The sequence below is a fragment of the Xenopus laevis genome, chromosome 2S, assembly GCF_017654675.1.
Source record: "Xenopus laevis strain J_2021 chromosome 2S, Xenopus_laevis_v10.1, whole genome shotgun sequence".
In the NCBI taxonomy this organism is placed as follows: domain Eukaryota; kingdom Metazoa; phylum Chordata; class Amphibia; order Anura; family Pipidae; genus Xenopus; species Xenopus laevis.
The window spans coordinates 96,187,574-96,456,165 of NC_054374.1; the positions used below are offsets into that span (position 1 = coordinate 96,187,574).

General features: G+C 38.5%; 4 protein-coding genes across 14 annotated transcripts in view; 3 read left to right on the forward strand and 1 right to left on the reverse strand.

The window, feature by feature from the left end:
• The window catches only part of nf1.S (neurofibromin 1 S homeolog), a 150,516-nt gene extending 144,994 nt beyond the window's left edge, over nucleotides 1–5,522 (reverse strand). For 3 of the 4 annotated variants that reach the window (XM_018249712.2, XM_018249711.2, XM_041584135.1), the window contains exon 1: nucleotides 5,333–5,521. In XM_018249712.2, coding sequence (XP_018105201.1) covers nucleotides 5,333–5,392 — 60 coding nt within the window. In that variant the 5' untranslated portion in view covers nucleotides 5,393–5,521. Of the gene's footprint in view, nucleotides 1–5,332 lie in introns of all 4 variants that reach the window. The other variant, XM_018249713.2, reaches the window with a different exon arrangement.
• A 20,979-nt stretch (nucleotides 5,523–26,501) lies between these two features.
• wsb1.S (WD repeat and SOCS box containing 1 S homeolog) lies at nucleotides 26,502–42,120 on the forward strand. Of its 2 annotated transcripts, XM_018249719.2 has the most exons (10): nucleotides 26,502–26,718; nucleotides 29,005–29,173; nucleotides 29,963–30,231; nucleotides 32,432–32,515; nucleotides 32,888–33,019; nucleotides 33,735–33,835; nucleotides 38,514–38,686; nucleotides 39,561–39,674; nucleotides 39,777–39,884; nucleotides 40,921–42,120. In XM_018249719.2, exons 1-10 carry the CDS (start codon nucleotides 26,679–26,681, stop codon nucleotides 41,081–41,083), a joined length of 1,353 nt encoding a protein of 450 aa, XP_018105208.1. In that variant the 5' UTR covers nucleotides 26,502–26,678; the 3' UTR covers nucleotides 41,084–42,120. The 2 variants fall into 2 exon arrangements, with proteins under 2 accessions (XP_018105208.1, XP_018105209.1); XM_018249720.2 differs by lacking the exon at nucleotides 32,432–32,515 and having other exon boundaries at nucleotides 26,504–26,718.
• A 74,794-nt stretch (nucleotides 42,121–116,914) lies between these two features.
• ksr1.S (kinase suppressor of ras 1 S homeolog) lies at nucleotides 116,915–226,347 on the forward strand. Of its 5 annotated transcripts, none has more exons than XM_041584136.1 (20): nucleotides 116,915–117,742; nucleotides 162,899–163,039; nucleotides 192,464–192,611; nucleotides 194,671–195,124; nucleotides 200,736–200,740; nucleotides 203,728–203,788; nucleotides 204,322–204,405; nucleotides 206,601–206,662; nucleotides 207,526–207,632; nucleotides 208,262–208,430; nucleotides 212,497–212,538; nucleotides 214,439–214,493; nucleotides 214,911–214,959; nucleotides 215,609–215,997; nucleotides 216,874–216,970; nucleotides 220,126–220,259; nucleotides 220,362–220,493; nucleotides 222,041–222,176; nucleotides 222,279–222,412; nucleotides 223,644–226,347. In XM_041584136.1, the coding sequence occupies exons 1-20, from the start codon at nucleotides 117,554–117,556 to the stop codon at nucleotides 223,720–223,722; spliced, it is 2,667 nt and encodes an 888-aa protein (XP_041440070.1). In that variant the 5' UTR covers nucleotides 116,915–117,553; the 3' UTR covers nucleotides 223,723–226,347. The 5 variants fall into 5 exon arrangements, with proteins under 5 accessions (XP_041440070.1, XP_041440073.1, XP_041440072.1 ...); XM_041584138.1 differs by having other exon boundaries at nucleotides 116,917–117,742; nucleotides 224,461–226,347; XM_041584137.1 differs by having other exon boundaries at nucleotides 116,917–117,742; nucleotides 225,963–226,347.
• Nucleotides 226,348–242,625: 16,278 nt separating this feature from the next.
• lgals9c.S (lectin, galactoside-binding, soluble, 9C S homeolog) lies at nucleotides 242,626–260,209 on the forward strand. 3 transcript variants are annotated; one of them, XM_018248121.2, is made up of 11 exons: nucleotides 242,626–242,776; nucleotides 249,284–249,372; nucleotides 250,566–250,770; nucleotides 252,038–252,157; nucleotides 252,956–253,000; nucleotides 254,302–254,355; nucleotides 254,966–255,019; nucleotides 255,997–256,008; nucleotides 257,845–257,933; nucleotides 258,621–258,783; nucleotides 259,132–259,624. In XM_018248121.2, the coding sequence occupies exons 1-11, from the start codon at nucleotides 242,750–242,752 to the stop codon at nucleotides 259,276–259,278; spliced, it is 1,005 nt and encodes a 334-aa protein (XP_018103610.1). In that variant the 5' UTR covers nucleotides 242,626–242,749; the 3' UTR covers nucleotides 259,279–259,624.
• The last annotated feature ends 8,383 nt before the right edge of the window (nucleotides 260,210–268,592 follow it).

Sequence of the window (268,592 nt, forward strand, 5' to 3'; positions counted from 1 at the left end):
CCAAAAAAATTTAAATTTTGGCTAAACATGCAGGGAATATCCCCACTTGCATCCTGTGTGCACTGGACTGTCTTTTACAGTGAGGCCAGGGTGTACTGGTCGGTATATCATTCTCAACTTTTAGTCTGGCCATACACATTCAGAATCGTATAGGTCTGAACCATCTAGCTGTTGAGATGGCAAACTTTACAAAACCATTGCCTAAATCTTAGCATGACGTTGCTCCTGAGACCCAGCAGTCTTAAGGTGGCCATACATGTCAGATTTTTTTACTTCCAAACGACCGATTCCAGAACGCTCCAATAATATCGGTAACTAATCAGATGGCTGATGGTACAAACGATTGTCGGATGAACGATTGGCTCGCCATTATCATTGCCAAAATTGATCGGATGAGTTTAAAAATTTTGGTCATTCAGGAATAAAATAAGACAGTGGGTGCGAATTACAGACATTTGTTTCAGAACAATTGTTCTCTGCACATGTCAGGATTGTAGTACAAGCCAACAAACATATATGGAAGGACCCGAAAGTTCTTTGCTGAAAGCTTCATTTGTAACCATATGAACTAGGTAAAGAAATAAATTGGTGCTTACTGCTGGAATATCACCTCATATGTGAAAGAAGTTCACTATGCCATAGCATAAATCCATAATAGCATTTATGCGATAGCATAAATCCATATGTCTGCATTGAGCAGGGAAGGAGAAACTGACTATATACTACAGACAGTGACAAAATGCTGGCACCACTTCTACTGCCCAATGAGGCAAAAACACTGCTACAAGTGTGAAAGTGCAGGGTATACAGTCTGTGTACCAATGTTTGACATCACTTCCTGTATGCTGTACATCCTGCTTCAGCATCGCTTCTTTCATTTCTTTAGGCAAACAATACGATTATATCTGTTATATTATATCGTATGGTAAAACAATCGGCAGACAATTGTTTAATGATACGATCATTCATCGCAGAACGATAAAAGTATGCTGTGTATGGCAACCTTTATCCTCCTGCCAAGGTAAAAAAAAAAATAACTTTAGACTCCACTGACATTTTACTATCTACCAATTCCAAAATTATCATTACCACGAATGCAAAGTTAAACTCGTAGACACTAAAGGTATGGGACCTGTTATCCAGAATGTTCGGGACTACAGATAATGGATCTTTCCGTAGTTTGGATCTTCATACCTTAAGTCTGCTAGAAATTCATGTAAACATTAATTAAAAAAATAAGCTGGTGTTGTCTGTTTTTTTGGAAAAGTAAATGAAAGTTGAATTGTGTGTCCATTTTAGTGCTTTGCAGTTGTATTCCTGAATATGTCCTAATAATTTTAGAAATGCACGGAATACACTAATTTGGGATTCTGCCAAATACTAAACTGAATCTGGAACCTACAAATGCATATGCAAAAGTGTACCAAAAGGTTACCAAAAAAAAAAACCACACCTTTGCGGTTTCTGCAATAAATGTCACATGATTTTAAGAATCCCTGCCGAATTCAGAAACTAGAATCAGCGCATCCCTAAATAATATTAAACCCTAATGGCTAGACACAATTCTCTAGACACCACCATCTTAGAATGTATCTCTAGATCACTGATTTATATTGCTATAATTAATTCATTTATCCTTTATTGTGACAAATGAGTCCAAGAGTGTATATCTATAGGTAGCCATGGACAAAGTCACTTATTTGGTCATTTGGTAGGTCAAAATTAGGAAATTGCCTGATTTGGTCACCTAAGTAGTATACTGTTGGCCAATAACTGAATCACATGAGAAAAGGTCCAGTGCCAGTCACAACAAACCTTCCGATTAGTGGATTTAATCACTGGGAAATCTACTCTCAAAACCTAACTTTTATTCAATGAATTCAATAAAATAGTTTCCCACAAAAATAAAGTGGTTTGGTGAAACTGGTAAAACATGCAGCTGCATATTTGTGCTCACCAATTTTTTTGTTTTTAATAAAAAAAAAAAGAGAAGCTCAAGAAGGGACTTTGCTATATGTACACACCCCTTCATCTCGTGAGTGACAGACTTTGATGTAAAATGTCAGCTTAAAACGTAACACTACCTAGGCCAAGGATTCCTTCCCTTTCATTAAACATATGTTATATTGGCAGAAGACTGGAACTAGTTAGGGACTCCTTGTTTGACTCTAGATACTGCTGTGATGACATCTTTCAGTCAGGAATTAGGGACAGTCCTCGCTAGCTGGCTGGTACTTGTTACTTTGAATAGCTATGGCTGTAATATTGGGTTATGTGCCTTAGGGTAGTAGACCACATGAAGATTTGTTTTTTTTTTTGATGCAGCTGTAGGTGACAAATCTTCTAAAAATGCCTCTACATTGGCAGTAATTGAATACGCTGGCGGCATGTCCAACTGATCGCTAAATCACTCGAAGTTGCCTCCAGAGGAAAGATTCCCAGTTATAGGAAGGTTTGTGAATAGTGCAGCAATTATTTACAACAAATACCCATGCCATGAGTCTTATATATCATGCTCACTTTTTTTTTTTTTTGGTTAAGCCCTTGTAGCCAGCACATCCTGTCCCTCTAAGTCCCCTTTACTGTAGGTGGGGTCCCAAATTCTGCCTACATTTAGTTATGGACCATATGTTATATTTATTTATTGTACTATTTACGGTAAATAACAATATATTTAATATACAGGATTATGCTTTAAGTTAACAGCACTTTCCATGGTTACAGTAGGAACAACTCAACATTTAGAATTTAAGGTCTAATTTTAACTATTGCTGCCATGGAACCACACATAGACAATCTGGATAGAAAGGTAATAAAAACATTTTAATATAACTATGTAGCCTATATAAAACTTAATACATGGGCTTTCCATGCCCATTAACAACAAGCCCTTCTAACACTCACCGACTGGATTAAAAGCAGCCTCACTGTGGTATTAAGAAATTCCCATTCATTCAGATTAAGTACAATGGAGATCTGAATAACTGAACCAACCAATTTCATGAACCTGAATTAGTAGTTGCAGCCAAGTTTCCAGTGTGGATTAGTGGTTACCAAATTGCATCAGTTCAAGTATCCCTTGAAGGTCAAACCTTTGGTCAGGTCCTCCTTATCTCATGAAATGGATACATATAAAATAAGTATTGGTGTATCATTCACTCAGCAATAATTCCAAGAAGACCTAATACAGCAAATATAAATTCACCCCAGATTTCATCAACTGGCCTTCAACCTGGGCTGGCAAAACTCCCTTCATTACTTTAATTGTCCGCGTGGACTTGTAAATTGTGGATTTGTAAATTATGGCATAAAGCACCCCATGCACTTATACACACTGCCAATTGAACAGATCCCCAGGAGAGATGGGATTAATGGAAATATCGTACTGAGGAGGGAAGCCTTTCTGGATGCATGAATTAGATTGTGTGGTGCCGATTAGTTTGAATGGCCAACTGGTCCTAAGCTATGTTTTGGCTTAAATGGTGATTTTCTCTATAATCGAATGGACAGTATTATATAAATATAACATGAATGTGTTTTGCTGTAAATGGAAATAAAAGTTAGAGAAACATAAGCTTGTTACTTTTTATTTATTACATTTTTAGGTAACATTACAATGTATCTGTTGTTTCTGGAAATTAAGTAAGTAATATATCGATTTATATAATTATGCTAATGTGGTTGCGATGATGTCATTTTTGGCGCCTTTTGTAATTGAGATGAGAATATAAGAATATTACACTTTCCCTAGCATGTTTATTTTTATATATATATATATATATATATATATATATATATATATATATATATATATATATATATCTGTGACCAATATCATCAAGTGGTTTCCATACAAGAAAATTTATAACCTGAACAAGATGATTTTTGTTATTTCCACCAGTTGAAAAATTACTGCATACAATATGCCAAAATTGCAAAACCTAGTCTTATATTTATGCCAGGGTTTACAAATTTTGTTGATTTTAAACAACATTTGTCCAAAAAAAGACACAACACAATAGTGCTTTCAGATAAAGCGTACAATTAGAGACCCATTACCAGTGAATCAATAAAAACTGCCCAAGAAGAAAAGCAAATACGTAATTCTGATGATAGGGTAATATGAATTTAATATAAAACTTTAAATGATCATTTAACAAAAATTCCAGTTCACACAGCATTAATTTGAGCAGTCTGTGGAAGTGAAAGTGAAGTTGAAAAAGAAATGCCAAATATCATACATCCAATTATTTCTGACACAACACATTAGATGCATTAAAAACCACAGATGCATCCATTTGTATAACCCATGGACTGCATTAACACAACTACTGTACAATATTTACGAGTTACTGAAAAGATATTTTTACATCACAATATTCTGTCCTATTACCGATGTGCAATTGGCCCATTTGCTTTAAAGTTTAGACATAACAGAATAGAACAGTATGAGTTGTTCTGGAGCATCAGTTGATGGCATCAACTACCCTTTGACAGTAGAAGAATACTGGCAAGTTATAGCCTAAATATAGCAGATTAAACTTTTTAAATGTGAACTGCCCACTGTTTTCCACTATATAACAAAACCATTAGACGGGATGGTACCAGATTTCCACTTAAAAGAATACTGATGAAGGACACTGGCGGCATGTTAACTGTAACAAAGTTTAAGTCGCCAATAGCTGCCATTTAACTGCAGGGCTATAAACGAAGACCCAATAACAATTACTGGGTTTTCTTTATATTGACATATGGTTAGTTTTTAATTACTGAAATAATATTGCATGACATACAATTAGAACACAACAATAGTCTAAAAAAAATACAGCCCCTTGAAGGTTATGGAATACTTGTCCATTTAAATGTAGAGAGAAGAGAAAAGTGCAGTGTTTGTGTGTTCTTTGGAATATGCTTGCATCAGGCCTGCACACAGTGAAGAACTTGTGACCCCCCCCCATTTACATTATGGTCCATATGGATACAGGTGATAAGGAAAACCTTCTGGGTAAACATACCAGCATACACTATTTGCTGGATATACAATGACATACAGATAAGGATATGAGGGTATGAGACATGTAAACATGCCACAGAGCAGTGTAATAGCAACAAATACGTGTTTTGGAAAGAAGACAAAGCCAACGAATGGCAGAATAACATTTTGACAAAATCCAGTAGATGTCTGAAGCAAGAAAGCAACCATAGACCTTCATCGCTACATCACCTTCTTCCTCCATAGCAACACTCCCTTCTTCTTCTTCTTCTTCCTCCTCCTCCACCACCACCAAAGCCCAGCAATCTCCACCCATGGTCTCCCCAGTCAATGGCTTACCTGCTCATCGAACCGGTTTACCACCGCCTGCACCCACTCCACTGGCTTATGAGCCGCCATCGCCCCGGCTTGGGGTGGCCCCCCGCCCCCTCCTCCCGGGTATCACAGGCCGCCGGAAAGGTGCAGATGATGAAAATGACAGTAATAGCAAATGTATTATCTTCCAACTCCTCCGCTTCCCCCCTCCACCACCACCGCCTCCTCCGCCACCACCTCCCGCCGCCCCCCACCTCTCCACTTCCCCGCTATCGCGCTCCCCTCTCGGCCATCAGTGCAAAGACGCCATGACACCAGACCGGAAGTGCGATCACTGCGCTCGGCCCCACTACAGCTGGAGAGGTAGTGCGCATGCGTAGTATTCGCTGAGAAAGCCAAACCGGTGGCTGGTTAGTGGGTGTGTGCTTTGTGACAGCCCTCGTACAACTAATGGGCGGGAGCAAGACGTTAGTAACAGCGTAGATGTCGAACTGACGTTATTTGTTAGAGGATACTGTCATAGTGTAAACGTTCGAGAACTGTAAAACAAGAAACAACGAGAACAGTGCCTTCTGGTGTATTAAATACCATACACCAGTTCTATTTCAATGCACTCATTTGTAACAGTACCCGTACTTATGGAATTGGTTACACTGACTAGGGTTCCAGGGAATCTCCAGGCCCTACTGTACGCTGCATATATTGAAATTCCCTTCAGCCTTTTTTTTATCACCACACACTATGGGGTAGATTTATCGAAGAGTTAAGTTAGAGACCGTCACAGTCCGCTAAGAGTGAAATTCCGCCTCTCTTCATTCATTTCTATGGGATTTTTAAAAGAGTGAATGGGTGAAAGTGAAAGTTCATCCTTTAATAAATACGCCTTTCAATATACCATAGAAATGAATGGAGAGTGGCGGAATTTCAAAGTTCTAATTGGTTATATGAGCAATATGACCAGTAATGTTTCACTCCACTTTTTACACAGCATGATTAGTGGACAAAATGTCTGCCTGCACCAAGAACTCTTTTTTTGGGACAATTGGCTTATTAAAAAAAAGTGGGGAGAAACAGTTTTTTTGACAATAAGTGCAGTTTAAGGTTGATTAAAAAGTTAGTCATAGACATGGTGTGGTGCAAATGCAAATATCAATGCATTCAAGACAGGCAGACTTAATAATGGACCAGACAATGAATATGCAGTCAATTCTTTAGAAACTTCTGATGCAGAAAAAAATGAGAAGAAAATGTTTCAGGAATGAATTGACTATCATGGTTGCTTTAGTTTGTTATTGGGTTGTGTAACCTTAGCTAAGGGAAACCAAGTATTAAAGGGAAGAGAAAAAAATGAAATTATTACTCCAACCTTGGTTTGTTTCAGATGCATAAGTATAACGTTTCAAAAAGAATAGATGACAGTTGTTGAAGAAAGCTCAGAACTGATGTCTGTCCTCAGGAAAGGGTGTTTGGGTTCAGAGGAATGTAATGGAGGAGGAACAGGACCCACATGAACTACAGGATAAGCAAAGGCATCAAGTCCTTGTAGCCTCCTTGTAGATTATAAATTGTTTGAGGGCAACCAATTGCTGAGACAGGAGGAAGTATGATCACACTGCACTCTTGGTGAATTGATAGTTATTAGAGTATAATCAGTGGCGTAAATAGATATTACTGGGCCCCACAGCAAATTATTTTTCAGGCCCCTAAAATGTTTTGAGGTTGACTTGTTTTACCAATATTTATTGAAACTGTATATGAATTAGGGCCTCATGGGGCCATTATTCCTCCTTGCCCCCCCTGCAGCCACAGGGTCTTCTTCCTCTGTAGTTACGCCCCTAGGTATAACCCTCCTCTATGCCCCCCGCTGAGCACTCAGAACCTGAGTATATGAACAGGATGAGCTTCAGATAAAAAGTAGCAGAGATATGGACTGGTAGGCACAGGAGTTGCAGGCCAGTTATCAGGAAACTGAAAATTAAGTAATATACAGAAAATCTGAAACAGGCACAGGTCAGGGTAGGAAGCCAGCAGGATTACAGGTATACTTAGCTGAGGAAATCAGAAGAATCAGGAGTAAAACAAAGTCAAACCAGAATATTACAGGAAAAAGAATGCAGGTAAGCCACTTTACCATAATTGGAACTTGTGTCATTTTAGAGTTTTTTTTCCACTTCGAATAAACTCACATTTGAAAAAACTGGATTGTTTGCTTATTAATTAAAAAATCTGAATATAAAACTCAATTTAAGGAGATGGAAATAACTTGAATACCTCAAATATTATTAACCCCTCATAAACTGTGTCCACCATTTATACCTCAGGCCTTAGGTAATAAGCAGAAATGCAGTAATATTTACTACTTTAAAATGCACTTTGCTCATTTCCATGGGTGCTGGAAATTAGTGATGTGTGGGCTAAGAAAAACTCGACCCGCACCTGACCCTAACCTGACCAACGAGAACCTGCACCCGTCCCTAACCCTAATTATATACATGCTCCTGTCCTGCTGTGACATCACAGAATGGGGCGGGGCATGCTAGCAAGCAAGTATGTAAAAAGGAACCTGTCCAGCAGAAGTGGGGCCCATAAACTTTGTGCATCAGTTGACCCAAACCCGCTGGCTTTCTAGGCCAGCCTGCACATCTCTACTGGTAATATCTATAAATTTAAATTCAGCATCCAACTTGACTTGTTTTAGAAAGTAAGATCTGAAAGAACTAACTGCATTACCCCTTTCTGACTTACACCCTAAGGCTGCTTATTCTGTCCATCTGGCTTCAGTTTCTCATGGTTCAATCCCAGATCCTGAACAAAGGCCTTTTTTATAACTGATTTTCTGTGGTTACTCCGAACTTATCTTTCCTAGGGAATCAGCATCTAAGACGGGTGGGGCTCAAAATGAATTTATAAACATGATCATTTTGGGTTCTGAAATAATTTTTTTGCATGAAACTTGTTCACGTTGCTGCATAGTTAAAGTTAATTTGAGTTGAACAAAGACCAAAATCCATCAATTTCAACCGCTCCAAACAAACCATAGTGCACATATATACACATATGTATACCAAACTATCTATACATTCACACATTTAAGCTATATTTGTCAATATCTACTGTGAGTGGGAAACTGTAAGACTTATTTTCATATAAAACCAAGTCTATTTAATGAAGTACTAGTACTATAAATGTCCTTGCCTTCTGGACCCTAAAATAAAATTAATGAAGCGCAGTCTCTGAATCTAATCTGAAAATATAAGCTCTTGCTCTAGACACCTTTCTTTTGAAAGTAAAATTAAGCAAATATAACAAAGTATGAAAATTCAAGGTCACTGGAGTTACAATATTTCACAAAAAAATGGAAAAACCTGGAAATTTGTCTCTGCTAGTGCAAAGAGAGCTGTTGCGCTCATTGCACTAGCGATGATGCCCTCCTTTGAACAGCTTCAACTCTGATTTTTAAGCGCAGATGGGAGGGGACGGCATCGGGGCTGTTTCCTCAGGCAGCAGCAGCCCCAGAGTCGCCCCTGGGGATGGCAGCGGATGTAATGTACTTAAAGGGGTTGTTCACCTTTAAATTAAATTTTAGTATGGTGTAGAGAGTGATATTCTGAGATAATTTTCAATTGGTTTTTATTTTTTTATTTAGCTTTTTATTCAACAGCTCACCAGTTTGCAATCTCAGGGTCCAAATTACCCTAGCACCCATGCACTGATTTGAATAAGAGACTGGAATATGAATGGGCAACAAATAGAAAGATGAGTAATAAAAAGTTGCATTAACAATAAATGTGTAGCCTTACAGAGCATGTGTTTTTAAATGTGTTCAAAGACCCCCAGCTGTTATCTGGTTACCTTCCTATTGTTTTGCTGGGGGGGGAAGGGAGGGGGTGATATCCCTCCAACTTGCAGCAGTAAAGAGTGACTGAAGATTATCAAAGCACAAGGCACATGACTGGGGGCACCTGGGAAACTGAGGGTTTACTGGTATATTTAGGTGGACCTTTCTAAGGCTTACTTAGTTTTAACCTTTCCTTCTCCTTTAAAGGAGACATATATGATAAATGAAAAAGCCCTTATTTTGTAGGAAATAATGTATACTGTATGGTGCTGGTTTTACTTGTGGCTGTAAATTAATATTGTCTTCAAAAATGTCCCCTTTGTTGGAGCCCCACATAGATGTTCTCTGGTCCCTGTCCGTGTTTTAATAGTCCCTGACAAAAGCAAAGTAGGAGGGGGACAGCCAATCACAGCTCTGCAGTCACACAAGCAAAGACAGGCTTCAGTCTCCTATCCGGTCATGCTAGCTGCTGATTGGTTCCTGTCCTACAGTGCAGTGTGCTGAGTGTCGCTGGCTCCCCTGCACAGCCAGAGAATTCAGGGAGCAGGAAGTGGAACGGATGAGCGGGATTATTAGGGTTTTTGCAGAAATATTCAATAAATCAGCCTGAAACACTATTAGCCTGAAAGCACAATTATTCTATATTTTAAAGCATATAATGCACTGGTACAGTCTAAGTTTTCACACAAAATGTCTCCTTTAATATTGGGGCTCTTTTATCAACAGTGGGAAAATTTGCCCAGCAGTTACCCATAGCAACCAATCAGTGATTAGCTTTTTAAAGCCAGCTGCAAGTAGAGCAATGAATGCATGGCATGGGTTACTGCCCATGGGCAAATTTGCCCAGTGTTGATATATCACCCCCATTAATGTTTTCAATTTGGCAGGAAGTTCCATAGGGGCAACTGATGCCCTGTGGTATGAAAAGTATTCCCATTGATCAAAGTGCATTGTAAGTAGTGTTCATGTCCCCTAAAAGATTATAAGGGAAGGGATGTCCTAGGCTCTTGGTATTCCACAGTGGTGTAAATACCATACAGCAGTCCCCCACAACTGTGCAATGAAATTTGCCACTTACCTTTTAGCCGCTCACTTTACTTGTGGTCGATCAAGAGGAGTAATTAGGGAGCTTCAGCCCCCCCCCCGCAACAAATTGTACGAGGCCCAGAATGCACCCATACCCATGTGAGCTGGCCCCCTGCAGATTTTTTTGCAGGGGGCCCAGTAGCTCATTTCTACCCTTCTGGTACTGCTACTGGTACTAGTAGCAGGTGAATGCAGGGGTGCCTCAGGCGGCAGCGCCCCACTAGGTACCAGGGGCAGCAAAAATGCAGCTCCTAGTACTTTAAGAGCTGAATTTCCGGTTTTCAAACTGGAAATTCGGCTCTTCTAGTGCAAAGAGCGTAGTTAGGCTCTCTGCTTTAGCATACTGGCCCTCTCTGCCACCCTCGTGGACCCCCCCCAGGCGCAAAAAGGTATGCGCACAGGGGAGGGGGGGGCGGCAACAACTGCTGCTGCTGCCTCAGGTGGCGGAGGGGCCAGGATCGCCCCTGGGTGAATGCACTGAAGGCCTCAATACTGGAAGAAAGGTATTGACATCAGGGAACCAGGACCCTGTGAATGAGAATCAATCAGTGATAGATTATATCTTGTCATAGTACATCCCATGGTGTAAGATAATCAGGGTCAGTGAGCAAGGACAATTCTTTGCCCCAACCAAAGTAGTTTGGGGTAGTGATCCCAAGGTGATACTCATCTAGTGTTCTACAGTAGATCCAGCATATACTCTCATCCCCTGAATGCCATTCACTGTAGGTATTTGGCATAAGGACGGATTTAACTTGTGGGTGAGATTATGCCCTTATGTTACTTGAGTGGGTACATTGCTTTTGTCAGTTGTTATATTACTGCAGTCATAACTTCACCGGAATAAAATGCTTTTAATTGATAACATAGCATCATACGTAGGCATCTGGATATTCAATAAATTGACTGTCCATAGAAAGAACCACTGGTACTAGGGGTCATTTACAATACACCTAAGAAGTGCATGGCCTTAAGTGCTCATTTAAGAAATCCCAGGGTAAGCTGCTAGGAGCAGAGCACAGCATTAACAGGCACTGCTATCCATGTCATTACCATCTGCTTTTGCCCTGTGTGCCTCACGGTGCATTGTAAATGACCCCAATTCTAATCTGTTTTGCATTTTTTGAAAGTTATAGTTCGGCTACAAAACCATTTCCACCACACTAGTGACAGCCAATCTGAATAAAGGTGTTCCGTATAACACATACTTTAGAGGCAGTCCTAAGTGAAGAAAAATAGTACACTGTCAAAATTGCATTATATTGCAAAAAAACAAGTTGCTCTTCTGTAGAACTTAAAATCAAAACGTTAACCTGAGGCACAGGGGATTGTGATTTAACCTATTATCAATGAAAATTTGCAACACTGTTTTAGGAGTCTGTTTTAGGAGTGTAGAGAATGAAAACAATCGGACAGAACCTGGTTTTAATTGCAATTACATTTATTAAGAAGAAGAACTGACTACGCAATTATCATGATTTTCCTGTTCATGCCATTTACAACGTTAGTTATGCACTTAAAATTATTTCTTTTCAGTTGTTACACTAGGTGGTGCTACTGTCCATTCAATGGATGATTGTGTGTTTATGTTTAAACATTTGCCAGCAACATTCCTCACATTTGTTAGTCCAATTTATCAAACGCCAAATTGGTTTTCCTAGTAAAAAAGACATTTTCTTGCAGGTGAATTGTTTTTTACATTTATGAAAACTTTTACCACAGGTAATTACATTTTAATGTTCTAATTGGTTCAGTGCCCCCACCCACCACAAAAAAAAGGGTCCCACTGAGCACAACTGCTCTGGCCTGCAACCTCAGTCCCTCGCTGCAACCCCCTCCTCCACCAAATGCTTGCACTGGGTGAGTGCACAACAATTTAATGAACAAAAATGGCAGACACGGAGGGATTTTAATGATACAGAAGGAGCTATCCTCATGGTCTTTGCCCCCTGCAAACATGGGGTCTGCTTTCTCTATAGTTATGCCACTAAACTGGTTCCTGATTAAGCTGGCCTCACTGTGTGTGGGACATTAGATTGTAAGCTCAGCTGGGGCAGTGAATGAAGTAGCAATTTTTTTATAAATTGGCAGGTTTTATATAGACTTAAAAGGTTGAACTTGATGGACATGTGTCAGCCTAACTTACTATGTAATTATGTTACTAAATAACACAAAATCCCTCTTTGCTTTTTTTTTTTTTAACAGAGAAGTATCATCCAACTTTGGGCAAGCAAGGGCCTAAAACCTTGCTACATCCTAATTCCGTCAACTAAGGTGCAAGTCTATGGAAAACTCTTGCAACCTGCCATCTTTTTACTCATGGGAAAATGGTTAAAATAAAAATGTTTTAAATGTGGGCCAATTCACTTATTTTGCTGCTGAAATGTAAAAAGGTGAGTGTTTCATAGCAAGCACTAAATTATATATGCGTATAGTAGATTTTCTGTATGCTCCAAAATGGGCCCACAAGTTTCCATCTTAGCTTTCTGAGTGGATCTTTCACATTACAAGTAGATGTGTGCTAAATGACTAACAATTTCGACCAGGGATCCCCAATCTTTTTTACATGTGAGCCACATTTAAATGTAAACACATTTGTGGAGCAACTGGTAGCCTATAGGAGGCTCTGCTTGGCATTGCACTTGGTTTTTATGCAACAAAAACTTTCCTCCAAGCCAGGAATTGAAAAAATAAGCACCTGCTATGAGGCCACTGGGAGCAATATCCAAAGAGGTTGGTGAGCAACATATTCCACTGGTTGGGGGCCAGTGATTTGGACCAAATGTCAAATATAATAGCAGAAAACATTTTAAATGTGAAAAAAATATTTATTTTACTGCTGATATAAATTTTGGGTGGAAAACAGCCATTTCCTAGCAAGTACAGTATGTATTCATAGAAAATATTATCCACTAAATTTGTGTGTGCTGAAGATATGATTTAGATGTGTGAGAAAAAGTACATAGCCAAGGAGGTGATTCTGAAAATGTTAAACCGCAGAGACAGGGAGCCCCGTAAGATTCCGTAGCCTCACCCCCTCCCCATAGTATTTAAATGCATCATTTTCACTCTGGCAAGGTTTTTGGGCCAAGCAAGCACGGATATGCTCCAACTATGTTTCTGGTATTAGACTCAACGATGCTTGACTCAGCCCAAGTCTAGTTTATAAATTTATGATATGGCCAGAAATTTTAGGAGGGTTGACAGCTTTCACTATTTCTCATATAAATGGGATATGATATGTCTATGGCACTGGCAGTCTGTGATTGCTTGGCAACTCATTTGTTGCACACAAATATTTTTCATGTCCAAGGGCCAGCGGCTAAAAACACTGTATCAGGCAATGAGAAAGTGAAGAAGTTAAATAAAGCACAAATTGAATGCATTGTGTATACTAAGCTGCTTGCACACGGCACTTATACTTGAAGGCTGACTGATATATGCATTTTTGAGGTCTGGGAAATAAATGTGATCATGAAGAAACAACACTACAAAATACAAAGTTTTTTCCTCAAGTTTTTTTTGTGCAATTAATGTTTCACAGATATTCTTATAGGGAATGTCAACCCAAAAAAAATTATTTGCCAAATAAAAATATAATTCTAAGCAAGTGTGCAATATACGTTCATCATAATTTCTCTGTGTTTTAAAGGGGTGGTTCACCTTTAAGTTAACTTTTAGGGGGTTATTTATTAAGGTCCGAATTTATCTCAATATCGGCTGCTACAAACTCAGATCTAAACTGCTCGGGTTTTTAATGCTTATTTATTATTACATTTTCCCGAAAATTACCTTTGCAGAAAAAGCTCTGATTTCCTAAATTTTTTTGTGAATTTTCCCTGAAAACTCCAAAAACATCATGAAATTGCCCGAAACCCCAGACACAAGCAAAACTCAATGGGACTGTTCCCATTGACTTTTATGCAACCTCGACAGGTTTAAGATGCCATGATTTTATATTCAGGCTTTGTAGCCCTAGGGGTTTAATAAATTCTGAAAAATTTGTGAATTTTGAAAGCCTATTATAACACAAAAAATTTCGGATTTCTGAGATTTTCGGGTATTCGGAGTAAATAACCCCTAAGTATGTTAAAGAATGGCCAATTCTAAGAAACTTGTCTTCTGACTCCAACTTTCAAATGGTGGTCTATGACTCCTTCCAAAAAACAAATGCTCTGTAAGAGTTCCGAATTTTTGTGATTTGCTACTTTTTATTACTCCTCCTATTCAGGTGCTCTCATACTCATATTCCAGTATCTTATTCAAATTAATGTATGGTTGCTAATATTTGAAATTGCAAACTGGAGTGCTGCTAAATAAAAAGCTAAATAACTCAAAAAACACAAATAAAAAATTAAAATCAATTGAAAATCTTCACTCTCTATGTCATACTAAAAGTTAACTCAAAGGTGAACAACCCCTTTAAGTTATTTGTATATGAATTGCTATTGAAAGCAGTGTTTGTCTGCCCCTTTTTATTCTCTACCCTGCTGGCTCAGACTATTGAAACAATGTAAGACAAGTCAGCTGATTAACAGACCTGTTATGTTGAAGAACTCAGATTTAACAGATTTAACATTGTTTAAAAAGTAACAACCAGGAGTTAAGCAAATTCTGCTTTCAATAGCAATTGGTTTTACAAATAACTTTAAAGCACTGAACATTTTTTAAATAAATGTATATTGGAAAGTTGCTTAGACTTATGTTTTATTTTATTAGGCAAATCTTAATTTTGGCGTTATTTTGGGGTTGACTTTCCCTTTAAAGATGATTCTGTATTTTACTATTTCTTTGTTTTCTATACAACTGCAACCAACACTACACAGTGCGAGTTACTGACAGATTTCATCGCACTAGCTGGCTTATTTCAACAGGATCCGGATATTTGCAATGCACGACTGACAAATTGGTTGAACAGGTTGAGTTGGTTGAGTTGTAGGTGAAAAATGTTAGGTTGAGAAACGACAAAAAACACGACTAGCTTGAAAACTATGTAATAAAGACTATTTGTGAAAAATAATGAGCTTTCACTAATGGTTAGGTGAATGTTTATAGCAGTGACAGTTCCCCTTTACTCTGGTGGGGATGGATAAATAAATGTAAATCCAGCATTTAAAACTCTCCTATGGATACATTTGGAATTTCTGTGTAAGAAAATAAATCAGATGAACTATGGGAAAGTACAATTCCTCTATGAATAATGAATGTGGAGGGTCAGGATAATATGCATAATTAAAGGTAGCTGGATTTGACTGCCTTGTGTTTTTAGAAGCGATCAGCTGGTTGTTGCTAGTCTGTGATGGCTGCTGCCAGTTTTAGCAGAAAAAGCCCCAGGTAATGAAGTCAAGGTTAAAAAGATCTTGGAAACCTGCAAATGTTTAAACATCAAGAAAATATTTAAAAAAAACTATAAAATATAAATATTAAATATAAATCTAATTCTACTAAAATAACACATGCAATATCAAGAAAGATTCAGGACAACACATTTATAAACAATGTAAACCTCTGCAGACCCATAACTGCTTCCATGCCCTCTAAATGTTTGTCCCATAAACATTTACTAATGCTCAATTACCAATACCAATAATGTAATGGCCAACAGATTACATATCTCATAAATATTGCTTTGGACCAGAATAACATATCTCAAGGCAGCAGCCATGTGCTAAATATGTAGGTTTTTAATACATAAATTGAATGTATGTTTTAAAAATAGTCCAAACAAAAAGCTGTGGTATAGGCATAACCCATATTCATAATATCCATCATAATTCCCAAGGGTTTGCATATTTAACTTTAGAAACTCAAGTAGGGCACTCTGTACTACAATGCTTATCGCCCACAATCAGAAATTACATCATATTACTGCAACCTACTATTTGAGGTCCCAGCAGGCTCATATAAACAAATCCAATCAGCCATCAGCACGCCTGTCAATCAACTGTGTTATTAATTATGATATATAATTGCAATATGGAATGTAACAGAGCAGCTGGAGTTGCTGCCGCAGGTGGGGGCACAAGGGTCCGAACTAGGGTGAGTCCGGCAGAAAGGTACCGTGCTTGGAACACCCCTCCAACTTTGCGCCCCAGGCAAGTGCCTCTTCTGCCTACCCCTAGTTCTGGCCCTGAAAAAAAGTCTCCAGTGTTTTTGCAAAGGGATTAATAACTTTGTTCCAAAAAACAGTCAAGTGCTGTCCAAAGGTCAGTGACTTTTGCAGTTAGAAATAAAATGGAAGCAGTCCTGCTAAAGGCAGATCTTATGTGCTGCAAGGACCAAAGACGCAAGCTAGATAGTGTAGCCAACAATTTGAAGTAGAACTCTCATCCCTAAAATACACTTTAAGGTTAAGAAACAGTGCCACTTTTATTTCAGCTGACCCCTCTATAAAGATTAAAGTGGTGGTTCACCTTTTATTTAACTTTTAGGGGCAAAGTGAATAACGCTGGCGAAAAATCGCTAGCGAAGGAGATAGACTCTATCGCTGCTTCGCACTCTAATGCCAGGTGAATTTTATCTCTGGCAAATGGATGTAAATACGCAAATTCACTAAGATGCGGATTTTAATGAACGTTACCTATTGCGCCAGACTTGCCTTCACCACCTCAGACCAGGCGAAGTGCAATAGAGTAGATAGGAGTTCCTCAAAAAAAATGTAAACATTTTTCTAACTCTGTCGACTTTTCAGTTTTTCAGGGTGATAGGCTGCAAAAGATCATAAATGTTAGGGTACCCGGCTTACCCCCTACATTTCCTTACATATGGCACATAAACTATACACTGGGATCATAGGTAGGGCAATATAACAACTCTATTTTCTTTTATTAAGCTACCCTGGGCTTGTGTAGTGTAATGTATTTGCTGCAACATATACTGTACGTCCATTGAAATTTAACTTCCTGCCGTATGCAAATTAGCCAACGATAGCAAAACTTTGCCATTGTTCGGTGCCCTGGAAGCAATTTTGCATTTTAGTGAATTAGCGTTGTCCTGGTGAACTTTCGACTGGCGAAGTGTGGCGATGTGAGTGAAACCGTCGCTGGCGAATTTCTGGAGGTTGGTGAATTTGCCCCTAAGTATGTTATAGAATGACCAATTCTGAGCAACTTTTCAATTGGCCTTCATTTTTTCTTTTTTATAGTTTTTGAATGATTTGTCTTCTTCTTCTGACTCCAGCTTTCAATTAGGGGTCACTGGGGCTCATTTATCAACACTGGGCAAAATTGCCCATGGGCAGTTACCTATAGCAACCAATCAGTGATTAGCTTTTTGAAACCAGCTGCAAGTAGAACAATGAATGCAGCAATCTGATTGGTTGCCATGGGTTACTGCCCATGGACAAATTTGCCCAGTGTTGATAAATTACCCCCACTGACTCCATCTAAACAAATGCCCTGTAAGGCTACAAATGTATACAGTAGCTATTTCTACTTTTTATTACTGAGCTTTCTATTCAGACCCTCTTTATTCATATTTCAGGTTCTTATTCAAAACAATGCATGGTTGCTAGGGTAATTTGGACCCTAGTAACTGGATTGCTAAAGTTGCAAACTGGAGAGCTGCCGAATAAAAAGATAAATAGCTGAAAAGCCACAAATAATAAAAAAAATAAAACCTATTGTAAGTCACTCCACAGGAAAAATTCATGGACTCATTGCTTAACAATGCATATATATATATATCAAAATGCTGGAGAAGGCTTGCAGCATCTGCAATTTATGTTATACAAAGATTCTTCAAGCCTTTTACCCTGACTACAGTTTTCATACATTCAATCAATGCTGATCTCTAATCACTATATTGCAAGGCTAGATAACAGCAAACCCAGCGCACCAGACCTCTCTTATGGTATTTTTTTTACTACAGGTAAGGGACCTGTTATCCAGAATGCTCGGGACCTGGGGTTTTCCGGATAAGGGATTTTTCTGTAATTTGTATCTTCATACCTTACGTCTACTAAAACATCAATTAAACATTAATTAAACCCAATAGGATTGTTTTGCCTCCAATAAGGATTAAATATATCTTAGTTGTTGGCTCTATAGAGAAGGATTATTACAAGGTAGAACGTAATTTCTCAACCACCGAAAGGTTACTCAATCCCTCCCCCCCACCCCTTCCCCCCTCTTTTTCCCCTTTTAAACAATAAAGAAAAAATGGTTAACACGCAAAAAAGGTTTATACACGTGATACAATGAGATTGATGAGATTGTATTTCAGTAAAGACTTTTATTGTTGTATGTATGAACAAAATGCGATATTACAGTCTGTCAAACTTTTGTGTTAACTTTAATAAACAGAAAGTTGAAAAAAAAAATATATCTTAGTTGGGTTCAAGTAAAAGTCAAAGTGAATTTTCGAATTCAAAAACTTCGACTTTCGAAGTAATTTTTGGGTGATTCGACCATCGAATAGGCCAAAATTAGATTCGAATAGAAAAAACTTCGAAGTACTGTCTCTTTAAAAAGCTTCGACTTCGACACCGCCACCTTAAACCTGCTGAATTGCTGTTTAGCCTATGGGGGATCTCCTATAAACTTGAGTAGTGTAAGTATTTTTTTGTAAAATCGTTCGAACTGTTCGATTCGAACAATTTAATCGATCAACCGAACGATTATTACTTTGATCGAAAACGTCTGTTTTCGATCGAAAAAATACTTAGACTATCGAAGTATCAAATCCGATGGTCAAATTTCGTTAAAAGTTTTTTAACTTCAAATTCGACCCTTAGTAAATGTGCCCCTTAGAGCCTATAGTACCTAACCCCTCCTTAAAACAGATATCATTTCTATTTTATATAGGGTCAATGCTGAATATGTTTGAATTAATAAAATAACGGAAAATGGATTAAAAGAGCAAATTCTCCTAATGTGACAAACATCTATATTTTTTGAAAAGTCCACCTTTAAGTTAACTTTTAGTATGATGCAGGGAATAAAATTGTGAGACAATTTCCAATTGGTTTTCATTTTTTATTATTTTTAGTTTGAGTTAATTAACTTTTAATTTAGTAGCTCTCCAGTTTGGAATTTCAGCAATTTGGTTGCTAGGGTACAAATTACCCTAGCAACCGTGGACTGATTTGAATAGGAGACTGGAATATGAATAGGAGAGGCCTGAATAAAAATATGAGTAATAAAAAGTAGTAATAACAATAAATTTGTAGCCTTACAGAGCATCTGTTTTTTTTAGGTAGGGTGACCCCATTTGAAAGCTGGAAAGAGTCCAAAGAAAAAGGCAAATAATTAAAAAAATATAAAAAAATAAAATAATAAAGACTGATGAAATAGTTGCTTAGAATTGGACATTCTATAACATACTAAAAGTTATCTGAAGGGTAAGTCCACACAGGGCGTTTTGGGGAGATTTAGTCGCCTGGCGACTAATCACCTCGTTTTTGTGGTCTCCCCAAAGCCTTCCCTGTTCCTGCACCAGCTAAAATGAAAAAACACCGGCGCTAATCACACATGGCGATTCGTTTTACGAAGTCGCCCGAAGTTTCCTCGCGAGGCAACTTTGGAAAAGAAACTGGCGCGTGTGATTAGCGCAGGCGTTTTTTCATTTTAGCCGGCGCAGGAACAGGGAAGACATTTGGGGAGATTGGTCGCCGCAAAAACGAGGTGATTAGTCGCCAGGCAACCAAACCTTTAAGCCTAATAAAAAATAAATTCCAAATACAAAAGTTACAATGACTTTCCAACAGAAATTGGATTTAAATTTGATTTTAAATGTGTGTGTTTGTATATAAAATATATGATTTAAAGTTATATTTAAAGGTAAAACAATTTGCATTCCTGTAGTTAGTAGATGTGATATATTAGCTTGTATAGCAGCAAGGTGAAAAGTTTTATGTTTTAGCAGCAATCGAGTACTGCTGAATATAGTCCAGAAAGGTACCATGATTTACTTGTTGCTGCAAAAGGGTTAATAAAAGTTTTCTCAGCTTATGCTATGTTCTATACAATTTTTTTTGCTTTAAAATCATCTGCGCACAGACTCTTAGCACGAATCATTCCTATTGGCGGGTTGTGGAAGTGTGTCTAGAGGGTTGCACTAAAGGAATACAGAAATGGTTTGTTGTTTCCACAAGGACTTACTGAAAAACAGAGCTATGTGACCTTTCTAATAAATAGATCTCTTTAAAATCTATGCCATGGGACTGGAAATAAATGCCTTGAATGTTTCACTGTTTACTGCAGAGCTACTAACAGCATTGTGACTCAAAAGTCCCATAAAATAACTTGTTTAAGACTTGTTTTCTCATTCTTTATTGTACTTTCTGCAGTCTACCAGGCTCTCAGAAAAAAATCTGCAGCATCTGGGATGGAGAGTGAATGATCTGTCAATTCCTAAGAAAGTGACTGGTGCATCTGGTCAGGGACAAAATCCCCAGCACTCCACCATCAGCTTCTTCACTATGCGAGTAATAATGTCAAATAGACAATGTAAAACATTGTCTTAATAAATGGATTTAAAACATTGTCTCAATAAACAGATGTTACTTTCCATTTAAGTTCTGTTGAGTAAAACACAATTAAGCTAATTGCACACCCAGCTATTTCTATTTATGCATACCCCCAGTGGTTGCAGTTTAGGTGGTACAGTTCCAGTTGTAAAGCAAGATTTACTTGAAATGGGTTGGGGGTTTGGATGGCTCTAGGATGTAGGTGTTGTAGGGACCCCTACGGGTTAATCTGCCCTGCAGCTTTAAGGCCCCCATCTTTTTCTTAGTGTGATCTGCCAGGAGAATTATGACAGCTTCCTGCTACACTGCACTATAGTGTGTGTAAGGAGTGGCCTCTTCCTCTTTCGCCTCTTGATGGTGATCCAGCTGGGTGTGCTCAGAGGGGCTGGGTACAGCTAGGCCCAAAAGAAGGCATGTCTCCAAGTCGGGGACCAGGCAACCCTATGAATAAGGAATAGAAAGTGGCAGGTGTAGCTCTTGGTACTAGAACGCTCTAGGAGTGTAAGATAGTCAGGGTTGAGCTAAGAAGAGCAGTTCTGAGCTCCAACATAGGAGTGATAGTTTGGAGGTATCTCTCCCAGGCCATATTGCCTGTAGCATAGGGATCCCAGCGGAGAGGGAATCATGAGAGGTGATTGCCCTGAGGTTGATCCAGAGACCACTACCGGAATATGTTGCAGAGGTGAAGTGGGATGCCTGCCAAGTCTGTCCTAAGGGAGTGTCAGCACGTGTAAACCTGCATGAGATATGCCTGCACACTTTTCCTCTGATTCACTGTGATTTGAGTAAAGCTGGGGACATTGTCAATTGACTTATAAACCGTTCCTGTTTGTACCATAAGAACCTCCTGGCGCCCATTCTTTTCCTGTTTATTGCACAGTAGCCTGTGGGAGTTGTAGTTACACTACAGCACACCTGTAATCTTCCATGTAGCGAAGGCCCTAGCCTGAAGTGTTAGAGTCACGTGTAACCCATGCTCTAGTGCACTAGCTGGTGAATTTATAATATTTATATATGTATAGCTCACATGCATTATTCTTCTTTCTGAACCTGTGTACTCTATAAGATTTTTTACCAATATTATTAAAAAATGCTGATGTATGTTTTGATTTAGAAGGGCACACTCCAAGGTTCAAAAAAATTAGTACTTGAAATGAAAATTGTTGGGAAATCCTGGACTGCCCTGGATCCTATTTTTGCTGCTTATCTTGATCTTCCAATCACTCTACAGAACAAAAGGTTCCACCATTCAGATCTTCCTGATAACTGTCTATTACATCAGCATATCAGCTGTTTCCAAGGGACAACAATATTTGAGTTATTATGAGATATGCTGGCCATAGGACAGATATAGTCCTATGTAACAAGGATTTGTAACAGTCTGTTCAATAATTGTCCCAACATTTTTAGTACCATGGCGATCAGATCAGACAAGTTAGAAAATATCTGTAGGCTAACGATAATATCTTTGCATGTATTGCGTATCTGACTATATGCATGAGTGACTTTCACTACTATTTCCGGGGACATCATTTTTGTAAGAATGCTGTCAATAAATAGCCACAACTTTTTTTGATTTGTTATTTTCCTACTTTAATCCTACAATTTAAATCTGAATGGTCAAAGATCGTGGAATTGAAATGAACGAACAAACGATATTCGAACTTTCGTCGGTCAAAGATGGAAATGTCTATGACCAACTTTACTCTTTTTCACAACATTGCCTGACAATTAGTGTATGAGCATGTTTTAATGACCTGATGATTAGGTAATCGATTAACCTTTTATAAATACAATGTTTTATGAAGATTTTTTTGTATGTTCAAGGTTTATCAGTATTATTGTTTTAGTACTGCCTACATTTAAAGCCATGAATCATTCTGGTATTTTGATTAGCACAGGAGACTCTTAACAGCCTCCTAACAGCATGCAGAAAAAACACAGATGGAGAGAAGCATTTGCTTTGTCTGTGCAGATGCAGCGTTGGTCTGCGTGCAGAAACAGTTCTTGTGTTTTCTAGCTGATATCAGCTCAGTGTCCACACACAGGTCAATGCTGTGGCTATCTGTGCAAAGACATGGCTAACCTTTGCATTAGTTTTTCTCTACCCAGGGGCGATCAGTGGGCTGCTGCCGCCTGAGGCAGCAACCTCGATGCCGTCCCACTCTCCTGCTCCGCACTTAAAAGTTTAACGTCTGAGCGGGTCAAAAGGGGCTGCATTGCTAGCGCAGAAGCGCGTACTGGAAAAACCGGAAATTTGGCTCTTAAAGTTACAGGAGGTGGCTTTTTGCCGCCCCTTGTAACTGGCCGTTCACTGCCGCCTGAGGCAAGGTGCTCACTTGCCTCATGGCAGGAATGGCCCTATCTCTACTCACAGAGAAAACACACAGAGAAAACACAGACAGGGAAAAACCAAGGCTCAGTCTTGTGTGACAGTTTCAGGCTAATGGCATCATTTTTTTACATTGGCAATCCACTGCCTTCCAGTCCATGATTCCCCATGCATGCACAACAAACACCTCAAGAACAACAAGGACATCATCATCAAAAGAACTCAAAGAACTCAAAAACATAATCAAGACACTACCAGCCACACAATCACATTTGTAAGATTTGGTACCAGAGACTCCCAAAACAGGCACCTTCTATATACTTCCTAAAATCCACAAACATGGTAACCAGGGCAATGGATGGGAACCAGTATGGGTACACGCTTTGCACCCCAATATGCCAACATCTTCATGGCAAAGCTAGAAGAGGACTTTTTCTCCACCTGCAACACCAAGCCTTTGACACACCACCGCTATATAGATGACATATTCATAATCTGGACAGATACTGAACAAGAACTTATTCATTTTCACAAACAATTTCAAGATTTTCATCCAACTATCAATTTGAAACTGAGCTACTCCCCACTCACATCCACTTTCTGGACACAACCATTCACATCAGGGAATGGTTGTATAACATTTTTTTCCTGGAGTTGTGCATGATCTACCTATGTGCTTTTAATTAGTATTCTGTAATGACGGGCAGGTCATATATTGATTCATGTGGCATCACTGACTTTCAAAGGACCCCCAATAATGGATGCAGCCATAGGAACATGTTCCCTCCATGTTGTGCGCTTGTGTGCGTGCACAAATTTTAAGGCCAGTCACACAACAAATTTTGGTGCGCAAAAAGAATTGTATGTGGAAATCAGGGCTGTATTTAGGTCCGATGCTGCCCTTGGCACCGGACCTAAACACGACCCTTATGTCATGCATGTGACGTCATTTCCGTGTGTTTCCTCTGCCCCCCTACCCCTCAACCCCCCCCAGCTCCGTCACCGGATTTCCTACGGAAATCATTGGCAGAGGGTGAGGGAATTAAAAAAAAAACAAATAAAATTCAGAAGTTTGAATAGAGGTGGGAGTGTACAACATCTATTGTCTGCCATATACAATGCTATTTTTGCACCTCTCCCTGGAAGGTTTAACAACACTCATGGCTCCAATCGTGCTAATACATTCAACTCCACACCTACATGATATCCTTGCTGATTATGATAAACATGTTATGCTGATTGGAGCAACATTCTAGGGTATTTATTCCAGAAAGATCTTGGTTACAAGTCATTCTGAATTGAGAAAGCCAGTCAGATGACTGTTGAGACATATTCAAGAAAAACACAGCAAGTCCAGTTGATTTGACTTATCACTACAGATATACATGAACTGGGTGAATGAGAATCTTCACAAACCATGGATTTGGGGTTCATTGTTCTAAAATAAATTAATGTTGTTCTCTTTTACCATGCACACTGTTTTCAACCAAAAGAAACAGTTTTATTTTGATGCAAGTTGATAGCTGCACATGTCCACAAATAGTGTAAAGGTGGCCATAGACTTAAAGATCCGCTTGTTTGGCGACATCGGCAAACGAGCGGATCTTTCCCCGATATGCCACTAATGTGTGGCTATATCGGGGGTAATTCAAGCGTTCGGCCGTATGGCCGAACGATCGAATTAAGATGCGCCAAGCGGCTCCGACGAGTCGGTCGGATAAAAATCCAACCTTCCCGATCGATATCGTGGCCAGATATCGATCGGGAAGATCCGTCGGAAGCCCCCATACACGGGCAGATAAGCTGTCAAATCGGTCCAAACGACCGATATCGGCAGCTTTATCTGCCCGTGTATGGCCACCTTAACTGATATTGAAAGCAGATCTGTGAACTACAGAGAGGGCTTGCTATCATACATGATATTATTATCGAGAGAAAACACAGCATGCTGTGTTTTCATTATACAAGATAAAACAGAGTTCTATTTATCAACAGAATGCAGATTTAGATCAGACTTTGTAGTACCCCAAAAAGGACACACACATGTATATTATTTATATTGGCCCAAGAGACTTGCTGCATCAGTCTTAGAAGCAACAAGGACAACAGTTATCCATCTCAAACCTGGTCTTTTCACCTTTGAGTTTACTTTTAGTATTATGTAGAGAGTGACATTCTGCCACGATTTACAATTGGTTTCAATGTTTTTATTATTTGTGGGGTTTGAGTTATTTAGCTTTTTATTCAGCAGCTCTCCAGTTTGCAATTACAGCAATATGGTTGCTAGGGTCTAAATGACCCTAGTAACCATGTATTGATTTAAATAAGAGACTGGAATATCACAGGAGAGGACCTGAATAGAAAGACGAGTAATAAACATATAAATAACAATAGATTTGTAGCTTTACAGAGCATTTGTTTTTTCGATGGTATAAAGTATAAGGGTAGGACTACACGGATGTTTTCGGTGCGATACGACGCGACAAAATGCAGATGACAAATCGCATGCAATGGAAATAATGTAAGAGCGAGAAATGTCGCATTGAAACTAAAAAAATAAAAAGTTTCATTTGGAGACCGCTTGAAAAAGGATTAGTTGTCACATAGGTTTCCAGAAAAGTTATTCTATGCTTTATTACTACTAGGGTTGCCACCCTAGTAGTAAAAAAATGATGGTTGATCCCAATGTTATTAATATGGAAAAAAGATAAATATATAGGAAGAGCGGAATTTTCGTCCAGAAAAGGTGGCAACCCTTATTACTACTATTTCTAATTGAACCCAAAAATAATGCCAGATGCCAATGTTATTAATTGGAAAAAACGGCAAGATTATAGGAAGGCCGGTATTTTTTTCCAGAAAAGGTGTTAACCCTATGGTATTCCTATCCACGACTAATGGTGGCCATACACGGGCAGATAAAGCTGCCGATATCGGTCGTTTGGACCGATTTGACAGCTTATCTGCCCGTCTATGGGGGCTTCCGACGGGTTATCCCGATCGATATCTGGCCACGATATCGATCGGGAAGGTTGGATTTTTACCCGGCGGAGCCGCTTGGCGCATCGTAATTCGATCGTTCGGCCATACGGCCGAACGCTCGAATTACCCCCGATATAGCCACGCAGTTTAGTGGCATATCGGGGAAAGATCCGCTCGTTTGGCGATGTCGCCAAACGAGCAGATCTTTGAGTCTATGGCCACCATAAGTCTATTGGGAAAAGTGTTGGAAACAGCTCAGCATGATAGCTACACGCACTCACGTTTATTCACTTCATTGCCCAATTTTAAACACCAACATGCTCATTTTCGCATAGGCTATACTGCCTTGTCGCTACAAATCTATGCGGTGCCCAATTCCAAGATGGCCGCTATCATTCCACGTTCCCCAGAGAGCAGCCAACTCCCTCTCTCCATTGATGTAAACGCCCCTTGACGTAAGCGCTCCTCCCCATTCCCCTGGTTTTCTGGACTGTGCCAGCCATTTCCATCTCAGTTGCATATTTGCTAGCGTTGGGGTGGCGTGGAAACAGTATTACCATACAGCGTTGAGTTTTGTAATTGGAATTTTGCTTATATTGTGAACCCCCTCATTAGCATTAGTTCACGTGAGACCTTCTACCTTTGACGTCTGGTTTCTATTTAGATGGCAAGCTTTCCCGACTTTGTAAACGAAAATGAAATAGGTGAGTAATTATGCGCTGCGTTTGGAACTCTGAGTAAATGTAGCGAATGGATTGGCCCATTGGTCTGGTCAGTGCAGCAGGATTCGATGTTTCCATGTTGTAGGTATGGCTCCAGATAACCATGTGATAGTGTTGGTTTCTAGCAGAATACATACAACCAGTGCAACTGAAAACCTGTCCCCTATTTCTTAGTAGATCTGATCATCATCTGTGTTGGACGCTTATGGGAAACATTTTTGTTGTGCTGCATTTGCACCTCCTTTGCTTTTTTTTTTTTTTTTTGTTTTTAATAGAGATCAAACTAAATGTAGATCCTGGTCGCATTCTAACTGCAAAGAAACAGCTGGGAATTTGCTATAAAATAGCAAGGGAACTGCAGATTTAAGCAGCTAGTGTTTTTGAATCCTTGTTACCACGTAGAAACTTACAATATTATTAAATCTATAAAGAAATTGTGCACTTTTTGTTTTTTATACATGGGTGTTAAACCTGGGACCTCCAACTGCACTTGGATTGAAAGCCATACATAGCAGCAATAATCAGGGATCCTTATTTATATCATGTCTGTGATGATTTACTAAATAGTTTAACTATTTGCAATTAACCCATACTGTGGCACGGTGGTTGCTTTATTCTTAGTTTAGAGACTAAGCTGGTTATAATCCTGGTTTGCGACTGCCGTTGCATATATTTTTTCTCCTGTCTGCACATTTCATCAGTTCCCCCCTCCCCCTCTTCTATATTTGTGGAATTCATTTCACCCATGTCTGTGCTCCAATCAGACCACTTAATTTTGTCCCTTCCCCTGTCCCACCTCCTTCTCTCCCATCCCCCACATGACACATACTCTATGGCATGCATACCCATCCCACAGCGCCTCTCCACACAATCCAAAGAAATAAGTTTGCTTCACCTATTTTTTTGTCTACTTGAAATGGAACATCATTTTCCAGACATTAGTGTGTGTTCTATATAATTATATAACATTTTAAAACTGTTGTGTTTTGTAAAAACACCAGTGCAAGAGTAGTAGTATTTAAAGGACTAACATATTCTAAATCACTATTTAGTTTCATGTTTATACATCAAACAAGATTACTTACAGATATTGACATACAGTATACAGGAATGAAGCTCAATGGAGCTTGCAATCAAAAGGTAGTGATCATTGCTAGGCAATTGTTTTAAAGAGCACTGTTTTCTGTATGTATAGATGTGAATTTATGCCAGTTTTTTCATTAATATATGTGTGGAATCTATAATCCAGAACATATGAAATCTGTTGTTTTCAAACATGGAGCTTCATTCTTTAATGCTACTACAGGTATGGGAACTGTTCTCAAGAATGCTCGGGAACTGGGGTTCGTCTTCTGAAGTTTCCTCATGAGGCAACTTCGGACAACTTCAGAAAACAAAGTGCTCCGAGCTCCATCCCACTGGAGATTTACATTCTAGATGGCAGGGGAGGCAGTTCGGGGAGATTAGTCGCCCCAAAGAAGAGGAGATTTGTCGCCAGGCGACTAATCTCCCCAAATTGCATCGTTTGTGTCTGCCCTAAATCTACTAGAAAATTATGCAAACATTAAATAAACCCAATTACAGGTTTTGCTTCCAATAAGGAATAATTATATCTTAGTTGGGATCAAGTACAAGGTACTGTTTTATTATTACAGAGACAAAGGAAATCATTTTTAAAGATTTGGATTATTTAATTATAATGGAGTCTATGGAAGCTGGCCTTTCCGTAATTAGAAACTTTCTGGATAACAGGTTTCCGGATAACGGATCCCATACCTATAACCCCTTTTAATAATAAAAGGGACCAACAATTGATTTAATTTAGTTTTGTAACATCAGGTATAAATGAAAAGATACATTGGTTAAAATGAAGACTTGCTTGTTTAAAGCTAAGGGAGTAATATATTTGTAGTGTAGTAATTGCAGTTTTTTAATCTGATTTTTTTTCCATAAAATATGTAAACAGGGTTATTAATATAATTATAATATATAATAATTAAACATTGTAGTGGTACATTTTAACATTAATAGTGGTTACATATTTTATTAAAATGCATTTAATAAACCTCAATCTTGTCGCAATTGCAGCATGTTGAACTAAGTGGCAGATTCCATCAACTGCCTGGTTCATTACACATTCTAAGACCTGTGTTCAGTTTTGTTGTCATAGCAAATAATTTTGCGAAATCTACAAATAATGTAAATGTTCTTTTCTGTTTGTTTTATTGACATGACACTAAATTCTGTTAAAATCCTTTGTTATATCAGCAAGATCACGGACCATTGGGGAACTCATAACGCCGACTTCTCCATTTGAACAAAAATATGGCCGTGAAAACTGGACAGTGGCTTTTGCTCCAGATGGTTCCTATTTTGCTTGGTCGCAAGGTCATCGTATTGTGAAACTTGTGCCCTGGTCTCGTTGCCTTAAGAATTTGTAAGTAAAGTTTCTACTTGTAAAATTATATCGGCTGAAATGATTGCTAGCCAATAGAATACAAATCTGAAAGTTCATTTAGCAAAAATGCCGTTGCGTATGTAATGCAAAGAGAGGAGAATGATTTATGATGTATGTAAATATTGCGAGTCATATGGGAACAAGAAACTGGGTCACAAGACACCTAACTGATAAAGGTACATAAATCAGATGGCTTCTATCACATTTCTCACTGTGTAATTCTCTCATATGACTATGTTAAGGTGTGCCCATGCACATTGGTTTAAATTTCAAGGAGGAAAAATGTAATAAGTTGCAATAGAAAGAAAATAGCAAAATACAACTTTGTATTCTCAATTGCACAATGTAATATTCTTTGTTATAACTTTAAGGTATGCTTGAAAGTAGGGTCATTTTTTTTTTTTTAGTAAGACGTTTTATTGCATACACTGGCACTATAACTATTAAATTCTCAATCTGTAGTTCACTTTCGGAAGTGACTACGAAATAATTTCCAGGTTGCAAAAGCTACAGCAAGGGCAAGTTGACCCCAAAATAAAAATGTGCCTCATAAAACCAAACATAATTGTAAGCAACTTTCTGATATACATTTATTACAATTTTTCAGCTTTTAGTGCAGACACACATTTTTATTTTGTGTTAACTTGCCCTTTAAATCTCGAGTCTGGTCAACCATAAAAATTATGCATTTTAGTATGTTATAGTTGCCATTATGGTGTCTGGAAAACAGTGTCAAACTTTATGCTGAAGATCTGTTTCTATTCTCAGCACTGCGTGCAGCACAAAAAGTGGTGTTAATCTAACAAATGGGAGGTTATCCAGACAGAACAGTGATCTTGGACAGAAAAACAAGCCAATTGAGCACACTATAGACTGTGGAGATATTGTCTGGAGCCTTGCATTTGGATCCTCTGTACCAGAAAAGCAAAGCCGCTGTGTGAATATAGAATGGCATCGCTTCAAGTTTGGTCAAGATCAGCTTCTCCTTGCAACAGGGTTGAGCAATGGGCGTATCAAAATTTGGGATGTTTACACAGGTACAAAGATTTTTTTTTTTTAGGTCATTGATCAGCAGGCTGTTCTTTTAGGGTAGGGACACACTGGGCGATTTGGGGAGATTTAGTCGCCTGGCGACTAATCGCCGCGACTTTCCACGACCAATCTTCCCCGAATGCCTCCCCTCACTCTGCGCCTGGATAAAATGAAAAATCGCCTGCGCTAATCACACGCGGCGATTTGTTTTCCGAAGTCGCCCGAAGTTTCCTCGTGAGGCAACTTCGGGCGATTTCGGAAAACGAATCGCCGTGTGTGATTAGCGCCGGCGACTTTTCATTTTATCCAGGCGCAGAGTGAGGGGAGGCATTCGGGGAGAAAAGTCGCTGCGATTAGTCGCCAGGCGACTATATCTCCCCAAATCGCCCAGTGTGTCCCTACCCTTAAGACTTTATTTAATATAGTCTGCCCCTTTCCTTCCCATTCTTTAAAGGGATACTGTCTTGGGGAAAAAACATTTTTTCAAAATGAATCAGTTAATAGTGTTGCTCCAGCAGAATTCTGCACTGAAATCCATTTCTCAAAAGAGCAAACAGATTTTTTTATATTCAATTTTGAAATCTGACATGGGGCTAGACATTTTGTCAATTTCCCAGCTGCCCCATGTCATGTGACTTGTGCCTGCACTTTAGGAGAGAAATGCTTTCTGGCAGGCTGCTGGTTTTCCTTCTCAATGTAACTGAATGTGTCTCAGTGGGGCATGGGTTTTTACTATTGAGTGCTGTTCTCAGATCTTCTGCACACTGTATGTGAGGTGCGGGTTTAGCGGGCGAACTTACTGTGCTGGTTTCTACTTCTACTATTTATAGTTGTGTGCCTGCCCCACTCCTCCCCCTTTAGTAACGTCGGAGATGGGCAGGTTCGTTGCAGTTCGCCCCTGGTGCGGGCGAGTGGACTTTTTATCGACCTGCTGTTGGTTGCAAGTCATTGTTTATTAGTCACAGGGTTAATCTTTGTTGTCAATGGGAAAATACCCTGTCAGACTGAGGTGCCTTCCCATTCTGGCCAGTTAAAGGAAAACTTATTTTTTTAAAATGGCAATTTTCTATTTAGGATTACCCAATGGCACATACTACTAAAAAACCTTAGACCAGGGGCCGACCCTCAGTACTATTTTCTACCTCTCCTCTCTCAACCTCTATTCTAGACTCTTTTCTTTACATACTATAATTTATTATTCCATCTATTTAGCCACTTTGTTCTCATTTAAATAGTGAATGGCCAAGAAATAGGCCAAAAATTTAACAGCCTGAGGGCCCACTGACACCTGGGCCCACCAGGAGTTTTCCTGGTATCCCGGTGGGCCAGTCCAACACTGATCGTTGGGCCCATGATAGGCAGTCTAATCCCAAATCTTGTATACATGCAGGGCCGGATTTACATAGTGGGCACCCCTAGGCCCACTGCCGTTCGTCGCCCCTGTCCCCACCCCTTTATTCGTGCAAATTTTCATCATCTGCACTGGAGAAATGGGGAAATTTAAAAAATGATTGTATCTACTGCTCATCCCCAGTGTTTTTGAATAAATGTGGGTGTGGTTGGGCAGCATGCCGCCCCCCTAAAATCCTGCCGCCCTAGGCCCGGGCCTAGGTGGCCTTTCCACAAATCCGGGCCTGTATACATGCCCAGGTGGTTCGGGCAGTGTGGTTAAAATGTGGTTTTAGGCTACATATAATGGTACTGATTGAGCCAATACTAGCCCACGCCAAGCATACCCAGCTTCAGACTTCTGTTCTATTAAAGTATCACTTCCTTTTAAATGCCAGGAAGCCCGTGAGTACCACTACTAAGGAACCTGTCCCTTATGCTGGGCATAATCTTTCTTTAGGCTACAGTAGAAATGTTAATAGTGCTCTAGTGCCAAGTTATAAAGGGCAAAAATGTTTTTTCAGTGTCCTACAGCATTTAGCACAAATGCAAGTGTTTTTTTTTTTTTTTATTCACTACATCTCAATTTGGTGGATTTGTTCATTTTGTTTTTTAACTGCCTGTGTCTATAACTATGCTGTGCATACACAACTTATGCAATAGTGTATGCAAATGTTTGAGCTGTATTTTTGCTGTTCAGTTACATGGCTTATAAATGTTTCTTGATGAACTTCTGCACTGCATGTTTGCAAACCAATCAACCTGATAACCCAGTGGCATCTGAAGGCAAATAATGCATAACTTTGATCCTTTTAGGACTATGGCAGTTCGCTGAAAAGTGGTCATATTTGCTTTCTATGGCTATGATTGGCTGGAAGGGGAAACGCCCGTCCTGCTCTGGTAGTTTGTCATTTCGCATTCAAGTCAATAGAAGCCTCCAGTGACTGTCAATAACATTTTTGAAAGTTCTCCTGCACTGGTAAAACTAGTGTGTTTTCTTCAGAAAGATAATTATAGTTTAAATAAATATGCTGCTTTGTAGCCAAGGGGACAGTCAATTAAGATAGAGAAAAGGATAAAAGGCACAGGTTACTCAATACAATGGTGTTTAACAGTGATTATCTGTTCTCTGCTATGCAACCTATGCCATTTAGCCATATTATATTTTTATATTATATTTTAATTTTTATATTTGCCATTTTTCACATTACTTTTCATTTAGCATTGTCCTGTTTTGCACAATTTTGTTAAAATTGTTGTACCTTCCTCTAGGAAAGCTCCTCCTTAATTTGATGGATCATACTGAAGTTGTCAGAGACTTGACTTTTGCTCCAGATGGAAGCCTTATTCTTGTTTCTGCGTCAAGAGACAAAACTCTCAGGGTCTGGGACCTTAAGGATGACGGTATGTTTATCAGTATCTGCAAATAAAAAGAGCACAAAAACATCTACCAATCTCGAATGCCATTTATTTGTCCACTATTTTTGCACCATATCCAGTCATTGGAGAATGTTTAGGTTTTGATATCTTTTATAACATGCAAAGACCTTCAGCCCTAAATGGAGACTCTGTTCTGTATCCTTGGTATAAACTCTCTCCATGTTTTTACTTTGCCCCCTTTCTTTCTAAATCCGTGCAGTTCCACATCTAGTTGCCCTACCTATGTAATATAGTTCATTTATAAACACGTATAGATTCAGACATTATTTGCCATGTTTTTCCCCTAAATTCAAATAATTACTGTGGTTGTAATGGTGAGTTGCACTTGGCATAATTGTGCCCAATGCATCAAAACACAAACCGTTTGCTTTGTAAATCAGATGTACTGTGCTGGTGTCATTTATGGTGCTCTGCATTACAATGATATGCCTGATGCAGCCTTTTGTAGAAACCTCTCTAAGATGGCATTGCCTTCAGGGATCTCCTGTGTCAATAGTTGCAGTAGCTTTTGACAGATGGTATCAGTAATCTGTTTCTTAAAAAAGAGCTGTCACTGCCTAGAGTTTTTCAGTATTCTATTTGACCCGCAATGTACATGCTGTAATGTGATTATAGTAACTTCATCATACTGCCTGTCATAACTATAATAATGTAATTCTTCCTATTTTTGTTTTTAAAGGAAACATGATGAAAGTCTTAAGGGGACACCAAAACTGGGTTTACTGCTGTGCATTCTCTCCTGATTCCTCCATGTTGTGCTCTGTTGGAGCTGGAAAAGCTGTAGGTTTCAAAGTTCCTTACTCTGTATTTGTCATGCAGAATCATTGAAATAAGCATTGCAATCCATTTAATCTAAGCTTTTGCTCAGTGTCGTTGGCATTATAGCCCCTTGCATTATTAGAATTAAAATGCATGACAGGACTTGGTAAAACAATGCCTCTTATAATTTCAGTACTTCTAATTAGGGATGGGCGAATTTGACCCGTTTCGGCAAAAATTCCCCGCCGGCGAAATGTCGTAGACGCCCATTAAAGTCTATGGGTGGCGAAAAAATTTTGTTGCGCGGCGAGATTATTTTGTCGCACTTTTTATTTATTTATTTTTATTGACGCACGCCGCCATACAAGTCTATGGGCGTAATTTTTTTTGCGAAACGAGGCGAAAAAATTCGCCCATCCCTACTTCTAATAGCTTGCACTGCTTTTGGCACGCTTGTTCCATTTGCAGACATTATTTTGGTGGACACAGAATAAATATCCATTCTTTTGGTTTTATCGCTATACTTTGCTCAGTCTTTATACTAGTGTGTTAAAAGAATTTAGGTGGCAGTTTTGCAAAATGTACATTTATTGGCTGATGCCATCTGTATTCCATAATATAATAATTTTATTTGAGATGCGTAGAAGGAACAGACTGAAACCTGTGCAGGTGCTGCTCCTGTTAGATGCTATTTAAACTTAAATTTCATGTTTATTGGATAGATCTTAGACTATTATAAATAAGACAATGTGTCCCAAAATTAATGTAGGCTTAATAAACTAAAACCAAGTTAATTGCTTATTCTATTACTTAAGACCAATTAAATTATGGGAAATGGTGGAATAATTTGCCATGCATCACTGTGTAAAAATGGTGACTTTTTTTTACTCGCTTTTTCATTGAGGCGCTTCTGCCAGAACTTACTTACAAAGGTTTGAAGCAATATAAAAGCGGCAAATCTGGCATTTGTATGGTGAAAATATCACACACTTTGATAAGCCATTTCTCTTACACAGATTTTTACACGTTTTTCCTGGCGAATTTCGTTTTACACAGCATAATAAATAGGCCCTAGAGTCTCATATGCAACATGCATATTTGTTATGTGGTGTGATCAACTTATTTAGTTAGAAAGACAGCTAAAGCCCATAAGAATCATACGTTATTTTAATTGTTCATTCATAGAGCTGCTGTGCCACATCCAACTGTGCTAATTGTTTAATAAAATAACCTGCTTTGCTTACATACTTTAGTTGTCCTTTAATAGGTGGCTCAACATAGATAAATATACATACAGTTATGCTCCTTTTGTTTTTAAATACACAATGAAACATAAGGATCTATATATATTTGCAGTATTATAGCAGATGTAGTCTTCACCATTGTAGCTAGTAACAGTGCACCGCTTTAAGCCACCTTGTAGATGTAAAGGCCGTTGCCAGAATTTCATCTTGTATAAAGGAAAACATTAAAGAAAATAATAACGGACAAATCTGATTACTGTTCCCTTTAAAGTAGTTTTTGAAGCATGGATATATTCAGAAAATGCCAGTTCTCTGAAGTTGCACAGTGATTGTAATGCCATTTTAATTATAGCCTTAGCAGTCACTTCTGAGCCTATAGAATACATCACAATTGTGAACAAGCACGACAGACCTTTACCTGTGCCAATGCTTCATGTGAAATGTACCTTACCATATCATAGCTGGAGAGAAATATTATCGAAACTGTGAATTTGGCTCTTAAAAGTTATTAGAGGTGACTACTTGTGGCAGGTACAGCCCTGTATGGAAAATTAAATGTGCTTAAAGGAACAGTAACACTGAAACAATTGGTGTTTTAAAGGAATGACAATATATGTCTTCAATGTTTATATTTCATCATTTTTGAATTACTTGCTTTCTTCTTCTGACTCTTTCCAGCTTTCAAATGGGGGTCACTGTAAGGCTACAAATGTATTGTTATTGCTACTTTTAATTACTCCTCTTTCTCTTCAGGCCATCTCCTATTCTCTATTCCAGTTGAGTGCTTGGTTGCTAGGGTAATTTGGACCCTAGCAACCAGGCTGCTGAAACTGCAAATGGGAGAGCTGCTGAATAAAAAGCTAAATAACTCAAATAATAATAGTAAATGAAAACCTATTGCAAATTGTCTGAGAATATCCCTTTCTACATCATACCAAACATTACTCAGGTGAACAACCCCTTTAATGTTGGTGATAAAATGCTGCATTTGAATTGTTAAAGGGGTTGTTCACCTTCCAAACGTTTTTGTGTACCCTTACAGAGAATTTGTTTTTAGATGGGGTCTGTGTCCCCCATTTGAAAGCTTGAAAGTGTCCGAAGAATTAAAACCTATAAGAAATAAATACTGAAGACCAATTGAAAAGTTACTTAGAATTGACCATTTTATAACATACTAAAAGTTTAAAGGTGAACAGCCATTTAAGTGAGCAGTATAGAACCCCCTCACCTCCATTCTAAAATAACATCTAGAGTATGTTGGCCATAAAAGAGCCAGTAAAGCTGGTGAACCAAACGGAGTATTTCAAAATCTGTGGGTGATTATCAAATCTGCACTTTGTTTTGGCCCTCTTTCACTGGGTTTCTGTAGGCCTGCATTATGATCCAAAGGTGGCAAATCGATAAAGATCCACTCATTGGGGGACCTTGTGTTTTAATCTTCTATGTTGAAGAGCAAGCACGAAACACTGTTTTAAGATATACTGGCTCAGTTTATGCCCTAATACCTCCCAACACATGATAGCAGCTGCCTGGTAGATCTAAGAACAGCACTTAATAATAAAATCCAGGTCCCACTGCGACATATTCAGTTACATTAAGTAGGAGAAACGATAGCCTGCCAGAAAGCAGTTCCAACCAAGTGCTGGCTCTTTCTGAATGCACATGACCAGGCAAAATGACCTGAGATGGCTGCCTACACAACAATATTACAACTAAAAAAAATTCACTTGTTCAGGAATGAAATAGTAGGCTGCACCGAATCCAGGATTCTGTTCCGGATTGGCCTTTTTCAGCAGGATTCGGCCGAATCCTTCTGCCCGGCTGAACCGAATCCTAATTTGCATATGCAAATTAGGAATGGGGACGGAATTCAGGCGACTTTTTGTCACAAAACAAGGAAGTAAAAAATGTTTTTCCCCTTCCCACCCCTAATTTGCATATCCAAAGTAGGGTTTGGATGTGGTTCGGTATTTGGCCGAATCCTTCGTGAAGGGTACGGCCAAATCCAAAATAGTGGATTCGGTGCATCCCTGATGTAGAGTGAATTATTTGCAGTGTAAACAGTGTAATTTAGAAATAAAAACTACACGATAAAAATCATGACAGAATCCCTTTAAATATTTTATTTTTAAAACTGAGATTTATTTAACTAAAAATGTCATATCTGACTGGCAACCCAGCAAACCATTTAATATAGCACTCAGTAAACTTTGTTTTAGCTTATTAAGCCTATATATTTCTTCTGGGGGTGGGGCTTAGAAATGCCAGGGACTGTGGGAATAGAATAAAACCGATAACAGCGTAACATTTCTCTACAAAAAAGCAGTTGACCGCTAAAATGTTATGATTGTTAACCAGTACTGTTGTAGGCTGTGTGTTTTCCATAAGCTTCTTGCTTTCCCTGTCACAGGTGGTGGCAGCAATATGGGTGTGATTGAGGTTAAATGGGCACACTTCAAAGGAGCACAGTGCTGTTAGCTGGGCAGAAAGAGTGGCATCTCTGGCTACCAGGCTGGGGACGACCAATGCCATAGGACCAAGTAACTTTGCATACGACCGCAAGGTTTACTGTACGTACGCAGGTGCTGGTTGATGTCCACTTTCTGCTTTTTCTTTCTTTTTCTTTTTTTTTTCTCATTTTGTTTGTTTTTATTTGTTTTGTTTTTGTATAAAGCACTTTGCTATATATTCCTCATATTTCATAGAAATGGAAGACTGTAATAATAAGAGATTATAGAATATAACTCGTGCCAAAACTATCAAGGTTGTTGTTTTGCATTTAGTAAAACAACAATTCCTTCTACTAAACATCTTAAATCACATTTATACAGTCTACTTGTACACTACTTATGTGCATTTTGTCCATATTGGAAATGTGATTTCAATGTGTCATTGTAAATTACTATTGAGACATTTTTTTCACATAAACGGAGGTGTAATATTATGAACTGCTAGTATATTTTGTTTGCCAAAAGACTTCTTTTGGCTGTCAATTCTCTCTTTTCTTGCAGTATCTTTTTCTTCCGGGGCTCCAGTTGGTGACTCGCCTAATGTAAACAAGGGAATTTATGCTCTCAATGGGGGTACTACTGGAGTAACAACGATAACTTTATCTTCTATAATCATTTTATATCTTTTTAGACAACTATGGGTTTATTGCTCATCCCTGTTGTTTACTAAATATAGTATAAAGCAAGCCACCATTTTTATTCTTTACTGTGCATTTAAGAGAACTTGTATATAGCAGTAACATTTAACAAAAGAATCTGACTTTATTTTGTTTTTGCATGCTTGCTTTTTTTTTTTTGCCCTAATATTATACTTGGGTATGTCACTGAGAATAGACTGTAATTGATAAGTAATCTGCTAACTGATTCTTAAAATAGCAGTAGTTTTTTTTACATGTCCCATGCCCATCACTACACAGTCTATAACAGCTCTGTTTTTGCTTTTAGGTGTTTCTTTGGGATATGGATAAATATACCATGATCCGTAAACTAGATGGACACTACAATGATGTAGTTGCTTGCGAGTTCTCCCCTGATGGAGCTTTGTTGGCAACTGCATCTTATGATACCAGAGTATATGTCTGGGATCCCCATATTGGGTCTATACTTTTTGTATTTGGGTGAGTAGATTTTTTTTTTGTTAAAGCGGAACTATCACGAAAATGAAATTTTAATATAAGCTTCATAATATTGAAGTAAGAAACTTTCCAAAAACAATGAATTAAATACTCTGCATTGTTTCTAAAATAATAATTTATATTCCCTATTCCTCTCTCAGCATCTGTTTCTCTTCATTATGTCTTCATGCAGCAGTTGGGTGTCAGATGAATGATCCAATATATCTTATAGATGGGCTTCCTTTCCTAACAGATGTATTAGAACTCACTCAAATAACTGATTCCAGTAAAAACAAAATCTAACAAAATAACTGCCTTTTGCACAAATTGTGCATGTAGAGAGACATGTGATTTTAATAGAGTGAGCGCTAATACATCTTCTAAGCAAAAGGAGCCCCCCTATAAGATATATATTGGATCATTCATCTAACACCCAACTCCTGAATGAAGACCGAATGAGGAATAGTGACCATAAACTTGATTTCAGAAACCGTATAGAATTTTGAATTGATTGTATTGAGAAAGTTTCTTATTTTAATATGTTGAAGCCAATATTCAATTTAAATTTTTGCAATAATTCCCCTTTAAATCAAAACAAGTACATTTCTTTGCTTCCTTTTCTAGGCACTAGATCTAATACATCTGGTTAGCAAAGCTTAGGAAAATATAATTTGAAAACAAGTATGTTGAAAAATGTTATTGCCTTATGTAGTTGAAAGAGAATCGAACACAAACTGTGTTTGTAAGAATTTTAATCTATAAACATAAATCGTACATCAAATTCATGTTAGAGGCATAATATACTGTCTGTCAATGTATAAGGGATACCAGTGGATAATAACATTCTTAAATATTTCATTGGATTGTTTCATTACAGGCACATATTCCCTCCACCTACACCCATATTTGCAGGAGGAGATAATGGCCGTTGGGTGAAATCTGTCTCTTTCAGTCATGACGGTGTACATGTTGCAAGCCTTGCAGATGATAAGTAAGTTAGGTAGTGGAGACATAGGGCCAATAAAATAATGCTTTTTTTTTTTTTTGGGTAAAATCTTCACTTTTTTTTTTTCTTTTTCTCTTTTTCCTCTAGCTTGGTGAGGTTTTGGAGAATTGATAAATCTTATCCTGTTGAAGTTGCACCTCTAAATAAAGGAATTTGCTGTGCCTTTTCAACTGATGGCAGTGTTCTAGCTGCTGGGTAAGTTTAAATATAAAAATGCTTCACGTGGCCCTGAATTTCTGGAAGACCAGCAGTTCTGTATCTTGTGTAGGAGATTTGGATGCAGTAGACTTGTCCCTTTTATACAAGTGGAACTGGGGAAGTATGTTACAGAATTAGGTGTGGAATGTCTGAAGGGCTAAATAATAAAAAGCCAGGAGCAGGAAGTTTGACACAGGCCACTGTTCTTTATGTAGTAACTTCAGATTCACCAGATTTCAAGCTTCACACAATGAGAAATGTATTGTCTAGCTTTATTTTACATTGTGGTCAACCTGGCAAAACACGTGGTTCTAAGTGATAAAAATATCTTTAAAGGAACAGTTCAGTGTAAAAAAAACTGGGCAAATAAATAAAAAATGTTTCTAATACAGTTAGAACATTACTTGCTGCTTTGCAGCTCTCTAACTCTGAGTTAGTCAGCGACTTGAAGGGGGGGCCACATGGGACATAACTGTTCAGTGGGTTTGCAATTGATCCTCAGCATTCAGCTTAGATTCAAAAGCAAACAGTTATGACCCATGTGCCCCCCCCCTCAAGTCACTGATTTGTTGCTGCCTGGTAACCAATCAGTGGAAACCATGAGAGCTGCAAAGCAGGAAGTAGTGTTCTGGCTATTATGTTACACATCCAGTCACTCCAGTCTTTATACAATACATTTTTGGCTAACTAACTATATTGAACACATTTTCTATTTTGCACAACCTATCTATTTACCAGCTTTTATTTTTATAGTGAACAATTCCTTTAAACACCTCATTCATCTCAATATTGCCATATCTAAGGTGTGGTCATGGGCTTGCAGTGGTGCACAAACATAGCACTCATAGTGCTATTTAAATTGTTCATTAAATATTACATCTGTTTGCTGTGTAATAAAAAATGCTCCGACATATACCCATAATTTTATTAATAACAATCTTTTGTTGCAAAATATATACTGTAGTTGAACAGAAACCTCTACAAGATATTTTCTTCCTACATCGTTTCACTTTTACCAATTTCTTTGTTGTAGAACTCAGGATGGAAATGCCTATTTCTGGTCAACTCCAAAGTCTGTTTCCAGCCTTCAGCACTTGTGTCGCATGGCAATAAGAAGAGTTATGACTACAAATGAATTCAAGAAGCTGCCTATACCACCAAAAATCAAGGAGTATCTTGCATACCAAATGATGTAGGGAACTTTGACAAAAACATTGCATTTGATTACATCGGCAGCAAACCCGAGTGCATTGCAAGCTTTACGCTTTAAATGTTACAAGTTTTCTTTAAATATTTAAAGGACAGTATTTAAAAATGTTGCTGCATTTCCATTCACTTGAGGCTTTAAATCTGCAGTGTTTACATTCTTAATGTGACAATTGGACAGACCTTTTGTATGACTGTGAAATTGTAAATATAAATGTAAGCTGCTATGTCTATTTTATTGCTTAAATATGTAGACCTTGCATATAGCTTCTATAGAATGTGTGTATGTTTCAAAAAAGAATGTGATAAATGCTGTTGAGTTATGTTTGATACACAGTACAGGGCAGTGGGTTCTGAGGTCTGGAATTTGCAAAGAACGTGCAAGCAACAATCCCCCCCCCTCCGTATTTTATTATAGAGCTAAAGTTAACCCTTTGGTCCTTTGTGTATGTTAACTAGTAATTGTATGGACTATCTTTATTGAGCTATGGGCCAATCACCTTAATTATGTAACTTTGGTTACTGAGGTTTGCACAATTTGGTAGATGGTGGATGTTGGTGATAAGTGGGTTGTTATAGATTGCAATGCAAATCTGGGTCCAGCAATACCCTTTCCAGGGCTAATTTGTTTAGCTGCCAAAGATGAGCAGTGTTCGCTGTTGCCTTCTGATGTTAATTTGCACTCGCAGGTTTAACGAATGTATGCAGTGCACAAAATGCTGACCATATATTTTTGTTGAATTTTGGCAAACGGTCTATAAATAAACTTTTTTTTTTTTCTTTAAAAAAAAAAAAAAAGCTGTTTTCATTCTTTAAAACTATGCTTCTGAGTTTGAAATTAAAATTTGGAATATTTCAAAGCAACTTATGCTACCTTGTTAACACACACACTTGTTTTTGGTTTATACATATTCCATACAAACATAGAAGTTAAGTGCAGTCCAACATTGACCTTGAAATAAGCCAGTTCTTTACCATATTGCATGTTGTGGGGCATATTATAATAAAACCAGGGCTGTGGAGTCTACAGAAATCCTTCAGTTTATGGTACCTCCGACTACTGTTTTTAAAGGTATAGCAACACCAAAAACTGAAAGTAATTAATATATAATGTAATGTTGCTTCAGAAAGACGAATTTAGTTTATATAAACAAGCCACTGTGTAGCCATAGGGGCAGCCATTCAAGCTGGAAAACAGTAGACAAGGCACAAGTTACACAAATAAAACACCATTATATTGGCCAGGGCTTATCTGTTATGTGCTATTTAACCTGTGCCTTTTTTCTAAGCTTGAATGGCTGCCTCCATGGGTACATAACAGCTTATTTAATATAAACTATAGTAGTCTTTTTGAAGCAAACATACAACTTTTACCAGTGCATGCTAACCGTATATTATATATCAATCACTTTTCCTTTAATATATTAATGTATTTTCCATGTTGAAGTGAAGTACACAACACAACAAAACTCAAAAATATAAACCGCATTCTTTGGTAATTCTAAACCAAAATCAAAGTTTAACGATAAAAACCAAAACAATTGGAAAACCTAAAACAATTTATATATTAATTGAACTCGGCATATAGCTGTAGAATAGCTGTTAAATACAATCCACAATTAACTAAAGTATTATTCTTAGAAACAGAATTGCTTCTGCCTTATTCTCCTTCATAGAAGCTCTTAAAGGAGAACTAAAGCTTAACTAAAGAAGTAGCTAGAAATGTTGTACATTGTGTTCTGCGCTTCTGTACCAGCCCAAGGCGATCACAGCCCTTTAGCAGTAAAGATCTGTGTCTCCAGCGATTGGTATAGCTAAGCCTATTGCACAGCTGTAACATTTCTGGATCACAGCTTTTCTGAACAAATCCAACACTATAAAGCAGAACAAGCAGTATTGTTTTATGTCATACTACACAGCTCTCTAATTCATGCCTTATTTTGACTGGCACTCCATCCAGACTTGCACTGCAGGAGATTTGCTGCCTGCGGTTTCAACAGATGTTTTGCTCTTGTCACTTGAATGGAAATGTGATGCGTGTTATTCATTTTAAATCCTAAGGCTAGAGTTACATGTAACATTTTCCCACTGATTCAGTTTAGCTACAGTGTGCTGTTTTGTTTTTTTTTGGTGCAAACCTGACCCCCCCCCCCCCCCCACAGGCAAAGTGGATTCCTGTCATTTCGTATATAATCATGGCAGTGTGAGACTGAATCCGCTGTTTCTCTGCCAGTGAAGAAACACCAACAGAGAAACCACTTTGTGTGACAAAAAAAATCTCACAAAAATTCAGGGTCTTCAACAGTTCCCATTAGGCCAAACTTACCAGATATCCGATGTTAAAGCGATGGGTGAAGTTTGCTAAGGCAAAAATAGAAGTGTCCAGCATACAAATGCTGAAAAGAGAAAATGTATTATGACATTAGAGAAACCTCTGCACATTATTCTTCTTTACTCTGCAATTGCAACTATTCAAGACATTTTTGCATGCAATTATTATAATGTTACTAAAATATTCCAATTTATCAGTTGCGCCGCCATTATTTGCCAAAAGAAATATTGCTGTGTCCAGGCTGGCGAATTACAATTATTAATGGGATTGTTCACCTTTAAATTAAAGGGGAACTCCACACAAACATAACTTGAGCATTTTAAAAAGTAAACATAATTTCAAGCAACTTCGCAATAAACATCAATTAAAGAATATGCAGGCTTTTCATGATTTTTAATGGTTTGACAGTTCCCTAAGCCTAGCCCCATGCTCATCTGCTGATCTCTCTGACTACTTTGCTGAGCTGGCTGACTACTGTTACTTTGTATCAACAGCCATATGTCCTCAACCTGCATCCTCCAAATCCCACAATTCCCTGCACATTTGATTTCAATAAGGAAAGAACATCGCAGTGCATTGTGGGTTATGTAGTTCCTGCATGATGTCTGCATGCTGTGGAGTAGTTGTTATAATTTGTAACATCAGTGTTTAGTCCCTCCTTCCCTGCCAGGATTTCAAATGATGCAGAAATAGAAGAACTGTTAAACAGCTGGATTGCAGCATATAAAATGGCATTAATTCATACTTTTTGAAAAAACTGGTAACTGTGATGTGTATATTAGGGGCTCCGTGTTATTTGGGCCTCCGCTTACACTTTTAGGGCTCCTACAGACTATCGTTTTTAGTTGCGCTCCCCTGCGTTCCGGTTTCAGCCGCAGGGGAGCGCAGGAGTAGATGCACTGAATTCTTTTACAGGTTGGACACAGCATGTTGCATTTTTCCTGCGTTCGGCGCCGAACGCAGGAAAAATGCAACATGCTGTGTCCAACCTGTGTTCGGCACTTACATGCATCTGTGTTAGTACAGCCCCATTGAAAAGAATTCAGTGCATCTACTCCTGCGGCTGAACGCATGAAACCGGAACACAGGGGAGCGCAGCTAAAAACGGTCCTCTGTAAGAGCCCTTAGTATGATGTAGAAATGCATATTCTGAAACTATTTGCAATTGGTTTTCATTTTTTAATTTTGTTTTTTTTTTCCATTCATTTAGCTTTTTATGCAGCAGCTCCCCAGTTTGTAATTTAAGCAGCTGTCTGGATGCTAAGATCTTTTTTTACCCTAGCAACCAGGCAGTAATCGGAATGAGAGACTGGAATAGGAATAGAAGAGGACCTGAATAGCAAGTTAATGAATAAAAAAAAAAACAGTAATAATACAATTGTAACCTTACAAAATAGTTTTTTGGTAAAATAGTTTTCTGACACATAATTAAAAAACTATAACAAACAATGAAGACCAACTGCAAAGATGCAAGAAATATGACATTTTGTAACATAAAGTTAACTTAAAGGTGAGCCAACTGTTTAAAGTGCAACACTAGTAGAGTCCTGCAGCGGGTCGGGTACCCGCAAAAACATGTAGTACCTTGCTACTTTTGGTGACGTCACTTCCGGTTTACAATGACAGCACTTCCTGTTTTACTCCCTTTTTTCTGAGCATGTCTACTTCCAATGATGTCACTTCCGGTTTACAATGACAGCACTTCCTGATTCCTGATGGTCAGCAGGTCCGGGTTGCAGATAAGATACTTGTCGGTAGGGTCGGATAGCGGTTCCAAGCGGGTAAGAATGCGGGTCCGGGTTGCAGATTGCAGGTACGGGTCGGGTACGGGTCCCAAAAAATGGACCCGCGCAGGACTCTAAACACTAGCATTTCATTGTTTACATCACATCCTCCCTGCTAATACCCCACAAACATCTTAGCTTTATTGCATTCAAGGAAAAGCCATAACGTTTGCATCTTTGAGTTGCATTATAAACCAACTTTGTTGTGTGGTGATCGTGCATACTTGCTGAATCACACAGTGGATGATAGTTCTCTAAATGAGCTCAGGTGTGCACAAGGCCTTGTACTCAGTTTTCATACTCATTACACTTATTCGTGTTTCTCCTTTTAAAATGTGTCCAATGGCCTGGATTTGAGTTTATATGTTGAATAAAAGAAGGCCTGAAGCCATTTGGTGTGTTCTACTAATGTGACATGGCGCATGACTTACAGCAGATGGTTATGCTTGAGAGAACTATATAAATATACATATTTACATAGTAATCAATCACACGCAAAAAAAATGAGAAGCATCTGTAAAGTTGCAGCTTTCACATGGCTGGATCTACTAAACACCACCCTGTTGTATTCTTACAAACAAATCTTATTGACTTTCCAGAACTTCAACTGTCTTTCCTTCCCACATAATCACTCCACTGTATCTCCAGAGAGGGGTAACTTGGCAGTATACCTAACGGAAATTAAATTTCTCAGCGTATCCTATATCTTCTCGCCAGAACACATAAATCAGCATAGTCAGCCTTGAATGCTGTCCAGAAAGCATTGCACAACAATCTCCTTAAGCAACATTAAGTACTTTTACCAGGAAGAAATTATTAGAAACTTGGTAAATAAGAAATAATACAAGATATTTCATTTAAGGTCATTTTAAACATTCCAGTGCTCAATGATACAGATAATTACAATATTTTATCTCTATGTATTATCAACAACACCAGGGCCTAGGCTACAATGACAGGGCAGCATTGGGGGCGAAGGGAGGAGGGAGCAGTAAATACTGGAGGGACACAAGGACCTTGACTAAGGGTATGCAGGCAAGAGGTACATGCCCATTGCCCCACCAACGTTGTGCTCTAGGTGCCACATGCCTCTTCTGCCTACCCCTAGTTCCAGCCCTGGAATAGCGCCCTGTAACTCTGTAAGGCTTGGGCCACACAGGGCTGAAATCTACCACTGGCAGTGGCCTCCATCTTCTTTCGCATCTGGAACCATTGTGCTCCGGCACAAACACACTGGAATAATTTCAGAGCAAAATGCAAAAAAGTCTTGCATGTCTTCAGAAAAATCTGCAGAGTGTGTTGATTTTTAGCCAACATGATGGTTCCGGATGCTAACAGAAGAGGGGGGATGCTGCCAGTGGTAGGGGCTGAAATCGTCCAGGGATTTCAGAAGGCTGATTTTAGCCCTCTATGGCCCTAGCCTAAAAAGGAGGCTGAGGTGTTCGGACACTGAGTTGAGTTGGCACGGTAAACCATTTCTGATCCTCAGATATACAGAACTAGTATACAGTTAGTAATAAGAAAAACCCCTTATAGAGAATGCAGGGCTCAATTTAAAGGAAAAGGAATACCATTTTACAGTGGGGATGCCAAAAGTTAGGAAAGTGATTACTTTTACTTACCTGACACCCCGCAGAAAACTGCACAGGTACGGGGCTCTTCTAGCATGCACAACGGAGAGATCCTCTTCTTACTTCTTCAGTTTTCAAGTTTCCTGGGGTAGACACATGCGCAGTAGAGCGAAAGAGCAGGCTTTTTTGTTGAAATTTGGCTTTTTGCTCTACTACGCATGCGCAGCCATAAGAAGATCCAAGCAGGAAGAGGATCTCTCCGTGGTAGAGGAACCCCCCGGGCCGATGCAGTTTTCTGCTGATAGGAGCACTGGCCTGGGGTGTCGGGTAAGTAAAAGTAATCACTTTGGGGTACCTAACTTTTGGCACCCCCAAGTGTAAAATGGCACTCCTTCTCCTTTAAAGGCATCTATTAGAACTCACCATCAGTCAAACACTATGTGAGATTTACTTTCCACACTCCTCACATTGGAATCCCAGATTTTGTTTGGCATAGATCAAGATTGAGGTGTCCCTTTCAGACAAATTTTAAGAGACACCTGTTCCACAGACATGAAAATAAACATGACCATCTATATCTATTCATGGATTGCTAAGTAAATGTGGGTGCTGTAGCTGTACCAGCAAACAAGAAACCTATATAATTGGTCTTTAATGTAACAGAGTTTTATTTTATCTACAGTCATTATTCTGGATATACCATATATAGTTCATAAAGCCTAAACTAATGACCACTCTCTGGACATTATTGCCACAGCTACTGGGAGAACGTTTTTTTTTGTGGTCAGTGAGATATTTGGGCACTACAGTAGGAACACATGGCATACAGTATAAATATGCTGCATAGTAGTTGAGTTAAACGTCTTTATTATTCAGGTATAGGATCCGTTATCCATAAAGCTCCAAATTATTGGAAGTCCATAGACTCCATTTTCCATAAAAATAATTCAGATCTTTAAAAATGATTTCCTTTTTCTCTGTAATAATAAAACTGTACCTTGTATTTGATCCAAACTAAGATATAGTTAATCCTTATTGAAGGCAAAACAATCCCACTGTGTTTATTTAATGTTAAATACATTTTACTTAGACTAATTGTATGAAGATCCAAATTACGGAAATATCCCTTTTCCAGAAAACGCCAGTTCCCAAGCATTCTGGATTATAGGTTCCATACCTCAACTGACTTTAGCAAGAACATGGGAAGCAGTTCACAAAACAACTAATTTTATTCCTACTTTTTGCGTTTCATTAGAAGTCTATTCTACTTGGTCAACCATTGTAAGGTAAATGAATGCAAAACTCTTGGTTGCTATGGGTTACAATGCCAGTTCTGTAAATTCTATCCTATGAATCGGGGGAATTTTTTTTATTTTTTAGCATCATGTCTTCACAGTTAGTTCAAAGGTGGCAGGTTTGTTAGAAATACAATGCTCCATATCTGTATCTGCACATTCCCTAGTCATTAAGCCCCGGGGGGGGGGGGGGGGGTATTGCCAATTTAAAGGAATTGTTCATCATTAACTTTTAATATGACGTGGAGAGTAATATTATGAGACAATTTGCAATTGTTTTTTTTGTTTTTTTTACTTTGTTGTTTTTGAGCGATTTAGCTATTTATTCAGCAGCTCTTCAGTTTGCAATTTCAGCAGTCTAGTTTTCCTAGAAACAATACACTGATTTGACGACAAGAATGGAATATAAAAAGCAGAGGGCTTTAATAGAAAGATGAGTAATAAAAAGTAGCAATAACAATGCATTTTTAAAAAAATGTAATCGATACAGAGCATATTTTTAGATGGGGTCAGCGACCCCATTTGAAAGCTAGAAAGAGTCAAATGAAAAAGGCAAATAACTATAAATCTATAAAATATAAATAATGAAGACCACCTGCAAAGTTGCTAGAAATTGGACATTCCAAAACATTGACAAATTGAGAAACAAGCCTTAGGTGGTAGAACTCAATAAGTTACTAGGGGTGGCAAAAAAAAAACTGCTTATGGTAAGTTTAAGAGATGTATTTCAGATTTTCAAAGGTGGACCCTCCTGGAACCCTTCTGGCGCTGAAAAGGTGAGCATGGGGTGGGGGGGAGGCAGAACAAAGGCCCCCTCAGGGCAGCCGAGTGGTACGGATTTCCCCCTGACCATCCCCAGCGCCGGATTTCATTTCTGGGCGCCCCTAGGCCGCGGTCCGACCAGAAACACATGACATTATTTTATTTAAAAAGAGTCTAACTATAAACCTAACTATAAATAGCTTTTCCCAAGAACAACAAATTTAAACACAGGCTTTTGCCTTATATAGTATATGACATTAGTCTGTTCAAATGTGTCTCTTCTTATTACGGTAACTGCAAAGGAGAACATTTTAAAGAAACAATCTTTATTCTGCACTGCTTAACTCACAACTCAAAGGATTTCTGTGTGACACAATACAGATCCCATTAATGGTAGCATACAGACTTGCTTTGTTAAAATAGGGATGTTTTCAGGCATTGTGTATTGTTCATGTGAATTTTAGTGAACAGAAAATATGCCATTCATATGTAAGCTTGGCATTGGACATTCATAGTCACAGATTCTAGTTTGGAAACCCGGATAAACAAGTCAGTGTGATGTATATTGTCCGTTTTAATGTTTTACAGTTATATGTAAAATTCCGGTAGTTTAACATACAGAGATCCAGGACCATGTGCTACATTGACTTTACAGCATTGATATAGATAAGATAAATCTTTGACATACTTTTATGCGGGTATCCCTGAGAACAAGGCATTGCCTAATTGCTTTATTATTACAGAAGCATAGGACTTTGATATCTCTTTATAGGTATGGGACCTGTTATCCAGAATGCTTTGGAACTGGGGGTTTTCCGGGTAACGGATCTTTCCACAATTTGGATCTTCATACCTTAAGTCTACAAGAAAATCATTAAATAAACCGAATAAGCTGGTTTTGCTTCCAATAAGGATCAATTATATCTTAGTTTGGATCAAGCACAATGTACCTTTTTTTTATTTTATGCTCTTTAATGCTACAAATGTATTTTTTACACAACTTTATTTTTACAGTCTCTTCTATTTATATTTCAGTCTCTTATTCATTTCAATGCATGGCTGCTAGGGTAATTATGACCCTAGCAACTGGATTGCTGAAACTGTAAACTGGAAAGCTTCTGATTAAAAAAAAGCTAGATAATTAAAAAAGCACAAATAAATAAGTAAAACCAACTGCAAATTGTCTCAGAATATCACTCTCTACATCATGTTAAATGTTAATTTAAAGACGAAAAACTCCTTTAGGAACATTCTCACAAAGTGACCTGGTCAATTAATAAAACCTCAGCGCCTAACAAATGTTATGGTACATGCACCATAATGAGAAAAGTGAGAGTCTTCATGCCTCATGTATTTAATATTGCTTTCATGATAAGGGAAAATTCCAAAAATTATGCATATTCTATATCAGAAAAAGCATTTAAAAATGAATACACTGAAGTTCCTACTCTTGTTGGAAAATGCACTTTGATGGCTGAACACTGAGAAAGTCTTTATTAATGTGTCAGTTTGTTCCGGCTCTTTCAAATTCATTGGTTTTGCAGAGCAAGAAAAAACTGGTATCCTTTGTTCAGAAGTATAGCTACCAAGAGATATGATGGTCATTTATCTAGAACAGCCCACGCTGGCTCATATTACAGACCTTGGACATTTCCAATCTCCTGGACTAATTCTTCACTAGTTAAGGTAATAGTTCAAAAAATATGTGCTTCCTGCAGAAATTATGTATTTCAACAAGGTAAAAACTGTCTGGAACGCTGCCGTTCTGAGTATATTTCAGTATATAAGTCAAACAATTACATAAGCGCATACATCACATAGCTTTATAAAAAGCTAAACTGTATTGTATTTGTCAGTGAATATTGCCACCTAGTGGCAGGAGTAGATACATATACTTAGCCTTAGTCAAAGACCCAAAGTCACGAAAGAAGCCAAAGGAAACTAAAGAAGCTGTCATCCGCAAGGACAAGGAAGAAAACAAGGAACATCTCTCTCACTGAAAAGGACCCTCCACAGTGTTCACAGTCGCAGTACATATGCCACTAACATTTCAAAGAAATGAGCTGATAAAATACACAGAAGCATTACAAATATTGGGAAGTTCTGTTGTAGGACAAAGTCTTGAGACAGGTCCTAGATGAGTATGTATTATATGTATAGAGGAAGGGTAGGAGTATGGCCTTGTGAGTTTCATCAAGGCTATTTAATTTGGAGATACCTAGGTGTGAACCTGATTGTTTCAGGTGTGGTAATAGCAGTTGTCTTGTAGTGTTCTGAAGATTTCATCATCTTTAAATAGTTCACATTGAGACATTTTGTGCATACTGCTTTAAAAATTTTTGTAAGTTCAAGGAAAAAAATGAAGACAAACCACAAGGAGCGGATACACTTTGCCAAAGGATGAGAATACCCCAACATTTCAGCACACTAGCCTTTGTCAAGGGGGATTCTGATGTATGGCCCATCCATTCAAGGTATAGATACCCCATCCAATCAGGAACAGGAATCTCTGTGTTTGCGCGCTCCCTACACGTCCGTATTTGTGACGTCACATCCGCCAACGTCACTCCCCTGGATACATGATACAGTGCCAAAGCAGCTCTGGTTGGTTGTGCTTCAACTAAATCTGGAGAGTGATGAAAGGACAAGTGCCGGAAGTCCATCATCCGCCTTCCATTTGGCTGCACCTTTTTCTTACAGGGGTTGTCCTTCTAAGCTACCCAGGTATCTACTTCAGGCCAGGGGTTCCCCATCTAGCATTTTGCCCTTACTTTTGCATCAACTTGAGTCTTTTCTTCCCCATACAAAACCATTTTTGGGGTTTGCCTAGCTTCAGCCTGAAGCTGACTTGGCAAATTGCTTAATGAGGACAGTGTTCTGTACCAAACTTTAAAAAAAAAAAAAAGGATTTGTGAAGCTGATTAGCAAAGGTTGACTACTTGTTAATGTAGCCTGAACAAAATGCAGCTTTGGCGAACCCTACATATCTGTCACTCGTTAATGTAGCTTGAGGAAAATGCAGCCTATGCCTTTGTGCCAGTTACCAAACAGGCCTAGAACTAGGGGCAGGGAAACAGGCAAATTGCCACATGCTCCAAAGAAAAGGCAACTTCTGCCGAAATGTACCCCCTGGGGCTCACACGCTGAGCCCTATGGGGAAAGAAACCAGGTGATTTGCTGCATTCACCATAGAACAGGCACCTGGGGGTGCTGGTTTTGCCGACTCCAAAGTAGCTGTTGCTCTTGAATGCAGCCTGAAGAAAATGCCACCGGTGAAGCCTGCATAGAGTAGAGGGTTCTGTACAGGCATAAAGAACCCTGAAAGGTCTGGAAAATCACCCACCCGGGATTTGAACTCAGGACCCCTGAGGCAGAAACAGTCGCTTTAACGTTGGGCCACAGGAACCTAGACCTTCTGGGAAAGGTTCCGGATGACTGTAATAACCCATTGTCCCCTTGTGCCTCTGCATTGACTGGCAGGGACGGAAGTCCATCTTCTGCCTAATAAAGTCAATACCAACCTGAGGCCCTTTCCAAAAGGAGCCTTCCTAAATAGCTGAGTCAGTGGAGTGCACAGCTCTGGTCCAAAACATTGTTGGTTCAATTCCTACTGAGCATTAACCAACTCTCAAGAGTGATGGAAGGGCAAGTGCCAGAAATCTATCATCCGCCTTCCATTTGGCAGCCCCTTTTTCCAACGGGATTGTCCTAAGCTACGCCGGTATCTACTTCTACTTCAGGCCAAGGGTTCCCCATCTAGCACCTTGCCCTTACCTTTGCATCAACTTGGGTATTTTTCCCCATACAGAACCCTTTTTGTGGTTTGCCTAGGATCAGTCTGAAGTTGACCTTGGCAAATTGCTTAATGAGGACAGTGTTCTGTACCAAGCTTTAAAAAAAAGGAGTTGAGAAGCTGACAAGCGAAGGCAGCATTGGTGTGATTCTGCCGAAAAGATATAGAGGTCGCTCTTGAATGCAGCATGCAGAAGATGGCACAGATGAACCTTCTTGAAAGAAAGCATTTGAGAAGCTGATTAGTGAAGGTAGTTTTGGTGCTTTAACAAATGTGAAATATTGGTTACTCATTAATGTAGCTCAAAGAAAAGGCAGCTTTCCCTGAAGTGCACCCCTGGGACTCGCACGCCTGGCCCTTTGGGGAAAGAAACCAGGTGATTTGCTGAATGCGCCCTAGAACAGCCATGCGGGGGTGCTGGTTTTGCTGTCTTCAAAGTAGCAGTCGCTCTTGAATGCAGCCTGAAGAAAATGCCACCGGCGAGCATGTACAGAATAAAGGGTTCTGTACAGGCATAAAGAACCCTGAAAGGTCTGAAAAATCACCCACCTGGGATTTGAACACAGGAGCACACGGGCAGAAACACGCGCTTTACTATTGCACCATAGGACCTTAGACCTGCTGAGAAAGGTTCCAGATGACTGTCATAACCCATTTTCCCCTTGTGTTTCTGCATTGACTGGCAGGACCTGAAGTCAATCTTCTGTCTAATAAAGTCAATACCAACCTGAGGCCCTTTCCTAAAGAAGACTTCCTAAATAGCTCAGTCAGTAGAGCGCATGTCTCTGGTCAAAAATCTAGTCTAAAAGGCTGAGGGCTCAGTTCCAGAGCAGCTCTGGTCTATTGTACTTTAACCAACTCTCAAGAGTGATGGAAGGGCAAGTGCCAGAAGTCCATCAAACGCCCTCCACTTGGCTGCCCCTTTTTCCAATGGGGTTGTCCTTCTAAGCCACGCCGGTATCTATGTCTACTTCAGGCCAGGGGTTCCCCATCTAGCACCTTGCCCTTACCTTTGCATCAACTTGGGTATTTTTTCCCCATGCAGAACCCTGTTTGTGGTTTGCCTAGCATAAGCCTGAAGTTGACCATAGCAAATTGCTTAATGAGGAGAGTGTTCTGTACCAAGCTTAAAAAAAAAAAAAACCCGCAAAGGTCGTTTACTCGTTAATGTCGCCTGAGGAAAATGCAACCTGTGCCTTTGCGTTCAACAGACAGGTACCAAACAGGCCTGGAACTAGGGGCAGGGAAACAGGCGATTTGCCACATGCTCCAAAGAGCAGACAGGTCATCTTGGGGCATGGGTGGAGCCGATTCTGCCAAATAGAAAGTACAGGTTGTGCTTGAATGCAGCATTCAGAACATGGCACAAATGAACCGGCAAGGTGGGGGTGAAGCTACCCGGCCTGTGATGGAAGGAGGGGCCTTGATGAAAAACAACAGCCGATTTGAGAAACCAGGCGATTTGCTGCATGCGCCATAGAACAGCCACGTGGGGATGCTGGTTTTGCCGACTCCAAAGAAGCAGTCTCTACCAACCTGAGGTCTGTTCCTAAAGGAGGCTTCTTGAATAGCTGAGTCATTAAAGTGTGTGCTTTTGGTCCAAAACCTGATCCAAAAGGTTGTGGGTTCAATTCCCACCTCTTCTAAAATCTCGGCGCCAAAGCAGCTCTGGTCGGTTGTGCATCAACCAACTCTCGAGAGTGATGGATGGACAAGCGACAGTCCAAGTCCATCATCCACCTTCCATTTGGCTGCACCTTTTTCTTACAGGGGTTGTCCTTTAAAGCCACCCAGGTATCTAATTCCGTTTTTGCCCTTACCTTTGCATCAACTTGTTTCTTTTTTTCCCCATACAGAACCCTTTTTGGGGTTTGCCTAGCATCAGCCTGAAGTTGACCTTCAAAAAACAAAGTACATGGTTGAGTGGCACTAAGGGCATGTACAGGTGTGGCAGGTGCATCAACTGTAACTTTGTGGTACGCACAGACCAATTTTATTATCCCATGATGGGCAAGAGCTATCAAATAATGGATTACATTAATTGTCAATCTGACTATGTAATATATATTCTTAAATGTCCCTATGGATAGCTATATGTGGGGGGAAACAACCAAGGCTTTCGGTGTAAGGATTGGAGAGCATAGGAGCCATGTAAGATTGGGTAAAAATTCATCCCCCATAGCTAGGCATTTCTTGCTGGAACACCATCAGGTAAGGCAGCACCCTTTCTCCTAATGGTCTGAATGAGGATAGGAAACTATCACTTTTTTTCTAAACATGCTTGCATGTATTGACCTCAGACTGTGTAGATAACAATGTTAATAGTTTTCTGATGTTCAAAATTCTTTTTTAAAAAAAAAAATATATTTGTCCATATATAATGGATTTTAAATGTGATGCATTGTCTTTTCAGATTTCATAAGATTTTGATGGTGTTTTTACAAAATTCCTTTATGGATTTGGATATTTATGGTACTGGCACTTTTCAATGGATTTTGGCAACGTTAAACATTATGATCCTGCTACACGGACACTTTTTCATGATGCTGATATTCCATTTGTATATTTGACACTAATTTGATGGTTATTAGAAATTAGGGTTTTGAATGGCTTTATTTGCACAGTCTTTATTCAACTATGGCACTGTGGCAAAATTTGTATAAACCCACACAAACAACAGATTAGGAAGGAAGCTATCGACAGCAGAAGATCTTGTATCATGTACATGTACTCACGACTGAGTAAATTGGTGGCATGTATAGCTGGTGGGTATTACGGAAGCTCTCATTGGAATAGAATTGTATATACCTACCATAACAACATTATTGTTGTTTTTTAGGGGAACTCTGCAAGAGCTGGGGCACATAAGGGTGTTACATGTAAAGAAAAACATGTGAAGATAAATCCAATTAATGAGATGATAACTTTTATGGCTAATGTTTATGTTTGTTAATTGTTCCTATTGATTGTTTCTTTTTTGGATATTAAAGAGATACTGACAGCAGAAATTAAACTTTTTTACATCTATCATAATATTGCCTTTGAAAACAACTTTGCCATGAAGTATTTGCAGGATCCTGTTACATTACCTATCTGATACCCCATGTTCCTGTATGAGGGGGCTGCCATATTTGTGCAGCAGGAGTCCGTTAGCATTAGAAACTGACAGGCTGAGATGGGACAGTCAGGTTGGCAAAACAGTCAGGTTTAGGAACTTCAACTAACAATAACAAACATTTCAGCAAGAAATTATCAACTTGAAATAGGTAACTTTTTTTTTTTTTCAAACTTGTTTTTATTTATTTATAACACACATAAAATGTGTTTTCTTATGCTGTTACTTGTGTAGTAAGAACAAGTAGTATGATTTTTCAACAGTTTTCAACAATGGTTTTCATCAAAATATAATTACATTACAAAACATGCAGCTCAAAATATAGTAAATGACCCTATGAAGGACTCAATGGGTACTTATCCAATAGTCTGTTTATTTGATGACTCCTGGGGGATGCGAAAACCAGTCTTTCCTGTTCATGTTGCCAGTTGTCGAGGTATTGGGATGCCTTCACTACAAGTGGGTGTTCTGTGAGGGTTTCTTCCTCGTACCATGTTGATTGTCTGAATGTATAGACCGTAAGATATCTAGTATGGCGTTGGAGTGTTGTTATATATGTTATGCAGGTGTTAAAGAATTTTGTTGTATTGTGTTCTTTTCTGGTTATTGCTTCCAACCAATCCATGTTAAAAGGTGATATAGTTTTTGTTTAACTAGTAATATAGACGGGGATTCCAGAGTCAACCATTGTTGTAATATCGTTTTTCTAACTGTTGCAGCTAGTCTACCTATCTTGTTTTTCTTTGGTTTTGATAATTGGGTATAATTTGTGGTGTTACTGAATAATGCCCATTCAATTTGTGTTTGGATAGGTTTCCCAGCCATCTGTTCGCCATATGTGGCTACTTCTTGTCAAAAAGTTTGTAGTTTTGAACATGACCAAAGGTTGTGTATTAAATCAGCTCTTGGTAAGCAGCATCTTAGACAGTTATCAGAGGAGAGGCTTCCCATTTTATGTCTTCTGATTGGAGTAAGATAAGAGTTATGCAATATTTGGAGAGCCATCTCTTGATATCTGCTCGCTGGGAGTAATTTCATTATTTTTGTATGTTGTTTTAATATATCTGATTTTGTTACGTCAGGTATATCTTTGACCCATTTAAAGGCGGAGTTTCCAAATTTATTACTGTTCGTATAGTTTGATATAGTTGTGATGTTGTTTGTTTGATGTCTGTGTTTTTCCATATTTTGTTTAGTGGGTTGTCTCTGTCTCTATCTGATAATTGGTTAATTGTATGGGTTAAAAAGTGAATGAGTTGTATTCTCAGAAATATATGTGGTGTGGTAAAAAGGTATTTTTCCATAAGTTTTGTTTGGGCGATTATTGAGTGATCACCATCTAGTAAGTCTTTGAGGTTATAAAGTCCATTGTTGCGCCATTGTAGAAGTATTGGATTTCGTATGCCTATTGGGAATTGTTTGTTTCCTATCCATGTTAGGTATGGAGATATGCATGGTGATAGACCTTGTTTTTTGCTGGTTGATTGCCATGCTTTATATGTGTCTGTGAATAAAGGGTTATCACGTATGTGTGGTGGGATTTCGGTTGGTGACATATGTAGAAGGTAATTGAGGGAATAATCTTTACTTAAATATTGATCTAAGGACGTTGTTGTGTATTGGTCTTTATTGAGAAGCCAGTTTCCTGCATATCTTAGTAGTGCTGCTGTGTTATATTCTTTGATGTTGGGGAGGTTAACTCCCCCTAGAGCTTTAGGTTATTCTAATTTGAATAAGCTGATCCTGGAGCGTTTTCTGTTCCAGATAAAGGTTCTGAATATATGAGTAATTCTTTTGATATCTGTTGGTTTGATGTAGTATGGCAACATTTGTATTGGGTATAAAAGCTTAGGGAATATGACCAGGTTTATGTGTTTCCATTGTTGTGTTTCTTTCTATATGTTAAGTTTAATGCATATAGATGTTTGTGGTGTGATGGAATTTTGATTCCTAGGTATTTTATGTAGTTTCTGGTTTTTTGAAAAGGGAAGTGTGGGAGCCAGTCTGTTGGTTCTGAATGATGAAGTTGAAGTGCTTCTGATTTATTTAGATTTATTTGGAACCCTGCTATTTTTCCGTATCTTTGTATGATTTTTTTTTTTTTTCAACTTTGTGTTTATTCAGGTTCAACATCATATACAAGATGCCAGTGAAAAGTTGTAATTTGCAAACCTGTATCACAACATACAATAAAATAATATAAAGGTAATAAAAGAAAAGAAAAGAAAAGAAAAAGCAAAAAAAAAACACACATATGTTGCATACATGTTCTGTCGTCACCGTGTCATCAAGTCAAATTACCTATTTAAGCAAAGAGTAGAGATATATCGCATACAGTGGGGTATGAACAGACTAGATGGGGTCATCTTTAGTAATCCAGGGATTCCATATTAGGTCATAAGTGTCCAGCTTATCTTTCAGCAGGTATGTAATTTTTTCGTTAGCAGCAATCCACCATATTTTCCTCTCCAGCGCTGATCGATGAGGGCCAGAGCCCTTCCACATTGAAGCTAAAACACATCGTGTGGCGGAGCAGATTTGTGTAGCTAATTTATTGTGATGTCGGGAGAGCTGTAAGCGTCTGCCAAATAGCGCTGCCCATGGGTCTGGAGCAACAGGTGTCTGAAGAATCGAGGAAATTATGGTGAACGTGTCAGTCCATATTCGTTGAACTATTGGGCAAGTCCACCAGTTGTGCCAATTATCGGCTTCCTGACCACAACCTCTAAAACATGTCTTGGAGTTAGTGGAGTCCCATTTGTGGAGCAAAGTGGGTGACACGTACCAGTCATACAGTATTTTGTATGGTTTTTCCTTTATGAGAACATTCAGAGATATCTTTGCCATGTTGATGAATATGTCTGTCCATTGCTCTTCTGATAGGCTCTCGCCTATGTGCGTCTCCCACCGTATTTCGTGTTTAGTTTTCGCTGGTGGCCTAACATGCCATATCAGTCTATAAAGTTCTGAAATTAAAGCTTTATGAAAAGACAAGTTACAATATAACCATTCAAACCTAGTAAGTTTAGCTATGGGCGCTAAAGGAAATCGAGTAGAGATATAATGAGATATTTGTAAAAACTGGAACTGGTCCTGGTCTGTCATGGCAAATTTGTCCTTAAAGGCGTTCCAAGTAAGTATTTTGTCCCATTGAATAAATTGATGGAAGGACCATAGCCCTTTAGCGGCCCAGCGTTTGTAGCCTAGGGTCACCAGGCCCGGGGCATAGTCTGGATTACTATGAATTGGGACAACCAGGCCTGGTGAGCCTTGGAGATTGTATCGTAAACGGCAAGAATCCCAAACTAACAATGTATGATATATATAAGGAGATAAGTACTCTGAGTGCGATGGTCTATGTTTTTTGGCTAGCCAAGGAAGCCCTCGGACCCCAATAGGACAGGTGAGATAATGCTCAATTTCAACCCATCTATGAGTCTCTATAGCTGAGTTCCACTGGACCAGTTGCGCTAATCTGGCTGCCAAATAGTAGCTTTTAATGTCCGGCAAGCCCCACCCACCCCTGCCTTTAGACCTGGCCAATATAGCTGTGGAGATTCTAGCCCTCTTGTTTTGCCATATAAAAGAAGTGATATGAGATTGAAAAGCTCTGAGTTCCTTATCAGGTATTGTGATGGGTAAAGCCCTAAACAGGTATAATAGTTTTGGTAGTATAACCATTTTGATAGCATTAACTCTACCCAATAGGGATATCGGATAAGACATCCATTTATGCATGAGGTTTTTCAAATAGGCATACATTGGCGTAAAATTGAGTAGGTGGAGTGTGTTGGGATCGTCTGCCAATTTGACCCCCAGATACTTCATACCTTTTTCTATCCATTTGAAGTTAAAGTTCAATTTGAGAAGTTTGAGAGAGGAGTCTGAGAGGTTGTGTGGGGTAGCCACTGTCTTAGATTGATTAATACGAAAGCCAGAGACTGTGCAAAAGGTCGTAATGCAGTGGAATAAATTCGGGAGCGAGGTGAAAGGGCGCGAGAGGGTGAAAACCGTGTCATCAGCAAATAAAGCGACTTTGTAAGTTCCCCGGCCTACATCGATCCCTTGTATTGAGGGGTCTGACCTGACGAGTATAGCTAAGGGCTCTATGCAGAGGTTAAAGAGTAGTGGCGAAAGCGGGCAACCTTGGCGGGTGCCGTTGAGTATGGGAAAATCATCTGAGGAAATACCTAGGTTACAGACTCTGGCCGAAGGTTTGGAATACAGGTTCGTTACCGCATTGAGAAATTTAAGTGGGAGGCCAAATTTTGTGAGTACACATTGAAGGTACCGCCAGTCGACCCTGTCAAAAGCTTTTTCAGCGTCCAATGACAGAGTGACCGACGGCACCTTCTTCGCTTTAATGAAGGCCAAAATGTCCAATATCCTCCTGATATTGTCCGTGGACTGCCTACCCGGTACGAAACCAGTTTGATCGGGATGTATCAGTCTACCTATTACTGTATTCAGTCTGTTAGCCAAAATCTTGGCCAGTAACTTAACGTCCGTATTTATCAGCGAGATTGGCCTATAATTACCTACATTGGTCAGGTCTCTGTCCGGCTTAGGGATCACAACTATATTGGCTTGGAGCATTTCAGCAGGGAATCAGGCTTTACCATCTAGGACAGCATTGTAGAAATTCGTTAGGTGTAGGGATATAGTTGAGGCTAGTTTTTTATAAAATTGTGCGGAGAAGCCGTCAGGCCCTGGAGCTTTACCTGCATTGAGAGACTTAATTGCCTCCTCTGTCTCCTCAATAGTGATTGAACTATTTAACACATCCTTCTCATTCGCGTGGAGTTGGGGGATGTCGAGTTTATCCAGAAAGGAGGTGATTCGGGTAGGAGTATTAGTGGCCTGATCAGTGGTATGCCCTGAATATAGATCTGAGTAATAATTTTGGAATAGGTGCACTATATGCTTGGAATCATACGTCAGCGACCCATTGTGTTCTTTGAGTGGATGGAGGGTTTGGGCATGAGCTCTGGGATTGAGTTTGCGTGCCAGCAGCGTATCAGCTTTATTAGCCTTATCATAGAATTTATTATTTGTATATCTCATGGCCTGATCAGCTTGTTCATACAAAATCACATTGAGTTCACCTCTGCATTGTATGAGGGCTTGTTCTATTGCACCATCCCCACTATGGCTATGTTCCTTCTCTAGTTGCCTGATTTTAGTAGTCAGCTGTAGTATTTTCTGTTGTCTAGACTTTTTCTTTTGGGATGCTAGTTTGATGAGGTGGCCACGTATTACAGCTTTATAAGCCACCCATGTGGTTGCTATACTAACTTCGTCTGAGGTATTTTGTGTAAAGTAATGTTTGGTTTCATCCGTTAATTCCTGGGTGATGCTCTCAGCAGCCAGTAGCGATTCATTAAGCCGCCATCTCTTGTTTGTGTGAACGGTGCCCCAATCCGTTAATGTATGAAGGATTGCTGCGTGATCAGACCAAGAGATTTCCGTGATATCTGTATGTTTTTTTGTTTTTGTGGGCATTAGAATAAAAGGTGTAGGACCTGTCATCTGGATGTTGGATGCGCCATACATCCCACAGTGACGAATTGGCCATAAAGGCGGTAAGTGGTCTAGAGGGTGGAAATGTTTGGGAGGGGTGATGGTTGCCCGATCTATCGAGGCTAGCCTGCGGTGTAGTATTAAAGTCGCCCCCAATTAGGATATAGCCTGAAACATTTGCGGCTAGTCGCAACTCTAGGTCATCATAGAACAATTTTTGTCTGTCACTAGGAGCATAAACCGATACTATGGTCGTATCTCTATTATTCAAAACACATTCAACTATCAAGAAGCGCCCCCTGGGATCTCTAACCACTTTCTTCTCTACGAAGGGTGTATTCTTTTTAATGAGGATCGCCACCCCTCTTTTTTTGACTTGATCTGAAGCATAGTAGCTTTTGGTGAACCCTCCTGCCCAGTGTTTGGGTTCCTTTCCTTTAATGAAATGGGTCTCCTGCATATATACTACATCCCCACCCAATTTCTTATAATAATCCGCTGCTAGTCGTCTTTTACGGGGGTTGTTGAGACCCTTAACATTATGGGATATTAGTGTCAGATCCATGGAGGCCATCAGTATGGGTAGGAAGCGCTACCCAGGAAGCGCTTCAAACAATCCGTGACACGGTGACAACATAATAACTGCACAATGCATGAAACATAAACAAAAACAAACAAAATATGTGCTTGTGAATGGCTGTGCCCACAAGCCAAACAGTAGAACAAGTAGGGGAACGGTCTCTGTTTCCCTAATCGGAGCGGGCACCTTCCCACTATAACCTTCCAGGTAGGTGTCAAGCATAGGAGGGTATGTACTCACGCCCGAGCACCCGCTGTAGTGTCAGACACGGATGAACAGGTAGCCGAAGAGGAGAGAAAAGCTTCAGCTCTGTAATATGGTCTAGGTTGGCGGTGCATCCGGAGGCCTTGGAGCCCGGTGCGGCTTGGCTGAAGCCCATGTTGAGGTCGGAGGGGATATCCGTTTAGAGCTGGTCGGTGCAGTATCTTCTGCCGGCGGGATTCCAAGAGCTGTCAGCAATCTATTCTGTTCTCGCAAGTCAGAAATTGCGATTGTTCTCCCGTTGTGATTAACCAGCAGTTTGAATGGAAAACCCCAGCGGTATCTCACTTGATGTTGGTTTAAGAGTTCGGTTAAGGGTTTAAGCTCCCTCCGTCGTTTGAGCCTGGTTGGAGATATATCAGCATAGAGGTGGACGACCGTGTCGCCATCGAGCTTAGTTTCCTTATTAAAAGTGCCATGCAGTAGCAATTCTTTAGTTTTGAAAAAATGCAGCCTAATAACGACATCTCTGGGTGGATCGCCATCCCTAGGCTTGCCCCGTAGGGTGCGATGGATCCGGTCAATTTCGAGCTGAGCAGGCTCAATGTCCGGTAAAATGGTCTGAAAAAGTTTCATGACGGTTGGTTCCAGGTCCGTATAGCTTTCAGGCAGGTTTTTAATGCGCAGGTTGTTGCGCCTTGAGCGATTCTCAAGGTCTTCCTGCTGGTCTTGCAAAGCAAACAGGTGTCTCTTTATATCGGAGATGTCCGCCTCCGTTTGAGCGCAGTAAGCTTGGAGCCCTACAATGGCTTCCTCATTGTCAGTCACTCGCTCCCCGAGGGCCGTCACCTCCGCGGTAATTTCCTTTAACGTCCTTTGTTGTGAGACAGTTATAAGCTTTGCCAAGTCATCGTATAAGGCCTTCAGGTCTTGTTTGCTAACCTGGGCAGTCGTATCCAACGAGGGCTCTGATGCAGCCGCCTCGTCGCCATCTTGGCCACCTTGGAATTTGGCCACCTCGCCTGGTTTAAGGGTGGCTTTCAGTTTAGGAGCCAACGGACAGTTACCGGTCAGTATCCTCTCGGTATCGGAGCTGCAAATCCGTTTATCGTGCTTATTTGATGGGTGCTAATGAAGCGGGTGGACGGAGCTCGCAAATCACGCTGCCATTCAGGTAGTCAGCTTGGCCATCTTTGTATGATTTTTAATAATATGGGTACATCGGTTTTGGGTTGGACAAGGAATAAGAAAATATCATCTGCGAAAGCTGTAACTTTTAAGTTGATTTGCCCTATTTCTATACCCTTTAGATTTGCGTTTTGGATTATATGTTTTATTAGTGGGTCTATGGCAATACTGGAGAAAAGAGGCGATAGGACATCCTTGGCGAGTTCCTCTTTTGATTAGGAATCTATCTGTGTTTAGGTTGTTTACTGTCAAAAATGTTGTGGGTGTAGAATATAAATTTTTATATAAGTTGAATATATGTATGCCAAAATGTTGAAATTTTAATATGCGCCGTAAATGTGAATGTGATATTCTGTCGAATGCTTTGTCTGCGTCTAAGTTTATTAACATGCCGTGTTTTCTTTTTTCTAGGTTACTATAATAGACCGCTGGAGTGCCTGGACTGGATGTCTATGTTTAAGGAAACCTACTTGGTGTTCGGTAAGTATATTAGGTAGTATTTTTTGTAGTCTATCCGCCATAATTTTGGTCATGATTTTTATGTCTTGATTAAAAAAGTGAGATTGGTCTATATGAAGCTGGGTCAGTTAAGTCTTTATTTTCTTTAGGAATTAATATTATTCTAGCTACATTTGCTTCATGCCATAATGGTTCACCCTTTAATGTATCATTATATAGTGTGACTAGGGTTGGTGTTATGTCTGTAGACAATTGTTTATAAAATTCTGCGGATAGACCATCTGGCCCTGGCGATTTCCCGTTTTTTAATTGTTTAATTGTGTTCAATATTTATTTTTCTGTTATAGGTTCGTCCAGAATTTCTCTGTCTTGAACCGTTAATTTTTGCAAATTGGCTTCTCTGAGGAATTGCAAACCTTCATGTGGATCATCTACGGTGTTATCATAAAAATTTTTGAAGTACTCTGTTAATATGTTTGTAATTTGTTTAGGGTCATGTGTCCATCCATCTGATGTTTTTATTTTTTGTATGAATGTGGGTAGATCACGTTGTTTAACTAATTGTGCCAAAAGTTTACCCGATTTATTCCAATATCTGTAAAAAGTGTTGGTTGTGTGACTTATTGTTTTGTAAGCTTTTTCAGATAATAAAGTGTCAAAAAGTTGTTTTGTCTCTTTGTATTTATTTTTGTCTTCCTGTGTATTGGTCCTTTTAAAAATTGTATAATGTTTAGTAAGTTGTTTCTGTAGGGTATTATATTTTGCATCACAACTCTTTCTTTGTTTGATTAAATATGAGCTTATCTGTCCTCTTAACACTGGTTTAGCTGCCGCCCATAAGAGTTGTGGATTGTCCCAATAGTCAATGTTATCATCCATGTAATTCGCCCAGCTTGTGTTTAAGAATAATTGGAAGTCTTCGTTGGCAGTCAGATAGGCCGGGAACCTCCAATTATAGGATTTGGCTTGAGGTGTCTTTAATTTGTAGCTGAGATGGGGGCGTGGTCGGATATGTCTATATTGCCTATATTGGCTGAAGATAAGGTTGGTAGCAATGTTTGTGATATGAATATGTAGTCAATTCTTGAGTGTGTATTGTGTACACCTGAGTAAAATGTGAAGTCAATTGTAATTGGATTTAAATGTGTATATGTGTCACATAGTTGTAAAATATCACATAAGTTATGTAATGGTTTCGCCCTAGTTCGTGAATGTGTAGTGGATTTACCTGATTTGTCTATGGAGTCATCCCAAACCACGTTGGCATCACCGCCTAGTATGATGTTCGAGGCCCCCCAGGAGTTTATTCATTGTAACATGTCTGTAAAGAAATATTTATTATCAGCATTTGGTGCGTAGATATTTATAATGGTGTATACAGTACCATGGATATCAAGGTTTATCATTACATATCTGCCATTATGATCTTTATATATTTTCAAGACTTCACATTGAAGATTTTTAGTCAAGTATTGCTACCCCTCTCGATTTTGTTTTATAGGGGGCGTCTATTACCAGTTGTAACCATTTATCTTTTAACGTTTGGCTGTCTTTCTACGCCAATGGGTTTCCTGTAAGAGAATTATTTGGGCTTTAACTCTTTTCAATTTGTCAAGTACTTTTCTCCTTTTATCGGGGAATTTAATCCTCCATTCCAGGAGAGTATCTGCAGATCGTTACTAAATTTATCTGTTATGGGATTAGTCATTTAATATCTTAAGTAGTTAGGCTATTTATCCCCCGCCCTGTCTGGGGTGGGTTTCAGTATGGGATTGGGTGTTGTGGGAGTCCAGTCTGTCCCAGCGAGCAGACCAGTACTTCTGGATTTGAAGTCTATGGTGTCCTAGTCTAGTTAGGGTCTTATTTGGGTCACTTAAAAATATTAGAGCTGTAATCAACAACATAAATATCAACATTATAGTAATAAAATAAAATATAACAATTAATTAAGAAAAGGTAAATTAAAGGACGTTCAGCACTTTGGGGAAGATGGATGGTGGGAGAGGAGGGAAAGAAATAAAAAAAATAAAAAAAATGGAGAAAAAAGAATGAGATTGGAAAAAGTTAGTCACTTCTCTTTCCGCCTTAATTGTTTAGAGTCAGCTGAAGCGGTTCAGTATGCAGAAGTTTGAAACATAATAACTGTTATTTAATATCTGTTTTAGTTCCCCACATATTGGGATCAAAGAGTGAAGGAATCCAATGGTTTGGTTTGTCTACGTAGAATATCTGAAAAACAAATTTAAGATTGTTCAGGTTTCTGATGTCTTTTCTTTATAGTATGCCATGGCTTGTTTAGGGTTGTCAAAGAATATAGGTTTTCCGGTTTCTTTATCAATGATCTTTAGCCTTGCTGGAAATAATAGGGAAAATCGGTATCCTGAGGTGAAGAGATTTGTACAAACTGGTGAAAATTCCTTCCGTTTTGAGATAACTGAGGCTGAGAAGTCTTGAAAAATTAGTATGCGGTTGTTTTCGTATTGCAAAGTTTTTGTTTTCCTGTATGCTGTTAAGCTGTTGACTTTGTCTGTGTAATTGGCTTCATCTGTAGTTGGTGGAGGGCCAATTTGGTGAAATCTTTCTATTATGAAGTTGGATTGCGTGTCACTCATGTTAAGTAAGGTTGGAATTTTTGTTGTCAACAGTAGTTCCAGTTCTGTTCCTTTGATAGATTCTGGGATACCTACTATCCGGAGGTTATTTCGTCTGCTCCTATTTTCTGGGTCATCTAATTTTTCAGCCAGAATAGTGATTTCCTGTTGTTGTGTATCCACTGTTTTTTGTGTTTTGTCCAGTTCATCCTCCGTTGTTCAGCTTTGTTCATTCTTTGTGACTGATTGGTTAGTTGTTGGAGGACTTCTGTGATAGATTCTTTTATGCCTGCTAGTTTTTGGTCTAACAGGGGTCCTAACAGTTGTGTTAAGTCTTGTATTTGGATCTGTGGCGACATAGGTGGATTAGATGTTTCAGATTCTGATTCCGGTGTATCACAATCCTGTGATCCTTTTTTCCCTTTGATTTTAGAGTTTAATTGACGTTGTGATTTGGTGGCTGAGTGACCAAGATATTTATCCATGTTTTAAGCCTGGAGTTGTTGAGAGTCGCTTTATGTGGTTAGTGTTTTTTGTCCTCAGCTTGAGTAGGTTTTCTTTTTTTTTCTTCCCCCTTTTTTCTTTCCTTCCTTCGTTATGTTCAGGTTATTAGTTTTTCTTTGATAAGGCAGATAAGAGGTGAAAGTAGTTTATGATTACATCAGCAGAGATGTGATCAGTTTTATCTCTGTAAGTTTAGTATTTATATTGCAATTGTACAGTCTTTAGCACTGTTGGTTTTATATCTCTCAAGTTTATTTTTTGAAGGAGAATTTTCCTTGTGGTTTGGTTATTGAGGAGTTGTTTATATAGGGTATACGTTAGTGCTGATGCTTTCGATCCAGTGAGAATGCAGGAACTATTTTGTAGTTATTTCCTTTGCATGGTCTGTTATTTAATAAGATACCTTTGGATTTCTGTGTCTAGATTTATGTCCTTGTCCAGTTATCGCTAGGGTTTCAGTAGGGTTTGCTTGGTAATATAGGAGGTACTATAGAGTTCTTTATAGGTTCCGGTCCGGGTCTGGGTGGTGGTTATATGTCCCGGGGCTAGGGAATCAGATATTTGTCCTGTATTAGCTTAGGCCTTTGACCTGTTTTGCAATTTCTCAGGGATCGTTTTAACTGTATCAGGTCATCGGCTGTGATCAGGCCTTGTATACCCAGTTGTAGTGCGTGGCCACAGCTCTACAGGGAACTTTTGCGGCCTGTGTTTCCGGCTTGCCAGACTCCGCTGGGATCCCGGTTTGAGTCGTCTTCCCACAACCCGGAGTACACCGCAACCTCTTTACCTGTTGTGGTTAGGTGAGTCTCCACTCTCCGGTTTCCTCCCCTTTTGCGATCAGGCGTTTCGCGTGTCTCTGGGTCGGGCCTGCTCTTCCGGTCTTTCCAGATCAGCACGGCTTCCTTTCCTGTTCGCTTTCCCCTTACCGGATTACAGCCGAAGTGCGACTGCCCAGTTATGCGATCGGGTGGATCCCCACTCACCGGTCTGGTCTGAGTTGTGAGCAGGTATAAAATGCTGGTCGGTTTTGGGTCTGTGGGGTGGGTGCGTTGGCTTCCGGGGCTTTGCAAATGAGGGATGAGCTTGATAGCTGGATTTATTATTCCCCCTCACTATCCTTGTGTTGGAGGACTGGTTTTTGGCAGCAATTTGTATGCTGGGTGGTCGTGATGGCTGTTGGTTCCAGTCTCCAGGAGCTCATCTAAAATGCGGCCATCTTCGGGACCGCCCCCCGGAAGTCCAAAATAGGTAACTTTTAATGCATATTCATATTTTTAAAAGTAATTTTTTAGTGTCATTATCACTTTAATATTGGATAGGTTCACCTGGGTTAAGTTTTATACATACCACATAGGCTCTTGACACATTCCATTTGTTTGAGAAAGTCACTATTTGCCACACGATGCTTAATGTGATTTTCCCTCTCTTTGTGCACAATTATCTTCACTGCTATTGCTTCTTAAAATATGGCTGGCAAAGTGTTTTGGATTAGTAACTGCTCCTGTTTTAAAGTTCAGAGATTCATGCAACTTGGCAATATCGGCATCAATATGGATTCCTGCAGCTTAGTCTCCCTCAAGCACATGATACTGTTTTAATATTTACAGAGAAATGTAAATCATCAGAAAAATAGAATTGTTTGCTTAAAATGAACCCTGTGTGATATGGTCTTTCAGTAGTTCAGAGCTTCCTGGATACTGGGCTTCTGGATAAGAGATTCTATAGCTGTACTGAAAGATTTCTGTTGTTTAAAGCATCTTTTGGACAAGTTAGGCACTGCATACAAGTAAATCTGACTGCCCAAATGTAGAATTTGCAGATAATCCAGGTAAACCAAACAATGGGCTAGCTTTTTCTGACACTTTGCCTTTCAAAACGAGAAGAAATTCTACAATGTGTAATAAATTATTTTTACAGGAGAAGCTAGCAGACTGTAACAGACTGTATTTGTCTTTGGAAAGAAAAATCCTGTGGAAAATTGTTGAAAGAAGAGAATTTAAGTTAAGCTCTTTTAAATAAATGTACTGAAAATAACTGTTTCCCTTAAGGATTCTGTATTATATTTCCTGCTTTTGTTCAGAATTCCGGGAGCACTCAAGCACAGAACAGCAACAGTGATTCATTTCCTGCTAGTCACTCATGATATCATTCTTCATAGGGGGTCACTAGCCGAAAATGGAAGATGTTACTAATGCATTAACACTACTTTGCCTCAAGAGGGCACCAAGCTAAAGAAAGAGTGTAATCTGTTAAAAGATTTGTGTTTTCCTCACTCTAATATTTAAACAAAATAAAATGTGTGCGCAACTCTCATCATAATTTTAAAGACTTTAGGGGTCATTTATGTATCCCCTGACATTCAAGAGCACTAAAGGGAACAAAAGAACACACTTTAAAGGGGACCCGCCACCCAAAAAAATATTCCAAATCCTATTTTATCGTGTTAGTCAAGCACAATTAACTTTAATTAAACTATATAAATTATTTGAATCTTGTTTTCATCAGTCTGGGAATAATTATAGCGAGCAGGCAGGAGCTGGCCGCTGTTATTAAGGCAAGCCTTGCATCATCTCAGAATCTTGTTTGTGCACCAGAATGGGGGACCTGATGTCCATCCCCATGCACTGGCTAACCAATTAAATGGTTAAGAGAACTGGGGGAATGTGGGGAGAGCAGTGACATCTAGGAAGTACAGAATGGAAAGTGAAAGTAATTGCTTGCCCCGCCTCTATGCCTAAGGCATAGAGGAGGGGAGGACAATTTTGATTGACAGCTGAGATTTTTAAATGTGTTTAAACAGCTATGAATGCTTTAATAAAAAAAGGACTTTTAATATACAGCTTTTTATGTCTGGGTGACAAGTCCACTTTAATGCTCATTGGGTTGATGGCTGGGCCACACAACTTGCATCAGATAAAAAGAGAGACACGAGGGAAGAGTGCAGTGTCAGAGGGCAGGTGGTAAGGATAGGGCCCTATTATGGTTTGCCTCTTCTGCTGTTCCCTAACTAATGCATCTAAATGACATGAAAGTTTGGGGATAGTTAATGTTTCTTGCACATCTTGTGGATGTAGTGCTGTACGTTGACCTAAAATGTTCCCATTATGTCAGGCCAGGGAATTTTGGGGAAAAGGTATACATCTTGGCCACACTGATAAACAGCTGCTGCCAGCACAGACACAATATTTTCAACTTTTAACTAAGCACTCTTCATGGTTTTTAGTACAACATTGTACATTCTAATTGTAGCTCTTCTAATTCAGTCATTTGGATTCTTAAAGGCAATCCAAAAAGCACCTACACTAGAAATACTATGGTACTGTACCCTCTATAAATGAAAGTGCTTAAGTGGCATGGTGGTTTCTCCAATATATCATAGTATTTAAAGTTTCATAGAAAAAAAAGTGCTGAATATGCAAGTAACCAGAGACAACAGGCGTCAAAGGATATGAATCACCGCTTTAGGTTTCACATGTAGGATTGGCTCATGGAATACAAAAACCATAAAGCATAGTGAAGACGTTTCTACTGAAGTGAAATATAAACCCACCCTGCTGGGGAACTGTCAGATGTTGAGTCAACCTGCCTTGAAAGGTACCTCACAGGACTGGGGACAACCCAACACACACACCAGCAGGTTAGTTAATGAGCTCCACTGACCTACAGCAACAGGGCACAACATACATTACAATGAAAGTGCAGTATCACAGATAATTCCCTACCTGCAGGGTGGGTAACAGGCTCATCACACCTGAAGTTGTCAGTGAAGCAATATTAGTTTAAAAGGTTAAGGCATTTTTAGTAGCTGGATGCACAAAATGTCTTAATGTCTTAAATATATTGATAATGGGTTGAGTGCAGAGGACTCTTGTATTTGTCTATATGTATTTTGTGGTCACAGCCTCATTGCACCTCCACCTAATGGTTTTAAAAAATGGTGGTGAGCACAACTTTCCCTTGTATATTATAGTATATATATATATATATATATATATATATATATATATATATATATATATATATATATATATATATTGTCAGCCTCTGTACTCAGATAACTGACAGAAGCCTAGAACAACTTGCTGTGTTCTATAGTTCCAGTGAGTACAGCTGCTATTGGACATAATAGGCTGTGTTAACCAAGCTTTTTATTGTGGTGGAATGCATATAAAAGCCACTGCAAGAAGAAATCGTTGTCTGTAGAGGCAGGCACAGAAGTAGGGGGCGCTAAAAAAGGCATGTGCCTAGGGTGCAACAGTGGCGGAGAGCACTAGACATCTACCTCATCTATCTGCCTAACCACAGTTCTTCTTTCTAACAGTAATGTGATATATGACATATTGTGTTTTTACAGTTCTGCCCATTTTGGAATCTTAGAGAATGTGTTTATCTAACATTTTAACTCAAATTAGAGACCAATACTGATAATTTATTGCTCATTTTCCTCAGAATTGAAAAAATAAATAGGAATTATTAGAGAGACAAGTTGTAATTGATATCCCTATTTAACCATAATAAATATATATTTATTACCTGAAGCAGAATACAGAGGAGATGCCACAGAGAGAACAGAACCAGAGGCTGCAGGAAGATGCCAGGAGTACATACAGTAATGTGTGGTGGAGGTCCTGACTACAAAAAAACAACAACACCTCAATCTTAAACTTTGAAAGAAACCCTTCCCAAGCATGATGGATAGTCTGAAGGGGGCACAGGCTATGTCACTCAAATCCATAAACCGTTTTTTTCTGCATAGCTGCTCTGCATACAGTCCATCCACTCCATCTGGTATGTTTCTTCATTCCACCATCAAAAGCCACATCTCTTGCCCCCTGTTTCACTACTGAAATGCTGGAAACAGCAATGTGAATCATTCATGCTTATCGCATTAAATTAATAGGAACTACAGCTGGTTGGAATATGTTTGGTTAAAACTTTCAGCAATTTCTGGAAGATCTTATTATTTTATGGCATTCCATTTCAAATATCAGCTGTTTTGTCTGCAGCCGAATCATAGCCCGTGGCAGTGTTCTGTTGCAGCATACAAACATTTTGTACAGCTTCAAAACAGAGGAAAGGTGATAATGCGAGTGACATATAAGTCAAAACATGTCCCTGAAATTCTTGTTATAGAGGGCACACAATCAACACACACTTTATATACACTTTATTGAGATCTACAGGAAGAGGAAGTATAATCACAGGGTGCTGCACAATGTTAGGCACCCCAGTGATTATAATCACTTACCTTAGGCCCTGAGCTGGTGCTACTGTCACTGAAAACTGCACTGGCCAGAACTACATGGCAAACATCACCTTCTTCTTTCTGCATCTTCATTATGTTCCAGTCCTGTTGCACATGACAAGAAAATTGAAAAGCTGAACTTAGAAGCAGCAATCTGGCTTTTCACTCTACTGCACATGTGCACCCACAGAGAAGAATGAAGAATGATCTTCCACTGGATCTGGGTCTCAGGTAAAAGATTATAATCACTAAATAATGCTATAAAAATATAAATAAATGGCGACATTTTAACAGAATGGCATGAATATATACTAAGAAAATGCAATTAAGCCAGCACTCACCAGGAACTCCAATCTCCCATTGGTAATCAGGTGCACGTCTATCGGTGTCCACTCTAACCGATTTTAAATATCAAAACACACTGTAGCAGACAGCACCATCAGGAATATTCATTTAAAAAGCCTTTATTTTGCTATTTTTTGGCTTTGTGATCAGGACAGTTACAACGTTTCAAGCCAAACAATGGCCCTTTATGGTCTCCTACAGTGTGTTATGAATATATACTACTCATCTAAAGCTTTCTTGTACGTCTACATCTTTGGGACCTGCAGTGCTGCCCTGTCCCACTGTGGATTGTGGCAAATGGCAGAGGGGCTGCTGCAAGATGCCATACACATTATTTATTGGGCTGGCGGGGGCTGTTTTATGTGTACTTGAAATGCCAGGGCATAATTTGAATCCTAGTCCAGGCCTGGTCCAACCACCTGTTCTAAATTGAGTGCAAGTGTGTCTAGTGACTCAGGGGAACCTGGAAGGTGGCAGTAACTCACAACAGCCTGTGTTAATAAATGCATCAAACTTGCACCAGAAAAATCAACATCCTGACAACTGTACTTTTTTCTTTCCACAAAACAGTTCATCACATATGGGCAAAGACACACAAGGCTGCAAAAAATAGACAATGCTGATGATAATTTACTGATACTTGTCTCTACATATGTTTTAGCAGAGGCAATTCCCAGTCTTGTCTATGGCAGGGTATTTTCTGGCGTTTTGTAGCAGTGACAAGCAGCTGCTACTAAGTAGCTCCATATGTCTTCACCCTTGGAGCTCCCTGTGTGCCTTGAGCACAATAGTATGGGGGCACAATTGCAAGGGGGAAAGCAAGTGGAGAGGCAGAAGGGTGTAACTGCTGAGGAAGCAGGACAAGCAGTGACTAGAGTTGTTTTGCAGCGTTGGAGTGGTGTGCAGACCAAACAGTAGAAGGACGGTTTGGCTGGGGCTGTACATAGTGGATGCTTGGACAAATAGCTTTGCCTTGGTCACCCATACTACTTGGTCTGCCACTGAAACATCTTCCTCTGCAGTTTTGGTTGGTTCCACTGGAATGTCAACATCTTCTGCATCAGCATTGTCTTTAAAGTCATTCCGCAGGCCTTAGATAACATTATAAAATTAGCATCCACAATTATATGAACGTTTTCTCTTTGTCAATGTGGGTGCATGCAGTGCTAGAAATGGCATTAGGCTAATGTCACACAGGGCACTTTCTCCTCCTGCAGAGAAACACGGGTAAAGAAATATCTAGTCCAAGCACATCCTAATCTGATGCAGTGCTGGTCAGTGCAATGGAGCATATTGGTGCAAATCTGCTTGGATGGGCTGTTTCTTCACCTGTGTTTCTAAAGCCTCATGTGACATTAGCCTTAGGTTTAGTAGGTATGTAGGCACAGCACAAAGGAAGTACCACCTTTTCAAGGCTCCCCTGTGTCACCCTGGAATGTACTTTACACCTTACAAAAAATTGCATACAATAGATCAAAACTGTCACGGCCGGCACCCTAAACCAGAACAAGTGCCAAGCACCCTGGTCTCGGCTCGGCTTCAACAGAAGTGTGACCACGTTGGGCTTCGGGAGGAGCCCTCAGCTTACTTGGGTGCCACCTGGACTTAACGAGGGGTGCAAGGCGAGATGTTCTGGCTGGCAAAGGGGCACGGCTGTTTAGCAGAGTCTTTAGGCCGAAGGTCACGGTACAAAGGTCAAGGCAAGCGGATGGTCAGACAGGCTGGGTCGAGGCAGGCGGATAACAGAATCATCAGGCAGGCAAGGGTCAAAACTGGGTATCAATCAGGCAGATGGGATCAGGCAAAGAGTGGTCAAAGTTCAGGCTGGGTCAATATTCAGAGTTCAGAGTAGTCAGTATACAGGCAGGGTCAAACACGGATTAACAACAAGATCAAGGTTCAGGAACAGAAAGCACAAGGCTAAGAAGCACCAGGATAACAATCCTATCACGGGCAATGATTCCAGAAAAACTTCGCTCCATTGCGCGCTGACGTACGCCTATAAATTACAGGAGTGCTCGCCGTGCGCACACTAAGAAACCGGCACACAGAGAGAAGAGGAGCGGCGTGGCGGGCGTCCCCGCCGCACCACTAGACTACCAGGGCAAGGTATTTTTATTAAAAAACAGGCTGAACTGACCTATTGGAGCAGGCATCATTTGCAAGGATTATGTACAGGTGCAGCTCCCTTGTGACTAGTGTTTAAGTATGCTCAGTTTTGAGTGTGAATTTGAATTCTATACTATTTGCCATTTCCCCTCTAACACAAAAGATGCAGTGGAGAAAAGGCTACATTATGTCTGACATTCGTCTAACTGAAAAGATTTGAAAAAAAAAATGTTTTCCACTGAAGAATATTTAACAGTGTAGTTAACTTGCATATCAAGTATAGGGAAAGAATAACTGAAGAGCACTTAAAATGAAGTAAGTGGTGTTCTTAGAAACCAAGGGGAGGACAATCTGTTCAAAGTAAAGAAAGGTTAAGACATGATTGTGAACAAATGTATTTTACCTTTGTCTGTAAGCTGCAAATGTGCAAACAACCTGGGCTTTGTAATTAACCTTCAAATAAGAAAGATATATTATAGGCAGTAGCAGAGACAGTTAGGCACATAGGCATTTAGGAGGCTCTTGTCCAATCGAAAATCCATTTTTGTCTGCCAATAAAGCTGGCCAAAGACGCAAAGATCTGATGAATCTCTGTTTCATACGATTTTCGGGCTGTGTGTAGAGTGTCCCGACATTTTTTATGCCATGGCGATCGGTCATTAAGACGATGGGACAAGTTACAAAATTTCTGATGGCTACCGTTAATATCTCTCCATGTATTGTCGATCTGACGATATCAGTGGGAGACTGTCACCAGCTTTGTCGGACATAACTCTCATACGATTGCTGTCAGGGGCAAAACATTGTCTGATCTGTTCTTTTACTACTTTATTTGATCAGAATGGTTATTAGACGGTCGGGAGATGGCAATGACCGATGTGAAGGTAAATCTGCAGGTCTATGGCCACCTTTAGGGGCAGATTTATCAAGGGTTGAATTGAAAATTCTAATTTTTAAATTCTGATTTTGTGTTTATTTAAGTGCAATTTGACTAGGGAATAGTCCAAATTCGATTCGAGTTTAAAAGAAATTCGAAATTCGAATTTTAAAATTTGTCATGTAATGTCCCTTTAAGAATTCAAATTTGACTATTCACCATCTAAAACCTGCCAAATTGGTGTTTTAGCCTATGGGGGACCTCCTACATTCAATTTGGAGTCATTTGGTGGACTTTTGAAAATCCAATTTTTTTCACAAAAAAAATTGGATTCGACTTTGCAGGTAGATCCTATTCGCCCAAATTTAAAAAAATTCGATTTTTTTGATGAATTTTGATTGGTCTGGTTTTTTTAAAAAAAATTTGAGTTGATGGGAGTTGTAATAAACTATTTTTTGTGTACTTCGACTAGGGAATAGTCATACTTCGATTTGAAGTTGAAAAAAACGTCGAAATTCGAAGGTCGAATTTTTTTGAAGTTCTGTCTCTTTAAAACTTCGACTTCAACTATTCGCCACCTAAAAGCTACCAAAGTGCTGTTTTAACCTATGGGGGACCTCCTGCAACCTGTATGGAGGCAATTGGGGGAGTTTGGGAGATCAAAGGTCGAAGTTAAAAAAACGATCGTAAAAATCGAAGTAGGCCAAATTCGGCACACTTCGACCCCAAAAAACCTTCGACCTCCATTCGATTGGTCTTTTTTAATTCGAAGTTTTATTAACTTTGAACTTTGATAAATATGCCCCTTAATGTAACCCTTGATAAATATTCCCCTTTGTGTCTAAATAAATTGAGGGGCTAGATTCAGTGGTGTAACTACAGAGGAAGCTGCAGGGGGGCTCAGGAGGAATAGGGAGCCCCATGAAGCGCTAATTAATGAGCAATTTCAATATTTGTGTATATAGCTAAAACAACAACCTCTTGATATGCTCTGGGGCTCTAAAATTAATTTGCTTTGCAGTAACATCTAGTTAAGTCACTGGCTAGATCTCACTGGACTACCTGGGGTAGTTTCTTGAAGTTCAAGTGTAATTTATATGTAACTATAGGGAAAACAGACTCCAGGAACAGGGGTCTGTTGTACTGAGATCCCCCCTCCCATCTGCTCTTTTTCACTCTTTGTGCGCCTACCACAAAGTAGCTACACCGTACAGGCGTGAGTGGGGGGCAGGTAAGGGTTACTGTGTTCTCAGGCCTCTCAGAAGAGGGGGGTCTAGCTTCTAAAAATGTCATATGAATAAATAGAAAGTGGGTGAGTTTTTCAGTAGTGATCTCTAATATTGCATTTTAATAAATCTGCTCATTAGTAAAGACAGGAGCCCCGTTGGCAGAAATATCTGTGTGCCGCTGGTTTTTCTTGATTTCCTTGATTTCCACTACGTATGAAAAAATAATACATTTGCCGTTGCAGTTTGGTAATTATCACGTGTATTATCAGCCCAATAGGGTGCATGTGCTTCAACAATGACACTATTGTGAATAAAAGATTTCAAAATATACATTCAATTAATTATATTGAAATTTTCTAGTTTTCACTATGACAAAAATCTATTTGTGAAAATAATGAGCATTTCTTTGAACTGATGATTTTTCCTTATGAAGAATGCTGTAAGCTGTTGGGGGGGAACCAACACAAGTTCCAAATTGTTGTTGTTAATGGAAAGAATCTTTTTATAGGAACAGCATGTGGCTAGAATTAAAACTTTTCCAGCCTCCCAGTCTTAGGCAGATATGACAAAAATGCAGAAATTCATTCAACTTTAAAGTGATACTGACATTAACTGACTATCATGTGTTGTCAGACTTTTTCATTTGAGCCCAACTTGGAGGGCAAACCTTTGTTAAGGAACCTCTAAACATTGGCTCAGATATTCTCCCTGAATCTCACCCTAAACTGCCTTCAAGTAAAGTCCACCTGCCACTTCTCCAGGCACCCTGGGGGACCAGAACCACCATTTTTTAAATCACTGCTATGTTAGGTTGGAATGTGTCAGTACAACTTGCAACATAACATCCTACCTCTCCTGCTGCCCTGCAAAACTGGGGTCCTGAGTTTGATTCCAACCTGTGTACTTTCTGCAAGAAGATTGAAATATTCTCATGGCAGAGTGGTTACCATCAGTAATTCTGGTTTTCTCCCCCATTCCAAAAATGATGTATAATAAAATAACATGTACAGTATGGACATTATACAATGTATTATTGATTACTCAATATCATATTTGACTAAGACTTAGGTCCATAAATATTTTGACAGTCAACTTTTTTTTCTAATTTTGGTTCTGTACATTACCACAATGGGATCACTTCATTTCAGGGCTCAAAATGAATTGGACAAAATAAAAGAAAGTCTTGAACTCATGGACATCCCCAGATTATGCGACAATTGGGGAGTGGGCAGTCAGATATAAATCCAGCACTGTGGATATGGGAATACATCAGTGCTTTAAATTACTAACTAATATATAATTATGAATGATGTAATAGCACACTCTTTGGTATAAGCTCAATAAAAGTCAATTCGACATTGATAAAGTCTATGCAGTGGCGGAACTAGGGTTGCCACCTGTCTGGTTTTGACCCGGACAGCCCGTTTTTTTGAAGGGCTGTTCTAGTCAAAACTGCCTGCCTGGTTTAACAAATTAGGAAACCTGGGCAGGATTCCCTGTGATTGATGTGGCGATCGGCCAATCGTTGATAGCCATGTCATAGCCACACCTCTGCCATCACATCCCACATCTCACTACATTGTGACCCCGCCTCCTGCTACTGCATGGCCCCAACGGAATTGGCTGGGAGTTAAAGTGGCAACCCTAGGCAAAACTACTGGGGGTACAGGGGATGCGACTGCACCAGGACCTACTCCCCCTCAGGGCCACCAACATTGCTTGTAGAGGGGGGTGAGGGGCCCGGCTGCACAGACTGCACCTGGGCCCCACACCGGGTAGTTCCGTTACAGAGTATATTCACTCTGGTCTAGAGAGTACAGCTAGTGTAGGCTCCAGGATTCATGATCCTTAAAACCATTGTTATAATTGTATGAACCCAGTTTAAATGGACTTGCTGAGGCTACAGTCACTGGAAGAGGTGTTAAGAATGACTCGTGCATTATTAAGGAATAAGTCTAATGAAGGTTGTTGCCCATTTTCAGTATAATCAGGCACTGCAGAGCCTCCTATTTTACTTTGTTTCTGTTTTCAGAGATATCTGGCATTGAACACACCCAAATTCTTTCCAATGATATAGTTTCCAGAGATTAGGAGATAATTATGCCCAGGGTGTCTGTGTTATTTTCCACTGCAGTGTGAGAATTTCAGCAGAGAATGCTTTGATCATTCTGGAAATATAACCAGACTAACCAGATCAACAATCTGTATGCGCTGCACCCAAGTAAGATTTAATGTTAAATTTTAAGAATAAAACCAAATCTAAACCAATATACTAATTTGTGCAACAGTTTTTTTTTCAGAAATATACAATTTTGGTATTTACAAAAACAGTAATGTTTACAACAAATATGACAATGGGCTATGTTTTTATCAATTACTGCACAAAAAACCTCTGTTTATGGATACGATTGATTGAAGTACTTCAGTGACACTTGTGTGATACTTGCACAGTGTGGCTTGAAGGTTCAGTAAAAGGCACCAGTAGTTGATTTTTCCATCATACCCTTTTCTTACCTACAACAGTGCCTCCTGCATTTACTACATTCCCTGTACACACAGAGGCTAGTTTACTAACCTAAGCTCCAGCTGCTGCAGTGAAATTTCCCATCAGGAATTAATTTTTATTAAACTAGTTATAAAACAAAAGTAAAGATATATTGGTGGGTATAGTCAATTGTACTAGTCCAATTTACCTTGCCCTAATCCTAGGGGTTTTTGCAGGATCCAGATTCCGTTTGTTTCTAAATCTGCATCAGAACCAAATCCGAACCCGTGATTCTGAAACTGTGAACAATTTAGCGCAACAATTGTTTACACGCGATGCATTTCTTTATTTTTCTCACATTTGAATGTACAAATTAGGAGACTTTTAGGGAGGATTTTGTATTCAACTGATTAAAAAAATAATCAATTTGGTGAATCCCTAGCTGATTTAAAGGGAACCCTACATCTGTTACATTGTTCCAAAGGTCAGAACCAGAGAATGGAAGTAGATACGGTACATACTGCTTTCAATTACAATTTCCTTTATAACTACTGAAAATGTCTAATTCATGTGTATTGGAAACAAAATGAAAACAAAGAGAACCTTTGTGACTTTCAGATACAGGCTGGTCTTGCTATACATGTTTGGGATCTATTATCTACAGTACCTGGTGTTTTACACACAAGGGTTCTTTCCATAATGGATTTTTTTAAGGCCATCTCCTATAGACCCCATTATAAACAATTGAAATGTTTAAAATATTATTTTCTTTTTCTCTGTAATAATAAAACAGTACCATGTACTTTATCCCAACTAACATATAATTAATGCCTATTTAAGGTAAAACAATCCTAATGAGTTTATTCCATTAGTAGACTTAAATGGATACTGGCATGGGAAAACATGTTTTTTTCCAAAAAGCATCAGTTAATAGTGCTGCTTCAGCTGAATTCTGCACTGAATCCATTTCTCAAAAGAGCAAACTGATTTTTTTTTAAATTTAATTTTAAAATCTGACATGGGACTAGACATATTGTCAGTTTCCCAGCTGCCCCCAGGCATGTGACCTGTGCTCTGATAAACTTCAGTCACTCTTTACTGATGTACTGCAAGGTGGAGTGATATCTTACAGAAAGATCCCTTATCCAAAACACCCCTGCTCCTGAACATTCTGGACAAATGGTCCCATACCTGTACAAAGTACTGGTGTATTATTACAGAAAACTAGAAAAAAATTAATCATTTAAGAATTATAATGATTTTAATATGATTTATTTAATATTGACTCTATGAGAGCCTTTTCATATTATAAACTGCTCTACATAACAGGTTTATGGATATTGCATCCCATTCCTGTACAGAGAACACAAACAGACTGATTTAGTCAGAACACAAATCACAAAAGACTTATTAAGAATGTAATAAATTAATTACTGTTTAGCCCTTGAAAATGAAGGGCTGCAGATAAAGGCCACTGCTCAGGGTCTGTCTGTGCATCATGTGAGCATTCCTCAGCTTGCAGCTTGAAGAAAGCTAACAAACAAATACAATATATAAAACTAGAGCAATTTAAAAATAGAAATTAGTTTCTTGTACTACTTAAAACAGATTTTTCCTTATTTGTTGTTGATGGAATCTTTACTCATGGACTAAAATATGTTTGTATGTATCACTTAAAAGAACAGTAACACCAAAAAAGTAAAGTTTTTGTAAAGGAATAGCAATATAATGAACTGTTGCCCTGCACAGGTACAACTGGTGTGTTTGCTTCAGAAACTCTACTATAGTTTATATAAACAAGCTGTGTAGCCATGGAGGCAGCCATTCAAAGCTGTAATAGAAGAAAGGCACAGGATACACAGCAGATAATAGATAAGCTCTACAGTATACAATGGGATTCTGCAAAGCGTATCTATTAGGCTGTACTTGAATGGCTGCCCCCATGGCTACACAGCAGCTTGTTTATATAAACTATAGTTGTGTTTCTGAAGCAAACACACCAGTTTTACCAGAACAGGGCAACAGTACATGAGATAGTTATTCTTTAAAACACTTACATGTTTAGATGTTACTGTTTCTTGAAATACTGCCACTGGCAATGAAGAAACTCAGGATGCTCTCCCTCCTAATTTACAGTCTAAGGCTGGTCTATCTGCAGTGAAGAAGAAACAAACTGCAATAAGACATAAAAGTTCAAACATACTACAATATTCTGAATGTTGAGAATGAATAGAAAATATTGCCAGGATGTTTTTTAAAAAAAAAATCTTCTGGTGCCCATTGTTAAAACTGACACCACTGATACAACCAGTGACCTTGTTTCCCTCTCCCACTTACAGCTTTAGAGAGTTCAGGCAGCAAAGTTTATACTGAGACAGTTGTAATAAACTCTTATGGTCCACTATTATTTTGCCAACATTCCAGCTAATAGCACGCGTGCACATTGGGGCCAGGATTTTACATAACAACAGCCCTGTTTACATCAGAAGTAAAGCACACTCCATGATATGAAGATAGATCATGTGAAGAAGTGGATTCTGCCATGTTAACATCTCTATAGTTACAGTCATGAACAACAGGGATGTTTTACTAAATCATTATGGCCATGAACACATTTTCAAAATATTCTTACTCACCAAAACAGGCATGGGGTCTGTGTATACAACCTCAGACCTGTAGATAGGGGAGGCAGGTGCTACTGCTTACAGAACCAGCACTCCAGATTAGAGGAGAAAATGTGTTGTATTTTTTTAGTGTCTGCCCACTTTATTCAAAAGTACATGAAACATGTTGGGTAAGGAAATTCTTCTAAATACAGCACCTTCTCTCTTTGGATCTGGATTGCTGTCTTGTCCAAGCAGTGACCTCTACACGTGGGTAACAAATACCTTTGGTTGATAAGCAAATGTAGGGGATCAGACAAGTCCTTCCCCTGTTTTTCTGTCTGTGACATCATCTAGCCCAGTTACAAGCTGGAGAGCAATCCGATTGGCTGGGGCGTCCCAGTGCATCCTTGGGAGAGAGGGTGTGCCTGACTTTGGAGCCAAATGTACAGGGTCTCCAAAAGAGCTTAACAGGGGTTCTATGCTGCATCATCCAGCCATAGCCCGTTTTTGGGGGAGACTGTCCAAGAGTGAAGAGAAGCTGCTGCATCTCTAGTACAGAGAGAGCCCACCCTGTTCCCTGCCAAGCTGCTAGGGACTCAGGAGGAGAAAGGTGCCACTGGTGAGATTGATTCTGCTGCAGAGCTGCCTGTAATCTCCAGTGTGACTGCCTCTGAGAGCACCCCGGTGAGTGAGCCACCCAAGGGTGAATACTGGCAAGGATACAAATGTGGGGCCCCGGTTTGAGGACAGGTCTTGTGCATTTACCTGCTATGTTGGAGCGGCTTCTAGGTTCCAAAGTGAGAGGTACTTTTGGGAAAGGTAGCGCTACCTGGGGTATAAGAGCTCTAGGGCAGGGACATTTCAATTGAACTAAACTGTGTGGTCATTAACCTCTACCATAGGATTGCCATAGGATCTACCATAGGATTGGAACTTTATAATAAAAAGGACTTTGTTGGAGAAACAGTCAGGTACCTAATAGTGAGATGGGTAGGTCCCACATGGCCCCAGTGCAGGAGTGCATTGTGTATTAGATTGCCCAAGTTCTACCACTACTGTTTTTTATATAAAGTTTATATCTGTTTCATTTGCAAACTGTGTTTTATTTTACCTAGTGGAAATCCCCTGAGGTATGCTCCTCATTGTTCCCCAGGTGGAGGCACTGCGCTGTAAATCCCAGTTCCCAGTACTTTTCAAACACAAAAGGGACTCAGGGCCCCTGGATTGCCAAGGGCTAATTGCTATTTAAAGAGACAGTAACCAAAGTAGGGTTAAACAAGTTAATTCCAGTAGCTAGGGACAATTTAAAGGAGAAGCTAAGAAAATCACTGGGCGGGTCCAAATGTTACTTACCTGATACTAGGGTTGCCACCTCCACCTTTTCTAGGGCTGGAAAATTGGCAGAGGGCAGGACAGATGGCATCAGAAGCGGGGCTGGGGCACGGTTGGTGACACCAGGGGCGGGACTGGTGATGTGGCGTTCAGTGAATGGCCTGGGCAGACACATGTGCAGAAGAGTGAAAAAGCTGTCTTTTTTGTTAAAATTCAGCTTTTAACTCTACTGTGCATGCACACCCACACAAAGAATGAAGAAGCAGTAGGAGGATTGTTACAAGGTGTCAGCCCTGGGTATCAGGTAAGTTATTTTGCACCCCCCCAGTGATTTATAAATTACATCTTCTTTAAGAGCAGAGGACAAAGAATTCAAAAGTGGGTTCATCATATTCATTTGTCTTTCCTCCATCAACAAAACTGTGGACTCACTGCCACCACATACAAGTAATACACACTAAAGTAATACTACTGCCAGGAAGTACAAGTATGGAATCCATCATCCAGAAAACCCTTTATCCAAAAAACTCCAAATTTCTGAAAAGCCATCTCCCATAGACTCAATTTTATCCAAATAATCCACAAAATTGATTAATTTCTCTCTGTAATATTAAAACAGTACCTTGTACTTGATCCAAACTAAGATATAATTAATCCTTATTGGAAGCAAACCAAGCCTATTGGGTTTATTAAATGTTTACAGAATTTTCTAGTAGGTATAAAGATCCAAATTATGGAAAGATCCATTATCTGGAAAACCCGAGCATTCTGGATAACAGGTCCCATACCTGTATTCCTTTCTACAAAATCCAGATGTGGCAAATGGCTAGTCTTGCTGACTTTCATCACTGGGGTCACTTGGCTGATATATATAGAATATATTTGTAGAAAATGCTAAGGCTCCTTTGATACCTATACAAAAAAATACATTAAATTTGTTTTAACTGCTACCTTTTATATAGCCAAAATCATTTTTATTTTGTAATCCCCAGGAAAAGAAGAGCATTCTCATTTTATTATATCACATATTAAAGATCATACCTGATCATGGAATTAATACTCTTTTCTTACATCTAACATTTCATAGTGCTTGGAATAAGTCTGCACATTCCTTTCAATTTCTCACAATTATGTGCTCCCTTTGGAATGTATTTACAGTTTTCATCAAAGTTAGGCTACGTGCATTTTAAACTGATACACAGTGTGTGTTTTGTATTTTTCCTGGCAACATTCATGCAGGCATGCAGCAGGCAAAGGATCTAACACTGAGTCTGTTGATCTCCTCCATCCCATCGTGTCTTCCCTGTTATGTTGCAGAATTTTAGCTGTTAAAAAAGAGGATGTCACATACAAGGCATTTCCTTTTTTTTGGCTACCAGTTGGCCTACAGCCCGTTCACATCTCTTTAACCTAAGCGAAATGTGGCACGAATGCAAACAGGAAATATGTTTTTAAAAATGCTTTAACTAAAAAGTAAGATATTCTTCTCCCAACAGGGTTCCATATTTTTTAATTAAGCATTTATGATCTTTGCATTATACTCTCTAGTGATTTTCACTTTATCACTTGGATACACAAGATTGGTCAGTTATAAATGAGCCATTATATGTAATAGCTGTCTTTGCTAGGTGACGGACCCAGCACAAGAATAGGCCACTATTCTGGGCACCTAAGGGCTTCAGCTGTATCCAGAGACAAAATAAGTAATCTAGTTGTGCTGCATGGGTTTATCTCTTCTCAGGTAGAAATAGTAACATTTTTACTTTAAATATACAAAACATGCAACTTCTGTTTACTATTGAACTAGAATTTTTGACTGCCGGGAGATGTTGAGAGTTGTAATCACATTTACTCATGGGCCTAGGGTTGCCATCTAGCTGGAATTTTACCAGCCTGGCCAGTAAATATATTACTTGATGCCATAGTATTTAATAGAAAACAAAGATAAATATATAGGACAGTTGTTTGTTTTATTTTGTTTTTTTTCCGAAAAGGTGACCAATAAAAGTCCTAGTTAGAAATCAATAAAAGGTGCAATGTTTGCAGAAAGGCCCTCTGCACTCACCATGTTATGAATATATTTTAGACATTGAGACATTTTGTGCCTTAAAGGGATACTGTCATGGGTATAAAAAAATTTTCTTGAAATGAATCAGTTAATAGTAGTGATGGGCGAATTTGCGCCGTTTCGCTTCGTCGAAAAATTAGAGAAATTTGCGAAACGGCGAAAAATTCGCGAAACGGCGCCGGCGTCTCATTTTTGACGCCGGCGCCCTTTTTTGACGCCGGCTCTCATTTTTACGATGCCGGCGCCCGTTTTTGCCGCCGGCGCCCGTTTTTCGAAAAAAAAATTTTGACGCCGGTGAATTTTTTCCGCGAATTTTCGCGGGCGTTTCGCGAATTTATTCGCTGGCGGCGAATCACGCAAATTCGCTTCAAATTCGCACCTGCCGAATAAATTCGCCCATCACTAGTTAATAGTGCTGCTCCAGCAGAATTCTGCACTGAAATCTATTTCTCAAAAGAGCAAACAGATTTTTTTATATTCAATTTTGAAATCTGACATGGGGATAGACATATTGCCAATTTCCCAGCTGCCCCAAGTCATGTGACTTGTGCTCTGATAAACTTCAATCACTCTTTACTGCTGTACTACAAGTTGGAGTGATATCACCCCCCTCCCTTTCCCCCCCCAGCAGCCAAACAAAAGAACAATGGGAAGGTAACCAGATAGCAGCTCCCTAACACAAGATAACAGCTGCCTGGTAGATCTAAGAACAACACTCAATAGTAAAAACCCATGTCCCACTGAGACACATTCAGTTACATTGAGAAGGAAAAACAGCAGCCTGCCAGAAAGCATTTCTCTCCTAAAGTGCAGGCACAAGTCACATGACATGGGGCAGCTGGGAAATTGACAAAATGTCTAGCACCATGTCAGATTTCAAAATTGAATATAAAAACAAATCTGTTTGCTCTTTTGAGAAATGGATTTCAGTGCAGAATTCTGCTGGAGTAGCACTATTAACTGATGCGTTTTGACAAAAACATGTTTTCCGATGACAGGATCCCTTTAAGCTACTAAAAATGCCCTCCCCTTTTCAACAAAACAGAGATTGCTTGTCTATATATTGTAATATAATTAAAATGGCCAACTACACTAAATTAATCTCTGGTCTGGCCAGTCCTACACTCCACTTACAAATGATGCATTTGCTTGCATTCAAGGTTAAAACTCCAAAGCATGGCTGCCAACTTAAATATATAGCAACATATCTAAATTTCCTTAATATATAAATAATGGATTTAGCGCATGAGGACCTCTTGTATTTACTGGCTTATACCACTAAGTATGCACTGAGTGCTTATTCACTTCAAAACGTGCAGAATTGCCACTGCAAAAATAATCTCTCGTTCTTAACTACTTATTTATGGCTTCCACTACTTCCTGCTTTTCCGTCTTTTTTTATTTTACCTTTCTCCTGTGCAAGTTATTCTCCACAGTTATTAGATTGTTTAATCTTCTACACAAAGTTCCTGCTTTTCTCTTCTAATGACATTTATTTGGCCTCCATCCCATTTCAGAGCAACTACAAAATCACCCTCTTTACAGCCAAGGCAGCTAAATTTGTTGCTTTGTTAAATGCAGCCACTCCTTCACTTTTAATAGTCTCAGTGACTTCTGAACTCTTTTCAGGAATCCCTTCTAACCGCTCCACTTTCCACCATAGTCCTTTTCTGACTGAGATCTAATCTATTTCTTTCTCCACACCTCTGGATTCTACTTCCTGTAAACATCGCGCAAACCTCCCCTATATAAACATTTAGGCTAGACAGGGCTTGAATCTGCAGTCAATTTCAGACACCAACTGCTATCTGAATCCTCTTCTGTGATCATGTTTGGAACACACTCTGTGGATTTCTGCAAGTTTGCATATCGAGCCGTAATCCGCCAAGTGTGTGAAGCCAAGGCTTCCAAACGTGAACACAGTAGAGGATTGAGGTGGTGGGTGGAGGCTGAAATCAGCCTGAAGATTTCAGCCTTGTCTGACTCTAGCCTAAAAAACACTTGCAAATACCATTTTGTGCTTTTGTGCATAACTTTTTTCCAATCTGGGGTAAGGTAATGAGATTATTGGGGCAGGGAAGTGTGTATGAGCTATGTTTTAGAAATCAGAATAATAAAGATATTATGTAATATTCTGCAATTCTCTGAATCTCTCAATCCTTCCTACATTTCATATTTTATGGTTAAAAACAGTTCCAGCTCCTGTGCCATTGGCCTAAAACTTGCCGTCCACATGAAGATTCACTTGTTTCCCCAATGAAATGATCAGATCTTTCCCCAATAAACCCATAATAATCTCCAAAGATTTTTTTTGCAGATGGGCCTTGTGCTTTCAAGGTATGCCATGGCCCACTGGAATTCAATTCACAGAATCATTACCTTCAACTTTCAACATGAGACAAGGTTCGAAAGGGGTTGCACCCCAAGGGAGGTGTGGGGATACGGCTCTTGAGAATGATATACAGCATATCATGCTTTCCTGCACCCAATTGCCAAACTGCTTTGAGAAAGCCCAGTAAAAAGCTACCTTCTGATTGTTTAGATACTAGACATGCAGCAAACTTTGTTCCTGTTATTACATTTCCCAATATTGTCTCTGTTTTGCAAAAAGTAAACAAATAGTGTGGCAGTTTAAAACAGGTAAAGTAAAAAAAGAGCCAGAACTTCACAAGGCTCCACGGCCATGTAACCCCTTAACAACCCAAGTGAAGTCCTCTAACTAAGTTACTGAGCCTACAACCTGGGGCCTTCAAAGGGCCTTTTTCAAACAAAAGTATTGTTTTGATTTGTCTCCAGCATCACATATTGCTAGAGGAAATTCCTGTTAATATTTTTTCTGGACATCTGTAGAACTGAATAATGTAACTAGTATAAAGTATAGGAAACACCTCAACAAAAACAAAAATTATAATCATTGGAGATCACTCTGTGATGAAAAAGCCAGTCGGGTTAAATTTGAAATTGCTTAAATCTAAAATTCACAATTTTTATTGAGAAAAAAACCCATATATATATATATATATATATATATATATATATATATCTATATCTATATATCGATATATATATATATATATATATATTTATATATATATATATATATATATATATATATATATATATATATATATTTATATATATAGTGAATAAAGTACCCCCTCTTGTAAAAGATAAGGATATTATAAGTTACCGAGGAGTTTCATGACCATATAAAAACACGAGGTCGAAGACCGAGTGTTTTTATACAGGTCATGGAACTCCGAGGTAACTTCTAATATCCTCATATTTTGCAACTGGGGGTACTTTATTTATTATAATACACAAATTTTAATGAGTCATGTGACAGAAATGACATCAGAACTCACCATTTATAACTGATGACATCAGAACTCACCGTTTATAAGGATATAATTTACAGGATATTCATGGCTTTTGTGTATTATATATATATATATTCAGTAGGTAATAATGTAATAATTATACATTATTTTGTTGTTGTTTTGGTTTTTTTTCTTTGAGAATACAAATATTGTTAAACAATGCAAAGACTAGAATAATCATATTCTCAGCCCTAGAAAATGCACAAACAAGTTATGGATGGATCAAATTAAATTTTACCATTTTACTGATTTGCTTATCTCCCCACCACAGACATAAAGGGGCACATTTACTTAGCTCAAGTGAAGGAATAGAATCAAAAATACTTTGAATTTCGAAGTATTTTTTTGGCTACTTTGACCATCGAATTGGCTGCTTTGACCTTCGACTACGATTTCGAATCGAAGAAAAAAACTTTGACTACCTACTTCACCACCTAAAACCTACCGAACATCAATGTTAGCCTATGGGGAAGGTCCCCATAGGCTTTCTAGTCAATTTGGGATCGAAGGAAAATCGTTCGATCGATGGATTAAAATCCTTCGAAACGTACGATTCGAAGGATTTAATCATTTTTCCTTCGATCATTCGATCGCAGGAATTGTGGTAAATGCTTCAACTTCGATGTTCGAAGTCGAAGGATTTTACTTTGACGGTCGAATATCGAGGGTTAATTAACCCTCGATATTCGACCATTAGTAAATGTGCCCCATAGTGTCACCACGGTAGGAAGGAAATATAACATAGCCTCATAATTTTTTACATAATCCTTACATAATTGCACAACTTATTTTGCTATGGTTTTTTTAATATTACATTTCATTAGCTTGTTCCTCACATGCCTGAATACAGATATATCTAATATATACAAATTTAAGGTTGTATTATGTAGGGATGGGGTATTTTGGGTATTGAGGGGGCTCTGGCCACCAATAGGATCTTTGCCCTCAGCATCAGATTGAGGAGCCTAAGGGGCCCATCAGGACTGCCACCTCAGCCCCCCCCATATACCCTGGGGCCTCTAGCCTCAGTTGTGGGGTCCTCCACATGCTAATGACAAAATCCCATCTCCCTCCTGTGTGCACCTTGTTCTTTTCTCTTGTAGCCATGATCAGGGGAAGGTAAGGGAGAGTGGCTGTAGTGTCAGGTGGCAAGTTGAGTCTGGGTTGGTGGGGCCCATGAGTGCCAGGGCCCATCATGTTTTTCTTCTGGCCCAGTCCAATCCTATTTACCCTGGTCCCTGTAGTGCCTTAAAGGAGAACTAAACCCTAAAAATGAATATGGCTAAAAATTCCATATTTTGTAAAATGACCTTATTGCATCAGCTTATAGTTTCAGCTTCTTAATAGCAGCAACGATGCATGATTTCAAATCTGTCACAGTGGGTCAACATCTTGGAAAGTATCTGCGACACTCACATGCTCAGTGGGCTCTGAGCAGCTGTTGAGAAGCTAAGCTTAGGGGTTGTTGCAAATTATCAAGCAGAAAATTAGGTTGGCCTGTAATATAAGCCAATGCTACAAGGCTGAATATGAAATTCTGACGCTAATTGCACTGCCATGTAGTAATTATCTGTATTAATTACTAATCAGCCTTATATTATTCTATGTGTATTGTATATTTTGAGTTGGTCCCTAAGCAGTGCAGTGAATCAGGAGTACAGAAGATGGGGGGTTACTGGGGCATCTTTGAAGACACAGATTTTCCCTGCTGAGGTTGCCTTGGGCTGGTACAGAAGCCTAAAACATAATATACAAAATTTTTAGCCTGCTTCTTTAGTTCGCTTTAGTTCTCCTGTAATGTTGCATGTTGATAAAGGCTCCTGACTTAAAGGAGTGGTTCACCTTAAAGTTAGCTTTTAGTATGTTATAAAATGACCTTCATTTTTTTTTTATAATTTTTAAATGATTTGCCTTTCTTTCCAGTCTTCAGGTGGGGTTTACTGGCCTCATCTAAATAACAAATGCTCTGTAAGGCTACACATTCTTGTTATTGCTACTTCTATTACTCATCTTTCTATTCAGGAGCTCTCTAAATTCATATTCTAGTCTCTTATTCATACCAGTGCAGAGTTGCTAGGGTAATTTTGACCATATTGCTGAAATTGCAAACTGGATAGCTGCTGAATAAAAATAACTCAAACTTGACTAGTACTATTACTATATACTCACATAATTGCTTACTTGCACAAGTGAAGCTGCAAATAGTAACATAGTATTGTCTAAAACATATTACTGTTTGGTTTCTGTTGGAAACTTCCCCTTTAAAGTGCACAAATTTGTAAATCAGCCCCTATGTGCGTGCAATATAGAACTGACCTTAGTTAAGTCACTGTATTATGTTCCATCAGCAGTCAAGGGCAATCAAAACCATTAAAGGCCATAACTGCAAGTCATGCAAGTCAAGAAAGCAATGAAATGTTCTGCCCATTATGTTTAAGAAACAGCTTATCCAACTGGAACACAAGTATAGCTTCCCTGAATCATTCTGTAATTTTAGGCTTTGTTCAGGTTGATTGTTTTGTCTTGCTTTTCTTAGAGAGTAAATAAACATGAGGAAACTCTTTTCGAAAAAGCTATTTTTACCTGTTTTGGCCTTTCCTGTATGACAGGGTATTGCTGAATGCTTAAAGATTTCCTCTTGTGTGGTTGTTGGCGTTAAGTTGTTCTGTTGATTTAGAACAACTATGTTAGGCTTCCCTTTTCAGTCAGTGCCCCAATTCTATAAATAAAATCTATTTTTTCATGATTCTCCTTAACATGAAAATCTTTTTTTGACAATTATTATTATTATATGTTGTTTTGTTGAAACACTGGCTTCTGGAATGTATATTTTCATAAACATTTAATTGCTGTAGTTCCTTTTTTTTCTGCATCTGCAGAGACAACATTATGGGGCAGAAGTGTGGAATTTTATTTTATGGTCAAAACTGTCAAATTCGACTAGGGAATTAACCAAACGCGATTTGAGTTTTTTAAAAAAATTCGAATTCGATTTTAGGATTTATCAAACTCTGATTCGAATTTGACTATTCGCCACCTAAAACCTGCCAAATTCATGTATAGGTCAATGGGAGAGTTGCAGTGACCAATTTGAAGATATTTGTAGCCTTCCTGACATTCAAGTCAAATTCGGATCAAATGCTATTTGAGTTTTCTGGTCGGTAAATTTTTTTCCTAGTTTTAGATATTAGATTTTTTTCTTAAATGACCTCAGAATTGAATTTCTAGTATTTTTGAATTTAAAAGGAGTTTAAAAAAACCTCACATGAATTTAACCAAAGATCTAAATGCAAGTTAAATTTAATTGCTATCATTGGGATTACTATCATTGTAAATGCATGTTTTCCAAAATTCCTCCTCTGTAGCGATATCAGGCGGGGTGTGGAAATCATGCAAGTATGTACAATGCTTCATGACATGCTGCTGTTATTAAGCGACTGCCTCATTTCCTTCCTTTTTGCCACACAGGGAAAGGTAAAGCCATAATGATTCATTTCTATCGTGCCAGATCTTCAGGCTTAGCTCATTTGGCTGCTTTTCTAATATCGGATATGCGATGAGCTGTGGATGCCTGCCTAAAGAAAGTGTTTGGTTTTCACCAGTTCATCATATTTCACAGGCAGCTACTAAGCACACAAAACAAAGAGAATTGTTTGCCTTTATTTTTTTAGTTCTAGAATAGAGACCAGGATGGTGATTTGATAGTCAGTGGTGTAACTATCCATGAAAATCAGAATACATTTTTTGGAGGCAGATTAATTGAGTGTAGTTCCCAGGACATATATAAATATTTATTCTGGATAAGCAAACAAGAGAAGATAGGACAGCACCAACCTTGCACTGGTACAGAATGCTCTGAAAATGTAAACAGATGTGTTTGTGCAGAAATAAAACACATCATGTGCATAGAAAAGGTCAGTACTTAACAGAACTCAATAAATTTATGGGGGTATTGGGCAAATGCCACGCACTGAAAAAATGAATAAAGAGCTCTAGATCAGGGCTGTTTAACTTAATACTGCTCTATAGACTGTTTATGATGTAAATCAATGTAATATAACCTATTCAAGAAACTCAAAGTATATTAAAAAACTCACTCGCTTAAAGCAGACTTGATTCACGGACACTTTTTGGATGCGTTTAAAATTCTTCACATTCTTTATTTCTTCACATTTAAAAGATTATCAGCATTGGCACAGTGCATATAACACACCACTGACGCGTTTCGTGCCTTTACTAGCAGGCACTTCCTCAGAGTACTCTGAGGAAGTGCCTGCTAGTAAAGGCACGAAACGCGTCAGTGGTGTGTTATATGCACTGTGCCAATGCTGATAATCTTTTAAATGTGAAGAAATAAAGAATGTGAAGAATTTTAAACGCATCCAAAAAGTGTCCGTGAATCAAGTCTGCTTTAAGCGAGTGAGTTACAGAAATCCAATGCCAGGATGTGGGACTGGAGGTCACGTGAGTAGCCTGGACGAATGGGGAGCTCCACACTCGCAGTGAGAAAGTTTGGGGTTATATTAAAAAACTATATGGTTGAAACTGGACAACACTTGTCTAGATGTGTGCATGGAGCAGGGAATAATTCTAGTAAAGTTCAGGTACTAAAATCTGTATTGATTTGTAAAATCTTAGTACAAACCCAAGTTCGGTAACTCTTAAGCTGGCCATAGACGCAAAGATCTGATCGTACGAATCGAGGATTCGTACGATATTCGGACCGTGTGTGGAGAGTCCTGACATTTTTCGTCTGGCGGAGATCGGTCGTTTGGTCGATCGGACAGGTTAGAAAATTTCTGTCGGCTGCCGATAATATCTCTGCGTGTATTGCCGATCGTACGGTTTTCAGTGGGAGACTGTCACTAGCTTTGGTTGGACATAGATATCGTACGATTGCTGTCAGGGGCAGAACATTGCTGATCTGTTCTTTAACTAATCTGACTGGTAAGACTTTGATCTGAATGGTTAGTGGCGGGTCGGGAGATGGGAAAGTCCGATCGTGCGATGATTCGTACGATCGGATCTTTGCATCTATGGCCAGCTTTAAATATGTGTACTGTTTGGGAGTGATGAACAAACAGCTTATGATATTTACTCTTGAGAGATAAAGAAACATTATCATGTGTTCCAGGCTCTGATAGGGGTTTACATTGTTAAGGTGGCAATACACTATAAGAACTCCCCGTTTGGTAGGGTCGCCAAAAGAGAGGATGTTTCTCTTGACATGCCCACCAAAGTCAGGGTGATATCGGGCTAATCTGATTGTTCGGCTCTAGGACCATACAATCGATTACAATGATGTGAATAGGTGCTGACGGAATGAGAACCACATCAACTAACTGATGTGGTCCTGGATCGCAGGGAAAATTAATCCAACCCTATCAATATCTGCCCCGTTTTTGGCCAGACAACTGTTGGGGAGGCCTGTTGGAAGGTCCCAGATAAGCTGCCAAATCGGTCTAAAGGACACGAATCGGCAGCTTAAATCTGCATTTGTATGGCCACCTTTAGTCATTTAGACACATAAAAACAAACCCCAAAGTTTTTGGGAGAACAATCATTGCAATTGGAGTGCTGGGAGCTAAAGACTAAAGTGAAATCATTATGTAAAGAAACATTGGTTTATTTGTGCATGAAAGCAATATCTTTTTATTGTTCTATTTATGCTTGGAACTGGCCTTACAGAGAACCAGAAGATCTTGCAATGGGCTCCATTCAAGTGCATTTCCAATTAGCCTTTTCTTGATTCCACCACAGGACCACAGAATATCATTCCCATGTGAAGACCAGAAAGATTTGACTAGAAAGGTCATTTAGAATGCAGAGTAGTACATCTGTAACACAACCTAATCTGTAAACCCTAGTTTTAGCCCATGTGTTCCCCTGCATTAATAGGTGCATGTATACACAATTCAGTTAAACAGGATGGTTGGACACAATGGTGTTTAGTGCAGTTATACTTAAGTGCAAAAAGTGTGTTAAGGTGAAAGCACCTTCAATGTGTGCAACATTTGCATGCAAAATTATTTTATAACTCAAGCAGTATTTACATGTTATTGGTGTGTGAAATGTAAGCTCCAAAAACCACCATAACTTATTCAGAAGTGTAGTGAATCCATTTTACCATAGTATAGTATCACATTGTAAAAACACTTTACTCTCATACTTGCGCTATGTGTCCTTACCCTTACAGGAATTGTTCAGTGTAAAAATAAAAACTGGGTAAATAGGCTGTGCAAAATAAAAAATGTTTCTAATATAGTTAGTTAGCCAAAAATGTAATGTATAAAGGCTGGAGTGATTTGATGTATAACAAGTCAGTCTGAACACTACTTCCTGCTTTTCAGCTCTCTTGGTTTACACTGACTGGTTACCCTGGCTACCAGGCAGTAACCAATCAGAGACTTAAGGGCCTTTCTGCCCTTTCTGGGTCATTTCTGTTGCTTTTGAATCTAAGCTGAATGCTGAGGATCAATTTCAAACTCACTGAACCATGTACCATGTGGCCCCCCTTCAAGTCGCTGACTAACTCAGAGTTATAGAGCTGAAAAGCAGGAAGTTGGATTCTGGCTGTTTTATTAGACATCTGTTCACTCCAGCCTTTATACATTACATTTTTGGCTAACTAACTATATTAGAATTTTTTTTTATCTTGCACAGCCTATCTATTTACCCAGTTTTTATTTTCACACTGAACTGTTCCTTTAAGCTACTCATCATGTTTCCATTGCTGTTAATAGAAGGTGACTTGCAGTGAGTGACATGCATTTGGACTGCAACTTCAAGTGGGAGTACTCCTAGGGCACCCAGTGCCCCATACCTCTAAATGGAATATTACTGTATAAAAATTACATTCTTTATTACTAGTGGAATAACAAAAAGATAGTTAAAGGGATACTGTCATGGGAAAAAAAAAATCCAAAATGAATCAGTTAATGGGGCTGCTCCAGCAGAATTCTGCACTGAAATCCATTTCTCAAAAGAGCAAATTGATTTTTTATATTCCATTTTGAAATCTGACATGGGGCTAGACATATTGTCAATTTCCCAGCTGCCCCAAGTCATGTGACAGTGCAGAATTCTGCTGGAGTAGCACTATTAACTGATGCGTTTTGAAAAAAACATGACAGGATCCCTTTAAAGAGCACAGTCTTATATTTTTAAGAAGCATGTGCCAATTTCTTTTCTTGTCAGACAAAGGATTAGGAAAGGTCACTCAGTTATTCTTCTTTCTTCTTATGTAATAGGGTCTAGGTAAGCTTCAGCCATCTGATGTGCACCATGGAAGGAAACCGAGGCCACTTCCTGTGTGTCCACTTAACTTCTGATAAATAGAGATAAGAATTTGACTCCGCTTGCTGAAATAATACTGCTGACAGTAACCTCTAGCAGATATATTTCATCAATACAGTTCACAAGTGTTTCATCAGAAAGGAACTGCTCTTTTATTTCAATGGAGAAATATATTCTGCGTATTAGTGGGGATTTTATTGTTCCCTGTAAAGTGAAAAAACACACTGTCTATTAATGTTCATTTAAACATGTTAGGGTCAAGTTATCATTGCTGTACACAACATAGGAATAAAATTGCAAATAAAAAGAAATTGGATACCTATTTTTGGGAAATGGACTGTAATTGTGCACTGGCCCTTAGTATGATTTTATTCTTCTTATAATTAATTTTCCCAAGGGTTCTGCCATTTTGCAGTGCCCAGTGTTGGACTGGCCCATTGGGATACCAGGAAAACTCCCGGTGGCCCAAGTGTCAGTGGGCCCTCCTGCTTCTAACCATTTGGCCTGTTTAATGGTCATTACCTACTTCTGTATGGGAACAAAGAGGCTAAAAAGATAGAATAATAGATAGAAAAGATACTTGGAGAATAGAAGTTGAGTGAGGAGAGGAAAAGGAGAAATAAATTGGAGAGTGGACCCATGGTTTTTTGGTGGGCCCCTGACATCCCAGTACAACACAGGCAGAACCTGGCAGTTATATTTAAAGCTCTGTGTATAACTAAAATCTAATGCAAAATGGCTATATTTTTCTCATTACAATATACTGTTTACTATTTGGGTATTAAATTGTTAAAACTATTTTATACACATGATAAAATATGGCAAAAGCAATTTAAGAATATAAGAATAAGAAGGGCCCGGTTTCTCACAGGCCAGGCAGTCATACTGTTTTGGTTTTTTGCTACTTCCCTATTATGGCTTAACATGAAGACTTTGGCTTTTGCTTCTGATTAATCTTATCATATTCTACAGTATATTTTTAAGTTCATGAGAATTCTATTTTGAAGTCTCAGATTGCCTCATAAGGGACTTGAAAGCGTTTTCTAAACAACAGACTGTCTTTCTGTCAAAAAGCTGATTGATATTATTTCCTGTTGCTGTGACAGTGGCACTGTACTTAATATTACTGCCTTGCAGCACTGGGGTCCTACATTCCATACCAGCCAGATTCAGTATCTTGACATAAGCCCTATATATTATATTGGCAAATTCTTAAATTATTACTATTTGCCTTTTTCTTCTGATTCTTTTCAGCTTTTAAATGGGGGTTGCTGACCCCATGTAAAAAACAAATGCTCTGTAAAGCTACAAATGTATTGTTATTGCTACATTTTATTACTCATCTTTTTCTTTAGACCAACTCTTCTATTCATATTCCAGTCTCCTATTCAAATCAATGCATGGTTACTAAGGTGATTTGGACCCTAGCAACTAAAATGGCAAACTAAAGCGCTGCTGAATAAAAAGCTAAATAACACAAATCGGGGACATGATTACACTTTACAAGTACATTAGAGGACATTATAGACAAATAGCAGGGGACCTTTATACCCATAAAGTGGATCACCGTACCAGAGGCCACCCCTTCAGACTAGAAGAAAATAACTTTCATTTGAAGCAACGTAGGGGGTTCTTCACAGTCAGGACAGTGAGGTTGTGGAATGCACTGATTCAGTTAATGCCTTTAAGAATGGCTTGGATGATTTCTTGGATAGACATAATATCAAAGGCTATTGTGATACTAAACTCTATAGTTAGTATAGATATGAGTATATATAATTTATGTGAAGGTATGGAGGGGTGTATATAGATGCTGGGTTTTCATTTGGAGGAGTTGAACTTGATGGACTTTATCTATTTTTCACACAAAACTTGAATAGCAGGCAATCAGTAGAATCCAGGAGCCCAAATTTTAAATAGTACTAAAAATCTTTATTTTACATTATGTATAAATTATAAAAGCCTGATGCGTTTCGTGTCCCCCAAGGACACTTAATCATCTGATCATTAAAGGAACAGTAACACCAAAAAAATAAAAGTCTTTTAAAGTAATGAAAATAGAATGTAGCATTGTGATGCACTGCTAAAACTGGTGTGTTTGCATTAGAAACCCTACAATAGTTTATATAAAAATTAGCCATTAAGTCATCTTTTCTACCCCCCACCTCACATCTGTACAAGTACAAAAAGGATCCTATAACATGTTAAAGAGATATTGACACCAGAAATTAAACCACTTTAACATCTACCATAACATTGTGTTCGCATGCTACTGTATTTATAATTTAGCCATAAAAAATATTTACCTAATGCTTTTGCATTAACTTTGAAAGTTACTGTTTTCAAGTGGAAAATCTGCCTCTCCCTGCCTTCATAAATGCATGTACTAGATGGGCAAGCTGTAGACAGGCAGCAGTAATCATTTTGGATAATAGTAGTGTTCTCCTTGCAACCCTGCCATGCAAACTAATGTTGTTCAGAGTTCTCCTGATGGTGGACTTCCCAATTTTCTATAGTAGGGGCCATTTACCATTTAACACTGATCGAATTTGCCCTAATGCAGGAACCCATTTTCCGGCTAGTGTTGATCAGTCAACCGCAAGGTACAAACCAGTGATTAGTTGCTGTAAAAAACTGCATCAGTGCAAATTTGCCCATTGTTAGTAAATTAACCCAAGTCTATACAATGATTTCCAGACCCATTCTCCTGCAAGGATTTAGAACAGAATGATTTATGGGGCTATCTGTGGGCTTAGGGTTATTTTATTTATTATCCTCTATACCAGCGATCACAAACCAATGGTTCGTGAGCAACAGGCTGCTCACCAACACCGCGGATGCTGCTCCCAGTGATCTCATAGCAGGAGCTTATTATTGAATTCTAGGCTTGGAGACAAGATTTGGTTGCATATAAACTAGGTAAACTAGCCTCCTGTGGGCTGCCAGTCCAATTAGGGGATACCCAATAGCCAATCAAAGCCTTTAATTGGCACTTCCAGGAACTTTTTTCCTGCTTGTGTTACTCTGAAACTCTTTCCTTACATTTGAATGTAGCTCACGGGTAAGAAAGTTTGGGGAACTCCTGCTTTATACAGTGACTGACATCATCCCACAGCGCTTTTATTGTCCCTGCCCCAGTGGAGCTGGGTACTAGCAGCACTATAACGTGCATTGGGAAGTGACCTACTTTTTGATCTCTGCTATCCATTATTCAATATGCCAAAGGTTTTCCTTTTCAATTTCAGCTACCCACTTACTGTACATGATTTTTTTTTAACATAGAATAAACATTGTGTTTTATCAATAAATTGGAATAACCCTTGTTCTACATTTGGAGCAGATGTTGCCCTTTTACATGATCAATTTACATGATTACGTGTAAATGTGATATATGTAAATGTGATATACTAAATAATAAAATTCAAAACAATTCAAAACAATTGCAAAGCATCTTACTATACCACTGCATATATCAAAAGTAAAAACAGAAATTTTCATTTAAGATATTCAAGCAGACATTTAGGACAGTTGGGACATTTGCTCTTTATATACACAGTCCAGGCATTTTACCAGAGAATTATACTATACCACTAATATTTTTAGTAAGGTACACTTGGAACCAAAACAACCCAGTGTATACTTGAAGACTCTAAATAGGTATTGGTTTAGACTTTTCTGGAAATATGTTTTTTCACAAACTACGTTACTGTTTACATTGCTCCATATTAGGCTCCAAAAACTGCTGTTTCATGAAAAACTGTCTGATTTGAATGGTCCCATGCCCAGCACCTGACATTTATTTTCTACTTTTTTATCCATTTGATTTCTTACTACAAGACATGGTGAAATGACAGCAGTTACAATTACTTTGTTGCAGGTCATGCATACGTTTAAAGGAAATTACTTGAATCTTCTATTATGATGTAAAGTCTATTGACTGACATAACACTGGCACTAGAGCGTCTTACAAAGAAACATAACACATTTTGCCCGAACAAGAAACTGTGGGATCATGTTGTGACAACCTAGTTGCCTGTACATGCAATTTTAGGTGAAAATGAGCAGGTAAGCATAGGATAAGGAGCATGAAGACAGGGACACAGCATCTTCATGTAAAAACACAGGTTTATTTAGGCAAACTCTTCTCAACATAAAGGTACTGGCAGAAAGGAACACAGTTTATTGGTGATTTAACAGCATGCATTCAATACTTTTCCCCACACTGGGGTTCTCACCATACAGGGTGGCTTCTGGGCTTCTCACTAAGACCTGCTAACTCTTCCCTCAAAGGATATAAATTCAGCTGCCTTTGGCCTGGCTCACCTTCTGGGTTTCCTCAATCACTTTAGACTTCCTAACACTCTCATTAGAATTAAATACCTTTCCACAGGACAGCCTTCTTGTGGAAAGTGAGCTCCAAATAGCAACCTGGACCACTGAAATGGATTACCTTGCTCACCTGTTCCTCCCAGAACACTATAGCTTCCAGGGTCAGACAGCAAAATCCTTTAAACAGAGAAACCCTTCACTGTTTAGTCATATTTCCCTTGCAGAATACATCTCCCACTATGGAGAAATTAAAGGCAATTTGTAATGAACTGTTGTGGGTAGAAAGAGCAGGAAATAGAAAAGGATCACTATAGAAAGAAAACCAATGGGCTCAATTCATGGTTAAATATTTTTCAATATACTATATTGAACATTTTATGCGGATACCTTAGCAGCTTAGCTTATACTTTGCAAGTTGACCATATCACAAAACGGCTAGATCTGTAACCAGCTTGATTCCACAAATAGGAAAATTTAGTCCCTATAGTTTTGTTTAAAGGAGGATTAAATTTTTTGTATACTTTTTGCACAAAATGTCTTGGAGGCTGGTCTATTATCCATTAGTGATGTGCAGGCCGGCTCGGTACTCGTGGAACTCCGGGTTCGGGGCAACTTCGCTGCCCCATTAGCAGGTCGCGGGTGGGTTTGGTTTGAGCTCTTCTGCCTGCTCTCCCTGACTTCCGGCTTCTGGTTTTATAAGCGTGTGCCTGCCCGCCCCACCCCTTTTGTGATGTCATCATGGGGCTGGTCAGCGTGGGTCTATAAAAGGAAGGTGGGAGCGGATCGGGTGTGAGCGGGTCTGGGTCAAGTTATTCTCGACCCGCACATCAGTTTTATCCATTGATTGTTGGGGGCATTCTGCAACTTTTTAAAACACATTTTAATAAAAATAGAAAAGCCGTGATAAAAAAAGCAAATGCAAATGATGGAGTAAAAGAAATGTAAAAGGAAGATGTAAAAAATGCTTATGAGTAACGATTACAACCACAATGACGCTTAAACTAAAGCTACTCATTTACTTTTCCCAGTTTCTCATACCCATCCAATTGTTTAAAGGACACATATACCCCTCAAACAATGTAGGTCTCTATAAAATGTATTGCATAAAAGAGCTCATATGTAAAACCCTGCTTTATGTGAATAAACCATTTTCATAATAATATACTTTTTTAATAGTATGTGCCATTGGGTAATCATAAATAGAAAACTGCCATTTTAAAAAACAAGGGCCGCCCCCTGGGATCATATGATTCACAGTGCACACAAACATACCAAACAAACTATACTTGTTAGGTCACATGAGCCAATTAACAGACAGAGTTCTGTCTTTTGCTTCCACACATCTTCCTGTTACAGTAAGGGTAGGACTCCACGGACGATTTCGGCGCGATCCGACATGATGCGCAAAAACGCAGGCGTCAAGTTGGATGCAACGGAAATAACAAATAAGGTAAGTAATAGCATTGTCGGATGTTGCATCCAACAGTCGTGTCGCGTTAGATGAATGCTGCGACTTCACTAAATGGTGGTTCAAGGCAAGAGATGTAAAATGGCAATATTTACATAAATATATATCCCAGTTTGCTAAGATTCTTTAATATGCCACTTAATTTAATATAAACAACCAGTTTCTCAAGTATTCATTTTGGGGGGATAGTTTTCATTTAACTAGTATCAGTGGAGTAACTATAGAGGAAGCAGACCTGTTTCCTCTATAGAGATTCCCCCCCCCTCTTACCAGCGATCAGAGAGGAAGTATGCAGACAGTGAGAAGGGGTGGGGAGAGGTGGGGAGTGGGTGGGAGGGCAGTGGTCGTAAGGAACTCTGTGTGGCAGGCCCTGCAGAAGATTTTTTTTGCAGGGGGGCCTAGCGCACAGTAGTTATGCCACTGAATAGTATATTAAAGGGGTTGTTCACCTTTAAGTTAACTTTAGTATGTTATAGAATGGTTAATTCTAAGCAACATTTCAATTAGTCTTCATTTTTTTTTTTTATAGTGTTTTACTTATTTCCCTACTTCTGACCCACTACCCACTACCAATGCTCTATAAGGCTACACATGTATTGTTATTGCTATTTTTATTTCTCATCTTTCTGTTCAGGCCTCTTCTGTCCATATTCCAGTCTCTTATTAAAATTAGTGCAGTGTCGGACTGGGACACCAGGGGCCCACCAAAAAAACCTTAGACCAGGGGCCCACCAAAAAACCATAGACCAGGGGCCCACTCTCAGTACTATTATTCTTTTTCTCCTCAATCAACCTCTAGTCTCCTAGTGGCTTTTCTTTATATACTATAATCTGTTATTCCATCTATTAAGCCTCTTTGTTGTCATAGAAATAAGGAATGGCCATGAAATAGGCCAAATGATTAGAAGCAAGAGGGCCCACTGACACCTGGGCCCACCGGGAGTTTTCCTGGTATCCCAGTGGGCCAGTCCGATACTGAATTAGTGCATGGTTGCTAAGGGAATTTGGACTCTAGCAACTGGGTTGCTGAAATTGCAAACTGGAGAGCTGCTGAATAAAAAGCCAAATAACTAAATAAACACAAATAACAAATAAGACCCAATTGTCTCAGCATATCACTCTCTGCATCATACTAAAGGTGAACAAATCAATGGACCTTCTTAAGGTGAAGACCTTCATATGCTGCACCCAGCATAATTATCAGATACACATAAATAGTTGGCAAATGGCCAAACATCAGCAAACAAAAGAACTGTAAAACCTATTGGCAGTCCAAATAAGCAGGCCCTGACCTGGCTGATGTGTGATCTGCTGACTTGCATGAACTTTTCTTTTCAAATGAAAGTGCAATCCACTACATAAAAAAAAGATGCAAAATGTAATTTTGTCATGTTTTTGACCCATAATTCAGTGTATTTCCAGATGTGCAAGGAATTGCATGTCATACAAAATATTGACTCAAATTAGCATTTGGATTGCCAACCGATGAGCTGCATTTACCTAGCACTAATGTTGGTGTAATTTTCATTTATAACATTTTCAGAGAAGTACAATTATCTGGCCAGGTGCAAGGATAGAGCAGCGTTTAACAATGCAAATACTCAAGCAACTAGTGTTTAAATGCACACAGTGTTTTCATATTTTTGTGTTTTGCATCTGTGCTTGCTTTTTTAATAAGTTGGAGCCTTAAAGGAACAGTAACACTAAAATATTAAAGTGCTTAAAGGAATTAAAATATAGTGTACGGTTGCCCTGCACTGGTAAAACTGGTTTGTTTGCTGTAGAAATACAACTATAGTTTATATAAACAAACTGCTGTGTAGCCATGGGGGCAGCTATTCAAGCACAGTAGACTGAAGATATTTGCTAAAGAATCCCATTGTATACTACAGAGCGTATCTGTTATCTGCTGTGTATCCTGTGCCTTTTCTCCTTTTTCAGCATTGAATGGCTGCCCCAATGGCTACACAGCAGTTTGTTTATATAAACTATAGCTGTGCTTTTGAAGCAAATACACCAGCTCAGAACATTGTACATTATATTTTCACTACTTCAAGCCACTTTCATTTTTTGGTGTTACTGTTCCTTTAACAATCATGAGACCCCAAAAATCCCAAGGTCTACAATCCCCATTCATACAGCCCCAGTTTCAATAATATTAAAGATAACAATACTTAACTCCTACCCCCCAATTTTAGCCAGACTGCTCTTTAGGTTGGGAACACCAATGCACTGTATTGGACTTCTATAGAAAGGCAAACCCACAGCTTTGGAACCACTGATCTGTGGGAATAAACTGGGAACAAACAGGCTGTGCAAAAATGTTGGTACATATATTATTTTGCATTCTTATCAGTTTGATTTCATTTTCCCATTAAATAGATTGAGATCGAACACCCATGTTCACATCTTCTTGCTACATCTCTGTTTCACAAGATCTTGAGAAAGACCTGTTGTCTGGGCTGAAAGAACAACAAAAACACACACAAAACCTTATTTCATTAGGACTTAGAAACACTGCTATTTCGCCCAGAGACAAATCGCTTCTTCTTCTTCAGGCGACTAATCTCTCTCGAACTGCCTTCCCGCTGGCTAGAATGTAAATCCCCGGCGGGATGGCACTCAGATCAGTTTGGCTTTCTGAAGTCGCCCGAAGTTTTCCTGGTCTATTTACAATGCCCCTTGCAGTGTGCAAAGTGCAAAAAAACACATCTGCAATTTTTTGCACTATCCCGACTGTGTGGGTGGGGGTTGTACAATATCCACAAGCCTTGGAGTTTCTGTAATTATGATCTTCCCTGATTTGCCAGCTGTTCCTGCTTTTATAGGGGGAAGAATAAATGCAGCGCTGATTTTATATAAAATACCTCCCAGAACACATGACATGATAAATAAATTACCTGGAACATATGGTAGGATAGATACACATTGTAGGATTCAATTCCAGTATATATATATATATATATATATATATATATATATATATATATATATATATATACCGTATATACACGAGTATAAGCCGAGTTTTCAGCACTAAAAATGTGCTGAAAAAGTCTACCTCGGCTTATACTCGGGTCAGTATAAATCAGGCATTGTCAAAGTATGGTCTGCGGCCAATTGCGGCCCGTGTTTAAACTTAAACCGGCCTGCAGTATGCCTAAAAAGATTAACATTAATACGGCTTCCAGCCGACCACAGAACAGAGCAGCCGCATACTCACAGTAAATGCGAGCATGATCCGATGCCGCGAGCAGACCCAGTGACTACCCGCAGTGCATCCAGGGAAATAGCCGGCAACGCATCGCCGCCGGAGCGCCAAACCAAGTTGCAGCCTACCATAGATGCGGAACATGATCCGATGCCGCACCGGAACCACAAGGCACTCAATCACTAGGACCGCTGGGACTTCCCTGGAGGGTGCTACATAGGGTGAGTGAACCATGAACCCTGGGGATGCCCCGTTTCAGGCCCTGGGAATCTTGCAACCCACCCTGCAGCCCAATACCTGGTGCAAAAAGGCTATTGTGCACCCTCACACACATCACCCAGACCTCTGTTGTCCAGGTTGATCCAATGCAGTGACTTAAGGAGCAGCAGTAGGGGCCCCCAAGGAGGAAGGTCCCCTGCTGCTGAAACCCAGGGGGCACTCCTGCCAACTTACTCCCCTGCAGCCTTAGGCCCTCACACAAACAGGCTGAGAGGTATTTGAAGGCCCAAGGTGTGAACACAAATGAGGCCATCAGCCCTGGCAGCTTCTAACAGCCCTGCATAGATTCTAACACTGAAACACTGAACCATTTTATATGTGTTTTACAGCATGTTATTAGATACTTTCCTATGTGGGCAGTTTCTATTTTGGTTGCAATTTTGCATTGTACACCACAGTAGACTTAAGTTTCCAGTGGCTGCTGCATATCTCACCCTCGGCTTATACTCGAGTCAATAAGTTTTCCCACTTTTCATAGGTAAAATTAGGTACCTCGGCTTATACTCGGGTCGGCTTATACTCGAGTATATACGGTATATATATATATATATATATATATATATATATATATATATATATATATATATATATATATATATATAAAAATACCTTTGTCCCAGTCCAGGCCTGGCAGGATGAATACAGTGCCATCTCCATCTTTAATACCTATGTCCTGTTTGTTGTAGGTGGAACTTAGCATCTTTCTCTCTGCCTTCATTAAAAATCCATCTGTCACTGCATGTTGTTATCCCTGGGAATACATTATTCATGACATTGTATGCTCCACAACACCCAGATTTTTGCCATTGCCAACTTGTGCCTTATTTACAAAATGGATTACATTTTGTGCACCTAGATTGACATATGTGATACATGTAGAAAAGCTGGGGAGGGATGCTGTACAAAAACTTGCGTGGTAGGATGTTTATGTAGATCTCTTGAGGCACAAGTAAACTATTTAGGTTACAGTGTATCATTATTTATTTAGTATATTGTATTAGTTTAACAGATAATCAGATAGACTACAGCATGCTAGCTGGAGTTTTGCAATGGCTGGAGATGATCTGCGATTGAACCGTTTCATCAGCACTGGCACCAGAGGGCAGAGAATGATTTAGAGCACTGTTGTAGCCTAGCATAAATGCCACGAGGTGCAGGGCCGGATTTACATAGCGGCGCCCCTAGGCCCGCTGTCGTTCGGCGCCTCATCCCTTCCCTTTTATTTGCTGAAATTTTCATCATCAGGACTGGAGCAATGGGGATTGGCGCATGGGAAATTTTAAAAACTATCATATCTCCTGCACATCCCCAGTGTTTCTGAACCAATGTGTGTGTGGTTGGGCAGCATGCCGCCCCCTAAAATCCTGCTGCCCTAGGCGCGGGCGTAGGTGGCCTCTCCACAAATCCAGGCCTGACAAGGTGTGAAACTGAGGGCACTCCAGGATAAATCAACAAATCTGAAAGGCATAAGACAAGCAGGAGTTTAGAGCATGAAACTCAGCACTGTGTTATGTAAATTGCCAGGGCTCTGGGAAGGCAGGTGAAAAGGAATTGCCAGATATCAAGGGTCAGAATACATTTTAGGAATAATGTTCACAATGTTAGCATCCAGACAAGCAGAATTAAGGAATATATGCATATGCAACTAGTGTGATCATAAAAAGGCAATGCCAACTTTTTCACTTCACATGCTCCTGTTAGGACACAGTTGAAGAATGCATCCTACAGTGCTACTATGTAGTGCAGGGCTATGGCCATATCATTCGAGGATCATTTTTATGCAAATTGTTTCTTGACTACAAATTTACATTACTAGTCTAACACATAAACTGTTTTTTTCAGTTAATAAATTACCAATTTAAATTAGTCATCTACTGCAGATGCTGCCGCATTAGAGGTAGGAGGCTTTTTCTTTTATATTAAAAATTTTATTTTTTGAAAGGGATAAGATAAAACCAAACAGGGGCCAATATGCAGGCCCAAATTTGTCATAAGGCCACAAAGGCCCAAGCCTAGGGTGGCAAGATTTTATGGTCAGAATGCCGTCCAGCTGCATTCTAAGGAACACTGGAGCCAGTGTGCTTGCAAGGGGGCGCTCACAAGGCCGGGAGAATTCTGATGAATTCTAACCAGCGTTGTCAATGTGAAAATAAAGCTAGCAGTGATCTTATTCATCCAAATGTAATTTGCATGGACACCCACTTTAGGTCAGTGACCCAACCAGGGTTGGACTGGTCTGCAAGAGTACCAAAGAATTTGGTATAAAATTCTTCTATACCATTTGCACTGTCTTTATCTAATTGTTGTGATAATTCACCCTGTATGTCAGGTTATTTGGTGGCCCTTGGAGACTTAGTTTGTCTATTCATATCCCATAGGTGACCAGTTAAAGGTATGGTGCATTTTATTCACTTATTGAAATGTGAACATACAGGAAAACTATATATGTTTGCTTGTAAAGTGATATATAATAAGTCAAGATACATTTTATCACGCTGGGGCTGTTTGTCTAGTCTAATAGCAATTGGCTGACAGGGAAATGATGGTTTGAATAAATATGTACTTAAACTGCTTTGTTTTTTTTTCTCAAGGCTACAGCACACATGCCATTAAGTTACTGCTGTTTTGCTTGTGAAAAAAATTCAGATATTAAACTTCTAGAACCACCGCAGATCATATAGTCTTACTGTCAGCCATAATCAGGCCCAGACTAGCAATCTGTGGGTTCTGGCAAATGCCAGAGGGGCTGCCTGTAAGATGCCATAGACAGTCAATATTTAATGGGATGGTGGGGGACTGTTTGGGGCTCTCTGTACTTGAAATGCCAAGGCTTATTTTAACTCTTAGTCCAGACCTGGTCATAATTTATGATGCCATTTGTGGAACATTTTTAATCTGCGGAACAGAGGCAGATTAATGAATAGGCAATCCTAGGCTATTGCCTAAGGGCCTATATAGCCTTTTAATTATTCTTTTAGATTATTAATGTTAATTTTATTTGCAAACTTTTTTTTATCTTTGCTGTTGGGCCTGGAACGCGTGCACGGTACCTGCCGGGAGAAGACTAGGCAGCAAGATAAGGCAATCTTTCTAAAATGCAGGCTTAGCAGTGCAGATAAAAATAAATATAAAATAAAACAAAATACATATAATTGGAGAAAGCTAGATCATGAGCCCCCTGTGACTCTAGGTACACCCATGACCGTGATTCATTGTTGTATGATTCTAAATTTTTGGGAGTATAAGTAGCCTAGTAGGGTGGGCTAAGGGCCTTATATCTCATTAATCCACCACTGCTGTGGAATTATGTATGCATTTCATATAAGCCCAATTGAATGAGCTCGTGTCAAAATGGGGGTAGGTATATTTTCCCTTTTGGTTGCTTTCTCCAGTTTGCTCAGCTGTGTAACTATAACAAGCTGGTGCCACTCTGGGACAACTCACTGAGCTTTTCAATTGACTGAATTCTCACTGACTTTCCCATGGAAATTGAACTAGAAATTTTCCATGTGATCCTGGCATTTAACATTAGGTGGAATTTCATGGCACTTAGTGAATAAAACTAAGCATGGACATAGTTTCAGTTTTAAGTACCAACATCAAAATTAAGCAAAGAGGCAATAGAGGCAGTTGCATTTCCATAATGAAAACAAACATAATTCTAAGCAACTGTCCAGCATATGAATAGTTTCAAGATGTGCTTACCACACAGTTATCGCCCCTAATCAATTACATAATGCAAGATGAACATTTCCCTTCTGAAATATTAAAACCTATAACCCCTAAAACAGGGAAATACCACTCAAGCTGCCCAAATTCACCAAAATCACCCAATATCACTGTTCAACTGTGACTGAAACTCTATACCAAACCCATAGCCAACAGACTAATAGACAAGCTAACACAACTATTATACAGAGAGACCAAACAAGGTTCTCAAAAGGCAGACAAAGTCCAGACAACACCCGCAGTGTGATCAAATTCACAGAAATAGTGAGGAAAAACCAGCAATGTAAATGGCCCTAGATGATGGATGGTGTTGACAGGGTTTGACATTGGGCATACCTATCCTCAACACTTCAACATTTTGGATACATGGGGCCCATAACACACACAAGATTGGTACTTAGCCAAATGCCTAGGTAAATAACATAGACTTTATATCCAAGGAATTTCACATTGCAAAGTGCACAAGACAGGGTTGCCTACTGTCTCAGCTGATTTTCAACATGGCAATACAGCCTTGAGCAGGGACACTCAGATGTAGCAATTTAGGTTTTCAGAGTCGGACAGAAGGAGCACAGAATCAATATATTTGCAGATGATATACACAACCCAACATATCCCTGGCAAATGTACTAAATCTTATTCAAGATTTCAGTGGGTTTCTTAGTACAAACTGAATGCAACCAAAACACAAATGGCATCTCCACATACATACAAGCACAATATATGAAATGGAAGCCGTTCCATGTCCCATGGATAGGAAGGTTTATAACAGTAAAAAGTACAATACTTTTTACCAGTGGCGTAATTAGTTGTTTCTGGGCCCCATAGCAAATTCAATTTAGGGCCCCAAAATATTTATAATTTGGCCTATTTTACCAAGATATATTAAAATTGCTAATTAATTAGGGTCTCACTGGGCCCCCTACACTCCTGGGCCCCCCTGCAGGGTCTGCTTCCTCTATAGTTACGCCCCTGCTTTTTACTTTTCTTAAGTCTTCAGAACCCTCCTCATCAGAATCCCACAATGCTTCATTACACAAGCCTGGCCTGTAATAAGCAATTGCTGGACACAAACTTAGAGTAAGACTAAAACAACTACAGAAACACTCCAGGATGATGGACTAGGAGTCCTCATACTTTCTCCAACAGCTAATGTGAGCTTGGTAACCTCATCTTACACTGAAAGAAACAGCCTCACTAAACACCACGAGTACAGCTATAAAAATCTGCCAAAAACAAGGAGCAAATTCAATCTGGCAAGATTCCCTATGCTATTGAGTCCAATTAACACCCTAGCAAAATCCATACCACAACTAAATGTAAAAAATGGAAATTACAAGGGCTCCCAACTATAGAACAACTAACACAAGATAACTGCCTGCTGAAGTACGAAGACAAAAGAAATAGAACATTCCCAAACAAGATGTCTTTAAATACCTGACAATCATGCATTTATTGCATCCAGCAAAATATACATTTGTAAAATGCAAACTACTCAAATTTGGAGCACCTAACGTTATATCTGCAGTATACAAATAACCCATGGTATTTCATAGAAACCAACACACCTAAAAAATTGGGAGATAGAATCAATGTAAATTACTGTACAGTAATTCTACATAAAATAAGCCCAATTTGTCCTAACCTATGTTGGTGCCTTTGCAACTGCAAAGGCACCTTATACTTGGTGGAGCTGCCCAGGAGAACACAGGGCAGCAAGACCTCCCCAAAAGACACAAAACACTTATCTTTCACATACTAACACAGGTAGAGTAGTGCTACCCAGGAGCTGGTGGTCACATAAAGTCCCAATAAAAACTGAACTTAGTTATTAACCTAATAAATTCCATCCTAAACTATGAACACATTGAATGAAATATGGGCAACATCACTAGCCGTCCAATAGTTCACCTTTTAGAACAGAGATTTTTAACACGAGGCTCTACATATGTTGTTAAGCTGCAACTTCTAGGGCAGTGATCCCCAACCAGTAGCTCGTGAGCAACAAGTTGCTCTTCAACCGCTTGGATGTTGCTCTCAGTGTCCTCAAACCAGGTGCTAATTTTGGAATTCCATGCTTGGAAATAAGTTTTAATTGCATAAAAACTAAGTATAGTGCCAAGCAGAGCCTCATGTAGGCTGCCAATTCACATAGGGGCTACCAAATAGCCAATCACAGCCCTTATTTGGCATACCAATGAACTTTTTTATGCTTGTGTTGCTCCTAAACTCTTTACATTTGAATGTGGCTCATGGGTAAAAAAAGGTTGGGGACCCCTGTTCTAGGGGATGCTGTTTGTTGTAAGCCACGTTATCCCCATCACAAAACCATGCCAATAAATACTGAATGTTGTTACAGTGGTATGTCTATGGTAGGGATGGGGGCAAGAGATAAGAGCTGAAGAATTACATTGGTAAATGTTGCATTGTTTTACATAATTGCGGCATTTTAAATCGCAAGTGTTATTGAAATGGCATTTTTGCAAATGTTTAGCACTGTTTGCAATGTAAAATCAGTCACTTGCAAACGTTTCTTGCGCAAATAAAACATATTACATTCCCCCTTAAGTGTAATATTTACATGCTGGGTGATTTGCCTCATCATATGAATCGTATGTGTAATCATGCAGTCACACACATTGCTTTGCTTCATTCTGTTTTCTCTTGCCAGGCCCAGGAACCAAGAATATTTCTATAACGTATGTTGGGCAGGAGACAGATGACAATTCTGCACACCTAAAATTATAACAGCATGTATAGCCTAAATCCTATTTTTTCTCTTTCCTAGCAAGTAGTTTCAGTAATGTTTGTTTTTTCTCCCTCAGAGAATGTATTGCAACATATCCTTGTCAGTTTGTTCTTTTCACTCTCCAACCTACAATGTGCTAGAGTATGAAATATCTCATATACATCTCATCAAATACAGTAACTCTCCTTGCAGGTAAAGCAGTACTAAAATGATTAGAAAAATACCTTTCTAAATCTCCCATAATCCAAGACTTTGATTATGTGCAGGGAAGCGGAGCATGCGCACATCTAGACCCTCCACTGAATGGCCGCAATGCAATGTGGCAATTCTCATTGTAGAACTTCAATGAACTGCTAGCTATATGTAATTTTTCTCTAGTGCAGATCTTTGATAGCTCTGTCTTTGCCTTCCTCCTGCCAGCATTCCCCTTTTGTCTCTGCCTCTCCCTTTTTACCATCATGGTGTGAAGTTGGTCACAGCAAATCTTCCAAATCTTTAGCAAAATGAAATGTATGAAACAACAGCTGTAAATAGCATGATTATACCCTTTTCACTAGGTCACACCTTGTTTGTGATGAGAAAGGTAATCTGTGTCTATGAGTGACTTTTTACTGTCATGCCCACTTAAGTTATATTATAGCCTCCAGTGCCTCATACAGATGATTGTTAAACCCTTTGTCTGAAAGGCCTTTTCTCCTCCTGCTGAGAAGTGGGATAAGGAGTGACTAAAACAAAAAACAAGTTTAAAGGAGAAGTAAAGGTTAAAACTAAGTACGCTTTATCAGAAAGGTCTATATAAATACACCAGTAAACCCTTAAAGTAATGCTGCTCTGAGTCCTCTGTTAAAAGAAACACCACATTTCTTTCCTTCTATTGTGTACACATGGGTTTCTGTATCAGACTTCCTGTTTTCGTCTTAAACCTCCAGGGCTAGGGCTTGAGCATGCTTGGTTTTCTCCTCTTACCCTCCCTCCTCCCATCCCTGCTGTAATCTGAGCCCACAGCTATGAGTGAGCACAGAGAGACTTAGGCAGGAAGTGATGTCACACCAAGCCAACATGGCAGCTGCTATCCTAAACAAACAGAGAACACTTCAAGAGCTGTATGGTAAAGCATTTTGTAGAATAAATATAGTGCTATAGCTTGTACTATTGTGGCTAATCTATTGGCAATACAATGCCTCTGTAGCATTCCTTCTCCTTTAGGGATTTTCTCAGTTGTCTGGATATTACAAGTAGATAATGGTATGGTTAATACAAAAGGAGATAATTATACAGTTAAGATCAACAGTAAATAAAATACCTTTTAAAAATGTCATATTTTCAGAGGCCAAGTGCCTGCAGCTGCTACTACAGTAGTGGAGCATATCCTGGAGGAATGTGTTCCAAAATGTGCTGGAGGTGTTGGCCCAGGTGCAGAAACACAAAGGGGATTTAGGCACCGAAATGCATTAGGCACTCACCTGTTTCAACGGCAAAATCCACTTAGTGTGCCGGCACCGGCACAATGCAGTGGCTACTGGTTCAATCATAGAAAAAGGGCGATGCCAGCAGAGGAGCTGATTCTTGGTCTGTGCTTATCCATATCCATCATCAGCCTGGTGTGGCATTGGCCGAATGTGTGTCTATTATGTCCCTGGGAAGATGAACTTAACTTGCCTTCATTATGACAACATACAACTGGCTTTATTTAATGTTTACATTATTTTTTAGAAGACTTAAAATATGGTGATTCAAATTAAGGAAAGAACCCTTATCTGGAAAACCCAGGGTCCCAAGCATTATGGAAAACAGGTCCCTTTCCTGTATTTGAAACTGTCATGGTGCAAAGGGAACAAATGGAAATCTGAGCCCATAACTAAATTTGCTACCACTGTTAAATGTTTGGTAATGTAATCTGCATAGTTTACTATCAATAGCAATGTTACTGATCTTTCCTCTGTTAGGGCAGATGCTGACTCAGTCTAAATTTGCCTGGCTCCGTCTTGGCCAACTGAAGGAGAAGATGACTAGGTTATCAAAAGGGGGCTTGCTTTATGGTCTAGCTATCCTCCTTAACAATACTTACTTCTAGAATTTGGGTCTGGATATAAGTTAGCAATTGATTTTTGAAGCTGGGAACATGTATTTTTGCCTCTGGAAATGTAAAACTGGAAATGTAAAACTGTATTGAAAACCACTGCATACAAATTTGACAGCTTGCCAAAATAATGTTCTAGCCACAGTGCTACAGGTATGGGACCTATTATTCAGAGTGCTCAGGGCATAGGGTTTTCTGGGTAAGGGATCTTTCCGTAATTTAGGTCTTCATACCTTAAGTCTACTAAAAAATAATTTGAACATTAATTAAACCCAATAGTCGGGTTTTGCATCTAATAAGGATTAATGTGTTAATTAGTTAGGATCAAGTGCAAGGTACTGTTTTATTATTACAGAGATAAAGTAAATAATTTTTTAAAAATTAGGATTATTTGGATAAAATGGAGTCTATGGCAGACAGTCATCCTATAAATCAAAGCTTTCTGGATAATGGGTTTCCACATAACAAATCCCTTACCTGTACTACTGTACTTTGCTAACACTGGGTCAAAAGGAAGCTTTCATTCTTTAGCATCAGTGTCTGTTTCATATTGAGTTCCTTGGCTGGATGTCACTCCTGCAGTATAAGCATGCATGTCTGTATTTCATGTGTATTCTCTAGAGAACTGTCGGCCCAGCATTCTTGCCTGTCCCCTTTACATTTTGTTATCTTCTGGTGATGATGTATCCATGGACTTCTTGTGGCCAAATAATAGGATCTCATTGGCTACATGCTTTTTCATGAATGCCGTGCTGTATTCTTCCCTTAGTGGTGCTTTCCTGCTTTGTGTGATGTATTAGGTCAACATATTAAGCTATGAGGAGGCATTGTTAAAGGTTTACTCTAGTCTAGAAGGTCACTACTGAATGCTAGAAAGCCATCTAGCAAGTCTTCAAAGAACCTCAGTTTTAGTCTGTTTTATCCAGTATGTCTTGACCCACTCTTGGAATCTGAACGACTAGATAAACCTGGCTCAGTCTTTATTAAAGAATTGTGTGTGACCGAAGTGACTAGCATGATCCTGCAGCCCTCTGGTTGGTAAGAGTGTTCTGATGTTGGTTGGAATCATTGGTGACGTATGGGTGCTTGCTGTTGCTGTTGTGGGTACTCTTTGTGGTGTTTTGCTCTGCTTCCCTTTTTATTGCCTGTAGCTTCCCTATGTGTCTCTTGTGTGAAAAGGACCAGGCATTAAAACATATGTTAGAAGTCTCGGTAGTTTGTAGATGTGGACGGGAAAACCGCTAAACCCTTTTACGTAGGTGACACGGCATGATAACTTGCTTGTAGATAGAAATCCACAATGGGCAGCACTCTTTCATTAAAAAGCCTTTATTTTCCTTTGGGTTGCCTGTTCCTTCTGTCAAGAGTTGAATGTGATGAAACCATAGATTCTCTGTGGAAGCTGAGCCTAGCATGCTCTTTATTTCATATGTGGCTGGGCCCTTTACTAGACTTAGAGAGCCCTAATTGTGGATTTGTGTAAGAGGAAACTGTGCTGGTGGTAATCTTGGCAAGGGGAGTAATAACTGCATACAATTTCCAAAATTGAAAGCAAAATTAGTGCAAGTTCCATTTGTGCACTGTTCCTGGATAGAAACAATGCTGAGGTATGAGTATTGCCTGACCCTACCTACTGGACATACTAGTGGACTGATTTGCTTTTTTTTTGCCAAAAACAGACATGTCAGTTCCACTGTTTCCTAGGCCAGCATGGCACAGTAAAGAGGGGGAAAGTTAGCAATGGCAGCGGTGTGTGCCCAAAAGACGATGGGGACCTGGAGCATGAATAATCAGACTAGGAATGGGACCCTTTGCACATTCACTGGTATGTAGTAGAGAGTAGGTGCTGCAACCTGTGAGCTAGTAAGCAAGCAAAGTCACATGACTTGGGGCAGCTGGGAAATTGACAAAATATCTAGCCTCATGTCAGATTTAAAAATTGAATATAAAAAAAATCTGTTTGCTCTTTTGAGAAATGGATTTCAGTGCAGAATTCTGCTGGAGCAGCTCTATTAACTGATTCATTTTGAAAAAAATTTTTTTTCCCATGACAGTATCCCTTTAATGTAACTGAATCAGTCTCAGTGGGACTTGGCTTTTACTAATAAGTGCTACTAAGTGCTGTTCTTAGATCTTCCAGTGAGCTATCTTGTGTTAGGGAGCTGCTATCTCATTACCTTCCTATTGTTCTGTTGTTAGGCTGCTGGGGGGAGGGAGGTGTGATATCACTCCAACTTGCAGTACAGCAGTAAAGAGTGATTGAACTTTATCAGAGCACAAGTCACATGACTGGAGGCAGCTGGGAAATTGACAATATGTCTAGCCCCATGTCAGATTTCAAAATTGAATATAACAAAATCTGTTTGCTCTTTTGAAATATGGATTGCAGTGCATAATTCTACTGGAGCAGCACTAATAACTGATGTGTTTTGAAAAAAACATGTTTTCCCATGACAGTATCCGTTTAAGCAGCCTTTTGAGAATGTGCTCTAAATTAGAAAGTGGTGTTCTACTGTCTGACAAAGAACAATACTTTGTTGTTATTTATGCATTATTTTCCAATTTGTGACTTTTATTGTATTGTATTTCATGGGCAAGCTTTCACTCTTTCTTGCGGCCATGAGCTCCTGGTGATATCTTTAAAGGGGTGGTTTTAGTATGTTATAAAATGGCCAATTCTTAGCAATGCTTCAATTGGTCTTCTTAAATTATTTTTTATAGTTTTTTAATTATTTGCCTTTTTCTTCTGACTCAGCTTTTAAATGGGGGTCACACCTCTGTATTCTATTCAGGCCTCTCCTATTCACATGCCAGTCTCTTAATCAAATCAGTGTATGGTTGCTGGGATAATTTGAACCCTAGCAACCAGACTGCTGAAAGTGACAACTGGAGAGCTCCTGAATAAAAAGCTAAATAACTTATAATAATAAGAGCACAAATAACAAACAATAAAAAAAAATTGCTAATGGGTTTAGAACAACCCATTCCACGTCATACGACAAGTTAATTTAAAGGTGAACAATTTTCCTGCTTCATCTGTTGGATGGATTGTGACCCTTGGGGGGGCGGCTGCTTTCCTGCTTTAGCAGAGCACTTCCTTTGTGTGTCTGGTGCAGGCTGCTTTGTGACTGCTGCAGTTTGGGCCTGTCTGTGTTCAGTATCCACTGGTTTGCAGAGCCTGTTATAAGAACAAAACAAAAGGTTAGATGTGATTAAATAAGGCAGCATATAACCCCCCTCCTTTATTTGTCACTTCCCTAGCTCACAGCCTGCCTTCCTTTGTACACGGCTAGTGGCCTGGGGTGAGTAAACTGCTGCTGCTTAGCCACCCCTTCCCCCAGCAGCCATACCTGCCCTCTCTCCCCCTCCCCTCCTCCAGCACGCCTGACTCCCTGCCCCTTTCCCACAGCAGCTCACTGCCTTAGCTTCATATATCCCCCCTCTACAGAAGCACTGCTGAGATGCAGCAACCTCCGCAGTATCACCCAGCGGCATTCAGAGACAAGACTACAAGCCCCACAATGCCCCACATGTGACCTGAGCACTGGCTGATATTAAGAAGCCCAGGGAGGGGGAAGTGAGCAGTGAGTAGTCAGTGGCGCTGCTGCTATTGCTGCTGTCAGACTAATACTTTGGCCGCGTCTCTTTATTTCCACAACTTGCTGGTCGCACCGCCCTCCTTGCATTTCTAATCTCATTGCTTGATTTGTGCCTATTTCTATATCTGAAGACGCTGGAGAGAGACCACGGGGGACTTTTTTTCTTCTTCAATTTCTAAACCTCCACCCAACATTTTGTACATATTCCTTCTAGCTATCTTTTAATCGTGCACATCGTCACTTTTGCACTCTTTTTTTTTTTTTCTTCCGGCAACTCTTTTTAAAAATTCGAGCTATTTATTTTACGAAGACATTTTCCCCCATTTGCACGGTTCCCGATGCCGAGGAGATGGATAGAGATGGGAAGATGGTAGAGACGAAGCAGCAGCAGGGGGAGAGCAGACTGGCCCTGGCCGCCCGACAACAGTGCGAGCTCATCCAGAGCATCATCGACATGTCCCTGTCCAACCTGCGGGGGCTCCGCACACAGTGCGCCGCCTCGAACGACCTCACACAGCAAGAGATCCGGACCCTGGAGGTGAGTGACAGAGGAATGACAACAAGGGCTGGGAGGGAAGTAATGACACTCAGGCTACACACAAACCCACTTGGCATGTTGGGGGTCTTGGGCATGCAGGTTATTGGTCGATCAGTGTGACGTTATCATGCTTCAGTTTCCTCCTGAGCTCTATTTCACATTACTTTTATGGGCATCAGAGAAGAGACATGGCCCAGGCAAGTGTATGATCTGTACCTTTGCTCCCCTTCCCACAGTGCTCCACATTTAGGGTTTCAGTTCTGTAAAATTCCAAGTTGATATACAAAATCCCATTATTCAGAAAACTCCAAAATACAGCATAGTGTCCTATTTAAACAAAAAATTCTTCATAATAACACTGTACTTTGTACTCCATGAAAACGGAACATAAACCCATGTTGATTGCCAAACAATCCTATTAGGTGGTTTAATGTGCAGAGTAACCTAAATGGGGTTGTTCACCTTTGAGTTTACTTTTAGTATGACGTAGAGAGGGATATTCTGAGTCAATTTGCAATTGGTTTTCATGTTCTTATTATTTGTGGTTTTTGAGTTATTTGGCCTCCAGTTTGCAATTTCAGCAACCATGTTTACCCTAGCAACCATGCATTGATTTGAATAAGAGACTGGAATATGAATAGGAGAGGCCCGAATAAAAACATGAGCAATAACGTAGCAGTAACAATACATTTGTAGCTTTACAGAACACTTGTTTTTAGATGGGGTCAGGGAAAGCTGGTTAGAGTCAGAAGAAGAAGGCAAATAATTAAAATTATAAAAAATAAAAGAAACAATGAAGAACAATTGAAAAGTTGCTAAGTATTAGCCATTCTGTAATACATACCTCCCAACATTTGGAAAATAAAAAGAGGGACAAAAATGTTTTGACCACGCTCATTTCTGTGGCCACACCCCCTAATTACCATGTTCATTATACAAAATTTGGCAGGTTATGAAAGTTTGAACATATTTCAGTGTTTTTTTTACAGTTTTGCTTATGAAGGTGAATTGCCCTTTAAGCTGTGATTCTAACTTTCCCCAAGGGACCTGTTATCTTATATTGTTACAATTACTTATTTGCTTATCTCTAAATTGTTATAAAGTATCTTATTTGCACCTGGAGGCTGTTCTGGGATCTCTGCCAAAAGCCAATTAAGTTACAAACTTTGTTTCTTTTTCTGGCTGTTCAGTGCAGAGAAAGTCTGTTTTTTGCAGTACAAAGCCAGGACTGCTGGTTGAGCTGTCAAAAGAGGGACTGTCCCTCTAAAAATGGGACAGTTGGGAGGTATGTGTAACATACTAAACGTTAACTTAAAGGTGAACCACCCCATTAAGGGGTGCTGAATCCAAAAATAAATAATTCTAATCAACTTTCCAACATAAATTTATTACACATTTTCAGTGGTTTAAAAGTTAGAATTATATTTGCAGTTGAAAGCAATATCTATTTGCCTGTCCCTTTCTGTTCCCTTGTTCTGATTCTTTAAACAAAATACCAAGCGTCGGTCTGCCTCTAGGTTTTTTAAAATAAGCTGGCTTGCACAATTGGTTCAAGAGTCAGAGCCAGGAGCGTAAAGAATTTAAACAGACAGACATATTAAAATAGCAATTAGATTTACAGATAAAAACAATTAAAATGTTTTAAATAATGTATACTGGAAAGTTTGCTGTCATTGTGCAAAAACAGTTTTTTTGGACAGAGGAAACCTTTAGTAATGTTGTTCTCTACATTATGGAAAGATCCCTTTAAATTTACATTACTTACATTCTGTTGAATTGGAATTAAAATGCCTACATTAGTGTACAAGCATAGACACCTCTATGGTGGATGCTGAGAATGGTAGTTCAATAACCGTTATAGTGTTGGATATCCCTTCAAAGTAGTCATTGCGCTTAGTTACTTTAATAGTACTGAATGGCTTTATTAATAACAGTGAATGCTTAAGGCAAGTGGTAGCAGCCCTTGATTATTGTCATTATCATCATCATTATTATTTTAAGGGAGCTAATTATCATCTGAACTGAAAAGTACACTTGTTTCAGGCAGTCCTCTTGTGATTCATTTTGCTTTGAAGGGGTTGTTCACTTTGAAATGAACTTGTAGTATGATGTTGAAAGGGATATTCTGAGACCATTAGCAAGTGGTTTTCATTGTTTATTATTTGTGGTTTTTAAGTTATTTGGCTTTTTATTCAGTAGCTCTTCAGTTTTCAATTTTAGCAGTCTGGTTGCTAGGGTCCAAATTACCCCAGCAACCATGCACTGATTTGAATAAGAGACTGGAATATAAAAAGGAGAGGTCTGAATAGAAAGATGAGTAATTAAAAGTAACAATAACAATATATTTACTTTACTTACAGAGCCCCCATGTAAAAGCTAGAAAAAGCCAGAAGATAGAGGCAAACAATTAAAAAAAGACTATAAAAAGTAAATTATGAAGACCAATTGAAACGTTGCTTAGAATTGGCCATTTTATAACATACGAAAAGTGAACTAAAAGGTGAACCAACCCTTTAACTAAAAAGTGGTCCTCCACCCAAAAACAACAAAAAGCAACATTCCAATAAAAATGAATAAAAGGTTTTTCAAGATATTTGAAAATATAATTGCAATTGAAGCAATGGTTGTTTATCCCTTTCTGTTCACTTGGTTTGACCCTTGAAACATTGTAACAGCAATCTGTTTTATTCCAGCTCTTTGAAACCACTGAAATGTTAGTTTAATTAATCCATATTGGAAGTTTGCTTTGAATGACATGTTTTCACTGTGGAAAAATTGTGTTTTGGGACCTCTTAATGTCAATCTCCTAGTCCTTTGCAAGGCAACCATATTGGGTAGTTTATTACTTTAAAAAAACATATATTTGGAAAACCAGGTAAACCTCAAATGTTTAAAATCTATAAATTTTTTATGGTTAATTTATGTATCATAATCTTTATAGGTATAACACTACCTGCAGTGTATACAATATGGAATGGATGGGAGGGAGTTTATTAACATAGATACAAACCAAAAGAAAATCACAGGGCCTGTTTCTGGAAGCTTACAGGCCAGAGTATATTGTTAGATATCTGACATTTAAAATGAAAGACAAACTAGTAACAAATCATACAAAACTGCTTTTCCCCCTAGAAATATTCAGCAGTGTTGTGGCTCAGTGGTTAGGCACTGCTGTCTTGCATAACCGAGGCTTTGAGTTTCATCCTCCACCAGAGACACTTTTTTTCCCCTAATGTCAGTTTTCTCCCACACTCCAAAAATGTACAGGCAGAAGTTTGCCTCTAGTGTGTGTGAGAATGGAATAGGCACTTTAGAATATAAGCTCCTTTGAAGGAAAGGACTGAGGAAAATTAAGAAAAAGGTCTGAAAACTGTAATTCACTGCCTTGCACTCAGTCTTGAGTACAGTCAGGTACTGTGTCTGTATGTACACCTTCGGGTGAATTTTGTTGTGAAACACATCTGCATATTTATATACATCTGCCTAGTGTATGCAGTGATGAGCAGATCCTGTACAAAATTGAAAATAGTTATACAGGTATGGGACCTATTATCCAGAATGCTCAGGACCTGAGGCTTTCCGGATAATGGTTCTTTTTTGTAATTTGGATCATCCTGCCTTTAGTCTACTACAAAATTATGTAAACCCAATAGGCTGATTCTGCTTCCAATAAGGATTAATTTTATCTTAGTTGGAATCATGTACAATATACTGTTTCATTATCACAGAGAAAAAGGAAATTTTTTTTTTTTTTTGAAAAATCTGGATTATTTGGATAAAAGTGTCTATGAGAGGCGGCCTCTCCGTAATTCAGAGCTTTTCTGGATAATGGGGTTCCCCTGTACTCATAACAGCTTGGTGCCATTGTGTAGTAGAAGGCAGTTAAAACAGGTAGAGTATGATTTTATTTACAGACCAAAAAAAACTAATTTGTGAAAGAACTATCTAAAGGGACAAATCACCACAATGTACACAAGTACATTATAGACAAATAGCAGGGGACCTTTTTACCCATAAAGAGGATCACCGTACCAGAGGCCACCCCTTCACACTAGAAGAAAAGAACTTTTCATTTGAAGCAACGTAGGTGGTTATTCACAGTGAGGACAGTGAGGTTGTGGAATGCACTGCCGGGTGATGCTGTGATGGCTGATTCAGTTAATGCCTTTAAGAGAGGCTTGGATGATTTCTTGGATAGACAGAATATCAAAGGCTATTGTCATACTAAACTCTATAGTTAGTATAGATATAAGTAGGGTGTGTGTATGGATGCTAGGTTTTTATTTGGAGGGGCTGAACTTGATGGACCTTGTCTTTTTTCAACTTGATTTAACTATGTAACTATGTAACCAAAAAGGTAAAACATACTATAGACTGAAGCTACTGTATTCTATGCTATGTTCCAAATCATTTGAAAACTTGGGTACACTTCTAGACAATTCAGCTAGAAGGGCTGCACTCAGTTTACAATCTGTGCAGTAATGTACATTTATTACATGTCCGATTTATCACTTGATACAACAGGTTAAGGTTTTTTAAAGTTTTTCTGTTAACTCGTATACAAATTTGAGCCCTTTGACACTTAATTGGCAGTCTCTAAATAGTAGCTTATTTAAATAACTTTTAGAGCTTGTGAAGTAAACACATTGTCATGCAGGGTAAAAGTGCATTAATTAAATGTGACTGTCCCTTTCTTTAAGAAATATACTTACTGATGTACAGAACTTTAGTGGAATGCTTGGTTCAATGTTGCAGCACACTTTCATATATAGTGAATAAAATACCCCCTCTTGTAAAATATAAGTTCCCGAGGAGTTTCATGACCATATAAAAACACGAGGCCGAAGGCCGAGTGTTTTTATACAGGTCATGGAACTCCGAGGTAACTTATAATATCCTCATATTTTACAACTGGGCGTACTTTATTAATTATAATACACAAATTTTAGTGAGTCATGTGACAGAAATTACATCACTACTCACCGTTTATAACTGATGACATCACTACTCACCGTTTATAAGGATATAATTTACAAGATATTCACGGATTTTGTGTATTATATATGATATAATATACAGTAGATTGTCATGATAATTTAGTTACAAGTCTCATTGCACACTAAACTGTATCAATGCCAGAATCATATTCCGGGTCTAATCTGAGATCGTTGTTAGTCCCTCCCCCCACAACAATTTATTATGGGATTGACTACAGAAACCAAATTTCTTTTAGTGTTTTGGCAGTGATAACTATTGCATAATCTTCTAGCAGTTCTTTCCCACAGTGTTCCATTTTTTGCATAAACAGCTTAATAGTTTGGTTAAATATTGTTGTGAGAGGTTTAAAAATATTTTTCCATTTTTTAAGGAGTAAAATCTGATCTCTTTAGGTATTCATAAAACTGTCTGTTGTGGAAAGCTGGTTGTAATTAAATTATTATAGGCTGGGCATCTGATGAGAATTCTATATACCTACTATCTAGTTCACCATGTAGTTATGATACTTAGCATTTAGGCCTGTTGCGACAAGGGTTGCTTCAAGGTACTTAACCTCTTTGTCTTTCTCTAATATACATTCTTTTCCCCCACCGCTAGGCAATGCGATCATGAGTAAACTGATATGTTATAGCTGAACTGACCCTTTATATCAGGACCATTAGGACAAAATGAATATATGACCGAATTTGATCTGGGAGGCCTATTCATCAAAACTTGAATTTGTGTAGTTTTAGAATTTTTCAACCACGACTAAAGTCAGATTTTAAAAAAGCATGAATCTCTGCTTATTTATTAAAAGGTCTGGATATAAACATTTCATGCAATAACAAATGGAAAACCCCCCAAAAAACTCTAAAAGCTCAAAGCAAAAATAGATGTTATACTATGGAGAGCTTCCAATGACTTCTACATGACTGTGCCAGCTTTCAGATGGAGAAGTTTTGTATTACATTTTTTTTGTGGTTTTTACACTTGAGAAATATATTTTTTTGTGTTTTAGAGTAGTTTGTTAAATACATGATTTTTTATACTAAAATGTTTGAAATTGATGCCTTATGTATGTCCATGCACCCTATAAGATGTATCTGGATTACCACTTAACACAATACAGCTAGTACATTGATGCTGAGGGTTCCAGAAACTGCATTGTATGGAAACCGAATGTTCACCTAAACCTGGTGTAGGTAAAGCCAGACTTACAATGTATACCTAATTGCATAATTTCTTTATGAGGTTATATAATAAAAGGTGAAAAGTCTACTACAGGTCTAATCACACATAGCAACCAAACAGCAGGTTTTCTGATTTACATAAACAAACATCTTATTGGTTGCTATGGGTTACTGAACCTTGGAAAACTGTGTGCCTTTTATTACATAATGGGGGTTATTGCTTTAAACAAATGTTATTTTTAATTATATACAGGAACAATATGAAAGAAACTGTTCAGTCAGTAGAAATAGTTTTACTGCTCTTGTGTTTTTTTTATATATTGCACAGTTGTGCCAGCTACTGCTGCCTTTCAATCAGCCACTTTGTAATCCCAAATTTCTGCATCTTTATACAATGGTCTCATTTTGAAATATTATTTCCCTTATCAGTTTTGCAACTAAAGCTCTTTGAATGCAAAAGGAACAGGAGAAACTTCCAATTCCAGTGATAAATTGTTTATACTTTTACACCACATTTCTAGACTTTCTGGGATAAAATGTTTCAATTGGTCTTCATTATTTATTTAATATAGTTGCTGAATTATTTGCCACCTTCTTCTGACTCTTTCCAGCTTTTAAATTACCCTGACAAATGCTCTGTAAGACTGCAAATTTATTGTTATTGCTACTTTTTATTACTCGTCTTTCTATGCAGGTCCTCTCCTTTTCCAGCCTCTTATTCAAATCGCTGCATGGTTGCATGTAGGACCCTATCAACTAGATTGCTGATGAAATACCAATTGCAAACTGGAGAGCTGCTGAATAAATAACTCAAAAACCACAAATTAATAAAAAATCAAAACCAGTTGCAAATTGTCTCAGAATATCTCTCTCTACATCATACTAAAAGTTAACTTATATGCGAACAATCCCTTAAAGCTTAGTTTTGCTTAGTGCATAATATAGGGAGAGGGTGGATGCTGTAGAAGGGTTTAGGTGGAAAGTTGCATATTTGAACTCAGAATTGAAGAAAACAATCCGCAGGAGCATTCAAATTATTACATGTTACAGTTGGTTTCAGCAAAGGAACACTCTGCTTCTATAGTTGATGCATTGCAATACATGGTTCAGATGTCTGATGTGCTTTTTACATTTTACAGCACTTTTGCATGTCATCGGTTATGTCATCTTTTCTTTTTTACCGTTTTCCCAAAATGTAAGTTTAATGTTTGTGTCTCGTGTTTCAGTCTAGCAGCTCAGTAATCCAGGAGCATTCTCAACTGTTACAATTTGCTACGTTTAGTTGATACAATTAGTTGATACATTTTTCAGTAGTATCTTTGTAATATTGGCAACTTTTGTATCAATTCTAAGAGCTGCCTTTAATGAAACTCAGGGATTCTGCTCAGCAGGGACAAAGATAACAAATGTATCAATTTAAAACAGTTAAAGAGTCGGCGACCCCCCCTCACTGTGCTGCTTTAGATGGTGAAAATGAAACTTTACTCTTCAATATTAGAAAACAAATAGAAAATATAAAGTGATTAGAATAAGTCTTTATTTCAGGTAAACAATCTGAAACTGAACTGATAAAAGTGTTTGAGTGTGAACTGATAAAAGTGTTTGAGTGTGAACAACCCCTTTAAGGTGAGGATCAGAACATTAGTGCAAATTTTGAGTTCTCCTACACCACCCAATATCATGGCAAGTGTTCAACTGCCACTCAATCAGAAGGTGCTGCATTTATGCTCTGCACACTGCAGGACACTTCTACAGACATTCACACAGTGCTTAAATCTCCTGTCTGTCCTTTGCCTTATGTCATACAGGAGGATTAGTAGCTGCTATTAATAGGTTTAATTATATATGAGGAAAGTAGTTGGTAATGCACCCACAGGAAACAATGAAACATATATTGTATTGTAGCCTCTTGCTGGTAGTAGCTACTAATCTCCCTTTGTCATTTACGTCTTTGTGAATATTCTCATGACGTTTAATAGAAAATTGCTCTGTGTAATCTTGGCCTTTGCACCACAGCAGAGCTAACAATATCACGTAGGGCGACACTGGGTAACTTGCTTGTCTGTCCCCATGATTGAATTTATATTACATCCTCCTGGACCTTGCCGGTGCACTTGTGGGTCAACAGATCATCACTGGGTAGTGTGCCAACGACTCGGCCATGCTGTTTGTCAGTTATTAATTGCACATTGCCAGCTCATGATGGAATCTGCCAGATTCACAGGGTCCGTATGTTGCTTGCAGTTAAAATAACAGATATTAGATTAAGGAACCTACAAATAAATTACAAATGAATCGTATATAAACAATTGTAAGATATAAAAGAGAAAAAAATGATGGTGAAACAGATGAAAAGATTGCACTACAGTTTAGTGAATTTTTCCTTTTGATGAAGTTTTTCATCTTTCATAACAGTGTGCACATTGCTGACAATTCCTGAAAGAGGATTGCTCAAGAGCTTTTAGGAGCATAGTAGGCAATGGGGTTAAATTTGTCAGCACCCTGAAAAACTATATGCACATTTTTAAATCTGCAGAATCATTTATACACAGAGATATTTGTTGACACCCGATTACAGTGAATCTTGCAGTGAATACCATAGCAGGCAATGGTCATTCCAACAAGCTATTAAAAAATCACAGCCACCAAAACGCCCATAATAGCTGCGTGTGGCCAGTGGCGTAACTAGTTGTTACTGGGCCCCATAGCAAATTCATTTTAGGGCCCCAAAATATTTATAAGTTGGCCTATTTTACCAAGATATATTAAAATTGCTAATTAATTAGGGTCTCACTGGGCCCTCTACACTCCTGGGCCCCCCTGCAACCGCAGGGTCTGCTTCCTCTATAGTTACGCCCCTGCGTGTGGCATTGCATTTTATAGAGACAGATGTGTAATTATTGCCCCAGTAATATTCCTTATAAGCCCCCACAGACCTTTTGCAAATTATTTTTTCTTCAAATAAGTTTTGTTGAGTAAGGTGTACAGTTATGAGACCTGTTATCCATAATGATCAGAACCTGAGTTTTTCCTGGAAAACAGATCTTTCCATAATTTAGATCTTCATACCTTAATTCTTCTAGAAAATCATATAAACATTAAATAAACCAAATACGCTTTTGATTAATGTATCCCATTCCTGTATTTGAAATGCAGTGTGGATAATGTGTTGCTTTGTAATTATATAATAAATGTTTTAAAGTTATTTGTAAATGTTACTATAAAATCAGTATCTATTAGCCTGATTATATTCTCTGTACTACTGTCTCTGACTCCTGAAACAATTTTTGAAACTGCCTAATTAACAAACCTGGAGAACTTCTGCTACATTGTTGTAGGCTAGGGCCAGGCAATTGTGGATTTCGGCTTTTGGAGAAAATCATGCTGAGAATCTGTTCCCTGCTGCTCTGCCTGCAAATGGAAGTATAGTTTCTGCTCCGGTGCAAGCAGATGCTGCAGATTACGGCACGTGAAACGCAACATTTTGCATTTCGCTGCGAATTCTGTCCTGCCTGAAAAAACGAAGGGGAGCAGTCAGACCCAGAGAACAGAAAGGGATAAACAAACACTACTTTTAATTGCATTTATGTTTTAGAAATAACTTCAAAAATAATTGAAAGTGTTTAAAAAAACATAAAAAATATAGACTACCTGCATACTGGAATTACTAGAGACTAAATTGTCATTTTGTGACAAATGTACTTTCTTGCAATTTAAGAAGGCCGGTTGGACAATGCATTTAGCTGGGGTCTGGTGAGTCCTTTTATTAAGCTGGGTGCAGGGTAGTTGAACAGGTTTCCCGTGTTTTATGTTATGTTTAGTAATCCTGCAATGGTTGCAGTTAAGAAAAGGAAATGGATAATTAAAGTGCTGTTTAGTTTGTGGTTTGGGTGGAATTTAAGGCTAAACCAGCCAAGCCACACATCTAACCTTAAAAGATGTTTTAATGTATCTTCATCCAGAACCTCTGCGTCATGGGTCTGGAGGATATGTTAACACCATAAACACTTCAAAAATCTCAGTGCATTGGCCCATTAACAAGGTTTTTTTTTCATAACTTTGGCACCTTCAACATAAACTTTTAGAAATGATGGTTAATAATGTAATTGTTTCATAAATACACTGCTTGTGTTTTTCACTGAAAATGTATCTTGTGTGTGTAGTATGTAAAGTGAATTGCTGTTTGTGGCTGTTTCTGTGGCTAGGTGCTTGCCGCAAGGCTCTATAAGCTCTATACACAAGGAAGCACATACATAAAAATCCAAAGTTCAGTTGCGCAGTGCAGGTGCAACTAAAGTCACTAGTTGCTTCTAAATATTTATGTAAATACACTGATAGTACATTTTGATTGAATGAGGGTTTTTAATTCTGCACTTTTAAGCATGCATGCGTAAAAGTGTTAGATTAAATTCCAATTGGAATCTGAGAAAATGTGAGTTATTCTCATAACAACTAAATGGCAGATGTTCATGCATGGGAGCTATGAACATTTTTGAAATTGTGTTCAAGAAGGAAAATGTAGCGTATGTGACTTTCCAGTATACAGTATAGGCATTAAAATTTTTCAGTGATTATTTGTAAATATAACTTTAGTTCAAAAAGCAGTACAGACCTGTTATCCAGAATGCTTGGGATAATAATTTGGATCTTCATACCTAAAGTCTACTAGAAAATCCTGTAAACATTAAATAAGCCAGTTTTGTTTTCTATAAGGATTAACTGTGTCTTAGTTTCTATTATGTACAAGGTTCTGTTTTATTATTAGAGAAAAGGAAATCCTTTTTTAAAAAATTTGAATTATTTGATTATAGTGGAGTCTATGGGAGATGGCCTTTCCGTAATCTAGAGCTTTATGGATAACGGATTTCTGGATAATGGATCCTTACCCTGTCTCTGTCTGTCCCTCTCTGCACTGCTGGTTCTGTCTCTTGAAACTATGTAGAAGTAAGCCTTGTGTTTTTTTTCACAGGTTTGCACTTTATCTGTTATATTCGGTGGCTTAGAATTACAATTTCTTCCATTAGGCAAAATTATAGTTTTTCTATTCACTTTTGAAGCAATCATGTATTAGATGAAATGGAAAGTGAAAGTGGAGTTTTTGGTGTTTAATCTGTGACCAAGGATTTTTGTTTTGTTACACAATGCAGCAACAAATACTCAAACAGTTCAGCACACAACTGGTACAAACGGCTATAATTTTTCCACTTTACAGAGTTGCTGGCAGACTGCTGTTCTGTGCGACAAATGAGGCTAATTTTTTTTTTTTTTTGAGTGGGTTGTTTGATACCATGGAGAATTCGTGCTGTTGCTAAAAATGTTTGGAAAATGAGCTTGAGTGGGTGGAGCTGAGACAATGCTATACAGAATAAAATGTATTTAGACTTACAGTGGTTTGTTTTTCATTACAAATCTACCTTCATATTTAAACCTTTGATCACATTTTCTTCTAAACAGAACTGTTTTTGTTTACATTTTATCTATTAGGCTTCATTAGTGCTGCCCTCTGGATAATAACTCTGTAAACTCTGTTACTGTCCAGTGCTTTCTGTGGCTTCCATACCTGTAGAACTATAATGCTGCATAACCAATTGGTAAGGGCACGACTTATCAGTAGTGCATAGGAAAGAGTCAGGCCTGGACTGGCAAACTTTGGGTTCTGGCAAATGCCAGAGGGGCTGCTATAAGGTGCCATAGAAAGTCAGTATTTAGTGGGCTGGTGGGGGCTGCGTGGGCCTCTGTGTGGGCTGATTGGGCCTCTGTGTACCTGAAATTCCAGGGCCTATTTTAATTCTCAGTCCGGACCTCGAAAGAGTTGTTACTTGTTTTTGGCTCCCTTAAGTACATGAACAGACTTAGGGCCAATCGCGACAAATCTCTCAAAAATGTCTCTCCACCGGCAATAACTGAAATCACTGATGGTAATAGCAACGCATCACTTCATTCTTCCAAAGTCACCTGAAATTGCCTTGGTAGGAAACTTCAGTCAAGTTTTCAATGTATATGTTTTACCACCAGCAAATTCAGTTATCGCCAGTGGAAAGGCATTTTCGGGAGATTTGTCACCTGCAGTCAAGCATTTTTATCGCAGTGAAATATCCCACAAGAGCCTGTAGAGCCTGTAGAATATGTAAAAAGCTGTTTAAAATACACAGTAAATTTACCAAGTTGTTTGTTTTATTTTACACTGCCCAAATTGCCGAATGATATTGATATTTTACACCACTTTAGACCTTGCGTGACTGATCCATTAAAGTCAACGTGAAAAAATCAAATTCCAGCAGAAAGAAAAGAAAATGTGTAAAAACATGCTGTATTTCTCCATAGAATTTTCAAGCATCAGTTTTTAAAGGAGCATTCAACCCTTTAACAAAAAACATGTACTCCCACCCCACCTCACTGAGACCCCCCCTCCCTCCAGCCTCCTTACTGCCCCCCCGGGTTAATGCCCCATAATTTATACTTACCCCTCGGCGCAGATTCTGGCATCGAAGTTCTACGCAGCCATCTTCCGGGTCTTCGGCAAGCCGAATGGGAGATCGGCATGTTGGCGTATGCGCATTCGGAACAATTAACCAGTTTGCGACAACTGCACATGTGCCGAAATTCCAGAAAATTGCAGAATTGCCGGAAGAAGACACGAAGACCTGGAAGATGGCTGCATGGAACTCAGAATCTGCGCCGATGGGTAAGTATAAAGTATGGAGCATTTCCCCCTGGGGGGTGGCAGTTAGGTTGGGGGGAGGAGGGAGGGTGATCTACCTGGGTTGGGGACTAGGTTTTTTTTCTTATTAAAGGGTTGAATTCTCCTTTAAGGATATTTACAAAGGTATGTGATCGCCAAAATGTGTACAAAGCTTGATGAATACAGTCTTTTTACATGGCAATGCCTGCCAATGTGTGGTGTTTTGGGTCACACTGTATGAAAGAAGAGGTCCTCTGCAATCAAGATGATCATGGTCTTGAGAAAGGTCTTCGGAAAGACCGAAATGTTGAAATTTTTAACATGTGGTAAATTAAAAGCTAATATTTTTTAAAGGATACCCAGTGTGCACTTTTTTGGAGAAATTATATATATATATATATATATATATATATATATATATATATATATATCTCAAAATTCAATTTTTAAGGTCTTTAGTTGCCTGGGTGCGTGTCATCGATAATGTGTACAATCCTCCCAAGTAGAAGCCGCACTCGCAGGTTTTATAAATGTATAGTTGCTTTATTAAAAATACACTAATGTTTCGGCTGTATCCCAGCCTTTCTCAAAGTTACATACACCATTCCAAACTACCCCTGTATACACAGTAAATGGCGCAAAATCGTCGTCCTGACGAAGGCTCCAGGTGAGCCGAAACGTGTTGATACACCATGCACCAATAAATATCCTTTTGATACACGCTGGATGGCATCTGCTGTGCGTGCTTTCGTGGACTGTAATCTATATATCTATATATATATATATATATCTCCGCCATCGGGGGGAGCGTTGTCCCGGGCCGGGAGGGTTTTAGGTCTTATGCATCTTGTTTCTAACTGCTTTGATTGTCAATGAAGTTTAAGTCCTGGTTAAGCCACAAGGGTATTGGATGGGTGAAGTTTGAACCTCCCCTCCAGCATGTCCAATCCCCATGAGGCATAACCGGGACTTTTGCATAACAGAACACTAGAAATCTATATACGCAGGCACCAGAACTCCCCCTGAACTCTGCAGCTGAGGTAAGGGCCCTGGCCAACTATTCTGGTTGAACCTGTTGTTGCCTCTTCAGTCTGTCTGTTGTTATCAGCCATGCCTTTAGCACACTGCTGTGATTATTGCTGGAAAACTTGTAGGAAAGTCCCTGCAATAAGGAATTCTAATAAAAAGCATATGGTCTCTACTCTCTTCTACTTTGTGTTATGGAAGTCTCCATTAAACACATTTGTTAAGATAAACACGACAATGGTGGAATACAGCAGTTAAGATCCCCATACACGGGCCAATGGGTTCCCTGATCAATATCTGTCCAAAAGTGGGCCAGATGTTGATTGGGCATGTTTAAAAAAACAGTCAGAAAGAAGACTGCATTGGTTTGTTCCTTAGGTCCTCATTCTGACCACTGTATTCTGCTCATTGCGATCCAGTCGTTGGGCTCTTGGGTCTACAATCAGATCAGCCCAATATCGCCCACTCAAGGTGGGTATATCGGGAAGAAATCCACATGTTTGGTATATGTATGGCCATATTTAGGTTAGGCACATCAATCAAAATCAGGAATTCTGCTTTAAATACTTTTAACCTCTACTTCTAAGAAATACATAGTATGTCATATCACAGTAATACTTTTCATGTTGGTGTTAATGGCCCTTTAATAAATTGCATAGCAGCCATTGTAACATAGTGACGATTATCTCCCAGAAGGGAGCAGTTTCTGGTTATGATCTAAGATGTGACTTTGTACTGTCTGCATTTGAAGAAGGTCAGACTTTGAATCAGATATACACTTCTGGCAACCAAATTGTAGTGACTTTGCTAATGATCCATATCTGGGGTTTGAATTTCACTGTGTTGGTCTCTTAGCAACATGGTTATATTTAGGCTTCATGTGAAGCAATAATGGGTCATTAATATGTTACTTTTGACCTGGATTTTATGGTACCTGTTGAATAGCTTCTGTGTATGTTTTCTTGTAACAGCTGCATATTTGCGGTTCAATAAGGAGCTGCCTGGACTAACAATGTGATTGAATACCTTTGTTAAAGGCGAACTACTATTACATCTCATGTTTTGCTATGTTAGGTTCTTGCAAGACAGATGATTAGAATAAAGTATAAACTCCCCTAACCTCCCCACATTGTTGTGACTTTTAATAGCAGAAGTCCATTAGGGGAATTAATGCACTGGTCATGTCATCTGCCTCACCAAATATGGAGTAGTCTTAGTTTCCCTGATTAGCTCAAGAAATAATAGAAAACGTATGTATGATTAGAACGTTATGCAAAAAGTATGTTCAGCAAAAGTTGCTTTGAAATCATGTTGAGCAAATTCTGTGTTGAACTGTAACAATGAATATATTAATTGCTGATATTCCTGTGATGCTGCTGAGAAGTGAATTTACCAATAAACTATATAGTTACTGTTAAAGGAATTGTTCAGTATAAAAATAAACTGTGTAAATAGGCTGTGCAAAATAAAAAATGTTTCTAATATAGTTAATAAGGCAAAAATGTAATCTATAAAGGCTGTAGTGACTGGATGTCTAACATAATAGCCAGAACACTACTTTCTGCTTTGCAGCTCTCTTGGTTTCCACTGATTACCAGGCAGTAACCCTACAGTGACTTGAGGGGGTCATAACTGTTGCTTTTGAATCTGAGTTGCATGCTGAGTATCAATTGCAAACTCACCGAACAGTTCCCATGTGGCCCCCCCTTAAAGTCGCTGACTAACTCAGAGTTAGAGAGCTGTACAAAAAATTGTAAGCAAGTAGACCTAAAAGTCATTTTTTTGTTAGTAAAAACAAGTGAAACTGAAAAATGTGTGTTGGAAGTTGAACTAGACGTTTAATCAGCTTGCTTTTGCTACATTGTTTCAAAAGTCAGTTCTTGCAGTGCAGAGATAAGTCAGACTGGTTTAAATTACAGTTACCTTTATAAATAATTTATAAATAATTTTAAAACCACTGCAGATAAACTTATATTGGAAATACGTTTCTTGTTAAAGCAACTTTTCATTTGTCCATGGATACTTCTTCCTGTGGAACTGTTCAGTAGTGACAGGATTTTGAAGTGAGTGCTGTCTGGTAGTAGCTGTATGACTGAACAAAAAAAAATCTTTTTGACTTCTATAGAATAAACCGTTGAATTAAACATAAACTTGCCAGTATAGTGGGAGGCCAGGTGTGCTGCCCCGAGCCTTCAAACAAAGGGAGTGGATGAACTGTACTATTGCAAGACATTGCAGGCAATCCAGAGATCATCTTATAAAAGCAAACATAGTTTATTGATATTTATATAGCATTAGTTTTGCCTATACAGTATATATGAAACCCCAAATATATAAATCCTACATGCGGATTTTGCTGTGTTTGCTATTTATGAAATTACATATTCCAAAATTACAATGTAATAATATATACCAATGTCTGACTTGCCAAAGTCCGTAGAGATTTTATAGAAGGAGAGCTGTTCAAGCCTTGTACAACTGCAGAATCAGTTAGTAAAATTGGTGTAAGACATAATGCATTTACACAGCTTTACTTGCCACGTGGGTGTCTATGCAACTTTCACTCGCAGCTTCACAGCCGCTTCTTAGCATATTAAATATGCAGTGTATTGCACAGCGACATGCTATGTAATAAGTGGCTCTTTACACCGCTTTAATAATAAAGCCCTCTCAGCGGTTAAAATATTGCATGCCATCATTTCAGATGTTCTGTTTAGCTGTTTCAGAGTTGTGACATGTGCCTGTTTAAAAAATCTTCCATTAGATGCTTTACATCTCTATTGTTGTCACTACAAAGACAAGTGAAAGGGACTCTGTTTCCTGGAAATAAATTAGCAATTTGCTTAGGTTCTGCGCTACAACTTTTGTGGAAAGCTTTTCGCTCTCCTTTTTTTAAACTTCTAAATTACACGTTCAACAATATGAGAGCTATATTACGTTTCATGTGTGGGTGAAATTGCACTGACAAATCCTGACATGTTTAGCAATTTCATTTAAATGGCTTATCACTTGAAATGTATTTATCTCATTCTCTGAAGCTAGAAATCCTTCAATGTAAGGTTCCTTGGGGAGAAGCATTGGCTTTTTTTTTTTTTTTAAACATGCACTAAATGGATTCTGACTCCTACATAACTCATTTGTTTGCATTCGCAATAATGTAGGTATGAAAGAATATACAGCATTCATGGCAGGGCCAGAGCAGGTACTTGGTGAAATCATACTTACGTTTTGAATACAGGACTGCGAGTCCGCTACTGTAGGGGAAATGTAACCGTCTTTTGCGTGCGTTTGCACACAGTGGTTTATGTCTAGTTTCCACATATGTACAAAAATGTTTGTTTCCTGCAGTATTGCCTGACAATGTTAATCAGATTTCTGCATCACCATCTTGCAGCTTATGCTTAAACTTGCCATCTACATTTGATTTAAAACACAGGGCATTTAAAGGAGAAGGAAAGCTATGGAGGCATTTTATTGCCAATAGATTAGCTGCAATAGTGCAAGCTAGAATGCTATATTTATTCTGTAGAATATTTTACCATACCTGAGTAAAAATCTTTAGAAACTCTCTGTTTGTTTAGAATAGGAGCTGCAGTATTAATGTGGTGTGACATCACTTCCTGCCTGAGTCTCTCCCTGCTCTGGGCTCAGATTACAGTAGAGAACGGAGGGGTGGGGGGAGAGGAGCAAACTGAGCATGCTCTTGCCCAGGGCAATGAGGTTTAAGCTGAAGGCAGGAAGTCTGATACAGAAGCCCATGTGTAGGAAAAGAAGGAAAGAAATGCAGTGTTTCTTTTGACAGGAGACTCAGAGCAACATTACTTTGGGGGTTTACTGTTATATTTAGATGGACCTTTCTGATAAGGCTTACTTAGTTTTAACCTTTCCTTCTCCTTTAACACTTTTATTACATCCTTGGCTCCCCTTTTGATGCTAAATTATTGTATCAGAAAGTCTTTGAGGTGATTCACCCTCAAGTAAACATTTAGCATGCTATACATTCTAAGCAACCTTTCAGCCTTCATTTTTTCTTTTATAGTTTTTTTATTTGCCTGCATTTTCTCAGTCCTTCCAGCTTTCACATGGGGGGGGGGGTCACTGACCCCATCTAAAAGACATGTTCTGTAAGGCTACAAAATTATTGTTACTGCTTCTTTTTATTACAAATCTCTGTTTTCAGGCCATCTAATTCCATTCTCTTTTTCTAATCAACGCATGGGTATATGTTTGGACCCTAGCTGAAACAGCAAACGGAATAAAAGACTACAAATAATAAAAACTGTAAACCAATTGTATATTGTCTCAGAATATCAATTCTACATCATATAACCTTCATACGAAAGTTAATTTAAGGTAAACAGCCCCTTTAATGCAATAAACCAGATTTACTCAGGGAAACATTATGAAACGTAAAGATTGTTTCAGGGATCTGTAAGCTGTTAGGCTATACTAGTATGAGACAACAGAGGTCATTTTACTTTTGGGAAGGCAGCATACAGAGTGCAAAAACAACTGCAATTAGTCATTTTTTTGCTCTTTACACTCCGTCTTTCACTAGTCCTGAATTAATGCAGGTCTCAGAGTTCTTTTTTACAACCCAGAGACCCAACCAGGTGAACCATAAATATAAATATATATATATATATATATATATACATACATACATACATACATACATACATACATACATACATACATACATACACACAAACTTTCAGGCAGCTGCCCTCTGATCTGGATTTGCAATGTATTTGTGGGTGCAGGTTCAAAAAGGTTGTACTTAATTTGTCATGCAGAACCGCACTCCAAAGTCTCTTTAGTGAGTCAAATCACCTTTATTTGCATGTGTGTCCACATATGCTAATATATTTGATGTGTGTGTGCGCATGTGTGTGTGTATATATATATATATATATGTGTATATATTATTATATTATATTAACCGGCACTCACCACCAATCCATCAAGTCCCGGGTGCTCCTCAAAAAGAGCATGTACAGATGTAATTAGGAGCACTCACGGGTATCGTGAAATAGAAGTTTTATTGGAGTTATACAGACTACCCCACATCAACGCGTTTCTGTTCTCTCTGAACCGTCGTCAGGATACATCCTGATGATAATGTGGTCCCTAATGGCACCTTTATTGGAGTGCTGACACACAGATAAGCAGGTAGCGGTAATACTCAATTGATTGCTATGGATTATTGCATCTGGCCAAATTTACATGTTATAGTTTGTTCATAAAGAATTTGTTTGTCTATATATTGCAATATATTCAGTATACAGTATTTAAGCTTGTACACTTGCCTTACAATTTAAAATTGTTGTGTGCTGAGTACAAGTTTGCCTTTTGCTGTACAGGTATAGGATTCATTATCCAGAAAGCTCCGATTTACGGAATGGATTTGTCTCATAGACTTCATTATAAATTAATCCAAATTTTTATAAAAGATTTTGTTTTTCTCTATAATAATAAAACAATACATTGTACTTGATCCAAACTAAGATGTAAATAAGCCTTAATGGAAACCCAGCCTATGGGGTTTATTTTATGTTTAGATGATTTTCCAACGGACTTATGGTATGAAGATCCAAACTACGGAAAGATCCATTATCTGGAAAACCCCAGGGTGCCGAGCATTCTGGATAACAGGTCTCGTTCCTGTGTATGTATTTTGTTATAAAAAAAAAAAAGAGTGCTGTTTCTGTAAATATTCAGCTATTATTTTACAAATCATTGCATAATTGGGAGTCCATGCATCTGATTTCCGTATATCTTTTGCTACAGCCAGAGGGACATGCCCCGGTTCCAAAGGCAGGCAATAAGAATTTTTTTTTTATATCAAAAGATATATGTCCCAAGGCTTGTATTTAATAAGAATAATTTATTTATTAAAGTTCATATTAAAAATTTAGATACATACTGACCCCACATGTCCCACCTTATGCGTTTCGTTCCCTCCGGCACTTAGTCATAGGTGTCTTGGACACCTATGACTAAGTGCCGGAGGGTACAAAACGCGTACTTTAATGTGTGATTTGTTCATAAACTTTGCGAACTTGAAACCACTGAAGATTTTAATGAATGTGTATTGGAAAGTTGTGTAGAACTGCAGTTTCTTTCAAATGGCTAAGGGTCAGCCTTTGCGTGTCTTCCTATCCACTATAATGAGGAAACTTCAGGCAACTACGGAAAACGAAGCGCCGTGTGTTCTTTAGCGCAGGCGACTTTTCATTATAGCGGGCGGGAAGACACGCGGAGGCAGTTTGGGGAGATTGTCGCCTAGAAGAAGAGGCGATTAGTCGCCAGGAGACTAAATCTCTCCGAATTTGCCCGTGTGTCTCAACCCTAAATGGTATTTTTCTTTTTACATCCTTTTAAAGTTCCTTGTTTCAGCTACCATTCATTTTTTTTTTCTGTGTGGGAAGTGAAACTATTCAGCAGTTACAGGCTGTTGCAGTAATTGGTTGTCTAAACATGTGTGGATTGTAGGGGAGTTTCTGCACTTCCATCCATCTATGCATTTACACTGACAGGCACAAGATGATTCTGTTAGCGTACAAAGAGTGTGAGCGTGGAAATGCTAATGTATGCATTTTCACACCAATATCGAACATTAAGGGGCAGATTCACTAAGGGTCGAATTTCGAAGTTAAAAATACTTCGAAATTCGACCCTCGAATTGAAATCCTTCGACTTCGAATATCGAAGTCGAAGGATTTAGCGCTAATCCTGCGATCGATCGATCGAAGGATTTTTCGTTCGATCGAACGATTAAATCCTTCGAATCAAACGATTAAATCCTTCGAATCGAACGATTCGAACGATTTTAATCCAACGATCGAAGGAAAATGCTTCGATCAAAAAAAGGTTAGCAAACCTATGGGGACCTTCCCCATAGGCTAACATTGACTTCGGTAGGTTTTATCTGCCGAAGTAGGGGGTCGAAGTTTTTTTTAAAGGGAAAGTACTTCGACTATCGAATGGTCGAATAGTCGAACGATTTTTACTTCGATTCGTTCGATTTAGTTCGAATTCGAACGAATTTAACCAATTCGATGGTCGAAGTACCCAAAAAATACTTCGAGTGAAGGATTCGAATGAAAAAAATTCGAATTTCGAAGTTAGTGAATCTGCCCCTTAGATTATTAACTGGGATCAAAAGGCATTTGCATGTTTAATAATGTTACTAATATTCATGCAGTCTACAGTAAAACACTTCATACTGTGTATTGGGATTAATTTTGATTGGTGTGAGTGGATGAGGTGGGGAAGACGAGGAGTGAGATGATCTGGTAAGAAGAGTTTTAGAACAATTTAGTAGACCTGTTTAAGATTGACATGAGAAGATAATTCTAAATGTTAATGTGGTCATTATTTGGTTCAGTGGTGGGACAATCCAGGCGAGCTAACAAATGATCACACTCGAACGAGGGCAGTCACAACATAGTAGTGGGAGGTAAATGAAGAACAGGCAAGGGCTAGGTGCAGGCCTGGATTTTCTCTCAGGCGAACGATCCTTTATCCACTTAATTTTTGTATATTTTTTACCCTTCTTTTTTGTAATAAATTCACTATTTTTCTAAAATGGGTGTGCTGTCCATTACTCTCAATAGTTCATCAACAATTATTATGTCAGTGACATCGTTCCAAAAAAGTAATAAAAAAAAAGAGAAAACGCTGGTGTTTTGTCATATTTATAAAGCGTGATTATGTTTACAAGTTGAAACTGTTGAAAATATCTTGTTTTACTTTTTTTAACATTTGAAGCTCATGTCACCTTTTTTTTCGGGTGGGCTCGTGGCCTTTTTCTCTATTCTATTGATTTTGCTTCCAGGACATTTTTATGAATGTGGCCACTTCCAGCAATTTCACCAACGTCACTTCTAAATACATACATATGACCTTTTTATATCCACTTGAATTTAAGCTGACGTAACATAAGTAAATTAACAAAGGTTTGCTAGGAAGAAAGTAACGCTAGAGAAAAAACAGATCTTCTCTGACGAAAGTACACCAGCTCTCGCTGACACAACATTATGTATGAATTTAAGTAGTTTGAGTAATTTAATATCTGTGCAAGTATATATATGTTCAAAAACAGAGGGGTTTGCTTTTAATGATATATGTACTTGCACAGATATTCAACTAAGAAGAAAGCATAGGACCAGAATTAATCCCCCCCCCCTCTTGTGTTAAAATGAAATTGCCCAGTTGAACTTATCTGTACTTTACTTAACCTAGAAGTGCATCCACGACCCTGTTTTCTGCGTAATACTGTAAAGCTAGTATGAACAATTAACCAGCCAGCATTGCAGGATTGTTGTCCCTAGTGCAGACCAGAATAAATGGAACACAGGTTTTCAGAACACTTTTAAATAGACTTTGTTACGTCAAGGGATTGCAGATTATGTTTGTAAGCATATATAAAAGCATTCATCTGGAACCTAGGCATACTAATTCAGTTCTTTTTAGAGTAAGTATTTTAAGTTTAAGTATTACTTTAAATCCAAGTATTGTACCTTGACTTGTTGAATTCCAGAGGTACCGTGTACAAGGATGTTTGAAACTATTGTTTATCAAGAGCTGGGGCACCACAAGTTGTCAGAATTGGCGAAGTGTGTATACATCATGTGTGTGCTAGGGAAGACTGTTTTGTTTGAAAACTCTGTTGTCTAATATTAGGCTATTTGACTGATAAGGTAATGTAGGAAGTTGTAGTTAAACACCAATTAGAGGGTTAGTATCAGCAAAGGGATTCTGTCATGATTTTTATGATGTCGTTTTTATTTCTGAATTACACTGTTTACAGTGCAGATAATTCACTCTACAATATAAAATGTCATTCACGAACCAGGAAGTGTACTTTTTTTAGTTTTTTTTAGTAATATTGGTGTGTAGGCAGCCATCTCAAGTAATTTTGTCTAGTCATGTGCGTTCAGAAAGAGCCAGAACTTTATCCTACTCCGTGTAACTGAATGTGTCGCAGTGGGATCTGGGATTTTTACTATTGAGTGCTATCTACCAGGCAGCTGTTATCTTGTGTTAGGGAGCTGCTCTCTGGTTACCTTCCCATTGTTCTGCTGATGGGCTGCTGGGGGAGAAAGGGAGGGGGTGATATCACTCCAACTTGCAGTAGAGCTGTAAAGAGTAACTGAATTTTATCAGAGCACAAGTCACATGACTGGGGGCACCTAAGAAACTGACAATATGTCTAGCCACATGTCAGATTTCAAAATGAAATCTAAAAAAATCTGTTTGCTCTTTTGAGAAATGGATTTCAGTGCAGAATACTGTTGGAGCAGCACTATTAACTGATGCATTTTGAAAAAAAATATTTTTTTCCCATGACAGTATCCCTTTAAAGGAATTGTTCAGTGTAAAAATAAAAACTGGGTAAATAGATAAGCTGTGCAAAATAAAAAATGTTTCTAATATAGTTAGTTAGGCAAAAATGTAATGTATAAAGGCTGGAGTGAACAGCATACCTCCCAACTGTCCCTTTTTCGGAGGGACAGTCCCTCTTTTGACAGCTCAACCCGCAGTCCCTCATTTGTACTGGAAAGTCCCTATTTTCTCTGCACTGAACAGCCAGAAAAAGAAACAAAGTTTCTCACTTAATTGGCTTTTAGCAGAGAGCCCAGAACAGCTAACAGGAGCAATTAAGATACTTTGTAACAATTTTGAGACACAAAAACACAGTATAACTAACTATATTAGAAACATTTTTTATTTTGCACAGACTATCTATTTACACAGTTTTTATTTTCACACTGAACTGTTACTTTAAACCCTTCTACCCCTTTAAACCCTTCTACCCCTTTTTGTGTTAAAGCCATTCAGCTTTAGAAACTCCAGGCACATGACCTACATGTTCAACCAAGCTGTTAACCTGGATGCTTTGATCAGAAAGCCAGACTTGTTATCTGTTGAGTCGCTAATATGTAAGAAAATTGAACATGGTAACCCAAACAAAACAAGATGCAATGTGATCTGCCTGCATACCAGAGCTTCCAATCTTTTGCCTGTGGCTCTGAAACCAAGCTTTGACAGATGGGCGGTAACAGTGTTAATTTCCTGGTTCACTGTCATTTTATGAGACCTGCGGCACTTTAACTTTTCATTGCCTCTATATTTCAGTTCAGAAAGCGTATTTTTGTTATTTTCCTATATTTTATACAGTGCTAAGATATTCAGTAGTGTTTTACAGTTTTTATTTTACAAGATGTAAATCAGTCCCTTTCTCAGATATAACACATGTGCCTATCACATATACACTTGGTAAATTTTATCAGGAGCAAAACAATTTACCTAATTTCCCCTAGGTCTCTCCTGGTGATAGTTGCCCGGTGCTGGCTGGAGGGGTCGGCGCCTCTCCCAGAAATATCAGCAAAGAAGATTAGCCAAACAACACAGGCTGGTGTAGCGGGGATCTCCCCTGCACGTTTATTTCGTCAAGTGATGTAACGTTTCGGGGGCGTGCCCCCTCATCAGACATGATGTGCATGAACGTGCAGGGGAGATCCCCGCTACACCAGCCTGTGTTGTTTGGCTAATCTTCTTTGCTGAAATTTTATCAGGAGCCAGGCACCCTTCCGCTTCCAAAACATTGTAAGTTTTGTTTGTCAATAAAATCTAGCTTTCATATTCGACTAAAAGCAAGATAGAATATGCTAGAAAGCGTACCGTGTTATAGATCTTGTCTCAGCTTTAAAAGTAACAGCAAGATAAAGGGTTCTGTTTTTAATCAAACGTAGGATGTTGTCCCTGTATAGAGCTATTCCTTTATTTTTTACAGTGGTGAATTTAGGTTTGATGCCACCCTAGGCACCAGACCTATCTGTGCTCTTAGTTTGCGGAAGTGATGTCACACAAATGCCTGTGCTTGACATCACTTCCACTACTCGTGATGTCATGGCTCCAAGGAATCGCCGGCTGCCCCCCATCTCCACTGCTGGATTTATGCAGGTAATTTATGCATAAATCCAGAAACTAGTAACTAGTTATTTTGGCTTATTATACCCAGTGACATTAAATCACTAACTTGGCTAGCAAGCTATGTCCCCGGCTGGTGTTTTCTTATTGAACTCTGAGAATGAGCCGAATAGCCCTGAAATTGATAACAAAATTAATTATACCTTCCTAGAATCTAGTGAAAACTCCAAAGATAATTATACTTTCACTTATTAATATTCCCATTAGCCACAAATGGGAAAAAATAAGGTATAATGGTTCCACCCCCAAGTATTTGTTTTTCAGTATGTTGTTGGGTCATAAATCAGACATCATTAATTTATTTTGTGTCTCTTCTGTATTTGTAAAGTACCAGATAAATGTAAGCGCAAAATTTATTTTTAGCTACATCTGAACATCATGTACATTTTTATTCAGCTGCCAGTATTTTTGTACCTTCTCCATATCTGTTGCTGTGAGAAGTGTTTGTGTTCTCTGCCTGACAAATGAATATGTGAGATGGCATAACTGCAAGGCATATGATTGAAAGTGACAGCACTCTCTTGCCCATGGATGATTGCCTAGTCAGGCCATCTCATTTTACTGATGTTCTATGAACTTTTTCATTACATATTACGTATACACAAACAGTGGTGCTGTTTGTTTGTAAACCTTTATGCAGCTGTAGATCTGTATTTTAAGGGGTTGTTCACCTATAAATTAACTTTTAATATTATGTAGTGATATTCTGAGACAATTTGCAGTTGGTTTTAATTTTTTATTATTTGTGTGTTTTTAATTTTTTTAGCTTTATATTCGGTAGCCTTCCAGTTTGCAGTGTCAGCAATGTGGTTGCTAGGGTCCAAATTACCCTAGCAACATGCATTGATTTGAATAAGAATATGGAATATCAATAGGAGAGTATCTGAATGGAAAGACGAGTAATAAAAAGTAACAATACATATGTAGCTTTTCAGGGCATTTGATGTCAGCTGGAAAGAGTCTGAAGGTGGCAAATAATTCAAAAACTATAAAAAGGAAAAAATGAAGACCAATTGCAAAGTTGTTTAGAATTTGTTTAGCCATTCAGTAACAAACTTAAAGATAACTTCAAGTTGAACCACCGCTAAAACCTGTTTTGCACAACTGAACTGTAACTCTAATATAAAAAGACACTTTTTACAAAGTTTGTACAAAGTATGCATAAGCTGACACAGTGTCCATAGATAAGACTGACGCATGGATACTGCCTTGACGGGGCACGTCCACTTATGCATATTTTGTACATACAGGGTTTTACATGAGCTGTTTTATGCAATATATTTTAGTAGAGAACTACATTGTTTGGGTGGTATAGTTTTCCTTTATATCATACTCGCTGGAACTCTTGCATATCCGTTTTGACTACATGGTATTACAGGTATGTTTATAAGTGGGACAGGATTAATATCGGTTTAGGATATTGTATTACAATGGTTGAATGTGTGTGAAAAATGACTTCATAGCAAGAAATTTCTAAGCAGATAGAGAAAAAAAACTGTCATCTCAAGGGAAGCTTGGCCTTTGGCCAAATATCCAGACTCCAACTATCACTATGGCAACCTGAGTTGTTGATGCAGTGTGATTAGCCATCTTTGGTGAATGGTATAGTCTGTCTTTACTGGGTTGTATCTTCAGCTTTCTGATTGCAAGTCCAGTATAATACATCTTTTCAATATTCACTTGATTTAGATGATTTTTCAGGTGGCAGTCTATAATAGCCTTTGACAATTAATAGTTTGATTCCTGCAAACCATGGTAAATCTGGTGGCGGGAAATGCTGCTTATGAAGTAGGTTATTGCTTTTACTCATTATTACATTTGAAATGTCTGTCTTTTGAAGCTGAATGGTCAATCAGACGACTCCATTACAGCAATCGCTACATTTTGTTAGCATTCTTTTTAATGTGTCCCAGTGGGTTTGTTTGGAGAATGTTTTTGCCGATTGCTGTTCTGTTGTTTAAAGGAACAGTTCAGTGTAAAAATATGTGCAATAGTATGTGCAAAATAAAACATATTTGTAATATACTTGGTTATAGTTAGTTAGCATCCGATTTGACGCCTGAGTTTTTGCGCATCGTGTCGGATAGCACAGAAAACGCTTGTGTAATCCAACCCCTAACATAACAGAACACAAAACTACTTCCTGCTTTTCAGCTCTCTAACTTTGGGTTAGTCAGTGACTTGAAGGGGGGCCACATGGGACATAACTGTTCACTGAGTTTGCAATTGATCCTTAGCATGCAGTTCAGATTCAAAAGCAACAGTTATGACCCATGTGGCCCCCCCTCAAGTCACTGATTGGTTACTGCCTGGAAACCAATCAGTGGAAAACAAGAGAGCTGTTCTGGCTATTATGTAACACATCCAGTCACTCCAGCCTACATTTGTGGCTAACTAACTATATTAGAAGCATTTCTTATTTTTCTTATATTTACCCAGTTTTTATTTTTATATTGAACAATTCCTTTAAATGATAAATTAAATTGGATTCATGTGAGTTTGCATTCAGTCTTAAAGTGATACTGACATCGTCCTATGAAAATCTATAGAAAAATTTCAGTATTACCAAGGCATAGTAGCACCTAAATATCTCTAACCAAAAGTCCCTTAAAGCCTCCACAATAGATACTTGCCTAAGTGAAAGATTAGGCTAGAATTAATATTTTTTACTTACCAAGATTGCAATATAAGGTAATGGCATGTCAATATCGCTTCAAGCTACACCTCCTCCCATTTACTTCAAGGCATGTTTTCATTATGTATTTGGATTGTATCCATTAGAAGCATCTCCCGGGGGCCTTTGTAACCTGTGTCCCTGATCATGTGAAGGGATGCCACTTGATAAAGTACAATAAAAGCTGATGGAACACATTTAAATGCATTCATTTTGATGATTAACATGTGCAGAATTTATATTCTTTTAGTGATCTTTCTTTTATGGTTAACTGGCTTGTTTTTTTATGTTTCTATTAAATTATGTAACTGTTGCATCAAATGCATACTTGTGTGTGGCCTTCATAAAGTTATTTACCATAAATGACTTGTATCACCTTATTTAGATTTGTGAAAATCTCCTCAGGGCAATACTAATGATGAAACATAAAATTGGCTATAAACAACTAGTTATTGTTTAGATTCTCTAGCCTAACCCGCTTGCATACACTCACACTTTTCTACCTGTTGTGTGAGGCAAAGGTTCTTTGTCAGTCAGACTCCCTGCAACCTCTGCTATCCAATGATTTTGCAGCTTATAACTAGAGGCCTGCATCAACAATGTCACCTTGCCACAGTGGCTAACATGGTTCAGCTCTTTAAAAACGGATACATTAGATTCTATTGTATTTTTTGAATGATAATGTTTTAAATTATGTACCTGATTTTCAGTTTGGAAAGTCTGGGACCTGCCTTGAATTCATGAGAGGAAGAAAAATAAAATGAATTATTTTTTATTTTGAAATGTTAGAAATGTTGAGCTTTTATGGCTCAATATTTGATGTATATGATTTGAGCATTACGCACTCAAGCATTTATGGGAGAGTTACAGTTCATATAACATACTTTTCAAATAACCCATAAAGTTTTGAGGAATTCTATTTTTCGGTGAAGGGACATATAATAACCACTTGTATTGTGAGCATAGCTGCACCACTATTGATATTGTAAGTTAGATTCCACGTAAATGTATTACCATTGTTATAACTCATGCCGCTCCAGTATATTATTATGCATACAGTAGCTGCAATGCTGTAGATATAATGACTAATGGGATTCCCTTGCCATTGTGTGTTTATAGTAGGAAAACTAGGAATTTGTAATGTCTGCAGTGCAATATGTATATTCATCAGTACTTTGTGTCTCTGTAAGTACAAGTGAGAGGCTTTTTTTTTTTTTTTTTTTTCAAGGAAGAGAGCAGCAATGACCGTTACTGATCAGTTCAATGCCATTCTGCCAATTAATCTTGTATGACTTTTTTCATTTTTAATGGATTCTTCACTTCTCCCACACTTTTTACAACTATTATGTCTGACTCTGTACTGACCTAAATGTTGGGTATTGTCAAACCGCATTCTTTCTGCCAATTTTCTTTTCCCCTCCTTAGAATAAATACAGCTTCTAGATAATGTGTGAAAATGTCTAGTCACAATTGCACTAAGATTGAAGGCCAGTTAATCAGCAGCTAGCTGAAAGAAAGTTGCATCTTATTTAGATTAGGTGACCTTTCAAGATCCTTGACACAGAAACTAAAGAAAATGTTTTACCCTAAGGCATATTCCTAAAACCAAGAAAACATTTTCTTTTCTTGTTTGGCTGAAAAATTCTAAGGCTAGGGCCAAAAGGGGGCTGAAATTAGCTATCTGAAATACTGTATGCTGGCTGATTTCAGCCCTACCACAGACAATAGCTGTCTCTCGCCACCGTTTTTGTCAAACCTATTGACTCTCTTCTTCTTCTCTACCTTATTTTTTCGGGCATATCTCCACTCTGTGTACATGCACTCAGAAAGAAGTTGTGCCTGTCAGTGCAGCTACATGGACTTGAAGAAGAGAGTGGATCCTCTTCTCTGCCTGACTACAATATGCTGGTGGAGAGAATGCTCTATCTGACCAATGCCTAATGTTACAGCATATGGGTCATTTTCTCCACACGAGCATACAAGCCAACCTTCTGCTTCTTGTATGAATATATGCACATAGGCACGGGACCAGCGGCACTGAAACATATAAGTATGCATTTGCATACTGAATTCTGTTCTGTGTCTGATAACAGGCTGATCCCATGCCTGTCATTTCCCTCACATACAAGCAGAAGGCAATGGATCAGATTTTCTCCGCTGGAATATATACAGTAGTTATGCCACTGCAAATCACCAAACATTATATTATATGAGCTATTTATATTCTATAATGTTTAAAGACATAGGAACCACCACTTTCTTCGTAGGGGCATATTTATGGAGTAGACAGGTATATCTTGGTGTCATCAGCATAAAGATGATGTTGGTATCCAAATAGTTGAACCATTTTATCTGCAAGTATGGTAAAGAATATGAAACCTGAAATGAGAGAGATTTCCTTTCAATAGTTTCTTTTTGGAATACGCCTCATTGCTTCCCTGGAGGATTTTCATTCCTGTGAGAAATCTTTGATTAAAAATTGTGATTAAGCAAAAAGCATGCTGTGACATGACTATCAGCTGTTGCCCATATTCACAAACCTGGTTTAGATGTGGAAAAGCATTTGGAGCTGTTGGTTCTCTGTAAGAGGGCCAAAAATGGCTGTGCCCTATTCACCTGTCAATGCTTTCCATAGGGGTCTGTGTGAAACATGCTGCATACAGGTTCTGGAATCTTCAGTATTATTTTATTTGTATAGTATCAACATACATGTATGGAACCTGTTATCCAGAATGCTCAGGACCTGGGGTTTTCCGGATAACAGATCTTTCCGTCAACTGTATCTTCATACCTTAAGCCTGCTAGAAAATCATGTAAACATAAAATAGACACAAAGGGCTAGTGTTGCTTCCAATAAGGATTATTTATATCTTAGTTTGGATCAAGTACAAGGTGCTGTTTAATACAGAGAAAAAAAAATGGTCTATGCTAGACAGCCTATCGGTAATTCGTAACTTTCTGGATAACAGTTTTCCAGATAACGGATCCCATACCTGTATTATACAATGCTTTGAAAGTCTGTCAAAAATGCCTTTGCTGAGACAAGCTACAGTATTTTGCAATTTTTCAGTTTCCGGAAATATATAGAAAAGCTATATATAGCTAGATAAAGTTGTGAAATACATTGAAGTCAATAGGTGTGAATTCGTTATTTTTTATTTGCAACAAATTTTTACTCACTCCAAATGCATTAAAGTCAATGGGCGTTTTTATTTTTTTGTGATGACTTTTTTTGTCTCTGCAACTTTTTGGTTCAAATGCATTAAAGTCAATGAGTGTTTGTTTTTTCTTATGACAATTTTTTGTCCTGACGACTTTTATGTTGCAGCAAAATTTTTTGTGGCGGTTTTTTTGGTGCAGTTTCGCAAAAAAAAAATTGCTGATGGTGAAGTGTGGAAATTTGCCATGAATCCATGCCTGGCAAAAAAAATTCACTCATCACTTGTGAACATATTGGGGTTATTTAAGAAAAAGGTCAAATTTCGAAGTTATATGAATTTTTTTTTTTTAACTCATTCAACTTGAACTCACAACTCGAATGGGAGTTTATTTATGAAAAAACGTGAACGTTAAATATTCAATCGAGTATGAATGACCCCAAAATTCAAATCGAGTTTTCCTCTAGAAAAAAACTTGAATGTCAGGAAGGCAATTAACATCTTTAAATGGTTCAATTGACCTCTGCCATTGATTTGTACACTCACAGGTTTTAGGTGGAGAATAGTCGAATAAGAGCTGTTTCCAGGGTAGAGGTGTGATAAATCTCCCATTTAAATTTGATTTTTTGAGTTTTGACCCAAAAAATTTCATAAATTTGAATTTACCAATCAAACCTTAGTAAATATGCCCCAATTTGTAATGTGGACAAAAACTTTTCAGCCCCAAATGCTCTTACGTGTGGGGGCTGGTATTGGCATGGTCAGGCTTTTCACATAAAAGTGAAGAGGAAAGGAGGGGTGGTCACAGGCTGGAAAACACCAATACATACTATATATTCTTATCTACGTGTTATTCAGATTATTGCTGTTGACACACACTGCTGAAATCCATATATAGCAGCTGTGCATTATAGTCATTTCTCTTATGAGGAACAACAGCAAGTATCTGCTGTTATGTTATGTCCAAACTTCGTCACTTGGCCCTCCAGCTGAATAATTCTTGGGGCCTCCATGCAGACTCCATCTACTTACCCCTATTGCAGTTTCCAGTGCTTGTTGTGTTTTTATAGGCTCTCCCAACCCCAGTGTAAGGTATTTTTTTTAGGGATGCACCAAATCCACTATTTTGGATTAGGCCTAATCCCCGAATCCATCTTGGAAGATTCGGCCGAATACCGAACCGAATCCTAATTTGCATATGCAAATTAGGGTCGGGAAAGGAAAAAGTGGAAAAAATTGGTTTGCTTCCTTGTTTTGTAACAAAAAGTCATGTGAAATCCTCCCCTCAATTTGCATATGCAAATTAGGATTCGGTTCGGCCAGGCACAAAGATTCGGCCGAATCTGAATCCTGCTGAAAAAGGCAGAATCCCGAACCAAATCCTGGATTCGGTGCATCCCTAATTTTTTTTTATCTGTTAAGCCACAGATTATGCACCCAACCCCAACAATCTCACTTTGTAAGGGGTTTTACAGAAAGAATATGTTTAAATGTACACACAACCATTAGATTTTTTTTGTGGCAAGTTAAAGCGGTTGTTTACGACGGAGAGATCACCAGAAATAACGACTTTTTCCAATTACTTTATATTTTCTATGTGTCAATGTTTTTCTAATATTGAAGTGTAAAGTATCTTTTTTCACCTTCTAAAGCAGCTCTGGAAGGGGGGTCGCCGACCCTGTAAACTGTTCTAAATTGATACATTCAGTTGATACATTTTTTATCTCTGTCCCTGCTGAGCAGAATCTCTGGGTTTCATTAAAGGCAGCTTAGAAAATTGATACAATAGTTGCTAATACTCCAGAGATGCTGCTGAGAAATGTTGCAAAATTGTAACAGTCTAGAGTATCCACCTGAATTACTGAGTTGCCAGACTCAAACATGACAGACTAGAGTCCTGCAGCAGGTGCGGTACCCTGCGGGTTGCGGGTAGAAGTTCCGGGTGCGGGTATAGACGTGGTTCTGCGGGTTTGCTGGTCGGGCCGCAGGTCTTCTCAATAGCGATTTTTACTCCTTTTTTCTGATCACGCCTACTTCCGATGATGTCACTTCCGGTTTACAATGACAACACTCCCTGATTCTTGATGGGTCGCGGGTCCGGGTTGCGGATAAGGTCCTTGCAGGTCGAGTCAGGTAGGGGGTCCAGCGGGTAAGAATGCGGGTTACAGGTCCAGGTTGCGGATTGCAGGTTGCGGGTACGGGTCGTGTACGGGTTCCAAAAAAATGGACCCGCGTAGGACAGAAATTCAACTTTACACTTAGATTTTGAAAAAACAGTAACAAATAAATAGAGGAAATAATTGAAAAAATATTTTATTTCTGGGGAACAATCTGAAAACAACTGAAAAAAGTGTTTGGAAGGTGAACAACCTCTTTAAAGGAGAAGGAAAGGTAATTTTTTATACCTATCTTTAATTGTTGCTTGGGTGCACCTCTCCTGAACCACACTACTTTTGCTTCCCAATTCGGTCTCCCGCACTGACAAAGTGCCGTTGCAGTTTTAGCCCTTTACAAACTTTGCGGCCGCCATGTTGGCCGAGTGCGCGTCATGTCCTGTGTCTCCCTGTGTGAAGTGCGCATGCGCTAAATTAAGTCCTCCCCCATGACCCGCTCGCAAGGAAGTAAAGGATATGGTACGCATGCGCAGGGCTTACAAAATTTCAACTGCACATGTGTGAGCCCTATTAGAGCCGATTTGTATAGCGAGAGGGATGGATTTTCTATTATATGCACCTTGCAAAAAAATGTACTATGATCTTGGATTACAGAAACAGGGGAAAACGTATAGAGCAACGCTTCCTGCAAGTATCTCTCCATTTCGTGGGCAATGTATACAACTTTACTTGTAATTTACCTTTGCTTCTCCTTTAACCTGCAATGTGTGTGTTTTATTGTGCTGCCTTGCTTCGCAGTTCAAGACAGATTTTCTTTAGAAGCATCGCTCATAATCTGTTTAATGCCACGTCTTGCCTGCCCAGGGCTTTAAATGGGAGTGTAGTGTTTATATTAATTCCTTGGGGACCCAAAATGACAAATCAAAGAGACAAACAGACGTAGTGCTGTCTGAAGCAACAGGTGGTATTAAAAATAATAAAATAAACCTATTTCTTTATTTTACTAGAATTAGATATGTTTCCAAAATGACACTGATGGGTTATCCAGAATGGCTGGCACCTGAGTTTTTCCAGAAGAATGGAACTTTCTGTAGTATTACAGAAAAACAGTAAATTGGTAAAACTTAATATCAAATATGTCAGCATTAATTCTTTTAATAATAATATAGAAATGTGTGGAGTTTGATTTTTAGAGAATGTGTGTTTTGTGTACCCTTGTGTGGGCTTGCTGGTTCAAGCATGTCCTTGCAGGCTGAACCCTTATGAATAGAAAGCAAATTTTGTTTGGACCCATGCCAGTGCTCAATGATCATAAATGTCTCCATCCTGCTAATACATTTGTAAAGGAAATACCCTACACAGTATCGGGAAAACTGTTGGTCTCGTCTTACAACTATTCAGGAATGCTGCACCCTGAAAAAAATTGCAAACCAAAAATTTCTGAACCGTGCTCAAGATTGTTAATTGATTGCTATTGCTGATATGTATATATAATCATATATATGTGGGTAGATCCATAAAAGGATATGTAGGGACCCATAGTTATGCCTTTAAATTCCTACACTTCCTGATCTCCCTAGTTGATGGGCAGATGCCCATGTAGATAGTTGTAATTTAAATATCCCAGTTATTGGCCAAGAGGTGTTATACTTTGGTGAGAAGGGGTGGATCTTCCATTTTGGTTCTTGGTGTCTGACCCATCTAGATGTTTCCAGGGAGCCTGGGTACAGTGTGAAAATCAGGGAGCAGGGACCCCCTGAACGAGGCTATTGAGTGGAAATATATATCTGTTATAGACTCTCCGGGAGAGTAAGACAGTGAGGGAAGATAGAAAGAGCAGCTTTGTGCTCCAACAAAGAGATGTAGTAGCTTCCCATGATTCTTACGCTGTAAGATTTGGCTACAGTGAAGGGATCACAGTGGATAGGGTGTCAGGATTTAGGTTCTAATCCCTGACACTCCACTGGGTGAGATCCAGACCACGTGTGAGGAATTTCTGCCTGGAGGTAAGATGTACTGCATTGACTACATCCTCAGCGAATGCACCTGCATCTACCTCTGATATACTGTCTGCGCTGTGTGCCTATATATTCTGCAAATGCCTCTGTACTGATGTAGGTACCCTGTGGATCAACTGTCTCTGACAAATAAAAATTTGCTCTGTTTCATTGCAAGAACCTCCTTGTGCTCATTTCTTTATTGGTTAAAGCACAGTAGCCTGTGGGAGTTGTAGTTGCCCTACACTGCACCTTCATTTCTTCCACTTTTGAAGGCCCTGCCTTAAAGGATAAGTAAACCTTTAAAATAAGTGAAAATAAAATAGATGAGGGTGCTATTCTAAGCTATTTTGTAATGTACATTCATTATTTATTTTGTTTTTATTCCAAGATATTAAGGGATACATGTACTGCTTCTCTGATGTTCTTCTGCTTAGGAAAGATGTGAGAAAGGTTTCTAATTTTATTCCTAAACAGAAGAACATTAGAACAGCCTCTTTTTTTTTCTCCTGAAAACTTCCTTGACTACTTGGTGGTCAGACTGGTTGGAAACTGACCAGCAGGTAGCGCTGTTGTAACAAAATTCATTTATATTAACAGTACATGTATCCCTTAATATCTTGGAATAAAACCAAAATAAATAATTATGTATATTGCAAAATTCATTGGAATAGCACCCTCATCCGTTTTACATTCACTTATTTTAAAGGTTTACTTATCCTTTAAGTGATCGAGTCCAGTGTAACCTATGGTCTAGTTTACTAGCTGGTGATTAACCCCGTTGGCCTGTATGTGTTAAAGATATATATATATTTGTCAGTACAAGTACCTTAGGACAGTCTTTGTCCAGGGCTTTACAGGGCACTTCTGCTTTTAGTTGCATTATTATTACTACAGGTATGGGATCTGTTTTCTGGAAACCCATTATCCAGAAAGCTCCGAATTACGGAAAGGCCATCTCCCATAGATTCCATTATAATAAAATAACCCACATTTTTAAAAATTATTTCCTTTTTCTCTTTAATAGTAAACCTTAATTCAAGCCAAGATAGAATTAATCCTTATTGGAAGCAATACCAGCTTATTGGGTTTATTTATTGTTTACATGATTTTCTCGTAGACCCAAGGTATGGAGATCCAAATTACAGAAAGATCCATTATCCGGAAAACCACAGGTCCCTAGCATTCTAGATAACTGGTCCCATACCTGCATAATGTATTTTTTTCTGGGTTAGGAATAGTTACATCTATTCATAATGAGTTTTCTACTTACAGCATTTAATGATTATGGTTTAAAAATTGGAAATTTGTGATATGTGTATCTAAAATAAAGAGACACCATACCACGAAGGGAAGTGCTGGTCCAGGAAATATATATATATATATATATATATATATATATATATATATATATATATATATATATATATATATATATATATATATATATATATATATATATATATATATATATATATGGTATATATATATATATATATATATATGGTATATATACGGTATATATATATATATATATATATATATATATATATATATATATATATATATATATATACACGGTATATATATATATATATATATATATACGGTATATATACATATATATACATATATATACATATATATACATATATATATATATATATATATATATATTTCCTGGACCAGCACTTCCCTTCGTGGTATGGTGTCTCTTTATTTTAGATACACATATCACAAATTTCCAATTTTTAAACCATAATCATTAAATGTATTATATATATAAATAATGCAGTACGCTGTGTTCAACCTTTAGCTAAGTAACAAGGCTGTAACTGACAGTCCTGATAATGGTAACATCTGTTTGCACAGTAAAGTGCTTAGCACAAGATGCCTCTAAATCTTAAGAAGCTTAAAGGTAGTGTCATTTGTGTGACTTGTGGCTGTAGCTTATCCCTTATAAAGCTAATCATTATATATTTTGTGCTAGTGCTACTGGACCAAATAAAGACAGGCCTGTATGTCCGCCATTACTGCTGAAAATCAGTGCCATATTAGATGCCTGTTCATAATAGGGAAAGTGCCAATTTTGGGGAGGACATTTGCCTCAAATTTAATGCCATTTTAAAAACAGTTTTTGTCTGTTTGCTATTGTTAAGATGGTCATAGATGCAAAGATCCAATCGTACAAATCAAGGATTCATACGATTTTTGGACCATGTGTGGAGAGTCCTGACATTTTTCGTCCTGCGGAGATCGGTCGTTTGGTCGATCGGACAGGTTAGAAAGTTTCTGTCGCCTGTCGATAATATCTCTGCATGTATTGCCGATAGGACGATTTTCAGTGGAGACTAGCTTTGTTGGACATAGCTATCGTGCGATTGCAGTCAGGGGCAGAACATTGCTGATCTGTTCTTTAACTAATCTGACTGGTAAGACTTTGATCTGAATGGTTAGTGGCAGGTCGGGAGATGGGAAAGTCTGATCGTACGTTGATTTGTACGATCGGATCTTTGCGTCTGTGGCCAGCTTTAGTGTAAGTCTTTAAGGATGCAAAATCGCAACACAAAATGGTTTTCTGTGGAGCATGCATCCTAAGTAATTTTTGTAGGGGAACTATTGCGAAAATGAAAATTTTTATATAAGCTTCCTCATACTGAAGTAAGAAACTTTATAAATACAATCAATTAAAAAGTATGCATTGTTTCTGAAATAATCAAGTTTATATTCACGATTCCTCTCTCAATCGGTTTCTCTTCATTCTGTCTTCATACAACAGTAGGGTGTCAGCTGAATGATCCAATATATCTTATAGGGGTGGCTTCCTTTGCTAACAGATGAATTATAGCTTGCTCAACTGATTCCAGTACAAACAAAATCTAACAAAATAACTGCCTTAAGCACAAATGCTGCATCTAAAGAGACAGGATTTCATAGAGAGAGACAGTGATTTTAAATTTTTAAAGTTAGCTCTAATACATATTCTAGGCAAAAGGAGCCCCCTCCCTATAAGACATATATTCGATCATTCATCAGCCACCCAACTCCTGAATGAAGACAGAATGAGGAGATGCTGAGAGAGATAGTGAAGATAAACTTGATTATTTCACAAACGGTAGAGAATGTTTAATTGTTTGTATCTAGAAAGTGTGTGATGAAGCTAATATTTCATTTTCGTGATAGTTCCCCTTTAAACAATGTAAATTATTTGTGACGTTTCAAGTTGCTTAATTTATTTAACACAAAAATGTTTTTGTAAACTTGGTGCTGACAAATTTTTTGACAACAAAATCCTTTAGTAAATAACAGGGGGAAAATTATAAAAAAAATATCCCCACTACAAATAAACTACATGTACTAAATCTGCCACTAGATATGGTCGTGTGTGTGTGTGTGTGTGTGACCATGTAGCCTATGTATCGGAACCCAAACTTGGGTCCCCAATCTGTTTATAGCAACATTTTTAGCTAGAATAATCAACAGTAATTAAAAGGAGGCAGGTAAAAATGTCTCTCCTTGATTGAGTCCTTGATTGGGTCCCAAGGCAAAACCCCAGATTTTACGTGGACCTCCCCGATATAAAATGCAAAATGTTGCGGTTACGCTGGCCATAGACTTGCAGGTTTTATTATTTGTGCCACGTTCATTTTAGTAGAACGATCTACCATTAAACATTCAGATTAAAATAAGTAGGAAAAATAACAAATCCGACAATGTTCTCACCTTGAATTGACAGATCGCAATCAAATAGAGCAAACCCATGAGCAACATTCAGATGTAAAAAGGAGTTGGGGAGCAACACTAGCATGAAAAATGTTCTTGGAGTACCAAATATGTGCTGTGATTGGCCATTTGGTGCCCATGTGTGGATTGTCAACCTACAGGAGACGGTTTGGCAGTACATGTGGTTTATTTGCAACCAAAACTTGCCTCCAAGCCTGGAATTCAAAAACAAGCACCTATTTTGAGGCCACTGGGAGCAACATCCAAGAGCTTGGTGAGTAACATGTTGCTCATGAGCCACTGGTTGGGGATCACTCAAATAGAGTGTGATGAAGACTAGAGGAAGGAAAATTGAAATGAGAGGAAGGTCACTGAGTACCAATTGGCATGCACATTGTTGAAATCATATGATTTTGGAGACGTGCATATATATGTGGCTCGTATGCAAGTTTTTGCTGTCGTTATCAGAGAACAGGTATGCAGCATAATAATAATTGGCATTTTCAGGTCCAATTATATTTTATTGTGCATTTGTTTACATATTAAAGTTTACGACATCTTATTGTAATGACCAGGTCAAAAAAGGCACATGTCGGCAAGGGGCCTGTACACGGAGTGCCAATTATACTTGGCTTGGCTCTGCTGATAACATAGTATCATAAGTCTTTAAAGGAACAGTTCAGTGTAAAAATAAAAACTGGGTAAATAGATAGTATGTGCAAAATAAAAAATATTTCTAATATAATTATTTAGCCAAAAATTTAATGTATAAAGCATGGAGTGAGTGGATGTCTAACATAATAGCCAGAACCCAACTTTTTGCTTTTAAGTTCTCTAACTCTGAATTAGTCAGGGACTTGAAGGGGGTTCACACGGGACATAACCGTTCAGTGAGTTTGCAATTGATCCTCAGCATGAAGCTCAGATTCAAAAGCAAATAGTTATGACCCATGTGGCCCTCCCTCAAGTCACTGATTGGTTACTGCCTAGTTTTCAATCGGTGTAAAGCAAGAGAGCTGCAAAGCAGGAAGTCGTGTTCTGGCTATTATGATAGACATCCAGTCACTCCAGGCTTTATACATTACATATTTGACTAACTATATTAGAAACATTTTTTTATTTTGCACATACAATCTTTTTACCCAGTTTTTATTTTTACACTGAAAAATTCCTGTAATGATACATTCAAAAAGTAGTGCAATTAAGTATAAAATGTTTTTGTTTTTTACCCACAATGCAGCTTTCTCCAGAATGATTGCTGATGCCTGCTAAATTTTCATGAATTGCGCATAAGTCATACCTCCCGTTTTTCACAGGACAGTCCCATATTTTGACAGCTCAGCCTGCAGTCCTTGATTGTTACTGAAGATATTTTTCCTTTTGATCTCCCGCATTGATGCCAGAAAAATATACAATGTTTCTAAAACGTACTTAATTATTAATTTTTTGGCAGAGGGTCCAGACTACTCAGCACCTGCACTTAGTTACAATTGTGTCTTTACTTAAATATTAACAAATGTAACTATTTAAGATAAGTCTCTTGTTAGAAATGAGACGTGCAGCAAAAAAGGCCAATTCTTCTTCATTACCAAAACTGTAGTAACACATTAAACATGACCCCAGAAATGTGTTCAGACATTTCATAACCTGTACTATTACATTTTGTAATAGTATTTTGACAAAGTATTTAGTGGATGTGGCCACAAAATTGGTATGGTCCAAAATGTTTCACTATGTGCGGCAGAACTTTTATCCCTCTTTCTAGTCAGGGCTGGGCTAAGTCAATCTGTTACTCTAGGCAACCTTGCCAACCACCCTGCCTCTCTCCCATGACCGCAAGTGCACATGCGCCATAACAGAGGGGAGAGTGGCAGAAGGGAGGATAAGAGAGTGGAGCGAACACAGACTAGTGGTAAGCAGAAGACAGCTCCAACCTATCATTGCCCTCTAGGCAGGTGCCTCTTCTACTTGCTTCCCTTTTAAGCTTGTTAAAATACTCTCTGCGTTGAGCTTTTGTTTGACAGCATGATAGCAAGGGAGATTCTATGCAATGAAAGCAATAAATGTTTTCCTCTGCTGAATACTTTCCAGTCTATATACGGGCTAGAAACAAGTGCTATAATAAATGCCATTTTCATTCCCAGAGCTGCATCTTCCAACATGTACTGAAAAATAAAATTTGGGCTGATGGCGTCACACTTTTTCCATGAATTTTTCTTTTTTAAATGTGTTTTTACTAGGTGCAAGTTAGCCATGATAGGCTATGTGGCCCTCGTAGCTTCTCAAACTCTCTGTTAAATGAGGTCCTTAGCCATTTAAACTGAACTATATAATATTATGTAAGTCTTATATCATTTTAAAATACTGGGTCCAATTACCTGGTTCCTACCAGTCCTAGCATCTTTTGTTAGCGTTAGTTGTTGCAAATCTATGTAAGACATACATCAACTGATTAATATAGAGGGCTCAATTAGGAACTCAACCACTGTTGTATTCATGCAAAAAGTGATTTAAGGCACCTCTCAGAATAACACCATTCATTAAGGTACAGGTATCCGCTTCAAAGCCACTCTTCCACTTCCGCTGTCACCATCCTGGCTCCAAATCGCATGAAAGTGTGCAGACCGCAAATAAAAATAGTGCATATGAATTTTCTCGGCTGCCAGTTCCCTTCTGTGAACATAGCCCCCTGACCACATATTATGTGCCCCCTAACAGTACAAAGACTCCCCCAAAACAATATATTTTTCTAAAGTACACATTCTGACAAATCCAAAATGGGTAATTATGTTTTTCTACTCCAAACTACCATAATTCAAAGCTATGCTAAAAGCAACATTGTTTGACATTTCTGAAAATCGTCTAAAAATATTGTAATTGGCCGCTTTTATCTCACCCAATTTCTTACATACATTTGGAAAACACCCTAAATATTGACGCCAAGGTTCTACTGAACAGTTTTTTCACCAAAATGCATAGATGTACCAAAGCAGCTGGCATATGCAGACCCCAAATGAAAATAGTGCATATGAATTTTAGTTTTCTGTGAACAAATCCCCCTGACTGCGTATTATGTGCTGCAAGACCCCCTAACAGTACAAAGACTGCCCAAAAACCATATATTATCTAATCCAAAATGGCTAATTATATCTTTCTTCTCCAAACTATCCAACTACAAGGCTACACTAAGGGGCAGATTTACTAAGCTCGAGTGAATAGTTTGAATCCAAAAATATTCGAATTGCGAAGTAATTTTTTGGGTACTTCGACCATCGAATTGGTCAAATTCGATCGAATCTAACGATTCGAAACGATTCAAAGTAAAAATCATTCGACCATTCGATAATCAAAGTACTGTCTCTTTAAAAAATCCTTCGACTCAATACTTTGCTAAATAAAAGCAACCAAATTGAATGTTAGCCTATGGGAACATTGTAGATCGGTTTTGGGCACTTTTTATGATTGAATAAAAATCATTCGATCTATCGCTTAAAATCGTTCGATTCGAACGGTTTTATCGTTCGATCGAACAATTTTTATTAGATCATTCGATCGAACCTTTTGCACTAAAATCCTTCGAGTTCGATATTCGAAGGATTTTACTTTGAGGGTCGAATTCGAGGGTTTTTTAACCCTCGAAATTCGACCCGTGATAAATCTGCCCGTAAGGGTAGCTGTTTTTATGATATTTTTGAAAATTGCCTAATAATATTATAATTTGCCGCATTTCTCTCTAAAAATGTCTTGCGTACAATTGGAAAACATCCTAAATATTGATGCCAAGGGTCTACTGAACAGTTTGGTGCCCAAATATGCATAGCTATACCAAAGCAGGTGGCATGTACGGACCCAAAATGAAAATAGTACCAATTCACCCTCTGTGAACAAACCCCCCTGTCTGCGTATAATGTGTTGCAAGACCCTCACAGTACAGTACAAAGACCCCCCAAAACCATATATTTTATACACATTGCTAAAATGTGTTTCTACTCCAAATGATCAAAGTTCAAACAACGCTAAAATAAACGTAAGGAACAATAATGCCAGCATAAAACTGCAATAAAATCACAAAAATCAAATACAAATAGGCAAATCAATGAAATAACTGATCCAACAGCATGGTTAGTGGTCAGAATGCTTGATCCAATAGTCGTGCATTTGTGTACAGCTCTTAAAAAGTATGTAAATGTGTATGTGTAAATATGGGCAAAAGTGTGCAAAAAAAAAAAAACAATAGCAATAAAAAAAACTACCTTTAGCAATATGTGTATGTGTAAATGCAAGTATGTAAATGAATGTATGTTTAAAAAAAAAAAAAAGGGCACTTACTGTTCTAGGTTAAGGGGGGTCCTTAGCAGTGCTGGAGGGTCCAAGATCACAGCACCTGCACCGTAGGAAGTGAGTGTGCGGCACATGTGAGGTCGGGTTCTGCAACAATGCGATGAGGAGGTGCAAGGTTGGGTCCTGCAACAATCTCGTCGCAGGACCCATGTAGCAGGGGGTTCAGGGCTTACTGGACTCACTGCACCGTGAAAAATGCAGCTAGTGTAGCGAGGAGAACCTACGTGCTTGGCAGTCAGAGCATTTACCTGCCAGCACGTAGTACCTATGCGCTTGTTAGTTAAAAGGTTAAAAACATGCGTTTTATGAAAGCAGGCATTCTTCAAAAATATTATTCTATACTATAAGAAACAAAAGACAACCGGGCCCAGTGTTATTGCCTGTTGCCTATAGTGAGAGGCATATTTTTTATGAGCTACAAGGATGAAGATACATTCATAGGAAACAATGGTATTCAAATTGCTGTGACAGTGGTTGGTTTCCCCATAAGACCTCTCTGCCGTGTCTGTATAGATCTGGTAACAACTACTGACACTTGGAAAACATAAAGGTTCTTTATTTGGGGAGGATGGACAAAGGATGGAGGTCAAAATGAATATTCCCCTTCCTAACCTGGAGCAGCTCTTCAAACATGGAAGAGAAGAACACAAAAGGATGATGGGAGGAATTTACATCACACATTAGGAAAGGGAATATGAGAGCTTTACTTATTTCTGTGTATTGACTTTTATTGTTCAGTGAATAACTTCTTTCCTAACTGGTGTAGAATATTCCAGTAATGTATAGTCCCCTTGCACACGGCATCAATATGCCACTGACTGGATTTTTGTGTAGAAAAACTCTATGCCCTGGCATTCCAGCAACTAGACCGAAACCCAGCTGAACCCCAATGGCAGATATTAGAGTAGAATCTGAGGCATTTTTTATGCCGCCATCAAAAGAAATAAAACGTAAACTGATGACATTTCTCATTTTAGAATGTTTAACAGATGTGTAACCATTAAATGCTGCTTACTCACTGCTTGCTATAATTTGCTAGACCCATTGCAGACTTGTGACTTTTATTACCTTACGATAGTTAAATCTGTATGAAGACACAGTTGGGGCTCATTTATTAACACTGGCCAAATTTGCACGTCAGTAACCCATGGCAACCAGTCGTATTTAGCTTTGTGTTCTACCTGCAGTTGGCTGAAAAAAAACCTAGTCACGGACTAGTTGCTATGCATGCTGAATGGACTGTATGTATGCATTTAAAATAAATCTGTATATACATGATGGATTTACATTTCAGCTTCTTCTTAATTCTAAACAAACTAGTTTACTACTTAATTCTAAACAAACTAGTTTACTACTTATTTAGAATGTTAAATATTATGTAAAAGAAACTATATTAATCGGAGCAAAAATATTTACCTTTAAATGAGGCGGCCATACCTTTAGGTGGTCAAGCATGGGCAAGCCAGCTAATTATTCTTTCTAACATGCTTATGAATGTGCTTACAAATAATCTAATAAGTATCTAAACGTATGTATTCAAATCTGCCTGTATATTACTATTGAATGTTAAAGGGAGTCTGTCATGATTTTTGTTTAATTGTTATTTCTAAATTACGCTGTTTACATTACAAATAATTCACTCTACAATTTAAAACTGTATTCTTGAACCAACAAATATATTTTTAGCTGTAATATTGGTGTGGAGGCAACCACCTCAACGTATTGCGCCTGATTCTGAGCTTTGAGAAGGAGCCAGCAATTCAGGAAGGAGCTGCTTTGAGACAGCTATTGTTTTCCCCCTTCTTATTGTAGTTAATACAACCAAAGTTGTGCTAGCTAGCAGGGTTTTTGCTGCTTGGGTTCTATTCTCATGTCCACCACTAGGGAGCACATTTAGCAGTGCAAACAAATCCTTCAGCAGAGGTGTCAGGTTGTTCCTGTTGATAGGCTGCAGAGTGGCAAGGGAGGTCGTTGTACAGCTCCAACCTGCAGTGTAGCAGTAAAGAGTGACAGAGCACAAGTCACATGACCTGATTGTTTATTATGTTGAACCAGAAACAAAATAAAAAAATATTTCGAGTAAAAAAAAAAAAAAAGATTTCATGGTAGAATTCTGATGGAACAGCACTATTAACTAATGTGTTTTGGAAAAAAAGGTTTTTTCCCGCGACCGTATCCCTTTAATGTCATAGTGGGTTTTGACTTTTTTGTTATTTTTCATCATATGCTAATAGCCACTGTGAACTAATTTGTTATTGGTATAACTTTTACAGGCAAAGCTGATAAACTACATAAGCAAGCAGCTGCAATGTAAACATCGTGTGCTTCATGTTGAGAGAACAGAAATACTGAACAGCTACCCAAGAATCAGTGACTGGTTACACACAATCAGTGTGAGAAATGAAGTTGTCCAGGTAAGTGTTTTTTTCCCCACTGGGATAGACCCGGTTTGCATTTGTAAAATGTATAATGGAATAATGGTAATTTTACATGTTAAACTTCCCCCCTTCCAGGAAACTCTGATAGTCATAGGCTGTCATGATTCTACTGCTGCTGGAAGGTTAGGAATTGCTTAAATATTATCACTAATGATTGTTATTGATTGTGTAACAATCATCTCTTCATTTAAGATTTGATTTCTTCAAATGATGCAGTATTCCTTAACACAAAAAACAGTAGAGTCTTTCATACTTTATATGATGTTATTGGTACAGCACAAGTTAAATATGCTGACCAGTATCTGTGTACTTGTGTACAATGGGCAGCTTTGGACAGATTTGAAGCTTTATCTGCTAATACTTCGTACATGGCACATTGGCGGATGAAGTGAAATGTAGAGGAGCTGCAACTCAACTTTATTTGCTGCTGTTCTGCCAATCCAGTCTGAACAAACATAACAATACAAAGGTGATATAGCCCTAAGGGTGGTGGCAGACAGAGAGATTAGTCGCACAGGGACAAACATTCTCTACTGTGGGCGACTAATCTCCCCAGATGTCTTCCCACCGGCAATTCACATTCTTGTAGGCAGGAAGGCATTTCGCTGGGCGACTAATCTCCCCGTCTGCCACCACCCTTAGACTTTTAAATATCTTCTCATGCAGCCTATAGCTAAACTAGGGGTCGTTTACCAAGACCGGGAGATGAAATTAAACTAAGGGATGCGCAGCCATGCTGAACCCAGTGCCACATAAAGAAATCTGGTGCGAGGTACAGATTGCAGTGTCAGGAGGCACAGGTCCTCTTTGCTGCCTGAATCCTCTACCTCACCGTAACAATGTCTAAATGGCAAAACATAGTGGACAGAATGGGGATTGGAGGGTTAATGCCTACAGTATGTGCTGCCCAATGCATTACACACTGCCTTCCTTGCTGCAAATGACTCCATATATTAATGACCTTTGTCAGTGATATAAAATATATTGTCAATGTGTTGGCAGTCTGTTCCAGTTGAGGGTTTAAGCTGTCGTTTTTTTTCTTAAGGTGCTCTCAGTTTAACTCTAGCATAGCATTGTAATGGTATATAGTTAGTCTTATATGCAGTAAAATCAAGGGGCATGCTATGGTCATTGGCAAGTTTATTGCTGTGCATTAGATAATATCTGGCAATGTAAACTACTGGTGTCCTTTTAAGTATGTTGCTTACAGATTTTGCAAGACTCATTTTACCATTTCTGCTGCAGATCGTGAGAATTCATTAGCACTTTCAGGCTGATTAACACCTTCTCCTCCCCCATACAAGCTTTGCTTACCACTGTTGCTAGTTTGAGGCTTCACACTGGTTGCTGATTGTTCAGTGCAATCTGTTTTCCAAAGCAAAAGAGACTTTTGTGGCTCCCTACTTAATGTGGACCATTATTATTTTTCTTCTGTTTTGCTTGGGGTGTGTAGTGAATGTAAGTATTCATATTTCTTCTATGTTCTACATCTTAAAATGTGAAAATGGGATTATTCCATTGTTGATCATGTATCAAATCTGTAAATTGTTGCTTTATGTGTGCTGACAGACTTGTTACCAGCCTTGTCCGACTGTAGATTGGTCTTTGTTTTGCTGTTAGTGATAATTGTACCATCTGCTATGCTCTCTTTTTTTTTTTATTAGACCTAATGCAAACCCAGGCATGGACTGAGATTCAAAATATTCACTGCCATTTTAAGCACACAGAGGCCCAAAAAGCACAGCAGGCCTAATATTTGCAGGAATCTAAAGATTGGCAATCTGGGCTTTGGTAAACCAGGTACCCTCCAAATCAATACATGATAAAAACCATAGAGGTCGTTATATAGGTCACAGACTTGCTATGTGATTCCATCCTTGACCTGGGGACCAAACAATCACATTAGCCCAGTTTGGTCCATAATTTGGATGACCAAAATCAGGAAAGTAATACTCATACATTGCTAAAAGGACAGATTTTATCAAAATCACACCAACTAATGTTCTAATTGTGTCATGAGGTTAAATCTGCATTAGTAACTTTCATGTACTTCATCAGATATTTGTACTCCTCCTATATCATAACACGCTAAATATGTAATTTCCCTAAATACCACTACATACTTTCTAAAATGTAGCAAATGTAATTTGAAAAAAAAAAAGGATTTGTGTAAAAATTCTGTACTCACAAAATGATTATATAAAATAATGAATATGTGCATTTGTTAAAAAAAAAAAAAAAAAAAAGCAGTGCTTGAATAATAAATTGCACAAAACAGCATCTGGGACTTCTATTTCTCTGTTAAGACAATATATATTTAGTTTTATTTTATTAATAAAATTTCAATAATAAAAGTGTCTTGGTTTATTATAGCATCTTAGAGTTTCAGGATATAGAGAATTTTACTTACCTACTTGACGTAAATTCCTTTTCTTCTAGTCCCGACATGTCAGTACACATGGGCATTGCCCCTCCCAGACCTGGAGGTAGGACCTATAACATAGCCAATCAAAATGAATCATGACCTATAAGACCACATGACTTCCTCCTCACCACAGTTATACTTTTGCCATAGCAGTACAGTAACCAAAATAAATAATTGGGATGGGAAACCCTGTACTGACATGTCGGGACTAGAAGAAAAGGAATTTACGTCAAGTAGGTAAGTAAAATTCTCTATTTCTTCTACGTCCCTCCATGTCAGTACACATGGGATCTACCAAGCCATGCACCGAAAACAAGGGGTGGGAATAACCAACATAATGCAAAAACCAAACTGATGCTAAGGAGGCCCTGAGAAAAGGCCAGCATCACATCCATCCAACAGGGGAGCTGATAAAATGTATATCTCCTGAAAAGGGTAGATAAAAGGCACAAGAACATGTCCTAGGACATGGTAAACGATTAACAAGAGCTACAAAATCAACCACAAAATTACAGAGACCGGTACTTGAGGATCAAGCATTGCAGATTAAGAATAAACATATTCTGTTTAAAAAGGTTCCCTCAGTGACTAGAGGGATACCTGCAATATGGTTATCTGACAAAACCCCACCTGGGGAAGAACAAAAATCCTGCAACTGTTAAAACAAAAAAGGTGCCTTAGGACAAAACCAGAATGATGGCAATAGCCATCTCAGAACTAAAACACCCTAGAAACCACCAGGAAATCAATTAGATCAGAAACTAAACACAACTTGAATGCATCTATCACCAGTGCTGGAGAAATACACGATCCTCAGCAATAGCAAGTGGCCCTAAAAAGACTTGGCCCACATTAGCCTGGTCCTGCATCTTAATGGAAGCAGCTCAAACCAGTGCTGACCGGAGTCACCTCTACACCAGAGATCAGTCCAAGATCCACTAACTCCAGGCTAATAATACCTAATGAAGACTTAACTAAATGAACACCAACTCTGGGTTATCATAAATCAGCATATCATTGTAACCATTGTAGAGCCATGCTGGTACAGCCCAGTAGCTCCACCAACCACCAAATCTAAACTGGGTATACAACAGCACAAGGATAAGCTGCTGAACCAACCAATGTGACTTAAAGCCATCTACCAGTAAGCTATGCTGTTGCCCCAGCCAACTGCTACACAAGCAAGCAATGGGACCCAAGCCAATTACAGTTCTAGAAAACACCCACAAAAGCAGAGGCCACTACAGCTCAAGCTGCACAATGCTACAGTTTATGCAAAAACTGAACCAAACCTGTGACCATACATAGAAGCTACTGAACCAGCCAACAGCTGGGATCACAATCCAAAATCAGGCATGCCAGAAGCTTATAGAAAATATTTTCAAATGGAGGGCACTCTAGTATAAGATATATACAATATAGTTAGCATATGGGTGCAAACAAAGCCCCCATATAAGGCCAAACACAGAACAATGTTAACCAAAAAGGGCCTGCACACCAAATAAACAGCAAGACCAGGTGGTATTTGAATAGTCATATTTAGATATATTTAAAAAGAAAAGAATGTACATACATAATACAGGGCAAAAAAATATGTCAAAAGATATCACAAGAGATCAATTATACATACCACTTAAATATGGTCAAACAGCAATAGGAGCTTATAGCCTACAAAAACTGGTACCAACCAGCAATGATGCACAATCCACTGGCAGAGAGCCAGCCACCATACATGCAACCAGTGGTGGACCAGCCAGCTATTATGTATTCCAACATAGATGTGCAAGGCCATTGTCACACTAGCAGGCCAAGATGCCCGTCAGCTGAAGTGTTTGCAAAAAACCAGAGTGGAATTCGAATACACAAGCAATAGTAAATAAGCCAGCTATTGTTAATGCCACCCTTAGGGACAAGGTAACCAACTGCACTGGCACCTGACACAAAAGTCAATTTCCATACATGCAACAACGGAGCATGTCAGTTGTTGAACTTGCAAAACCCTGGTCCACAAGCCAGCCTTATTGATAATAAGCAGTGGCATACAAGACCAAAAACAATGCATGTAAGGCAGAAGAAAAGGTTAGCTGTAAGCCAACATATGACCAACATCAGCTGCTGAATACCAATCAGCAACAAAATTAGCTATGGGCTGTGAAACTCAGAGCAAACACCAGCTGATGGTACAACCCATGCTAGATCCAACCAAATAGTCAATCATGCCTACTGCTGGTGTAACCAGAACCATACCTGCAAGGATTGCAGACAAGACAAAACCAATGGCTGTTGTCCTGCCAAGGATTGCCGCAAGGCAAACAGACATGCCCACCAAGGGCCACAGCAAGAATAGTAACCATGCCTATCAGCCGCCACAGCCTGGCTGGTGACCTATGCACCATAGGTCACAGCCAAGACTGGCAGCCACAAGCCCACAAGGACTATAATAAAAACTAGCGGCCACCTTAGCCAGGGGCCACAGAAAAGGCCAACAGCCCAAGAACCCTGGTAAAAGGCAAGCAAGCACCTAAGTTAAGGGCCATGAGAACAGGCCCGCAGCCATAATAACCCAGGTAAAAGGACAACCAAACAAATGTGCCAAGGGTAAAAGACCACATGAGCCAAAGGCTCATGCAACAGGCCAGCAGAACAAGGGCCCTTGTAAAAGGCCAGCAGACCCAGGAGCCGAGGACCATGGTAAAAAGCCATGGACCAAAACAAGGGCTCTAACCCAAGCCAAGGGCCATAATGAAAGCCAGAGGCCACACAAAGGGCCATAGACTACAAGTTGGCTTCAAGCATGTTAAGGTGCCAATAGACATAACAGTAAGTGCCCTTTAATCTACCAACAATTAAAGAAGGTAAACCTACAGTCACAAAAACTCAGTAGATGTAGTATAACTACAACTGAGCTCCCAACAAAAGCCACCAGATGGGAATAGAATATCTAAGAGAAGGCCTACATCACACAAAAAGACACCATATAACTCGGAACACTGCCTGTTAAGTGTGGAAACATCATAGGAAAAAATGGGGTACAATGCTGCTACAGCCGAACAAACCCCTAGCCGGTCCTGGAAATACCAGGTGTAATAAGAGCACACTTGCCTACTGTGTCTGCGCAGAGAACTCGGGCTCACAAACCTAAGACCTCAGATGACAACTATACAAGAAGTCAGAGGAATACAGGCACCTAACCAGATAATATGCGCTAGACAGTAGGAATAATCCAGACAGATCCTTGGTGGCAGACTGCTTCTAAGGAGCAGACTCAGGGGCGTAACTAAAGAGGAAGCAGACCCTGCGGCTGCAGGTGGGCCCAAAAGGTATAGGGACCCATGAGGCCCAAATAAAGAGCAATTTCAATACGTATTGGTAAAAAAGCACAACCTCTGGATATGTTAGGGGCCCTAAAATGAATTTGCTGTGGGGCCCAATGACATCAGGTTACAGCACTGAGCAGACTCAATGTAAGGAAGGGGCTACCATACTGCTTCAGCAGTGCAAGCCTCCAGCCAACCCTGCAAGCACCCAGTGTAATAAAAGGCAAATATAACCTCTGTGTCTGCACAGAGGACAATAGAAACAACAGTAGCAAACTGAGGAGTATCTGCACATTACCTGATAGCAATGAAAAGTCTGCAGGTTGGAAACTTCAGATAGAACACGGATAGCTTTCAGCCGAGGGACATAATTAGCTTATTAACATGCAGACTTAGTACCTTGTGTAACTGCATTTTGCTCAGAGGACTCCAGCTCACAACATACAACTTCATATAATATAAGAAGGAACACAGGCAGCTTACCAGATAGCTCAGACTTGTCAGCAGGAATATCCAGTCCAGTGGAACACTGCTTGTTAAGAGCAGACTCATAAGAAAGGAAGGAGGTGCCATACTGCTTGAGCACATGAGCCAATATAACCACTGTGTCAGCCAAGAGGATGCAGGTTCACCCATACAAAACTTAAAATATTAAACAGCAATAGCAAAGGGGCCAAAGGAACACCTGCACCTTACCAGATAGTGACTAGTTAGCTTGATAGAAACTCCAGCCAAAGCCCTGATAGCTTTCAGCTGAGGGACATATTAAGCATATTAACATGCAGACTTCCCAGTGAAATTAATGTTTCAAATACACAATGGAAACTGAGAAATCAAAATCTCTGGATTCAGGTACCTCACTGCTTAGGCAGAGGGATTCACCAGCCAGTACTTAAAGTGTAGCAAGAGCCAATACTGTATTTTGCACAGAGGACGCCAGCTCACAACATAAGACTTCAGATAATACAAGAAGTCAGGGGAACACAGGCACCTTACCAGATAGCTCAGGCTTGTCAGCAGGAATATCCAGGTGGAACACTGCTTGTTAAGAGGAGACTCATAAGAAGGAAGGAGGTGCCATATTGCTTGACCAGTGCAACCTCTAGCCCTTCCTGGAGGTGCCTTAGTAACATGAGCCAATATAACTTCTGTGTCTGCACAGAGGATGCAGGTTCACTCATACAAGGCTTAAAATATAAAAGCAATAGCAACAGGGCGAAGGCACACCTGCACCTTATCAGATAGTGACTAATTAGCTGGATGGAAACTCCAGCCAAAGCCCCAATAGCTCTCAGCTGAGGGACATAATTAGCCAATTAGCATGCAGACTTTCCAGTGCACTACACACAGTAGATAATGAAGAATCATACTCACCAGCTTCAGGCAGTTATAACTAGCCCATATGCATACCCACGGCCCTTTTGCAGAAGTTCTGTAGAGTTCTGTAAAGTCTCACATAACTCAAAAGAAAAGGGGAGTCCAAAAAGCTTACAGGTAACAATGTGGGAAGCCCACACCTGTGTCTGTTCCCAAAAAGGCACTAGATTGAATCTTGTGCCTCGCTGGGCATATAGCAGGGGGGCTGTTTAGCACAGGGCTAGGACCATGGGTATGCCCACACCTGCACTTCTTCCCAATAAGCGATAATTTACAGATTATGCGTCTTGAGGCATCAGGTAAATTCTTCTCCATTACCTGGGAATCATCCCTCTGTGTCCACACAGAGGTAAAAAATAAGCAAAAATACATAAATAAATAAATAAAAATACAGAAGAAAAAACAAAAGGCTCACAGGTAATAATGTGGGAAGCCCACAACTGTGTCTCTTCCCAAAAAGCACTAGATTGAATCTTGTGCCTCGCTGGACATATAGCAGGGGGGCTATTTTAGCACAGTTCTAGGACCATGGATATGCCCACACCTGCATTTCCTCCCAACAAGCGATAATTTACAGATTACGCGTCTTGAGGCATCAGGTAAAATCTTCTCCATTACCTGGGAATCATCCCTCTGTGTCTACACAGAGGTAAAAAATAAATAAATAAATAAACAAAAAGAAAATACAAAAGAAAAACAAAAAACAAAAACTGTGTTTGATTTCTCTCAAAATTCAACAAAAAATAAAAAGTGAGGAGGGAGATCCTACCTCCCTGTCCAGTAGGACAAAAAATAACTGTGGTGAGGAGGAAGTCATGTGGTCTTATAGGTCATGATTCATTTTGATTGGCTATGTTATAGGTCCTACCTCCAGGTCTGGGAGGGGCAATGCCCATGTGTACTGACATGGAGGGACGTAGAAGAAAGAAGCAAATGCATACATGGAAGAGAAAAAGTATGTCATACTTTCTCTCTTCCATTTATTCGTACTCTTTGTGACCCTGCACACCACTAACCTGTTTCCATATCTCAAACAGTAGAAGGTGCTACCCATTATCTTTTCTTTATAGAAGCAAATGCAGTGACCACTGCCAGTTGGTAGGACAATTAGGAAATCCTGGAATATGATTGGGCTGCACACTGGTTCAGTGGTTAGCATTGCTGTTTTAGGGGTCCTACATATGATTCAAGTTTGTTCCCCCCATGCTTGGGTAAGTTTCCTCCTTGTACCAGTTTCCTCCAACACCCCAATAACATAATGACAGGTAAACTGGCTATTGACAGCTGTGTGTTACTATGTGATATGGACTTAGACTTTGGCTTCAGCTGTTGCATGTAATGATGTGAATGATGACTTAAAGGGGACCTGTCACCCTAAGAAATTATTTCAAATTATTTTTTATCATGTTAGTTGAGCAAAATAAACTTTACTTACACTGTATTTATTATTTAAATTTTGTTTCCTTCTGTCTTGAAATTATGCAATCACAGCAAGCAGGCAGCAGCCATTTTGTGGACACGTTTATTTAGGGAAATTGTGTATCACCCCAAAATCTTGTGTATGCACCAGAATGGGGGACCTAATGTCCATGTGCAGTGCCCTACACAATTATAGAGCCTGAGGAGGGAAGGGGGAATGTGAGGAGAGCAGTGAGATGTAGGAAGTGCTGAATGGAAAGTGAAAGTAATTGACTGCCCCTCCTCTATGCCATGGGCATAGAGGCGGGGCAGGTAATATTTGATTGACAGTTTAGATATTTAAACACCTTTATAACAGGTATGGATGTTTTATTGAAAACATTTTTTGGGGTTTCATATTTAATTTGCAAAGGACTTTCATTATGCAGCTTTTTATGTGTAGATGACAGGTCCACTTTAATTTCTGTGCTGCAGAATTTAATTGCACTATATAAATAGAACATAATATTTATATCATCATCTGATATCTTGGTTGGCAGTACAATATTACCACTGCTTGTATGACCCCTATCCCTAGACACTTGCCTCTGCTCAATTCTTTAAATGCCTGGTATTGCATTGTGGTAAATGGGTGTTTGGCATAGGGCAAGTAGGTGCCAGCAAGCGAGTCAGATGGGCTCGGCTCTGTCTACAATGTGGCTGTTGGTGCTTTTTATGAACTAAAAAAGGTCACATTATTATCTGTGTCAATGTAGTTGAGCTCCACAAAGTGTTGGTAGGAATAACCAGATGTCATGACCCAGAGGCTTATCTGCCTGCTCATCTCTGGTCACTAATTAATGCAGTTTGTATCTCACTAAAGATTGGATCACATTAGTATCCTAATGTCTGTCTGCTTAGCCTGGCCATACACTGAAAGATCCATTCACAGGGTTTTACAGGGATACCAATCAGCTGGGTCTTTGTATGCTTTGGCCACTCAAGTGGTGGATCAGATTAGGATGATTTTAATGATTGGTCCCTGTGTCATTTGTTAGATCACATAGAGGATGAGCACTGCATTAGCCTCCAACGCTGTATTAATCCAATGGGATTTTCTAGCCTTCACTGGTTAATATTTTACTTAACCAAGATTACATATTTGTTAGAGAGGCCATTGTTTTGGTCCCAATACAGCCAGTATAAATCCATGTATGTCCAGGTTAGAGTAAAATATGTAATAGTACATGTTGTTATTTTCTAGCTATAGGGCAATTTAGCCTGATCATGCTGCTTTCTGTTTTTTCTGTTTTTTTTTTTTTTTTTTTTTTTTGTATAGAATATAAAAACATGTCTAGCTTCCTAAAAAACAGCCTGTATCTCTGTCTGTATCTTCTAGTTTAATAGGTGTTAACTAAGAGCTGTGTATGTTATTAAAAGCTTTATTTGACACAGATTTGCTGGAAGGTTAGCTCATCGTAGTGGAATGCCCCAAAGCTAATACTCTCTCAAATAGAGTCCTACTTCTAATATTAAAGGGATCCTGTCATTGGAAAACATGTTTTTTTAAAATGCATCAGTTAATAGTGCTACTCCAGCAGAATTCTGTACTGAAATCCATTTCTCAAAAGAGCAAACAGATTTTTTTATATTCAATTTTGAAATCTGACATGGGGCTAGACATTTTGTCAATTTCCCAGCTGCCCCAGTCATGTGACTTGTGCCTGCACTTTAGGAGAGGAATGCTTTCTGGCAGGCTGCTGTTTTTCCTTCTCAATGTAACTGAATGTCTCAGTGGGACATGGGTTTTTACTATTGAGTGTTGTTCTTAGATCTACCAGGTAGTTGTTATCTTTCGTTAGGGACCTGGTTATCTGGTTACCTTCCCATTGTTCTTTTGTTTGGCTGCTGGGGGGGAAAAGGGGAGGGGGTGATGTCACTCTAACTTGCAGTACAGCAGTAAAGAGTGATTGAAGTTTATCAGAGCACAAATCACATGACTTGGGGCAGCTGGGAAATTGACAATATGTCTAGCCCCATGTCAGATTTCAAAATTGAATATAAAAAAATCTGTTTGCTCTTTTGAGAAATGGATTTCAGTGCAGAATTCTGCTGGAGCAGCACTATTAACTGATTCATTTTGGAAAAAATTTTTTTTCCCATGACAGCATCCCTTTAAGGTATGTGCTGATTCGCCTGATCATGAGAAGATCTATATTTATCCAGTGACTGACATCAGTCATTGTAGGACACTAAGCCCTGCGCATTCAGTCAAGTCTGCAAACCTCTCGTCTCCTGCAGTCACTGAAATGAGCTGGACTTAAAATCCGTGGGAAGATTAGTTTGATCAGAAAGCATAGAGTGCTTCACCAAGCAAAAGCAACAAATTCATATAACATGGATCCCAAGCAGACAGTCACATTGAAAAGCATTAGAGGATTATGTTGCATGGAAGTTGCAGATTCAAAGGTGTGTTGGAAAATGTATATTGCTTTTAGTATTTTAAGGTTTTGCCACCATTCATTCTATGAAGATCCATGTAGTAAAGGTTGGTCTGCAAAGCGTTAATAATATTAGTGACTCTAAAAATGGTTATTTCTTTTTATGTTTTACTGTGGGTAGTTTTGTGCATTGTGGTTTTGCTTTGAAGGAACAAAACTACCCCCAGTACATGGTTAGTTCCTTAAAGCGATACTGTTATCGGGGAAAAAAAAATACAAAATGCATCGGGTAATAGTGCTGCTCCAGCAGAATTATACGCTGAAAACCATTTCTCAAAAGAGCAAACAGATTGTTTTATTTTTCATTTTAAAATCTGACATGGGGCTAGACATATTGTCAGTTTCCCAGCTGCCCCCAGTGGTGTGACTTGTGCTCTTATAAACTTCAGTCACTCTTTACAGCTGTACTGCAAGTTGGAGTGATATCCGCCTCCTCCCTTTGCCCCAGAGCAGCCTAACAGAACGATTGGGAACGTAGCCAGATAGCAGCACCCTAAGCTGCCTGGTAGATCAAAGAACAACACTCTAGTAAAATCCAGGTCCCACTGCTACACATTGTTATATTGAGTAGGAGAAACAACGGCCTACCAGAAAGAAGTTCCATCCTAAAGTGCTGGCTCTTTCTGGAAGCACATGACCAGGCAAAATGACGTGAGATGGCGCCTACACACCAATATTACAACTAAAAAAAATACACTTGCTGGTTCAGGAAGTAAATGAAAATGAGCCAGGGAGAATGCTGTAGTGGTGGTTAGGCGATAAGCAAAGGTTGGGTGTAGGTGGGGTCAGATGGGGCCTGGGCACTTTTCTTGGGCAACCTTATCTATTGGCCTGGTGTTGCTCTGCTATATATTTGATACATCTTCCTGTTTTTGTTTACTTTCAATAACAGCTGTTTTTGCTGAAAACCATAAAAAGTTATAACCTATATGTTCACTAGTGGGCTTAGAGGTAAGTGGGCCAGATTTGCTCACCCAGCCATTTGTATGCCTATATCATGCCCAAGGGCAGATTTCATTTTGGTAAAGGCCCTCCATCATTTTGGATTTTAGGAATAACAAGGTGGGTGAAAGAGGAAGCAGTTAAGAGTGTTTAGAGTACAGGCCTGTGGTCTAAGGAGTTGTGGTGGGCTCCTGGTACCCCAGTAAAACATTGGCTCTTGTCTGCTTATATGCAGAGTTGCAGACAATACTGCCTGATAGTTTTTCAAGGTCCTTTTCTTCAAGAGACAATGACATTGCTACTAAATGGATGCTACTTTTAAATACACACATGGCATCAATTTCAGTGCCGAACCATAATACATCAATACTGTGCAGAGACAGTGCGTCTGCCCCCTTATGCTCCTGTCTCAATGCAATAGTATAGTTGCTGCAGTATTACGGTGGCATGTTTTTATGGCAACATAAAGCCATTTTTTACAGAACTTATAGAGAAACTATATCTATAGTACAAACCAACACATCAAAAAAAAAAAAAAAGTGTGTTTGTGTGTATATATATATATATATATATATATATATATATATATATATATATATATATATATATATATATATATATATATATATATATATATATATATATATATAATATTGTGGCAAGCTGGCGGCTTGAACACGTAACTTTTGGGGGGAAATTAGTCAATGGTAGGCAGGCAGCATAGGACAAAGGAGCATAAAGACAGGGACACACAGCTTCTTCAAGGAAAACACAGGTTTATTTTCCAACTTTAAACAAACACAGTGTATTGTCCACAGACACAGGGGTGACCATTTTATCATTCAAACAAATCCTAAAATAAAACCTAGCCCATTGGGCACTACCTTCCAACTTTGGAGCAGTCCCTGACTAGGATGGGCCCCTTGTGGACTACCAGCAAACAAAACAATTGTTGTGGCTCACCCCTGTACTCAGTCTTTGAGTGAACTTTTTAGCCTCCTGGCTTTTCCTCAATGTCCCACACAGACAAGAGACAACAAATCTGGCTCTTAGTCACAGCCATGGGCTCCCTCTGCCTCATGCAGTATCAGGCGGCACTCCCAGCTCCTCTAGGAGTTCCTACCTGCTGTGCCCTAATGAGAGACATACTCCCCATTCCAATTAACTTTAAATAGCCTTTCCACAGGACAGCTTTCCCGTGGAAGGTGAACTCCAATCTCTGGATCTGCGGAATGGAGTCCCTGGCTACTAAAGTCTTTAAACAGAGCACTGGTTCTCTGTTAATAACTCCCTCCTTGGAGCCTATCTCAGTACCTGGGGAGAAATTAAAGGCTAGAGTGACCTTTTTCCACCTTTTCCAAGTCACTCTACCACAATATATATATATATATATATATATATGTTATACATACCATGTAATAATACAAGTTTTTTTCACTGCAAAGACCCCTGGTGCTGGTTTTTTGTTCTTTTTGTATTTGCACTTTACTCCGGGCACAGGGGCAGCTACAAGGTAGCTTGAATTGAAGGTGGGAGCTGTCCTGTTCTACATGTGTATGTGTATATATATATATATATATATATATATATATATATATATATATATATATATATATATATCGTTCTAGATTAAATACACATGAAAACTTCAGTTACTTAGGGGCATATTTAAAAAAAACTCACTTTCTATTTATTCCTATGGGATATTTTTAAAAGCATATTTATCAAATGGTGAACTTAGGGTTGCCACCTTTTGGCCCGGTTGAATCTGGGCAGGGGACAGGGCCGTGATGCAATGGGCGAAGGACCATGATGCTGCGGGCCTGGATGTGACATCCGCTGCGGGGCTATAATGTGGCAATTGGCTGATCTCCACATCAATCATTGGGAATACTGCCCGGTTTTCCTAATTTGGAAAACCGGGCAAGTCGTCTATGACTCAGGCAGCCCTTCAAAAAAAAAAAACAGGTTGTCTGGGTCAAAACCTGACATGTGGCAACCCTAGGTGATCTCCATTAATAAATACGATTACGACTTAAAAACCCATAGGAATGAATAGAAAGTGATTGAGTTTTTATGTGGCGAGTTCTCACATTTTGGTAAATCTGCCCTTAAAGGAGAGCTAAAGCATAATTAAAGAAGTAGCTAAAAATATTGTTCATTATGTTTGGGGCTTCTGTACCAGCCCAAGGCAACCACAGTTCTTCTAGCAGGGAAGATCTTTGTCTCCAAACATGCCCACTCACAATAAACAGTACACAAAGAATATAAATGTCACAATATAAGGCTGATTAGTAATTAATACAGATAATTACTACATGGCAGCACAGAAACCCGTGCAATTCGCATCATAATTAAATAATCAGCCATGTAGCATCAGTGGATATTACAGACCAACCTCATTTTCTGCTTGATAATTTGTGACAGCCTCTAAGCTTAGCTGCTTAGAGCCCATTGAGCATGTGAGTGTCACAGACACTTTTCAAAATGGTGACCCCCTATGACAAGTCCTGAATCATTGCTGCTATTGACAAGCTGAAACTTTAGGCTGGTGCAATACGTTCAGTATATAAAATGGCATTTTTAGCCACATTCATTTTTAGGGTTTACTTCTCCTTTAATGATTATTAAAACTTAAAATATGGTCAAGTTTAATTGTAGGAAAAGACTTAAAAGCTGCTTGTAAAATAAAATGATTTGTTTTCATATGTACACTGGTTAAAGGAACTATACCGCTGAACAATGTAGGTCTCTTTAAAAATATATTGCATAAAACCACTCATATGTTAAACCCTGCTTCATGTAAATAAAACATTTTCATAATTATATACTTTTTTTTAGTAGTATTTGCCATTGGGTAATCCTAAATAGAAAATTGCCATTTTAATAAATAAGGCCGACTCCTGGGATCCTATGCTTCACGGTGCACACAAACAAACAAAACAAACCTTACATGTTAAGTCATATGAGTTGTATCTCTTGCTTCCCCACTTCTTCCTTTTACAGTTGTAGTATTTCTATTCAGGTGATCTCTGAGGCAGCATAGAAACCATCACAAAATGGTGGTTCAAGGCAAGAAATGTAAAAGGGCAATATTTACTTAAAGGAGTTGTTCACCTTTGAGAACTTTTAGTATGATGTAGATAGTGATATTCTGAGATCATTTGCAATTTCATTTAATTTTTTATTATTGAAGATTTTTGAGTTTATTTAGCTTTTTATTTAGCAGCTTTTGCATTTTAAGCAATCTGGTAACTAGGGCTCAAATTACCCTAGCAACCATGCATTGATTTGAATAAAAGATTGGAATATGAAGAGAGTGTCTGAATAGAAGGATCAGTAATAAAAAGTAGCAATAACAATAATTTGTAGCCTTACAGATCATTTGTTTTTTTAGAAGGGGACAACGACGGCCATTTGAAAGCTGGAAAGCATCAGAAGAAAAAGACTAATAACTATAAAAAAAATTAATGAAAACCAATTGAAAAGTTGCGTAGAATTGGCCGTTCTATAACATAACAAAAGTTACTTTAAAGGTGAACCACCCCTTTAACTATATACAGTGGTGTGAAAAACTATTTGCCCCCTTCCTGATTTCTTATTCTTTTGCATGTTTGTCACACTTAAATGTTTCTGCTCATCAAAAACCGTTAACTATTAGTCAAAGATAACATAATTGAACACAAAATGCAGTTTTTAAATGAAGGTTTACGTTATTAAGGGAGAAAAAAACTCCAAATCTACATGGGCCTGTGTGAAAAAGTGATTGCCCCCCTTGTTAAAAAATAACTTAACTGTGGTTTATCACACCTGAGTTCAATTTCAAAGGTTATAAAGCCATTTCTAAAGCTTTGGGACTCCAGCGAACCACAGTGAGAGCCATTATCCACAAATGGCAAAAACATGGAACAGTGGTGAACCTTCCCAGGAGTGGCCGGCCGACCAAAATTACCCCAAGAGCACTGAGACAACTCATCCGAGAGGCCACAAAAGACCCCAGGACAACATCTAAAGAACTGCAGGCCTCACTTGCCTCAATTAAGGTCAGTGTTCACGACTCCACCATAAGAAAGAGACTGGGCAAAAACGGCCTGCATGGCAGATTTCCAAGGCGCAAACCACTTTTAAGCAAAAAGAACATTAAGGCTCGTCTCAATTTTTCTAAAAAAACATCTCAATGATTGCCAAGACTTTTGGGAAAATACCTTGTGGACCGACGAGACAAAAGTTGAACTTTTTGTAAGGTGCGCGTCTCGTTACATCTGGCGTAAAAGTAACACAGCATTTCAGAAAAAGAACATCATACCAACAGTAAAATATGGTGGTGGTAGTGTGATGGTCTGGGGTTGTTTTGCTGCTTCAGGACCTGGAAGACTTGCTGTGATAGATGGAACCATGAATTCTACTGTCTACCAAAAAATCCTGAAGGAGAATGTCCGGCCATCTGTTCGTCAACTCAAGCTGAAGCGATCTTGGGTGCTGCAGCAGGACAATGACCCAAAACACACCAGCAAATCCACCTCTGAATGGCTGAAGAAAAACAAAATGAAGACTTCGGAGTGGCCTAGTCAAAGTCCTGACCTGAATCCTATTGAGATGTTGTGGCATGACCTTAAAAAGGCGGTTCATGCTAGAAAACCTAAAAAATAAAGCTGAATTACAACAATTCTGCAAAGATGAGTGGGCCAAAATTCCTCCAGAGCGCTGTAAAAGACTCGTTGCAAGTTATCGCAAACGCTTGATTGCAGTTATTGCTGCTAAGGGTGGCCAAACCAGTTATTAGGTTCAGGGGGCAATTACTTTTTCACACAGGTTTGGATTTCTTTTCTCCCTAAATAATAAAAACCCTCATTTAAAAACTGCATTTTGTGTTTACTTGTGTTATCTTTGACTAATAGTTAAATGTGTTTGATGATCAGAAACATTTTGTGTGACAAACATGCAAAAGAATAAGAAATCAGGAAGGGGGCAAATAGTTTTTCACACCACTGTATACCAGTTTGATAAGATTCTTTGATCAGGGTCGGACTGGGGGGCCAGGGGCCCACTGGGACTACTGTCCAGGGCCCACCGGGACTACTGTCCAGGGACCCCGCCCCCTACTGTGACACGCCGAGAGTGCGCACCTGTGTGGAGGCACTCGGCGCTCCTGGGTGTTTGGTGCCAAGCGCATGTGCAGAAGGTGATGTGCAGCGCCTAAGAAAAACTTTTTCCCGAAGATCTGGAGAGGGTTCTGGCCCGGCGGGGGAACATTAAGGGTCGGGCCAGTCCGACACTGTCTTTAAAGGAACAGTAACACCAAAAAATGTAAGTGTTTTAAAGTAATGTAAATATCATGTAGTGTTGCCCTGCACTGGTAATACTGATCTGTTTGCTTCAGAAACACTACTATAGTTCATTTAAACAAGCTGCTGTTGAGCAATGGCGGAAATTGAAAAACGGCTGTATGCCACAGGATGACTTATGGATAACAGATAACACCATTAGACAGACAGAGCTTATTTGCTATCTGCAGTGTAACCTGAGCATTTTTTCCTTTGAATGGCTGCCCCATTGCTACACAGCAGCTTATTTATATAAACAATAGTAGTGTTTCTTAAGCAAACACAGCAGTTTTACCAGTGCAGGGCAATACTGCATTATATTTTCATTACTTTAAAACACTTTTATTTTTTGACATTAATGTTCCTTTAATATATATGCCACTTAATATTTTTGACGTTACTGTTCCTTTTATATGCCACTTAATATGATGTAAACTGTTGCTTAAGTATTCATTTTGGTGCTATAGTTTTCATTTAATATAAAGTTGTTTTTTTTGTTAGTGGTTTTAAACTGTTCTTTAAACATTACCCCCCCCCCCTTCCCCGATGTTCATCTGAAGTGATCTAGTTTTTAGGCACAATCTGTTAGAGAGATGCAAAACCCAGATAATAGATATTTTGCCAGTGCCTATCAATTATATAGACTTGTTCTGTCTCCCAGTCACCAGCTGCACCAGAGAACGTCTGCTCAGTGGAAAGACTAGGGTGCCAGAGGGGTCTGCAGCACATTGCAAGTGCTTGTGGCAGTGTAGGCGTTCAGATGGATTCATGAGCACAGGCAGCACACTGTGCATTCGTATGAAGAGCTGGAGGCAGTACAAGAGTATTCCTGACGCCTGTGCTTGTGCTAACTCGTCAGCCTGTTCAAAACACACACATTTCTCAGATGTCACTGCTGAGACCAGCTGCATGAGCTGTGCATCTTGTGCGTGTGGATCTAAATGTAATTTTGTTGGAGTGTCCACTTTGCTTCTTCTGGAAAGGTAATATTTGTCTACATACCTATTTGTAGCTGAAATAATCAGTGTTCTAGTTTCTTATTTACTACTGCTTTAATAATGTATGAGGCTTGAGCTGAAATATGAAGTTGGAAATCGTTCCCAGCATTTTATGATTATGCTTGCTATAACATTCTACAGCATAGCCATGTGTTTTTCCCAATTCTTCAAAAAAATTGTCTTGGGGAAACTGTACTTTTTTATATTCATGCAAATTCACACTTCGGCTACGAAAGTGCTCTGCATTGTTTACCACTGCTAAGGTAACTGATGGTGCTATAGCTCTGGACGTATGATTGGAGTGCCCATAGTTTTTATACCACGTTCCTGGTTGAAGCATACTGTAAAGCAAGTTTGCTATATTATGTAGTTGATTATTTGTATGGGTGTGACTAAGATTATGAGGTTTCTGTACGCTTTACAGAAAAAGCATGGGATTAATTAAACCATGATTTCACAAGGATTTCTTCTTCCTAAAAAGTTGTGATCTCAGTGTGGGGTGGGGTTAGTTTATGCTATCCAACAGGAATGTCCAACCTGCTGCCCTCCAGCTGCTGTTCAACGACAACCCTCAGCATCCACTGAAGTGTGTCGCTGGATCTGCAAAGGTTACTGTTCTGCAGGAATACCAGTCACAATTCTTCTGATTAAATTGTTTTTAAAAGGTTGTCACTGAAAACCTATCCTTTCCAGAAAGCAGCCCATAGCATTTTCCAACAATTCTTGTCACTGTTTCCAGTTATCTTGTTACTTTGATAAATAGTCTGTTTTATCTTGTGTGTCCACACACAGGTATTTGGGCTTTTCGTTTGGAGCATTCCGTATGCATGCGATGGTTAGAAGAACCTGAAAAAACCCTGTGTGATTAAAACAGTGATGTTTATTTTTATCTATATGTATTCACATCCATAGTATAGATTTGCATTGCAGTATGGTTGATGGGTTGCTATACATGCTGGCGCACTAAATGATTCTGCACATCTGACACCTAAAAATAGATTGGGTGCAGATCAGGTTTAGGCGTATGCTGTCACTATATAACTGGCTAGATGTGTGTGCTGACCCTTGGCATTGTTGTTTAAATTCCAAATCATTTTGTGAAATATACATCACACACATTTAACACAGCACAAGACTTGGTAAATTTACTGCGCAAATCTGAAATGGTATGTGCTCTGCTATCAAAGCCATGCACTTGTGTTTATTGTATTCATTGCAGAGAGGGGTCATGTGGTTAAATGCCTAGCATTTCTACAGCATGGAAAGGTTTGCTATTTGACATCCACACATTTTTTTCTGCTGCTCAGTAATTCTACCAACCTAAAACAGTGAGCTTCCTTCTGCAGTTGGTAATATGTTTTTTTTTTAAAGGGCATATATATTCTTTATATATATCATCTTATATGGTAGTACCTTTATATTTCTTCTAATTGGGCATTGGACAAGCCAATAGCTCAGTGTTCTGTGCATTCAAAACAATTCTTGTCTACATATTTATACATAGGAGTGAGAGTTGCTGTGCTGCTTCCTTTATGCAGAATCATTCTGTCTAGATTAAAGAACTGTTTTGTCCTTTGAAAGTGCTTTTAAAGGAGAAATAAAATCATATTCACTGGAGGTAGTGCAAATTTGTCAGGCAGTCCAATGCCACAATCATTTTATCAGCAATTCCTTGTGCTGCCCTGGGCCTGTGCATGCACACTGTAGTAAGTCAGATTCCTACAAATATAAAAGGATGGTGTTGCAGCATTCTCATACAAAGTACCACTACCACACAAGTGCCACAAACACATTGTTCTGTTTTAAAATTTACTATCTGCCCTACTCACACCCTATTTGTCCATTGAATTAGAGATAATGAGCTCTGTACAAACAATCCCCATGCTATTGTTGTAGCTGTCTATCTTATATATAAGCAGGAGTTCATGATGCACGTGGTATGCAAAGTGGTAGTCAAATTAACTCTTTATTCCACCTTCCACAATTGCTTGCAAGAGCCAGGAAGTTTATAAATGAAACCATTTAGCATAAAGTGAAGCATACATTTCTTAAAGGGCACATCCACCCTAAAAAAGTTTTGGATAATGAAAGAAAATGCTTCTATTTTCTTTCATTATACAAAGATAAAAAATCATATTTGGGTTGACATACTCTTTAATTTAAACAATTATGATGTATGTCCAACATAAGATTATTTTAAAAATGATACTAGGAGTGTTTTGCAGCTTTGCATTGACAATTGCACAAATAGATGTCAGCATGCATAACTCAACTTTGAGACAAGCAAGCAAAATAGTACTTTGGAGGGCTGGGTAAGAAGCCACGGAGTCTGCATTAAAATAAACATCGCAGCATAGGGTATTGTTTAATGTACCAACACAATTCCTATATATAGTAGTGAAGTGTCAGCATCACTTCATGTGTATTCATTCAGATGACAGCATTTTACATAAGCAAAATGTTACTGGTTTTAGTTGCAGAATTTATTTATATGCACGTATATGTGACCTTCTGTAAGACTTTCTCCCCTTTCTTTTCATTGCTGTAATACAAAAAACTTCTATATATATTTTTAAGGGGCTTACAGAGAATTAAAACCCCTTTCCAATTGTTCAAATGGCTGGCCTGAAAGTCCCTGCGACCCTCATACTGGAACTATGATTGAAGAACTGTGCAGTGCAACATTTACAGTCCTGACTGATACTTAAAGTCAGATTTGATGCATGTGAATAATGATGTGAATTTTTTAAAAACAAAATAGAAACAGATATAGTTACCAGCTTGCACACCCTGGCTCTCCAAATCGTATATTGCCCGGTGCCCGGCCGAGAGGGCTTCAGAAACCCACAAACTTCCAGAACGAATAATTCCACACAGGTCTTTTAGTTGCAAGCAGGGATAACTCTTGCTGTATTTGTATTTGCGTGATGTAACGTTTCGGGGTGATCCCCTTTGTCAAGCATACGGATTTCAATGCAGAATTCTGCTGATGCATTTTTAAAAAAACATTTTTTCCCACAACAGTATCCCTTTAAGTAGGTGGCCCAGGGTTTGGAACTATTAAACGTTTGTTGGAAAGTACACTTCTAGTAAATTTTAATACTGGCCCCGGCTAGAGTGCACATGTAGACCTCACATTATAGATTAGCCTCTACTGGCCATGCTCCTGGCTGGCTATTGCTGGCCAGAAAAAAATTGTGATGCAACCAAAAATATTGACCACTGAAAATGTTGCACTGCACAGCTCTGGAGTTACAAGGGGTCCAGGGACTATTCAGGACATTAGGACAGGCACCAGTGTGGTTCATGTGGAGAGATTAGAGTACCTTTCTCATTTTAAGATTTCTCTGATATACAAGTTATTATGTAACATCAAAGCTGGAATAAAAATGGAATAATAATGCGTTCAGTATTGGAAGTTCTTCTAAGCATGCCAGATCTCCCCAATGATAATAGTGCTGCATGAAGCCACAAAGATGGCATCAGTCGCTGTTTCCTGGGAGTGTTATGCTTTAGCATGTCAGTATTTTCCCTAAATCTGCTGTAGCTTTGTGATTTCAGAGGCCGTGGACTATATGGCTCTAGTTTCTGTTATATATTGATGTATCTTTTTAACTATCGAGGGCTGTTTTTTTTAGCATTTATTTATATATTTTTACAGTTTTTCTTTTATGTTCTTGTAACAAATATCAGAAAACATTCTATCCAGGCTCGTGCATGGATTGTGGGTATCTTAGTATTTTACTTTGAGACTAACCCTGCATCAGCCATCCTAGTGTGATGACTTCAGCTGTTGCCAAGTGACCATTATAGCCAGTACCCAAATAGAAAAGGATCAAAGTACATAATACCTATAATATTTCTGCGTGTTTGGTTTCATAGGCATTTGGGAGGAGTTACACATTTGGTTGCTTGTACTGTAATATTAATATCTTTTAAAGGAAGGGGCCAAACTGAAAGTTCACGATGGTTCACAGTTTAGATATGTGAGGGGATTTTTCAAGCTCTTCCTCAAAAAATATTTTCAGTGCATCTGCCAAGTATTTAAATTGGTACAGGAGCTAGATATTGCCACAGTTCACCTTCCGCACGGACTCTGCATTTTGACTTCCATCCACACTTGTTTGTTTTAGTTAGCAGGCACACAAAGTGACAGCTCAGAAAATGACCAGACTTTGAACTGTCTGTAAACTCCACTGTTGGATCCACAGCAGAAGAACTCTTCCACCACTCCCAGTATACAGCAATTTTCAGATTCCTAACAAATCCCCACTTCACCCTTTGTGAACAGATATTGTGGGGGAGGGATGAGGGAACTAATAAGCTGCCTAACAATAGTAGAGAAAGAAGGTCAGTCTTTGCTTTGTTGTTGCTACAAGAAGTGATTCTTATTGCTTAAACTGAAAGGGCTAAGGGCTAGTCCACACGGGGAGATAGCCCTGCGTTTGCGGTCGCGGCGACAAAGCGCCGCGCCAGTCGCCGCGACCGGCGCAGGCGACAGTTTTGTATGGGCGCCTATGTAAAAACGCCTGTGCTAACCACACGAGGCGATGCGCTTTTCAACAGTCGCCTGAAAAAGCCAGGTGTTTTTACATAGGCGCCCATACAAAACTGTCGCCTGCGCCGGTCGCGGCGACTGGCGCGGCGCTTTGTCGCCGCGACCGCAAACGCAAGGCTATCTCCCCGTGTGGAATAGCCCTTACATATATTCTGCGGTGCTGTACAACAGAATGAAGTAAGGGATCCTGTAATGATTCCTGAATATCGCATAGGCAGAGACCATTAACCTTCTGTAAAATTTCAAAAGTTCAAGCTTCAGCCTCAGCAGTGCAACAGCCTAGGACCCAGAGCACAAGTGTGTCTGCACAGTAATACTCTGCACCCCAGGAGGGTTTCAAACTGCTCTTGCACTTCACCTCAGGCAAAGGGGAACAGGCATAATGCAGAGGAAGGGGGTTACTTGTTCTCCATACAAATTTGGCATGGCGTTAAAATGGTGAAATTGCTTTATTCCAACATTTTAAAGTAAAAACACATTTTGGTGTGGCATTGGGTAAAATAAAAATGGCATTCAGCCCAAAAACTATTGCTCTACAATGTTGTTGTTACTTTTTGTTTAAATGAAAAGTAAACCTTAAAAAAAAAGTGAATTTAAAATTGATGAGGGTGCTATTCTAAGCAGTTTTGCAATGTATATTCGTTATTTATTTATTTTGATTCCAAAATATTAAGGGATACATGTACTGTTAATATGAATGAATTTTGTTTCAACAGTGCCACCTGCTGGTCATTTTTCGACCACCAGGTAGTCAAGGAAGTTGTCGAGAGAAAGAGGCTGCTCTGATGTTCTTCTGCTTAGGGACGATTTGAGAAAGGTTTATTGTCTTTCCTAAGCAGAAGAACATCAGAGCAGCCGCTATCTTTCTCCTGACAACCTCAATTTTACATTCATTAATTTTTAAGGTTTACCCATCCTTTAACTTTCTACTCAGGTATCTCCTATTTATCTTCCGGTAGTATGATGAAGACATTAATATTCTGAGGCAATTTGCAATTGGCTTTTTGTTGTTTTTTTTTTTTTAGGTTTTCAGCATCTCTCCGGTTTGGTATTTCATCAGCTATGTGGTTGCTAGGGTCTAATTTACCCTAGAAACGATACAGTGGTTTGAATAAGAGACAGGATAAGTAATAAAGGAAAAAGTATAAACTCTTAATAATAGCAATAAAATTGTATCTTCACAGAGCAGAAGCTTTGGGCTGCCAGGTCAGTGGAAAGTGGCAGAAAATGAGTCAAATAATTTGAAAATAATGAAAACCCAAGTGCAAAGTTGCCAGGAGTAGGCATCCTATAACATATTAAAAGTGAACTTGAAGGTGAACCACCCCTTTCACTCCACTACACTGAATCCAACGTTTATGTTTGGATTCAGTCAAGTCCCAGCTGGCATTGGTGTCTTTAGCATTCAGCTGAACTGAATTCAAACGAATCCTTTTGGGCAGAGTTACCCAAATGATAGATCGTAACCAGGTGACCAGTAATTCACAGCAGCCCAGCATATTTTATTAAAAACTGTAGATTTGGTTATTTATTTAAATAAAGTTCAGTTTACCCTCAGTAGAGTTAAATGCGTTTTCCATGGCAATGGAACACTTGAGGTGTTTCAAAAAAGTTTCCCAAGAAAAGTTTAACCTTAATTAAGGGAGCTTATATGTTCTGTAAAGTTTTTCACATACCACAATAAGTAGAAAGGAGACAGAGGAACAAACCTTGAGTAAGGGTGGTACACATGAATGCTTTGATACAATTGAAACCTTAAATCTCTTTATGATGTTCAGCTGAACTTTGAAACAAATAAGGATCCCTTGTTCTCACTAGAGATTTAAGGCGTGAGGTTTAGAGAGCCTTTGTTTTCCTCTCAGCTTAGCTGCTTTGGTCGCGTGTCATAGGGACTAGTAGCAGGTTTAGAAAGCCTGTCTGAGCTCTGTGGGCTGTGAGCAGGATCAGATGAACAGACAGGTCTTGAACAGGGCAAAGTCCATTTATTGTTCATATATAAAGACTTTGTGAGCAAAGCAGCATAAAACAAAACAAAATCCTTGCCACACTTGGGCTCTAACTAATACACAGGGTAGTTTCCCTCCTACTACCGTTCCCCTACTGGGATTCCCGGTCAAACACAAACCGTTCAACTCCCCAGAGTCACAGTACCTTTACAAAGTCCTTTCCCTTTGGGCAGAAACGGAACTAGAGGGGGGCGGGCCCTGGCACAGGACGCACAGCCGGGCCCCCGCCCCCCCTACGTAAACCCGGAACTACCCGGGATATGTGCGGACGGCCGGGGGGCCCTGAGGGGGTGCGGGCCCTGGCCTGCTCGCACCCCTGCTCCCCCGGTAGTTCCGCCCCTGCCTTTGGGGAAAAATAAACAGCCGCTTCCAATGGCTACACTCAGTTCCCAGCTCTCCTCAGTGTGTGTCTCAATCGTCTTCTCTAGCAGATCTAGCCTGCTAATTATTCCCCAGATGAGACTTTCTAGGGGAATTAACCCACTCAGAACTGCTGTACATATGGGAGTAAGACATGAACCTAGGGGAAATATATCTCCCTTCACACTGTGTTCCAGTTACCGGTTCACAGGGCCCAAGGTCATAAGGGCTGTTGCAATCTAATATCCTTTCTGTTATTCATACCTGTACAATAACCCACTATGATAGAGTACTCAACAGCCTAATAAAAGTAATTGAGTCAAAAAGTGAACTTTTCTATAACTTGGTTCTATTACTTGCCAGGAATTTGGTTTGAACAGAAGAGCGCTGATTGTAGGGGTTGATTCATGGCTTGCATTTATCCACAGTGGGTCCTTCACCTTAGGCTTCTAACAAAAAGTAAATACTTCTTTATTACTGGCTTTCTAGGCCCAAAACTTAAATGTTCAATGGTTATAGAGTTACATGTTAATTTAGAAGCAGTGACCTGTATGCAGGGCATTTTTCAAAATTGAGTCTTGGCTATAGGAGAGCTGACTTCTGCTACAATGTCAGTCAGAAAGGGAAGTACAGAAAGGGGCCGAAAAATTACATGCATTTTCAATTATAGTTCAACTTTTTATTTTCTCTTTGTATGTCTCCCTAGAGCAGCTGGGGGGGGCAAATACCAGTTGTGTAACCTGTTCTAATCTGATACATTAGTTGATACATTTTGCCCTGCTGAACAGAATCCCTGAATCTCAGTAAATGGGTTGTTCGTCTTCAATGATTTTAGAAATGTGTCCCTATTCTTTGTCATTACTTCACATTTAAAAAGGTTATTCGCCATTCCAAACCTTTTTTAGTCAGGTGTTTTCAGGTTCACCAGAAAGAACTACTTAAGAAAACCTTTTTTTTTTTTTTAGTTTTTCTAAAATTGAAACTTAAACATTAATGTTCCTCTCTCGGTTGTTTGTCTGCAGGCCCCGGATTTGTGTCAAGGCCACAAAGGCCCGGGCCTAGGGCAACATGCCGCACAGCCGCTTGCTGAGGAGTGCTCTTCAGAATCCTGGATCTGAGGCCGGGCAGAGACCAGCAGCCCAGGGAGGGGGGGGCTGGAGATCCGGCAAGCCAAAGCGATCCGGAACATGAGCCAGTCCTGCTACAGAGTGCGCGGTGGAATCTGAGTAGCAGCTGGGGTTGCCACCTGGCCGGGGCCGGTATTACAAATTTACCGTCTATATATTAGCCGGTAAATTTGTAATCCCTGTTGTTCTGCCCCTGGCCTGCCTCAAATCCGCCCCTCTCCCCTGCTCCCCTACTCAACTAATCCAAGGGCTGCAGTCCTCCCTGGGGAAACACAGTGACTCTGCCCCCAAAATGACATAACCCCGGCCGGTACGGCCAGATCGAAAAGGTGGCAACACTAATAGCTCCAGCAGCAACAAGCAGCCGCCCCGCACACACATACAGCGGGGGCCACTGCTGCCGGCATGTGCACTTGCGGCCGGTGGGTGGTGCATGGGCGCGGATGCCCGGCCTGGTTTGTAGTGCAGTTCAGTAATCCAGGTGCAGATTCTGAATTGTAACACTATGCTATATTAGTTGAAACATTTCTCAGCAGCAGCATGTATTGAATATTAACAACTATTTGATGAATTATAAAAGCTACATTCAAAGGGGTTGTTTACCTTCCAAACATTTCTTTCAGTTTGGCTTAACACTAAGGATTCGACTGAATCTAAATCTTACAAATATTTCTGGAATGTGTCCATATTTCAAATCCTGGATTATATACATCTTGTTCTGTGTATGTTACGTAAACTAGGTAGTCCAGCCGATATGGCACTCCTAGACTGGGATTAATCCTTGTCTCTTTGGAATCTCACTGCTCTAAAAAATGATGTTTACGTGCTTCCTGCGTCTTTCAATCCTCTAATGGTCACCGGTATCTGTTCATGATGGCTCCAGCTTCCTGAATGGCACGAACAGCTAATGCACCTTTGGCTATCATATACATTCTCTGCAGATTTCTTTAAAGCAAGTTGCTTATGAGAGGCTTCAGTCTGGCTCTTCTATGTACTACTAAAAAGTTTGCCTGTTACAGCAGAAGTCAAAACCCCCCATGTGACAATAGCCTTAATACTTAATACTTTTTATAAAATATATTTTTAATAACTCTTTCATGTGCTAATACTCAAAACATTAGCACTTGGGAAGTAACCCATTGAACCAATCAAATATTTGCTTTTATTGTTTGACTTGCAGCTGGCTGAGCATAGCTTATCACTGGTTGTTGCTATGGGTTTCTGCCCAGGTGCAAATTTTCCTAGTGATGGGTAAGTGAGCCCCACTATGTCTGTTTAGTATACTGATACAGATCAATGTATTGCATGCATGTGACTTAATATATACCATCAGTTGTTAAATAAGTACATGCCGTTGCTACTGCTAGAGGCAAATTTATGTGAATTTGCCTTAGGTCTCAGTAATCTGGTCTAAACTTAAAGTTTTATCTGCCTTGTGATGAGTGCATTGGGAAATGAGAAAATGGGAGGAGTTATTGCCCACAATAGTATACAATGAGACAGTGGGCCAAACAGATAAAAGAACAAATACGACCAGTCAGAATTCTTGAAGGCTTGAATAATGTATAGCCACATATCTAGTATAGGTCAATCTAAAAACAACTGGACTTGCTGAGTAATCAATGAAGACGTTTCACTACTCATCCGAGCAGCTTCTTCAGTTCAACTGACTGATGTGGGAAGTTCTCGGCATATACACTCTTCCACTAATCCAATCACAATGGCATTGTAACTCTTCAAAGAGGTGACATCTGAGGAAATTCACAGAGGTGTAGATTCTGTGTAGTTACTGTGATAGGATTATCCAATGTGTCATGCAACTCCTAGAAACAGGTGAAAAGCTTTGAAAGCGTGTGGCTACCCAGACTGGGCCTTTGTCAAAATGCAGCAACCAAGCCCAACAGGAACACCAATAGAAATAACCGCCCGGAAACACATAGTAGGCGAAACATAGTCATCCCATATGTAGCTGGAGTGTCTGAGATACTCAGGAGGATTTTTAAAAAAAACACCTCATCCCTGTGTTTTTCAAACCTAGCAACACACGGAGACAAAAAAAAAACTGGAACACCCAAAGGATCCAACCCCTAAAGAAAAACAAAGCAATGTGGTATACAAAGTCCAGTGTAGCGAGGAGTGCACAGATCTATACATTGGGGAGACAAAACAACTGCTCACCAAGCAAATGGCTCAGCATAGGAGGGAGAACTCTACAGGGCAAAACTCAGCTGTCTTTCTACACCTAAAAGACAAGGGACACTCCTTTGAAGATAGCAAGGTCCAAATATTGGATAAAGAAGACCGCTGGTTTGAACGAGGCATGAAAGAGGCGATTCATGTCAAGGTAGAGAAACCATCCCTGAACAGAGGTGGGGGCCTTCGACACCACCTGTCTGCTACATACAATGCTGTTCTAAAATCTGTACCCTGGAGGTTTCAGAACACTTCACACATCCATTCATGCAACTCTCACAAGTATCACCTGTTTCTAGGAGTTGCATGACACATTGGATAATCCTATCACAGTAACTACACAGAATCTACACCTCTGTGAATTTCTTTAGATATCACCTCTTTGAAGAGTTACAATGCCATTGTGATTGGATTAGTGGAAGAGTTTATATGACGAGAACTTCCCACATCAGTCAGTTGAACTGAAGAAGCTGCTCGGATGAGTAGTGAAACGTCTTCATTGATTACTCAGCAAGTCCAGTTGTTTTTAGATTGACCTATACTAGATATACCATGACCTGGATGAATGAAAATCTTCATAGTCAATGTATAGCCACCTTCTTCACCCTGAATTATTTAGGGTTGTATTCAGAAGCCATCTTTATGGACCCTAGGGTAAACTAAACTTTATGTTTAACTAATAATGCCTTAATGTAAGGCTAAAGTTTGACTACCCCTGCCTCAAATACTCCTTACTTAAATATGGCAACTGGGCAAAAGGCTACAAAAAAAAAAACACTTGTGTATGCTACAAACCATCTTTGTAAATATTTACTCTATTGCTCAGAGTTGAAGTGTCTTGTGCCCATAAATATTCTTTTGCATCTGTTTCTAGAAAATATCAGAAGAAGTAACACTAGATGCCTTATTGGAAATGAATGAATTAAAAGTGAAAGAAACCATGAAGAAATGTGGAGCCAGCACAGAAGAATGCTCCAGACTTAATGGAGCTCTAACCTGCTTAAAGAAATTAGTACGTTCAGGTAAGAATTTATTTCTCAGTCTACATCATTACAACAATAATTAAAAAGGACACAAACAAAATAGATTTAATGAATGCCCCTCATTTAGAAAATATTGTGGCAGACAATTGTACAAATGATTAGTATGCAAGCCCATCAGTTGAATTTTTGAGCATTTCAGAGTAATTATAGAAGAGCTACAGATTAACTAAAGAAGTAGGGCAGAAATGTTTCCAGCCCAAGGCAATTATGGCCCTTTAGCAGTGCAGATCTGTGCCTCTGAAAATGCCCCAGTAGCTTCCCATCTTCTTTTCTGCTGATTCAATGCACATGCTCTGTGCTGCTGTCAGTTACTGAGCTTAAGGACCAACTCAAAATATACAGTACACATAGAATAGAAATGTCACAATATAAGATTAATACAGATAATGACTACACGGCAGCTCAGAAACCAGTGCAACTAGCATCAGAATTTAATAATCAGCCATGTATCATCGGTTTATATTAAAGGCCAACCTCATTTTATAGAATCTGCAACAACTCTTAAGCTTTGCTTCTCAACAGCTGCCCAGAGCCAACTGAGCATATGTCACAGTGTCCCCCTGACCCCCTGTGAAGTCCTAGATCATTGCAACTATTGCAAAACTGAAATTTTAGGCTGGTGCAATAAATTCACGACATGGATATGGCATTTTTAGCCATATTAATTTTTAGGTTTTAGTTCTCCTTTAAAGCAAGTGTGTGTTGTTCTGAATTTAAGCTGACACAGACCTAGCAAGACTTTTTATTCTGTCCTAGTTTACATTTTTCTGTGAGCACTTCTCCATGTTAGCCAACATGGGTTAATATCCTGCCATTATTGTTTTGATATGTTCAAGGCTATAGCAACCTAAATTTCTAGCCTCAATCCCTAAAGTCAATCCCTTACAGGACAGCGGGCACTACCCAAATGACAGTGACTAGGGTAATAGGATGTTTTTATAGAGACATTTCGGTCCCAGGAATAATAGAGTCCCCTCTTTATTAATTCTTCACCAACATACTTGTCACCTTACTGTAATAATATATCAGTTATTGTAGAAAGATCTGAGAACCAGCAGTGTCATTCACTGTAGTCAATTGTTTCAAGTAAATGTTCTTTTTATATGCTCTGTAAGGATACAAATGTATTGTTAGTGCTACCGTTTATTACTCATGTTTCTATTCAGGCCCTCCTCTATTCATATTCCTGTCTCTACAGTGCAAATCAGTGCATAGTCATAATTACCCTAGCAACCAGATTTATGAAACCGGGAGCTGCTAAATAAAAAGGATATATATAACGCAAAATAAAAAATTAAAACCAATTGCAACTTGTCTGAGAATAACACTATCTACATCATACTAAAAGTTAATTTAAAGGACATGTCAACCCAAAAAATGATTGTTTGCCTAATTAAAGAAAACACAATTATAAGCAACAATATGCATTTACTAAAAACTGTTAGTGCTTTAAAAGTTATTTGTAAATTGAATTGCCATTGAAGGCAGCAATTGCTTAACTCCTGGTTGTTCGTTTTTAAACAATGTTGCAAAAGTCAAATCTCCTCCAGCAAGACAGATCAGGGCAGAGAATAGTAAGGGACAAACACTGCTTTTAATAACAATACATATACAAATAACTTAAAAAACATTGAAAATGGGTTCAATACAACTTTTAGCAATTCTGATTTTACAGAATTACCATCATCTCTTCATAGGTAAGGCTGATTGAATGCTGAATACCTATAAAACATTATGGAATAACAAAAATACTTTACTTATTTGTAAGGCAGAGTTTATTTGCTGTGATTGAGCCTACAGACCATTGGGTTTCATAAGATTCTAAAACGATACCTTTCCTAATGACATCAGATTGTAGCTCATTCAGATATCCCTCAAGCAGACCAGAAGATCACATCAGCTGAGGATCACATCTTGCAACTCTGATATTTGCAACTGACTAGCATCAAATGATTATATTATTTTCTTCTGGATATACGAAATGTTCTTTATTTTACACAGGTAAACTGTTATCAAACTGATTAATTTTTTTTTTCAGGGGGGGACATGAAAGATACATTATGGAATCCTCCAGAGATACGCAAAGAAAGCTCTTCACAAATTCCACCTGATATTTCCTCTCCTGTATGGACTCTTAACTCTCAGCTTCCGAAGACCAACAGCCACCAGCCTCGCTCCATTTCAGTTTCTGCAATCCCTTACTCAGAATCCTCAAGCCAAGGACCTTATATTTATGCAGAGAACCTGCAGGACCCCTTCTCCTCCTCAACACCTCTCAGTAGGTTAACACTTAGGACTCCCCATGGAATTACAATCACCCCTCCTACAACCCCACAGTTAAAGAGGGCCATAAAAATAAAGCCCCCTCGGACACCACCCCCTCCAGGCCGCAAGGTATTTCAGCAATTACTTCCCAACTTTTCAACGCTCAAAAGAAGCAAGTCTCATGAATCTCAGCTTGGTAACAGAATAGATGAAGTTCCTTCTCTTAAGTAAGTTTGTTTTCCAATATATTTCGTTTGAATTTTGTAGTGGTTTAATAAAGAGGATTGCTTAAATATCAAATGCATTGTTTGTCATCAAATAATATCTTCTATTTGATTTTGGTACTGTTACAGTGTGATAATCTCTTGGACTGGAAAGGACTGAAATAAAAATTCAATAACTTTGGGATGGTTTTACCTGTTAGTTTCCATTATTCACCCATGGCCTTCTCTTGGAGAGGGATATGCTATGGATTTGAATGTAGTGTCAGTTGTTGTTGGCGAGAGAAGAGGTTTATCAGTCATACAGGTGCCTTATAAAAGGCAGACAATTAAATCTGCATGGCCCCATTTTATGGGCAAGATCACTTCCTTTGGTAGCCAAGCAACAGCAAGGTATCCTTTGGAGAGACAAATTACTGTGCCCAAGCATGCTGCCAACCAGGACTAGCTTCATTTGCAGCCAATGTTTGCTTGTGTATGGACACCTTTATCCATTTGACTGTTTATTGAAAAGTAGACTTTTATTTGGAGGCTTTATCTTCATTCAGTCTTACACGATAGCACTTGTGTTTATGGCTTCTGGTCTGGAAGTGATGCTCTTTACATTAAATTACAAAAGTGTTGAATTGGGCATTGAGATTGAAAATAATTTATAGTCATATTTCAAAGAGCGAATGCAAACAATCAGGGGCAAAGTTCAATTTTGCACTTTATACCTACAGATGGCATGCACAGAGTGCAGTGCAAACAGTTTGGCATGCACAGAGTGCAGTGCAAACAGGACTTAACTGCTGCCTTTGAAATTTAAAGGTGTAGTTCCCCTTTAAGTTAACTTTTAGTATATCGAATGGCTAATTCTCAACAACTTTTAAACTTTTAGTTTTTTGTATTTTTTTTAATTATTTCCCTCTTCTTACTATATTCTAGTCCTTTATTCAACTCAATGCATGGTTTCTAGTGTAATTTGGACCCTAGCAACCAGATTGCTGAAATTGCAAACTAGAAATCTGCTAAATAATAATAATAAAAAAAAAAAAATTAAAACCAATTGTAATTGTCACAAAAGGTCATACTCTACATCAGGGGTCCTCAACCTTTTGTAGCTGTGAGCAGCATTCAAATATAAAGGAAGTTGGAGAGCAACACAAGCATGCAAAAAGTTCATGGGGCTGCCAAACTTGGGCTGTGATTGGCTTTTGGTAGCTCCTATGTGGACCAGCAACCTACAGGTGTTTGGCAGTACACCTAGTTTTTTGCAACTAAAGCTTGCCTTAAAGCCAAGAATTCCAAAATAAGCACCTGCTTTGAGGTAACTGGGAGCAACATCCAAGGGGTTGGTGAGTAACATGTTGCTAGTAAGCTACTGGTTTGTAAGCATTGCTCAGTCTACATCATATTAAAAGTTCATATAAAAGTGAACAACCCCTTTAAGTGCAACACTTCTGTGAGCTTTGCATTGTACCTTTTACCTGCCCATGGTAAACACACACGTACTCTGTGTATGGGCCCTAAGAAGTGAAATGTTGTACCAATTAAGACTCCAGTATTTCTGTCAGAATGCATTCCAAAAAGGATATGGCTTATCCAGGATCAGTGCCACACAGTGCAGGAAATTGGTACAGGATCGGTTAGAATTATTTCCATATAGAATGCATTCAACAGGGTTGAACTTTTCATTGTGAAATCACTGTATATTTAAATCATAATGATTAAAATCATTTTAAATCATCAGCTATGAAGTTTGGTCTGTTGAAAGTAGGGATACCCAAACTGTGGCCATGCAGCTGTTGTGCAGATTGAGATTGTTGAGAGTCATATGTAGTTATAAACAGAGTAGCACTGAATAAAGCATTCCCCTGCTGCAACCATATAGAAAGGAGATAACTGTCTAAAATCTATGTCTGATAAATCTTTTGTTTTTTTTTTTGTTCACCTTAGTTTTGTATTTTGTGTGTAATAGAAATACATAAACTGTGCTCTTTCCTAAAGTGCCACAGTAACTAGAAAAGTACAAGAAATAAAGCTTGAGTGACTGTCACCAGCCTGTTTAGTTGTCAAGAACTGGAACTGGCAGCCTTGTGGTTTAGTTTTACGAGAGTTGACACACGGGGATTTCCAGGAGTTTCGGTGATTAGTCACTAGCTTCATTCAAAGTTCATTGTTAAACCTTGATCACACTTCTGTAGAATTCAAAAGCAATAATTACTGAATAGAGTTTCTGTGTATACATGATTAGATACAGATGTATGTGCTGCGTGTGTGTGTGTGTATATATATATATATATATATATATATATATATATATATATATATATATATATATATATATATATATATATATATATATATATATATATATTAGGGATGCACCGAATCCGCTATTTTGGATTCGGCCGAATACCGAACCGAATCCAAACCCTAATTTGCATATGCTAATTAGGGGTGGGAATGGGTAAACATTTTTTACTTCCTTCTTTTGTGGCAAAAAGGCATGCAATTTACCTCCCTGCCCCTAATTTGCATATGCAAATTAGGATTCCGGTTCGGCTGGGCTATAGATATAGATATATATATAGATATATATAGATATAGAAAGATGATAAAGCTCGCACTCACAGGGCTTACAAAGTCAAAAAGTGTTTATTTCAAACAAAAACGACTAACGTTTCGGCTTGCACTCAAGCCTTTCTCACTTTGAGAAAGGCTTGAGTGCAAGCCGAAACGTTAGTCGTTTTTTGTTTGAAATAAACACTTTTTGACTTTGTAAGCCCTGTGAGTGCGAGCTTTATCATCTTTCTATACATTTCTTGGGCTTTTTTGCACCCAGGCAACTTTAACCCACTGACGAGCAGTGCCGGCTTCCAGACTACTGATATATATAGATATATATTTTTTTTTATTTTACATGCAGTGTGCACTGGTGCAAACTATGAAGTTCACAATCTTTCTTTTACTGGAGAAAGTTTCTGAGTTTGCGAAAGCAAAATAATATTAAAGGAAAAATTGTTCACGCAAAGGGACAATTTTTTGCTCTGGAAATATTTTTTTTACTTTAAAGGAACAGTTCACTGTGAAAACAAAAACTAGATAAATAGATAGGCTGTGCAAACTAAAACATGTTTCTGATATAATTAGTTAGCCAAAAATGTAATGTATAAAGGCTGGAGTGGCTGGATGTGTAACATAATAGCCAGAACACTACTTCCTGCTTTTCAGCTCTATAACTCTGAGCTAGTCAGCGGGGGGCCACATGGTACATTTCTGTTTAGTGAGTTTGCAATCGATCGTCAGCATTCAGTTTAGATTCAAAAGCAACATATATGACCCATGTGGTCCACCCTCAAGTCTCTTTTTATTTTTACACTGAACAATCCCTTTAATTTTCCTTTCTAATGTTGTCCTTCTAGATGTTCTGTTGCATCACCTTTTATCCTAAATCGTCACTTGGCACTTTCCTTCTCCTTTAATCTTTTGATAATTACTATTTTGAATGGAGAAATGCCCATTAATATTACAGGTGCATGGTCTGTTTTCTGGAAATCATTACCCAGAAAGCTGAAATATAGGAAGGCTATTTCACAGAGTCCTAGTTAAACAGGTATTTTACCTTTGATTAACTTTTAGTATGTTCTCAATCGTTCAATTCTCAGAAACTTTTCAACCGGTCTTCATTTTGTTGGTATAGTTTTTGAATAACTTGCTTTCCCTTTCTGACTATTTCCAGCTTTTGAATATGGGCCACTGAACCATTGTACCATCTCTTTGAGGCTACAGTTTTAGTGTTAATATGACTTTAAATTACTTATCTTTATACTTGGCCCTCTCCTATTCATATCACAGGCTCTCATTCAAACCACTACCTGGCTGCTAATTATGAACCTAGCAACCAGATAGCTGCTGAATTTCCAAACTGGAGGGCTGCTGAACAAACAAAAACTAAATAATTTAAAAAAAACACAAGTAATAAAAAATGAAGACCAATCTCAAATTGTCTCAGAATAGCACTCTCTTAATTCCTACTAAAAGTTTCAGGTGAACAATCCCTTTAAGAAAACAATTCATTTTTCTTTCTGATAATAAACAGTGCCTTGTATCTACATCCATGATGGTAGCATGTTGTTTAAGTCAGTAGAAAAAATTTGACGAGTGCTCCATTCACCCGTTTAATTTTTTTAATTCAATGGGCGAGTGGAGTGCTCGTCAAATCTTTTCTACGGGCTTGGGGCGATGCACCCGGGCCACCCATCTGATCTGGTGAGTTCCTAGTGCATATTACCATTGATAATGTTTCAGTGAACCCAGGAGCAGGACCCGGGGTTTACACACCCAGGTCACCACCTTTTTCAGGTGAGCTGTTTTAGTGGAAATTTTTGAAAATGTCCGCTAGAGATGAAGTATGCACCATATAGCATAGGCTTAGTATAAAGTTTTTTGGTTCTTAAATTAGCGGTGTTCACCTCTGTTAAGTATATGTGAACGGAACCAGATTTAGCACTAAACATTTTGTATAAGCCTACTTAAAAACATTTATATAGTATAAAGTATGGTGGTCCATATTATAGAAAGACCCCTTATCCAGAAAACCTCAGATCCCAAACAATCAACATAATCAGTCCCATGATACTAATAATAATGATGCATTATTATGCTTTCCTGGTGGGAACTTACAAACTCCTTGCAGGTAGTTTAGTCCAACATTTAGCCATCCCCCATAGCTAATAACGATGCCAGAAGAGAGAGATTATTATATTGTAACAATTACTTGACTGTTGTTCATTGAAGCAAACAAACTCAAATTTCTAATCTCGCCCTGACCGGACCACTGATTGGTATTTGGTTATATGCCATATTATAAAATATTATCTATAATTTATTTTCTCAGTTTTGTGATGAAAATTGCTGTTTTAATGGGTGCAAGATTAGTAACAACAACAAAAAAACATTTTTAACTGGTTCAGTTCAGGAAACTCACACTTGCTTCCTGTGCATACACTGTGTGACATGTCACTGGTTTAACCCTTTTAATGTATGCATATTTTATGTTGTCCAGCAATGCAACTGATAATACCGCAGAAAAGAAACATATTAATAAAGCAGTGATACCTTTTATCTGCTGCCTGATTATTCCTAAATATATTCATTTGCAAAAATGTTGATAACCTTTTTTCTCTGTAGACACATAGCAAATGCTTTTCAAAAAACAACACAAAAGAGATGTGGGTCTTGCATGACTCTCCTGTAGATATACATAATGTTAGAGATTTGTGTTATTTTTATGATGAGTTGTGCTTAGTACTGGGGAACAGCTACACCAACAGAGTTTTGTGGTACTGTATCCCTTTGTAAAGGTTGAATAAATACAGCAGCTTGTTCCAACTGCCTGCTCTTGGCCCCCAGTAACATCAGACAACATTTCTTTTGTGTGCTGGTCATACTCCTCCTTCTGGGGATTATAATTTTTCTGTGTTAGTTAAATCTAACCGGGACCTCTATCAAAACTGTAGCATCCAGGGCTTTTTAATTGTTTGTCATTTTCTTAACTCATAAATTGCAGTTCGTCTCCTACCATAAAAAAACTGAATACTGGGATAATTAATTTTTTTTCTTTGTTTTTCAGATTTGGTAAGCTGCTGAGTTGGGCTTTTGTGAAAGACAAGTTGGTATTGAAGAGAAAAGATGGCTACATTTTGCAAAGTTGACGTAACGTGTTAAAACTTTCCCTAGTGTTGTGCAAAGACATGCATAGTACTGTATTAATATATATATATATATATATATATATATATATATATATATATATATATATATATATATATATATATATATATATATATATATATATATATATATATATATATATATATATATAGAATGAAAGCTGTTGCACAACAGGGTCTTGCAAAAAAAGTAATTATTTATTATTTCACAAATCTGTAACAGCTTTCATTCTACTTTTATACATATATTCTGTTAGCACCAGGGCAACAACCCAGATAAGTGAGTGCAGGAGGCATCCTACGATTTTTGTATATATATATAAGACCTTGTATTCCAATACTAGTGTGAGATTGCTGGATGATATGCTTTGGCAGCTCACTGCAAATAGCTGCAATCACAACAGCCCATAAGCCATAAACCTGAAGTTATGACACAAATACAACATTTAATGCTCATTATGAAATATAATGTATGTTTAAGTGATCTTAGTTATATATTTAGCACATCATCATTTATTTATATAGCACCGAGAAGATACACAGTGCTTTAGCTTAATGTCTGTTATACACAGAAGCAATATATTGCTTTATATGGTCATGGAATTCCTTGCCAACTTTTATTTTAATTCTTTTTAAAAGCAGGTATATTGTTCTGTATAGGTCCAAATGCTGTTAATTACCATCAGGCCTGGAGTAAAACTTCAAGCAGTACAGTTCAGCTCATGTGACATTCTGTAGGCCTAAAACAGTATTCAATCACTGCAGTTTGTTGCACAGATAAAGTGGATTTTACACGGGAGATGACATAAATGTGGAAATGTTGGCTGTTTTTTTTTTAATTAGTTGCTCTACAGCAATTGTTTATACTCATCACAGCACTGAAATGATCTAAATCAGGGCTGTCCAACGGGTGGCCCACGGGCCCCCTTGTGTGGCCCCCCACATTAAAGTCTGCCTGCTGTGTCTTCTTATCATGTGTAAACATTTTAAAGGTATCACTACAGAGATTAACTGGCCCCTGCATTGTTTATACCTCAAATTCAGAATGTAATCCTCTGTACTGTTCACACCTGATACCCAGACTGAAACTGTCCACGTTGTTCACCTGTTCACACCTTATACAAAATGCTAATGGGGCACCAGCACTGTGTCACTGTATGTAGTACATATTAGAGTGGTCCTGATGGGCTTCCCCATCTCTTGCTCTATTCTGCTCTCCCTTCCCTGTGTGTGCCATACTCTGGCTGCCCTATGCTGATTTCACTAAGCAATCTATTGGTGTGCTTCTGGATTTTTCACCATATGTTCCCTGTGTGTGCAATACTTTGACTGCCCTAAGCTCCCTGTGTGCCATACACTGCCTTCCCTAAGCTCACTGTGTGTGCCATACTCTGTCTGCACTATGTACCCTGTGTGTACTGTACAATAGTAGAGGGCTCTACGTGACCGGTGATCACTGGTTGGAGGTGCTGGGTGCTTTGCCAGAAGACCCTTATAGATACTTGTAGTGAAAAATCCAGAAGCACACCAATAGATTGCTTAGTGAAATCAATGTTTTATTAAGCCCATGTGTATCCGCAAAAAAACCCACTGATTTCACTAAGCAATCTATTGTTGTGCTTCTGGATTTTTCACTATATTTTCCCTGTGTGTGATACTCTGCCTGCCCTAAGCTCCCTGTGTATACCTTACTTTAGTTTGCTTTGCTCTGCCTGTGGAACATACAGTAAGCCTGGTATTTATTCTGGGGGGTTGTTAGCATTTGCAAATTATAGTTAGGGCCCCCTACAGTGTTTAATCATGTTCTGGGGGTGCTGTGTTATCTGCAGGGGAGGAGAAGACATATGGATTTAAGGGTATGTCTTAATATGACTTAACTTTTTTCGCACATGAGTGATAAGTTATATACCTGCAGCGAGCACCAACCATTTGCTTTTTTGGTGTGCTACCACAATTAATATGGACATGGTATTGTGGTATCAGGGGTGTGGCTTAAAGTGGGTGTGGTTTAAAAACAGGAAGTGGTCAACACTGGCTTCCATTATCGGCTAGGTATGGGCAAATTTTTTCGACTTGTTTTGCCCATAGACTTGTATGCGTCAAAAAAAGACACGCGTCAAAAAAATTTTGACGCCCATAGACTTAAATGGATGTCTGCGACATTTCGCCCGCGGTGAATTTTTGGCAAAACAGACGGGTCAAATTCGCCCATCCCTAATTCCGGCCCTTGCTACCACAGAAGTTGGACAGCACTGATCTAAATCAATTCTTTGTGCTGTTTAATCCTTTCTATTGGGGACATAATTATATGTTATCAGAGAATATTTAAGAAAAATGAAAAAAGTCCTTTAAAATCACTTTCTCTTGCCGATCTTCCCACAGTCCCTCAGCTGCACAAAAAACTATCCAAAAATGTATCGGCTACAGAGAAAGAAACAGAAAAAAATAGCGCAATATGTTTCAATATCACACCAAGTGTCCCGGGTTTTTTTGAGGTGTATTTCCCCTTTAAATTTCCACACTTATTACTGTAGGTATAATATATGGCTCGTAGTGTTTAGCAGGGAGGGAGAGACCTGCTAAACATTACGAGCCATATATTATACCTACAGTTTGTAAGTAGGCAATCCAGCCAAACGGTGGTGGAAAAATGGGAAAAACTTTGCATGTCACCAAGAAGAGTGGAAATTTAAAGGGGAAATACACCTCAAAAAAAACCTGGACACTGGGTGTTGGTGTGATATTGAAACACATTGCACTATTTTTTTCTGTTTCTTTCTCTGTTGCCGTAGGCGCTGATCTGCATATTCATTTTTGAACATAATTAAATGTGCCTGGTAATTTGTGCTGTCCCAACAGGTAAATAATTTTTTTGTTTTCCCATTACCCTAGATATCCCTCAAGGGTCCCCACAGATGGTACGGCGAGATATTGGACTCTCAGTTACACACAGGTAGGATGCAACATTCTGATTTAATTTGTTTCAGCAATGCATTTCAGAAATGAATGTGAACATTTAATAAATATCAGACAACTTAGTGTCTGTAGTGACAAGTGATTTAAATCTACTCAATATTTATTTTTGGGTAATATCTATTTTTACACTGCATTCCTCTAGCAGAACATAGACAGGTTATGCCTGCTACTTCCAGTATCGTACTATAAAAATGCAGCGTGGCTGCAATGTAATCTTCCTCTTTCCAAGCGTTATTATGTAGGAATGCAAAGTCACTATGTGGTAAATACAGGCTATCTGAGGAGCTTACTGTTAATGGTGGGCCCTTTGTGATTGCCAAAAGCTCATACAGAGATCAGAGCAGAATTGTCCTTGAGGGAGGGACATGGTGATCCCCCCCCCCTACACACACACACACACACACACACACACACAAATCCACTATACTGTGTAGACATACAGCTGCAAATAAACAGCCAACATTATTAAAAGATTGTCTGACTATGTTCTTATATGCTAACCTTTTTCAGATTCTCTACAAAATCCTGGCTTTCTCAGATCTGCCATGTCTGTCAGAAGAGTATGATGTTTGGGGTTAAATGCAAACATTGCAAGTGAGTACAAACTGGATATGGTGAATATCCTTATATAATTTAATCTAATGACCTATCTAAATTGAATTTAAATTTAATAAATGACCTTTCATTGCAGAGATGTTTTGGTCCAATGAAAAAAAGATTTTTTTTTCTAATCTTGATTGTCTGTACTGTGGGATCCATCTATCTTTTAGTTTTTAAAAGATACAAAATAAAAAATTTCAGTGTTAAGTGGTGAGTAAAGCTCGTCTGTCTTACAATGGGCTCTGCTTTATAGAGGCCAGTTGTTCTTTAGGGGCTTCAGATCAATTTAGAGGCCACAATACTTCCTTATTTTCTATTGAATTTTTCTATAAAATATTAATGGTGAACTAGTAACCATTTTATCTTGCTTTGTTTTTTACCTAGCTTCTATGAAAGTGTTTCAAGCTCTGCTTACATCCCATAGCCCTCCGTCTGTGTAAAACTGCAGTAGTAAGAGATCAGAGAGGCTGTGGATTGCAACCCATGGGGTACAGTCTGGCAACATTTTGGGCATTGTCATCGACTGCTCTGAATTCTCCCTAGCAGGCCAAACTCCATAAGTTGTTGTATAACCTTTGCAGAAAGGGCTCCAAAAACAATGGCAGTACAGTTCTGTAGGAAATTTTAAGGTAAAACCCTACCATTTTCTGGGGAAAGGTTATTTTGGCTAAACCTTAAATCTCCAGAAAAAAACACTACAGTATTTAAAACTCTGCAAATACCTTTCTGATCTGTACTTTTCTAAGCTGTTAAGATTTTGGACTCTCTTTTGAAGCTTAGAAATACAATGACAAGGACAGTTGTTCAGCAGAACTAGTCCAAGCATCCGAAGAACAGTGGGACTGGGGCAGTGATTGATGGTAAATGTGCAGAAAACCATATTAAAATGGAAAGAATCCCATGTTGAGGGTTCACACAGGTATACTTATATCAAAAAGCTCACTTTATTATAAAATCATTTAAAAACAGACATTTAAACACATGCAAAAATATAACAAATGACCAATAGTCAACCATTACAATGGCCATTAATATTTTCTTCACATTTGTCTTGTTTAGTTGCCTAGAGGAGCTCCCACTGTGTTTACAATGTTATCAGGTTACTGTATTTGATATTAGGTCTCCATTTAGTGGAGAGAGGTAATTCTTTATCAATATCAGTGATTGGAGGCCCATCCTGAAGTCTGTTAGGGTGAGATTTGGAAAGTATGCCAATCTCATACTCCTTGAAGCCCCACATGAAGGTCAAGTAGGGTGAGATATTATTTGCTTATGAGGGTCCTGACCCAATGATGGATATTAAAGAGGGGGCTTTAATCAAAATCATTTAATATCAGCAAGTTGTTTATGGACCCTTGGCTAGCTGATGAAGTGAGAGAGTCAGAGGTCAAGTTAAGAGAAAGACGGATGAAGGTTCTCCGTGTATCAAACTGATGTGAAATTCTAATTTTTATGGACTGTCTGGAGATATAGTTTTGATAAACACTGAAGAGGTGGTGTCATGATGCATGTTGTACAGCTTTGCCTAAGGCATGTGTAATGAGGGATATCTGATCACTTGCTTTTTCCATCATGTGACACGCGATGGCCTTTACTTATAAACAAGACAACAGTTAGGCAGGTTATATATAGACTTAAAATGTTGAATTTGATTGACATGTATCTTTTTTCAACCTAACTTACTATGTTACTTGCAGCAGTAAGTAATCTGCTATTGCTATTGGCAGACAGGGATGTAGCTTTACCTGAGATAAAATTGCAACACAAGATACTTCTTTCCTCTTTATAAAGGGATTTACCGTACTCACAGATCTGTTATGGCATTACATTCATTGGCTAGATATGCAACTTGACTTCCACAAGTGACTTGTTAGAAAATTGTATAATTTAACAGAAAGTGTGTATAAATGTCTCATTTTTTAAAATGTTCCATTCCAGAAAAAAATGACCTTGCTTGTTCACCCATACATTGAGCAGCTAACACTTTTCCATTATATGTAAGGTTTATTTTTCTCTAATAGTATTAAAAATGCAGGGAAATTACATAGTACTGTAAATTTCTTGTCTTGTGTTTAGTTATCATGACTGGTATTATTACCACACCAACAATAATATTACCTTCCTTACTTTCCTTGTTTGTTCTTGTTCAAACTGCTTTTTAATCACTTGTTTCTGTTTTATTTTTCAAGGTTAAAATGTCACAATAAATGCACAAAAGATGCTCCTTCGTGTAGAATATCATTCCTTCCAAGTAAGTTGTCAAATATCCTTCTATATCTGTATTTTGCAGTTAGGCTGAAGGCACACAATACTTTTTCACCACCAGCATTGTACTGTATGTGAACTGCCAGCACAGGGTGTTTTCAGACCCTTCTTTGCCAGTTTATAAATGCTTGTGGGGAACCTGTGTGTATTGAGCCTTAAAGGGGAACTAAAACCTTACAAAAAAGTTGGGTATAAATGCTGCACGTTCTATTTTGGGGTTCTGTACCAACCCAAGGCATAAGAGCACTTTGATGGTGAAGATCTGTGCCACCAAATATGCCCCTACTGCAACGTAGCTCTACATATTATTTTATGCTGATTCACTGCACATGCTCAGTGCTGCCTGAACTTGCCTGAACCAACACACAATATACTTTGTATGCTGCAGTGCACTTAAATTATCTGTTACCAGCATCCAAGCAGACAATATATTTTTGTGTGAGTGCTCATAAAACAAGGTAGTAATTAATTTAGATTAGCATTATATGGCAGCTCAGAAACCAGTAATTCTGTATCTCAGAATTGAATCTTTGTAGTATCAGCTTCTATAACAGCCAAACCTCATTATTTTTGCTTGATGATTTTCAACAACCCTTAATCTTAGCTTCTCAATAGCTATCCAAAGAATACTGAGCATGTGCAGTTTCAGTGACACCCCAACCAATATCCAAGATGATGAGCTTCTATTGACCACTTTTTACACTACTGTTGTATAGATGCTGAACCTTTAGGCTGGTGCAGTTAGTTTAATATATAAAATAAAACATTTCTAGCCATGTTAATTTTTTAGGGATTACTCCTTTAAACTGTCTATAAATTGTATAAAAATTGTCTTGTTTTTACTTGCAGTAGCCAAAATAAGGAGGACAGAGTCCGTTCCTTCTGACATAAACAATCAGGTAGACAGACCAGTAGAGCCTCAATTTGGAACCCTTCCCAAAGCATTAACTAAGAAGGTAGGACTTGTTCTGCAATGTCATTACTGTTCTAACAATCTGTGTTTACAGATTAATGAATATATAATGGAAGGTGCCAAAAACACTGCCATGTTGCTATTGAGTCCAGTGGTGTTGAAGCAGCACTCAAAGGGGGCCTTTTCTGTGAAGCACTTCAAACATTTAAGTCATAGTTACATTCCTTTCTGGGAACTTTGTTACAACTTTCAAAAATAGATACTGTACGTACATGGCTGCAGATACACCTGACTTTCACAGTTACTCTTTGTAAACTCCTTGTAAATGATGTGTAGGATGCCCATGTGCTGGCTTTTTCACAGTATAGAATACGGTCAGGTTGAATGTTTTGTGCCCCATTCTGGAAATGCAATGATTTGTTTCTGATGGCAACAGGCCCAACAAAGCAGGGTAGCAAATTACATTGTGTGCAAAAAAAACCCCCATAGTGCTTTGATCCTGCACTTTGCCCCTTTCCCCCCATTCGTAATTTAGCCCTTTAGTCACTTCCCCCCTTTTGTTGCTCCCTGATAGGAACACTTTCATTTTTATTGGCTTCGTAGTGGGTCAAAGTTTGGGTAAAGCTGTTGTCTGGGATGCTTTTTTTCCAATTATTTCCTTTTCTTTTTTAGGAACATCCACCAGCAATAAACCACCTTGATTCAAGCAGCAACCCATCTTCTACCACTTCTTCCACACCATCTTCTCCAGCGCCCTTTCTGTCTTCAAACCCTTCTAGTGCTATAACACCTCCAAACCCTTCCCCAATCGGCTTGAGGGACAGTCGATTTAATTTCCCAGGTAGTACTTGAGTTTTAGATGTTTATGTAAATATTAAAACTACTTTGTTTTTTGTATTTGTCTCAAAATGAGCAGTGCCTTACATAAAGACAGTGGACAGTGGATTTATCCTTCCCTTTTCCATGACATAGAAATGTGGAATATGTACATTTCAGTTTTGGGCTGTAATGCCTGAATTGAATAAAATTGAAGTTAAAGTATATATTTTTATCATTGTGCTTGGGTTTAATGCTTTCTAAACATTACCCTGATTTTAGGATTTCCTCTGAACATGTGGTTTAATACTGGCAGGTCCTAGTGAAAACTGAAGCCTGGACTCTCTTTAGGGCCTTGTAATACGGCAACCCTATCTTCAACTGTTTGGCTCTTGTGTAATGCACTTCCCTTCTTCTTTGCATGCTGCATGCCTAATAATTGCATTGTAAAGCTTAATGTCTAAATCCACACAGCTTTAGTCAAACATGGTGTTCCTTCCAATAATCCCTAAGCTTTGATGCTTGCTGTGGAGAAATAGACCTAGAGCCCTAGAATTGTAAGGGTTAAGTAAATAAGGCCCAAAGCAGCATGCCAAAGAGAAAATAGAACTGTGGAGTCAGTTAGTCCAGCAGCTGTCTGATGTCTCTGCACATCCCTGCCTCCCTCTCACAAACCGCTCTTATGGGGCTTGGCTGCACAATTTTTACCAAACTTTTTTGAAACTTCTCAGTGACGGGAATTAAAGGCATAAATTGTGTTCCTTGGATTTGTCTCCCTTTTTGGATGAAGTCATTGCATTGCAAACATTCCTCTATAGTCCAGTAATGGTATCTTTTGTTAGCATGTGGTAAGCAGGCAGATTCCACTGAAGCAGAGTAACGGGAAACATTTAACCGGTGCTTATCCCACATTACAGCAGCACTAAAACAGGATTGTTTCTACAGTTTACTGTTCTATATGTATTGTTTAAATATACCATCTGAATAGGTGCCACCAGTAGATATATTACCTTTTTTTTTTTTTTTTTGCAAAAATGTTTTGTTCTCGAATCATGTACTACTCCGATTTAGTGGATTGTGGCAGCACAGTCACATAAATCGGTAGAAGTACAGAAGATTTCAATTTCATTATACACTTATGTGATTCATTCAGCTAGGCTAATACTATTTGGCTGAGACACCAGTGATTTTTATCGATGCAACTGGTAACAATCAAGAAGCTATCTTTTACTGAATATTCGTAAATGCAATTGTAGCCTAATACAGAATGATAGAGAAAAAGTGACCCCTGTTACAAACAAGATGTCACATGGACACATTGCTTCCCTATACATTTCTGTAACAGCTTTTTCTGTTACCAGTGAATGCCAGGGATGTACAAATTTGATTAACACAGTACTCTCATATGGTACAGCAAGGATGTCCATTTCTTACCCTCGATCAGTGACTCACCAAGGCTAACCACCAAGGCTAAGTATTTGGACAAGCTGGTTATTTACAGCCAGGGTGATATAAAACTATTTAGCACTGCAGTGGTTAATTCAAAGCAGTGCATTCTCAATATATCCACTTCCAGCAATGAAAAGCTACTGTAGCCACATGTAACCACATATTTCTGGTGTCTATTCTCTAAATAGAAAAAGGCATCAACAGGACCTTACTTAGTTCACCGACACTTCTTTACGCATAATAGACCCAACCACAGCTTCATAACACATTTTTCATAACACATTTCTTTAAAGGGATCCTGTCATCGGAAAACATGTTTTTTTCAAAACGCATCAGTTTTTTGTTATATTAAATTTTGAAATCTGACATGGGGCTAGACATTTTGTCAATTTCCCAGCTGTCCCTGATCATGTGACTTGTGCCTGCACTTTAGGAGAGAAATGCTTTCTGGCAGGCTGCTGTTTTTCCTTCTCAATGTAACTGAAGGAGTCTCAGTGGGACATGGGTTTTTACTATTGAGTGTTGTTCTTAGATCTACCAGGCAGCTGTTATCTTGTGTTAGGGAGCTGTTAGCTGGTTACCTTCCCATTGTTCTCTTGTTTGGCTGCTGGGGGGCGAAAAGGGAGGGGGTGATATCACTCCAACTTGCAGTACAGCAGTAAAGAGTGATTGAAGTTTATCAGAGCACAAGTCACATGACTTGGGGCAGTTTGGAAATTGACAAAATGTCTAGCCCCATGTCAGATTTCAAAATTGAATATAAAAAAAATCTGTTTGCTCATTTGAGAAATGGATTTCAGTGCAGAATTCTGCTGGAGCAGCACTATTAACTGATTCATTTTGAAAAAAAAAAATTCCCATGACAGTATCCCTTTAAATGCAGCTTTGAAGTAATAGGACATTTGTGAGGTGACAAATAGTGTCCCATGCAAAAGACGCTACTTTCAAAATGTAGCATTATACAGATACAGCATGTGCCGTCATTACAATCATGGTAGTGACAGTAGTAGTTACATATTCAGTGGGAATGGGAGGCTTTACTGGTGTAGAGTCATTCGGAATTATATTTTCTTTTTTTCTATTCATTATATGAAAGAAATAGGATTGACGTTCCTGTTTAATGTATAAATTGATTAGAAATATACCAGACCAGATCAGACTGTCTCTCACGTTGCAGATAAATACAGACGAGAAACAGCCTGACCACTCGCCTCCACTCGATGATGTTTCTGCACCTGCAGGCACATCTTCAGCCTGGGTTTTGTGCAACAAAACCGCTGGGTTTCTGCACCCAGGCCAATGCAGTGTCTGGCATGCAGAACCATCATAGGGTGGTGTTGAGTGGACAGGCTGTTAGGCTTGGCTTGAGAATACATGCTTGCTGAGAAACAGCCTGGTCTGACTGTAGCCTAACTCCTATAAAGCTGACCATTTGCAGTGGTATGAAATGGCATGAGTTTTTTGAGCATGCTGCAGCAAGAGTTGCCAGTAGACACATGGTAAAGCATAATACCAGAACTGTAGAATCTAAAGTGCTGGCATGATGGTAATTTAATACTGGTGACATTCTACATCAGGTGGTACATAAAGGGTCAAATACCTTTCCTGAATCCTTAATATGGGTTTGGGAAAGGGTAAGGTAATAGGATATGGCTGCAACTTTTATTCCCCATCAAGTAATATGTAAATGTTGGTTACTATCTACTGCATCAACACAAAACATTATCTCTAGGGGGTTACAATCACTTACCTTCCACCCTGTAACCTGCTGGGAACAACTATATTTTTACTGTAGCATTTAGATATCCATAATGATGCAATTCCCAACTCCACATACCCTAAATAATTTCTGCTATTCTGCAGAGGAACCATATTTAACATGTTCTGTAGAAGAGAGGCAGTTCAGAAGGGTCAGTAATTACACCAGCCATGTAAAGCGGCAACAGTCAACTTCTCCCCCACTTTTGAAGAAGAATTCACACACTGCAGTCCCTTATTTACCTTTAATGTAATCCTGTCTGGAGTAGGTGCTTGCCAATAACCCCTGATCTCCTTGTAGGAAAACAGATGTTTTTCATTGTAAATATTAACTTTTAAAGGTTCTAGGAAAAAATAAGTTTTCCCTGCCTTCTATTGTTATTAACAACCAGTGCCCTGTGCTAGCTATCTGTGAGTTAAAGTTCAGAAACACTTGAGGATCAGTGGATATTATTGGCCTATACTTTAGAGAGAATGCTGCAAGCCAAAGCCTACTGACCTATGGCATTTACAATTTCCCAAAAAACGTGATGTGTTTTGTATGGTCAGGCTTCACTTTTTAATCATTTAGACCTACTTCTATTTATATTTATTTTCCTGTCACTAGAAGACACAGGTGTTTTTCTCAGGCCTATGGTGCAGAGACAGGCACCTTTATGTGGCAGCTGGTAGGGATCTGATTAGCTATTGTCTCTATTCATTGGGGAATTTTTTCCTGCAGAATTAACAGAACACCTTTATTGATTTGAGCTGTGTTCAGACAGCATGTGGCCTGAACTTTCACTGAACGCATTCGGGGCAGACTCTAGCAGGTGTCCCGGTGCTCTCTAACTGGTTGTTTTTCTCATTCTGTCTGGGTGCTTTCTGTCATCTTTTATTAAAAGCTGCCTACTACATTCAGCATAGACAACAGTTTATCTTCCCTGGTGAGTTCTCTGCTATAATTCTCTTAACTATCATTTTTTTGCTAACCTTCTAAATTTCTGTCATTGCCAGATTCATCCACGGGTATTTGCAGGTTCTTTTGCTATACTAAATGTAGGGGAAAAGATCCTTTTAAAGATGATTTCAGCTGTGTATAAATTAATAAACACGTGTATAGCTTTTGTAGATTGCCTTCTTTATTTGTGTCTCAGATTATTTTAAAAGATTCCGAAATATTTTTACGATTTATTTGCTAATGTTTTGTTCCTTGTAATAAAGTCTAGCTGCATTTATACTGAAACCTTACAGTATATCGGGAATTAAAACAATATATCAGGAAAAACAAAAGAAACTCCATTATTGCTTGCAATTAAAAAACATGGATGTTTTTAATTTGAATAAAGAAAGGGATAAGCATTATATGTTATACATTTCAACACAAGTCCTATTTATTGTCCTCGTAGCTGCCCTTGTGCACGTTAAATAAAGCATATGCATCTGGAAACAAAGGAAAAAGCACCAAGGGTCTTTGCTGAAAAAAAATATTGTATTATGGCATGGTATGCCCAACCTATACCATGCCAAAATACAATATATTTTTTCAGCAAAGACCCTTGCTGCTGTTTCTATATATATATATATATATATATATATATATATATATATATATATATATATATATATATCTATCTATCTAATTATCTATCTATCTATCTATCTATCTATCTATATACATACATACATACATATATACATGGATGAGCACTTACCAAACAAAAACACAGCATGCCTGGGTGCAGATAAAGTGTGTACAAAGCAACAAAAAAGTACTGCACTCCACAGGCCCCATTACAGTAACTGATTATAATAAACAAACCAATGAAGTTTGTTTATTAAAATCAGATACTGCCCACTGCCACTCTCATAGAATCTGCTGAATCATATAATGTTTTGTTTCAACATATTTGTGACATGGATACCTACTCCAATCTAAAGAGACATGGGGGCCACAGTGGTTCATTAAACAACATTTTCTGTTTGTGTGTAACTCTAAATACTGTTTTTGGTAACTAAATTGCTTTTTATAGGCCTTAGTTTGCTTTTAGAAATTAAGAATTATTTTTATTTGCAGGATGAGATTGCATGCAACTGTCTATAAAGGGGGATCAAACATTATATATCAGAGCTGTGTATTGTATTTCTGTGTTGCTGTAAACTTGGCTAACCACTGGATGGTGCTAACTACACAAACTGGGACATTGACTGTACACTTCCACTAATAGGCAGGGGCTAGTTTTACACAGTTCTGTATTGCAGGCCCTTCTGTTTAAAGGGCATCTCCACACAAGCTTTGAATATATACATTTATTAAAACATTTTAAAGATTTAAAAGGTATTTGTAAATAAAAGGGCAACTGAAAGATGTATTTTGTACCGATATGGGACCTGTTATCCAGAATGAAAGATAAGTGAAATCCAAGGTTCTGCAGTTCACTTCCTTTGCCGGTAAAGGATCTGTTCTCTCTCAGATCGACCAAAATTTGAAAAATTTGGATAGGATGGCGTCTATGGGAGATGTCCCATACCTGTATACTCGTTTATTTTATCTGTTTCTGACTCGAGTCAAAATAGCAGAAGTCTGTTGTCTTTTAGTTCTATTAATCGGCTTAAATCAGGACCATTAGTAAAGAGAATACAGTCAATTTTATTTACATCATTGTGTATGGTAAAAGTGTATATTGCAAAGTTGCTTACAGAGACATTTGCTTTCATTTTGCAAAGCATGTTTTCTTGATAACGATCCCTTTTAATTTGAGTTCTAGAGAAATATATTCTCAACAGATTCAAATAATACAAGACATGTATTTTATTTGATATTTTTTCATTATATTTTTATTATAGAAGTATCTGTCCCTGCCCAAGCAACACATGCTTCTGAGGCTTCAGAGAACTCCAGGTAATACAATAACTGCTGTTCAATTTAGATGGCCGCCAAAAATGTAGATGCCATAGGTTGATATAGTAGAGATGTTTTTAACATTTAATCTCAAGCAATATACTCCATTCCCTGGTTTATTCTGCAATCTGATTCAGAGCCATCATTATTGTACATTTCCCAAGTACCTACAGTTGAACTGCAGTATTTATATGCAGAAGTAATGATTAGAATATAAAACCTGTAGTGTTTTGAAGCATCTGCACCAACATTAAATATAATGTGTGATCCTTGAGTCCATTGATGGACAGTGTCTCTTTGTTTGAACTGTTGAACATACATCATAGCTTTCTACAAAGATTGTGCTTTGGCATTCTGCCCTTTGCAACAACAAAACTTTCAGTTGTTTCAACATATTCTGTATTTTTTTATTCCCAGTGTTGAAGCTGAAATGGAAACTGATGTGATGGAAGAGCAAGAAGCTGAGGTAAATGAGCACATGTAAAGTCCTGCACAATGATGTGGTGGCAGAATGTAAAGAGGTGCTAGGTACAGAAGTCGATCTGTCCTGTTATACACGTTAACTTAAAGATGTTTTGGGATGTTTGGAGCCAATGTAGCTGTATATAAAATCATATCAATACTAGATAGTAGGAGGTTACTTTAGTAAGTCTCATGCAATCATAAAAAATACAGGGCATCATGTTGCCAGTACACAAGAGACAGCTTATAATGATTACGTTTCACAAGTCCCTTGCCACCATTCCAGTGTTGCCAGCTTTCCAGCCTGCAAGTGCAAGAAGCACATCTCAAGAGAGAGAGGTTGTTTTTATCCCTCCTAGGTACATTCACTGGGAGTGAAATATATATGATGCCAGGTGCTACAATAGATGATATTGATAGAATGAGAAAGAACCCTTCCCACCCCATGCAGTGGCAGCTGTTGTGTAAGCTGATTTATAAGCCGTATTTAAATATTATGGACGAGGTACAGTTCTGTATCTTTGCATTTTAACCTGCATACAGATATGTATGTTAATTAAAAATACTATTATTACTTAGACGTGGGGTTCAAACCTATTTCAACAGTTCAAATGCAATTTAATATGGGCATAATTATTCTATTTTTCCTGTAGGTGGAAGAGCAGGATGCTAATAAATCTGAGCCAGAGTATGACGATGATGAGCTTGATGAGCTTCCTAACTCCAGATACACAAGTGGAACTTTCAGGGGCATGATCTTCCGCAAGGCGAGCCAAACCAGTGTGTACCTGCAAGAGTGGGACATTCCCTTTGAGCAGATAGAACTTGGGGAGCTCATTGGCCAAGGAAGATGGGGAAAGGTATATAGAGGCAAGTGGCATGGTGAGGTAGCCATACGTTTATTGGAGATAGATGGAAATAATCAAGATCACTTAAAGCTGTTCAAAAAGGAGGTGATGAACTACAGACAGACGCGACATGAGAATGTGGTTCTGTTTATGGGAGCATGCATGCATCCTCCTCACTTGGCCATCATCACCAGGTCAGTGTTGTTTCCTTTCTGGTTGTTAGCCATATATTTAGGCTGATTGTATTTTAGCAATTTGTTTTGGATAAAATATCAATTTTGTAAAATCTATATTGGAAAAATATCAATTCCCAATTAAGGGTCTATGTAATTATTTAATTACACCAGAATAGTTACACGGTTAAGCAGGATCTATGAGTCTGACTGACAGCAGCTTTTCTTCAGCAGATAAACTTGCTTTACCCTGTATGTGCTAAACCTTGGATGTAATCCACTTTCCGTATACCAAGTAAAGGTACATGGGAGATTCCCAGTGTTTTGCTGCCTACAAAAGTTCCAGCTCAACAAGTTTGTTGTAAAACTCTCAGAACTGCACCTCTTTTCACATGAATAATTGCCTGGACCTGCAAAGTGCACTTGTGGGTCAGACAATTATAACTCTGAAAATTTCACTGGCATGTTTGAGAGCGATATTTGCCTGATCACCTAGTGCACTGTGTGGGTCCAGATTCCCTTTCATGTGAATGGAGGGATGATTCAGAGCAAATTTGAAGTCTGCTTGTTGAACCAGAAATAGCACTGGGGCACTTTTCCATAAACCAGTGGCTTTAGACGTGAAGTTTTTTTTTTTAGTTCAAGCACCCATCAAAGGTCTATTGATTGGTCACAGCCCCCACCAGAAAATACTGGTTTATCAGTCATTCAGCCATAGTTCTAAGAATATCTCGGTAGCAAATATATTTTAACCTCAAATATCAACCTAACTAACCTTCAAGCTGGTTTTAAAGAGCAAATAGCCATTCTCCACTTATCTTACTCAAACTGTTTTGGTAGGACGTAAAATTTGACTTGTATCTGGCTCATGTATTCAAATGTTGCGTTTTTTTTTAGTTTTTGCAAAGGGAGGACACTTCATTCATTTGTAAGAGACCCCAAAACATCCCTGGATATCAACAAAACTAGACAAGTTGCTCAAGAAATTATCAAGGTATAAAGAGACATTACAAATTTTGAAAAATGTATGTTTCATCCTCTTCCTTTTCCTGCTTTCCTGTCTACTCTTTATCAGTTTTAATTTACAAAACTCACAACAGGGCTTCTCCCCACCGATGAACAAGTGTAAAGTAATTACTTGCTAAAAGGCTATTATACACCAAGTTATTTTACAAGGAATAGCATCACTTGAATTAGTACCACCTACTAGTATACATTCATTCTTAATTCTCGGAAATAGTAAAATATTTTTTGCTAGTTTGTTTTGTCTTATCCATAGAAAATTACTTGTTTGTCTTCAGTACATTAAAGCTTTAATGTGGTGCTCTTGGATACACAGGGGGCAACAAGTACAGTTGACTGGGGTTTAGGCAAACCAGCAGATGAGCTTTTGAGATGTCACAGATGGAATATGTTATATATTTACTGAGATCCATATTCACTAGTGCTGAATATATTATGGGTTGATCATTTATCATTCGTCATCACTGCTTAGTAAAACATTACCAAGGCGTATAGTTTTAACACATTATTTTCCATGCTGAAAAAATTTCTTCAGCACAGAAGATAATTGTCCCGATCCTTTCTCCCTACATGTGATTTGAGGTTTGAATGGGAATGGGTTTTAATGCACAGTTCTGCTCTAAACTGCACTATTCACTATTACCCTCATAGGAAATGAACATTGACACCTTTGATAAATTCATTAAAAGTTTATAAAGGCTAGAGCTTTGGCACCAAGGTAGTGATGTTCGGGTTGACAATTTATGGAAACCTGCACTTGCCCGGCTTGTCGATCTGCTTCCATTTATATGTACGCTCCCGAGGTGAGACAGGCATGTGTCTTTAAATAGAGGCCGCTGGAAGCAGTGCACACTTGGGGCGGGGGGCTGTAGCAAGAGCTTGGCCCGAATCAGTCAGTGACCTGCGGATATCGGGCCGACTCTCACATCACTGCTGTATAGGTATTAACAGCAAGGTACTGTCTTGTTACAGAGAAAAAGATTAACATTTTGTTTTTTAAACAATTGTTAAACTTGGTGCATGCATATATTAACATTTTCATGTTTGACTGATAATCTTTTTCTCTGTAACAAGACAGTACCTTGTATGTTGCCTTTAAGTAAGCTAGCAAAAAGCCACATTTATGGCAAAACAATGCTATTGGGATTTTCAAAGTTTAAGCGTGCAAAGTTTAATGTATGTTCTTGATTCAGTGTCTTTTTCAGCAGCATTCAGATTCATACAAAATCCCAGTGCCTGGCGGAACCTAACCCAATCCATTATAATCATGGGACTTAAGACCATGTGACTAAAGGAATTGCCAATTTAGTTTTTTGAGATTCCTCCCCTCAGCATTTGGTTTGATATTCTGGCAAATCTTTCCTGGTGTGTTCAGTATTCTGCTGAATCCATAAAATGTAAATTTAGTGAACCTCTAACCTCTTCACAGAGTGTATTGTTTCAAATAGCACAGAAAAAGAATGTCTTTTGTAAAAGATAAAATTAATTTTTTAAAAGTAAATGTTAGAAAAATTCTAACTCTCAAAGATCACGACTTGTGGTTTACTGTAATATATTTCTTTAGACATTCCCAGTGTGTATTATTTTTTGGGTATTTAAATCTTTTTACAATATGGTGCCATATCTTGACTGTTGCCATGGAGGAATCTATATATTCAGCTTGTAATTTTCTCATGTTAACTTGTGGGAGTAAATCTATAAACTTTATTATACCATAAACCTTTGTTTAGGCTTGATATACCCACTGCTAGGGTTTTGTTGTCACAATATTAAGAGCAAAGGACTTTTTGTTAATGGGAGTTGTATTATGTTGGTTAAAAGTCATGCTGGGTTAATAATTAAAAAAGAAAGACTTTCTCAATGGAATACCATTTTATTATGATAATGTTAGCCGTTAGTATTAAGCTGGCCCTAGATGCAAAGATCCGATTGTTTGAATCCTCGAACAATCTACGTCCCCATCTCCCGACCTGCCACTAACCTTTCAGATCAAATAAAGTAGTAAAAGAACAGATCAGCCGATGTTCTGCCCCTGACAGCAATCGTATGAAAGTTATGTCTAACAAAGCTGGTGACAGTCTCCCACTGAAAATCGTCCGATCGGCAATACATGCAGAAAAATTATTAGCAGCCGGCAGAAATCTTTTAACCTGGCCGATCGACCAAACGACCGATCTCCGTGGGACGAAAAATGTCGGGACTCTCCACACATGGTCCGAAAATCGCCCGAATCCTCGATTCATACGATCGGATCTTTGCGTCTATGGCCAGCTTTAGACTGTATGGGTAGTGGCAGACGGGGAGATTAGTTGCCCAGCGATAAATCTCCCCTACTTCAGGTGACTAACCTCCCCAAATGCCTTCCCGCCGGCAAGAATACAAATCACCGGTGGGATGGCATACATTTCCCGAAGTTGCATCAAAAGGAAAATTCAGGCGACTTCAGAAATCCAAAGCGATTTGTATGCCATCCCGCCGGTGATTCGTGTTCTTGCCAGCATGAAGCCATTTGGGGAGATTAGTCGCCCGAAGTAGGGGAGGTTTTTGCTGGCCGACTAATCTCCCCGTCACTACCATAACACTAAACTCCATTTTAACAATGATTAAGAATAGAATAGTTAGGATTAACGCTTGGTCTGCCTTAGATTGAAATTTCTAGGGTGTCAATCAACATGACTATTGGCACAGTAGAATTAATTTTATGGGTTACTCTCTGATCTATGCCATTTTGTGTGTTGTCTGTAAACACGTTGTGCTGCATGATCAAAGATTCTGTGCTGGGTAAGGTTAAACAAAAAATTGGACTCCAGAGGTTTATCTGTACATGACGATCAAAGGGGCACTTGGGCTAATTTTTTCAACACTGGGCAAATTTGTACCTTAGCAGTAACCGGTAGAACAATGAAATAAAAAATTGGATTGTTTCCATGGGGTATTGGCCACTAGCTGTAACTACTAGAAGGCATGCTCAAATCAGGCTTATGGGTTCACTAAATTACACCTTATTATCTACTGCTAACACGGTGAAACAGAAGAAGTTGATATTACTAAATATATTTGTATTTTGTACTCGAGATGCTTGAAATGATTATTTTAATATAACACTCCATTATGCCTGTGTTCCAGGGAATGGGCTATTTGCATGCCAAAGGCATTGTCCATAAAGATTTGAAGTCCAAGAACGTTTTCTATGAAAATGGAAAGGTTATCATCACTGACTTTGGGCTGTTTGGCATTTCAGGGGTGGTTCAGGAGGGAAGGTGAGTATTCAAGCACAGTAAGAAGACCTCAGTCATTTTTTTTTTAGGATATTCATCACATTTTAAGGGTCCTGCTTTCTTTTTACCTTCCTACAATTCTAGACGGGAAAATGAACTGAAGTTGAGCCACGACTGGCTTTGTTATTTGGCTCCAGAAATAGTGCGTGATATGACGCCTGGCAAAGGTGAAGACACGCTTCCCTTCTCCAAAGCTGCTGACATTTATGCTTTCGGGTGAGGCTGCGACCCCCTCTTTCATGTCTGACTGCTCATCTCCCTATTGTGTAGTGCTGGGATACAGACTCTGTGGAAAGTCAAAATCTTTTCACCATACTAGAAAGTTATATTGTAAGGCATTAAGACTTTAGTTGAGGATAAGTCTGCATTTACCACATTTTTCCTTTATCTGTTCAAACGGAACACATAGATCTTTACAGATGTGAGCCTTTCTTGCTTAGCTTCTAGTGCTGCAGTATACTCCTTGCACTGCTATACAGAGGGCTTATCAGAGGACTAGTTGGAATGCACCCTACTTTAAGATTTTGCTCTGTTTAATGCAACAAATAACAAAAACCATAGTAACTTCATTGAAACATTAAGCAATTTGGAATGCACCCTACTTTCAGATTTTGCCCTGTTTAGTGCAACAAATAACAAAAACCATAGTTACTTCTTCATTGAAAACAACTAATTTCAGCACAACCCTGTACACTGAAGATGTATTTCTGCCCCAAAATGGTCATCCTTTTCAATGGCAGCACTATACACCTCAGCTGACGTGTTCTGCAGTTTGTGCATCTCAATGCATGAAAGTCATGTGAATCATAATGCCATCCTTTGAAATTCTTTAAATTCAAACTATGTCTGTGGATTTTTAATGGAAATAGGAGCAGACGTTTGAGAACCTTTGCAAAGCAACGTGATACTGGACTGATTGTAGAAAACCTGGCCTCACATAATTATTTTGTACTTAGTACCACATATTACACAACACTAGTCGGCTGGGTTTTTTTCTTTTGTTGCAAAAAATTAAGCCCTTTCCTTTCTTTCAAATCACCTGATAGAATCAATTAACTTACACTTCTGTGCTCACATTTTTTTCTTGCTTTATCTTGCCAACTTACAATAAGACTAATAAAGTGATTTTTGCTAAAAAAAAAAAATAGTAAAGAGTAAAATAATTACCCACGTTCTCTCCTTTTATTCAGCTGTCTCTGTGACACAAAACAGAGTTTGTAATATGTGATAAGAGAGCTTATCACAAATTTACATCACAGGTCAGTAAAAGCAAAAACATCTCCTTCTACAGGCATATAGAAATATTGTAAAAATTACACATGTTTTTGTAACTTCCTGTGTACGTTACCCTGCAGTTAGCAAATCCTCTATCACACAACAAACTGTTATGTACCACTTCTCTTTATTATTACAGATACATAATAACTTGTTATCTGTTTACTGTCATCCTTATTCCCTGCAGTACATATGTAAAGTGATATGTACTCATATATATACTATCTTACTCAATATTGCTACTTCTCTGTCCTCCCAATGCCCAGTGTTATTTTATGTAAATGTTACTGTAATCCATAAAGGACATATTCCAGGGATTAAGAGTCTGGGGGTTCCATAGTAACGCTGCACATTGTAGGAATCTAGGAATGAGATTTTCTGACCCTGAATGTTAATTTATTTTACAAAACAAATACTTTGGTTTGTAGTGCATCAGTAGGTTAAATAGTATTGTCCACTTATTCAACAAAATGGGGTTTTTGTTTCAGCACAATTTGGTATGAACTTCAGGCTAGAGACTGGCCATTGAAGAGACAAGCGGTTGAAGCCCTAATCTGGCAGATTGGAAGTGGTGAAGGCATGAAGCAAGTCTTATCTACCATCAGTCTAGGGAAAGAAGTTACTGTAAGCATCTCAGTTAAATTATTTTATTTATTTTTGTTATATAAATATATATTCTATGGTCATCCAATCAACTTTATGAAAACCTTTATTAATGCATTGTAGGAAATCTTGGCTGCATGCTGGGCTTTTGATGTCAATGAAAGGCCAAGTTTTACACTCCTTATGGACATGTTGGAGAAGTTGCCAAAACTGAACCGAAGGTTGTCTCATCCAGGTCACTTCTGGAAATCTGCAGAGTGAGTAACTTGATTTTAATTTGGGCAGTGTTAATTATCTTAACCCCTGCCAGCATCACCCCTTTGCATAATGTATCTTTGTGAGAAAAACAACTCTACTGTCATTTACACATGATTCACGCAGGCTGCAAAGAAGGGGATTTGGGCATTTCAAAGCTGTGGTTTTGTCAAGGAAAATGTTTGTGGCAAAATGTTCACCATAAATATTACAGTCTGTAATGCATTTATTAACCACTGATTGAAAAATGCATTTTTTGAGAAGTGACTGCTTGATTTTTCACCAGAACCAAATGCCTAAAATCGGCCACAATTTCCCTGTATTATGTATGTGAACATTCTGAGCCACCCACTTCCCCACAGTATTAAATTACCCGACACCATTTGTTTATCCTTCAGATATTTGTGCATCAAGCACAAGACGTGCATCTGATAGTACTAGGGGGAAATAAAGAGTAAAGTTCACACTGGGAATAAATATGGCCATTTACACATCTCCCCCTTAATGAATGGGTCCTGTAGTGTTTGATTGCTTAATCAGCATGGATTCTACAGAACTCCTATACCATGCCTCATAAGACGGTACAGGTATAGGATCCGTTAGCCAGAAACCCATTATCCAGAAAGCTCCAAATTAAGGAAAGGCAGTCTCCCATAGACTCCATGTTATCCAAATAATGCACATTTTGAAAAATTATTTCCTTTTTCTCTGTAATAAATATACCTTGTACTTCATTCCATCTAAGATATAATTAAACCTTATTGGAGGCAATACCAGCCTATTAGGTTTATGTAATGTTTACTTTACTTAAGGTATGAAGATCCAAATTACAGAAAGATCCATTATCTGGAAAACACAGGGTCCCGAGCATTCTGGATAACAGGTCCCATACCTGTACCACCTAGTAATATATGTGGTTACTGGGAATTTGCATTTTCATACATGAAAGGACATGACATGATATTGAATATAGCTGGATGTATTCCATTTTCAGTGATGCACAAGTGAACCTAATAGCTATGCGCAACTAACTAAACTTGTAATTTTTACTTTTTTCCTTCTTGGTTAAATGTTGCTGCTCTTCTCATCGTGCCATCTCTTTCCATTCTCCATGAACCTACTCTGGGGCCTCTCCATACTCCGTGGATATAATTACACTATTGCACATTACTGTTTCTGCTCTGGGTACCTGGAATTAATGCATGCTTTCATTTTGCATGTTTGCTTCTGAAGACAGTGGCATTGCTTTTATATCAAGGGTCACTTCTATCAGCATGGAGCTCAAATGCACTGTCCTGTGGCTAACAAATAGCTTGCTACAGCTTTCTCGTTACAATGCTTTCCCTCACACGTTTGTTAAGGCCTTTCAAAACCTAAAAGTTACAGCAGTGAAAACACTATATTGCAGAGATTGGAATATTTATAGAGATGCTGTTCTTCTATTTGTGCACTGATTGCCCTCCACAAATAAGAATGTCATGGAAAAACAGAACTTGGCTGTAACTAATTCGGAAACTTTAAGCCAAGCATTTTTGGAAATTTAACAATATCAAGTATGCAACTATTATATAGATGGTCAGCAGAGCAGAGAGATATACACATGTTTTCACTACAGAACCCATGTTCAACAGTTCAGCGGTTTTAATCACTGGCTGTTAATGATATTATTTGGTTACGGTACAGGACAAATAGCACATACGTATGGGTTATCTTCCTATACCTGTACTGATCTAACCTTTCCCTTGTAACATTTCACTGCATGAATCTGATCACAACTACTATTGCAAGTGACAGAGCGGGGAGTGTTGAATGGAATCAAGCTGCCGAAATACCACAGGAAAAAATCTGTATGTTTATTATTTGTGTCCTGTTATGGCAACATTTGCTCTCAAGGATCTAAGCAGGCCACATCATGTCCCTTATATTTTTAGGCAAACCATTTTGCCACTTCTCCTGGCTTCACTAATACTGATAACGTTCTTCTCTAAGGATTGTTGATTAACTGTTGTTTACCTTTGATCAACTGTTTTCTCTGTTTTTCCCCCCATAGGTTATAGCTGCTGGCACACTAACTGGGCATTGCCTTTGCATGTTTCCATAATGTCTTCTGCTAATCTTCAGCTTCGTGGACAGTGGCCTTCCATCCACAAAACCAATAACAGAACTCCTTTTTAACCCCCTTGGATGTTCTTCTGCTTTGATTTCCTTTTGCCTGCTCTTCTCTTGGTGTGGGCTTTTTGCTTGAATAACAAATTCTAACTGCAAAGGGAAAATATAATTGGCACTAACCATATGACTCTGCAGCATATTTACTTTCTCAAGCACTTTTTCGACAAAAGTAACATTCTCCGAAGTAGGGATACAAGCATTAGCATTTTAAGCTTTACATGTGTGCGTGTCTGTATAAGTAGCGTCATAACATTTTAATTTATCTGTGCTGAAGATTGTCCAGCAAATGTATACACATAAGCATTTAACATGGCTTTTTTCAGTGAATTTGTAGCATGTAGAAAGCATTTACAAGAATCATATTCATATATAAATATATAACTATTTACCAATGGTAGCTGGTAATTGAATGTTTTGGGACAGATTACTTTTCAATTCTTCTGGCGTTGAAGCCTTTTCCATATCCAGCAATAACTATGAGCAAATGGTATTTGTAACTAGCATCCACTATGACCGTGTATATAATTACATATACAGGTATGGGATATATTATTCTGAAGACTTTTATCTTTAAAGTTCTGGAATACATTTTGAACAAATTTTGTTAAGAGAGTACTGTACTCTGTATTTATGGTAACTAAGCTAGCATAGATCTACACTGATAGCAAAGCAGTCCCACTGGGGTTTTCAATGTTTAAATGTAGCAGAAATGCAGTGAATGACCACTCCCCATAATAAAACCTGTTCTGATGCATTATAATGCATGAACCACTTGTATAGGCTTTAAGCTATGCAGGAGTTCCTCATTTAACTAATTCCGTTTAAATCAAAGCGATTCTATTGGGAGAGATGAAATAAGTAACACAGATAATTATTGTTTCCTCTGTGTGTGTGTGTGTGTGTGTGTGTATATACTCACATATACACTTATAATTTACACACACACACACATTCAATGTAAAGCCATTGTAACTGTAATAAAGATACATTTCATTTTAATAATGTACAATATTATGTGCTAATGTGCAAGCTGGCCTTGACTTCTTGACTTTATTGCCCCCCTCCCCACATTTCTCCTGTAAAATGCCTTTTTGCAACTCTAGTTTTAATTTGCTGCCTAAAATTCATGGAAAGTTCATTAGGACCTATTTTACATATCAATTTGTAGATGTTTTATTGCTGTAAATTGTATTTGTCATTTTTAAATATGGAATAGTAAACATTTATACAGAAAACTGTTCATCGTGCTGCTCAGTTATTTGTTGGACAATCTTACATCACGTTTGAGCGATGATTACATTTTGTACAGTAGATTTAAATATAACTTGCATTGGTTTCATCTGTCTAACTTGGAAATGTCTGTTTTTGTCCTCCTTTTTTCAGCATTAACGGTAGCAAAATGATCTCCCGTTATTAAAGGCTTGGCCTGGGAATCTTGGAGCAGGGTAGCCTACAATGGAATATGTCATTGTAAATTCCCCTTCTAACAGTGCAGCAAATCTCTGATTCGGACTGCAGCCATAAGGCAAGCACAGTAAACCTTCTGGCTACTGGATTTCTTTGCCACTGTCACTGAATTTCCATTAACCCATTCTGCACTGAGCAAGAGCACTGCAGTGTCTTGGCTACCATTTCCAGTGCTGAATGGTTTAAGCCTTAACTTAACTTTTACCTTCTGTTCATGTTGTTTACATATGTTAACATATGATTTTAGGCTTGTGAAACTGTACTGTGTCAATGAAATGAAAATAAATGTGACTGACTTTTATCTTCTGTATAAGCTATGAGAAGTGAGATGTTAAAGACTTTATTTGTAAACCTTTGAAGGGCGACCATATTGCTCCAGCAGTAATCCGCCTAAGGATGCTGCAAAATCATTGACACTCTACTCTACTAAAATGGTAGAAGTAGATTATCACACATTCATTCTGACCTCCCGAGATCTTTAAATTCATAATTATTTAGATAAGAGTTAAAGATTCCAACAATAATTTAATACAGAGGTTATAGTTTAGTGACTGACACATAATACGGAATCTTTCAAACATTTTTGACAGACCCAGTCAATTCTTTCAGCAACTTATTTAATACATTATTGGCTGTATATAAAATGTAGATCTCTGTATTGCTCAAGTGAATTTTTCATAGGTTTTCATTACTTCTCCAACTTTTCTGTCCATGAATATAGCATCTGGATGGGTCAGTTTTTGTTTGCTCCTAATACCCTCATCAGAGCTTATTGAAGTATATTTCACCACAAACCAAAACAGAAATACTTTTGTTTGGCCGAGGTTTCTCTTGATTTATTCACATTTGCATAATCCCACAATCTCCAGTGCTTTTTTTAAAGTGAGTGGATATATGAAGTGATCACCAGAAGCAAGATCCTTGTAGAAATGCTAGCGCTGGGTTGACCCTCCTAACGCTCCTTAAACACCAGTATATAAATATGTGATAAAATTCACAAAACGTAGAGAGAGCTCTCAAGCGTCTTTTAACTAATTCTGTTAAAAAGACTCCATATGCCTGGAAGCAAAAGCCCATTTTTGTTTCAGAGACTTACACTTATGTTTGAAACATAAAATACCCTACAGCATGGCTTATTTTCTATTTTCATGGAAGCGTTGACAAATAAGGGCGCAGCTTATGTGTAAGTAAAACTTTCCTTCTCTGTGCTTGCACTTATAAACAGGAGGTATACCCTCAATTGTTGTCCATTTGTCTTTTATTAATATCTATAATTAAGAAATATAAATGATTTGCAATAGCACCTTCCAAACCCTACATCACAGGGCTTGATTCCTTTGGGTGAAGTCACATCAGTTTTCTGACCAGCAGTAGGAAGCTCTACAGAACGTACAACATCTCCACCTAAAGTACAGGGGGTACAAATAGTGTAGTACTATGTAAAAAAAATATATACTTTATGTATAAATGCAACTGTACTGACATGTGTCTTTTACACCTGGCACAATATTTACAAGTACACAGTTTTTATTTAGCATTTTGTCACTTTAATACATGTTGACCTTTACCGTTCTGTCAAGTCTCTCCATAATAGTATTTCTAAGGCTGGCAGTACTAGTTTAGTAGTAGTATTAGTAGTACTAAACTAGTAGTAGTTAGTACTGGTAGTACTAGTAGTCTCAGCTGACTGCAAAGCCTGAAATCCCTTTGTATTGAATGGGAATTCCCGACCACACTAGAACTAGTGATTTTTAGCTCCAAATTAGGATTTTTGGGCTAGTTCTGATGCTGTCCATTATCTCCCACTTTTGGCATTTTTAGGTGGCTGAAGAGTACTCTTCATGCCATAAGGGGTCCATGTGCTGTGAGTTTTACATGATCCCCTTTAACACAGAGAATGCTTTTCCTAATAGAAAATTGTATATGTAATGTATTTTTCCCACCCAAAGAGGAAAGCAAAAACCTAAACCCTATGAAGCTATGCAAATCTTTCATATACAGTTATAATATACATTCTGTATTTGGTTTGTATATATTTTTGGAGAACAGAAATTAAAAAAAATGCAAGGCTAAAAAACTCTACCATCTATCTATATAATAAATACCTTGTTGGCAGCTTAAAATGATTACTTCCTTCTAAATATACACATGAATATAAGATTCCTGGGTGCATTGGTGTCCCCCAGCAGCTTACAAGTAAGCTGTTTGGTCAAATACTGTAGATACCCACAGCCTGTGGTTTTGCCACATTTAATTAACTATAGATTTTGCTATACAATTTAAAAACAATAAATATGTCTTGACCCCATGTCTGAGGGATGCTTACAGGAAAGTTATTGATTGGTTAAAGGGGTTGATAACCTTCCAACACTTTTTTCAGTTCAGTTGATTTCAGATAGTTCACCAGAAATAAATACTTTTTTCCAATTATTTTCTATTTGTAACCGCTTTTCTAATATTGAAGTGTAAAGTTAAATTTTTTCACCTTCTACAACAGCTCAGAGGTGGTCGACGACTCTTTAACTGTTCTAACCTGATACATTTAGTTGATACATTTGTTATTTTTTATCCTGCTGAGCAGAATCCCTGAATTTAATTAAAGGCAGCTGTTCAAATTCAAACTCAAATTTTTGATTGTCACATACACAATCATACACAAGTATGAAATGCAGTGAAATGCTTGTTGCTGTGCAATACCCGACCATAAGACTAAGAATTTACATTAAAAAGAATAAGAGTTACATAAGAGATAAAAAGATGAAAAGAACTGATGTATATTTATGAAGTACATTTTTGTTAATGATTGATTTTTAAAGTGCATGTGCATTAATGTGATATGTGAGAGAGTCTAGTTCTAGTTCTACCCCTGGTTCAGGGACTGAATGGTCTGAGGGAAGAAGTTCCTCCTCATTCTCTCTGTGTTGGCTTTAAGGGAGTGTGACGTCCGTGACGTCAGCAGTGAGAAAAGTCCATTGCTGGGATGGGAGAGGTCTTTCATAATCTTCCTGGCTTTGGTCTTGCACTGCTTAGTGTAGACAGACAGTAGGTCAGGAAGCTCAGAGCGAATGATGCGTTCGGCTGAGTGTACCACTGTTTGAAGAGCTCATCTATCGTGCTTGGTACTGTTTCCATACCAGATACAGATATTTCCCATCAGGATGCTCTCGATGGTACATGAGTAAAAGTTCTTAAGCACCCTCAGAGGTAGATGGAAGTGCCTTAGTCTTCTGAGGAAGAAGAGACGTTGTCGGCCCTTCTTCATCAGGGTGTTGATGTGGCAGGACCATGACAGGTCTTGTGTGATGTGAACACCCAGATACCGGAAACTGTTCACTCTCTCCACTGGTTCGGTTATGTGTAGGGGCTTGTAATTCCTCATCTGCTTTGTGCTAAAGTCCACAATCAGCTCCTTAGTCTTGCTGACGTTTAGGAGTAGGTTGTTCTCCTGGCACCAGTTCTCTAGGTTCCTAATCTCCTCCAGGTAGGTCTTCTCAGAGTTGTCTGAGATCAAGCCCACCACAACAGTGTCGTCACCAAACTTGACAATGGAGGTGGTGTCTGTCGTGGCTACACAGTCATAAGTGTACAGTGAGTACTGCTTAAAACGCAGCCCTGAGGCGCTCCAGTACTGAGTGAGATGGATAGAATTGATACAACAGTTGCTAATATTCCACAGATTGACCTGAGAAATGTAGCAACTAGATGTAGCCATTTGTAACAATTGCTACAAATAACATGGCAATTCAGAATCCGCACGTGGATCACTGAGCTGCCAGACTGAAACCCCAGAGACAGGAAATATAAACTTTAGACTTCAGCTTTGGAAAAACAGTAAGAAATGGAAAGTATTTGGAAAAAAGTCTTTATTTCTGGTGAACAATGTGAAAACAATTGAACTGAAAAAAGAGTTTGGAAGGTGAACAAACCCCCTTTAAGGTGGTGGCATCAGTATAACTTAAATATAAATAAATAACCCTACAAATAAGATTTTTTTTTTTGGTAAAATTACATAAGTCCAGGTGTTTGCTAATTTTTTTTCACTCGTGTGGCTCAATAGTATTTTCCATGAGGGATGGAAGATCTCAGAAAATATAGTTTGACTCCCATATAACCTCGAATTCTGCTGCCAAAGAATATCATTAATAATTCTTAAAATATCATGGTAACTGAATAGCGAGTGTATCAAGGTCTTTACCCCCAACTGAAACACCTCCGAGTCTAGTTGTGTGTGACTGCATTTTTTTCCACAGGTTTGCTATATGTTCTTTTTATCTCTGAGCTGAAATACAATTTATTGAATGATTTCGTATATCAAACCACTAAGATTTATATGTTTTTGTACATAGTACTGACCATGTCGCTACCAATCAGCAGTGGCTCCTTTATTTAAAATATAAAGAGGTCAAAACAGTCCCTTGTGGCTGTCTAAAGGAACACTTCCTATAGGCCAGGTGTCTATGGCCCCTACTGCTCACTTTGTATTTGGCCTTTTATAGCTATACCATTGTAATTTCCCATTTCAATATGAGAACACAGTGGGGCTCATTTATCAACACTGGGCAAAATTGCCCATGGGCTGTTACCTATAGCAACCAATCAGTGATCAGCTTTTTAAAGCCAGCTGCAAGAAGAACAATGAATGCAGCAATCTGATTGGTTGCTATAGGTAACAGCCCATGGGCAAATTTGCCCAGTGTTGATAAATGAGCTCCACTGAGTATGGAGAGAAGGATAGCTCATAGCATGTTAAGTAAAGACACTAGATGAATAAAGAAACGAGAGAGGCGAGGAAACGTACTTTGAAAAGAAGACCTTTTGTTTAAGGTTAACGGGTGGTCCCCTGGCACCTCATTCCAGTTTAACGGTTTTAAAATTGTATGTGAGCAAAGAAAATGGACGTATGATAATATCAATGTAGATAACTCACCAAGTAGAGTCAGTGGTCCCAGTGCACCAGCCCCAAACCCTGCTTCAGGGAGCAGCAAACTGATATGAAGCAAATGGAACAAGTTGGGCTATCTGGTACTCAAGGAATTCCACAGGGCCAACATTATATTTAAAAAAAAGATATTTGTATTTCTTAATCAACAATTAAAATACTGATTTTTTTTTAGAATTTTGGCCCTGTGAATTTTCTTGAGTACCGGATAACCCAAATTGTTTCATTAAAATTGTATGTGTCCATAGAATTAGATAAGAAACTAAGATGTTTTTGTAATGTTGAACAGAGTGTGTATAGCCCCCAAGAGCTCAGATGCTGTGTGAGGCTCTAGTTTTGATCCCCTTTGAGGTGCAACATTTGTTTGGGGCCCCATAGAGCCAATGTACTAAGAATACCATTATATCATACATGTACATAGTTAAAATCCCAATCTAACTGATCTTCTTCCTGGGCTTCCAAAGTACCTTTCATAGGCAGCAGATATTGTCCCCAAATCTTACCCTAAATGACCTTCAGGGTGTGTCCCCAGTTGCTGCTTAACTGTACTCACACATTAGCTGTGTAACACATCTTAAGGAAACCATTTGAGGTTGAAGTATGGAAAATTAAGCAAAAGCTAATTGGTTAACATTATAACAATGTGAGCAAAGATATAAAGAATTATGAAAAGATGCATTTCCAATATACAGCCTTCTGTTTGCCACATCTGGATAGATTGCACCTTCAGTAAAACTAAATGTTCATCATTTACAGTTTAGTGCTCTTTTATAGATGTGAATTAATTGATCCTTGATTAATAAGGATTTCCTTTGTTCTGTATATAAATCCTTTTACTGATATGTGACACTCCCTCCATGGGGTTGTTAAATTCTTAGGTGAAGACGTAGCAAAGGTCTGCTTTAGATAAGAAGTGTTTTAGGTGCAATAAAAGCTTTAATATGGGCAGATAAGTATAATGCACAGATCTACTGTACATACCAAAACATATTTAATTGTTTAGCTCTGACAAAATCTACTTTGTTCACAACCACTGGCTCATATTAATACACAGGCGCAATAGATGTTTGATGTATACATGGATTTTTTTTTATTCCCAAAATCAATATTTCACTGGCATACACAAATTGGGAATTTGTACACTAACACCTTGCTTGCAAGCAAGAATTCCTATAGCTAATAATCTTTATTAGCTGGAATCTATTTATAACATACCTTTCAATGTAAAGCTCATCTTACTTACCAAGCAATTTAATGATTTTCATGCTGCTAGCAAATGAACTGTTCTTTCACATGGTTGAAGTATATGGAGACTGGGGGCCATAATCTCTTGGAATGCCACATGCACAGTGCTATTTTTTGTGTACTTCGACTAGGGAATAGTCCAAATTCGATTCGATTAGAATTTTAAAAAAAATCGAATATCGAAATTTATCATGTACTGTCTCTTTAAAAACTCCTAGAACCTATTTGGAGTCAATTGGTGGACTTTGGAAAATCTAAGTTTTTGAATCGAATTCGCTATTCCTTCGATTCGAATACGGACCTAATTAACCAAAAAAAACTTTGACGCGATTTTGGTTTGTCTTTTTGAATTCGAATTTTGAAGTTTTTTCAATTGGACCCTTGATAAATATGCCCCCATGTGTCCTACACTCTGGTGGTTCCCTAGGTAAACTTATATTTGCATTCATTGTGGTTACAACAAGACATGCAAACCAAAAGGATAAAGGGACATTGCATTTGCTGTCTAATGGTTTCTAGTTTCCTTCATTTTCAAAATCTGTGTACAGTTCAGTCGTCAACTGCAGAAATAAAAATCATAAAGCTTCAAGCACATTTGGACACATTTGCAATAGAACGATGAAACTGGTCGGGATTTTATCCTTTTATTTTTTATTGCATGTAGATATTTTATTTACAGTTAATAGAAGAAGCAATATACCATATATATATATATATATATATATATATATATATATATATATATATATATATATATATATATATATATATATATATATATATATATATATATATATATATAGACAAATACAAGATTCCTCTGCACTCAACCCATTATCAATATATTTAAGACAGAGACATTTTGTGCATACTGCTACTGAAAAATGCCTTACCCTTTAAACAACACAGGGATTGTTTGTCCATATATTGCAATATATTTAAGCTGGCCAACTACGTCAAAGTCATCCCATATCTGGCCAGTCCTATGCTCAATTTTCATCCGATTCATTAAGAATTCTATGGTTTAATTATACATTTTATAAAAGGGACGAATACGTTTTACCTGCAACTTACTAGCTGCTTTCAAAGTAAAACTCCCAAACTTGGCTGCCCTTTTATTAGACACCAGTGGGATCACCTGACTATAGTTGGAGGGGGTGGGAGCTACAACATGGAGCTGGTCACTGCTCTTGTAGAACTATAACAAACAAGGGAAAGTTGTGCTCACCACTAGTTTTTAAAAAACATTAGGCGGGGGTGCAATGAGGGTGTGACCACAAAATACATATATATATGTATATATATATATATCATATAAGGATACTGTTAATTGCACTTAAATTCTTACTACTGACTCAACCAATTATTACAGAAGCCATTTGCAATGTAGGTCATCTGATGCAGATTTCACTTCCCCTGTTAGTCACTGCTTATGACCTGAGTGATTGTTTAGCCAGTGACACAAATCATGTGAATTCTAAACAAGGCACAGAGATTAGAATGTTCCTGTAAAATGTTTTGTGTGCTGTAAATGACCTTTTGTCTAACTGGATTTTGATACAATACACAAAATTTCCAGTAGTAGAAATAGTAGTAGTGGGCCAGGGGCGTAACTAAAGGGGATGCAGTGGGCCCTAGTTAATGAGCAGTTTCACTATATTGGTATATTAGTGGTATATTAACAACTGGGTACAGCAAATGATACATTTCATTTTTAGGCAGGACATGCTAGAAACAAAATGGGACAGGTGTCTATTTAAACCAAGCAGATACATGGAGGTGCAGCATTTGTTGGTATTATCATGTGGGTGATTTTTTATCTTTCGTTGTTAAGCTGTCTTACTTGATGGGAATAAGAAATACATTTGTAAATTGATACTGCAGGCTCTGGGATATTATGGATACTGGGATATCATACAAACTGCTTTATGTTTGGTTTGATGCACTAGTGTGTGTTTTTTTCCCCCCCCACTTTTTTTGAAAGACCACTAAGTTAAATGTGACTATTGTTTTAAAACTCTTTTCCTCATCGTGGTTTAGTAAGGGAGTGAATCACAACTGTAAAACGTGTGTCCTTTTAGACGTGTACATGTAGAAATGTTTCTTTTGGCTGTAGAATAGCGCTCTGTTGGCCGAGAATTTAGTGCTAGATGTAAATGGAGTCTGTACTGTGGCGTACTGGACACGTCGCTTTTTGAATGTGTTGTAAAATTTTGTACAGTCAAATTTTTATATTTTCTATCAAAAGAGTTTGTCTTCCAAAATTGCTATTAATTTAATGAAACTGTTAGTATTAACAAAGGTTCTGTATTAGTTATGCAAGCAGCAGAAGTGCACTCCTATGCTAATGAAATTTTGGATATATAGGATTCTATAACGTCAATAAATTCCCTCTGAGAAAACAAACCTCTTGAGTCTCTTTTTTTTTTTTCCATCAATCGTTCAGTTACTAAAGGGAAAATCTCTTCCTCCTTCTTCTGTAAATAAAATTCCTTCAAATACAGTTAGTAGATCATATAGTACAGTAGATTTAAATGCACTCTAAGCTGTTTAAAGTGAAACTGACACTAAAAAACTACTTTTATGAATGTACATTAAAAGTTGCCTATAGGTCATGCTGGTTGTTTTTTGCTGAGAGGTTTGTTTTTGTAAATAATTGTTACTTGAAGTTCCTACTGTTTTGCCAACCTGACTGTTCCATCTCAGCCAGTCAGTTAACGTTTCTAATGCTAACGGACTCCTGCTGCACAAATATGGCTGCCCCCTCATACAAGAACATGGGGCATCAGACAGGTAATGTAGAAGCATTGTGCAAAAACTTTATGGCAAAATTATAAGAAGCATGCAAATTCTGCTGTATCTCTTTAAGGCCTCAATGACTTCTTTGCAATGACAAATACATATAAAATGTTACACATCACTGGAATAAAGGTTAACTACAGGTAACTGCAAATAATGTAGAATGGAGATGTAGCAGTAACTCTGCTAGTAATGTTAAACCTAAATATAAATGTCAGTCCAATAATGTGCAGCCCGCTCTGTAGATAATGTATTCATGATGCTGTAAAACACACCCTTGAATCTAGAAATATGTAAAAAATGTGTATGGTAGTGATTTACAGATCAGGATAGTGCTTAGTGATGTCACTTGTGTTACATAACCAATTTAAATGTGACTTATCAAAAATAATGTACCTACTGTTTTAAAATATGGGGATATTGGAAGTCACATCAGAGTACCATGACCTGTACAAAAAGTCATGAACGTCTAAAATCTTTACAACAGAAGGGTTTAATATTCCCCACGTCACTGAAAGTACAAATTTAAAAGCACATCATGATCATTTATTTTCTATAGCGCCAGCAAGTTGCACAGCACTTTACAATGGTTTGTTAAAAAAAAAAACTATAGCTGAAAAAAACCAAAATGGGATCACTGCAGATTTCACTTATGTTCAGGGCTACGGTTATATTATTACAGAAGAAAAGGAAGTTATTTTAAAAATTAGAATTAAAAAAGGATTATATAATTAAGAGCTTTCTGCATATCAGGTTTCTAGATAAGCAATCCCATACGTGTGCAATAATTTCTAAACTCCAGTATTCAAATACCATACATTAACTTCCTCTCTCTGATGCCCATATTTTTTAATTCCTCATTAATAAATAGACATCTATGCAAGCCCATGGATCTACGTTTTTTGGATCTCATACGTTCCATTTGTATTACTCTTCCATATTAATATTAGTTTGAATTTGACAAGGAAAAGCTGTATGCATATACTGTACATTATGCCTAACTTGGCAAGTAATGTATATCTGTTTAAATAACACTTTTTTGCCCTTTTGCACCTGATCATTGTGATCTGTGTTCCTATGGAGACTGTGTTTTTAAGTCTCAAGTGACCCCCTGTTAGGATTTATTACATGTTAATGGAGGACACACCTGGTCTAAAATAATATAAATGTAATTTAACTGACATGTTTTTGGTTTTCCTGAATGTTGCACACAGCTAAACCAGCAACTTTGGTTCTACATATGGTACAGCTACACCTTACATGACAGACACTGGTAAACACCCCTCTTGGTAAACCTAGCATTAACAAAAGCTAGACTGTAAACAGGTTAAAGTGTTGTACTGTATGTAAGTATATTTGTCTTTATATTGTAATACTTATAAGCAATACTGTACATTAAACTGAAAGCTTTGGGGAGACTTGGAAGATGCACAGCAATGAACCACCTGAAGAGTTCCACCACAAGGAACCACATCACTGTATTTCCCGTGTGATTGTCATCATTGTGCAGAAGGCAATTGCTAAACACAGGTTTAACGCAACTTGATGTGTTCCATAGCAAATACAGAGGCTGCATTACTTCCTGCTGTCCCCTGCTCTGAAACACATTTAAGGGATACTGTCATGGTGTCACGGGGCCTAGCGGCTCCCAAAGGGAGTAGTTGGGACCAAGGAGGAAGCCCAGGAGCAAAAAGTCCAAGTCGTGGTAGCCAAAGGGTTAAACAGGAGTCGTAGATGAGTTACAGGCAAGGGATCACAAGGCGGGCAGCGAAGGGTCAAAAATCCAGAACAGGCAGGAGTCAGAAAGCAGGAATATTCAAAGGAAATAACACCCAGGTTCATATAGCAACATAAACCTATACTCGGGCAAGATATGGAGTTTCAGGTGCCCTTTTATTTGAATTTGAAGCCGGGTGATGACGTCATTGCGCCTGCATCACCGCGCCAGCGATGAAACCACGTGGGCGGCATGGGCAATGCCATTTTAGATCCGGCACCGCCAGGAGAAGACGCGCTTCTGTGCGCTCCCGGCAGCGGCGTTCCTGGCACATGGGAAAACATGTTTTTTTTCAAAATGCATCAGTTAATGGTGCTGCTCCTGCAGAATTCTGCACTGGAATCCGTTTTCTCAAAAGAGCAAACAGATTGCTTTATATTTAATTTTGAAATCTGACATGGGGCTAGACATATTGTTAGTTTCCCAGCTGCCCCCAGTCATATGACTTGTGCTCTGATAAACTTCAGCCACTCTTTAGAGCTTTACTGCAAGTTGGAGTGATATCACCTTCCTCCCCCCTCCCCCCCAGCAGTCTAACAACAGAACAATGGGAAGGTAACCAGATAGCTGCCTGGTAGATCAGCACTCAATAGTAAAAAGCCAAGTCCCACTGAGACACATTCAGTTACATTGAGTAGGAGAAACAACAGCCTGCCAGAAAGCAGTTTCATCCTAAAGTGCTGGCTCTTTCTGAAATCACATGACCAGGCAAAATGACCTGAGATGGCTGCCTACACACCAATATTATAAGTTATAAATTTAAAAAAAAATACACTTGCTGGTTCAGGAATTACATTTTAAATGGTAGAGTGAATTATTTGCAGTGTAAACAGTGTAATTTAGAAATAAAAACCACACCATAAAAATCATGACAGAATCCCTTTAAACATCCAGCAAAGGGGAATGCAGGCTGAAATGCAGTCAAACTGCAATGTGTGTTAATGTTTCTATTCACAGGGACAACAGAACTACATATGTAACTGAGAAAGCTTTTAAAAAAAATCTGAAATCCCTACTAAATAACAGTATGTCACTAAATAGGCTTCCGGAATTATTTTGTTTCACAAATTGATCATTTTGTCCTGATAATTTGGTTATTTTTTTCAATTAACGTGAATGATCTAAGAGTGTAATATGACCCCGGGGTTGGCCCCCTCAAATAGTATTTCTCTAGATAACATTCTCATGATCCCATGTGAGAGACCATATTCTTCTTCCTCTTTGCTACTTCTTTTTCTCTACAGGCACTTTCAGTTGGCACTTTCATTCCACACTTCCTATTATTTTTCATTCTTTTGTTACATTTTTTTTTGGCTTACAGTTTTATTTAAAGGACAAGTCCAATGCAATGAAAGATCAGTGCAATTTTAGTCGCAATTTTAGTCACATGCACCAAAAAATCTGTCCCTTGTAAGTTTGACAGATTTTGCTCAAGGTCAAGTTCGGGGAAGGGTGGGGGGGCAGTCCCGAACTGGCAATCTGTGGATTCCAACAAATGCTAAAGGGGCTGCTGTAAGATACCATAGATACTCACTATTTATTGGGCTGGTGGGGGGTCTGTTTGGACCTACCTGTACTTGAAATGACCTATTTAGCAGCAACAGGTCTGTGGCCAGGTGGAAGTAGACATACAGATTCTATAATGCTCCTGTGAAAGGTCTTTGTTAAGTTGATCAAATTAACACTCTCTCCATCTGCATTTCCTCTCTTTCCCACAATACCCTGGCCATGATGCATGTGATGTTTTCCCAACCGCAGGCCTGTTGACTCAAGCATACTTGACAAAGGGGTATACCACCGAAACGTTGCATTTCTGTGAATAAACACACAAGGGGTGCTCCCTGCTTGAATTTGCCTTGAGTGCCAGTGTATTTTTCTAAGTGATTGCTTGGGAGGGTGCCAATCCCTCCAACACCGAGCACCAGGCATCCAGAATTGAAGGCCAGGGTGTGCGAGCGGGTCTACTACCCAATCATACAGAGACTGGCCAAGGAAATACTACTGGAAAATCTGCTTCAGCCTGCTTAAAAGAGAAGAAAAGTATTTGTGCAGTACAATCACTATATGTTAACCAAGTTTAACCATCGGAATTGCTATATTCTAATGGCAGAATAAAGATGATTGCAGGCAAACCATGAGTGTGGTGTATGCTCTATTACATAGCAAACAATACTCACTATTAATCAGATTTGACTTTCATTCTCCTTTAAAAAAACTGAATCTTGGGAGATTTCATCTTTCATAAGAATAATTCTCCCGGACACTAGGCCTAAGTAACACCGGAGTGGCTCAAGAATAAGATTACCAGTTCATGCAACAAATCGAGCCAGAAGGCTGCACAGATTGCCATATATTTTGTTTATTGTTTTAATCACAAAAAGTGTATGGTTTTGGTTATTTGCTAAACAGGGTCAAGCAAGAGTTTTTTGTGCACAGGTAATTTAATTTTTGCCTTGCAAGAACGAAACACAGAGTAGCTCCAGTTCCTCAGTTCGCTTCCTTAAAAACAAGAAGGTCATGATCCTGCTCAGGCGTAGGAAAAACAATGATCTCAGTCCAACTAAGGCAGCGTTTTTTGCGACTTAGAAACATTTTCAACTTAATTTTTAGGACCTCCTATCTACTCTATTGCACTTCACCTGGTCTGAGGTGGTGCAGACAAGTCTGACGCAAGAGGTAATGTTAAAGGGATACTGTCATGGGAAAAACATTTTTTTCAAACTGAATCAGTTAATAGTGCTGCTCCAGCAGAATTCTGCACTGAAATCCATTTCTCAAAAGAGCAAACAGATTTTATATATTCAATTTTGAAATCTGACATGGGGCTAGACATTTTGTCAATTTCCCAGCTGCCCCGGTGATGTGACTTGTGCTCTGATAAACTTCAATCACTCTTTACTGCTGTACTGCAAGTTGGAGTGATATCACCCTCCTCCCTTTTTACCCCCAGCAGCCAAACAAAAGAACAATGGGAAGGTAACCAGATAGCAGCTCCCTAACACAAGATAACAGCTGCCTGGTAGATCTAAGAACAACACTCAATAGTAAAAACCCATGTCTCACTGAGACACATTCAGTTACATTGAGAAGGAAAAACAGCAGCCTGCCAGAAAGCATTTCTCTCCTAAAGTGTAGGCACAAGTCACATGACTGGGGGCAGCTGGGAAATTGACAAAATGTCTAGCCCCATGTCAGATTTCAAAATTGAATATAAAAAAAATCTGTTTGCTCTTTTGAGAAATGGATTTCAGTGCAGAATTCTGCTGGAGTAGCACTATTAACTGATGCGTTTTAAAAAAAACATGTTTTCCGATGACAGGATCCCTTTAAGTAAAATCTGCATCTTTGTGCAGTTACGTCCCTTTGCCAGAGCGCAACTTTGTCCGACGATTGAATGCGAATGAGCACCAGCGTCAGTCTGTTTCGATAGCGAAGTACCGAAATGACGTCACGCTGGTGAATTTTCGCCATCGTTAGTCACTTCGCCCTTTAGTAAATTTGCCCCTAACAATCTGTTTGAAAAATTAAAAAAAACTGCACACATTTACAAAATATTCATAGTAATTTGTAATTGTAATAGCCCACTGTTAGAGTAAGTTAGGCTGAGGTTTGTTGGACATAGCATAGTAGCATTAATTTAGGTTTAAGAAAAAAGACACACATTCATCAAGTTTAACCTTTTTATCTACTTGAAACCTGACTTGATCCAGAGGAACTTTACCTAAAACAGAAGCCAAAGGCAAAGGGTAGAACAAACAGATATAGGGCAATAATGTTTGATAAATGTAACCCCTAGTGATTAGGAGCTTTTATGTATTCACCACACTATGTGCAGTGATTATACCAAAGATACTAAGGAACTCTCCTTATATTATGCTTTCGGATGGGTACTCACAAACAGATTATGTTCAAAGGCATGTAATAAATCCCTCTTCAATGTCGGAACGCACTTTTCAGTGCAAACTGTAGGATAAATGCAGCAGCAATAGTGTAAAACCACCTTTATTCATCTAAAATCAAAAGTGTTTAAAATGCACTCATGTGGAATTAGTATTTTGAATGCATATCACTATGACGTCCTGTTAGCAACCGTCCCCACCAGTATAAAGTCCGCACAGAGTCTTTTACACCAGAGAGCTCACTTGGCTTTTAGAACTCCAGGCTTGGTCACGCTGGACGTATCATCCTACGTTATGCCTCGCAGATAAGGGAGGTGGGATCGTAAGGGAGCTGCACACTCTCAGCTCACATCCACAGCAAGACTGAATGAGCAGTGAGCTTAATTTGAACCTTGGGACACTGTGTATATATATTTATATATTTTTATATATTTTTTAATTTATATATATATATATATATATATATTTTATACACTCTCGGATTTACATTGATCCAGAGGAAGTCAAAAAAACCCCATCTGCAGCCTCTCCAATTTGTCTAATCAGAATGGATGCCCTTGTGTCTGCTGGGAGCACCTACTCAGGTCTGAACTGAGATTCAAAATAGGCCCTGGCATTTCAGGTGCCCAGAGGCCCAAACAGCCCTCCACCAGCCCACTAAATAGTGAGTGTCTATGGCATCTTACAGCAGTCCCATAGATTGCCAGTCCAGGCCTGCACCTCCTGGTAAAGCATTAGATGGTTTTTTACATGGTCCCCTTATATATTTATACAACTCCAACTTTTCTTTATAACTGAGACTTCACATTCCAGATGGATGTTACATTTCCTGGAGCTAGAGCCTGATGCAGTGAGGACATAGTGGGGCTCAAATTTGCACCTGGGCAGTAACCTATGGAAACCATTCAAATATTTGCTAAGCTAATTACTGACTGGTTGCTATGGTTCACTGTTATGGGCAAATTTGCCCAGTGTTCATAAATGAGCCATTTTTTCTTTTATTGGTTAATGTAATACATTTTGCAACATTTTTATCAGTTCTTGTAACAACAAATACAATGTTTCCATAACCCACCTTGGTGCCCTGGATCCTCTCTTTGCCCACTGTTGCACTTTATATTCTTGTGCACCAGCTTCTCTCACGTCCCAAAATCATTTCTTTTTTAGGGCACATCATGCAGTGCAAAAACTGTAAATACTTGCTGTTTCCTAATCTCCAGGCAGCAACTGTCTCCCTTGATGTTTTTTGTTTTTAAAGCTGACCATGTGCATATAGGACTCACTAGGCTACAGTAAGGCATTTTAGAACAGAAAAGAAAGAAGTATGTATCCTGTTGCTGAGCTCATGTAACCCTTGTCTCAGCTGCTATTGGTTGTGACAGGCCCCAAACACTAAAAATACATTTCTGCCCATAAACCACCAGGACCAGTGTTTGCAGGTGGCAGGGGCAGTACTAGGCAGATAAGCTGCTGTGATTTTATCCATAAGGAAAACAAACCTTGCTTTAAACACAATAAAAGGAGTTGTGCTCAGCTGGTTAGTGATGTATGGTGGGTGGGTCCAGTGTAGGGAACTTCTACTTCCTGGAAATGATTTTCAGATATTTGACAACTATTTCAGCTGTTGTTTAACTATTAAGCCACTCAAGCACTTGTCCAAAACCTGCAGCCGTCAGGTCTCAGGTAGAACAGAAATCATCTCCTGTGCAGCAGCTGTGTCTGACAATAGTAACCTGCTGTAATACAACACTATACTATAAGTTTGCTTTTTTTACAGTTGGGAGGTAGTAAGTAAATCACGAGTGCTGTGAGCTCAGCGTTACTTCCTATTTGCACACAATGGATTCCTCCCACGGTACAGCCCCGTCCCCCACACTCTGCCCTGTGTGACTGTCATATCACACGGTACTTCCCTATTTTAGGGCCCCGCCTCCTCTAATAGCAACCTGGGCTCCTCCCTTCTCCTGAACTCCCGCACCGTTATAAGTACATTCACGTGAAGCCTTGACTTCAGTCTCAGCCGCTCCTGTACCAGGGAACCACCATGTCTTTCGGTCCAATTAACAACCCTGTGAGTATGATGTGGAATGGCTCTGTTATATAGAGAGGGACACTTGTAGTCACTATAAGTTCGCAGTACAGTGTGTCCCAAGACAACCAGTCATGTATTTGCTGGCAATGTGCTTCTTTCCAGCTGCCTGACAACATCTAATCACTGATAGGTTGCTATGGGTTACAGTCAATGTGCACATTTGCACGGGGAGAGTAAAGGGGAAGTTAATCATAGATCTCGTTTTTAATTGGTTGCTGAATTAGTTATCTTCATGAAATTGGAGTCAGAGATGTCAGGCTTAGTGTGGTTTTTTTGTAGGGCGGGGCAATGCCACTTTTACACCACTTTTTTATACCTGGTTATACCCATGGCCCATCATCTTATTCCCATCTCTGCTGAAAGTTCCCTGTGTATGAGGGACGGTTTTAGTTTTAAGAATAAATCTAGGTGCAGATTATGGGGAGAGTGAGATTAGCTTTTTTCTGATGGGGGGCTCCCAAAAAATCTTCAAGAGGTGACATGTCAAGATAAAAAAAAGCCATCCCTATTAATCCTAGGGATGCACCGAATCCAGGATTCGGCCTTTTTCAGCTGGGTTCAGATTCGCCCGAATCCTTCTGCACGGCCGAACTGAATCCGGATTTGCATATGCAAATTAGGGGCGGGAGGAAAATCACGTGACTTTTTGTCACAAAACAGGGAAGTAAAAAATGTTTACCCCTTCCCACCCCTAATTTGCATATGCAAATTAGGATTCGGTTTCGGTATTTGGCAGAATCTTTCGCAAAGGATTCGGGGGTTCGGCAGAATCCAAAATAGTGGATTCGGTGCATCCCTAATTAATCCTAAGAGTGTAGGAGAGTGTTATTTACACTAGGAATCCCAACACACCACCCCTGTTTGAAGTTAGGGGGTGGGAGAGTAGTTGCAAGGTTATCAGGTCTGCTGTCTCAAGTGACAAATCTTTAGGGTTGGGGCAGACGAGCAGATTCGGGGAGATTTAGTCGATTGGCGACTAATCGCCTCTTCTGCGTGGCGACAATCTCCCTGAACTGCCTTCCGTATGCCTGAATGAAGAATCGCCGGCGCTTCGATTTCCAAAATCGCCCGAAGTTTCGCAACTTTGGGCAACTTTGGAAATCAAAGCGCCGAAAGTGTATTAGCGCCGCCGATTCTTCATTCAAGCATACTGAAGGCAGTTCGGGGAGATTGTCGCCACGCAAAAGAGGCGAATAGTCGACAGGCGACTAAATCTCCCCGAATCTGCTCGTTTGCCCCAACCCTTTAGAAGCATTCTTTTAAATGCTGGTGCTTTGGTGAGTGTAAACCCCAAAACCAAAAAGCACATTCATTCTACAGCTAGATTCCTTACCATTATTTTTTATTACCTTTAACCCCTTTTCATCACTATGATCATCATTTATAAATATAGTGGAAATGAATTATGTAACACTTTGCAGTAATATTCTAACAAACAAACATTATCCTCATTATCCATAAAAGTTCAGTATTAAGGGTAATTAAGGTATCAGCAATAAACTCTAAATTGCAAAGCTGGAATCATTAATCATAGCTGCTACTAGACTATTGATGATATGTAGGAACCCCGTGCCCTTTGCTATTATTGCATAGGAGGTTTTGCACAACTTGATATTATTTGGTTGTTTCATGCCAACATTGAGCAACAACAGAGAGCTTAGATTAGTGACACTGAACATTCTGCATTGTGACATATGCTTCACATTAAAAGTTTATAGGTTCAGTCCAAATATTCATCTGTTACTATCTACTATCATTTCTACTACTATCTACCATTTCCCCAAAATGTAAGTTTAAAGTTCAATGTTCCTGTCTCAGGAACTGTGAGTAATGATATGAGAGAGAGATAGATGAATGAGAACTGTACACTGAATAAAAGTTAGTTCTCCACTACAGATTGGATGTGTAATATTTGCATTAAAGGGTTTTTTTCATCTTCCAAAAATTTTCAGTTGAGTTGCTTTCAGATTGTTCACCATAAACAAAGACTTTCCATCTTTTATTTTTTACTGTTTTCCAAAAAAATTTAATCTTAATGTTGCTGTCTCTAGTGTTTCAGTCTGGCAGCTCAGTGATCCAGGAGCGGATTAGGTAGGGGGTGCTGTGGAGACTGATGAGGGAAGCATGAGTCCTTGAGGAAGGAGCTGTAAGTGCCTAGAGAACACGTAAAGAGAAGGCAGGAACAGGTTGAAGAGGGCGATAAGTCAGACTGGAACAGGTGCAGAGCGGAACAGGATGAACAGGGCGAAGGTCAGGACAGGAACAGACTGGATTAGGACTGGACAGTGCGGGCATAGATCAGATCAGGAGCAGACTAGAAGTATAGGACAGGACAATGCGGGCGTAGACTTGAGATTGGGAACAGGAGGACTGGAGCAGATAGCAGGGCAAGATGCAGAGCGAGAGGAGGGAAGATAAAGAATGGGTACAGGTCAGAACAGAACAGGAAGCAGAAAGACAAGGTCAGGTCAAGGCATGATCAGGTTTGGAGTGAGGAGCAGAGCAAGATTCAGAATAGCACAGAAAGCTGAGCAGGGCAAGGTCCAGGCAAGGTTAAGCAAGGAAAGATCAAGTTATAAAGCAGGACCGGAGCAGAACTGGAAGGGGAAGGTAAGGCAGATCAAGACAGGACAAGGTTCAGAGCTAGGCAGGACATGACAGGGAAGGGTTCAGACAAGACAAGGTAAGATAAGGCAAGGCAAGGCAGAATAGGAAGGAAACTAGAACAGGAACCTGTAGCTAGGGACAATGCCACACTGCTAGGATGGGAACCAATGCTCAATTAAAGAGTGTTTGGAGGGCTGGCCTTAAATAGGTCAGAGTCAGCCTGATTGGTTGTCTGCAAACCAATCAGGCTGATGCTGGGCTGGGGCTGCAAAAGGCCAGGTAATATATAGTGAGTAACCCTGCAGGCTGCTCACCTGGCCCAGTGGTTAAGGCATTGAGCCAGAAACCCAAAGGTCCCTGGTTTGAATCCCAGCAGATCCTGACAGGAGCATTTTGAACTGTTACAATTTGCTACATTAAGTTGATACATTTCTTAGCAGTATCTGTGGAATATTGGCAACTGTTATATCAATTCTAACAGCTGCCTTGACTGAACTCAGGGATTCTGCTCAGTAGGACTAAAGATAACAATTAAAACTTACACTTCAATATTAGAAAAACGGTCACAAATATAAAATAGAAAGTAATTGAAAAAAGTCTTTAACCAAGTCTGAAACCAACTGAACTGAAAAAAAGTGTTTGAAGGTGAACAACCAATTTGCATGTGTGCAATCACAGATCAGAGCATTCCAAAAAGAAAGAAAGCACAGGGCAGTACAACAATGTCTGTATACATCTGTATACTGCTATATACACCACTCTATTGCAACTCCTCTATACTGCTTAAATTCTGGTAATTCTGCTTATCCGTATACTGCTATATACACCTCTCTATTGCAACTCCTGTATACTGCTTAAATTCTGGCAATTCTACTTACCTCACTTCTTATATCTGTTAACCCCAATAACTTTGTCTATTAGGCCTACTCCTATTTAGTGCTTTTGATAAATATCTCAAACTCCCATCCATCTCCACTCCTCAGTGAGCAAGAGATATTTTTATAGCCCCAAACTCTGCCCTTTGATCGCTGGTTAATTGATTAATTAGTCAATTAGGCTCTAGTTTTCTCAATCAGCTGCATATTAATATATTATGTATATGAATTCAGGCCCAGGATAGGGGATTGCACTAGTGTCAGGGGCATGACACTTGTGCTAATATTTCACAAGTGCTAGAAAACGGCAGTTAAACAAATATTTCACAAGTGCTTAGCAATGGCAGTTGGACAAGGCATTGACAAGGAAAATTGAAATGGATTCTCTTCAATCAACATTGATCCAGCTGGGATAACAAGAAAACAGATTTGTTTGTTACTTCACACTTTTTTTTCTGTATTTCTCCACTTTCATGCGTCCTAAAACATTTTATGCCACCTCCTCCAAAAAGTCGCAATAGTATAGAAATTTTATCCTCTCTAATTTCCTCCAACTTTCTCCCAACCTTTCTGCTTTCAAAAGTTCCCAAAAACACACGTTTTAAAAAAGCCTACCCTCACTATGTTTTGCTACCAAATGCAAAGCCACATGCTACATCACTCACCTTGCTTATTTCTGATCTTGCCCACTCCTACACCTTGTGTCTCATTGCGTTCTCCTTTTAGTTTGTAAGCTCTTTTGCACAGGGCCTTCCGGTACTGGTCATGATGAATGTAACTCTGTACAGTCTTTGTATGTAATTTATGTGATTTTCCTGTATAAATGCATTTATTTTACAGTGCTGCGCAATATGTTGGCCCTCTAAAAATACATAGTAATAATAATTAGAGGACATTTACAGTTTAGTACTGTGACATTCACCTTTCTCAGGGACAGTAATGCCAGATTCCAAAAGCAACTCAGTGTTAGAAACCCATTTATGTCCCCAGTATAACATTAATTTATATACTATGGGGTATATTTACTAATGTGTGAATTTCTTCCTCGTCTAACATCACCACGGTACTGTACATCAAGTATGTCATATTGTCTAAAAACAGTAAGTTTGCTGTTAAAAGAAAAGTGTCAATGTGAAAAACGACACGTGGAATATTAGCACGGACATTGAGACATAGATAATGAGAGGCAAAGTGGCTTCTCTATCTTTATATTGGAAGTTAACCTGCCTGGAGCTGAAGGCTGAAAAAAGACGTAAATGTCAATTGAAAGAGAATTTGCACAAACTCGAAGTTTTAGTATGTTACATTGTTGTGGGGGATTTTTATTTTTTTTGGTCAAAATTCTGCCATTTCTTACTCTCACCTTAGAGTACATATTTTTCATAGAGTGTGGACCTTGCAGGTAACATTGAGCAGCTGTATAGGGCTATATATATATATATATATATATATATATATATATATATATATATATATATATATATACATATATATATAATATCAAAACAGGGGGGTTGTGGGAGCACTCTAAAGGCTTTAAAGTATATATATATATATATATATATATATATAAGTATAATAAATGCTATTGCATATGTACCCAAAACAGGGGTTATTTTGTTACAAAGTTATGATCATAAAATTGATAAGCCACCATACCACGTCAAGGTAAACCCCGAATGGCGGTCCCTAACTTGTTTTATATTTTATGTGCATTTTAGCATTACCTGTAATCAATGTCCGTTGAACGCTGTTTTTTCACTGAGGGCTAATGATCTTAATTTTGTAACAAAATAACCCCTGTTTTGGGTACATATGCAATAGCATTTATTATACTTATATATATATATATATATATATATACTTTAAAGCCTTTAGAGTGCTCCCACAACCCCCCTGTTTTGATATTGTATATTTAGCCAGGAGCTGTGGCATAGCTTCAGTGGTTGTAGCACCCCATACCCCCCCTTTAAACTAGTGGTGATCCTATGCTTTTAAAATTGGGCGTTTGTTTTGGGAATATCTCTCCTTTAAAAGCCTGATTGCTGGCTGGGGAGGATTTAGCCCTCAGTGAAAAAACAGCGTTCAATGGACATTGATTACAGGTAATGCTAAAATGCACATAAAATATAAAACAAGTTAGGGACCGCCATTCGGGGTTTACCTTGACGTGGTATGGTGGCTTATCAATTTTATGATCATAACTTTGTAAAAAATTACCCCTGTTTTGGGTACATATGCAATAGCATTTATTATACTTATATATATATATATATATATATATATATATATATATATATATATATATATATATATATACACTTTAAAGCCTTTAGAGTGCTCCCACAACCCCCCTGTTTTGATATTACATATATATATATATATATATATATATATATATATATATATATATATATATATATATATATATATATATATAATACACAAAAGCCATGAATATCTTGTAAATTATATCCTTATAATCGGTGAGTAGTGATGTCATCAGTTATAAACGGTGAGTAGTGATGTAATTTCTGTCACATGACTCACTAAAATTTGTGTATTATAATAAATAAAGTACCCCCAATTGTAAAATATGAGGATATTATAAGTTACCTCGGAGTTCCATGACCTGTATAAAAACACTCGGCCTTCGGCCTCGTGTTTTTATATGGTCATGAAACTCCTCGGTAACTTATAATATCCTTATATTTTACAAGAGGGGGTACTTTATTCACTATATATATATATATATACATATATATATATATATATATATATATATATATATATATATATATATATATATATATATATATATATATATATATATAGGGCTGTGCCTCCAAGTGCAGACAATGAATAAAAGAGATGTAGCAAATTGTGCTGTAGAAATCCTAAGATTGCTTATATTTCAGCGTTGAATCCAGTCGTAGTGTTCATCAGTAAGAGTGCTACTCTGTGCTTCCAGTTCTAGTTCACTAATGCTATGTTTCTTTTTCAGCCTGTTCCCTTTACATTGCCACTATCCCACGGTCTCCAAGATGGGTTTATGCTGGTCATCAGTGGAGTTGTCACTGCTTCAGGAGACAGGTGATCTATTTTATTTTTCAGTTTGTTTTGAAAAAATGTGTTAAGCTAGCTTACGTGTGATTTTGGTGACATTGCTCTGTGTTTTAATATATGTACGGCATACCACACTTGGGTCCGAGGAATTTCAGGTAATTTAGTGATTAATCCTCATGCCTTCATGGCCTTCCAAAAACTCCCTGTTGCTCTGCTAGTTTAGGCAATGTCAATTAAATATAATTGTATAGGCTTTATTTATGTGCTGCTTGTAGCCTTAAAGGGATACTGTCATGGGAAAAATTTTTTTTTTTTCAAAATGAATCAGTTAATAGTGCTGACTTGTGCTCTGATAAACTGCAATCACTCTTTACTGCTGTACTGCAAGTTGGAGTGATATCACCCCCCTCCCTTTCCCCCCCAGCAGCCAAACAAAAGAACAATGGGAAGGTAACCAGATAACAGCTCCCTAACACAAGATAACAGCTGCCTAAGATCTAAGAACAACACTCAATAGTAAAAACCCATGTCTCACTGAGACACATTCAGTTACATTGAGAAGGAAAAACAGCAGCCTGCCAGAAAGTATTTCTCTCCTAAAGTGCAGGCACAAGTCACATGACCAGGGGCAGCTGGGAAATTGACAAAATGTCTAGCCCCATGTCAGATTTCAAAATTGAATATAAAAAAATCTGTTTGCTCTTTTGAGAAATGAATTTCAGTGCAGAATTCTGCTGGAGCAGCACTATTAACTGATTCATTTTGATTTTTTTCCCCCATGACAGTATCCCTTTAAAGGGATCTTATTTGTTCATGTGCATTTTTGAATCCAGTTTATCTTCATAAGTTAAATCTGCCATTGCCATTTTTAGAAAATTTCTGTAATTTTCAAAGCAACGTCAGTTAGATATAGTTTTAATAATTATAATTACTTTAATAATCCCCCTTTGCTATAGGATTTCTGCTATAGGATTGCTTAGCCACATATATTTGGCAACTGCTCACACTATACTCTCTGTGCAGTTACTCCTGTATAACATAGAAAAGATTTAGTAGTCAAGGCCATTAAAGCTGATTTAGACAACAAATAGTAATAATTACCATGGTTGATTGATGAACATTTAAGCAATACATATATACACTAGATTTTACATTATTTTGATTTATTAGATTGCATTATATTATATATATAATGTTCATGGCGTTGCTGTCTGTTACAGGTTTAATATAAACTTTCAGTGTGGTCAGTCTTCGAACGATGATGTTGCCTTTCATTTCAACCCCCGTTTCATTGATGGCGGAATTGTTGTGTGCAACACCAAAGAAAGTCAGAGCTGGGGGAGGGAGGAAAACAAACGGGAAATGCCTTTTCACAGACATCAGCCTTTTGAGATCCGGATCCTTGTTACTAACCACAGTTACAAAGTATGTATTTATTGGATTTAGGATTATAATTGGCCTGTTATAGGGATGCACTCAATCAGCCATTGTCCTCTTCATTGGTAGTTAAGCTCTGCAAATCCAAACACCCCTGACAACAATTACAGAGATATGTAACACAATACCAGAAAGACCACAAATTATGAAATACTTTCGTCTTAATATTATATCTATCTACAGTCCCACCCCAGAGGCAGTTATATCCGGGATCATCATTCACTATATTATACTAACTATTGTGCAGCCATCAGAACTCACAGGGCTCCATACTCTTTATCTGGCAAGACCAGCCCATTCTAAGTCGAAAACTTTTCAAGCTTAAGGCAGATGTTGTAGAATCACTCACCAAAGTAGAGACGTGGCCCAGTTGCTCCAGCCCCAGGCCCTCAGCTCAAGGGAGCGGACAATACGTATACAGAAGCGTAAATGTTGGTGCCGGGCACACTGGCAAACTCACGTATTGATCAGACCAAAAAAATAGTCGATTAAAAATTGAAGCTTTATTACATAATAATCTCTCGTCTGATGCTTTTCGTATCACTAGGATACTTAATCTAGCCTATGATTAAGACCAGCCTATGCCATTCCCTTTTTGAAACAATCCTACCTTTCCAGGTTTATTATTGTGCCATGATCCCTGACTGGACTCCCCTTACCTGTCCCCCACTGATGACAGCCCTGTCAGCCACTACATTACATACTGGATTATAACCTCACATCACATCCCTATGATACCTTCTATCTCACAACCAGAAACCCTCCCCAGAGGCTTCTATCCCTACTGTTGTTGAGATGTTGTACTACCTGAACAAAAGCTACATTTGAATTGCACCACACTTTTCATATCTAAAACTGCTATTCTGTGGGCCCCACACAAAGCACCCTGACGCCAACATAAAATATTTTTACATAATAATGAACAAACCTACTGTAGCATTTTCTAGTAGAGGAAGTGATCCAATTTGTGCCAAAATAGGTCCTGTAAGTAATAATTTGCACTTTATTATTAACATTTATTTATATAGCAGCAACATATTCCTCAGTACATAACAGTTTTTACATTACAACCCAGCCTATAGTGTTGGATGGGTTAATGTTTGCTATGAATATTCCTTTAATTCTAGTAAAATTGTAACATAATGGTTTCTTACTTGCCGTTACCAATAAGCTTCTTAATTATCTCTAAAAACACTGTTGTACTTGAATTATTTTTTTGCCATTTTATAGCACTGTAAATTTAATTTCCCCCCAGGTTTCTGTGAACAGGAATCACTTTGTGGAATACCATCACCGAATCCCAATACAAAGGGTCAATACAATGACCATAGGTGGATGCATTACCTTAACATGTGTCCATGTAGAATCGCAAGGGGTATGTAAATACCAGTGTTTATGTAACTACCATAATTCAGTCATATTGTCCTGTGGAGCACACAATTACTTTGTTTTATTGTGGTTTAACCTACACAAGGAGTTGTCGTCTACTGTAAACACAACAACATGTAGTTTCACTAACTGGCATACAAGATCTTTGATGTATGTAATAACATATCATTAGGTACAGAATTTATTATTAGCCTAAAACAGGCAATCATTTCTGCACCCGATGTTGAAAAACTGCCAGTGCCATCATGCCCCTGTCAGAACATGTTTATCTGCAAAACAGAATGCCTATATTTGCACCAGTACATAAGGATGGGTGCACACAAGTAGATAAAGACAGCCAAAATGGTCCCATTTGTGATAGAATTGTGCTGTAAATTGTGCAGATCAATGACACCAGGAGTGATTAGAATAGATTAGCCTTGCAATTCCTTTGGCAGTGTGATTGCGCTATGGCTTTAAATTGCTTCAGTATATTTATAACATAATTACGGTGCCAGCTTCAGAGCAATTACAAGGTTCCCATATTGAGGGGTATTTACTGATATTTTATCACCTACCCACGAGCAAGCAAATGTGCCCTGAATACTTTCCTGATAGACAAGACAGTGCTTAGTATCTTAGAAAAAGATCAAACTGAATCCTTCAGGTTTACACAATTTACTTATTTGTAAATTGTAAATGTGCCACATATTATGCTAGGCAATATAATCCATAGCCTGGATCAAACACAATGTCTACATCTTCTTCATGTCCAGCAATTGATTTTAATTCTATTTTCTTCTAGGGTGGCTTCCCCTCTCAACAGTTCCCTGGTGCACCAATGTTCAGTGTGAGTTTTTATTTGTGGTTGTGGTCAGGTTGTATTGTATTGTATTTTATAATATGTTCTGACTATATTAGGGCTGCTTTATGAACAACAGGGCTAAGAGCTCCAAGAGCTCCATCTGAAAATCTGCTGCCAACCCCTGTTTTTTTTACTGTTGCACCATGCGGTTTCTGCAAGTGAACACTAACAAGTGTAGCATGACACACTCTTCCTGCACCACCTGTGTAGCCATTGTGTAGCATTTACTGTAAAAATCTGCATGCACATCTGACCTATGCAATATACATAGCTGGGTGACACTCCTGGGGGGTTATTTATTAAAGTTCGATTTTATCTCAACATTTTCTGCTACAAACTCTGATCAAATCCGCTGGGGTTTTTTATGCTTATTTATTATTAAATTTTCCCGAAAATTTGCTTTGCGGGAAAAAAAAATCAGATTTTCGTGATTTTTTTGGATTTTTCACCCGAAAACTCTGATTTCTTATGCTTTTTTTGCCTGAAAACTTCAGGGTATTGCACAAAACCCAGCACACTTTAAAAAATCATTGGGACTTCTCCCATTGACTTATATGCAACCTCGACAGATCTGAGATGCCGGATTTTCTGATTCGGACTTTTCCATCCTCGGGTTTGTAAAAGTCCGATTTTATTTAAAAAAATCACACATTTTTAGGGATTTTTGCATTCGGAGTTTAGTAAATAACCCCCTGGTGAGCACAGAAATTTTACCCATAAGGCTGCTAGTAGCCAGACAGCTATTTTTGTTGTGGTAATGTTATAAACGGTGAAACATTTACCAGGTCTAGTGACCCACAACAACCAGCCGGTAACATTTACTTTCACCTATTTGAAAACAAATGTCCCATTGATTGCTATGGGTTACTACCTACTTAATGTGCTCTTTACTAAAACTGAATTATTTTTTACAGTCCTTTGTTTAACATTTACCTGGATCGGAAGAAAATATTCATCCAAACTTATGGTCATTTAGGTCCAAAAACATACGCTTGTGTCCCTGCTTTACTGTGACCCTGTTATTTAAACACTGTACACTGGTTATATTAGCTGTGCTGTTGAGACAGAAGCCAAAGCCTGTCTCCTATGGGAAGTTCCTGTTCTTTGTAGTATTGTTCTTCGTAGCATTGTTGTATCCGAGACGGCAGTCAAATGATTCTGTAAATTCTCCTTACATTATGTTATATTACGTGTCCCTTCTGGAGCATAATATTTAGAATGTTGTTATATTCAATTGCACATAATTCACTTGTGTATTCCTAATAAATAATTGTACTTTATTTCAGCCCCAGCAGCCTGGATATGCTCCTCAAGCATTCCCACCTGGAGTTGCATTCAATGTAAGTTTGCCATCTCAAAATATCTTAAAATACAAGGGAACACATTTTTGCAACCCAGCTCCATATGTTTTCCCTTTTTGCTAACTTATTTCAGAGATATAATACTTATTTGGGCTCTGTTGCATCCAAGCGCATGCAAGAGTATGTGGTCCACTCTGAAAATTACCTGGTCTATGTAGAAAACTGAAGAAGCCTGAGAAAGCCTGGGAAATTGCTATAAAACTGTCTTGCAGTGATATAAGAATACCAAGGGAGATGAATCACGAGCACTAAATTACTAACACTCACAATCATTTTAGGACAGTACAGCATATATCGCTAACTGTGGACAACCCTATGAAATTATATCTATACAGCCTTTGCATTTTTTCTTATAAACTGAACTAAGCACAGAGGAATACAATTGCCATAGGTATTGCATTTCTCATTTTAAGGGGTGGTTTACCTTTAAGTTAACAAGTATATTATAAAATGGTCAATTCATAACAACTTTTTATTTTTTCTTCATTATTAATTTTTTTAAAGATGTTTTAATTACCTGCTTTTCTCTTCTGACTCTTGGGGGGGTTACTGACCCCATCTAAAAATAAATAATTGTACTTTATTTCAGCCCCAGCAGCCTGGATATGCTCCTCAAGCATTCCCACCTGGAGTTGCATTCAATGTAAGTTTGCCATCTCAAAATATCTTAAAGTACAAGGGAACACATTTTTGCAACCCAGCTCCATATGTTACAGGCACTTTTCCCTTTTCGCTAACTTATTTCAGAGATATAATACTTATTTGGGCTCTGTTGCATCCAAGCGCATGCAAGAGTATGTGGTCCACTCTGAAAATTACCTGGTCTATGTAGAAAACTGAAGAAGCCTGAGAAAGCCTGGGAAATTGCTATAAAACTGTCTTGCAGTGATATAAGAACACCAAGGGAGATGAATCACGAGCACTAAATTACTAACACTCACAATCATTTTAGGACAGTACAGCATATATCGCTAACTGTGGACAACCCTATGAAATTATATCTATACAGTCTTTGCATTTTTTCTTATAAACTGAGCTAAGCACAGAGGAATACAATTGCCATAGGTATTGCATTTCTCATTTTAAGGGGTGGTTTACCTTTAAGTTAACAAGTATATTATAAAATGGTCAATTCATAACAACTTTTTATTTATTCTTCATCATTAGTTTTTTTTAAAGATGTTTTAATTACCTGCTTTTCTCTTCTGACTCTTGGGAGGAGGGTCACTGACCCCATCTAAAAAACAAAACTGTAAAGCTACAAATGAATTGTTATTGCTACTTTTTATTATTCATCTTTTTATTTATGTCCTCTCCTATTCATATTCCAGTCTCTAATTCAAATAAATGTATGGTTGCTAGAGTAATTTGAATGAAAAAAATGAAAACCAATTGCAAATTGGCTCAGAATATCATTTCCTACATCTCACCAAAAGTTAATTCAAAGGTGAACAACAAAGAGTTTTGTCCTCTATGGGCTTCCCTCATAGGAGCCCAATGTTGAAAAAGTTTTAACTTGGGAAGTTGAACCTTCAAACTGACTACAGTCTTACGTTTCTTTTCATTCACTGACCCGATTTGCTTTATTTGCAGCCACAGTTTTCTTCTGCTCCATTTCAGCCACAAGCTTATGTAAGTTTTCACTTTATATTATTTTTTATTCCACATTAAGAAGATCTCCACCAAAAACTGGGTTTTTTTGCATAATGAAAGAAAATTTGATTTAAGTAACATTTATTAAACATTTTAAGTGGTACTTGTGAAAGTAATTGCAACTAAAATAATGTATTTATCCATTCCTGTTCTCTGTGTCTGACTGAAATAGAGCAGCACAAATTAGTTATTCACCAGTTCTGTTAATCATTGGCTTTTGTAACCTTGTTCTAGAATCACAGAAAGGAGACCAGAGAATGTAAACAGTCAGACAGATACTACTTTCTGTTGCAATTACTCTTAGGGCAGAGACACACTGTCAGATTCGGGGAGATTCGTCGCCCGGCGACAAATCTCCTCTTCTTCGGGGCGACTAATCTCCTAAAGTGCCTTCCCACAGACTAGAATGCAAATAGCTGGCTCGAAAACTCGAAGTGTTTCGTTTTCCAACATCGCAGAAGTACCATCAGAAAACGTAGCACTCCGAGTGGAAGGCAGGGGAATTCAGTTCTGGGAGATTAGTCATCCTGAAGAAGAGGAGATTTGTCTCGACTAATCTCCCCGAATCTGACCTTGTGTCTCTGCCCTTAGGGTGGTGGCAGACAGGGATATTAGTCGGCCAGCAACAAATATTCTCTGCAGATGACTAATCTCCACGAATACGAATCCCAGACGGGAAGGCATAAGAAACGCTTCGGATTTCCTTAGTTCGAAGTTTCCTTATGAGGCAACTTCGGAGATCCGAAGCGTTCCTTATGCCATCCCACCAGCGATTCATATTCGTGCCGGCGGGAAGGCATTTCAGGGAGATTAGTCGCCCGAAGTAGAGAAGATTTGTCGCGGGGCGACTAATCTCACGTCTGCCACCACCCTTAAAACAACACAGGAAAATCTGTAATTAATGCATACTGGAAAGTTAATTACAATTACATCTGTTTTTAAAAAATAAAAAAAAAAAGCCTGTTTTTTTGGGTGGCGGGCTCCTTTAAAAAAAAATGAAATAAAAATAAATACGGGATATGATAGGCCAGTGATGCAGCCAACCTTGTAATGGTCCTTCATAGTGGAAAAATCAACCATTTTTTGTTGTTGTTATACAATCTCCTTGTTTTTGGCCTACCAAATTTAGGAAAGTTGTCAAGTATGTACATATAGAGCAAAACAAATTATACACAGCATTGTGCACAGATTAACTGAATTAACAACTGCTTAATTCCTTTTCCTGTATGGAGAACAAAGTCATTCCTTCTCTCATATTTGCCATTTATTCGACTTTATAAACAGTCAAGCTTTTTCTTCTACGCTACATGCATCACTGAACCATTTCTTCTCCCATATATACCACTATATCACTTCTCCCCCTGTATATATGAGTCAATCCTTCTCTCACAGAAACACGTGGCCCACTTTTTCTCCCATAGGAACAAAAGAGCCATTCCTTCACCCAAATGAACCAAGTTATGCTCCCACATTAACTCACATGCCATTTTAACTCCCATAGAAAGACATTAGCTATACAGTCTCCAGAAAGCCATTATTTCTCCCATAGGAACAACAAAGACAACCCTTCTCCCACAGAAACAACTGAACCATAACTTCAAATATAGGAGCAAATGTACCATTCCTTGCTCCTCTCCATAATATGTCTGCAGTTCAATATGCACAGAGGCTTCATTTCATTGTTAATGGAATAGAAAAAAAAAATGCTGGCTTTTTGGGTCCCTAAGGGTACAATGTTTTTGTAAATAGAGTGAGAATACATTATAACTGACTGTCTGAAAATAAAGTTGTTTTTTTATTATTTTTGTTTTTTAGGAAATCCCATACCAAACTAATATCTACGGAGGTCTGTTTCCTTCCAAGACGATTGTCATCACAGGAACGGTTACTGCAAACCCAAAAAGGTGAACTGTGTGTAGTGAACTGTGTGTATGGGAATATCTCATTCTTCCGTGCGTTAGCAAGCGGTTCTGTCTTTTCCCTGGGGCGGCAGTTAGAGAAGAAGAAAGCCCTTGTCAATGCATGAAACATATCTGGAAATGAATTACATAAATCAGGGATGTCAAACTGTAGCTCTACGTTTCAGCAGTGGCAGAAGGGAAGTTGCTCGGAGCTCCATGATGTTTATACTGAAAATATTGTGTTTGTACAGTGTCTTATGTCCTATGTTCTCATATAAAATGCTTTTCTCCTTGTCTCCTTATCACCATGATAAATCAGCATCATTCCCTACCTTAAAACTGGCCCCATATTTGCCTTTCTGACAAACACATTACCATTCCCAGTGTTGTAACGAATACTAATTTGCTATCTGATTCTACATATTTTTATTTCCTCATACCAACATACCTGTTCATTTGTGAGAATATACAGGCGTGTGAGAATGTTTGGAGCTGTGACTTATTGTGCTTTTGTTTAATTAGCAAATTTGCTCAAACAGTAATTATTTAAGTCGATGTGAGTAGTGAAAGTTGCTGCCAGGGCTGTTGCACTGAATACGACCCCGGAACAAGACAGTTCAGAGGAATATAAATACTAAAGATGGGATGGGTAATGGTATCTTACAATCTAATTCAATTCCATCTTTCCAGGTTTCATATAAACCTCAAATTCCATGGTGGAACAGCATTACACTTTAACCCGAGGTTTGATGAATGCGCAATTGTACGAAACAGTCACCTTAATGGCAGCTGGGGCAAAGAAGAGCGCGATCTACCAAGCGGGATGTGCTTTGTGCCAGGACAAAGCTTTGTGGTAAGTTAATGGGAGATTCTGTATATGATATTAGAAGTGCTTTATAATGATAAAATCAGGGGGAATGCCCTTTTTTAAATTAAATGAACATGCAGAATACATTTTTGATTGTGCTTTTTTTTTACCAAAAGTGTTTATAGGTGTATACTGTGCATTGAAAACTGGATTGGATTGGATATAACTTGATTTTAAGAAGGGTTTTTAAAATTCTTTGATTGTTGGCTAAAAGCAGATCCAGCATTGGTTTCCATTCCTATATCCTCCTCTTATTCTGCCTGGACTATATGATATGTACAGTATATATTACATACCATTACAGTAGGAATCACCTCTGTTCCTTTTTCACAGATTCAAATTAGATGTGAGCAACACGCCTTCAAGGTGAACATGAATGGAACCCAAATATGTGAATTTCATCACCGTGAGCACAACCTGCAGCAGATAGACACCTTGGAGATTGTTGGAGATGTTGTCCTTCAATATGTACAAGTCTAGGAGTGGATGTATCATAGCATATATATATGACTTACATATCATATGAGCTTGCTTTGAACAGTATATGGTTGCTATAGCTTATTAGAACTGCATCTTATTTCATTATTTCATTTCAGAAGTGTACAAGAAGGCACTGATTATTGGTTGAACTGAACATTACTTTATTTCTTAAACAGTATGAATGTGAGCCACCATATTGCTTCCAATTAAAAGGTAGTTCACCTTGATATTAACTTAAAGTATGATGTAGGCAGTAATAGTCTGAGACTATTTGAAATAGGATATTATTTTCGTGCTTTTTTTTATTATTGAAATTTGTAAATCAGCTCTTCGTGCAGGATTTAAATGAGAAACAAGAATAGAATAGAAGAGGCTCTGAATAGAAATATAATTAAATAGTAACAGCGCAATAGCCTTTTTATCCCACTTTGAAAGAAGCAAGAAGGGAGATTAAAAAAGTAAACGAAGACCAATTGGAAAGTTGCCAAGAATAAGTCATTCTTTAAATAGGTAACAACCACTTTACAGCACCCACTATTCATGTTCACTAGGGGGCACATTTACTATGGGTCGAATATCGAGGGTTAATTAACCCTCGATATTCGACCATCGAAGTTAAATCCTTTGACTTCGAATATCTGTGTATAAGTGATATAGCATCTCCTTCTCGCCCTACTTGATAACAAGCCTTGTACAGTATATAAATCTTTTATATAGTCTCTTTAAGTAATAAACGTTTTTGAAATGAAAACTCCTAAGCACAGAACAGGTGAAAATTGAACACCTTATTCTATTATCAGTTTTATATATCTATGTATAGATGTGTTCTGGAAGCCTGTTGTCTTTGGTTTTCAAAATGCCTGAATCACACTTAATTAAATAATTTGCATATAGGTAACTTAGCTCACAATAAATCAGCATTTTCAAAAAACTGCTTCTTTTTAATTTTTTACACTTTTGTTTTTCTTGAAAAAACTTTATACTGTGTGCTGATTTGAATATTGTCTCCGTCTAATTAACCTATTGTGGTTTCTTTACTGTAACTCTTATAAAGATAAGCGTCTGTTCTATTTTTTGATACACACCAGATGTGAGCAAGCAAGCTAGCTGTATATTACAGTATTTCCTTTGCAACAATATCCGTTTGGATGTCCATTGCTGTATATATAGCAAAATCACTGGTATACTAGTTACATAGTTAGGTTGGGTTGAAAAAAGACAAAGTCCATACACACACACACACACACCCTTCATACACTCACAAACTATATATATACCCACATCTATATTAAATGTAGATTTTACTAGCCATGGATATTATTCGTGTCCAAAAATAGTTTTTTTTTTGCCTAATAAAAGAAAATGCAATTATAAGCAACTTTCCAATATGAATTTATTAAGTATGAATAAATTAAAACGTGTAAATGCTTTAAATTTGATTTGTAAATGTAATTGCTACTGAATGCAATATTTGCCTAACTGCTGGTTGTTACTTTTTAAACAATGTTGCAAAAGCCAGTCTCCTCCAGCAAGACAGGTCTGTTAATCCGTTGGCTTGTATTACATTGTTTCAAAAGCAAGAGCCACCGGGGCAGACAATAGAAAGGGACAAATACTGCAAATAAAAATAACTCAAAATCATAGAAAATGTGTAATGAATGTATACTGCAAAGATGCTTAGAATTATGTTTTCTTTTATTTGGCAAAAAAATATTTTTTGGGTTGACATGTCCTTTAACAAAACTACTGGCTACATACTTGCACAATAATGTGATTTGTGCATGAGTAACACTGGCAGTGTCAGCCGCAAAGCCCCGTCTGCCACCACTGCACCCCCCGCGTACATTTTTCCTACACGTTGGGTCAGGGAAGGAGGTACAGCGAGCAGAAGTGCAAGGAGCGAGTTTGGGCCGGCGGGGCCAGGGTTTTTTCCTGGTGTGACAACAATATAGATGGTAGCCGCATTGTATCTTCATACTCATGAAGTATTTTGATTAAATCTATAGAACATTTGGACAGAGTGTCCTCCCATCTCTCTTTGAAATCTGGGGCATTTATAATGAATGCCGGAAATATTCTGATTCTTAAACCTCTGGGGATAATTTTCTCTTCCAAATATTTATTGTAAGTGGATTTATTCCACCACGACTTCAATAATTTGGTATTATCACCCCGATAACTGTTCAGCAAAGTCATCATAGACTGGTCAGCTGATGAAAGTGAATCTAGTTTGTCATGGGAAAAAGTTTCTTGCATTTTCCCTTCCCATTTATTAATCCTAGTTAATAGTGAAGTCATATTTGCAAATGCCGAAAAAGATTATTAGAAAGTTTAATGAGGATTCGTATAACAAAAAGGTTATGTGCAGGCAAAGAGAGGTTCTACCAAAGGAGGTATTAGTGAACCTTATAACTTTAATGACAACAATACAGATGGTAGCCGCACCTTCTAACCAATTGTTTTTCCCTAGGGTTACCCCTTGACCGAGAGTTAGGAGCAACTCGGCATAGATGTGCTGACCACTCCTATATAAAACCTGGTTCGATGCTCAAAAGGAGAGACAAAAAGCGGAGTATATAGCGTCGCACAATCTTAAATTAACCTGTGTTAAACAATGTGTCTTCCTGCTTCAAGCGATCAACTATGGAACTTAAATAAGTTGTTGTGTTCTTATTGTGATCAATCCAATCATCTCTTCTGTGATTATTAAAGCAAAATTAATTAAAGTGCAATTCTTAACAATTCATGGTGACTCAAATCTTTAAAGTGCATAGTGCTGAGTTGTGAACATGGGAATGTACTTGATCCTGCGGCTTGGACTAATTAAAGAGACATCATAAAAAGTAACTTTTATTTCATATACTAAAATTCATTGATTGAAAGGGAATTAATTATTACAACCACTAAAAACAATTAAAAGAGAAGGGTGGAAATCCGATCTGGAATTTGTATAAGCAGGGGTAACAGTGTAATTGTTTCCTTAGACTGTTCCCATATCGATCTTACATCACCCGTTTCCCTATACTGGCTGAATAGTAGTCAGGGAGTACATTAAGGATAAGTTAGCACTGAAGCAGTGATCTCCGAAGAGACTGGTTATGAGGTGAGCGTGGATTGGGGGTTGTGGGGGGGTAATATCCCCAATCCTTCTGTTCGGAGGGGGGACTGAACAGCCACTGTACAGTATGGTGTGCGCAGAATTTAACTAACACTGTGTCCTCTCAGAGGCACCTAAAGCATATTGGCCTATTCCCTAGACACTGCAAAGGCAACACCTTATACTGACAGATCCGCTGAACGTGACACACTAGTGATCGATTCCCCACCATGAAATAGTATCTCCCGTTCCTCCCCCTCTGAACCTCTGACCCACTGCGAGCTTAAATTAAATTCCTATGGTTCCCAGTTTTGTAACCGCTAAGCTAGCGGCAAAGCTACGGTGCCTGACGCACGTTTCGCCGGTTAGGCTTTTTCAAAGGCAAATGGTGGCGTGTTCTGGCGATATTTAACTTCTCACGAGCGCGCCGATTGGTTTCTTGATGTCACGTGATCCGCAGTCGTCACAACGTCTGTGTCCTATACAAGATACCTCACGTGATCATAACATTCTTATGTCAGTATTGGATACAATACATTGTAACCACTCTGATCACATTGGCAATTGTTTCAATACATCATTCTGACATTCCCATGAATTTAGATACTATATATCAATAAAATAGCACTTCAGTACACATAGATTTACACTTCTTAATAGGTTGCCTGCTAATTAATCTTTGTGTAAAAAAACCAACGGACATAATTTTTATTTTTTATTTTTTATATTATTTCAGATCTCGTTATATTTTTGAAAGTGTTAAAGGATCCTGTTTAGAATAATTATGCCTGACAGAATTGTAGTAATTTTAGCTTCTATGAACCTATATACGTGTGTAATGATAAACTCTCATTTAAACCATGGGGATTGAGAGTATTGAGTTCATAGATCCATCTGCTTTCTGTTGAGAGCAGTTTGTGATCTAGATCCCCTCTTCTGATTCCTAGAGAAATTTTTTCAAGAACTGACACTGTTAAGCCATCTAGCGAGCCGTTATGGTGTAAATAAAAGTGTTTTCCCAAAGGACTAACTTTCTTGGGGTTAGGCAATTTTTTGTCTGTACAAGATGGACCTGGAAATTGAGTCTCCAGTAACGCTCTCTGCGTCGATTTTATACTATTTATATGCTCAGAAATCCTTTTATTCAAAGATCTTTTTGTTTTACCTATGTAATATAAATTACAAGGACAGGTGATCCTATATATATCACTGCGTGGGTTCTGCAGTTGCTCCATTGCCGCAGAAGGTGTTTCTTGCCAAATCTGTCTTCGACTTCTTTGATATTTTGTATATAGGGACAAATGTTACAGGAGCCACACGGATACGTGCCCCATTTTTGTTTTGATCTATTCCCTTTTTTATTATTATTAAAATGACTTCGAACCAATACATTTTGTAAATTAGGAGCCCGTCTTGATGTCATTTGTGGGAATGTTTGAATATATTTACTCAAGGTAAAGTCAGCATGTAGAATGTGCCAATGCTTTTTCAAGATAGATCTGATTCCATTCCACTGTTTGCAGTATGTTGTAACAAATCTCACACTTTCTTGATTGGACTTTTTTTCTGTTTGACACAAAGTTTGTGACCTAGATATGGATTGTGATCGTTTCTTTCCCTCCCTTATTGATCTATTACTGTAGCCACGTTTTTTATCCTCTTTGTTAACTCTTCAGCTCTTTTCCTGAAGGTGAAATCATCGGAGCAATTCCTCCTAACCCTTAAAAATTCACCAATAGGTATTGCTTTTTTCACATTACTTGCATGGTGACTGGAAAAGTGTAATGTGGAGTTAGTAGCGGTTTCTTTCCTGAACATATCTGTTTGCAAGAGACCATTATCATCCTTGATAATGGTTATATCCAGAAAATCTATCTTGGTAAAATCGGCCACATATGTAACTTTCAAATTGAGGTCATTATCATTTAGCTCCTCAACAAACTCATGTAGAGAATCAACTGTGCCTTCCCATATAATTAGCAGGTCGTCAATATAACGTATCCATTGGTTAATCTTGCATGTCCATTTTTCATGTTCTTCAGAGAAGACATAAAACTGTTCCCACCAGCCTAAGAATAAATTGGCATACGTGGGCGCAAATGGAGCCCCCATCGCTGTCCCTTGTATTTGTAGGTAGTATCTTTCATTAAAGACAAAATAGTTGTGCGACAAACAAAATTGTAATAGATCCATAAGGAAAATTCTGAAATCCAAGTCATAATTGCTCTCACCTTCGAGAATAGTATTGACTGCTCTTATACCTGCCTTATGACTGATGCAGGTATATAGCGAGGTAACGTCACAAGTTACTAGTAAAGTATCTTTGTTGACCCTGATATTTTCTAGTTTGCGTAATACGTCTCTGGTATCTTTAACATACGATGGAAGAGAAGTGACAAAAGGACGCAATTTTGTGTCAATATATTGACCTGCAATCTCACATAAGTTCCCATTACCAGAGACTATGGGTCGGCCAGGGGGTCTCTCTTTGTTTTTATGGACTTTTGGCAGCATATAAAATGTCGGTATCCTTGGATTGTCATTAGATAATGCATTGAACTCTTGTACAGAGAGTAAACCTGATTCCTTAGCATCCCTTATGAGATCATGATATAGTTTCTTGTAACTATCAGTGGGATCTTGGGCAAGTTTGGTATAGCATCTGTTATCATTCAATTGTTTTAAGGCCTCTGCTATGTACATAGTTTTAGGCCATATCACTATGTTGCCTCCCTTATCTGCCGCTTTGATAAGAACATCATCCCATTGTTGAATTTCTTTGACTGCTCTTCTCTCAGCTTGTGACATATTGTTCCCATTAATTGTGTCAGGTAGTGAATTGAATTCTTTCATCACTAATTCCCCAAAAATTTTTAGTGGTTGTAATAATTAATTCCCTTTCAATCAATGAATTTTAGTATATGAAATAAAAGTTACTTTTTATGATGTCTCTTTAATTAGTCCAAGCCGCAGGATCAAGTACATTCCCATGTTCACAACTCGGCACTATGCACTTTAAAGATTTGAGTCACCATGACTTGTTAAGAATTGCACTTTAATTAATTTTGCTTTAATAATCACAGAAGAGATGATTGGATTGATCACAATAAGAACACAACAACTTATTTAAGTTCCATAGTTGATCACTTGAAGCAGGAAGACACATTGTTTAACACAGGTTAATTTAAGATTGTGCGACGCTATATACTCCGCTTTTTGTCTCTCCTTTTGAGCATCGAACCAGGTTTTATATAGGAGTGGTCAGCACATCTATGCCGAGTTGCTCCTAACTCTCGGTCAAGGGGTAACCCTAGGGAAAAACAATTGGTTAGAAGGTGCGGCTACCATCTGTATTGTTGTCATTAAAGTTATAAGGTTCACTAATACCTCCTTTGGTAGAACCTCTCTTTGCCTGCACATAACCTTTTTGTTATACGAATCCTCATTAAACTTTCTAATAATCTTTTTCGGCATTTGCAAATATGACTTCACTACTAACTAGGATTAATAAATGGGAAGGGAAAATGCAAGAAACTTTTTCCCATGACAAACTAGATTCACTTTCATCAGCTGACCAGTCTATGATGACTTTGCTGAACAGTTATCGGGGTGATAATACCAAATTATTGAAGTCGTGGTGGAATAAATCCACTTACAATAAATATTTGGAAGAGAAAATTATCCCCAGAGGTTTAAGAATCAGAATATTTCCGGCATTCATTATAAATGCCCCAGATTTCAAAGAGAGATGGGAGGACACTCTGTCCAAATGTTCTATAGATTTAATCAAAATACTTCATGAGTATGAAGATACAATGGTCAGAGAATTCACTGAGAGAATTAAGAACAAGGAAGCTCAACTACAAGAATACAAAGATTGTGTAGAATACACTGCATTTATATCGAAAATGAATGATCAACTAGACAAATTGGAACAGGATACTATTTTTAAGAAAAAACAAAAGTTCATGCGAGACATGCAGGATTTTAAAACAGGGAACATTTACAAATGGGGAAGAAAAAGTGAAAGATCGTTACGTAATCCAACCAGTTCTGATCATGAACTGACTGAGACTGACACATCTGATATAGAAACTGGGAGTAATACTAATCAATACCCTAACTCACAGATCAACCCCCAATCCTTTTCTAGTTCCCCCCTAGAAACCGCTACTTTTTTAGGACAAGGAGACACAAGCGGATTAGAAGGGGGGGGCAAGAAGATTAAGGAACAGAGAAAGATGGGGTTATCCCAGGCAGAATTCATGGGAGATAAACAGAGGGAGGGGTCACTGGAGACACAAAAAACAACAGAGGAATTAAATGTGATCAATTTAAGTGATCACGTTCTGACAAATACACAGTTAGAAGTTCTACAAAAAGGTTTATCCTTCTCACCAAGTTGCAATGTCGACAAATTCACCTTGTATAAAGATTTGTTTCTCTTTTGTAGAAAATTACTCCTAAAAAAATATTATTCCACACAGGATCCTGTAACAATGGGTGACCATAATCCTTTATCGAAGGTAACCAGATGGGATAATCCTTTTGATTTATTCACACCACAACAGATCATTAATGAAGAAGAAAAGATCTTTAACAATGCTCTACACGATTTATGTTCACTTTTGAATGAAGAAACAGTACCAGAAAGACAATTTAAGGTACAAAGTGCTTTCACTCCTATGAGTCAAATTTGTCCAGCTGTCCAAGTTTTTGGGGAATTAGTGATGAAAGAATTCAATTCACTACCTGACACAATTAATGGGAACAATATGTCACAAGCTGAGAGAAGAGCAGTCAAAGAAATTCAACAATGGGATGATGTTCTTATCAAAGCGGCAGATAAGGGAGGCAACATAGTGATATGGCCTAAAACTATGTACATAGCAGAGGCCTTAAAACAATTGAATGATAACAGATGCTATACCAAACTTGCCCAAGATCCCACTGATAGTTACAAGAAACTATATCATGATCTCATAAGGGATGCTAAGGAATCAGGTTTACTCTCTGTACAAGAGTTCAATGCATTATCTAATGACAATCCAAGGATACCGACATTTTATATGCTGCCAAAAGTCCATAAAAACAAAGAGAGACCCCCTGGCCGACCCATAGTCTCTGGTAATGGGAACTTATGTGAGATTGCAGGTCAATATATTGACACAAAATTGCGTCCTTTTGTCACTTCTCTTCCATCGTATGTTAAAGTTACCAGAGACGTATTACGCAAACTAGAAAATATCAGGGTCAACAAAGATACTTTACTAGTAACTTGTGACGTTACCTCGCTATATACCTGCATCAGTCATAAGGCAGGTATAAGAGCAGTCAATACTATTCTCGAAGGTGAGAGCAATTATGACTTGGATTTCAGAATTTTCCTTATGGATCTATTACAATTTTGTTTGTCGCACAACTATTTTGTCTTTAATGAAAGATACTACCTACAAATACAAGGGACAGCGATGGGGGCTCCATTTGCGCCCACGTATGCCAATTTATTCTTAGGCTGGTGGGAACAGTTTTATGTCTTCTCTGAAGAACATGAAAAATGGACATGCAAGATTAACCAATGGATACGTTATATTGACGACCTGCTAATTATATGGGAAGGCAGAGTTGATTCTCTACATGAGTTTGTTGAGGAGCTAAATGATAATGACCTCAATTTGAAAGTTACATATGTGGCCGATTTTACCAAAATAGATTTTCTGGATATAACCATTATCAAGGATGATAATGGTCTCTTGCAAACAGATATGTTCAGGAAAGAAACCGCTACTAACTCCACATTACACTTTTCCAGTCACCATGCAAGTAATGTGAAAAAAGCAATACCTATTGGTGAATTTTTAAGGGTTAGGAGGAATTGCTCCGATGATTTCACCTTCAGGAAAAGAGCTGAAGAGTTAACAAAGAGGATAAAAAACGTGGCTACAGTAATAGATCAATAAGGGAGGGAAAGAAAAGATCACAATCCATATCTAGGTCACAAACTTTGTGTCAAACAGAAAAAAAGTCCAATCAAGAAAGTGTGAGATTTGTTACAACATACTGCAAACAGTGGAATGGAATCAGATCTATCTTGAAAAAGCATTGGCACATTCTACATGCTGACTTTACCTTGAGTAAATATATTCAAACATTCCCACAAATGACATCAAGACGGGCTCCTAATTTACAAAATGTATTGGTTCGAAGTCATTTTAAT

Coding starts and splice junctions, on each gene's coding strand:
- wsb1.S (XM_018249719.2), top strand. CDS start 26,679: ATGGCAAGCTTTCCCGACTTTGTAAACGAAAATGAAATAG. Junction 29,174..29,962: donor TCTCGTTGCCTTAAGAATTT/GTAAGTAAAGTT, acceptor TTCTATTCTCAG/CACTGCGTGCAGCACAAAAA. Junction 30,232..32,431: donor AATTTGGGATGTTTACACAG/GTACAAAGATTT, acceptor TGATCCTTTTAG/GACTATGGCAGTTCGCTGAA.
- ksr1.S (XM_041584136.1), top strand. CDS start 117,554: ATGGATAGAGATGGGAAGATGGTAGAGACGAAGCAGCAGCAGGGGGAG. Junction 192,612..194,670: donor AAAGAAATTAGTACGTTCAG/GTAAGAATTTAT, acceptor TTTTTTTTTCAG/GGGGGGACATGAAAGATACA. Junction 215,998..216,873: donor CACTTGGCCATCATCACCAG/GTCAGTGTTGTT, acceptor GTTTTTTTTTAG/TTTTTGCAAAGGGAGGACAC.
- lgals9c.S (XM_018248121.2), top strand. CDS start 242,750: ATGTCTTTCGGTCCAATTAACAACCCT. Junction 250,771..252,037: donor TTACTAACCACAGTTACAAA/GTATGTATTTAT, acceptor ATTTCCCCCCAG/GTTTCTGTGAACAGGAATCA. Junction 258,784..259,131: donor TGCCAGGACAAAGCTTTGTG/GTAAGTTAATGG, acceptor CCTTTTTCACAG/ATTCAAATTAGATGTGAGCA.